The sequence below is a fragment of the Lolium perenne genome, chromosome 5 (assembly GCF_019359855.2).
Source record: "Lolium perenne isolate Kyuss_39 chromosome 5, Kyuss_2.0, whole genome shotgun sequence".
NCBI lineage: Eukaryota > Viridiplantae > Streptophyta > Magnoliopsida > Poales > Poaceae > Lolium > Lolium perenne.
The window spans coordinates 145,987,573-146,275,930 of record NC_067248.2 but is presented as its reverse complement, the minus strand read 5'-3'; the positions used below and the strand labels follow the sequence as shown (position 1 = coordinate 146,275,930).

At 44.8% G+C, this 288,358-nt stretch overlaps 2 protein-coding genes and 1 long non-coding RNA gene across 12 annotated transcripts; 1 reads left to right on the top strand and 2 right to left on the bottom strand.

Moving 5' to 3' along the window:
• Window positions 1–66,217: 66,217 nt before the first annotated feature.
• Window positions 66,218–148,390, bottom strand: LOC127300168 (eukaryotic translation initiation factor). Of its 10 annotated transcripts, none has more exons than XM_071820027.1 (8): window positions 148,112–148,390; window positions 147,866–148,019; window positions 144,342–147,760; window positions 68,245–68,342; window positions 68,025–68,112; window positions 67,598–67,948; window positions 67,276–67,518; window positions 66,218–66,624 (listed from the first exon to the last, which is right to left on the bottom strand). In XM_071820027.1, the coding sequence occupies exons 3-8, from the start codon at window positions 144,381–144,383 to the stop codon at window positions 66,310–66,312; spliced, it is 1,137 nt and encodes a 378-aa protein (XP_071676128.1). In that variant the 5' UTR covers window positions 144,384–147,760; window positions 147,866–148,019; window positions 148,112–148,390; the 3' UTR covers window positions 66,218–66,309. The 10 variants fall into 10 exon arrangements, with proteins under 10 accessions (XP_071676128.1, XP_051186207.1, XP_051186209.1 ...); XM_051330247.2 differs by lacking the exons at window positions 144,342–147,760; window positions 147,866–148,019; window positions 148,112–148,390 and adding exons at window positions 68,488–68,648; window positions 71,022–71,088; window positions 71,361–71,646; XM_051330249.2 differs by lacking the exons at window positions 144,342–147,760; window positions 147,866–148,019; window positions 148,112–148,390 and adding exons at window positions 68,488–68,643; window positions 71,022–71,088; window positions 71,361–71,646.
• On the top strand, window positions 141,567–144,012 carry LOC127300169 (probable serine/threonine-protein kinase PBL16). The gene is made up of 5 exons (XM_051330253.2): window positions 141,567–141,981; window positions 142,203–142,498; window positions 142,703–142,838; window positions 142,953–143,213; window positions 143,484–144,012. Exons 1-5 carry the CDS (start codon window positions 141,918–141,920, stop codon window positions 143,828–143,830), a joined length of 1,104 nt encoding a protein of 367 aa, XP_051186213.1. The 5' UTR covers window positions 141,567–141,917; the 3' UTR covers window positions 143,831–144,012.
• Window positions 148,391–164,990: 16,600 nt separating the features above from the next.
• On the bottom strand, window positions 164,991–194,482 carry LOC127300167 (uncharacterized). The gene is made up of 5 exons (XR_007850962.2): window positions 194,395–194,482; window positions 194,115–194,304; window positions 193,818–194,022; window positions 193,089–193,139; window positions 164,991–165,439 (listed from the first exon to the last, which is right to left on the bottom strand). It is a non-coding gene; the product is annotated as an uncharacterized lncRNA (long non-coding RNA).
• Between the last annotated feature and the right edge of the window lie 93,876 nt (window positions 194,483–288,358).

Below are 288,358 nucleotides of genomic sequence, written 5' to 3'. Positions count from 1 at the left end.
ACAGAGACAGAATCTGCCAAAACAGAACAGCCAGTAAAGACGAATTTTTAAGAGGTACTTCCGTTGCTCAAATCAGAAAACTAAAAACTAATGAAAGTTGCGTACATATCTGAGGAACATGCACGTAAATTAAAAGATTTTTCTGAGTTACCTACAGAGAACCCTGCCCAAATTCGTGACAGATAGAAATCTGTTTCTGCGCAGAAATCCAAATCTAGTATCAACCTTCTATTAGAGACTTCACTTGGCACAACATTGCAATAAAATAAAGATAAGGAGAGGTTGCTACAGTAGTAAAAACTTCCAAGACACAACAAAACAATAGCAAAATAAAGACAAGGGATATCTCCCAAGAAGTGTTTTCTTTATAGCCATTAAGATGGGCTCAGCAATTTTAATGATGCACTCGCAAGAAATAAGAGTTGAAGCAAAAGAGAGCATCAAAAAGCAAATTCAAAACACATTTAAGTCTAACCCAATTCCTATGCATAGGAATCTTGTACATAAATAAATTCATGAAGAACAAAGTGGCGAGCATAGGAAGATAAAACAAGAGTAACCTCAAAATTTCCAGCGTATAGAGAGGTGTTTTAGTACCATGAAAATTTCTACAACCATATTTTCCTCTCTCATAATAATTTTCAGTAGCTTCATGAATAAACTCAACAATATAACTATCACATAAAGCATGTTTCTCATGATCCATAAACACATAATTTTCATCAAGCTCAAAAATAGTGGAATTAAAACTTTCAAACCCACTTTTATCAATAATATAACAAGATGATTGATCAATCTCAAGAGATATGGGACTCCTAGATAAAGTCAAGAACTCTCCAATCCCATTTTCATTAGTGGTACAATTAATATTATCAAGTAACATAGGACCATCATCTAGAGCTTTATCATAAACATTTGCCAAGAAAAACTCTTTAGTACCATGCATTTCGATATCAGGCACAAACAAAGCATTATCATAAGATTTATCAAAATAGCATGGATTATCATAGATAGCAGTAGCATAATTATTCTCACAAGTTTTATTCATATGTATTATTTCAAGAGAATCCACATGAACATAACATTCAACCTCTTTCGGTAAGCATGGAGGACAATCAAATAGTGTAAGAGATAAATAGTTACTCTCATTAGAAGGTTGGCATGGGTAGCTAATCCATTCTTCCTCCTTTTGGTGTTCATCACTCTCCTCTTCTTTTTCATCCAATGAGCTTTCAGGTTCATCAATTTCCTCCTCTTTTTCATCCAATGAGCTTTCAGGTTCATCAATTTCTTCTTTCACAGGTTCCTGCAAATTGTGAGTGCATTCTTGTGCATTAATGAGTCTCTCTTTATAATCAATAATATAAGGATTATCGCTGTAACTTTCTATGCAAAAATTAAGGATAGAAGAGACATAATCTTTAAGGTCCTTACAAACAACACAAGTTTCATAATTTTTAACCATGAATGATTCGATCTCAGAAGCTCCCATAAATAAGACAAATTGTTCTACCTCTTCGAACCCAAGATGAATATAGTTATTCCAATTGTAGTTCATAATTAAAACTTCTTCACTAAAGCCACATTGGAATTTCAGATGTTTAGTATCCTGTTGAGAGCAACAGTTTATATCATGGCGTTTAAGCAAGATTTTAGCAATTGTATTCAATTTTTCTATCACATCACTCATTACTTTACCAGCTCTTGATTCTCTATAATTATTATAAATTTCAATAAGCTCAAAATAGGTTGTGGGTTCTCCCATAACAACAGTTTTTAATTTTTCGGTTTTTCAAATTTTTATGGATTTTTTGGTATATAATAAAACTAGACAAAAATAAACTAAGCAAAATAATACTAGACAGAAATAAACTAAGCACAAATAAACTAGACAAAAGTAAACTAAGCAAAACAAAATAAAATAAAACAGAGAGAGAGGTAGAGTGTACTCCCCATGTGAACTTATGAGTAGAGCTACGCCTCCCCGGCAACGGCGCTAGAAAATAGTCTTGATGACCCACAAGTATAGGGGATCGCAACAGTCTTCGAGGGAAGTAAAACCCAAATTTATTGATTCGACACAAGGGGAGGTAAATAATACTTATAAGCCTTAACAACTGAGTTGTCAATTCAGCTGCACCTAGAAAAGCACTAGTAATAGGGGTGATGTGAAAGAAGCAGTAATATGAGAGCAATAGTAACGGTAACACAGCAGCAGTAACAGCAACACAGAGGCAATGGCACCAGAAAATAGTTGATACTACTTCCAATGACATATAGAACGAGTATATGATGATGAGAGATGGACCGGGGTTCCCAGCGATCTACACTAGTGGTAACTCTCCAATAACAAGTGACAAGTGTTGGGTGAACAAATTACAGTTGGGCAATTGATAGGATTGAAAGCATTAAGATAGAACATCAAGATTATTAATTATGTAGGCATGTTTTCCATATATAGTCATACGTGCTCGCAATGAGAAACTTGCATGACATCTTTTGTCCTACCAGCCGGTGGCAGCCGGACCTCTAGGGAATCTACTGGAAATTAAGGTACTCCTTTCAATAGAGCACCGGAGCAAAGCATTAACACTTGGTGAAAACATGTGATCCTCATATCACAGCCTTCTCCTCCGGTTGTCCCAATTTATGTCACTTTGGGGCCTCGGGTTCCGGACAGCAATATGTGCAAACAACTTGTAGATACAATCTAATCAATAATTATAGAGCTTAAATCTAAGATCATGCCACTCGGGCCCTAGTGACAAGAATTAAGCATAACAAGATTGCAGCAACAATAACTTCACAAACTTTATAGATAGACTAATCATAATGTATCATCCATCGTTCCCAACAAACACAACACCGATTACATCAGATGGATCTCAATCATGTAAGGCAGCTCATGAGATCATTGTATTGAAGTACATGGGATAGAGAGTACCAACTAGCTACAGCTAGAACCCGTAGTCCATGGGGGAACTACTCACGGAGCATGATGGAGGCGGTGGCGTCGATGGAGATGGCTTCCGGGGGCACTTCCCCATCCCGGCGGCGTGCCGGAACAGAGATTCTGTCCCCCGAATTGGAGTTTCGCGATGGCGGCGGCGCCCCTGGAGTCTTTCTGGAGTTTCATCAATTCGTATCGCGTTTTTAGGTCGAAAGGGGTCTTATAGGCGAAGAGGCGGCATAGGAGGGTGCCTGGGGCCTCCTCACCATAGGCTGGCGCGGCCAGGCCTGGGGCCGCGCCGCCTTATGGTGTGGTGGCCCTCTGGCCCGCCTCCGACTCTCCTTCGCTGTTCTGGGGTCTTCCAGGAAAAATAAGATACTAGGTCTTTGTTTCGTCGAATTCCGAGAATATTGCCCGAACAGCCTTTCTGGAACCAAAAACAGCATAAAACAGGAACTGGCACTTCGGTATCTTGTTAATAGGTTAGTTCCGGAAAACACATAAAAACATTATAACGTGTGAGCAAAACATGTAGGTATTGTCATAAAACAAGCATGGAACATCAGAAATTGTAGATACGTTGGAGACGTATCAGCATCCCCAAGCTTAGTTCCTACTCGCCCTCGAGTAGGTAAACGATAAAAAGAATAATTTCTGTAGTGACATGCTACTTACATAACCTTGATCATACTATTGTAAAGCATATGAGATGAATGAAGTGACTCAAGGCAATGATCTATAGTTGCTAACAAATAGATAACATATAGCAAAACTTTTCATGAATAGTACTTTCAAGACAAGCATCAAAAGTCTTGCATAAGAGTTAACTCATAAAGCAATAAATTCAAAGTAAAGGTATCGAAGCATCACAAAGGAAGATATAAGTTTCAGCAGTTGCTTTCAACTTCCAACATGCATATCTCATGGATAATTGTCAACACAAAGTAATATAATAAGTGCAAATAAGCAAGTATGTAAGAATCAATGCACAGTTGACACAAGTGTTTGCTTCTAAGATGGAAGGAAGTAGGTAAACTGACTCAACATAAAGTAAAAGAATGGCCCTTCGCAGAGGGAAGCAGGGATAAAATCATGTGCTAGAGCTTTTCAAGTTTTGAAATCTTATAGAGAGTATAAAAGTAAAGTTTTGAGAGGTGTTTGTTGTTGTCAACAAATGGTAGTGGGCACTCTAACCCCCTTGCCAGACAGACCTTCAAAGAGCGGCTCCCATGATGTAGTTTATTTTTATTTTTGGGTGACACTCCTTCCAACCTTTGCTTTCACAAGCCATGGCTAACCGAATCCTCAGGTGCCTTCGAACAATCGTATACCATGAAGGAGTGTCTATTTATTTTAGTTTTACTTAGATGACACTCCTCCCCACCTTTGCTTTCTCAAGCCATGGCTAACCAAATCCTCGGGTGCCTTCCAACATTTCACATACCATGGAGGAGTGTCTATTTGTGATTAATTGGGGCTGGGAACCCCGTTGCCGGCTCTTTTTGCAAAATTATAGGATAAGCGGATGAAGCCACTAGTCCATTGGTGAAAGCTGCCCAATAAGATTGAACGATAAAACAACACATACTTCCTCATGAGCTATAAAACATTGACACAAATAAGAGATGCTAAATTTTGAATTGTTTAAAGGTAGCACATGAAGTATTTACTTGGAATGGCAGGAAATACCACATAGTAGGTAGGTATGGTGGACACAAATGGCATAGTTTTTGGCTCAAGGATTTGGATGCACGAGAAGCATTCCCTCTCAGTACAAGGCTTTGGCTAGCAAGGTTATTTGAAGCAAACACAAGTATGAACCGGTACAGCAAAACTTACATAAAAACATATTGCAAGCATTATAAGACTGGAAATTAAGGTACTCCTTTTAATAGAGCACCGGAGCAAAGCATTAACACTTGGCGAAAACATGTGATCCTTGATACGTCTCCAACGTATCGATAATTTCTTATGTTCCATGCTTGTTTTATGACAATACCTACATGTTTTATACATACTTTATGTCATATTTATGCAATTTCCGGCACTAACCTATTAACAAGATGCCGAAGAGCCAGTTGCTGTTTTCTGCTGTTTTTGGTTTCAGAAATCCTAGTAAGGAAATATTCTCGGAATTGGACGAAATCAACGCCCAGGATCTTATTTTTCCACGAAGCTTCCAGAAGTTCGAAAGGGAAACGAAGTGGGGCGACGAGGCGGCGACACGCTAAGGCGGCGCGGCCCAGCCCCTGGCCGCGCGGCCCTGTTGTGTGGGCCCCTCGCGTCGCCCCTAAACTTACCTCTCCGCCTATAAGAAGCCTTCGTCGATAATAACTCCAATACCGAGAGCCACGATACGGAAAACATTCCAGAGACGCCACCGCCGCCAATCCCATCTTGGGGGATTCAGGAGATCGCCTCCGGCACCCCGCCGGAGAGGGGAATCATCTCCCGGAGGACTCTTCACCGCCATGGTCGCCTCCGGAGTGATGTGTGAGTAGTTCACCCCTGGACTATGGGTCCATAGCATTAGCTAGATGGTTGTCTTCTCATTGTGCTATCATTGTTGGATCTTGTGAGCTGCCTAACATGATCAAGATCATCTATTTGTAATGCTACATGTTGCGTTTGTTGGGATCCGATGAATATTGAATGCTATGTTATGTTGATTATCAATCTATCATCTATGTGTTGTTTATGATCTTGCATGCTCTCCGTTATTAGTAGAGGCTCTGGCCAAGTCGTTACTTGTAACTCCAAGAGGGAGTATTTATGCTCGATAGTGGGTTCATGCCTCCATTAAATCTGGGACAGTGACAGAAAGTTCTAAGGTTGTGGATGTGCTGTTGCCACTAGGGATAAAACATCAATGCTATGTCTAAGGATGTATTTGTTGATTACATTACGCACCATACTTAATGCAATTGTCTGTTGTTTGCAACTTAATACTGGAAGGGGTTCGGATGATAACCTGAAGGTGGACTTTTTAGGCATAGATGCATGCTGGATAGCGGTCTATGTACTTTGTCGTAATGCCCAATTGAATTTCACACTACTCATCATAACATGTATGTGCATTGTCATGCCATATTTATTTGTCAATTGCCCAACTTTAATTTGTTCACCCAACATGCTATTTCTTATGGGAGAGACACCACCAGTGAACTGTGGACCCCGGTCCATTCTTTTACATCGAATACAATCTACTGCAATACTCGTTCTACAGTTTTCTGCAAACATCATCATCCACACTATACATCTAATCCTTTGTTACAGCAAGCCGGTGAGATTGACAACCTCACTGTTAAGTTGGGGCAAAGTATTTTGGTTGTGTTGTGCAGGTTCCACGTTGGCGCCGGAATCCCTGGTGTTGCGCCGCACTACACTCCGCCACCATCAACCTTCAACGTGCTTCTTGACTCCTACTGGTTTGATAACCTTGGTTTCTTACTGAGGGAAAACTCGCTGCTGTACGCATCACACCTTCCTCTTGGGGTTCCCAACGGACGAGTGCTTTACCGTCACAAGCAGCAAATTTTTCTGGCGCCGTTGCCGGGGAGATCAAGACACGCTGCAAGGGGAGTCTCCACTTCCAATCTCTTTACTTTGTTTTTGCCTTGCTTTACTTTATTTACTATTTTGTTTGCTGCATTATATAAAAATACAAAAATTAGTTGCTAGCTTTACTTTATTTACTATCTTGTTTGCGTTCTTGATGGCGTGTATTTCACACGTTCGTTGGGCAACCCCAAGAGGAAGGTATGATGCGCACAGCAGCAAGTTTTCCCTCAGAAAGAAACCAAGGTTTATCGAACCAGGAGGAGCCAAGAAGCACGTTGAAGGTTGATGGCGGCGGGATGTAGTGCGGCGCAACACCAGGGATTCCGGCGCCAACGTGGAACCTGCACAACACAAGCAAAGTACTTTGCCCCAACGAAACAGTGAGGTTGTCAATCTCACCGGCTTGCTGTAACAAAGAGTTAACCGTATTGTGTGGAAGATGATTGTTTGCAGAAAACAGTAGACCAAGTATTGCAGTAGATTGTATTTCAGTAAAGAGAATTGGACCGGGGTCCACAGTTCACTAGAGGTGTCTCTCCCATAAGACGAACAGCATGTTGGGTGAACAAATGACAGTTGGGCAATTGACAAATAAAGAGAGCATGACAATGCACATACATATCATGATGAGTATAGTGAGATTTAATTGGGCATTACGACAAAGTACATAGACCGCCATCCAACTGCATCTATGCCTAAAAAGTCCACCTTCAGGTTATCATCCGAACCCCTTCCAGTATTAAGTTGCTAACAACAGACAATTGCATTAAGTATGGTGCGTAATGTAACTAGTGACTACATCCTTGAACATAGCACTAATGTTTTATCCCTAGTGGCAGCAAAGACAACACAACCTTAGAACTTTCACATCCTTTGTCCCAGGTGTTAATGCAGGCATGAACCCACTATCGAGCATAAGTACTCCCTCTTGGAGTTACAAGCATCTACTTGGCCAGAGCATCTACTAGTAACGGAGAGCATGCAAGATCATAAACAACACATAGCATAACTTTGATAATCAACATAACAAGTATTCTCTATTCATCGGATCCCAACAAACGCAACATATAGAATTACAGATAGATGATCTTGATCATGTTAGGCAGCTCACAAGATCCGACAATGATAGCACAATGGGGAGAAGACAACCATCTAGCTACTGCTATGGACCCATAGTCCAGGGGTAGACTACTCACACATCACACCGGAGGCGACCATGGTGGCGTAGAGTCCTCCGGGAGATGATTCCCCTCTCCGGCAGGGTGCCGGAGGCGATCTCTGGATCCCCGAGATGGGATCGGTGTTGGCGGCGTCTCTGGAAGGTTTTCCGTATCGTGGTTCTCGATGCGGGGGTTTCGTCACGGAGACTTTTTATAGGCGGAAGGGCAGGTCAAGAGGCGGCACGGGGCCCCACACCACAAGCCGGCGCGGCCAAGGGGGGGCCGCGCCGCCCTATGGTGTGGCCTCCGTGGCCCCTCTTCGTCTCTCCTTCGGACTTCGGAAGCTTCGTGAGAAAATAGGCCCCCGGGCTTTGATTTCGTCCAATTCCGAGAATATTTCCTTACTAGGATTTCTGAAACCAAAAACAGCAGAAACAAAGAATCGGCACTTCGGCATCTTGTTAATAGGTTAGTTCCAGAAAATGCACGAATATGACATAAAGTGTGCATAAAACATGTAGATAACATCAATAATGTGGCATGGAACATAAGAAATTATCGATACGTCGGAGACGTATCAGCATCCCCAAGCTTAGTTCTCTGCTCGTCCCGAGCAGGTAAAACGATAACACGTATAATTTCTGGAGTGACATGCCATCATAATCTTGATCATACTATTTGTAAAGCATATGTAGTGAATGCAGCGATCGAAACAATGTATATGACATGAGTAAACAAGTGAATCATATAGCAAAGACTTTTCATGAATAGCACTTTAAGACAAGCATCAATAAGTCTTGCATAAGAGTTAACTCATAAAGCAATAATTCAAAGTAAAAGCATTGAAGCAACACAAAAGAAGATTAAGTTTCAGCGGTTGCTTTCAACTTGTAACATGTATATCTCATGGATATTGTCAACATAGAGTAATATAATAAGTGCAATAAGCAAGTATGTAGGAATCAATGCACAGTTCACACAAGTGTTTGCTTCTTGAGGTGGAGAGAAATAGGTGAACTGACTCAACATTGAAAGTAAAAGAATGGTCCTCCATAGAGGAAAAGCATCGATTGCTATATTTGTGCTAGAGCTTTGATTTTGAAAACATGAAACAATTTTGTCAACGGTAGTAATAAAGCATATGCATCATGTAAATTATATCTTATAAGTTGCAAGCCTCATGCATAGTGTACCAATAGTGCCCGCACCTTGTCCTAATTAGCTTGGACTACCTGGATTATCACCGCAATACATATGCTTTAACCAAGTATCACAAAGGGGTACCTCTATGCCGCCGTACAAAGTTCTAAGGAGAAAGATCTCTTTTTGATTTCTCGCTTTTGATTATTCTCAACTTAGACATCCATACCGGGGCAACATAGACAACAGATAATGGACTCCTCTTTTAATGCTTAAGCATTCAACAACAATTAATTCTTTTCTCATTAGAGATTTGAGGATGTTTGTCCAAAACTGAAACTTCCACCATGGATCATGGCTTTAGTTAGCGGCCCAATGTTCTTCTCTAACAATATGCATGCTCAAACCATTCAACTCAGTGTAGATCGCCCTTACTTCAGACAAGACGAACATGCATAGCAACTCACATGAAATTCAACAATGAAAAGTTGATGGCGTCCCCAGTGAACATGGTTATCGCACAGCAAGCAACTTAATAAGAGATAAAGTGCATAATTACATATTCAATACCACAATAGTTTTTAAGCTATTTGTCCCATGAGCTATATATTGCAAAGGTGAATGATGGAATTTTAAAGGTAGCACTCAAGCAATTTACTTTGGAATGGCGGAAAATACCATGTAGTATAGGTAGGTATGGTGGACACAAATGGCATAGTGGTTGGCTCAAGTATTTTGGATGCATGAGAAGTATTCCCTCTCGATACAAGGTTTAGGCTAGCAAGGCTTATTTGAAACAAACACAAGGATGAACCGTGCAGCAAAACTCACATAAAAGACATATTGAAAACATTATAAGACTCTACACCGTCTTCCTTGTTGTTCAAACTCAATACTAGAAATTATCTAGACCTTAGAGAAACCAAATATGCAAACCAAATTTTAGCATGCTCTATGTATTTCTTCATTAATGGGTGCAAAGCATATGATGCAAGAGCTTAAACATGAGCACAACAATTGCCAAGTATCACATTACCCAAATCATTTATAGCAATTACTACATGTATCATTTTCCAATTCCAACCATATAACAATTTAACGAAGGAGAAACTTCGCCATGAATACTATGAGTAGAAACCAAGGACATACTTGTCCATATGCTACAGCGGAGCGTGTCTCTCTCCCATAAAGTGAATGCTAGGATCCATTTTATTCAAACAAAACAAAAACAAAAACAAACCGACGCTCCAAGAAAAAGCACATGAGATGTGATGGAATAAAAATATAGTTTCAGGGGAGGAACCTGATAATGTTGTCGATGAAGAAGGGGATGCCTTGGGCATCCCCAAGCTTAGACGCTTGAGTCTTCTTGATATATGCAGGGGTGAACCACCGGGTGCATCCCCAAGCTTAGAGCTTTCACTCTCCTTGATCATGTTGCATCATACTCCTCTCTTGATCCTTGAAAACTTCCTTCACACCAAACTCGAAACAACTCATTAGAGGGTTAGTGCACAATATAAATTGACATATTCAGAGGTGACACAATCATTCTTAACACTTCTGGACATTGCATAATGCTACTGGACATTAGTGGATCAAAGAAATTCATCCAACATAGCGAAAGAGGCAATGCGAAATAAAAGGCAGAATCTGTCAAAACAGAACAGTTCGTATTGACGAATTTTAAAATGGCACCAGACTTGCTCAAATGAAAATGCTCAAATTTAATGAAAGTTGCGTACATATCTGAGGATCATGCACGTAAATTGGCTTAATTTTCTGAGTTACCTACAGGGAGGTGGACCCAGATTCGTGACAGCAAAGAAATCTGGAACTGTGCAGTAATCCAAATCTAGTACTTACTTTTCTATCAACGGCTTAACTTGGCACAACAAAACACAAAACTAAGATAAGGAGAGGTTGCTACAGTAGTAAACAACTTCCAAGACACAAAATAAAAACAAAGTACTGTAGGTAAAAACATGGGTTGTCTCCCATAAGCGCTTTTCTTTAACGCCTTTCAGCTAGGCGCAGAAAGTGTGTATCAAGTATTATCAAGAGACGAAGTGTCAACATCATAATTTGTTCTCATAATAGAATCAAAAGGTACCTTCATTCTCTTTCTAGGGAAGTGTTCCATACCTTTCTTGAGAGGAAATTGATATTTTATATTACCTTCCTTCATATCAATAATAGCACCAACAGTTCGAAGAAAAGGTCTTCCCAATATAATGGGACAAGATGCATTGCATTCAATATCCAAGACAACAAAATCAACGGAAACAAGGTTATTGTTAACGGTAATGCGAACATTATCAACTTTACCCAAAGGTTTCTTTGTAGAATGATCAGCGAGATTAACATCCAAATAACAATTTTTCAATGGTGGCAAGTCAAGCATATTATAAATTTTCTTAGGCATAACAGAAATACTTGCACCAAGATCACATAAAGCATTACAATCAAAATCTTTAATCTTCATCTTAATGATGGGCTCCCAACCATCCTCTAGCTTTTTAGGAATAGAGGCTTCACGCTCTAGTTTCTCTTCTCTAGCTTTTATGAGAGCATTTGTAATATGATGCGTGAAAGCCAAATTTATAGCACTAGCATTAGGACTTTTAGCAAGTTTTTGCAAGAACTTTATAACTTCAGAGATGTGGCAATCATCAAAATTCAAACCATTATAATCTAAAGCAATGGGATCATCATCCCCAATGTTGGAAAAAATTTCAGCAGCTTTATCACAAGCAGTTTCAGCAGTTTTAGCAGTTTCAGGCAGTTTTTCGCGCTTTGCATTCGAAGTGGAAACATTGCTAACACCAATTCTTTTATTAGTATGAGTAGAAGGTGCAGCAACATGTGTAGCATTAGCATTACTAGTGGTGGTAATAGTCCAAACTTTAGCTATATTCTTCTCTTTAGCTAGTTTTTCATTTTCTTCTCTATCCCACCTAGCACGCAGTTCAGCCATTAATCTTATATTCTCATTAATTCTAACTTGAATGGCATTTGCTGTAGTAGTAATTTTATTATGATGATTCTCATTAGGCAAAACTTTTGATTTCAAAAGATCAACATCAGCAGCAAGACTATCGACTTTAGAAGCAAGAATATCAATTTTCCCAAGCTTTTCTTCAACAGATTTGTTAAAAGCAGTTTGTGTACTAATAAATTCTTTAAGCATGGCTTCAAGTCCAGGGGGTGAACTCCTATTATTGTTGTAAGAATTCCCATAAGAATTACCATAGCCGTTGCCATTATTATAAGGATATGGCCTATAGTTGTTACTAGAATTGTTCCGGTAAGCATTGTTGTTGAAATTATTATTTTTAATGAAGTTTACATCAACATGTTCTTCTTGTGCAACCAATGAAGCTAATGGAACATTATTAGGATCAATATTAGTCCTATCATTCACAAGCATAGACATAATAGCATCAATCTTATCACTCAAGGAAGAGGTTTCTTCGACAGAATTTACCTTCTTACCTTGTGGAGCTCTTTCCGTGTGCCATTCAGAGTAGTTGATCACCATATTATCAAGAAGCTTTGTTGCTTCACCAAGAGTGATGGACATAAAGGTACCTCCAGCAGCTGAATCCAATAAATTCCGTGAAGAAAAATTTAGTCCTGCATAGAAGGTTTGGATGATCATCCAAGTAGTCACTCCATGGGTTGGGCAATTTTTAACCAGAGATTTCATTCTTTCCCAAGCTTGAGCAACATGTTCAGTATCTAATTGTTTAAAATTCATTATGCTACTCCTCAAAGATATAATTTTAGCAGGGGGATAATATCTACCAATAAAAGCATCCTTGCATTTAGTCCATGAATCAATACTATTCTTAGGCAGAGATAGCAACCAATCTTTAGCTCTTCCTCTTAATGAGAAAGGGAACAATTTTAGTTTAATAATATCACCATCTACATCTTTATATTTTTGCATTTCACATAGTTCAACAAAATTATTAAGATGGGCAGCAGCATCATCAGAACTAACACCAGAAAATTGCTCTCGCATAACAAGATTCAGTAAAGCGGGTTTAATTTCAAAGAATTCTGCTGTAGTAGCAGGTGGAGCAATAGGTGTGCATAAGAAATCATTATTATTTGTGGTTGTGAAGTCACACAACTTAGTATTTTCAGCGTTGGCCATTTTAGCAACAGTAAATAAAGCAAACTAGATAAAGTAAATGCAAGTAAACTAATTTTTTTGTGTTTTCGATATAGCAAACAAGATAGCAAGTAAAGTAAAACTAGCAACTAATTTTTTTGTATTTTGATTTAGTGCAGCAAACAAAGTAGTAAATAAAACTAAGCAAGACAAAAACAAAGTAAAGAGATTGAGAAGTGGAGACTCCCCTTGCAGCGTGTCTTGATCTCCCCGGCAACGGCGCCAGAAAAAGAGCTGTTGCCGTGGGAGTTGGCAATCTCTGGGGTGTAACTTTTCTTCAGTTCCCCGGCAACGGCGCCAGAAAAAGAGCTTGATGGCGTGTATTTCACACGTTCGTTGGGCAACCCCAAGAGGAAGGTATGATGCGCACAGCAGCAAGTTTTCCCTCAGAAAGAAACCAAGGTTTATCGAACCAGGAGGAGCCAAGAAGCACGTTGAAGGTTGATGGCGGCGGGATGTAGTGCGGCGCAACACCAGGGATTCCGGCGCCAACGTGGAACCTGCACAACACAAGCAAAGTACTTTGCCCCAACGAAACAGTGAGGTTGTCAATCTCACCGGCTTGCTGTAACAAAGAGTTAACCGTATTGTGTGGAAGATGATTGTTTGCAGAAAACAGTAGAACAAGTATTGCAGTAGATTGTATTTCAGTAAAGAGAATTGGACCGGGTCCACAGTTCACTAGAGGTGTCTCTCCCATAAGACGAACAGCATGTTGGGTGAACAAATTACAGTTGGGCAATTGACAAATAAAGAGAGCATGACAATGCACATACATATCATGATGAGTATAGTGAGATTTAATTGGGCATTACGACAAAGTACATAGACCGCCATCCAACTGCATCTATGCCTAAAAAGTCCACCTTCAGGTTATCATCCGAACCCCTTCCAGTATTAAGTTGCTAACAACAGACAATTGCATTAAGTATGGTGCGTAATGTAACTAGTGACTACATCCTTGAACATAGCACTAATGTTTTATCCCTAGTGGCAACAGCACAACACAACCTTAGAACTTTCTGTCACTGTCCCAGGTGTTAATGCAGGCATGAACCCACTATCGAGCATAAGTACTCCCTCTTGGAGTTACAAGCATCTACTTGGCCAGAGCATCTACTAGTAACGGAGAGCATCCAAGATCATAAACAACACATAGCATAACTTTGATAATCAACATAACAAGTATTCTCTATTCATCGGATCCCAACAAACGCAACATATAGAATTACAGATAGATGATCTTGATCATGTTAGGCAGCTCACAAGATCCGACAATGATAGCACAATGGGGAGAAGACAACCATCTAGCTACTGCTATGGACCCATAGTCCAGGGGTAGACTACTCACACATCACACCGGAGGCGACCATGGCGGCGTAGAGTCCTCCGGGAGATGATTCCCCTCTCCGGCAGGGTGCCGGAGGCGATCTCCTGGATCCCCCGAGATGGGATCGGCGTTGGCGGCGTCTCTGGAAGGTTTTCCGTATCGTGGTTCTCGGTACTGGGGGTTTCGTCACGGAGACTTTTTATAGGCGGAAGGGCAGGTCAAGAGGCGGCACGGGGGCCCCACACCACAGGCCGGCGCGGCCAAGGGGGGGGGGGCCGCGCCGCCCTATGGTGTGGCCCCTCCGTGGCCCCTCTTCGTCTCTCCTTCGGACTTCTGGAAGCTTCGTGAGAAAATAGGCCCCTGGGCTTTGATTTCGTCCAATTCCGAGAATATTTCCTTACTAGGATTTCTGAAACCAAAAACAGCAGAAAACAGCAACTGGCACTTCGGCATCTTGTTAATAGGTTAGTTCCAGAAAATGCACGAATATGACATAAAGTGTGCATAAAACATGTAGATAACATCAATAATGTGGCATGGAACATAAGAAATTATCGATACGTCGGAGACGTATCAGTTCTCCATATTAAAAACACAAAAAATTAGTTACTTGCATTTACTTTATCTAGTTTGGTTTATTTACTATTGCTAAAATGGGTACTCCTGAAAATACTAAGTTGTGTGACTTCACAAACACAAATAATAATGATTTCTTATGCACACCTATTGCTCCACCCGCTACTACAGCAGAATTCTTTGAAATTAAACCTGCTTTACTAAATCTTGTTATGAGAGAGCAATTTTCTGGTGTTAGTTCTGATGATGCCGCAGCCCATCTTAATAATTTTGTTGAACTATGTGAAATGCAAAAGTATAAGGATGTAGATGGCGAAATTATAAAATTAAAATTGTTTCCTTTCTCATTAAGAGGAAGAGCTAAAGATTGGTTGCTATCTTTGCCTAAGAATAGTATTGATTCATGGACTAAATGTAAGGATGCTTTCATTGGTAGATATTATCCTCCTGCTAAAATTATATCTTTGAGAAGTAGCATAATGAATTTTAAACAATTGGATAATGAGCATGTTGCCCAAGCATGGGAAAGAATGAAATCTTTGGTTAAAAATTGCCCAACCCATGGACTGACTACTTGGATGATCACCCAAACCTTTTATGCAGGATTGAATTTTTCTTCGCGGAACCTATTGGATTCAGCTGCTGGAGGTACTTTTATGTCCATCACTCTAGACTCTGCAACAAAGCTTCTTGATAATATGATGATTAATTACTCTGAATGGCACACGGAAAGAGCTCCACAAGGTAAGAAGGTAAATTCTGTTGAAGAAACCTCCTCCTTGAGTGATAAGATTGATGCTATTATGTCTATGCTTATGAATGGTAGGACTAATGTTGATCCTAATAATGTTCCGTTAGCTTCATTGGTTGCCCAAGAAGAACATGTTGATGTGAACTTCATTAAAAATAATAATTTCAACAACAATGCTTATCGGAATAATTCTAGTAACAACTATAGGCCATATCCTTATAATAATGGTAATGGTTATGGTAATTCTTATGGGAAATCTTACAACAATAATAGGAATACACCCCCTGGACTTGAATCCATGCTTAAAGAATTTATTAGTACACAAACCGCTTTTAACAAATCTGTTGAAGAAAAGGTTGGGAAAATTGGTATACTTGCTTCTAAAGTTGATAGTCTTGCTGCCGATGTTGATCTTTTGAAATCGAAAGTCATGCCTAATGAAAATAAAGATATTAAGTCATTTGGTACAGCAAACACCATCCAAGTTAGAATTAATGAAAATATAAGATTGATGACCAAATTGCATGCTAGGTGGGAAAAAGAAGAAAATGCTAAAGAGGATAATATAGCTAAAGTTTGGACTATTACCACCACTAGCAATGCTAATGCTTCACATGTTGCTGCACCTCCTACTATCAATGGTAAAATAATTGGTGTTGGCAATGTTTCCACTTCTAATGCAAAGCTTGCAAAACTGCCTGAACCTGCTAAAATTGCTGAAACTACTTGTGATAAAACTGCTGAAATTTTTTCACATATTGGGGACAATGATCCCATTGCTTTAGATCATAATGGTTTAGATTTTGATGATTGTCACATCTCTGAAGTTATAAAGTTCTTACAAAAACTTGCTAAAAGTCCTAATGCTAGTGCTATAAATTTGGCCTTTACAAAACATATTACGAATGCTCTCATAAAAGCTAGAGAAGAGAAATTAAATCGCGAAACTTCTATTCCTAGGAAGTTAGAGGATGGTTGGGAGCTGATACATCTCAACGTATCGATAATTTCTTATGTTCCATGCTTGTTTTATGACAATACCTACATGTTTTATACATACTTTATGCCATATTTATGCATTTTCCGGCACTAACCTATTAACAAGATGCCGAAGAGCCAGTGCTGTTTTTGGTTTCAGAAATCCTAGTAAGGAAATATTCTCGGAATTGGACGAAATCAACGCCCAGGATCTTATTTTTCCATGAAGCTTCCAGAAGTCCAGAGGAGATACGAAGTGGGGCGACGAGGCGGCCACACAACAGGGCGGCGCGGCCCACCCCCTGGCCACGCGGCCCTAGCGTGTGGGCCCCTCGTGGCGCCCCCTGACCTACCCTTCCGCCTACATAAGCCTTTGTCGATAATAGTTCCAGTACCAAGAGCCACGATACGGAAAACCTTCCAGAGACGCCGCCACCGCCAATCCCATCTCGTGGGATTCAGAAGATCGCCTCCGGCACCCTGTCAGAGAGGGGAATCATCTCCCGGAGGACTCTTCACCACCATGGTCGCCTCCGGAGTGATGTGTGAGTAGTTCACCCCTGGACTATGGGTCCATAACAGTAGCTAGATGGTCGTCTTCTCCTAATTGTGCTATCATTGTTGGATCTTGTGAGCTGCCTAACATGATCAAAATCATCTATTTGTAATGCTACATGTTGCGTTTGTTGGGATCCGATGAATAATGAATGCTATGTTATGTTGATTATCAATCTATCATCTATGTGTTGTTTATGATCTTGCATGCTCTCCGTTATTAGTAGAGGCTCTGGCCAAGTCGTTACTTGTAACTCCGAGAGGGAGTATTTATGCTCGATAGTGGTTTCATGCCTCCATTAAATCTGGGACAGTGACAGAAAGTTCTAAGGTTATGGATGTGCTGTTGCCACTAGGGATAAAACATCAATGCTATGTCTAAGGATGTATTTGTTGATTACATTACGCACCATACTTAATGCAATTGTCTGTTGTTTGCAACTTAATACTAGAAGGGGTTCGGATGATAACCTGAAGGTGGACTTTTTAGGCATAGATGCATGCTGGATAGCGGTCTATGTACTTTGTCGTAATGCCCAATTAAATCTCACACTACTCATCATAACATGTATGTGCATTGTCATGCTATCTTTATTTGTCAATTGCCCAACTGTAATTTGTTCACCCAACATGCTATTTATCTTATGGGAGAGACACCACTAGTGAACTGTGGACCCTGGTCCATTCTTTTACATCGAATACAATCTACTGCAATACTCGCTCTACTATTCTCTGCAAACATCATCATCCACACTATACATCTAATCCTTTGTTACAGCAAGCCGGTGAGATTGACAACCTCACTGTTAAGTTGGGGCAAAGTACTTTGGTTGTGTTGTGCAGGTTCCACGTTGATGCCGGAATCCCTGGTGTTGCGCCGTACTACACTCCGCCGCCATCAACCTTCAACGTGCTTCTTGACTCCTACTGGTTCGATAAACCTTGGTTTCTTACTGAGGAAAACTTGCTGCTGTACGCATCACACCTTCCACTTGGGGTTCCCAACGGGCGTGTGCTTTACGCGTCAACAAGCTAAATTTCTGGCGCCGTTGCCGGGGACGTGAAGGAAAATTACACCACAGAGATTTCTAACTCCCACGTCAACTGCACGCCAGCAGCTAAATTTCCGGCGCCGTTGCCGGGGAGATCAAGACACGCTGCAAGGGGAGTCTCCACTTCCAATCTCTTTACTTTGTTTTTTGTCTTGCTTTATTTTATTTACTACTTTGTTTGCTCCACTAAAACAAAACACAAAAAAAATTAGTTGCTAGCTTTACTTTATTTACTGTCTTGTTTGCAATCTCCATATTAAAAACACAAAAAAATTAGTTACTTGCATTTACTTTATTTGCTTTTTGTTTATTTCATCATGTTTCCTCCTAAGTTTATTCATAAAGATGTACCGGTAGGCCGAGGGTCTATCCTTGGGAAAGATAATATAGAAGATTTTTTCACTCACATTAGTACGGTTGAAGATTTTGAAGATAGACACTTGGTAGAACTTGCTCCTACCTATGAAATTGTTGTTGATTCTTTAGTACACGCGTTAGAAGCTAGATTTGTTAATCTCAATCCCGTGATTCAACATATTTTTCTTACACTCAGTGATATGGAAGAAGGAGAAAAGAAAGATTTTGTATTACAAACCCTTCTTAAAGAATTTGGAGGTATAGCAAGAGAAGCTAGAAAAGTCTTTACTATATATAATATGCTTGGCTCTTATACCAACTTCGCTAGTATCCTTGAAAAGATGGAAAAAGATAGACAAAAGTAAACTAATCAAGTTAATTATGAGGGGGATATTAAAACATCAATACCTTGCAAGCTCTTAGGGATGTGCGAGGCACTAGAAAATAACTATGCTTGGCTTGTTCCCGAAAATTTGTTTGATGAGAATAGCAAGCCCAAGACTGATGAAAAGGGAGCCTCTGAAACTTACATAGATAGGATACAATGCATAGTTGAGAAAACTCCAAACCCCGTTGTTGATGCATCATCTCTTGATAATACTTGATACACACTTTCTGCGCCTAGCTGAAAGGCGTTAAAGAAAAGCGCTTATGGGAGACAACCCATGATTTTACTTCTGCACTTTTGTTTTATATTTGAGTCTTGGAAGTTGTTACTACTGTAGCAACCTTTCCTTATCTTAATTTTGCTGCATTGTTGTGCCAAGGAAAGTCTTTGATAGTAAGGTTCATACTAGATTTGGATTACTGCGCAGAAATAGATTTCTTGCTGTAACGAATGTGAGCAGTAGGCTCTGTAGGTAACTCAGAAAATCCTGCCAATTTACGTGAGTGATCCTCATATATGTACGCAACTTTCATTCAATTTGAGCATTTTCATTTGAGCAAGTCTGGTGCACCTAAAAAATTCGGATTTACGGACTGTTCTGTTTTGACAGATTCTGCCTTTTATTTCGCATTGCCTGTTTTGCTATGTTTGATGGATTTCTTTATTCCATTAACTTTCGGTAGCTTTGTGCAATGTCCAGAAGTGTTATGAATGATTATGTCACCTCTGAACATGTGAATTTTGATTATGCACTAACCCTCTAATGAGTTGTTTTGAGTTTGGTGTGGAGGAAGTTTTCAAGGATCAAGAGAGGAGGATGATACAATATGATCAAGGAGAGTGAAAGCTCTAAGCTTGGGGATGCCCCGGTGGTTCATCCCTGCATATTTCAAGAAGACTCAAGCATCTAAGCTTGGGGATGCCCAAGGCATCCTCTTCTTCATCGACAACATTATCAGGTTCCTCTAGTGAAACTACATTTTTATTGCATCACATCTTATGTGCTTTACTTGGAGCGTCTGTTTATTTTGTTTTTGTTTTGTTTGAATAAAGATGGATCCTAGCATTCATTGTGTGGGAGAGAGACACGCTCCACTGTTGCATATGGACAAATATGTCCTTAGGCTTTACTCATAATGTTCATGGCGAAGGTTAAAACTGCTTCGTTAATTGTTATATGGTTGGAAACGGGAAATGCTACATGTGGTAATTGGTGGAATGTCTTGAATAATTTGATACTTGGCAATTGTTGTGCTCATAAAGATCATGTTTAAGCTCTTGCATCATATACTTTGCACCTATTAGTGAAGAAATACATAGAGCTTGCTAAAATTTGGTTTGCATGATTGGTCTCTCTAAGGTCTAGATATTTTCTAGTAGTAAGGGTTTGAACAACAAGGAAGACAGTGTAGAGTCTTATAATGCTTGCAATATGTTTTTATGTGAGTTTTGCTGTACCGGTTCATACTTGTGTTTGTTTCAAATAACCTTGCTAGCCTAAGCCTTGTATTGAGAGGGAATACTTCTCATGCATCCAAAATCCTTGAGCCAAACACTATGCCACTTGTGTCCACCATACCTACCTACTACATGGTATTTCTCCGCCATTCCAAAGTAAATTGCTTGAGTGCTACCTTTAAATTTCTATCCTTTGTCTTTGCAATATATAGCTCATGGGACAAATAGCCTAAAAACTATTGTGGTATTGAATATGTACTTATGTATCTTATTTCTTATTAAGTTGCTTGTTGTGCGATAACCATGTTCCTGGGGACGCCATCAACTACCCTTTGTTGAATATCATGTGAGTTGCTATGCATGTTCATCTTGTCTGAAGTAAGGGTGATTTATCATGAGTTGAATGGTTTGAGCATGCATATTGTTAGAGAAGAACATTGGGCCACTAACTAAACCATGATCCATGGTGGAAGTTTCAGTTTTGGACAACAATCCTCAATCTCTTATGAGAATATTATTTGTTGTTGAATGCTTATGCATTAAAAGATGAGTCCATTATCTGTTGTCTATGTTGTCCCGGTATGGATGTCTAAGTTGAGAATAATCAAAAGTGAGAAATCCAATGCGAGCTTTCTCCTTGGACCTTTGTACAGGCGGCATAGAGGTACCCCTTTGTGATACTTGGTTAAAACATATGTATTGCGATGATAATCCATGTTAATCCAAGCTAATTAGGACAAGGTGCGGGCACTATTGGTAATCTATGCATGAGGCTTGCAACTTGTAGGATATAATTTACATAATACATATGTTTTATTACTACCGTTGACAAAATTGTTTCTTGTTTTCAAAATAAAAGCTCTAGCACAAATATAGCAATCGATGCTTCCCTCTGTGTCGTCGTGGCGAACGAGCAGATGCCATAGGATGGCTTAGATTGGGGCCGAATGGACGCTAGAGGATTCGGGGGAGGGTTTGGGACTAGATGGGATGAACTTCCGGATGCTTTCCTCAAGAACACAACCAAAGGCCGGTATACAAGAAGAGAGACAAGAGGAAGAACTCTTCACTAGGTCGCTAGCTTCATTGATCTGAACATGGTTACAGGTGCTTGCATACAAGTTCTATCGTCTAATCCCTCTGTGGACTCGCGCCTGTATGAGGCAGTACCCCCTCTCCTTATATAGGGGAGAGGGTGGCTTACAGAACAAGAAACCCTAATGGCATCTTTGACTGGACAAACTACTTTACAAAGCTACTTTAATCATAGATGACGCCGGGGTCCTCTTTAATCAGGAACGCTGACGTCCTCCGGCTTCTTTCAGCGTCATCTCTCTCTTTGGCGCCAGGGCTCTGATTAAAGCCACTTTGCTTAGCTCATCCTTGTCTTCTGATGGCGTGTATTTCACACGTTCGTTGGGCAACCCCAAGAGGAAGGTATGATGCGCACAGCAGCAAGTTTTCCCTCAGAAAGAAACCAAGGTTTATCGAACCAGGAGGAGCCAAGAAGCACGTTGAAGGTTGATGGCGGCGGGATGTAGTGCGGCGCAACACCAGGGATTCCGGCGCCAACGTGGAACCTGCACAACACAAGCAAAGTACTTTGCCCCAACGAAACAGTGAGGTTGTCAATCTCACCGGCTTGCTGTAACAAAGAGTTAACCGTATTGTGTGGAAGATGATTGTTTGCAGAAAACAGTAGAACAAGTATTGCAGTAGATTGTATTTCAGTAAAGAGAATTGGACCGGGGTCCACAGTTCACTAGAGGTGTCTCTCCCATAAGACGAACAGCATGTTGGGTGAACAAATTACAGTTGGGCAATTGACAAATAAAGAGAGCATGACAATGCACATACATATCATGATGAGTATAGTGAGATTTAATTGGGCATTACGACAAAGTACATAGACCGCCATCCAACTGCATCTATGCCTAAAAAGTCCACTTTCAGGTTATCATCCGAACCCCTTCCAGTATTAAGTTGCTAACAACAGACAATTGCATTAAGTATGGTGCGTAATGTAACTAGTGACTACATCCTTGAACATAGCACTAATGTTTTATCCCTAGTGGCAACAGCACAACACAACCTTAGAACTTTCTGTCATCGTCCTGTGTCAATGCAGCATGAACCCACTATCGAGCATAAGTACTCCCTCTTGGAGTTACAAGCATCTACTTGGCCAGAGCATCTACTAGTAACGGAGAGCATGCAAGATCATAAACAACACATAGCATAACTTTGATAATCAACATAACAAGTATTCTCTATTCATCGGATCCCAACAAACGCAACATATAGAATTACGTATAGATGATCTTGATCATGTAAGGCAGCTCACAAGATCCGACAATGATAGCACAATGGGGAGAAGACAACCATCTAGCTACTGCTATGGACCCATAGTCCAGGGGTAGACTACTCACACATCACACCGGAGGCGACCATGGCGGCGTAGAGTCCTCCGGGAGATGATTCGCCTCTCCGGCAGGGTGCCGGAGGCGATCTCCTGGATCCCCCGAGATGGGATCGGCGGCGGCGGCGTCTCTGGAAGGTTTTCCGTATCGTGGTTCTCGGTGCGGGGGTTTCGTCACGGAGACTTTTTATAGGCGGAAGGGCAGGTCAAGAGGCGGCACGGGGCCCCACACCACAGGCCGGCGCGGCCAAGGGGGCCGCGCCGCCCTATGGTTTGGCTCCCCTGTGGCCCCTCTTCGTCTCTCCTTCGGACTTCCGGAAGCTTCGTGAGAAAATAGGCCCCCGGGCTTTGATTTCGTCCAATTCCGAGAATATTTCCTTACTAGGATTTCTGAAACCAAAAACAGCAGAAAACAAAGAATCGGCACTTCGGCATCTTGTTAATAGGTTAGTTCCGAGAAAATGCACGAATATGACATAAAGTGTGCATAAAACATGTAGATAACATCAATAATGTGGCATGGAACATAAGAAATTATCGATACGTCGGAGACGTATCAGCATCCCCAAGCTTAGTTCTGCTCGTCCCGAGCAGGTAAAACGATAACACATATAATTTCTGGAGTGACATGCCATCATAATCTTGATCATACTATTTGTAAAGCATATGTAGTGAATGCAGCGATCAAAACAATGTATATGACATGAGTAAACAAGTGAATCATATAGCAAAGACTTTTCATGAATAGCACTTCAAGACAAGCATCAATAAGTCTTGCATAAGAGTTAACTCATAAAGCAATAATTCAAAGTAAAAGCATTGAAGCAACACAAAAGAAGATTAAGTTTCAGCGGTTGCTTTCAACTTGTAACATGTATATCTCATGGATATTGTCAACATAGAGTAATATAATAAGTGCAATAAGCAAGTATGTAGGAATCAATGCACAGTTCACACAAGTGTTTGCTTCTTGAGGTGGAGAGAAATAGGTGAACTGACTCAACATTGAAAGTAAAAGAATGGTCCTCCATAGAGGAAAAGCATCGATTGCTATATTTGTGCTAGAGCTTTGATTTTGAAAACATGAAACAATTTTGTCAACGGTAGTAATAAAGCATATGCATCATGTAAATTATATCTTATAAGTTGCAAGCCTCATGCATAGTGTACCAATAGTGCCCGCACCTTGTCCTAATTAGCTTGGACTACCTGGATTATCACCGCAATACATATGCTTTAACCAAGTATCACAAAGGGGTACCTCTATGCCGCCTGTACAAAGGTCTAAGGAGAAAGCTCGCATTTGGATTTCTCGCTTTTGATTATTCTCAACTTAGACATCCATACCGGGACAACATAGACAACAGATAATGGACTCCTCTTTTAATGCTTAATCATTCAACAACAATTAATTCTTTTCTCATCAGAGATTTGAGGATGTTTGTCCAAAACTGAAACTTCCACCATGGATCATGGCTTTAGTTAGCGGCCCAATGTTCTTCTCTAACAATATGCATGCTCAAACCATTCAACTCAGTGTAGATCGCCCTTACTTCAGACAAGACGAACATGCATAGCAACTCACATGAAATTCAACAATGAAAAGTTGATGGCGTCCCCATTGAACATGGTTATCGCACAACAAGCAACTTAATAAGAGATAAAGTGCATAATTACATATTCAATACCACAATAGTTTTTAAGCTATTTGTCCCATGAGCTATATATTGCAAAGGTGAATGATGGAATTTTAAAGGTAGCACTCAAGCAATTTACTTTGGAATGGCGGAAAATACCATGTAGTATAGGTAGGTATGGTGGACACAAATGGCATAGTGGTTGGCTCAAGTATTTTGGATGCATGAGAAGTATTCCCTCTCGATACAAGGTTTAGGCTAGCAAGGCTTATTTGAAACAAACACAAGGATAAACCGGTGCAGCAAAACTCACATAAAAGACATATTGAAAACATTATAAGACTCTACACCGTCCTCCTTGTTGTTCAAACTCAATACTAGAAATTATCTAGACCTTAGAGAAACCAAATATGCAAACCAAATTTTAGCATGCTCTATGTATTTCTTCATTAATGGGTGCAAAGCATATGATGCAAGAGCTTAAACATGAGCACAACAATTGCCAAGTATCACATTACCCAAGACATTAATAGCAATTACTACATGTATCATTTTCCAATTCCAACCATATAACAATTTAACGAAGGAGAAACTTCGCCATGAATACTATGAGTAGAAACCAAGGACATACTTGTCCATATGCTACAGCGGAGCGTGTCTCTCTCCCATAAATTGAATGCTAGGATCCATTTTATTCAAACAAAACAAAAACAAAAACAAACCGACGCTCCAAGAAAAAGCACATAAGATGTGATGGAATAAAAATATAGTTTCAGGGGAGGAACCTGATAATGTTGTCGATGAAGAAGGGGATGCCTTGGGCATCCCCAAGCTTAGACGCTTGAGTCTTCTTGATATATGCAGGGGTGAACCACCGGGTGCATCCCCAAGCTTAGAGCTTTCACTCTCCTTGATCATGTTGCATCATACTCCTCTCTTGATCCTTGAAAACTTCCTTCACACCAAACTCGAAACAACTCATTAGAGGGTTAGTGCACAATATAAATTGACATATTCAGAGGTGACACAATCATTCTTAACACTTCTGGACATTGCATAATGCTACTGGACATTAGTGGATCAAATAAATTCATCCAACATAGCGAAAGAGGCAATGCGAAATAAAAGGCAGAATCTGTCAAAACAGAACAGTTCGTATTGACGAATTTTAAAATGGCACCAGACTTGCTCAAATGAAAATGCTCAAATTGAATGAAAGTTGTGTACATATCTGAGGATCATGCACGTAAATTGGCTTAATTTTCTGAGTTACCTACAGGGAGGTGGACCCAGATTCGTGACAGAAAAGAAATCTGGAACTGTGCAGTAATCCAAATCTAGTACTTACTTTTCTATCAACGGCTTAACTTGGCACAACAATACTCAAAACTAAGATAAGGAGAGGTTGCTACAGTAGTAAACAACTTCCAAGACACAAAATAAAAACAAAGTACTGTAGGTAAAAACATGGGTTGTCTCCCATAAGCGCTTTTCTTTAACGCCTTTCAGCTAGGCGCAGAAAGTGTGTCAAGTATTATCGAAGGGTGATGCATTCTCAGCGGGGTGTGGAGTTTTCTCAACTAGGCATAGTATATTGGATACATAAGTTTCAGCATCTCCCTTTTCATTAGTCTTAGGCGTGCTACTCTCATCAAACAAATTTTCAGGAACTAGCCAAGCATAGTTATTTTCTAATGCATCATTCATAGCTAAGAGCTTACATGGTATTGGTGCTTTGATCTCCCCTCCATCATCAATATTATTAGTGTATCTTATTCTATCCATATCCATCTTTTCAAGGAGACTAGCAAAATTAGTTGGAGAACCAAGAATATTAAATTTAGCAAACACCTTTCTAGCTTCTCTTGCTAGACCACCAAATTCTCTAAGAAGGGTTTCTAATACAAAATCTTTCTTTTCCCCTTCTTCCATATCACCAAGTGTGAAAAACATGTGTTGGATTATAGGATTAAGATTAACAACTTTAGTTTCCAACAGGCGAACTAAATGCGCAGCAGCAATTTCATAGGTAGGCGCAAGGTCTACCAAGTGTCTATCTTCAAAATTTTCAATAGTACTAACATGATTGAAAAATTCTTCTATATTATTTCTCCCAACTATAGACCCACGTCCTACCGGTATGTCTTTTGTGGTAAAATTAAAAGGAAACATGATGAATAAAGTAAATGCAAGTAAACTAATTTTTTTTTGTGTTTTCGATATAGCAAACAAGATAGCAAGTAAAGTAAAACTAGCAACTAATTTTTTTGTATTTTGATTTAGTGCAGCAAACAAAGTAGTAAATAAAACTAAGCAAGACAAAAACAAAGTAAAGAGATTGAGAAGTGGAGACTCCCCTTGCAGCGTGTCTTGATCTCCCCGGCAACGGCGCCAGAAAAAGAGCTTGATGGCGTGTATTTCACACGTTCGTTGGGCAACCCCAAGAGGAAGGTATGATGCGCACAGCAGCAAGTTTTCCCTCAGAAAGAAACCAAGGTTTATCGAACCAGGAGGAGCCAAGAAGCACGTTGAAGGTTGATGGCGGCGGGATGTAGTGCGGCGCAACACCAGGGATTCCGGCGCCAACGTGGAACCTGCACAACACAAGCAAAGTACTTTGCCCCAACGAAACAGTGAGGTTGTCAATCTCACCGGCTTGCTGTAACAAAGAGTTAACCGTATTGTGTGGAAGATGATTGTTTGCAGAAAACAAGAGAACAAGTATTGCAGATTGTATTTCAGTAAAGAGAATTGGACCGGGGTCCACAGTTCACTAGAGGTGTCTCTCCCATAAGACGAACAGCATGTTGGGTGAACAAATTACAGTTGGGCAATTGACAAATAAAGAGAGCATGACAATGCACATACATATCATGATGAGTATAGTGAGATTTAATTGGGCATTACGACAAAGTACATAGACCGCCATCCAACTGCATCTATGCCTAAAAAGTCCACCTTCAGGTTATCATCCGAACCCCTTCCAGTATTAAGTTGCTAACAACAGACAATTGCATTAAGTATGGTGCGTAATGTAACTAGTGACTACATCCTTGAACATAGCACTAATGTTTTATCCCTAGTGGCAACAGCACAACACAACCTTAGAACTTTCATCCTTGTCCCAGGTGTTAATGCAGGCATGAACCCACTATCGAGCATAAGTACTCCCTCTTGGAGTTACAAGCATCTACTTGGCCAGAGCATCTACTAGTAACGGAGAGCATGCAAGATAATAAACAACACATAGCATAACTTTGATAATCAACATAACAAGTATTCTCTATTCATCGGATCCCAACAAACGCAACATATAGAATTACAGATAGATGATCTTGATCATGTTAGGCAGCTCACAAGATCCGACAATGATAGCACAATGGGGAGAAGACAACCATCTAGCTACTGCTATGGACCCATAGTCCAGGGGTAGACTACTCACACATCACACCGGAGGCGACCATGGCGGCGTAGAGTCCTCCGGGAGATGATTCCCCTCTCCGGCAGGGTGCCGGAGGCGATCTCCTGGATCCCCCGAGATGGGATCGGCGGCGGCGGCGTCTCTGGAAGGTTTTCCGTATCGTGGTTCTCGGTACTGGGGGTTTCGTCACGGAGACTTTTTATAGGCGGAAGGGCAGGTCAAGAGGCGGCACGGGGGCCCCACACCACAGGCCGGCGCGGCCAAGGGGGGGCCGCGCCGCCCTATGGTTTGGCTCCCCTGTGGCCCCTCTTCGTCTCTCCTTCGGACTTCTGGAAGCTTCGTGAGAAAATAGGCCCCTGGGCTTTGATTTCGTCCAATTCCGAGAATATTTCCTTACTAGGATTTCTGAAACCAAAAACAGCAGAAAACAGCAACTGGCACTTCGGCATCTTGTTAATAGGTTAGTTCCAGAAAATGCACGAATATGACATAAAGTGTGCATAAAACATGTAGATAACATCAATAATGTGGCATGGAACATAAGAAATTATCGATACGTCGGAGACGTATCATCTTCTTGCTCTGAAGAGAATCTTTGACCAGTCCTGCCGACAGGCCCTTCAGTCCGGTATCTTCTTTACCGGGTTCCGGCATACCCCCTTGGGGATGCCGGCTTAGCTTCACTTAGCCCAAACTCCTACCTTTGTTTCCGGTAAGAATATTAAACCGGTATCTCGATGGCTAAAACCATCCGGTTTGGCATGCCTTTGGCATACCGGGGGTTATCCCCCCAACATTAGTCCCCGAAGCTGGTATAGTCTGGAGGATTCTATCCTACAGACCATGCCAGGTTTTCATCTTTTTAGGATACCGGTTTAATCTCTCCGGCCTGAGCTTGGATCCAGCATCTTTGCCCTTTTTTGTCTTTTCTCTCTTTGCAAGGCATCTTCCGGCATCTCTTTTCTCCGGTATCATTCGCATTTACTCTTTCCTCGGCGAAGTCGAGAATATTTTGGGCCCCGCTCCTGTCAGTGACATGCGCACTGTTAACTGTCGCGCCAGTGTCAGTTGTCACTTCGCTTCGACTCCCGCGCGCTCATTAAATGCACCACTGCGGATCCCACTAGCCGTTTTGGATCCCCTGTGTGCCTCCGTGTGGCTTCCCATTTTCTCGCGTGTACCTCCTCGCCACGTGGCGGCCCGTGGTGCGAACCGTCGCGGGCCGCGAGGCAAACCGCCGCGGCCCGGCGGTTTTCGGCCCACCTCCTCTCTTCTTTATAAGGACAACTTCCCTCTCTTCTTCCTCTTCTTCACATTCCCCAACCTTCGCGCACAGTGCTCCTCGCCTTTGCGCCTCCGCCGCTCTCCGTCCGCCGTCGTTTGCTCGAGCTCCGTCGCCCGGCGAACTCACGCCGTGCTTCCGCCGGACCTCGTCGTGCGGGAATCTTCTGCAGCACCTTCTTCGCGCGCGCTGCATTCTTGCTTCTTCGTGACCTTCTTCGCCTCGCCGTCGACGGTGCTCGTCGGCGACCGTAGGTCCGCTCCTTTACCGGCGAACGTCTTCCCCAGCGGCTGCGCCGCTCGAGGTTAGTGCCAATCTCACTTTGCTCGCCATCTGCTTGCTTTCTAGATCTTGGGTCTGCGGTGTTCTTATTTCCTCTTTTTCTTTGATTTTCTTCTTACTCGTAGATCTTCGCGCGGGGTTCAAGTGTGGGATTTCTGTTTTTTCACTTCCCAAACCAATGTCTGGCGAGGAATCTTCCTCTGCTTCTTCTTCTTCCCTTTCCATTGGCCGTCGTAGACAATCTCCCGGCGAATCTACGGCTTCAGATCCAATGGATACCGATTCCGGCAACCAGCAGGGATCCGGTAGCCGCCAAGAGTCCGGTGGCCATCTAGAATCCGGTAGCTTTAGCCAAGCTTTCGGTAGCCACCTAGAAGCGAGTAGCTCTGGCCAAGCATCTAGTAGCTCTAGCCAATCATCTGGCGCGGAGCCTTCCCCAATCACTCGTGGAGCCTGGATGGGCTCCAATGTCACTGAATACGAGATCGATTGGTTATACCGGTCCCGCAGGGTTCCGGAAGGAGTAACCTGCCGGATTCCCGGTGACGAAATCGAACCGGAGCCCCAGCCCGTTGAATATGTTGTTTTTCTTGCTCATTTTGAGCGTGGCTTCGGCCTTCCTGCCTCTCCTTTTTTCCGGGAGTTCTTAGACTTCTATAAACTCCAACCTCACCACCTTCCTGGCAATGCCATCTTCTACCTTTCCTGCTATGCCACCTTCATGGAGGCCTACATCGGCATTCGTCCCACTCGTGAGACGTTTGCCCGCTTCTTTTGTCTACGGATTAATTCTGTCCAGGGCAAGGAAATCCCTAAGCCCAAGCCGCCTGTGGAGTGCGGATCTTGCATCGTTGGCTCCCGCCAAGGGAGCACTTTCCTTAAGTTTGCCGGCCTCGAGTCCTGCCGCGCCTGGCAAGGAACCTTTTTCTATGTGAAGAACAACGGCCGCGCCAATCTTATTGATCTTCCTCCGTTCCAAGCGGGGCCTCCTAGTAGAGCCAATTGGAGCTACAACCCGAAGACGGATCATGCCGAAACCAACCGGGTGGTACGCTTCTTGGCCTCTTTGAAGAAGGAGACCAACATCTGCTCGGATGATATCATCCGTACTTTTATTTCGCGTCGGGTGCTTCCTCTTAAGCGTCGGGTGCATAGGATGAGCGAGATGTACGGTCCTGGCGATCCTACCAAGATCACAGGCCATCCCCTTAGCAAGAAGGACGTCGTCCGCAAGGCTAAGCAGATCTGCCAAACTGCTATGCCATTTGAATGGGAATGGGGCCTCCTTCCCCTCAGCACTACTAACCCTCCGACCCAAGAAGTAAGAGATTACGCAATTGGGGTTGGTTTTGCCGGTAACTTTTCGCTCTTGTTAACCCTCTTTTTTCGCGTTTCAGGCCAAGGACCGCTTCCCCCTCATCCAAGCAGAGCGACGCGGGATCTGCGTGAAGCGCGCCTTTGACTCCTTCGACCCAGATCCCTACATCTTTTGGAAGGATCTGAAGATGGGCAAGACTCCGGCTGCGCGCCTTGGCCGGTCTCCACCGAAACCAACCGGGTCCTCCGATGACCTGACCATGCTTGAGGTATTTTCTTTTCCGGTTTCCTATACTTGCCTCTTATCGCCTTCTTGCGAATTTTTCCTTAGCTATGTTTAACTTATAGATCCACGAGCACGCGCCGCCCCTGCGCGCTGAGGCCGGCCATGAGTTTGTGGACAAACTCATGGCCCAGGGCCAGAAGAACAAGTTGCCGGCATCTGATGCCGGTCCCAGCCAGGGCCCTCCCTCCAAGCGCTTCCGGACAGAGCCCTTGGGGGAGAAGGAAGTGGGCGTGCGCCGCAACGGGCGCAAGCAGATGCCGACTGCTTCCGGGTAAGTTTCTTACTTTCTTGCTTGCCTCTTTTTGCCTCTTTTTCCGGTTGCTTTTTTCCAACTATCTTTCTTTCTTTTTCTCAGCCCCGCGCTCAAGCTTGGCTCAAGGCCATCGGGCTCTGAAGGTTCCGCAAGGACCTCAACCCCTCCTCCTCATTCAAGCCCGGCACCATCTGGTGCCGGCAACACCTCTGCCTCCCTTTCGGGGGGCACAACAAGTTCGGGGCGTGCGGCCCCTTCATCATCAGATCACCGCACGGAGGAGGATCCTTCCTTTCTCCCAGAGAACCAGGACTCCGGCGCCAGCAACATCGGCGCCGAGGAAGAAGCTGTCGGGCGGGCGGAGCCTTCGGCTCCTCCCGTCCTCGAAAAGAAGACAACTTCCGCGCCGGAAAATTCCAACCCGGGTGACGCGCCCAGCGCTCCCCCTTCTCCACGAACCATCCTCATGCCACCGCCAGATGCTCCTCGCACCAAGCCCTCCAGGGCTGCTCCAACTGCGCCGCCGCCCAAGACCTCCAAGCTGATCAAGGGGAACGCGACGGCCTCCAGCGCCCCTTCCGGCGGCCAGCAGCCCCTGGTCCTGCACGTCGCCAAGGCCGCCAGGGATACCGCCACGAAGGCCACCGGCCTCCTTGGCCGTATTACTGAGTTCCAGCGCGGGGGCCGGGAGCTGGGGCATCTGCTGCCCTATGCCCAGCAATGGAACGCCGCGGATGTGACCCGGGCGACCCACGGCGTGGGCAAGGACAGGCAGCCGTTGCCAGACCCTGCTGGGGACCGATGCTCCGAGGAGCATTTCATGCGGCTCCGCCGAGCCGTGAAAGAGCTTGACAACGCGTGGTTTGATTCCACGAACAATCTGAGGGTAAGTTTCCAGCACTCTTTTCAACTTTTGCCGGTTCCCTTACTTCCGGATTTTTTCTATCTTTTCTTCAGTTTAATGCCGGTTTCTCTCTTGTCTATCTTCCCAGTCCCTGAGTTTTGTGGTGAGAGCGCAGCTTTTAGCACAAAACTTTAACTTAAAAACTTAGCGTGAAACCGGCATTGCCAGTCCCCGAGTTTCGGGTTAAGGACTCTGTTCTTAGCGCAAAACTTAACTTAGAAACGCGCGAAACCGGCACTGCCAGTCCCCGAGTTTCGGGTTAAGAACTCTGTTCTTAGCGCAAAACTTAGCTAATCTCTTTTTCTTGAACAGCTCACGGCTGACGCTCAGAAGGTCCTCTTTGAGGAGCTTCTATGGGAGCATCGGGACCTCGCTGAGGCACATGATAAGTGCCAAGGTAAGTTTTTGTACCACCGGCATCTTCTTACCGGAAACCTTTTTTCCTCCTAACATTTATAATTTTTGCTTAACAGTGATCCCGGAAGCTTCCATCGAGGCTCTCAAGGAGCAGCTCGCTGCCGCCCAACGTACAACTTTTTCTTTTCTCCTGTTAACTTGGTTTCGTTTTCATCTTTACCAGCACAATCTTGTTAACACCTTCTTTTCCGGGTTGCAGGGGAGAAGGACCAGCTCATCCAGCGGCATCAGGAAGAGCTGAGCGCCCAGAAGACCAGCTATCAGGAGCTCAAGTCCCAGCTTATCCAGCTGGGGCTTGATCATGCCAAGGCCCTCAAAGCTGCCGAAACTGATGCAGCGGCCAAGATGGATGAAGCTCTTGAGGATGCCGGCAACGCCAACTCGGTGTTGCTAGCTGAGCTGGAGGAGCTGGCCAAAGCTCAGAAGGCTGCCGAGGAGAAAGCTGCGCGGCTGGAGGAGGAGCAGAAGGAGTGCAACAGGCTGGTGTTGCAAACCGACACACTTGCCTATCGTAAGTCTTTTTCCTTTAAGCTTTCTGACTACTGCTCGCAATCCTTTTTTCTTCCGGTTGCATTTTCTTCCGGTTGCATTTTCTTTCCGGTTGCACTTTCTTCCGGATTCCCTTCCTTAGCCTTTTCTTTCTTTGCACAGGCCTCTTTCCGGACTCTCAGAAGTATGCTGTCAAGAAGGTTGACGAGCGCCGCACTGCCCAGGGCCAAGCAAATCTTGCCGTGCCATGGACGCCCTATGACCATCTGGTCGCGCTGAATGCGCGGGTGTCTCACATGCGCGCCATAGATCGCTTTTTGTCTGACATTCCTGATGTAGCTACCCAGCTCTTCAGGACTCTGTGGAATGGCGAGGAGGTGCCGGATACTTTCTCCCTCATCAGCGATCGTCTCAAGGGCGCCGGCAAGAGGATCCGCGAGTGGCAGTGTTCTGCTGCCCGTGCTGGAGCAGACTCTGCCCTCCGCGTCGCTTGCTCCTGGTACCCGGAGCTGAACCTGATGCCCTTACCGGAGTGCGCGAAGGCGCGGAAACCGATCTGGACCCGATTCTCACCGCTAAGCGGCAGGATCGCGCGTACCACATCGCGGAGTACGCCGATATGCGCACCTTCATCCCTCCCCCTCCTGACGTCAAAGATTATCTCGAAGAGGAGGAGGATGAAGCCGAGGAGGAGCCTCTGGACGACGCTGGTGCTGGCGACGCCCCTCCTGAAGCCCCCGATGCCTGAAGATTTACCCTTGTCTTGCTGTTTAGCCCTGCGTGCTTTAAAACAATGTCCCGTTAAATTCTGCCCCGGTATGCCGGGGCTTATGATGTAAAACTTTAAGTCCGCTTTTGGTTTCCGCACAACATTTTATGCCGGTAAGTTATACCGGTAGCTAATTATCTTAAGTTTGTCTTAGCATATTTGCTTCTGGGTTTGCTTTTATCCTGCACTGCAAAGATTTCCAAATTGCTTCCGCATCCAATTCGATGCACACTTGGTTCTTTTGCCTTGGCTCTGCCTGCCTTCTCTGGGCGTTCTTTAGCGTATGAGCACAAGGTTCTTTCACCAAATAAGCATTTTCATGAACTTAGAAATAACTTAGAAATTTTGCAAAAAACCGGTTTAACCGGGGTTAGTTAAATTTTCCGGATTGTTCTTTCCTGCTCTCCCTCTTCGCAGTTCATGTGCTTATCTCCTACCGGTTTATCTTGCTTGCCATGAAGCCGGGTTGCGGACAGCAGCAAAGTCGAAGACTCCGGTAGGATTTAGCACACTACTAAACCGGAAAGAAAAAACGTTCAATAAGCAACCGGTAAACTGAAAAAATAAACAAGTTACATGCAACTTAAGTTGAGGTAGTCCCCGAGATTCATTCAAGGTTCCGACATCTTTTATTCATAGCATATAAGGTACAAAAAGGAACTTCTTACACCACAACTTCAAGAGTAGAAAGGACGCAACAGAGCTACGTTCCATGGACGCTTGCTCTCCTCTCCGGACCTGTCCGCCTTTCCTTTTTCCACTCTTGTGCATCAATCAAGTAGTATGCATCATTGTGAAGCACCTTGCTTACAATGAAGGGACCTTCCCATGGTGGTAAGAGCTTATGCCGGCCTTCAGTGCGCTGCACTAGGCGTAGCACGAGATCTCCTTCCCGGAAAACTCTCGGGTTAACCTTCCGGCTGTGATAGCGTCTGAGGTTTTGCTGGTAAATGGCTGTTCTTGCCAGAGCCAGCTCTCTTGCTTCTTCTAGCAAGTCCACATCATTTTCTCTGGCCTCTTTGACCTCTTGCTCAGTATAGAGCTGTACCCTTGGTGAATCATGAATGATGTCAGTTGGTATGACCGCTTCTGCTCCATAAACCATGAAGAACGGAGTGTATCCGGTAGACCGGTTTGGAGTTGTTCTTATACTCCACAGTACTGATGGTAGCTCATCAAGCCAACATCCCGGTGATTTTTCCACAACATCAATGAGTCTTGGTTTGATACCGGAAAGTACCAAAGCATTCATTCTTTCCACTTGGCCATTGCCTTGTGGGTGTGCCACTGAGCACAAATCCAACCGGATGTTGTTGTCCTCACAGAACCTTTTGAATTCACCTTGAGCAAAGTTGGTTCCATTGTCAGTGATGATGCTGTGCGGGTATCCATACCGCAAAATGACATCTTTCAAGAACTTCACCGCTGTGCGCCCATCACATTTTGCGATAGGTTTCACTTCTAGCCATTTGGTGAATTTATCCACCATTACCAAGATGTGAGTCATGCTGCTCCTTGCAGTTTTGAATGGGCCAACCATATCGAGGCACCAAACGGCAAACGGCCATATTAACGGTATTGTTTTTAAACCGGACGCTGGGGTATGATTTTGCTTGGCGTACCTCTGGCACCCGTTGCACTTTCTTACCAAATCCTCAGCGTTTTCCAAAGCAGTGGGCCAATAAAACCCATGCCGGAATACTTTTGCTACCAGCGCCCTTGATGAAGCATGATGCCCACATTCTCCTTGGTGAATCTCCTCAAGCATTTCTTTCCCTTTTTCCGGTTCCACACATCTTTGAAGGACACCGGTAACGCTTCTCTTGTACACCTCACCATTGATGAATGTATATGCTTTGGACCTTCTTTGTATTCTCCTTGACTCATTTTCGTCATCCGGCAAGGTGCCGTTGATCAGGAATTCCTTAGTAGGTTTAACCCACGACGGTGTCTCTCGAATTAAAAACACCGGTGCATCTATCTCCATGCTATCTACCAGCATCGTTTCTTCCGGTATGGGTACAGCAGTCCCCGAGCTTGCCGGAGCAGTCCCCGAGTTTACCGGTGCAGTCCCCGGGTTTCCTTCATCAATATCCATGGGTACTACGTGCGATTCCGGTACGAAAATTGATTCCGATTCCGGGCTTGGCTTGATCGATGGTGCTCTTAAGTGAGCTAGAGCTATTCCGGGAGGAATTTCTTGCCTGGATGAGCCCAGCTTGGACAAAGCATCCGCGGCTTCATTTTCTGCGCGCGGCACATGGTGAAACTCGCACCCTTCGAAGAATCCGGCAATTTTTTGCACGTGAAACCGGTACGAGGCCATGTTGGCATCTTTCGCATCCCAATCCCTGGAACACTGCTGTACCTCAAGATCTGAATCTCCATAGCAAATGATCCGGTGTGCACCGATTTCTTTTGCGACCTTAAGCCCATGGATCAAAGCTTCATATTCAGCGACATTATTCGATGCCCTGAAATGTACTTGCAAAACGTACCGGAGGTGATCTCCTTTTGGTGAAGTGAGCACCACACCGGCACCTAGACCCTCTTTGAGTTTGGATCCATCAAAGTGCATTTTCCAGTATTCTATTCTCTGATCTGGCGGTTTGTATTGCATCTCCGCCCAATCAACGAGGAAATCAGCCAAAGCCTGTGATTTTATGGCATCCCTTCTTTCGTATGCTGGTACATATGGTGATATCTGGATTGCCCATTTTGCAATCCTTCCGCTAGTGTCCTTGTTGCACATGATATCGGAGATTGGTGCTTCACTCACCACCTTCATAGGATGTTCTTCAAAGTAGTGCTTGAGTTTTGTGGCGGCCATGTACACGCCATAAGTCATCTTTTGGAAATGAGGGTAGTTTTGTTTTGAGAGGGAGAGCACCTCGCTCAGGTAGTATACCGGCCTCTGGACGGTTTTTCCTTCCTCTTCTCTTTCAACCACAACTACTACGCTCACAACCCGGTTTGTTGCTGCTATGTATAATAGCATAGGTTCTCTTTCTAGCGGTGAAGCCAGTATAGGTGATGTGGCCAGCATTGTTTTTAGTTCTTTAAACGCTGCGTCTGCCTGAGGGGTCCAGACGAACTTGTCGGATTTTTTCATCAGAGCATAGAGTGGCAGAGCTTTTTCTCCCAACCTGCTTACGAACCGGCTTAGCGATGCCAAGCTTCCGGTAAATTTTTGCACATCTTTTAGCTCTCGAGGGACAGTCATTCTTTCTATTGCCCGGATTTTTACCGGATTGACTTCAATGCCCCGGCTTGACACAAGAAAACCGAGCAACTTGCCGGCAGGGACACCGAAAGTACATTTTGCCGGATTAAGCTTCATCCGGAACCGCCTTAGGTTATCGAATGTTTGCCGGATGTCATCGATTAAGGTGTTCTTTACCTTAGTTTTTATCACAATGTCGTCTACATAGACTTGCACATTCTTTCCAACTTGATCGAACAAGCATTTTTGCATACAGCGCTGGTACGTTGCACCAGCGTTGCGCAAACCAAAAGGCATAGTGACATAGCAATAAGCCCCGTGCGGGGTAATGAACGCAGTTTTTATTTGATCTTCCTTTTTCAAGGGAATTTGGTGGAAACCGGAATACGCATCCAGGAAGGACAACAACTCACACCCAGCAGTTGAATCAATCACTTGATCGATCCGTGGTAGAGGAAAAGGGTCTCTTGGGCAAGCCTTGTTTAGGTTGGTGTAGTCGATGCACATGCGCCACACCTTCGGAGCTTTTGCCTCCAGGTTTTCATCTTTTTTCTTTTCGACCATTACCGGATTGGCCAGCCACTCTGTGTGCGTGACCTCCACAATGAATCCGGCAACAAGCAGTTTGGTTACCTCTTCTCCAATAATCTTCCTCCTATCTTCAGCGAACCGGCGCAAGGGTTGCCGCACCGGCTTGGCGTCTTTCCGGACATTCAAGGAGTGCTCAGCCAGCTCCCTCGGAACACCCACCAAGTCATCAGTTGACCAGGCGAAGATATTCCGATTCTCACGGAGGAAGCTGACGAGCGCGCTTTCCTATGCTTGATCAAGTCCGGCATCGATGCGAACGGTGCGCTCTGGGTAAGCCAGATCCAGCACAATGTCCTTTGTTTCATTTGTCGGCTTGAATGCCGGTGAGCCCAAGCTTCCACTCATTGCCGCTAAGCTCAATTGTGAGGACTGAGCCAGCGCAACCGCTGTTTGCATCCTTTTCTTTTCTTCCGCGATCACCAGCGATTCCGCTAAGTTTGATCCGGCAGATGCAGTTTCCAGTGAGACTTTGTAGTTCCCCACCACAGTCAAGGGTCCACGAGGTGCCGGCATCTTCATCTTGAGGTAAGCCGTGTGGGTGGTAGCCATGAAAGCTGCCAACGCTGGTCTTCCCAGCAATGCATGGTAAGGACTGTCTAGGTCCACCACCTCAAACTCAACATTTTCAACCCGGCAATTGTCACGTCCTCCAAATGCTATGTCCACCCGAACTTTTCCTACCGGGGCACAGGACAAGCCCGGAACGATTCCGTGGAACGTCGTACGCGTGGGCTGAAGCATGTTTTCTGTTATGCCCAGCGTATGCATGGTGTGCTTGTACATGATGTTTATGCTGCTGCCGTTGTCTATCAGCACCTTGCTGAATTTTACTCGAGTTTGCGGCCCTTTCATGATTGGGTCCACAACAAGAGCGTATCCACCCGGATTCGGCATGATCTTAGGGTGATCCTTGAATGACCAGGTAATTTCCTGATCTGACCACAGCATGTATCTGGGGACTGCCGGCATCACAACATTGACCTCCATGGAGCGGCGGTGCACACTTTGCCTGTCTTTTGGATCAGTGACAAAGACAACACAGCACATATGCGGGCCCTCGTAAACATTCCGGCCCAAAGGTGCCGGTGGAGGTGGTTGATCATCGTTTTGCTCCACCCGGTTAACTTGCTGGTACTGCTGCCTGTTTGGCTGCTGCTGTACCGGTAAAGCATTTGCTCCGGTGAGTGGTGGCGGTGGTGGTAGTTGTTGTTGACGCAGCATATCTTGCGATGGTGGCAACACTGTTGAGGACCCTTGTGCCTGCGCGTCCTTTACCGCTCCCTTTTGCATCAAGTACTTAGTCCAAGAACAATCCTTCGTCAGGTGGTTTGACGGGTGATCCGGGTTTGGCGTGTGCCACCGGCAAGGTTGATCCATGGCGGCTTCCATGGTGTATTTTACGGGTTCCTGCCAGTTCTTTTTCTGGCCCCAGGGTTTCTTTTCAACCCACTGCTTTTTTGGACCCGCCCATGGCTGCGATCCGGTTTTTTGCCTTTGGTTGCCGCCGGCATCATAATTTTCCTGCACGGCAGCAACGTGCTGCGGAGCGTACCTTCGATCCGGGAAATCTTTCCTTCTCTTGTGGTTCTGGTTGTCTCGGTATTGTTCCTGTCGCTGCTCCGGCTCAGCTTGTTCTGCTGGTTGCAATGGGTCTCCCAATGCATAACTGTCCGCCACACGTATCATCTCTGCCAAGGTTGTTGGCATGCTTCTCTGCAGCTTTTGCCACAGCGGTGATCCTCTCCGGCATCCTTGACTGAACCAAGCAATTGCTTGTGCCTCAATCACTCCTTCACACGTGTTTCTTGTTGAGTTCCACCGGGTGAGATAATCTCTGTCTGTCTCACCGGCACGTTGCTGGCATAAAGCGAGCTGCTGGGGCCGGTTTGGCCTCTTGTAAGTGCTACTGAAGTTGTTCACGAAGGCTTCCTCAAAGTCCAGCCATCAGTTTATGCTTCCTGCCGGCAAGTTGTTAAGCCAAATCCGCGCAGGGCCTACCAGGTAGGACGGTATGATTCTCACCGCCCAACGCCGGTTTACTCCACCACCAGCCACATAAACAGCTGTGGCATAGTCTGCCAGCCAATCTTCCGGCTTGGTCGTGCCATCATACGTTTTTGTGTCTCGAGGCAGCTGGAAATTGCGTACCGGTGGCTCCTCTCCCATGATCTGTGGGCCAAAACATTTTGGGCCGGGAGGACCCTCAGATTCGATCATTTCGGAAAGATGTACTCTGTCCAGCCTATGCCTCGCATCCTGGTCTGGCAAACATCTTTCCCCCAGGCGATCTCCCAAGGGGTTCCGGTAGACTCTTGTTCGCTCTACTTCGGAATCTCCCTCTCCGTATCTTTCCGGTTCCGCGGCTCTTGCCTGCCGGTACCTTGGTGGTGGCATCTCCTCATATGCTGCCCTTGCAGCTCTATAATTTTGCCCGGTCTCATGTCTACCGGCATGATTGTTTCTGGCATAGCCTCCTCTGGCATAGCCTCGTTCTGCCCCTTGGCTTTTTCTACCGGCATCATGTTGCCCGGCTTGTTGTTTTCCGGCAAGAACCGGATCGTACACAGTCATCTGCTGTGCGTTCATCTCTTTTTCTCTTCTTCTGTCCGGATGGGGGGACGATGCCTGCCCATGGGACTTGCTTCCGGCATTCTTTGTTGAACGCGCGGATTTTGAGGCCGTAGCCTTGTTCAGCTTAGCCAGCTGCTCAGCATTCTACTGCTCAATAGTTTCTAGCAGCTCTCTAACACGCTCTTGCTGTTTTGCTAAAGCATCTTCGGAAAGCGATTCACACAGCTCTACTGCAGCTTTAGCAGCTTTTATATTTTTATCCGGGCTGCTGTACTTAGGTTTTTCCACGATGCTAATAGATGCAGAGGTACTTTTGCCGGCAAGAATCTCTTTGCGCAAATCCTGATCTAGGTTGCGAGCTTTTAGCCGGTTTTCCGGTATCCTAGCAACATGCGCGCTAACAGAAGCAAAGCCATGGGCAGCGTTGTACTCACGTAGGGTTAGGTTCAGCTCGCGCTGCGCCCGGAGGATGTCCTTGCCGCTCTCGAGCACCTTCTGGCGCTGCGCCTCCAGCTCCGCCTGAGCTGCTGCCGGGTCGATGTTCTGCGCGATGGGGGTGGCGAGGACGTTCATCGCCGCTTGAAGCTGTGTTTTCGGTGGTGCTGATGTTGCTCCCGCTGCGCCTGCATCGCGCTCCAGCGGTGGCTTGGCCGCACGGGTCGAAGCCGCACGACCAGCTCCTTCACCCGCGGCCTCTTTTCCTGCACCAACCACGCCGGTCATCATTACCTCGACGCTGCCGGCGGCGCGGCCAGCACAGAGCCATCTTGGTGGGTCCGGTGCCACCAGCACCGGCGAGAGGCGCTGGCGCACAGGGACGGTGCCGAAGTAGACGCGGTGGCTGCCAAACTCGATGATGCGGCCATTCTTGGGGAAGATGCCGCCGTTGGCGAAGCAGCCCGCGTTGTCGTTGATGAAGTCCATGGCGTAGATGCGCTGCACGAGCGCGGACACCGTACGCTCGCCGGAGATCTCGAGGATGCCCGCCCGAATGTGAACTCCTTCAAGCGCCACTTCATGCCCCACGGTGGGCGCCAACTATCGTCGTGGCGAACGAGCAGATGCCATAGGATGGCTTAGATTGGGGCCGAATGGACGCTAGAGGATTCAGGGGAGGGTTTGCGACTAGATGGGATGAACTTCCGGATGCTTTCCTCAAGAACACAACCAAAGGCCGGTATACAAGAAGAGAGACAAGAGGAAGAACTCTTCACTAGGTCGCTAGCTTCATTGATCTGAACATGGTTACAGGTGCTTGCATACAAGTTCTATCGTCTAATCCCTCTGTGGACTCACGCCTGTATGAGGCAGTACCCCCTCTCCTTATATAGGGGAGAGGGTGGCTTACAGAACAAGAAACCCTAATGGCATCTTTGACTGGACAAACTACTTTACAAAGCTACTTTAATCATAGATGACGCCGGGGTCCTCTTTAATCAGGAACGCTGACGTCCTCCGGCTTCTTTCAGCGTCATCTCTCTCTTTGGCGCCAGGGCTCTGATTAAAGCCACTTTGCTTAGCTTATCCTTGTCTTCTTGCTCTGAAGAGAATCTTTGACCAGTCCTGCCGACAGGCCCTTCAGTCCGGTATCTTCTTTACCGGGTTCCGGCATACCCCCTTGGGGATGCCGGCTTAGCTTCACTTAGCCCAAACTCCTACCTTTGTTTCCGGTAAGAATATTAAACCGGTATCTCGATGGCTCAAACCATCCGGTTTGGCATGCCTTTGGCATACCGGGGGTTATCCCCCCAACACTCTGCGAAGGGCCATTCTTTTACTTTTATGTTGAGTCAGTTTACCTACTTCCTTCCATCTCAAGAAGCAAACACTTGTGTTAACTGTGCATTGATTCCTACATACTTGCATACTTGCATTCATCATATTACTTTATATTGACAACTATCCATGAGATATACATGTTACAAGTTGAAAGCAACCGCTGAAACTTAATCTTCCTTTGTGTTGCTTCAACGCCTTTACTATGAATTTATTGCTTTATGAGTTAACTCTTATGCAAGACTTATTAGGCTTGTCTTGAAAGTACTATTCATGAAAAGTCTTTGCTATATGATTCAGTTGTTTACTCATTGTCTTTACCATTGCTTTGGATCGATGCATTAATTACATGTGCTTACAATAGTATTGATCAAGATTATGATGGCATGTCACTTCAGAAATTATCTTTGTTGTCGTTTACCTACTCGGGACGAGTAGGAACTAAGCTTGGGGATGCTGATACGTCTCTAATGTATCGATAATTTCTTATGTTACATGCTTGTTTTATGACAATACCTACATGTTTTATACATACTTTATGTCATATTTATGCATTTTCCGGCACTAACCTATTAACAAGATGCCGAAGAGCCAGTTGCTGTTTTCTGCTGTTTTTGGTTTCAGAAATCCTAGTAAGGAAATATTCTCTGAATTGGACGAAATCAACGCCCAGGATCTTATTTTTCCACGAAGCTTCCAGAAGTCCGGAGGAGATACGAAGTGGGGCGACGAGGCGGCCACACAACAGGGCGGCGCGGCCCACCCCCTGGCCGCGCGACCCTAGCGTGTGGGCCCCTCGTGGCGCCCCCTGACCTACCCTTCCGCCTACATAAGCCTTCGTCGATAATAGTTCCAGTACCGAGAGCCACGATACGGAAAACCTTCCAGAGACGTTGCCGCCGCCAATCCCATTTCGAGGGATTCAGGAGATCGCCTCCGGCACCCTGCCGGAGAGGGGAATCATCTCCCGGAGGACTCTTCACCGCCATGGTCGCCTCCGGAGTGATGTGTGAGTAGTTCACCCCTGGACTATGGGTCCATAGCAGTAGCTAGATGGTCGTCTTCTCCTAATTGTGCTATCATTGTTGGATCTTGTGAGCTGCCTAACATGATCAAGATCATCTATTTGTAATGCTACATGTTGCGTTTGTTGGGATCCGATGAATAATGAATGCTATGTTATGTTGATTATCAATCTATCATCTATGTGTTGTTTATGATCTTGCATGCTCTCCGTTATTAGTAGAGGCTCTGGCCAAGTCGTTACTTGTAACTCCAAGAGGGAGTATTTATGCTCGATAGTGGGTTCATGCCTCCATTAAATTTGGGACAGTGACAGAAAGTTCTAAGGTTGTGGATGTGCTGTTGCCACTAGGGATAAAACATCAATGCTATGTCTAAGGATGTATTTGTTGATTACATTACGCACCATACTTAATGCAATTGTCTGTTGTTTGCAACTTAATATTCGAAGGGGTTCGGATGATAACCTGAAGGTGGACTTTTTAGGCATAGATGCATGCTGGATAGCGGTCTATGTACTTTGTCGTAATGCCCAATTAAATCTCACAATACTCATCATAACATGTATGTGCATTGTCATGCTATCTTTATTTGTCAATTCCCCAACTGTAATTTGTTCACCCAACATGCTATTTATCTTATGGGAGAGACACCACTAGTGAACTGTGGACCCCGGTCCATTCTTTTACATCGAATACAATCTACTGCAATACTCGTTCTACTGTTCTCTGCAAACATCATCATCCACACTATACATCTAATCCTTTTTTACAGCAAGCCGGTGAGATTGACAACCTCACTATAAAGTTGGTGCAAAGTACTTTGGTTGTGTTGTGCAGGTTCCACGTTGGCGCCGGAATCCCTGGTGTTGCGCCGCACTACACTCCGCCGCCATCAACCTTCAATGTGCTTCTTGACTCCTACTGGTTCGATAAACCTTGGTTTCTTACTGAGGGAAACTTGCTGCTGTACGCATCACACCTTCCACTTGGGGTTCCCAACGGGCGTGTACTTTACGCGTCAACAAGCTAAATTTCTGGCGCCATAGTCGGGGACGTGAAGGAAAATTACACCACAGAGATTTCTAACTCCCACGTCAACTGCACGCCAGCAGGAGCCCATCATTAAGATGAAGGTCAATGATTTTGATTGTAATACCTTATGTGATCTTGGTGCAAGTATTTCCGTTATGCCTAAGAAAATCTATAATATGCTTGACTTGCCACCATTGAAAAATTGTTATTTGGATGTTAATCTCGCTGATAATTATACAAAGAAACCCTTGGGGAGGATTGATAATGTTCGCATTACGGTTAACAATAACCTTGTCCCCGTTGATTTTGTTGTCTTGGATATTGAATGCAATGCATCTTGTCCCATTATATTGGGAAGACCTTTTCTTCGAACTGTTGGTGCTATTATTGATATGAAGGAAGGTAATATTAAATATCAATTTCCTCTCAAGAAAGGTATGGAACACTTCCCTAGAAAGAGAATGAAGTTACCTTTTTATTCTATTATTAGAACAAATTATGATGTTGATGCTTCATCTCTTGATGTTACTTGATATACACTTTCTGCGCCTAGCTGAAAGGCGTTAAAGAAAAGCGCTTATGGGAGACAACCCATGATTTTACTTCTGCACTTTTGTTTTATATTTGAGTCTTGGAAGTTCTTAATACTGTAGCAACCTCTCCTTATCTTTATTTTATTGCATTGTTGTGCCAAGTAAAGTCTTTGATAGTAAGGTTCATACTAGATTTGGATTACTGCGCAGAAACAGATTTCTTGCTGTCACGAATTTGAGCAGTAGTCTCTGTAGGTAACTCAGAAAAATCTGCCAATTTAGGTGAGTAATCCCCAGATATGTACGCAACTTTCATTCAATTTGAGAATTTTCATTTGAGCAAGTCTGGTGCACCTAAATTTTTTTTCTTTACGGACTGTTCTGTTTTGATAGATTCTACCTTTTATTTCGCATTGCCTGTTTTGCTATGTTTGATGGATTTCTTTATTCTATTAACTTTCAGTAGCTTTGTGCAATGTCCAGAAGTGTTAAGAATGATTATGTCACCTCTGAACATGTGAATTTTGATTATGCACTAACCCTCTAATGAGTTGTTTTGAGTTTGGTGTGGAGGAAGTTTTCAAGGATCAAGAGAGGAGGATGATACAATATGATCAAGGAGAGTGAAAGCTCTAAGCTTGGGGATGCCCCGGTGGTTCATCCCTGCATATTTCAAGAAGACTCAAGCATCTAAGCTTGGGGATGCCCAATGCATCCCCTTCTTCATCGACAATATTATCAGGTTCCTCTAGTGAAACTATATTTTTATTCCATCACATCTTATGTACTTTACTTGGAGCGTCTGTATGTTTTTGTTTTGTTTTGTTTGAATAAAGTTGGATCCTAGCATTCATTGTGTGGGAGAGAGACACACTCCGCTGTTGCATATCGACAAATATGTCCTTAGCTTTACTCATAATGTTCATGGCGAAGGTTAAAACTGCTTCGTTAATTGTTATATGGTTGGAAACAGAAAATGCTACATGTGGTAATTGGTAAAATGTCTTGAATAATGTGATACTTGGCAATTTTTGTGCTCATATAGATCATGTTTAAGCTCTTGCATCATATACTTTGCACCTATTAGTGAAGAAATACATAGAGCTTGCTAAAATTTGGTTTGCATGATTGGTCTCTCTAAGGTCTAGATATTTTCTAGTAAGGGTTTGAACAACAAGGAAGCCAGTGTAGAGTCTTATAATGCTTGCAATATGTTTTTATGTGAGTTTTGTTGTACCGGTTCATACTTGTGTTTGCTTCAAACAAACTTGCTAGCCTAAGCCTTGTATTGAGAGGGATTACTTCTCGTGCATCCAAATCCTTGAGCCAATAACTATGCCATTTCTGTCCACCATACCTACCTACTACATGGTATTTTCTGCCATTCCAAAGTAAATTGCTTGAGTGCTACCTTTAAAATTCCATTCTTTGTCTTTACAATATATAGCTCATGGGAAAAATAGCCTAAAAACTATTGTGGTATTGAATATGTACTTATGTATATTATTTCTTATTAAGTTGCTTGTTGAGCGATAACCATGTTCCTGGGGACGCCATCAACTACCCTTCGTTGAATATCATGTGAGTTGCTATGCATGTTCGTCTTGTCGGAAGTAAGGATGATTTATCATGAGTTGAATGGTTTGAGTATGCATATTGTTAGAGAAGAACATTGGGCCGCTAACTAAAGCCATGATCCATGGTGGAAGTTTCAGTTTTGGACAACAATCCTCAATCTCTTATGAGAATATTATTTGTTGTTGAATGCTTATGCATTGAAGAGGGGTCCATTATCTGTTGTCTATGTTGTCCCGGTATGGATGTCTAAGTTGAGAATAATCAAAAGCGAGAAATCCAATGTGAGCTTTCTCCTTAGACCTTTGTACAGGCGGCATAGAGGTACCCCTTTGTGATACTTGGTTAAAACATATGTATTGCGATGATAATCCATGTAAATCCAAGCTAATTAGGACAAGGTGCTGGCACTATTGGTATACTATGCATGAGGCTTGCAACTTGTAGGATATCTTATACATAACACATATGCTTTAGGGATTACTACCGTTGACAAAATTGTTTCTTGTTTTCATAATAAAAGCTCTAGCAAAAATATAGCAATCCATGCTTCCCTCTGCGAAAGGCCATTCTTTTACTTTTATGTTGAGTCAGTTTACCCATTTTCTTCCATCTCAAGAAGCAAACACTTGTGTTAACTGTGCATTGATTCTTACATACTTGCTTATTGCACTTATTATATTACTTTATGTTGACAACTATCCATGAGATATACATGTTACAAGTTGAAAGAAACCACCGAAACTTAATCTTCCTTTGTGTTGTTTGAATGCCTTTACTATGAATTTATTGCTTTATGAGTTAACTCTTATGCAAGACTTATTGATGCTTGTCTTGAAAGTACTATTCATGAAAAGTCTATGCTATATGATTCAATTGTTGAACCATTGTCTTTACCATTTCTTCGAATCGCTGCATTCATTACATGTGCTTATAATAGTATTGATCAAGATTATGATAGCATGTCACTTCAGAAATTATCTTTGTTATCGTTTACCTACTCGGGAGGAGTAGGAACTAAGCTTGGGGATGCTGATACGTCTCCAATGTATCGATAATTTCTTATGTTCCATGCTTGTTTTATGACAATACCTACATGTTTTATACATATTTTATGTCATATTTATGCATTTTCCGGCACTAACCTATTAACAAGATGCCGAAGAGCCAGTTGTTGTTTTCTGCTGTTTTTGGTTTCAGAAATCCTAGTAAGGAAATATTCTCGGAATTGGACGAAATCAACGCCCAGGATCTTATTTTTCCACGAAGCTTCCAGAGACGCCGCCGCCGCCAATCCCATCTCGGGGGATTCAGGAGATCGCCTCCGGCACCCCGCCGGAGAGGGGAATCATCTCCCGGAGGACTCTTCACCGCCATGGTCGCCTCCGGAGTGATGTGTGAGTAGTTCACCCCTGGACTATGGGTCCATAGCAGTAGCTAGATGGTTTTCTTCTCCTCATTGTGCTATCATTGTTGGATCTTGTGAGCAGCCTAACATGATCAAGATCATCTATTTGTAATGCTACATGTTGCGTTTGTTGGGATCCGATGAATATTGAATGCTATGTTATGTTGATTATCAATCTATCATCTATGTGTTTTTTATGATCTTGCATGCTCTCCGTTATTAGTAGAGGCTCTGGCCAAGTCGTTACTTGTAACTCCAAGAGGGAGTATTTATGCTCGATAGTGGGTTCATGCCTCCATTAAATCTGGGACAAAGGATGGAAAGTTCTAAGGTTGTGGATGTGCTGTTGCCACTAGGGATAAAACATCAATGCTATGTCTAAGGATGTATTTATTGATTACATTACGCACCATACTTAATGCAATTGTCTGTTGTTTGCAATTTAATACTAGAAGGGGTTCGGATGATAACCTGAAGGTGGACTTTTTAGGCATAGATGCATGCTGGATAGCGGTCTATGTACTTTGTCGTAATGCCCAATTGAATTTCACACTACTCATCATAACATGTATGTGCATTGTCATGCCATCTTTATTTGTCAATTGCCCAATTGTAATTTGTTCACCCAACATGCTATTTCTTATGGGAGAGACACCACTAGTGAACTGTGGACGCCGGTCCATTCTTTTACATCGAATACAATCTACTGCAATACTCGTTCTACTGTTTTCTGCAAACATCATCATCCACACTATACATCTAATCCTTTGTTACAGCAAGCCGGTGAGATTGACAACCTCACTGTTAAGTTGGGGCAAAGTATTTTGGCTGTGTTGTGTAGGTTCCACGTTGGCGCCGGAATCCCTGGTGTTGCGCCGCACTACACTCCGCCACCATCAACCTTCAACGTGCTTCTTGACTCCTACTGGTTCGATAACCTTGGTTTCTTACTGAGGGAAAACTCGCTGCTGTACGCATCACACCTTCCTCTTGCGGTTCCCAACGGACGAGTGCTTTACCGTCACAAGCAATCCTCATATCACAGCCTTCCCCTCCGGTTGTCCCAATTTCTGTCACTTTGGGGCCTCGGGTTCCGGACAGCAATATGTGCAAACAACTTGTAGATACAATCTAAGCAATAATTATAGAGCTTAAATCTAAGATCATGCCACTCGGGCCCTAGTGACAAGCATTAAGCATAACAAGATTGCAGCAACGATAACTTCACAAACTTTATAGATAGACTAATCATAATGTATCATCCATCGGATCCCAACAAACACAACACCGATTACATCAGATGGATCTCAATCATGTAAGGCAGCTCATGAGATCATTGTATTGAAGTACATGGGATAGAGAGTACCAACTAGCTACAGCTAGAACCCGTAGTCCATGGGGGAACTACTCACGGAGCATGATGGAGGCGGTGGCATCGATGGATATGGCTTCCGGGGGCACTTCCCCGTCCCGGCGGCGTGCCGGAACAGAGATTCTATCCCCCGAATTGGAGTTTCGCGATGGCGGCGGCGCCCCTGGAGTCTTTCTGGAGTTTCGTCAATTCGTATTGCGTTTTTAGGTCGAAAGGGGTCTTATAGGCGAAGAGGCGGCGCAGGACGGTGTCTGGGGCATCCTCACCATAGGCTGGCGCGGCCAGGCCTGGGGCCGCGCCGCCTTATGGTGTGGTGGCCCTCTGGCCCGCCTCCGACTCTCCTTCGGTGTTCTGGGGTCTTCCGGGAAAAATAAGATACTGGGTCTTTGTTTCGTCGAATTCCGAGAATATTGCCCGAACAGACTTTCTGGAACCAAAAACAGCAGAAAACAGGAACTGGCACTTCGGCATCTTGTTAATAGGTTAGTTCCGGAAAACGCCTAAAAACATTATAAAGTGTGAGCAAAACATGTAGGTATTGTCATAAAACAAGCATGGAACATCAGAAATTATAGATACGTTGGAGACGCATCAGGCATCCCCAAGCTTAGATGCTTGAGTCTTCTTGAAATATGCAGGGATGAACCACGGGGGCATCCCCAAGCTTAGACTTTTCACTCTTCTTGATCATATTGTATCATCCTCCTCTCTTGATCCTTGAAAACTTCCTCCACACCAAACTCAAAACAAACTCATTACAGGGTTAGTGCATAATCAAAAATTCACATATTCAGAGGTGACATAATCATTATTAACACTTCTTAACATTGCACAAAGCTACTGAAAGTTAATGGAACAAAGAAATCCATCAAACATAGCAAAACAGGCAATGCGAATTAAAAGGCAGAATCTGTCAAAACAGAACAGTCCGTAAAGACGAATTTTTCTGGGGCACTTAACTTGCTCAGATGAAAATGCTCAAATTGAATGAAAGTTGCATACATATCTGAGGATCACGCACATAAATTGGAAGAATTTTCTGAGTTACCTACAGAGGGGGCTGCTCAATTTCGTGACAGTAAGAAATCTGTTTCTGCGCAGTAATCCAAATCTAGTATTATCTTTACTATCAAAGACTTTACTTGGCACAACAATGCAATAAAATAAAGATAAGGAGAGGTTGCTACAGTAGTGACAACTTCCAAGACTCAAATATAAAACAAAAGTGTAGAAGTAAAATAATGGGTTATCTCCCATAAGCGCTTTTCTTTAACGCCTTTCAGCTAGGCGCAGAAAGTGTGAATCAAGTAACATCAAGAGATGAAGCATCAACATCATAATTTGTTCTAATAATAGAATCAAAAGTTAACTTCATTCTCTTTATAGGGAAGTGTTCCATACCTTTCTTGATAGGAAATTGATACTTAATATTACCTTCCTTCATATCAATAATAGCACCAACAGTTCGAAGAAAAGGTCTTCCCAAAATAATGGGACAAGATGCATTGCATTCAATATCCAAGACAACATAATCAACGGGGACAAGGTTATTGTTAACCGTAATGCGAAAATTATCAATCCTCTCCAAAGGTTTCTTTGTAGCATTATCAGCAAGATTAACATCCAAATAACAATTTTTCAATGGTGGCAAGTCAAGCATATTATAGATTTTCTTAGGCATAACAGAAATACTTGCACCAAGATCACATAAAGCATTACAATTAAAATCATTGACCTTCATCTTAATGATGGGCTCCCAACCATCTTCTAACTTCTTAGGAATAGAAGTCTTAAGTTTTAGTTTCTCTTCTCTAGCTTTTATGAGAGCATTTGTAATATGTTTTGTGAAGGCCAAATTTATAGCACTTGCATTAGGACTTCTAGCAAGTTTTTGTAAGAACTTTATAACTTCAGAGATATGACAATCATCAAAATCTAAACCATTATGATCTACAACAATGGGATCATTGTCCCCAATATTTTGAAAAATTTCAGCAGTTTTATCACAAGCAGTTTCAGCAAGTTTAGCAGTTTCAGGCAGTTTTGCACGCTTTGCATTCAGAGTGGAAACATTGCTAACACCAATTATTTTACCATTGATAGTAGGAGGTGTAGAAACATGTGAAGCATCAACATTACTAGTGGTGGTAATATTCCAAACTTTAGCTACATTATTCTCTTTAGCAATTTTTTCTTCTCTTTCCCACCTAGCATGCAATTCAGCCATCAATCTAATATTCTCATTAATTCGAACTTGGATAGAGTTTTTTGTAGCAAATGACTTAATATCTTTAGTTTCATTAGGAATAACTTTCAATTTTAAAAGATCAACATCAGCAACAAGACTATCAACCTTAGAAGCAAGAATATCAATTTTACCAAGCTTTTCTTCAACAGTTTTGTTAAAAGCAGTTTGTGTAATAATAAATTCTTTAAGCATGGCTTCAAAACCAGGGGGTACACTCCTATTATTGTTGTAAGAATTCCCATAAGAATTACCATAACCATTACCATTATTAGAAGGATATGGCCTATAGTTGTTACCAGAATTATTCCTATAAGCATTGTTGTTGAAATTATTATTTTTAATGAAGTTCACATCAACATGCTCTTATTGAGCAACCAATGAAGCTAAAGGAACATTATTAGGATCAATATTAGATCTACCATTCACAAGCATATACATAATAGCATTAATCTTATCACTCAAGGACGAGGTTTCCTCAACAGAATTTACCTTCTTACCTTGTGGAGCCCTTTCAGTGTGCCATTCAGAGTACTTGATCATCATATCATCAAGGAGCTTTGTTGCGGCGCCTAAGGTGATGGACATAAAAGTACCTCTAGGAGCTGAATCCAATAGGTTCCGCGAAAAAAAATTCAATCCTGCATAAAAGGTTTGGATGATCATCCAAGTAGTCAGTCCATGGGTAGGGCAATTTTTGACCAAAGATTTCAGTCTTTCCCATGCTTGGGAAACATGCTCATTATCCAATTGCTTAAAATTCATTATGCTACTTCTCAAAGATATAATTTTAGCAGGAGGATAATATCTACCAATGAAAGCATCCTTACATTTAGTCCATGAATCAATACTATTTTTAGGCAAAGATAGCAACCAATCTTTAGCTCTTCCTCTTAAGGAGAAAGGGAACAATTTTAATTTTATAATGTCACCATCTACATCCTTATACTTTTGCATTTCACAAAGTTCAACAAAATTATTAAGATGGGCAGCAGCATCATCAGAACTAACACCAGAAAATTGCTCTCTCATAACAAGATTCAGTAAAGCAGGTTTAATTTCATAAAATTCTGCTGTAGTAGCATGTGGAGCAATAGGTGTGCATAGGAAATCATTATTATTTGTGCTAGTGAAGTCACACAACTTAGTATTCTCAGGAGTACCCATTTTAGCAGTAGTAAATAAAGCAAACTAAATAAAGTAAATGCAAGTAACTAATTTTTTGTGTTTTTAATATGGAGAACGCAAACAAGATAGTAAATAAAGTAAAGCAAGTAACTACTTTTTTTGTATTTTTGATATAGAGAGCAAACAAAGCAGTAAATAAAATAAAGTAAAGCAAGACAAAAACAAAGTAAAGAGATTGGAAGTGGGAGACTCCCCTTGCAGCGTGTCTTGATCTCCCCGGCAACGGCGCCAGAAATTTAGCTTGTTGACGCGTAAAGCACACGCCCGTTGGGAACCCCAAGTGGAAGGTGTGATGCGTACAGTAGCAAGTTTCCCTCAGTAAGAAACCAAGGTTTATCGAACCAGTGGGAGTCAAGGATCACGTGAAGGTCGTTGGTGACGGAGTGTAGTGCGGCGCAACACCAGGGATTCCGGCACCAACGTGGAACCTGCACAACACAATCCAAATACTTTGCCCCAACTTAACAGTGAGGTTGTCAATCTCACCGGCTTGCTGTAAACAAAGGATTAAATGTATGGTGTGGAAAATGATGTTTGTTTGCGAAGAACAGTAGAGAACAATTATTGCAGTAGATTGTATTCAGATGTAAAAGAATGGACCGGGGTCCACAGTTCACTAGCAGTGTCTCTCTCCTATAAGAAATAGCATGTTGGGTGAACAAATTACAGTTGGGCAATTGACAAATAAAGAGGGCATAACAATGCACATACATATCATGATGAGTAGAGTGAGATTTAATCAGGGCATTACGACAAAGTACATAGACCGCTATCCAGCATGCATCTATGCCTAAAAAGTCCACCTTCGGTTTAGCATCTGCACCCCTTCCAGTATTAAGTTGCAAACAACAGACAATTGCATTAAGTATGGTGCGTAATGTAATCAACACAAATATCCTTAGACAAAGCATTGATGTTTTATCCCTAGTGGCAACAGCACATCCACAACCTTAGAACTCTATGGCACAGTCCCAGATTCAATGGAGGCATGAACCCACTATCGAGCATAAATACTCCCTCTTGGAGTTACAAGTATCAACTTGGCCAGAGCCTCTACTAGCAACGGAGAGCATGCAAGAACATAAACAACACATATATGATAGATTGATAATCAACTTGACATAGTATTCCATATTCATCGGATCCCAACAAACACAACATGTAGCATTACAAATAGATGATCTTGATCATGATAGGCAGCTCACAAGATCTAACATGATAGCACAATGAGGAGAATACAACCATCTAGCTACTACTATGGACCCATAGTCCAGGGGTGAACTACTCACACATCAATCTGGAGGCGATCATGGCGATGAAGAGTCCTCCAGGAGATGATTCCCCTCTCCGGTAGGGTGCCGGAGGCGATCTCCTGAATCCCCCGAGATGGGATTGGCGGCGGCGGTGTCTCTGGAAGGTTTCCCGTATCGTGGCTCTCGGTACAGGGGTTTTCGCGATGAAGGCTATAAGTAGGCGGAAGGGCAGGGTTGGAGGCGGCGCAGGGGCCCCACACCATAGGGCGGCGCGGGCCCCACCCAGGTCGCGCGGCCCTATGGTGGCGGCGCCTCGTCGCCCCACTTCGTATCCCCTTCGGTCTTCTGGAAGCTCCGTGGAAAAATAAGACCCTGGGCGTTGATTTCGTCCAATTCCGAGAATATTTCCTTTGTAGGATTTCTGAAACCAAAAACAATAAAAAACAGCAACTGGCTCTTTGGCATCTCGTCAATAGGTTAGTGCTGGAAAATGCATAATAATGACATAAAGTGTGTATAAAACATGTGAGTATCATCATAAAAGTAACATGGAACATAAGAAATTATGATACGTTTGAGACGTATCAGCGCCGGACACAAAAAAAGTTCAAGCCGCGTCCCCCAAAGCCCGTTTTTGTCCGGCGCGCCCCGATACGGTGTCCGGCGCCCCGAGCCCGTCCCCGTCCCACAGGGGATGCAGCGGGGACGACGGACACACCGAAAAGCGAGGCGGGGAGTGGCGGGGCCGACTCGTCAGCGGCACAATAAATTTTATCCTAACCGTCGCCTACCTCGCGACGGAAGTTATTGGCGCGCAGCGACGGTGCAGTTCCCGCAGCGACGGTGCAGTTCCCGCAGAGCCGCAGCGACGCGTCCCGTCGCGCCAAGCTCTGCGTGCCAGCGTTAATGAGCGTCACCGCTCCTCCGCCTCCCTCTGGCCTATAAAAGGGCCGCCTCTCATCGTCCCTCTCACACACAAACCCTAGCGCCTCTCTCCCAAACCCTAGCCGCCACCATCTCAACAAGACTCGACGCTATGTATGGTAGAGGCGGAGGCCGACCTCGCGGCCGTGGTCGTGGTCGTGGTCATGGCCGCGGCAGAGCTGAACGCTCGTCGTCGCCTCCCACGCCGTCGGCTTCATCGTCGGAGATGGACGTGGAGCCGGACGTGCTGTTCGAGTTCGTCCTCGTCCTCAAGGGCGACCCGCGCGGCATCCAGAGGCTGCCGGACTCCTTCGCCGACTACGTCGCCGGCGACGACCGCCCGCGCACGATGCATCTGCGGGAGGCTGCGTGCGGCTACTACCGGTGGATCGTCGACGTGATCTACGACGCTCGCTGCAAGATGTACCTCAACATCGGCTGGGAGAAGTTCGCGTGGCACCATAGCCTCGAAGCCAGCTTCATCCTCCTGTTCTCCTACTTCGGCGACAGGGACATAAGCGTCAAGGTCTTCGACGAGACGCGCTGCCGCCGGGACTACCACGGCGACAGCACCGACGAGGAGAACGACTGAGTGTTGTTTTTTCGCAGCGAACACGTGCACGGAAGTTTCTGGATGTTCGCCTCATCGGTAGAACCAACAAGGGCACCATCCTCCCGCTGGATTTTTCAGTTTAGGTGACTGGGTGTGCCCTCGAGTGTTCTTTCTTAGCAGCGAACACAGGAAACCTTCGATGCACGGCCTAGTTAGGTTTAGTTTCTTTGCAAAATTTTATATTTGTGTCCACCATGGTTCAAACTATGTATTAGTTTATGGAAAACCATGTTCCTAACTATGTCTTCGTGTAAACCACGTTTCCAATTATGTATTAGTCTATGGAAATTGAAATAAAAATATCAAAAAAAGTATTTTAAATGTTTGGGGGACGCGTTTGGGGGACGCGGCTGGGGAGCGACGTCCCCCAAAGGCGGCACGAACAAAACACGTCCCCCAAACGCTTAATCCGGCGCGGTTTGGGGGACGCTTTGGGGGACGCGGCTGGAGATGCTCTTAGCTTCATAAGTGACTGTAGAGACTTAGTCCAAATCTCAGCTATCCATTGCAAATCTAACAAACTGAAACGGCCAAAGGCAAGAGCTACAGTCTTGGCCATCAGTCAGGCCTTGTTTACTTGTCTGGTATTTTTGGCTTTGGGAGGGTAAAATACCGGCCCACGACCGAATCCCGAAAATTACCGAACGGCCCGTTTACTTCTCTGGTTTTTTGGGGTAACATTCCGGCCCATCCCGGATCATCCCGACCCAGTAAGCTACACCATCCGGTTTTCTCAGCCATGAGGTAAACCCCGTGTATTCGATCGTGAAAAGGGGAACGAGCGACGGAGACACAATGGCGGCGACAGGCGGCGAGGAAATACGACGGCGGCGGGGAAAGAACTAGCAAATCAAGAAGGCGCCGACGAGATCCTCCTCCGGCGACTGGTCCCCGGTAAGTCCTCGCGCCTCCTTCCCTTTTCCCCTCCTTCCTAGGGTTTCTTGGTGTTGCCGCCATCCGCGATGGAGCTCCGGGAGCTAGCGGTTCCGATGGCCATGGGGTGCGGGCGCAGGAGAGATATCATGCAGGTAGGTACAACATCTGCTAAAATGCGTCTGGCACTACCTCCAGCGGGACGACGCAAAGTGATCGGGCCGTCCGCGGAGACGCAAATCTGGCCCAAATATGCGCTAGGTTTGCGTCTCTGCGACACTGAGCGGACGCGCAAAGTGTCCGCTCGGTCCTCGCACGGGCCCGCCTGGCAGGGACACAACTGCATCGTCTTCCGTGGCATTACTTGCGAGCGACACGCTGCAGCCTTTGCAGGGCCGCGTTAATGGCGCGCCTCGGCTTCCGCGAGCGTGAGCAGCGAGCCGGCTTTGCAGTGGCAGACCATTGAAGGCGAGATAGCGTCCGAGCCTCTTAAAGGGACACTGCCGGCGTCCATTTCCCCGACCAAACCATTGCCACATCCCACGGTATCCACCCCACCGACGCCATGGGGAAGAAATGATGGCCGTTCCGCAAGACCAAGAACGACCACGAGTCCAGCGGCTCGCGGTCCGGCAAGAAGGCACGGGTTGGCCGGTACGTCCGCGTCAACTTGTGTGACAGCTATGGGAGGAAAACCGGCGGTACCATGGCCGTGCGCGAACTTGCCGGGAGGGGGCTGCTACCTCAACTGGAGGCGCGTGCCGGTTCCCCCCGTGTCGCGCGAGGGCCGAGAGCGGCGGGACGAGGTGCGCCGCCGCCGAGCGATCTTGCCGCCGGATCTGCGGGAGGATCCGGCGTACGCGATAAACTCCTACAACTAGATTTCATTCGAGTCGTGGGAGTTCGACGCGCGCCGCCGCGCTGGCTACCTCGCCGACGTAGACTACTTCGAGCGCGAGATCGCCGCAGAAGAAGAAGAGAACGACCAGGAGGACGAGGACGAGGATGAGGACGAGGACGTGGACGAGGACGAGGACGTGACCATGGCACAGTACGACCACGACGACGGTGGGCCGGCGTGGGATCCGGAGACCCAGCCGCCGGACATTTCCGAGGAGGAGGTCGTTGTCATGGCTCTGGCCAACAGCGAGCAGGACGAGCTCAACGAGCTCGCTTTGTGGGACGGGCTCGCAATCCAGCTCCGCGAGTCAGCGCTCGCGCAGGGGAGGCCGGCGACTCCTCCGGCCACGGCGACGCGTTCCAACGACCGCGCTCCGCATGCTACTCCGGCGTGGGATCCCTGGCCACAGCCTCCTGCCCATGCGGCAGTTCCTCTTCCACCGCCGGCGTACGAGCTTCCATGGCCGACGCCGGAGTTGATTGACCTCGTCAGCGACGACGACCAGTAGGAGCACCTACTTTTAGCACGCCTTTCTGGCTTTTTTATTTTTTTTATTAATGTAAATTATGTCTTCATGAATGAAAAAAAAAATTATGCGTCGTGCCGCTGGAGCCACCCCCGACGCAAACGGACGCCCGGATGATTTCGACCATTTGGCCCGACGCAAACGGACACGACGCGTCCGTTTGGACATCCGAAATGCGTCGCGCCGCTGGAGATGCCCTAAGGATTTGTTTGCTTTGTCTATCTGATCATCCTGTGCTTGGATATGCTTGGATATGGTTTCTGGAACGTCTTCTGGTTTCTTCGCCAAAACACACGCTTTGCTGCTTTGGTAACCTGCGCTTTCACTTCCCCTGTGGGAAAAGTTAGGATTGTTTTCTCTTAATCTTTGCTGCCTCTGCAATTTTCTCTAAAATTCAGACTAAATCAGGAAACCACCTGTTAGTATTAACCTATACCATATTCCTCCTAACTCTGCACTCAAAATCAGCCTTCAACATTTAACTTCTTAGCCAACCAGGGATCTGTTTGCCCATGAACATGCCGCTAATCAGGGATACCCTCCTGTATTCAAATGTCAAGCTTGATTAGCTTGTGCAATGTATGGATTTTCACACAATGAAACTGTACTGCTGCTGCCTGTATGGGCTTCTTAAGTTGCAGCATTTATTTATTTTGCCCTTTTCAAGATAAAGTGATACTCACGGTATTTATTTATTCTGCCTTGTTGTTGCTAGTTGTGGTTTATTTTATTTAGCTGTTTGCACTTTATTTGTAAGATAAAGTGATTACTCTGTATTCGAAAATGGCATGGTCTGGATTGCCAAGTGGTATTCCTGATAGAATCTTAGCTCCATCCATGCCTACCTTAAATAGCTTCTACTACTTTTACTTTGATTTTTCACATCTGATATGTGCAAACTTACAGCATGTATCCTTCAGTGTCCCTGATTTTTATTTGCTTAACCAAATGCCTCTATACTGTACTGGTTGTGCCTATACTGGATTTATTCAAGATGAATTCAGATTTTGCATCTGCTCCATCTGGCTCCATGCTTGACCATTTTTGTATGATGCCTAGCTCTGTTAAGTTATGATGCCTGATGCTACTCTGTATTGTCTATCCTCTGATTTGCATTTTCATTGCGCGCTTCTAGAATTACTATTTGTTGTCATGCTTGAGTGCATAGCTAACAAAAATCAATAGTTGATTCATTTATGTCAACTTATTTTCCTATTTGATTTTGCGTAGCCCATGCAGTGCTGTTGAGTTCATTTGCTGCTTGATATTAACAAGTAATGTTGAGTTCATTTGTTTAAGTACATGGATTATATATTTAGACAGTGATGGTGCCGACCTATCTAGCCATACATGGCTTATACTGTTCTGAACTAGAAGATTTCTTTTGTATTTGCTTAACCAAATGCCTTTATACTGTTCTGAACTCAAGTTGGAATGAATTAAAGTTTAAGCCTCTAATACTTTTACTTGTTATTGTCATGTCAGCTAGCATATTTACATGGCCATTGCTGTCAAAAGTATCCCGTTCAAGTGTTTGTACATTCTTGTCGATGAATGTTTCTTGGAGCATATCCTTATGATGGTTCTTGTACATTCTTGGTTGCTGGGTGAATTGACAAGCCTGGCTGATGATTTGACCAAGTTGTACTTTTTGTAACAGGTTGGTGTCGATGACAATGTTTGGAAGCTGCTGGACGGATGAATGATCCAATCGACTGTTTTTTGGAAGGAGCATAAAAAGATTATACCTGGCAAAATATTCTTGTAAACGTAACAAGACATGTGTTTTAGCTCCGATCTGTCGAGCATATATTTAAACTCTGTTCACGTTCAATAAAATTTGAATGACATTGAGTTCATGTTTACCTGTTTCCTTGCATTTCCGTGCAAAATAAGGATCAATTTTTGGTTATGAACTGGTCGTGCAATAGACAATCATACACGTAGTACAAAGATTGAGTTTTTACATGTGTGATTGTACATTGCCATGTTATGGGGTGTAAAGTTTTTTTATTTTATTTCTGAGCTCAATTCTTTCGTATCCCCTCTCATCCCCAAATTCAAAGTAACTAGAGGGCGTTGGGATAGGGTTAGAAAATAATGGGAAATGTGGGTAAAAGTGGGAATTGGATGAAATGGGGGTTTCACCAATTCCCCTACCATCCCCAACCCCTAGGGTGTGGAAATACCATAGAAGTAAACAAGGCCTCGTTGTAATTTGTACAGGGGCGGGGCGGAATCGATTTCTCCCGCGCTGGACGACGGAGGCAAGGATTTGACGCGGGAGCGCCACCACCGAGAGCCGGGGAGAGAGGCGAGCTCCGGCTGAGTAGCGCAAGGAGGGGGAGGGCTTCGGCATCGTAGCCGCCGCCGGCCGGCCACGCTTCCGCTTGCACCTCGGCGACCGCGTTTTCGCTGGCTCCTCGCCCACCACATCGCCGCCGGCGGCGGCGGCTTTGACCTTGCGCCTCCTTGCGAGGACACAACGCCGCTCGCGCCGTGGGCATTGCAACACCTGTGCGGGGAGAGTCATCCGACTGATTCAGCCGGCAGTTGCGGGTAATTGATGTTTTCGATAGAAGAAAAGAATCCGGAAATGGCGTCGTGCGTGTGTGTGTGGATCGTGTGTAGGTAAGAGCATCCCCACTCGTTGGCGCTCCCCACGTCCAAATCCGGCGAAATTTTCGTCCGGATTGGATGAAGATTTGGCGTGGGGAGCGCCGAAGTTCCAGCCGTCCCCCCGGCAGGAAACCCCCAACCTCGACCATTTGACATATTTCAAACAAATTCAACATAAAATTTAACAAGTTGGGCAAACAAGAGGACGAAAATTGCTGAAACAAATTCGGCGATAACAGTACAATGTTTAACAAGTGCTGAAACAAATGAAGCACACAAATTTCACAATTTTTCAAACAAATTAAGACAGACTAGTTGGCGTCGGCGTTGGCGTTGCCTCGGAGCCTCCATATGTGCAGAAATAGCTTTCTGCTCATCCTGAAACGACGCCGGAAAACACTCTCACCGTGCAACGGATTGTCGGCGAAGTAGTCGGCGTACAACATGCAGTAGCCCTCCAGTCGCTGTCTCGGCTTGCACTTCCGGCGACCTCGTGCCGACCCACCACGCCGACGAGTTGCCAGTCCGGCGTACATGCTTGCCAAGCAACCAAGGATCATCATGTGCTCGTCGTCTTGGGCGGCTGCTGCCATCTCTTCTTGCATAAGCTCGACGAACATCTGCTCCTCCTCTTCGTCCGAGTCCATGGCCGGCGAGGCAAATGGACGAACACCTGACGGGCGTGGTCGAGGCAACCCGAGCCGCGAGCGACGACGAGCAAGCAGGCCGAAAAACAGGCTGGCGGAAGAGCAGCCAGATAGGCCGTCGTCCAAACACGGCGGAATATAGGCAAGTGGGGAAGGAGTGGCGGCGCAATCTGGGCAACAAGCCGGCGGGGTGGTGCCGGCGGCGAGAGAGATACGAGGGGTGGGGGAGATTTTGAGCGACGTGGCGGTGGGGTTCGTGCGTCGAGTCACCGACAGATCGGGCCCTTCCCCGCTTTTCACTCGTCCGGAGTCCCCGAGAGCTCCCCGGGGGGCCGGGGGGGCGTGGGATCGCCGGATGAATTTAGGCCCAAATCCGGACGAAAACGAGGAACCGGGGGCGCGACTGGGCCGAATTTCGCCGTCCGGATGGAAAAAACGCTCGCCGGGGGCCTCCTCGGGGGGACGAGTGGAGATGCTCTAAGGGCATCTCCAACGGGGCAGATCCAAATGCAAAAACTCGTCCGTTTTGGTCTTTCCGGACAAAACCTGCTCCCAACGGGACGACCCAACTTAAAAACGGACAGGTGCAGCGTCCGGTCTGACCCAAAACTGGCGCAAATTTGGGAGACTTTTGGGGCGAGCCGGACGCATGCGGATGTCCACTGTATCCGCCTATGTCCGCGTCCTAGCCCATCTGACAGTGACACAAAATACAACCACATGCGCCCCCACCCTTCTCTCTCCTCTGGTTGCTTTTTTCCATGGAAAAGACCATCGCTCCACGCCGGAATCGATGTCGACTAGCCAAGCTCCGCCGCCACCCTCGCCTGGAGGCCGCCGCCGCCGCCTCCTCCTTTTTTTCCAGCCCTGCTGGAAGTCGCCGGAGCAAAAAAGGGCGCCGTCGGCCTCGACGCCGCCGAGCAAGACGAAGTCGGGGCGGAGCTCGCTGGGCCGGGACGGGGACGGGGACGGAGCTCGCCATGCGTGCCCGCAGGGCGCGACGGGGTGGAGCTCGCCGTGGCTAGCTGCAGCTCCTCGGGGCCGCCGCGGGACGCGAGCGGGCACCTCGCCGCTGGGCCGAGCCCCGCGCCGCGCAGCTGACCCGCCATGGCCGAGCTCCGCGCCGCGCCATGGCCGCCCGCGCCGCCCTCACCCGCCCCGCGCCGCGCCATGGCCACCCCGCGCAGGCCGAGCCCCGCGCCGCCCGCGCCGCCCTCACCTGCCCCGCGCCGCACCACGGCCGCCCGCGCAGGCCGAGCCCCCGCGCCGCCCGCGCCATGGCCGCCCCGCGTCGCCCGCGCCGCCCTCACCCGCCCGCGCCGCGCCATGGCCGCCCTGCGCCGCGCCGTGCCGCGCCGGCCGCGCACCGCGCCGCCCCGCGCCGCCCGCACCCGCCCCGCGCCGCGCCCTGGCTGCCCCGCGCCGGGCCGGCCGAGCCCCTGGCCGCCCTCACCCGCCCCGCGCCGCGCAAGCCGAGCCCCTGGCCGCCCGCGCCGTGCCGCGCCTCGACGCCGCCCCGTGCCGCCTCTCCATGGCCGCGCCTCCGGCTCCCGTTGGCCGCGGCCCGCGCCGCCTCACCCGCCCGCGCCGCGCCATGGCCGCCCGCGCCGTGCCGGCCGAGCCCCCTGGCCGCCCTCACCCGCCCGCGCCGCGCAAGCGGAGCCCCCTGGCCGCCCGCGCCGTGCCGCGCCTCGACGCCGCCCCGTGCCGCCTCTCCATGGCCGCGCCTCCGGCTCCCGTTGGCCGCGCCTCGCCGCCGCCCCATCGCCGGAGCAGAGGCTCGCGCGCCGCGCCGCGCCACATAGTTGCGTAGGTGCAGCTTGCTTGTCCGGTTTGGGTCGTGCGTGGGGTTGGGAAATGAAAATAGGGACGGACGTCTGTGCGCGTCCGCGCGACATCCGCGTGTCCGCGGGACGACCCAAACGGACGAAATACACTGTTCGTTTGGATCATAGCGTTGGAGATGCCCTAAGAGCATCTCCAGCCGCGTCTCCCAAAGCATCCTCAAACCGCGTCGGATTGAGCGTTTGGGGGACGTGTTTCGTTCGTGCCGACTTTGGGGGACGTCGCTCCCCAGTCGCGTCCCCCAAACAAAAATTCGGAAATTTTAAACTTAACGAGATTCGACTAAGATTCGTCCAAACTTACATAGATTCGAACGAAATTTGACTAAATTTAAACTAAACCTAATCTAGAACCACTTGCGGCGGCCGGAGGCGTCGTAGTACTGCTGGAAGTTGTACATGTCGTCGGTGACGACCTCCTGCTTGACGCGCTCGTCGACGGGCTCGTCCTTCACCGCGCCGCTTGATCCTGCCTCGCCGTCGTCGGTGAGGTCCACCAGCGGCTTGCCGGAGTCGCGGATGGACAAGGCGATCGCCGCGTCGAGGTCGCCCCTCCAGGCGTCCTTGTCGTTCATGGACGCCAAGAACGCCGCCCGCAGACCTGGGCAGTCCTCGGGTCGTCGCTGCTGGCGATGAGCCGCTGCCGCCGCTCATACTCCGCCAGCAGCGCCGCCTGCGACGCTTCCTCCGGCTCCTCCTTCACCTCCGGCTTCGGGATGAGGAGGGCGCCGCCGCGCCTCCCTTGCTGCCGCCGACTGCCGCTGCCGCCACGCCTCGTGTTGACGGGCGTTGCCGGCTCCTCCTTCACCTCCCGTTTGGGAACGGTGTACGGCGCCGACCGGTAAGACGAGGACGGCGTCGATCGCCGGTCCTGAGGAAGAAGAGTGTGAAGAGGACGAGTACGTCGTCCTCCTCGGCTGCCATTGGGGAGACGGCGGCGGCGACGACGGCATCTCCAGCCTTGGAGCGCCGTTGCGGATGCCGCGGATGACGTTGTCGAGGGTGCGCCCCGGAACGCCCCAGAACAGGGCGCGGCTGTCCTTGTTCCAGATGTTGGGGCCGCCGACGAGGTTCTCGGTGCTGTGCATCTCGACGTCGTACTTCGTCTTGAAGTACGTCGTCCACCAGGCGTCGTTATTGGTGACCGCCCACGTTGGATCCAACCGCTCTGCGGGGGTAAGTTGAGCCCGCCGGGCCTTGATGGCGTCCCTCCATTGATCCGTGTCCGGCTTCGGCGGCGGCGGGATGCCAATGCCGTTCACGGCCATCTTCCAGCCGCCGCTGCTTGGCAGCCGCATGTCCGGCGGGACTGGATACCGGGCGTGGTACAGCGCCCACGCCCGCGCCACGGTGAGGCTGTCGCGGCCGAAGCCGTTCGCCGCGGCGATCTTGCGGGAGGACGAGGTCGACATTTTTTAGAGCGGCGAGGAGAAGATCTGGGAGGGGGGAGACGGCGGCGACGATAAAGGATTGTGATGAGCGGCGAGAACTGCATGCCGTCTTAAAACAGCGGCGGCAGCGGGTGGTTGCACGCAATAACTCCGGCGCGGACGGCCACGCGGCCATGCACGACGAGACGCGTCTCTGCGTCGCCTGGGAAAACAGGGACGCCATTAACGTCGCTTGACCAAAGGTAGGCGACGGAGTTTTAGCCTTCCGTGCCGCTGACGGGTCGGCCCCGCCACTCCCCGCCTCGCTTTTCGTTGTGTCCGGCGTGCCCGATGCGTCCCCTGTGGGACGGGGACGGGCTCGGGGCGCCGGACACCGTATGGGGGCGCGCCGGACAAAAATGGGCTTTGGGGGACGCGACTGGAACGGTTTTTTTGTCCGGCGCGCCCCAAATTCCTTTGGGGGACGCTTTGGGGGACGCGACTGGAGATGCTCTAACTGATGTTATCATCGGGGCTTGATTCATGCGATTTTGAGAAAATAAGGTTCACCACGCTTGATGGTTTCATTCTTCTGAAGAAATTGTACTAACAGAAATCTTGATCGGGTCCATGCTATGTAGTAACTGAAATGTTTATGTTAGTTTTTGCTGCTTTGCATCTGCTGAATTTTGTCTTGCCACTATTTTTTTTTAAGAAACACAGTACAAACGCAGACGCTCACATATACATGTATACACTCATCCCTATGAACGCACACACGGCACATCCTACCCCTATGAGCACCTCCGGAAAACTGAGCTGGCGGATTGGATCTTGAAATTGACGAAGTCACCACAAACGCCTCGATGTCGATGGGAACGTCGCCTTCCACTGAATGAATATTCCGCCTTTATGAGACACACAGATATCAAACCTAGGGTTTGAACTCTGGTGGGCTGGGGATACAACCATCCTCCTAACCACCCAACCTCAGGTTGGTTCTCGTCTTGCCACTAATTGAACCTCATATTGGCAGCAACAAAAGAAAAAAGATGATGTACAACCTCAAGTATAAGTGAAGGACGATGGCCACAAGAAAGAAGACAATGTGGAGAGTGAAAAATATAATGTCATCGAGAGTTCTCACACAGCTCCTTCTACTTGTGTTGACGATAATATTTATGGTGGAAATATGTGCTAGCGTCTAGATGTTGGTTACATGGTACTTCAGGAGCCAACTATGGTCTTTCTGGTATATTTTTGGGGTTAACTATATTAGTACTATAGTCTTTTGAGTCCAAGCACAACCCGTGAGTCTTTTGTTGTTTGATCATTAGTACTTGTTTCCATCAAATTTGAATGATATGCTACATCCAAATGAAGTGTTTGTGATGTTGTGAACTCTATAATGCTTTCTTGGTTTTACTTGTGAATTGTCTATAATTGCAAATATTTAGATGGATTTTCCGTTGTTGTAGTTGCATGATGCCAACTGTTGTTTGGAGTACTAACAAGTGAAGCTAATGACTTAAATTTTGCAAAAAAAAAATGCTGCTGAAATCATGCTAAAATGCAGCTAAAGCTAAAAGTTCATCAAAATTCAAACTTCCCAGAAAAATTCGGAAAACAATCCAGTAAATCAGACCTATTGAGTTATGTATTCTGGGAAACTTTCAATGAATTTCGACATATGGTTTATGAACTGAGAGCATTTCAAGTTCTCTCCTAAAATTTGAACTTCCTAGAAAAACTTGAAAAAAAAACCATTAAATCATATCTATTGCGTTATGTATTCTAGGAAATTTTACAGTTTGTGAATAAACATAATCTTGTTGATTATGTTCAAAATAGTAGTTGAACTCAGAAAATATCCCAAATTCCCAATATAGTCTATCTTGTTCTATATGTCCACATACGGCCCTCAATACTATTGACCACCGTATTTCGTTGACGTGGCACGGTATCATGGGCGCAGCATCGTTCCCTACCTTTCAAATATCTAAATCGAACTTGGGAGGCGCGGGCCCCTGTCTTCCTCGATGCTGACGAACCCGGTTGTGGATCTGGCGGGGGATGCCCGCCATAGCACCATCTTCAGTACCTAGAACTAGAATAGGAAAACGTCTGTCAACTCCAAGTAGTTGACTAAATATATGCTTGGACACACATAATAACCACATCGCACAGAAATTCGTGTTTCCAAACATCATCAGTCCAATGTTTATAATATGATCACAGTCCAATGTTTATAATATGATCACAGTACATTATTTGAAACGATTCAGTGTTCACTTCTTCATCACACCTACAACACATACACAAAGAATTGCAAATTGAATTGCCACTGCCAGCTTCAACACCTTAAGTATCTCATTCTTGCAATCCTTGTTATCTTGTAACAAAGCAGTGAGCAACATAGTCATCCTTGTGATCTTCATGTCTTCATCGCTTAGCTTACAGGTTTGCTTCTGCTGTCCCTCAAGTGCAATCCTCTTCATCTCTGACCCCAACTTCTCCGTCTCTGCTCTGATGTGGCCGAGGTTTGACAAATAGTTCGTGGACGCATCTTGCCAATGCCAAATGTCACAAGGAACATCCCCTACCTAATGCAACTCAAAATGATACAAAAATAAATCAAACCTGAGGCTTGCTTCTTTATTTCAAATGTGAAAAACTGACCATGCGATGCATTTGTAAATAAAATAAAAACAGTTGGGATGAACTAGTGTCTTGATCATCGAATCGCCTCACCACCTGTCACTTACAATCTGGACAAATGATGAGCGGGAGCTCAGTTCGACCACGGTCATCATCCCAAATGGGCTACTCATGGCAGACATGGCAACTTCGACTTGGGTGCTAGTGTGCCGAATTAAAAGGCTATGTGGTGGCTCTGCAGGCTTCTAGAGAGAGAGAGAGAGAGGGAGGGAGGGAGAGGGAGAGGGAGAGGAAGGAGGAAGAGGGGAAGGTGATACTTACGCCTTTGCCATGTAAGCAAACCATGAAGCTTAAAAGCTCATGCACCATAATAGTAGCATTCACTTAAGGTCTTAAAACCCTTCGCATGAAGTGAAATGCATCTTCTGGTAATATGACACAAAATACTAAAGCGAGATATGCAGCAGTACCCCTAATTATACCTAAGCTCATATACTACACCGCAATAGCTGCAGACCAGTAGCATCAAAAATTAATATCACAATGAAAGCTACTGCATGTAGAGTAGCTAGCCCATGCAGTTTGATTCTATTTACCTCCCCACGTCGAGGCGCCCAGTTGTTAGAACGGAGAGCAATCAAATCGAGAAGCATGAACTTTGAGCGTGGAGTCAACTCAGGGTTTGCTACTCGATCCTTAATCTGGATGAAGTAGGTATCATTCATTCGGCAAGACCCTGGGTTCTCATCAAGATGTTTACCAACCGTATTGAAGAACTGACAGAGGGCTTCGATGTGTTCCTCATCAGGGCAAGCCTTTTTATCAGACCCTAGTAATTCCTACATAGTGCATACAGCAAATAAATTAGAAAATGCTTACAAGGAACGATAATTGTGTTGTCAACTTCTTCATGTGTACCTTGATAATGTGATGAACTATCTTCTCAGGAACCATCCTTGACTTCATTAGCTCACCAATTAGACGAATATTTCCAAGTGTTATAAGTTTGAAAATCATGTCCTGATCCCCTCTTTCCATCACTTGGTCAGGGCCAATCAGTCTTGCAATCTCCACCCTTAGGCTATCAGGATCTTCAAAAACTTGCTGACAATTGTTCAAGAGCAGACGTCTGAATATAATATTTCTTCCTCCTGGTTCTTCAGCAGGGAATGACGGGAGGTAGTCATGGACTTCATAACAAAGTTGAGCATACATGGAACAGAAGGTGGGCTCAGAAACAGTCTTCCTAAATATGAGAGACGTAACATCCTGAATCAAAAGCAAAAGACAAATAAATCACCAATAAACCATTAGAGAGTAGGAAAATAATGCACAGCTGGAAAACCTTCAACATATCAGCTGTAGTAATTCGAGTATCCAGCAGTTGCCCCTTGAGTAGCTCAAATTTCTCTAGCGTCAGTTTGTTCAATATACTGTGCAAGCAAGAGAAGATAAGCAGCATGCAAAGGGCAATAAGGAACTAAGTAATATCTACTTAGTTAACAAGAAAAATAACCGCTTGAAAAAAGAACAAAAAAAAACAAGAAAATATAATCTACTATTACCCTTTCACTTTTTTCAGGACTCTCTCTTTCTCCGAAAGATTGCCTCTTCGGGCTGACCAAGGAACCTCAGCCTTGACTAGAGCAAAAGGGGGGCCAACCTGAAATATGGAAAACAAAATGGCATTGTTCAGAAGTAGGTAAAGGATAAACACTATTACACACATGTTCAGAAGTATCTATGTAGACAAAATAAGTTCACTTAAAATCAACAAAGCAACTAAACATGAATTGTTCGCCAGTTACTCCTTTGTATTCAAAACCGCAACTTCTGCATGCTGTTTCCATTGGATGGTTGATAAATTCTTCCTGACAAGGCAGAGAGAGAAGTTAAGCAGGGCAGAAAGTGTTCTCCCTCTTCCAATTGAGCGTTTGCAGGTGCTTCAATGCAGTGATCAAACCCTGCACTAAAGAGATGCAAAAAAAAAAAAAAAAAAACAAATCACTCGTCAAACTGAACAGCAATAGTTTTCTATTGTAAAATCTTATCTTAAACATATTGCTGACAGAGTTGAGGGTGAGATGCAAATCTAAACAGAAAGGCTTGTGAAAGAAAAAGATAAATGCATAAGCACAATCTAGATTTCTAGGTCCATGGGAGATTCAGGGACAGTAATAGAACAATTGTTGTTTGGGTAAACCCAATCTCAGAGACCTTAATATTTCTGCTAGCCTCAGAAGGTACCAGCTGGATGATCACAAGATATTGAAGCAGATTATCCAATGTAAATGCAGTGTCCATAGATGTAACATTCTTGCCTGTAATGCTGATCAGATGTCACCTTTTTCAGAAAGGGGTTACATGGGCATGAAAAGCTGCACTCTGGATTTCAATGGGTAATAGGTAATGATAAATCTTTGAAGTTTTGGTGTGTCCAAAAAGAATCTGTAAGTTATGGGAAGATCATTGGTTTGAAGGCACTAGCCTTGTTATTCACTTTTGGGAGGTTTATTTTGTGTGTAATGAACATAGTTCTGCTCTAGCCCAAATCTGAAACAGAGGATAGACAAAAATCACCTTTAGAAGGGTTTTGGTGATCATCTAATATCTCAACTGCATCAGTTGGAACAAATTGTAAGAGTTCTGGTACTTCTTAAAGAGGGCGACAGATTAGTTTAAAAAATGCATAGTTCGGGGCTCCATAGCTCACATAGTTTTATATGCAGTGATCTACTTTACTACTTTAGGGGAGTGACTCCAGTTTATATTCCGGCTGTTTGATAAATTCCTATGGCTACTATTGCAATAAACTGTTGACCAGGGATAACAGGCAGGAATTAACCGACAACTACAAGGCCAAGCCCACACAAACAGCACATCCACACACACCCACAATCAAGCCTAACAGAGACCCGAACAACAAGGTCCCACCCACTCAAGCGAACACAAGAGACCACAAAGCGACCCGGACGGACACTCACACTCACTACCCAACACTCCAGCACTGCGCCGACAAAGACTGGTCATTGCTCTGAAAACAAACTGAGGAGCATGTTTTCTGTGAATGTGATCGCAGCTGTTAGAAACAGAGTGCGCTGGTCAGGGAAGGCATGGATTAGATCTTGGATGTATAGAATGAACCGAACTCTGAAGTTTCACTCTACTGTTTGTTCTTAGCTCTGGAGGATATGGAAACAAGTTCTCAACAGAAAGCTGAAGCACTAAGAGCATGTCTAACAGGCCCCGTATAACCCGCCCACCCCGTAAAATTCCAGCGACATACGGGGCAGGCGCGGTTTGGGCCGTCTAGCAGGCCCCGTATTCGGGCCGCCCCGTTTCGGCGGAATACGGGGCCCAGGAAATCGGCCCCGTCGCCCCGTACATATAGTGGGCGCAGGTGCGACTGAGGGGTTAACCCCTCACTCGCAACCCTAGCTCCGCCGCGCGCCGCCGCCTCCTCCTCCTGCTCCGGCGAGCAATTAGCCGCTCCCCCGCGCCGCATTCCACCCCCAAGCTAGGATGGACTCCCGCCGCCGCAGTAGGGCCTCGCCGGCGAGCGGATCGAAGCGATCCCGCTCGCCGGACACCGTAGAGGAAGCGTGGCGGCGGAAGTGCAAGCTTTCCGCCGCCGGGAGCCGTCGCGCGGCCTGCAAGTACGCCGGCGCGCTGTGCGTGCCGGAGCCGCTCCGGGAGTACGCCGCGGGTGGGCGGTGGTACAAGCAGGACCCGCCGCTCAAGCCGATGAGCGGCGAAGCGTTCGAGAAATGGCGCGCGCAGTGGCAGCGCGACCGCGCGGCGTTGGCGGCATGGAGGGCGACCATCGGCAGCAGCAGCAGCGGCGGAGGCGGCGAGGAGGAAGCGGCGGCGGCGGAAGAGGAGGAAGAGGAGGCGGCCTACCGCCGTGCGGTCGCCTTATCCGAGGCCGATGCCGCCGAGAAAGCTCGGGCGGAGGCAGAGGAGGAGGCGGCGGCCATTGCCGCCGTCCAGGAGTTCGAGGCGCGGCAGGCGCGGGAGGCGCGGGAGGAGGCGGCGAGGATCGCCTTCATCCCCTACGTCATCCTTGACGACTAGATGTAGGTTGATGCTTAGTTAGATGTAGTATGATCCGTAGTATGATCAATATGTATGTATGATCCCTAGTATGATCAATGAAGATGAACTTCCCGGGGTTTTTATTTTTGAAAATACGGGGCGAAATACGGGGTCTGCTAGACGGCATGGCTCGAAATGGAGCAGTTTTTCGATATGGGGCGAAATAAGAGACTTATACGGGACAGCGAAATACGGGGCCTGTTAGACATGCTCTAACTTGGATCAGCTGTAGGGATGCAGCAGTTACCTGCTCAGAAAGCATCCAAGTAGAAGAGATGCTTAAGAAGACCAGACTGTACTCTCAGCTACCCTGCCTGGATTGAACAGAAACGAAAGAGATGGTGATTTTTTTCGATAAAGGGCTTTTTTTTAACTTAAGAGATGGAGATATGAGAGGGTATGCGCAAGTAGAGTGACTATTTCGACGGCTGAAAGGTGCAGCCAGGATAACCACGGTAGGTTTGAGCATTATTAAGATTCTTCCCAAAAAGGTGACGACATTTCAACTTACTGAATATCGTGTAAGATTTTTTTGGTACTGAGAGGAAACATGGCACCGACAAATCACAAAAAGGGGAAAGAATACCTGCACCATCTCTTGCGCCAGCTAGCGTTTGGTTGCTACGCCTGCGCAATCCCGTGTCGCCGCCGCCGCCGGAGCTGCTGCTGCTGCTATCGCAGCCGCCTCTTCCTCCAGGGCTATCTAGTCGGCCTCCTCATCCGAGTCCATCGGTGGCGTTGGCTAGGTTAGGAGCTCAAGGCGTGGCGGCGGGCGGCGGCGTGTGCTGGTCGGGGAGTGGAGCTGAGTTGCTGAGGGAGCTGGGCTGTGACCCGCGTGAGGAATTTTGCAGGATGAAAATGATTCGACCTTGTGTGACCAGCGTGAGGAAGTTGCTATACACCGCTCTCAGCGGCATATTGGTGCGACGCCGCACACCCCCGCCCTAAAAGTGCTCGGCCCATTTTTTTTTAATCTCAACATATATTAACCCGAGTCAGCAAGCCGCCTCATTAAAAATCTTCCAGTCTCCAAAGTTACCCTGGTAAGGAAAAAAGTGCGTCAAAAAACTTGCTGCTCCAAATCATAGTATGGTTACATCATTCAGGAGGGCCGAGAGAATAAAGCTAGGGGGTTCATCGACCCAATTACACGAAGTTCTAGTACTATGACTATTCCTAGCAATCTCATGAGCTACCATATTAGTGACATAGGCATCTCCAATGGGTCTGCCGAAAATGGTACCCGGGGTTTATGGAAGGCCACAAGTCGAAGAATATGAAGCTCGGAAGTCCAATTAGTATTAAGGAAAGATAGAGTTGTATTAGAAAATATAGAGATATGTAACTTTACGGGTTGAACTCAGAGAGTCTCCCAGAATATATAATCTTGTGTAACACGAAATCCTCGGCTCCGCCTCTTATATAAGGGGAGTCGAGGGACAAAGAGAAGATCGAATCTATTGTCAACAGAACCCTAGTTTCTTAGTCGTCGAGTACTTTTCGGCTGAAACCTTCGAGATCTACTTGCCCTCTACTTCTAACTAAACCCTAGTCTACAATCCGTAGGCATTGCTAAGTTAATCCCTTGTCAATTGGCGCCGTCTATGGGAATTAGAGGCGACAAGGAGCTGATCTCGATGGCACGTTCAAGATCGTCGACTTCTTCGGTAGCAAGCAACGCGATGAATAGAGGTAAACAGATCGAAACTGATCTAGTCGATTTTGTTCCTCACCCGCCCTCCCGTTTGGATGCATATGCGTATCTGGAGGAGCCTATGGAGATGACGTTTGGCAAGTTCCACTTCCGCGTCGAAAAAGAAGGATCGTATCGTCTCGAAATTCCGATCTCGTCGGGATTATCGGAGATCGATTCCAATTTTTCGGACTCCACGTCATCGACTGAGACAGGCGACGAGGAGATCTCGCCGCCACGCTTCATTAACACTACGGCAAGTGAAAAACTCGCCAAGATCTTCAGCGACATGTCCTTCGAGTCATCTACGGACTCCGATATAAGCGGTGACTCAAGCAACACCGACAGCTTCAACTTCATCGACAGATCCATTATTGTCGGAAAGGTCTTCACCGATCTATATGATGGTGTCACCAATCCCGACAAAGTTCAAAATCCAAAATACCATCAGATCTATGCAATTGGAGAAACAAGTCACCCACAGGAGGAGACATCAGAGAACTTCGACGACGTGGGAAACCCGTATGTCGATCCTGCAGATCTCACGCGAGGTTTGGGAACCAAATATATCGGACCTGGAACACGAGAGATGGTACAATTTCCGCAAGCAGTATGGGATCGAGTCGCAAGAGCTATTAATGGTACAGAGCCAATGACCGTAAAAGCGACACCTGAAGAGTTACAAGCATACCAATATAGACTAGCACGTACCAGGCGGGAGCTCGAGAAACAGAAAATCGAGCTGGATAGGAGGCAAGAAGCGGCTTCCGCGTCAAGTAGGCGAAGGGTGGAGTTGAGCCGACAATCTGGCAGTTCGGGAGATAGTCACAGAGCAGCTCGAAATAGAGAAAGACCTCGGCTGCAAAATATACCTGAGGCTGAAAGGGAGAATTTGGTTCAAAACCTCGACATGTCCTTTATTTCAATCGACACAATGGGGAATATTATTCCCAAAACACCAGAAGCTGGATACATGGCGACGCAAACCTTCATCCTCGCATCCAGGCCACCTCCCGGAGATCCAAGAGAAGCGTTGTATAATATGGCCATGGCAGGAGTTGGAGCCATGGGAACGGCGTTTGCGAATTCGCCTCCCGAAGGTTCTGCAAGGCAAAATAGTCCACGACCTACTGCAGCAGTACCATGTCCCGAGAGAACAAGTGGGGCAAGAGACGCAACAACTCAAGCATGGGTAGACAGAGCGCGACAAAATAGAAGGGAACGTCGGCATTCCCCAGAAATGGACGAAGAGGATATGTGTGGGTTACCGTGCTTTACAAGACGAGTCCGAAAAACTCGAGTTCCTTCAGGGTTTAAGCTACCCAATAATTTCAAAAAATTCGATGGTCTGCAAGATCCTGAGGACTGGTTAATTGATTACCTCGAGACAGTAAAGCTGATAGGCGGAACCAGAGCAACAGCCATGTAAAGTGTCCAAGTGCACTTGAGCGGAGCCGCACGATCATGGATAAAGAAGCTACCCCCAGGGTCTATCGACAGTTGGGACAGTTTCGAGGATATCTTTGTGAAGAATTTCCGATCCACATGCAAAGAACCTGCATCATTAGAGGAGTTGAGGGCTTGCAGGCAGAAGTACGATGAATCAATGAGAAAGTACATCCAGAGGTGGAATATTATCAAAAACTCGGCAGAAAACATATCTGACGAGAGAGCAATAGATGCGTTTGTGGCTGGAATTCGAAGGGGAGATCTTGTCGAGGATTTGGGAAGAACCAACCCAAAGACAATATCAGCATTAATGGAAATAGAGAATAGGTGGGCAGATGGAGAAGATGTTGTTCACAACAAGCGGCATAGGTCGCCTGAGGAGGAGCGTAGTCGAAACTTTCAAAATAGACGACGATTTCCTTGACAGTTCTCAAATTATGATGCTCCTGGCCAAATATCGGCTGGATTTCAAGGAAACAATCGAGATGATTATCAGCGGAGTGGCGAGCAGCGAGGTGATAATAGAGACGACTCCCGTAACTATAGACAAAATAATGGACCAAGGTTCCAGAGACCATATGTATCTCCTGAAGATATGATGAACGGACCGTGTCAGATGCATTTTTATCTCGACAGTAATGGAAAGAGGCAGTCAGGTCATTTGCAAAAGGACTGTCAAAATTTTCAAGCAATGATGAGGTTTGCAGGGCAAGCTAACACGCAAGCAATGAATAGAAACCCCCAGGGGCCAAGAAGTGAGATCCACCTTCCGCCTCCTCCCGCAATTACGGATGCAAATCGACATCAGTTGCAAATAGCGGCAGCTCCAAACCCACCTCCTTATATCGACACCAACGACGCGGTCTCAATGATTCAGAAGGCTAGGCCATCTAACAGAGCTCAGAAGGTAATTTCGCGACAAGTGTTCATGGCAGAGAAGATGCCTCCACCAACAATCGATTACCTAAATTGGTCGGGACAAGATATTGGCTTCACGATAGCAGACCACCCACAGCAAGTTCCTCGGCCAGGGCAATCAGCATTGATTTTACCAGCAGTAATCGCAGGGTTCGATGTTTCACGAGTATTCATAGATGGAGGCAGCAACTTAAACCTTATGCATGCAGATACATTGAGGAAAATGAACATATCCCTAGCGAATCTAAAACCAACTGACACGCGTTTCCATGATATTACACCAGACAAGCCGAGTTATCCGCTTGGGAAGATCAATCTAGATGTTCAGTTTGGGACCCGAGAGAATTACAGAATAGAAAGATTGGAATTCGAAGTTGTGGATTTCCCGTCGCAATATCACGCTTTGTTGGGACGACCAGCATACACCAGGTTTATGGCGGTACCACACTACACATACTTGTTGTGGAGGCTACCTGGACCCAAGGGACCGATTACAGTCAAAGGCAGTTTCGCGTTAGCTGATAAATGCGACAAGGATTTTCATCGACTGTCAGAAACTTTCGGGATGCAAGCGGAGTATATGGCGTCAAGGCTAACAACAGACTATGATGTGTTGCCAGACGTAGGAATGCCACTCAGGGAACCAACCGTTAACACTACCAAGGATTCTAAGGAGGTACAGATTCACCCGACAGATCCAAAGAAAACGACGTCCATTGCAGCAAACATGGACCTCGCATAGGAAAGCGCACTCGTCGAGTTCCTCCGTGAGCACTGGAAAATCTTCGCATGGTGTCCAGCTGACATGTCAGGAGTACCCAACTTGCCGAGCACCACCTAAACTTGGATCCAATAGCGAGACCAATTAAACAACCTTTGCGGCGTTTTTCGGAACCAAACTGCAAAGCTATGCTATCAGAGATTGATCGACTCAGAGAGGCTGGTTTTATCAAAGAGCTACATACATAGGCCACGTGGGTAGCTAACCCAGTATTGGTCCCGAAGAAAAACACAAAAGTCCTTCGCATGTGCGTCGACTTCACGTGTCCCAATAAACATTGTCCAAAGGATCACTTTCCCCTCCCAAGGATCGATCAAATTATCGACTCCACGTCAGGCTGTGAACGTCTTTCCTTCCTGGATGCATATTCTGGTTATAACCAGATCAGATTAAAAGAAGATGATGAGGTCAAAACAGCTTTTATAACACCTTATGGCGTGTTCTGCTACAGAACAATGCCTTTTGGTCTGAAAAACGCGGGAGCAACATACCAGCGGATGATGCAGAAGTGTCTTGCAACACAGATTGGCAAAAACGTACAAGTGTACATCGACGATGTCGTCATAACAACAAAAAAAGGATCAACATTGATCGAGGACCTGAAGGAAACTTTCGACAACCTTGACAAGTTCCGCCTCAAGCTGAACCCGACAAAGTCTCCTTTGGCGTTCCGCGGGAGAACTTCTCGGGTTCCTAGTTTCAGCAAGAGGAATCGAGGCCAATCCAGAGAAAATTCAAGCTATCGAAAAAATGAGGAAGCCAACAAAGTTGAAGGAAATACAACAGCTGACTGGGCGAGTCGCGGCTTTAAGCAGATTCGTCGCTAGGCTAAGAGAAAAGGCGTTGCCATTTTACGCTTTGATCAAACAAGGAGAGAAGTTCCAGTGGAATGAAGAAGCAGACAAAGCTTTCGAAGATCTTAAGCGAATAATCTCGACACCACCAATGTTGGTAGCGCCTAAAGAGAAGGAGCCTCTCTTGTTATATATCGCAGCCACACATCAGGTGGTTAGCATAGTACTCGTGGTCGAAAGAGAGGAAGAAGGAAAACTCCATGGAGTGCAGAGGCCGGTATATTTCATCAGTGAAGTTTTGTCACCCTCGAAACAGCGATATCCGCAGTACCAAAAGCTAGCATATGGAGTGTTTACAACCGCAAGAAAACTGCGACACTATTTTTCGGCGCATCCGATAATAGTGGTCAATGAGGCACATTTATCCAATATATTAAACAATCCAGAAGCTACGGGTCGTGTCTCCCTTTGGGAAATAGAGCTTTCCCCTCGGGACATCACATACGAAAAAATAAAAGCAATAAAGTCACAGATCTTACCAGATTTCATTGCAGAGTGGATGGATCTGCAAAACACGGGACCTCCGGATTTATCTAGAACTTGGACTATGAACTTAGACGGGTCCAAGAGATTATAAGGAGCTGGAGCAGGCGTGATATTAGTATCACCTCAAGGCGACAAGTTGAAATATGTCTTACGGATGACGTTTCCAAACGCGTCTAACAATGAAGCAGAATACGAAGCACTTATACATGGGATGAAGATGGCAAAGGCTTGTGGCGCAACTCGATTAAAAATCTTTGGCGACTCACAACTGGTGGCTCAACAAGTGATGAATCAATGTGACGCAGTCAATGATAGTATGATATCATACAAAGAAGTGTATAACGAGCTCTAGAGGTTATTCGACGGGTGCGAAGTAAATCACATCAGCAGGTTCAGCAACGATGAAGCCGATGTTCTCGCAAACATTGGGTCCCAATGTCTTGCAATTCCACCTGGCGTGTTTTGGGAGGAAATAGCTGAAAGATCAACCAAGGCGAAGAAACAGCAGAAGAAGGAGAAGGAGGAGAAATCCTCGGGGGCTAAAGAAGTACCGTCGGAAGAAGAGGAGGAACCTAAGGTAATAATGATGATACAAATTCCATGGATGCAGGCGTACATAGCATATATCTTGAGAAAGGAACTACCCGATGATCCAGTTGAAGCAAGGCGAGTTATTAGGCGTTCGAAAGCCTTTACTATGGTCAAAGGAGAGCTATACAAACGAAGTATTTCGGGAGTACTACAAAGATGTGTCACACCCGAGGAAGGAAGGCTAATTCTGAAGGATGTACACGAAGGAGTGTGTGGACATCATGCAAGCAGTTGAGTTATAGCAGCCAAGGTTTTCAGAGCAAGATTTTATTGGTTGACAGCAATCGAGGATGCAAAAGACATAGTTCGTACTTGCGACGCGTGCCAAAGGTTTGCCGCGAAACCTCATTCTCCGGCAACAGAGTTGGTGCCAATACCGCTGTCATGGCCTTTTGCTCAATAGGGTCTTGATATGGTGGGCAAATTGCACAAGGCTTGGCCAGGAGGATACGAGTATATGCTCGTAGCTGTCGATAAGTTCACAAAGTGGATAGAAGCGAAGCCGATAAACTCACCAGATGGAGCATCTGCAGTCAAGTTTGTCAAGAGTATCGTCTTTCGATTTGGAGTGCCGCATAGCATCGTCAGACAATGGTAGTAATTTCACATCCAAGGAATTCAATGCATATTGTGCAGAGGTAGGCATCAAACTACACTTTGCATCAGTTGCGCACCCACAAACCAACGGCCAAGTCGAGAAAGAAAACGGCATCATCTGCAACGGCATCAAGAAACATCTGCTCACACCATTGGAAAAAGCTCGACACACATGGCTAGAGGAGTTGCCTAGTGTCAAGAGTATCGTCTTTCGATTTGGAGTGCCGCATAACAACCCTTCTCATGTTGTTTTTGTTGATTACTATGGACATATTCGTGCTCTCTTTATTGGTCCTCAAGAGGACAATGTTGATTGGACTATTTGGGTTCCCAAACCCCTTGTTACTAACATGATAGGACCCATTGAAAAATGGGTACCTAAATCCAAGACTTGATTCCTTGTAGGACTATGCTTCCGGTGGCGCTAAATGGGTGGTTTATAGTGGAGCCACAAGCCACATGACCGGAAGCAAGGAAATTGTTGTCGACCTCGAGCCATCTCACTCTACCGTTTCATATGGCGACAACACGTGCTCTAAGGTATTGGGTCTTGGAAAGGTGGTGGTAACACCCGACATTTCACTTGTGAATTTCCTCCTTGTTGAGACCCTTGGTTACAATTTACTTTCCATTCATAAAATTGCTCGTATGGGTCTATGTACATTTTTCGATGAACATATGGTGATCCTCTTGTGGAGCAAGACACTCCGTGTAGCCTTTGTTGGATATGTAGAGAACGGGTTGTATGTTGTTGATTTCTCCGGAAAGACAACATCTTCCGCTCTTTGCCTATTCGCTAAAGGTGACAAGGGTTGGTTATGTCATCGCCGACTAGCCCATGTCAACATGAGGACTTTGCAAAGTCTCCACAAGGGTGGCCACATTCTCGGACTAAAAGAAGATGTTTCTTTTTGCAAAGATCGTGTTTGTTGGGCGTGCGTACAAGGAAAAATGCATGGAGCTCCTCACAAGGCCAAGACGATCATCTCTACCACAAGATGCTTAGAGCTCCTACATGTTGATTGATACGCGTACAGCACGCGTCCGTTGGGAACCCCAAGAGGAAGGTGTGATGCGTACATCGGCAAGTTTTCCCTCAGTATGAAACCAAGGTTTATCGAACCAGTAGGAGCCAAGAAGCACGTTGAAGGTTGATGGCGGCGAGATGTAGTGCGGCGCAACACCAGGGATTCTGGCGCCAACGTGGAACCTGCACAACACAAACCAAGTACTTTGCCCCAACGAAACAGCGAGGTTGTCAATCTCACCGGCTTGCTGTAACAAATGATTAGATGTATAGTGTGGATGATGATTGTTTGCAGAAAATAGTAGAATAGTATTACAGTAGATTGTATTTCAGTATAGAGAATTGGACCGGGGTCCACAGTTCACTAGAGGTGTCTCTCCCATAAGATAAACAGCATGTTGGGTGAACAAATTACAGTTGGGCAATTGACAAATAAAGAGGGCATGACCATGCACATACATATTATGATGAGTATAGTGAGATTTAATTGGGCATTACGACAAAGTACATAGACCGCTATCCAGAATGCATCTATGCCTAAAAAGTCCACCTTCAGGTTATCATCCGAACCCCCTCCAGTATTAAGTTGCTAACAACAGACAATTGCATTAAGTATTGCGCGTAATGTAATCAGTAACTACATCCTCGAACATAGCACCAATGTTTTATCCCTAGTGGCAACAGCACATCCATAATCTTAGAGGTTTCTCTCACTCCCCCAGATTCACGGAGACATGAACCCACTATCGAGCATAAATACTCCCTCTTGGAGTTACTAGCATCAACTTGGCCAGAGCATCTACTAATAACGGAGAGCATGCAAGATCATAAACAACACATAGACATGAATTGATAATCAACATAACATAATATTCTCTATTCATCGGATCCCAACAAACGCAACATATAGAATTACAGATAGATGATCTTGATCATGTTCGGCAGCTCACAAGACCCGACAATTAAGCACAATGGGGAGAAGACAACCATCTAGCTACTGCTATGGACCCATAGTCCAGGGGTAGACTACTCACACATCACTCCGGAGGCGACCATGGCGGCGTAGAGTCCTCCGGGAGATGATTCCCCTCTCCGGCAGGGTGCCGGAGGCGATCTCCTGAATCCCCCGAGATGGGATTGGCGGCGGCGGCGTCTCAGTAAGGTTTTCCGTATCGTGGCTCTCGGTACTGGGGGTTTCGCGACGAAGGCTATTTGTAGGCGGAAGGGCAGGTCAGGGGGCGTCACGAGGGGCCCACACTATAGGTCGGCGCGGCCAGGGCTAGGGCCGCGCCGCCCTATGGTTTGGCCACCTCGTGGCCCCACTTCATCTCCTCTTCGGTCTTCTGGAAGCTTCGTGGCAAAATAGGACCCTGGGCGTTGATTTCGTCCAATTCCGAGAATATTTCTTTACTAGGATTTCTGAAACCAAAAACAGCAGAAAACAGCAACTGGCACTTCGGCATCTTGTTAATAGGTTAGTTCCAGAAAATGCACGAATATGACATAAAGTGTGCATAAAACATGTAGATATCATTAATAATGTGGCATGGAACATAAGAAATTATCGATACGTCGGAGACGTATCAGCATCCCCAAGCTTAGTTCCTGCTCGTCCCGAGCAGGTAAACGATAAACAAAGATAATTTCTGGAGTGACATGCCATCATAACCTTGATCATACTATTTGTAAGCATATGTAGTGAATGCAGCGATCAAAACAATGTATATGACATGAGTAAACAAGTGAATCATATAGCAAAGACTTTTCATGAATAGTACTTCAAGACAAGCATCAATAAGTCTTGCATAAGAGTTAACTCATAAAGCAATAATTCATAGTAGAAGCATTGAAGCAACACAAAGGAAGATGAAGTTTCAGCGGTTGCTTACAACTTGTAACATGTATATCTCATGGATATTGTCAACATAGAGTAATATAATAAGTGCAATATGCAAGTATGTAGGAATCAATGCACAGTTCACACAAGTGTTTGCTTCTTGAGATGGAGAGAGATAGGTGAACTGACTCAACATAAAAGTAAAAGAATGGTCCTTCAAAGAGGAAAAGCATCGATTGCTATATTTGTGCTAGAACTTTGATTTTGAAAACAAGAAACAATTTTGTCAACGGTAGTAATAAAGCATATGTATCATGTAAATTATATCTTACACGTTGCAAGCCTCATGCATAGTATACAAATAGTGCCCGCACCTTGTCCTAATTAGCTTGGACTACCGGGATCATCGCAATGCACATGTTTTAACCAAGTGTCACAAAGGGGTACCTCTATGCCGCCTGTACAAAGGTCTAAGGAGAAAGCTCGCATTGGATTTCTCGCTATTGATTATTCTCAACTTAGACATCCATACCGGGACAACATAGACAACAGATAATGGACTCCTCTTTTATGCATAAGCATGTAGCAACAATTATTTTTCTCATTTGAGATTGAGGATATATGTCCAAAACTGAAACTTCCACCATGGATCATGGCTTTAGTTAGCGGCCCAATGTTCTTCTCTAACAATATGCATGCTCTAACCATAAGGTGGTAGATCTCCCTTACTTCAGACAAGACGAACATGCATAGCAACTCACATGATATTCAACAAAGAGTAGTTGATGGCGTTGATACGTCTCCAACGTATCTATAATTTCCGATGTTCCATGCTTGTTTTATGACAATACCAACATGTTTTGTTCACACTTTATATCATTTTTATGCGTTTTCCGGAACTAACCTATTGACGAGATGCCGAGAGGCCAGCTTGTCATTGCTGTTTTGGTTTCAGAAATCCTAGTAACGAAATATTCTCGGAATCGGACGAAATCAACGCCCAAGTTCCTATTTTCATCGGAAGCATCCAGAACACCCGGGAAGGACCAGAGGGGAGCCCTGGGGGCCCCACACCACACCCCGGCGCGGCCAGGGGGGGCCGCGCCCCCCTATAGTGTGGGCCCCCCAGAGACCCTCCGACTCCGACTCTTCGCCTATTTAAGTCGTCGTGACCTAAAACCTCGACACCAATTGACGAAACTCCAGAAAGACTCCAGGGGCGCCGCCACCATCGCGAAACTCCAATTCGGGGGACAGAACTCTGTTCCGGCACCCTGCCGGAGCGGGGAAGTGCCCCCGGAAGGCTTCTCCATCGACACCGCTGCCATCTCCACCGCCATCTTCATCACCGCTGCTACTCCCATGAGGAGGGAGTAGTTCTCCATCGAGGCTCGGGGCTGTACCGGTAGCTATGTGGTTAATCTCTCTCCATGTACTTCAATACAATGATCTCATGAGCTGCTTTACATGATTGAGATTCATATGAGTTTTGTATCACAATTCATCTATGTGCTACTCTAGTGATGTTATTAAAGTAGTTCTATTCCTCCTGCACGTGTGTAAAGGTGACTAGTGTGTGCACCGTGTGGTTCTTGTCGTAGGCTATGATCATGATCTCTTGTAGATTATGGAGTTAATTATCATTATGATGGTTTTGATGTGATCTATCTGGTTATGTTGATCTATCTTACACTATAAGGTTACTTAAATATGAACAAATTGTGGAGCTTGTTAACTCCGGCATTGAGGGTTCGTGTAATCCTACGCAATGCGTTCATCATCCAACAAGAGTGTAGAGTATGCATTTATCTATTCTGTTATGTGATCAATGTTGAGAGTGTCCACTAGTGAAAGTGTAATCCCTAGGCCTTGTTCCTAAATACTGCTGAGTTACTACTGCTTGTTTACTGTTTTACTGTGTTACTACTGCTGCAATACTACCACCATCAACTTCACGCCAGCAAGCTATTTTCTGGCACCGTTGCTACTGCTACTATTTATTCATACCACCTGTATTTCACTATCTCTTCGCCGAACTAGTGCACCTATTAGGTGTGTTGGGGACACAAGAGACTTCTTGCTTTGTGGTTGCAGGGTTGCATGAGAGGGATATCTTTGACCTCTTCCTCCCTGAGTTCGATAAACCTTGGGTATCCACTTAAGGGAAAACTTGCTGCTGTTCTACAAACCTCTGCTCTTGGAGGCCCAACACTGTCTACAGGAAAGGAGGGGGAACGTAGACATCAAGCACTTTTCTGGCGCCGTTGCCGGGGAGGAAAGGTAAAAGGTACTCACACTCCGGACCTCGGCTACCAAGCTATTTTCCACCATTGTAAGTACTCGAAGCTATTTCCTTTAGATCCTGCAATTGCAACTTTTTGTTTCTTGTTTACACTAGTTAGGCATAATGGAAAACAACAAAAAAATTGGTGAGCTTTTTAGTCTTTTTCCTGATTTAGAATTGTTTGATGCAAAAATTAAAAAACCTATGGAACCTTATTTGCATGCTAGTAGCGATGTTATTAGTATGAATGCAATTACTGCTAATGCTATGAAGAAGTCTAAGCTTGGGGAAGCTAGTTTTTGTGGTCTTTTTAGCTTCCCATCTTTAGGGGAGAAAATTTGTTCTGATAATGCTTTATCTCCCATATGCGATAACTCTAATAATGCTTCTGATATTTTAAATCCACCTGCTGAAAGTATTCCGTATAAAATACCCATGAAAATTATTGAACGTGTTATGGACAACCACTATAAAGGGGATGGAACTGTCCATCCTAGAGATCATTTACTGTTTTTGCACGAATTATGTGGGTTATTCAAGTGTGCAGGTATCTCTATGGATGAAGTGAGGAAGAAGCTATTCTCTGTTTACTGTCTGCAGTAAAGCAGCGCATTGGTATAAATTGTTGGAGAATAGGCATTCTCTTGGTTGGGAGGAAATTGCATCTCTCTTTTATTCTAAATTTTATCCTCCGCATGAAGTGCATATTGATAGGAATTATATTTATAACTTTTATCCTCGTGATGGAGAGAGTATTTCCCAAGCGTGGGGGAGATTGAAATCACTAATGCTCAAATGTCCCATTCATGAGCTCCCCCGTAATGTTATTGTTAACAATTTTTATGCGAGGCTTTCAGGACAACACAAGGACTATCTGGACGCGTGTTCGGAGGGATCTTTCACAAGCAAGGAGGTTGAAGCTAGGTGGGACCTCCTTGATCGGATTGAGGACAACGCTGAAGGATGGAAGAACAATGAAGGTAAAGAGTCAGGTATAAATTATGATTATGAATGCATTGAAGCTTTTATGGATACCGATAAATTTCGAAATATGAGTGCTACTTATGGTCTTGACTCTCAAGTTGTTGCAAATCTTTATAAATCCTTTGCTTCTCATTTTGAACTGCCTAAGAAGAATTTTGATAAGTATCATGAACCTTTTAAAGAGGCTTGCATGAAGAATGAAATTGTTGTTAATTATTGCCATAAGCATGCTCAAACTCCTAAGAGTGCTATTTCCTATAAGCATGTTAATTTTTGTGGAATACATAGACCTTGTGGAATTAATCAAATCAAAGATGAATATTGTATCCATCATGCTAATGAAAAAACTAGAAAGTGGTTTAGGGCTCTAGATGATCTTGGTAAAAAAGTTTGCGCCCTCTATCCTTTTATTTGTGAAGTTTGCCATGAAGTGGGTCATTTTAATTTTCAATGCTCCTCCAATGATAATTTGAACCCAATGAGTGCTGCAAATTTGTATTGTGATGATGAAATTTCTCCTAATCAGCATGATGAACTTACTTTATTTTTGGGGTGTGAAGAACTATCGAGAAAAATCTCTTTGTTACATATGAGTGATCTTGATATTGATGATGTCCTGCATGGGTGTTTTTCTTATTGCATTGATAATAGCCATACAAATACTTACATACAAAATATTTTAGAAGATGACACCTTGCCAAAATATGATAGGACCGCTGTGTGTTTTCAACTAATTAATCAAAAGGAGGGATCCTCCCAAGTTTCTTCTATTGTTTCTGAAAGTAAATCAGGTTATGCGGACAAGCCACCCTTCAAGCCTCTTCCTCCTGAAGAAGGGAACGAGGAGAAGGAAGAGAAGAAGAAGAAGAAGGGAAAGAAGAAGAAGAAGAAGGAGAATAAAAAGAAAGAGGTAACGGCGTATCCCCGCGTGAATGAGATAACGCTAGGTAACCGTAAGTATGTTGCTCCTAATGATTATTGTGATAATGAATCTGAATATGATGATCTTCCTATGCCCTTTACATACATTAGCAATCATGATTTGAATGAGCACACTACTTTTGATATTGCAAATCTCTGGGAAATTAATTCTGAAAATGATGACAATGTGCCTCCGATCTTTGATGATTATTATAAAGAATGCTATGATATAGGTTCTAACTATCCTTATGAAACTTTTCATAGTCATGATTGGGTTACCAAAAGCAATTCTCTTAATATGCAACTTGTTTACCATGTTCAAATTCTTGATAATAATCTTGCTCCAATTACTATTAATGAGAATAACTCTTCTTACGCCAAAATTAATGATACTTCTATGCATATGAACCATGATAAGAATGTTTTAAGTGATGGGTATATTGTGGATTTCATCAATGATGCTACTGAAAGTTATTATGAGAGAGGGAAATATGGTTATATGCATCTTAATAATATTAAGTTTCCCTTCTTTATGTTGAGAATCTTGAAGTTACTCGTGTTTTATCCTCTTATGCTTGTCACTTTGTTCTTCATGAATTCATTTGTGTACAAGATTCCTCTTCATAGAAAGCATGTTAGACTTAAATTTGTTTTGAATTTGCCTCTTGAAGCTCTCTTTTGCTTCAAATACTATTTCCCGCGAATGGATTATTAAAACTGCTGAGCCCATCTTAATGGCTATAAAGAAAGAACTTCTTGGGAGATAACCCATGTGTTATTTTGCTACAGTAATTTGTTTTTATTTTGTGTCTTGGAAGTTGTTTACTACTGTAGCAACCTCTCCTTATCTTAGTTTTGTGTTTGGTTGTGCCAAGTGAAGCCTCTAATCGAAGGTTGATACTAGATTTGGATTTCTGCGCAGAAACAGATTTCTATCTGTCACGAATCTGGGATTTTCTCTCTGTAGAAAAATCAGAAAAATATGCCAATTTACGTGCGTGTTCCTCAGATATGTACGTAACTTTCATTAGTTTTGAGTTTTCTGATTTGAGCAACGGAAGTATTTATTAGAAATTCGTCTTTACGGACTGTTCTGTTTTGACAGATTCTGCCTTTTATTTCGCATTGCCTCTTTTGCTATGTGGGATGGATTTCTTTGTTCCATTAAACTCCAGTAGCTTTGAGCAATGTCCAGAAGTGTTAAGAATGATTGTGTCACCTCTGAACATGTGAGTTTTTGATTATGTACTAACCCCTCTAATGAAGTTTATGAGAAGTTTGGTGTGAAGGAAGTTTTCAAGGGTCAAGAGAGGAGGATGATATACTATGATCAAGAAGAGTGAAAGCTCTAAGCTTGGGGATGCCCCGGTGGTTCACCCCTGCATATATCAAGAAGACTAAAGCGTCTAAGCTTGGGGATGCCCAAGGCATCCCCTTCTTCATCGACAAATTATCAGGTTCCTTCTCTTGAAACTATATTTTTATTCGGTCACATCTTATGTGCTTTTCTTGGAGCGTCTGTATGTTTCTTGTTTTTGTTTTTGTTTGAATAAATGCTTGTGTGGGAGAGAGACACGCTCCGCTGGTTCGTATGAACACATGTGTTCTTAGCTTTTAATATTCATGGCGAAAGTTGAAACTGCTTCGTTAATTGTTATATGGTTGGAAACGGAAAATGCTACATGTAGTAATTGGTATGATGTCTTGAATAACTTGATATTTTGCAATTGTTGTGCTCTTGTTTAAGCTCTTGCATCATATACTTTGCACCTATTAGTGAAGAAATACATAGAGCTTGTTAAAATTTGGTTTGCATGAGTGGTTTCTCTAGAGTCTAGATATTTTCTAGTGAGGTGTTTGAACAACAAGGAAGACGATGTATAGTCTTATAATGCTTGTAATATGTCTTTTATGTGAGTTTTGCTGTACTAGTTCGTGCTTGTGTTTGCTTCAAATAACCTTGCTAGCCTAAAACCTTGTATCGAGAGGGAATACTTCTCATGCATCCAAATCCTTGAGCCAAACAACACTATGCCATTTGTGTCCACCATACCTACCTACTACATGGTATTTTCCGCCATTCCAAAGTAAATTGCTTGAGTGCTACCTTTAAAATTCCATCATTCACCTTTGCAATATATAGCTCATGGGACAAATAGTTTAAAAACTATTGTGGTATTGAATATGTAATTATGCACTTTATCTCTTATTAAGTTGCTTGTTGTGCGATAACCATGTTTACTGGGGACGCCATCAACTACTCTTTGTTGAATTTCATGTGAGTTGCTATGCATGTCCGTCTTGTCTGAAGTAAGAGAGATCTACCACCTTATGGTTAAGCATGCATATTGTTAGAGAAGAACATTGGGCCGCTAACTAAAGCCATGATCCATGGTGGAAGTTTCAGTTTTGGACATATATCCTCAATCTCAAATGAGAAAATTATTAATTGTTGTTACATGCTTATGCATAAAAGAGGAGTCCATTATCTGTTGTCTATGTTGTCCCGGTATGGACGTCTAAGTTGAGAATAATCAATAGCGAGAAATCCAATGCGAGCTTTCTCCTTAGACCTTTGTACAGGCGGCATAGAGGTACCCCTTTGTGACACTTGGTTAAAACATGTGCATTGTGATGATCCGGTAGTCCAAGCTAATTAGGACAAGGTGCGGGCACTATTAGTATACTATGCATGAGGCTTGCAACTTGTAAGATATAATTTACATGATACATATGCTTTATTATTACCGTTGACAAAATTGTTTCATGTTTTCAAAATAAAAGCTCTAGCACAAATATAGCAATCGATGCTTTCTTCTTTGAAGGACCATTCTTTTACTTTTATTGTTGAGTCAGTTCACCTATCTCTCTCTACCTCAAGAAGCAAACATTTGTGTGAACTGTGCATTGATTCTTACATACTTGCTTATTGCACTTGTTATATTGCTTTGCATTGACAACTATCCCTGAAATATACATGTTACAAGTTGAAAGCAACAGCTGAAACTTAATCTTCTATAGTGTTGCTTCAATACCTTTACTAAGAATTTATTGCTTTATGAGTAACTCTTATGCAAGACTTATTGATGCTTGTCTCGAAAGTACTATTCATGAAAAGTCTTTTCTATATGATTCAATTGTTTACTCATTGCATTTACATTGTTTCGAATCGCTGCATTCATCTCATATGCCTTACAATGGTATGATTAAGATTATGTTGGTAGCATGTCACCTCAGAAATTATCTTTTATCGTTTACCTACTCGAGGACGAGTAGGAACTAAGCTTGGGGATGCTGATACGTCTCCAACGTATCTATAATTTCCGATGTTCCATGCTTGTTTTATGACAATACCAACATGTTTTGTTCACACTTTATATCATTTTTATGCGTTTTCCGGAACTAACCTATTGACGAGATGCCGAGAGGCCAGTTGCTGTTTTCTGCTGTTTTTGGTTTCAGAAATCCTAGTAACGAAATATTCTCGGAATCGGACGAAATCAACGCCCAAGTTCCTATTTTCATCGGAAGCATCCAGAACACCCGGGAAGGACCAGAGGGGAGCCCTGGGGGCCCCACACCACACCCCGGCGCGGCCAGGGGGGGGCCGTGCCCCCCTATAGTGTGGGCCCCCCAGAGACCCTCCGACTCCGACTCTTCGCCTATTTAAGTCGTCGTGACCTAAAACCTCGACACCAATTGACGAAACTCCAGAAAGACTCCAGGGGCGCCGCCACCGTCGCGAAACTCCAATTCGGGGGACAGAACTCTGTTCCGGCACCCTGCCGGAGCGGGGAAGTGCCCCCGGAAGGCTTCTCCATCGACACTGCTGCCATCTCCACCGCCATCTTCATCACCGCTGCTACTCCCATAAGGAGGGAGTAGTTCTCCATCGAGGCTCGGGGCTGTACCGGTAGCTATGTGGTTAATCTCTCTCCATGTACTTCAATACAATGATCTCATGAGCTGCTTTACATGATTGAGATTCATATGAGTTTTGTATCACAATTCATCTATGTGCTACTCTAGTGATGTTATTAAAGTAGTTCTATTCCTCCTGCACGTGTGTAAAGGTGACTAGTGTGTGCACCGTGTGGTTCTTGTCGTAGGCTATGATCATGATCTCTTGTAGATTATGGAGTTAATTATCATTATGATGGTTCTGATGTGATCTATCTGGTTATGTTGATCTATCTTACACTATAAGGTTACTTAAATATGAACAAATTGTGGAGCTTGTTAACTCCGGCATTGAGGGTTCGTGTAATCCTACGCAATGCGTTCATCATCCAACAAGAGTGTAGAGTATGCATTTATCTATTCTGTTATGTGATCAATGTTGAGAGTGTCCACTAGTGAAAGTGTAATCCCTAGGCCTTGTTCCTAAATACTGCTGAGTTACTACTGCTTGTTTACTGTTTTACTGTGTTACTACTGCTGCAATACTACCACCATCAACTCCACGCCAGCAAGCTATTTTCTGGCACCGTTGCTACTGCTACTATTTATTCATACCACCTGTATTTCACTATCTCTTCGCCGAACTAGTGCACCTATTAGGTGTGTTGGGGACACAAGAGACTTCTTGCTTTGTGGTTGCAGGGTTGCATGAGAGGGATATCTTTGACCTCTTCCTCCCTGAGTTCGATAAACCTTGGGTATCCACTTAAGGGAAAACTTGCTGCTGTTCTACAAACCTCTGCTCTTGGAGGCCCAACACTGTCTACAGGAAAGGAGGGGGAACGTAGACATCAGGCGTCCCCAGTGAACATGGTTATCGCACAACAAGCAACTTAATAAGAGATAAAGTGCATAAGTACATATTCAATACCACAATAGTTTTTAAGCTATTTGTCCCATGAGCTATATATTGTAAAGGTAGATAATGGAAATTTAAAGGTAGCACTCAAGCAATTTACTTTGGAATGGCGGAGAAATACCATGTAGTAGGTAGGTATGGTGGACACAAATGGCATAGTGGTTGGCTCAAGTATTTGGATGCATGAGAAGTATTCCCTCTCGATACAAGGATTAGGCTAGCAAGGCTATTTGAAACAAATACAAGGATGAAGCGGTGCAGCAAAACTCACATAAAAGACATATTGAAAACATTATAAGACTCTACACCGTCTTCCTTGTTGTTCAAACTCAATACTAGAAATTATCTAGACTTTAGAGAGACCAAATATGCAAACCAAATTTTAGCATGCTCTATGTATTTCTTCATTAATAGGTGCAAAGTATATGATGCAAGAGATTAAACATGAGCACAACAATTGCCAAGTATCACATTATCCAAGACATTTTAGCAATTACTACATGTATCATTTTCCAATTCCAACCATATAACAATTTAACGAAGAAGAAACTTCGCCATGAATACTATGAGTAGAGCCTAAGGACATACTTGTCCATATGCTACAGCGGAGCGTGTCTCTCTCCCACAAAGTGAATGCTAGGATCCATTTTATTCAAACAAAACAAAAACAAAAACAAACCGACGCTCCAAGAAAAGCACATAAGATGTGATGGAATAAAAATATAGTTTCAGGGGAGGAACCTGATAATGTTGTCGATGAAGAAGGGGATGCCTTGGGCATCCCCAAGCTTAGACGCTTGAGTCTTCTTGATATATGCAGGGGTGAACCACCGGGGCATCCACAAGCTTAGAGCTTTCACTCTCCTTGATCATGTTCTATCATCTCCCTCTCTTGATCCTTGAATACTTCCTCCACACCAAACTTAGAACAACTCATTAGAGGGTTAGTGCACAATCAAAATATACATGTTCAGAGGTGACATAATCATTCTTAACACTTCTGTACATTGCACAAAGCTACTGAAAGTCAATGGAATCGAAATATCCATCGAACATAACAAAACTGGCAATGCGAAATAAAAGGCAGAATCTGTCAAAACAGAACAGTTCGTATTGACGAATTTTATCGAGGCACCAGACTTGCTCAAACGAAAATGCTCAAATTGAATGAAAGTTGCGTACATATCTGAGGATCACTCACGTAAATTGGCATAATTTTCTGAGTTACCTACAGAGAATTTTGCCCAGATTCGTGACAGCAAAGAAATCTGTTTCTGCGCAGTAATCCAAATCTAGTATGAACTTTACTATCAACGACTTTACTTGGCACAACAAAACACTAAACTAAGATAAGGAGAGGTTGCTACAGTAGTAAACAACTTCCAAGGCACAAAATAAAAACAAAGTACTGTAGTAAAAACATGGGTTATCTCCCATAAGCGCTTTTCTTTAACGCCTTTCAGCTAGGCGCAGAAAGTGTGTATCAAGTATTATCGAGAGACGAAGTGTCAACATCATAATTTGTTCTAATAATAGAATCAAAAGGTAACTTCATTCTCTTTCTAGGTAAGTGTTCCATACCTTTCTTGAGAGGAAATTGATATTTTATATTACCTTCCTTCATATCAATGATAGCACCAACAGTTCGAAGAAAAGGTCTTCCCAATATGATGGGACAAGATGCATTGCATTCAGTATCCAAGACAACAAAATCAACGGGGACAAGGTTATTGTTAACGGTAATGCGAACATTATCAACTTTCCCCAAAGGTTTCTTTGTAGAATGATCAGCAAGATTAACATCCAAATAACAATTTTTCAGCGGTGGCAAGTCAAGCATATTATAGATTTTCTTAGGCATAACGGAAATAGTTGCACCAAGATCACATAAAGCATTACAATCAAAATCTTTAACCTTCATCTTAATGATGGGCTCCCAACCATCCTCTAGCTTTCTAGGAATAGAAGCTTCGCGCTCTAATTTCTCTTCTCTAGCTTTTATGAGAGCATTTGTAATATGTTGCGTGAAAGCCAAATTTATAACACTAGCATTAGGACTTTTAGCAAGTTTTTGCAAGAACTTTATAACTTCAGAGATGTGGCAATCATCAAAATTCAAACCATTATAATCTAAAGCAATGGGATCATCATCCCCAATGTTGGAAAAAATTTCAGCAGTTTTATCACAGGCAGTTTCAGCAGTTTTAGCAGTTTCAGGCAGTTTCTCACGCTTTGCATTAGAAGTGGAAACATTGCTAACACCAATTCTTTTATTAGTATTAGTAGGAGGTGCAGCAACATGTGTAGCATTAGCATTACTAGTGGTGGTAATAGTCCAAACTTTAGCTATATTATCTTCTTTTTCATTTTCTTCTCTTTCCCACGTAGCACGCAATTCGGCCATTAATCTTATATTCTCATTAATTCTAACTTGGATGGCATTTGCTGTAGTAACAATTTTATTATCCATATCCTCAGGTTTAGCAGCCATTTTATTAATTAAAGAAGATTGTGACGCAGACATATATGAGATTCTGTTTTCAGCATTCGCAAGTTTAGTTTGCAACCCAGAGATTTCCATATTCAGATTTTCAAGTTGATTTCCTATATTCTTCAACAAGGTAGATTGCTCATTCATAGTTTTAGTGAACAATTTATTTTTCTCATATTGTGATTGCATAAAGTTCTTGGTGGATCTTTCAATTTCTAACATCTTTTCCTCATTAGGTGAAGCGTATCTACCATAAGAGTTACCATTAGCAGGATATGGCATAGAGTTATTGTAATTGTTATTCTTAATGAAATTCACATCAATATAATCTTTTTGAGCAGCCAACGAAGCTAACGGAACATTATTAGGATTAACATTAGTCCTACCATTCACAAGCATAGACATAATAGCATCAATCTTATCACTCAAGGAAGAGGTTTCTTCGACAGAATTTACCTTCTTACCTTGTGGAGCTCTTTCCGTGTGCCATTCAGAGTAGTTGATCATCATATTATCAAGAAGATTTGTTGCTTCGCCAAGAGTGATGGACATAAAGGTACCTCCAGCAGCTGAATCCAATAGGTTCCACAAAGAAAAATTCAGTCCTGCATAAAAGGTTTGGATGATCATCCAAGTAGTCAGTCCATGGGTTGGGCAATTTTTAACCAAAGATTTCATTCTTTCCCATGCTTGTGCAACATGCTCAGTATCTAATTGTTTAAAATTCATTATGCTACTCCTCAAAGATATAATTTTAGCAAGGGGATAATATCTACCAATAAAAGCATCCTTGCATTTAGTCCATGAATCAATACTATTCTTAGGCAGAGATAGCAACCAATCTTTAGCTCTTCCTCTTAATGAGAAAGGGAACAATTTTAATTTTATAATGTCACCATCTACATCTTTATATTTTTGCATTTCACAAAGTTCAACAAAATTATTAAGATGGGCAGCAGCATCATCAGAACTAACAGCAGAAAATTGCTCTCGCATAACAAGATTCAGTAAAGCAGGTTTAATTTCAAAGAATTCTGCTGTAGTAGCAGGTGGAGCAATAGGTGTGCATAAGAAATCATTATTATTTGTGGTTGTGAAGTCACACAACTTAGTATTCTCAGGAGTACCCATTTTAGCAACAGTAAATAAAGCAAACTAGATAAAGTAAATGCAAGTAACTAATTTTTTTGTATTTTTGATATAGCAAACAAGATAGCAAATAAAGTAAAACTAGCAACTAATTTTTTTGTATTTTGATTTAGTGCAGCAAACAAAGTAGTAAATAAAACTAAGCAAGACAAAAACAAAGTAAAGACATTGGGATGTGGAGACTCCCCTTGCAGCGTGTCTTGATCTCCCCGGCAACGGCGCCAGAAAAATTTGCTTGATACGCATACAACACGCTTCCGTTGGGAACCCCAAGAGGAAGGTGTGATGCGTACAGCGGCAAGTTTTCCCTCAGTATGAAACCAAGGTTTATCGAACCAGTAGGAGCCAAGAAGCATGTTGAAGGTTGATGGCAGCGAGATGTAGTGCGGCGCAACACCAGGGATTCCGGTGCCAACGTGGAACCTGCACAACACAAACCAAGTACTTTGCCCCAACGAAACAGCGAGGTTGTCAATCTCACCGGCTTGCTGTAACAAAGGATTAGATGTATAGTGTGGATGATGATTGTTTGCAGAAAACAGTAGAACAGTATTACAGTAGATTGTATTTCAGTATAGAGAATTGGACCGGGGTCCACAGTTCACTAGAGGTGTCTCTCCCATAAGATAAACAACATGTTGGGTGAACAATTACAGTTGGGCAATTGACAAATAAAGAGGGCATGACCATGCACATACATATTATGATGAGTATAGTGAGATTTAATTGGGCATTACGACAAAGTACATAGACCGCTATCCAGCATGCATCTATGCCTAAAAAGTCCACCTTCAGGTTATCATCCGAACCCCCTCCAGTATTAAGTTGCTAACAACAGACAATTGCATTAAGTATTGCGCGTAATGTAATCAGTAACTACATCCTCGAACATAGCACCAATGTTTTATCCCTAGTGGCAACAGCACATCCATAATCTTAGAGGTTTCTCTCACTCCCCCAGATTCACGGAGACATGAACCCACTATCGAGCATAAATACTCCCTCTTGGAGTTACTAGCATCAACTTGGCCAGAGCATCTACTAATAACGGAGAGCATGCAAGATCATAAACAACACATAGACATGAATTGATAATCAACATAACATAGTATTCTCTATTCATCGGATCCCAACAAACGCAACATATAGAATTACAGATAGATGATCTTGATCATGTTCGGCAGCTCACAAGACCCGACAATTAAGCACAATGGGGAGAAGACAACCATCTAGCTACTGCTATGGACCCATAGTCCAGGGGTAGACTACTCACACATCACTCCGGAGGCGACCATGGCGGCGTAGAGTCCTCCGGGAGATGATTCCCCTCTCCGGCAGGGTGCCGGAGGCGATCTCCTGAATCCCCCGAGATGGGATTGGCGGCGGCGGCGTCTCAGTAAGGTTTTCCGTATCGTGGCTCTCGGTACTGGGGGTTTCGCGACGAAGGCTATTTGTAGGCGGAAGGGCAGGTCAGGGGGCGTCACGAGGGGCCCACACTATTGATGGGGATATGCCCATAGGGGGTGGGTCGCCAGTCCCAGTCGCCATGAAGATAGAGGCTCGGGTGGATCGCCAGTCGCCTAAGCGGCCCAGGCCCTAAGCGGCAGGCCGTGATCCCAAGGAGGAGGTCCACACGGCTGGACAAGAAGATTACTTGCGAGAGGGATAGCGGATCCCGGATTAGTAGCAACTGATATGATTCGGAGTTATCTCCATGTAACCCTAGATCGGGGGTGCTTATATAAACCCCCGAGCTTAAACCCTAGAGGACACCTTACTTGAGATCCAATCTCCCCCTGTAAGCTCTCGGCGTAGCCGCCGACTGAGCCCCCCCATTGTAATTCTCCACTGAGCAATAAAGATCTAGCAGGACGTAGGCCTTTTACTCTCCGGAGGGGCTGAACCTGGGTAAAACCCTTGCGTCTCTTGCACCTCGACCCGTAGATGGCAATGTTCCCTTCCCCTCGCATCAATGAAGTGCTACCCCCTGTAGCATCTGCCGTGGTTACATCCATGACAGTGGCGCCCACCGTGGGGCATGGGACATCAAGCCTTCGAGCTACGGCGAGGCCCTACTCGCCAATACGGCGGCCGGTTGCTTCCGGCAGGATGATCGCCACCGGCAATTTCTTCCACATCCAGCCAAGCACCTACCGGCCCGCCTCGTCGCCTCTCAAGCACGCCTGGATGGTGCCGATCGGCTCCATCAACCTCTTCGTTGGGCTCGCCGGCGTCAGCGACCCTCGAGCCTCGCCCCAGTCGCTCGCACGACCCCTTCGCGCCCGGGCAGCTCCTCACTGCTACTCGCCCGGTCACCGGCGAGGTATACGCGGAGGCCGAGGCGGCCCTGGAAGACGATGCCGAGTCGGCGGTCGTGGCACCGACCGCCAACTCCACTGTTGCCTCGGCAGTCGCCGACACCGCCGACACCGCTCCAGCCGCCGATTCCGCCGACACCATCCCGGCCATCGACTCCGTCATCGCTGCGATCGACGCCGACTTCACCGACATCATCGCTACAACGTCGGTTGCGGGATCCACCGCTGCGTCCCCGACTGCCCGCTCCATCGCCACAGCATCAACCAAGGACTCTATCTCCCTGGTCTCCCACCCGAGCGACTTCGAAGGTGGCTTCGAGGATGACTCCATCCTCTCCCTCTTCGGCAGCGACTACGACTCGGACTCTGTCGAGGCCCCGCGTTACCGCTACCCGACCGCAGTCTTCATGGCAGGGGGTGAAGAAGAGCTCCCAGTCGACGCCTTCACCACTCCCCTCCCCGCAACCGCCACCGCAACCGAGATCGAGGCGCACCGGGCGGCCCTCGAGGAGCAGAGGAAAAAGGAGCTCGCCGAAAGGCAGAAATTCCGCCTCGAGCAAGATGAAGTAAGGGCCGTGTCCCACTATCGTCAGCAGCGAAACCGCCGGCGCATGGAGCGTGCCCGCGCGAACGACTTTCCCAGCGCACGCCTTAACTTCGACGACCCAGACGGAGAAATCCGGGTCGCCCGAGTCCAAAACCCTGACATCCCGGAAGGAAGTCGGGCTGCTGCAGATAGAGCAGCGCGCGGAGCACCCCCGCCACCCCCACCACCACCACCCGAAGTTCCTCGGGCAGAGGTCGACGCCAACGGCCTACCACTGCACTCGTCTCCAGCCGATAACGTGGCAGCTGCGCAGGCCGTCCTCGCAAGAATCCCCGAAACGGGAGACGGCGCGATCCTCGTCCAGCACGCCAAGGCTTTGGTAGCCAAGGCATTGGAGCAGCAGCACGCCGCAGCCGACTCGCAGGGGCGACTCTATTCGCGCACATCCGCCAGTCGCGCGGCGTCGTCAGACGCGGCAAACCGCGCAATCGTCAACGCCAACAACGGCCCGCCGCCAGCACCGCGCGCGGCCCACTCGTCTAACAACCGAGTCGAGCCGCGCCCCGCGCGGGTGATGGTCGCCGCTAACGGGCAGCCAGTTGACGCCCGAACCCACATCGTCAACGACCAAGAATGGCGGGCGCGCAATCGATTGAACGACCGCCACGCCGATGAAGCTCCGCGCCAGAGCGCGTTCACCCGAATCGGCCCCGCTTGCTTCGGGCCGATGATTAGAGGCGAGCCGTATCCTGTAGGGTTCAAAGGACCCCGCGACATCGAAAAGTACGATACAAGCATTGACCCCACTATCTGGATCGACTCGTACGCCATGGCAATGGGGATCCAGGGCCACTCCGAGTTACTCGCAGCGCGGTACCTGCCCCTCATGATGGACGGCGTCAATCGCCATTGGTTCAATACCCTCACCGTCAACAGCATCGACTCCTGGGAAGAAGCCCGCGCCGCGTTCATCCAGCACTTCGCCAGCGCATACACCCGTGCCACAACCATAGAAGACCTAGATCGCTGCGTCCAAGGCCCGCGCGAGTCGACCCGCCGGTGGGTGCAGCGCTGGCAGGACATGTGGACGACCTCCAGCGGCATCAGCACGGACACGGCAATCTACTGCTTCCGACGCTGCTGCCGGTATGAACCGCTAAGCGCCAAGCTCCGTCGCGTCAGCAGGGACAATATCTCAATCTCCGAGCTCTTCGACATCGCCACCCGCTACGCCGATGAAGACCCTACAGTCGACTCGGACGACGAGTACGGTCAACGACGCAATCGCCGCCCTGCGCACACGGAGCCTCGGCGTGGCGACTACCGGTTCGCCGGCCGGTCTAACAACGGCAAGCGCCGCGGAGAGGGAGGACACAACGAGCTAGTCGCTACCACCGATTACGAGCAGCGCGAGCCAAAATCGTTTCGGCGCGACACTCGTGCACCTCGGGAGGATCGGCCTCAGCCCAAGCGCTTCGACGCCCGCAGCCTCCTAGATGCACCATGCATCTATCACAGCAAGGAGGGCAAGCCCGCCAACCACACGACGGGAAATTGCTACTCCCTGAAGCAGATAGAAAGAGCTCGCCGCGCCAAGGAAAACGACGGCGGCAACCAGCACAAAGAGCGCGCCAAAGACCAAGACCAGCACAAGGGAGAGGGCTTCGGTCGCAGCGCCGGCTCGCTCCACACCTTCACCGGGGTCGGCGACCGACGGGACAGGAAGGTCCTCGCAAGGGCAGTGGCGGTACACGCAGTCATACTTTCCGACGTACCCCGGTGGCTCAACTGGTCCGAGCAAAGCATCACCTGGAGCCGCGAAGATCACGCCCCCCGCATCGAGTACCCCGGGCGAGTGGCGCTAGTCGTCAGGCCCAAGGTCGCCGACTACTGGCTACCAAACACCCTGATGGACGGGGGAAGCTCCATCAACATCATGTACTACGACACCTTCCAGCGGCTTGGTCTGCCGGACTCACGCCTTGAGAACACCAAGGTCACGTTCCACGGCATCGTCCCCGGGCGGAAGGCTTCCCGATCGGCAAGGTGACGCTGCCAGTCACCTTCGGCACGCCCGTGAACTACCGCACCGAGCGGATAACGTTCGAGGTGGTGAACTTCCGAAGCTCTTACCATTGCGTACTCGGCCGACAAGCGTTCGCCCGCTTCATGGCGACCCCACACTACGCGTACAACATGATGAAGATGCCAGGGCCTCGAGGCGTCATCACCGTCCACGGCGACCCGGAGATGGCATTGGAATGCGAGGACGACAGCGCCAAGCTCGCCGACGCCGTCATCGCCGACGAACAAGACAACTCCGCCGAGCTCGCCAAGTACCCAGTCGACCGCAACGACCCCGCCATCCTGGAGAAGCCAACCGAGCTCGACTCTCGTCCGCAGCAACCTTCAAGGCCGCAGCAGCACTCGCCAAGTAGATCTTGTAGAAAACGATCCAAGTAGGCAAGTTACCATTGGGACGGGCCTGTCCGCCCAATAGGAAAGCGCGCTCATCAAGTTCCTCCGTGAGAATCGAGATATCTTTGCATGGAAACCATCTGACATGCCAGGTGTCCCGAGAGAACTTGCTGAGCACAAATTACATGTCGATCCCACCGCGCGACCCGTTAGGCAGGCAATGCGCCCTGTGGGAGAAGAACGGCGACGCGCAATCGCCGAAGAAGTAAACCGGCTACTCGCTGCCGGCTTCATCATAGAAATCAAGCACCCGAAATGGCTGGCAAACCCAGTCCTAGTGCTAAAGAAGAACAAGACGTGGCGAATGTGTATCGATTACACAAGCCTCAACAGCGCGTGCCCCAAGGACCCATTCGTCCTACCGCGAATCGACCAGATTATCGACGCGGTCGCCGGGTCCGAGTCGCTATGCTTCCTGGATGCATACTCCGGGTACAATCAAATAAAGATGGCCAAGGAAGACCAAGAGAAGACTGCATTCATCACACCCCTCGGCGCCATCGCTACACGTCCATGACCTTCGGCCTCAAGAACGCCGGAGCAACGTACCAGCGGTGCATGAACAGCTGCTTGGAAAGCCAGATCGGCCGCAATGTGCATGTCTACATCGACGATGTGGTGGTCAAATCGACTCGACAGACCGACCTCGTCAGTGACCTCGCCGAAACATTCGCCAACTTACGGCGGTACAAGATCAAGCTCAATCCTTTGAAGTGCACCTTCGGGGTTCCATCAGGACAGCTGCTAGGCTACGTCGTCTCCAAGCGAGGCATCGAACCTAACCCGGAGAAGACAACGGCGGTCATGCGCACCAAGCAGCCAGCATGCCTAGTCGACGCGCAGAAACTCGCCGGTCGAGTCGCCGCCCTCAGTCGCTTCATACCCCGGCTCGGAGACAAGGCCATGCCACTATACCGCTTGCTCAAGAAGTCGGAATCATTCCGGTGGACAGACGAGGCGCAGCGGGCCCTAGAGGAACTCCAGCACGCTCTCTCGAATGCCCCTATCCTCGCGGCCCCGCTGCCAAAAGAAACCATGCTCCTATACGTCGCCGCGTCGAACCGCGCTATAAGCGCAGTCATGGTCGTCGAACGGAAGGAGGAAGGAAGGGAGCAACTGGTACAACGCCCGGTCTACTACATCAGCGAAGCCTTAATCGAATCCAAGCAACGGTATCCACACTACCAGAAGCTGGTGTACGCCGTCCTCAGGGCCCAGCGGCGACTGGCCCATTACTTCCACGAGCACCCCATCAAGGTAGTCGCCGCAACACCACGCGCCGACATCCTCCCCAACCGCGCCGCAACTGGCCGGATCGCCAAGTGGGCAGTCGAGGTCCGCGTCCACAACATCACCTACGAGTCACGCCACGCCATCAAATCTCAAGCACTCGCCGACTTCCTCGCCGGCGGGAAGAGGCCCAGCAGCCAAGCTCCCCGCGGACCTCAAACATTGGACGTTGCACTTCGACGGTTCTAAAAACCTCGAAGGAGCAGGCGCGGGAGTCGTCCTCACATCACCAAAGGGCGACACGGTGAAGTACGTCCCGCAACTCAGATTCGAGCCATGCACCAACAACATGGCCGAGTACGAGGCGCTCTGCACGGCATGCGAGTCGCAAAGAGATGGGCGCAACACGGCTGCGCTGCCTCGGCGATTCCGACCTAGTCGCCAGCCAACCTTCCGGCACCTGCGACGCCACAGACGCCAACATGATCGCATACAAACGCGCCGTCGACCAAGCCGGCGCTAGCTTCGCCGGTCACGTCGTCGAGTGGGTTGACAGGCGCAAGAACGAAGAAGCCGACGCGCTAGCCAGAATCGGGTCCAAGCGACTTCAACCTCCTCCGGGCGTCGTCCTGGACATCCTCAGCCACCCCTCGGTGCGCGCACCGCGCGAGCTGGACATTGCCGAGCCACCTGCTCCCGACTCCACCTTAGTCGCACTCGCCGTCGACAGCACCGATTGGACCGAGCCATACATAAGCTACCTCGAGAGCCAGGCACTGCCGATGGATGAAACCAAAGCACGCGCCATCGTGCGCAGATGCAAGTCCTTCACCATCATCAACAATGAGCTATACAAGCGCAGTGTCTCGGGAGTGTTCCAACGATGCGTCACCACGGCGGAAGGGCGTAACATTCTGCGCGACATCCACGCAGGGGACTGCGGCCACCACGCAGGCGCGCGTTCAATCGTCGCCAAGGCCTTTCGTCACGGCTTCTACTGGCCAACAGCCCACGAAGACGCAATCGCCCTTGTCCGTTCATGCGCCGGGTGCCAAAAGTATGCAAGCCAGTCGCACATGCCAGGATCGGCATTGAAGACCATCCCCCTCACCTGGCCCTTCGCCGTATGGGGCATGGACATGGTGGGAAAATTCAAAACGGCCCCCGGCGGATATACTCACCTCCTGGTAGCGGTGGACAAGTTCACCAAGTGGGTAGAAGCAAAGCCCATAAAGAAGTGCGACGGGAAGACGGCTACAAAGTTCCTACGCGAGCTCATCTATCGGTACGGCTACCCTCACAGTATCATAACCGACAACGGCACCAACTTCGCCAAAGGGGAGATGGCTGACTTTTGCGAAGAAAAGGGCATCCGACTCGATCTCGCCTCAGTCGCCCACCCCGAGTCGAACGGCCAAGCAGCAAGGGCAAACCGTAGCATCCTGCACGGACTCAAACCACGCCTGGTCGTGCCCCTAGAGCACGCAGCCGGTTGCTGGGCAGAGGAGCTCTCTTCAGTACTATGGGGCATCCGCACAACGCCTAACAGGTCAACCGGCTTCACGCCTTTCTTCCTGGTATATGGCGCCGAAGCCGTCATGCCCACGGACATCGCCTACGACTCGCCTCGGGTCGCCAACTACGCCGAAGAAGACAACGAGCGAGCTCGCCAAGACGACATCGATCTCCTCGATGAGGCCAGAGACCTCGCACTCTCCAGAACCGCCATTTACCAGCAGGACCTCCGTCGTTACCACAGTCGCCGCGTTCGGAGTCGCTCCTTCCAAGTCGGCGATCTGGTACTCCGGCTAATCCAGGACAAGAAAGGGATGCACAAGCTGTCCCCGCCCTGGGAAGGACCATTCGCCGTCAGCCGCGTACTCGGCAACGACTCCTACTATCTCATCGACGTCCGCAAGGACGACAAAGGCGAGCCGCTCACTAAAGAGGTGGAGCGCCCCTGGAACATCAACCTTCTCCGGCGGTTCTATACCTAAGGAAAAAATGTAATCCGAAAATTCAGAGGTTAATAAAAATCGCCGACCATTTTTTGATCTCAAGCTCCGACTACCTCTCGTTCACCCGCCAGATATCGCCATCTCTCATCCCGGTACACACCGGCTTAGTCGCCGCAACAAGCGACTAGGTGCTGAGAGACCTCCGGTCGCCGCTGCTGGAAGAGAGAAGTCCACGATCGGCCAAGTAGCCGGGCTAACACGGGATGGCGGCGTAACCGAGGCGCAACACCAGGCCCGGTCACCCACCATCTCTAACGCCGTCGGGTGAAAACGGCGACTGGAACCCACAGCAGGGCCGCACGCTCGGCCAGCCCCACGGGCCTCGGCGACCGCCTTGTGCTATGCTATAAAGCACACCAATGCCCTCCTCTACCTTAGGTTGGCGAATTGCGCGGCTAAGTACTTCGACTAGGGACTCCGCAAAACGGACCCGCGGCTCGCCAAGGAAAATACGCCCGCAATGATCCCCTTTGGAGTCGCCTAGCGACTGGCTCACCGAGCCACGACGAGTGGCGCGCTACATCCGAACAGCGCAAACTACAACTCACCACTACTCCACCCATGAGGCTGCTATTCGTACTATAATGACTACGTACTGCGACTGGGGACGCCCAGCTCGAAAAGGAAAACAGTCAAGTCGATAGCCTTCATTGGGGTCGCAAGGCGACTGGCCTGAAGGCCATGGATAGTCGGAACCAACTCCAATGCATCGCCGCCTCAAAATAATGCAAAAGCAACCACCGAATCACATTTAAGCAAAAGTCATCATTTTATTTACAACTAACTCCCGCTCGCGGGAAATCCAGCCACTTCCTACACAGGTACTCAGGAAACTACGAGGACGACCCCGGAGCCCCCTCTACGACAGGCTCGACGCCATCATCGCCGTGACGAAATTTCGGCGTGTACACCACGACCGGATATGTCGACAACGAGCCGGCGGCAGCGGCATGGAAGAGGCGCTCCGCGGGGTAGTCCACCGGGCCCGGCTCTTTCTCCGCGTCACCAGGTGCCGCTTGGCTGGGGATATGAGTCTCCAAGTCCGCGGTCGCCAGTACTCGGTCGGCGAAGGGGCGCACCGCATCCATCAGCCGCAGCACTTCGGCAACATCGAACTCGCCAGTCTCCGAGGGGAAGCCAGCGGTGACCTCCTCCACGTCGAACCCTTCAGAGTAATGCGCCAGCACCATACTCAGAGCCATGGTAATGCCAACGCGGCAGGAAGAGCGGCGAAGCCAGTCAACAACAGCCGGAATGTTGGACACGGCCTTGAAGACGGATGGCGTGTCCCGCGGAATCACCTCCCGCGGGCTTAGGTACTGGAGCGCGGCGAGTATCTCCCAGCGCAGGCGATGATACGCGCGGTCGCGGTCGACAGGCATTCCCGCGGAGTCGCCGTCTCCACGAAGTCGCACGTACCTGCAGTCAACAACACAAGGAAAAGGGAAAAATGAGAACTTCCCCTTCAACGCCAACTGACCCCCGAGGCCGACCCGCCACGCTCGGGGACTGGCCCCCGGAGCCGACCCGCCACGCTCGGGGACTGGCCCCCGGAGCCGACTCGCCACGCTCGGGGACTGGCCCCCGGAGCCGACTCGCCACGCTCGGGGACTGGCCCCCGGAGCCGACTCGCCACGCTCGGGGACTGGCCCCCGGAGCCGACTCGCCACGCTCGGGGACTGGCCCCCGGAGCCGACTCGCCACGCTCGGGGACTGGCCCCCGAGGCCGACTCGCCACGCTCGGGGACTGACCCCCGAGGCCGACTCGCCGTGTTCAGATGCTCGAACCCCCGGCAAATAAACAAGAAGTGCGACGACAAGAACTTACCAAGAATCTGCCGCGACATCTCTCTGACGAACGCCTCGAAGTTGGTCTTCTCGGCCTGCACCGCCAGGACGATGCCCTCGGACGCCTCCTTCTCCGCAGCAAGTTCTTTGGCGTGCTGCTGCTTCAAGGCCGCCACCTCCTCCCGCAGAGACGCGGCAGCCCCACGTGCGGAGTCCCGCGCATCAGTCGCGGCCTCCAGCTTCACCTTGTATTCAGCGATGACGTCCTCCAGCTCCCGGCCCTTCTGCTCCAGGACCTTCGTCAATTCCGCCACCTCCGCTTTTGCCCTTTTCCGGGCCTCTTCGGCCTGCTGCGCCCGGAACTCGGCTTCACGGTAGAAGGACTCCTTGACGAACCCTTCCCGAGCCTCGGCAAGAGCCTTTGCCTGCGCCTCTGCTACAAGAAAAGGAAACGGTGAGAACGAACGCCAGGGCCAGTGACACTGAATGAGGACGGCGAGCGGGCATGACTTACTGCCCAGGGCAATCAGCTTCCGGTTCTTCTGCGCCGCCTCCTCCACAAGCGCGGTCAGCCGCCTAATCTCCGCCTGTGAAAACCAAACAAAAAATGCCAAGGTCAACAAACGAAAATCAGAAGAGACTCGACTCGCCCTTTCAGACCAAGTCGACCCTCGGGGACTGGGGGTGACTAGGCCACGTGTTCAGCGACACTTACCACATGCGCCTCGCCAAGCGCCGTGTGGAGCTCGGTGAAGGTCAATGAAGACGGCGGCGGATGACGCGACTCGGTCGCCCCGTCCGCTCGCATCACCGCCTCAGTCGACGGAGCTTCGCCCGTCCGCGTGTCGGCGTCACTGGGCGGGGCTCGGTCCCTGGCGGCCTTGGACCGGCGCTCTTTCAGTGGCTCTGACAGGCCGCCCTCCTTGACGATGTCCTCTTCAACCTCGGGTGCCTTCTGCCCCTCGGTCGATCCAACGTCAGTCGACTCCTCCTCCACCACGGGCGGAGTAACGTCCGGACCCGTCGCTGCACTCGCCATGCCCCCGCGAGCCATGCTGGGTAGAGGAAAAACGTTGGCGGTGGGCTCGACGCGGCTAGTGCTCTCCTTCTCCGCTTGGCTCCCGGCGGCAGGCTCTTCCGGAGCCGACCCCGCGCCCCCAAGGTCGGACGGCGCCGCCTTCCTCTCCGCGGCTTTCTTCTTTGCCTCGGCCGCCCTCGTGGCCGCCACCCCGGCCGCGGGCGGCTTCGCCAAGGTCTTCTTCTTGGACCTACAAGGGGGTGAGGTGAGTCGACACCCAGTCCAGTCGCAAGAAGGACAAATCCGACAAGAAGTACTTACTTCACCGTGGGAATCGCTCTTACACCCGGACCAGCCCGAGCTCCCGCATCGATCGCGTCCTTCAAAGGACGCTGAAGCCTCATGGACCCTTCCAGGAGAGTGGGGCGCAGTCGCTTCGATAGCGGCTCAGCCCCTTCCTTGGAGGGCTCCGCCTTGTCCTCCGGGCGAGAGGTCGCCTCCTCTTCAGCCGCGCCCTGGGACGAGGACTCGGCACCCCTCTTCGACCCGCGCGGGAGTCTGATGAAGTCCCGCGCCTCCGACTCCGACTCGGTGCGCTCCTCCTCCTCGTCGACCTCTTCCTCCTCGCCCTCGGTCATCTCCGGTGGTTCCTTCCCGGCGAGAGGAGGGAGGTGGTCCGCGATCTTCTGCCAACGCTGTAATCGAATCAAAGGGACAAGTCAGAAAGGAAGAAGCGCGGCCAGGCCGTGCGAAGTCGCCATGCGAAGCATTACCTGAGGCGCTGGGGTGTCTTCGGTGTAGGGCTGCAAGCCGTCTTCGAAGGAAGTGAAGGTGGCAGTGGTGATCTTGGCAAGCGCCTTCCGGTACTCGCCCTCGTCCCACTCGGTCGCCGTCGACCGGGTGCGGTCATTCTGTCCCCGGTACTCCCACATGGGGTGAGCTCGGCACCGCAGGGGGATCAGCCGCCGGCCAAGCCAACAGTTGTACATGTCGACCGCCGTCAGGCCGTCATCTTTTAGCGCCTGGATCGCTTGGCGCATATCCTTCACCACCTTCTCCTGCTCGCGCGGCAGCGACCGGACATTGAGGCGCCGCGGGACGCTCGGCTCGGGACTGTATTGGGGAATGCATACCTCGCCCGGGGGAGTGTACTCCTTGGCGTAGAACCAGAAACGACGCCACAGCGACTGCGCCTTCTTGGGGAGCGCCATGTCGATGAAGCTTTCCCCGGACTTCACCTGGAAGGTGATCCCCCCGTTCGGGATGAGTGCTTCGCTGTTCTTGCTGGCCCGAGTCGCCCGCCCGTGGAAGATGGACACCCACAGCGGGAAGTAGGGCGGACAGCCCAAGTAGCATTCGCACAGCGCCACGAACAGAGAAATCTGCTGGACGCTGTGCGGCCCGAGGTCGGAAACCTTGATGCTGTAGAAGGCCAGCAACTGCCGGAGGAAATCGGAGGTGGGGAGAGCGAACCCGCGATCGAGGAAGCTCATGAAGATCACGAACTCCCCGGGCCGTGGGAGGGGCTCCGTCTCGTTCGCCGGCGGGACCCGCCATCGCTCTTGGTTGAACTCCGGGATGACTCCGGAGGCGACGTACGGGAGGAGAAACTCCCGCGTGACCTTCGACTTGCCCCAACCCTTCGCCGCCATGGATGCGTGTGGAGTTTGGAATGAAGATGAGATGAAGAGAAGATGGGGGATGAATGCGGAGGAGTGTTGAACCCTAATCCTAGGGGCGACCCTTTATACCGCCCGCACTCGCTCAGATTGAGGATGAAATCTGTTCGTTGAATCGTCCCGGAATCGCCGCCCCGCAATCAACGGTCGAGATCTGCGCCGTCACCGGCTGAATAGCCGTTAAACTAGCCGTTAGCGGTCACGTCGAGCCCAACGGTCAACAACATGCAAACGGTGTGCGCCTCGGTCAACGTGAAATCTAGCCGTTGGCCTCTCCACGTGTCTCTATAATAACTACGCGTCGACTGGCAAACGGCGATCGCTAGAGCTGATCATCACACGCTCGACCGATCGATCAAATTCTGGCGACTGAGACTGCCACCGCACCCGCGACTTTATCTTTGGAAGCCCGGCGGCGACTCATCTTGATCCATCACCGCGCCTCTCCAAGACTTGCTCCAGATCCGCGCTTCTTCACCACCGCGCTTGGGGACTACTGATGGGGATATGCCCATAGGGGGTGGGTCGCCAGTCCCAGTCGCCATGAAGATAGAGGCTCGGGTGGATCGCCAGTCGCCTAGCGGCCGGGCCCTAAGGCGGCCAGGCCGTGATCCCAAGGAGGAGGTCCACACGGCTGGACAAGAAGATTACTTGCGAGAGGGATAGCGGATCCCGGATTAGTAGCAAGCGATATGATTCGGAGTTATCTCCATGTAACCCTAGATCGGGGGTGCTTATATAAACCCCGAGCTTAAACCCTAGAGGACACCTTACTTGAGATCCAATCTCCCCAGAAGCTCTCGGCGTAGCCTCAGTGAAACCCCCATTGTAATTCTCCACTGAGCAATAAAGATCTAGCAGGACGTAGGCCTTTTACTCTCCGGAGGGGCTGAACCTGGGTAAAACCCTTGCGTCTCTTGCACCTCGACCCGTAGATGGCAATGTTCCCTTCCCCTCGCATCAATGAAGTGCTACCCCCTGTAGCATCTGCCGTGGTTACATCCACGACAACTATAGGTCGGCGCGGCCAGGGCTTGGGCCGCGCCGCCCTATGGTTTGGCCACCTCGTGGCCCCACTTCGTCTCCTCTTCGGTCTTCTGGAAGCTTCGTGGCAAAATAGGACCCTGGGCGTTGATTTCGTCCAATTCCGAGAATATTTTTTTACTAGGATTTCTGAAACCAAAAACAGCAGAAAACAGCAACTGGCACTTCGGCATCTTGTTAATAGGTTAGTTCCAGAAAATGCACGAATATGACATAAAGTGTGCATAAAACATGTAGATATCATCAATAATGTGGCATGGAACATAAGAAATTATCGATACGTCGGAGACGTATCATTGATCTCTTCGGGCCACCGCCTCATGAAAGTCTTGGAGGGAAGAAGTAGTGCCTCGTCATTGTTGATGACTATTCACGCTATTCTTGGGTATTCTTCTTCAAGTACAAGAGTGAGACTCAACAGACCATGATTGAGTTTGCCAATCAAGTTCAACGCAAGTACAACACCACGATCCTCGCCATAAGGAGCGACAATGGAACGGAGTTCAAGAACTACACCTTGGATGACTTCCTCGGCGAAGAAGGAATCCAACATCAATACTCCTCGCCATATACTCCCCAACAAAATGGGGTTGCCGAAAGGAAGAATCAAACCTTGATCGAAGCCGTTCAAACAATGATGATAGAGTACAAGTCCAACTACAACTTTTGGGCGGAAGCTATCTCTACCGCATGCCATGCTACTAATCGTCTCTACTTTTGCAAGGGTCTAGAGAAGACACCATATGAGATTCTCACCGGCAACAAGCCTAATGTGTCATACTTCAAGGTCTTCGGATGCAAATGCTATGTGTTTGTCAAGGACACACGACTATCCAAGTTTGATTCAAGAGCTCAAGAAGGAATTTCCGTTGGCTATGCTATGGATTCGGCGAGTTGTAGAATCTTGTGATGTGACATTCGATGAAGATGATAGATCTTTGGAGGAGCGAAGTGCTTCTTGTGAGAAAGGAGATGCAATTCCCCCGGATGCCATAGGAAAGATGGGTGTTGGCATTCGCCGACCTCAAGAGCTACCTTCTATGAGTACCAGGGAAGGACCAAGTTCCACCCAAGTGGAGCCATCTACACCACAAGGCCAAGCTTCTTCCGTTGATCATACAAGTGCAAGCCAACCTCTACAACAACCTCAAGTTCAACATCAACAACAACAATAATAATCAAGTGCAAGCCCACCTAAACAAGCTCAAAAACAACATCAACAACTACCGCAAGCTCATCTACCTCAACAACCGACATCAAGTGACCAAGGTCAAGCTTCAAGTTCTTCACCGAATGGCTCGGGGACAATCTTTATGGATAATTCGATTCCTAATACCCCCGAGTCGTCCGGCTCTCATGATGATGATGATGATGCCCTATTCAACAACAATGAAGATCCAAGCGAGGATCTAAACCATGATGAAGGCCAAGAGGACTCACAAGAATCTACTCCTATGGCCGATACTCGCCGTGAAGATCCTACTTCAAGACATTTGCGCCTCAAGTCTCATTCCTTGCGTATTGTCATTGGTGATTTAAAGAGCAAAGTGACCACTCGGAGGCAACTAGCAAACTTTTGTGAGCACCACGCCTTTGTCTCTATGGTGGAACCACTCAAGGTTAATGATGCGCTTGAAGATCCTGATTGGTTGATAGCAATGCAAGAGGAACTCAACAACTTCAAGAGGAATTATGTGTGGACTCTCATGAAGCGACCCGATCATTGCAGCAATGTTATCGGCACCAAATGGGTCTTCAAGAACAAGCAAGATGAACATGGCATCGTCATCCGCAACAAAGCAAGATTGGTGGCACAAGGCTATTCTCAAGTTGAAGGCGTGGACTTTGGCGAAACCTTTGCACCCGTTGCAAGGCTTGAGTCCATCCGTATCCTTTTGGCCTTGGCCTCTCATCATGGTTTCAAGTTGCAACAAATGGATGTTAAGAGTGCTTTTATTAATGGTCCTTTACATGAGGAGGTAAATGTGAAGCAACCCCCTAGATTCGAGGACCCCCATTTTCCGGACCATGTCTTCAAGCTCAAAAAGGCCCTATATGGTCTCAAACAAGCCCCTAGAGTTTGGTATGAGCATATAAAGGAGTTTCTTGTAGACCGTGGTTTCGAAGTGGGGAAAATCGAACCCACTCTTTTTACTAAGAAAGTCAATGGGGAGCTTTCATATGCCAACTTTATGTAGACGACATTATATTTGGCTCAACTAACACAAAGTTCAATGATGAGTTTGCCAAGTTGATGACTAATAGGTTTGAGATGTCGATGATGAGTGAACTCAAGTACTTCCTTGGGTTCGAGATCAAGCAAATGCGACAAGGAACCTTCATCAATCAAGCAAAGTACCTCCAAGAAATGCTCAACCGCTTCGACATGAAGGACGCCAAGGGCATTGGAACCCCGATGCATCTCAAATGTCAACTCTCCCTTGATGAGACCTGCAAGGCGGTGGATCCCAAGCTCTACCGTTCGATGATAGGTTCGCTTCTTTACCTTTGTGCTTCTCGTCCGGACATAATGTTAAGCGTTGGTATGTGTGCACGGTTTCAAGCAAGTCCGAAGGAAAGCCACATTGTGGCGGTAAAGAGGATCTTTCGATATTTAGTTGATACCCCACACTTTGGACTATGGTACCCAAGGGACACGGACTTCTCTTTGGTTGGATTCACCGACTCCGATTGGGCGGGCGACAAGGTTGATAGGAGGTCTACATCCGGAGCTTGTCACTTTCTTGGAAGATCCATGGTGTGTTGGTCCTCAAAGAAGCAAAATTGTGTCTCCGTCTCTACCGCGGAAGCCGAGTATGTTGCCGCGGCGAGTAGTTATGCTCAAATCTTATGGATGAGGAAAACCTTGCAGGATTATGGACTCAAGTATAGAAAGGTGCCTCTTTTGTGTGACAATGAGAGCGCAATCAAGATCGCATACAATCCGGTTCTTCATGGCAAGACGAAGCACATTGTGATAAGGAACCACTTCATCCGGGATCACATTGCTCGCGGAGATATTGTTCTATCCTTCATTGGTACCAAGGAGCAATTGGCGGACATCTTCAAGAAGCCCTTGGATGAGAAGCGTTTCATTGAGTTGAGGCATGAGCTAAATATCATTGATCCATCGAACTTTGCTTGACCGTCGTGCGCACATACCACTCTTTAACAATATGTCTAGATGAAAGGCACGCATGAACATAGGGGGAGTGCGGTTTAAACTTATTGAGCTATCCCTCCCCCCATAATGCATAAAGAAATCCAAAACATATGCTATTTGTCAAATAAGTGACTAATGAGCTGTTGACCACCAAAACCCACCGACGAGTAGCGACGGGCAACACGAAGAGCCGGGAGGCTCACAGGACTGCTGGTGGGCCCTGGTCCCTCGGGCGACGGCCCGCAAAGCTCCGGCACGCACGTCCGATGCTGGTGCAAGGGCGTGCCACCTGACCTATACCTGGTCAGGAAGGTGATGGACTGCTTCGACTAGTTTCATGCATGGCATACACGTAAACATTAAATACGAGCCTCGATCGGCTCTCAGGTTGTCCTGCGAATCGGCTCAAGGAGCCGATCCACCCATGATTCGTATGAGATCTATGATAACATGGTGGTCCTGCTTGATCAATATTAGGTTAAAACGATCTACGACGATCTAGGGTTTTCACCACATAACCGGAACGTCCTACACGTAATTGAGCCTGGCAGACACGAAAGATGATAATAAACCAGCCCTAGATAAGGCCTAAAAACCAACGTGGAGTTGATTCCCGGAACATCTTCTCTAAGACTAGCAAACTATACCTTACGTGCTACTGGATCCTTCAACCCGTTTGCAAGGCCTAACTATGAAGATATCAAACTAATCCTTGAAGAACAAGGAGCAATCGTAATGGATCGAATCTACTAAACAATGACTAAGCAGGGTGCCACCCTTGCACCTAAGATCGGTACAAGGGTGGCTAGATATCCAGGGATAGCATGACTAATCAACTACATCGAGAAAGTACCGATGCTAACCCTAACATATCCATGATAACGGTGTTGCTCGCCATAAAAAAGGCTTCAGTACGAGCAACACATGAACAACGAATAAACAAGATTCTGCCTAGATCGCAAGATGCGATCTAGGCAGCATAGCGCTTACCCGGAAGAAACCCTCAAAACAAGGGGTGGCGATGCGCCTAGATTGGTTTGTTGTGAACGTGATCGTCCTCCTTTCTCAATAACCCTAGATACATATTTATAGTCCGTAGACTTCCTAACCTGGGAATAATCCCAACCGTGTATGAGCTAAACTCTACCTTTTAATCCTAACCGACACGTATCCTACTATATTTACAGATACACGGGCAATTTAGCCCAAACTCTTCATACAAGGCTGGTTCATGAATAATTTCTACGTATATTTGCTAAGCCCATCTCAATCATGGCCCACTTCTGATTTGGTTAAAATCTGGTGATAACACATGCCCCCTGGTTTTGGTAATGATAATTCCAAAACCACTCTGCTTTTTCTTCGTCGGGTCATGTCGTGGCAGAGCAGAACCGTCGCAGTATCCTTCATCATGATGCCTTGCCTTCTCAACTTCTCCGCGTGATCTCACAGTTTTTTTTTCTTTTGGCACCACTTCCTCGGAAACTGCTGTGGCATTAAATCTCCACTATATCCCCTTTTATTTAACCGCGTCGAACAGTTCGCCTCTTCATCCCCTTGCTCTGTTCTAGCCATCGGCACCAAAAAACCTCCTTTCTCCTATAGCAATGTCTCCCTCTTCCTCCTCCTCCGCCTTGTTGGGTCTTTCTTCCCAGTCCTCCTCTTCCTCATCTTCCTCCTCCCGCGAACCCACGCCGAAGTGGGATTTGACGGTGGCGCACAACCACCGCGCCCCAAAGGAATAGGACCAGGAGGACCACAACTCCTCCGTCTGGTCTGAGGACGACAAGTCCTTGACCAGCGGAGACGATGACCTCCAGTTCCTCGCCGATGGGGAACTGGAGGCGGAGAGCGAGGATGACTCGTTCTCCTAGGACGACTACACTTCCTCCGCGGAGGAGGAAGAAGAGGAGGACGACGACTCCCTCGAAGACTACCCGCCGGCGAAGCGCTTCCGCGCCGGATCAGATGGCGACGACGACGACGACGAGGAGGAGGAGGAGGCTCCCAATGAGGGCTACGGGAGCAGCGACGAGGAGCCCGCCGGCAGCTCCAACGGCGACGACGAGGGCAGCGCGGCCCGTAGAGCACCTACTAGTATAGGTCTAGTAGTAGTAGCAGATTGGTCAATAGACCTTTCTTTTGTTCTTCCTCCCTTGAGCAATCGGCTCTTTCTTTGTAAGAAATCCCCTCTATTAATGAAGAAAATGTTCCTCTGTCGATTTTGCTTTCATATCAAATTTGCCGATCGCCAAAGTAAGTCAACGCGCAAAGAGCCGATGGCAGGGCATCGGCCTTTACCATAAAACGCGATTAAGGCCAACTCAGTTGCCTATTTACACGGTCACCTGCAACCTTCGTTTGAGAGAATAAAATCAAATCCCCCAAATTGCCATCCAAACAGGTCCAATCCGTGTCCACTCCAACCTTAAACCTCAAATGCACAGATTCCAACCCTCAGCGAATCCAATGGGAGAATCATCCCAATGCCACAATCTCTGGCCTGAAAATAATCTGTTAACTGCTCAATTGAGCTTGTTCCTCTAGAGTCGATGGCTACGCATCGGCTCTTTTTTTTATTCTGAAGTCGATGTCTGTGCATCGGCTGTACTGGTATCCATATTTCTAAAGTCGATGTCTTTGCATCGGCTGTGATTTGTATATAATTTTTTTTTACCGGCCGATTTTATGCATCGGCCCCCATATTTCACTGTCCGTCATCCCACATGCTTGGGAAATATTTTTTGAGATGTTGACCATTGACAGCTACTGGGAATTTAACATCGTCCAGTTGCTCGAGCATGTATGCATTACCCTTCAAAACCTGGTCGACTCTGTACGGACCGTGCCAATTAGGAGACCATTTACCATATTCTTTATCCTTAGTCCCTAATGGCAACACAACTTCCCATACTAGATCACCAACCTGAAACTCCTTTGGTCTCACCTTCTTATTGTATGCACGGGCTACCTTGGCTTTGTTCTCTTTAATCTTCTCCAACGATCAAAGTCCGAGTTCCGTTGAATCCTCAATAGTATCACTCATCAGGGCTGCATATTCTTCAGCTGTTAGACTATTCTGAAACGTAACACGTCTCGATCCAGCCGTAATTTCCCAAGGCAATACGGCTTCCTGCCCATAGACCAACTGGTATGGCGAAGTTTTTATAGCTCCATGGCATGACATGCGATAGGCCCACAAAGCTTCCGACAATACCTCATGCCAACGCCTAGGGTTCTCGTCAACTTTCCTCTTAATCAGCTTGATAAGGCTCTAGTTGGACGCTTCAGCTTGCCCGTTGGCTTGAGCATAGTATGGAGACGATCGGATCAGCTTAATCCCCATGTCATCGCAGAACTTTCTGAATTCCTTAGAAACAAAGACCGATCCTCCATCGGTCGTGATAGTCTGGGGAATCCCGAATCTATGAATGACATGTTCTTTCACAAAATTGATAACATCTTCCGATTTTACCTTCTTCATAGGAACGGCCTCCACCCATTTAGTGAAGTAATCTGTAATGGCCAAAATCCACTCGTGGCCTTTGCTTGATGCATGATGGATTTTACCAATCATATCCATGTCCCAACCTCGAAATGGCCAAGGCTTGATGATGGGGTTCATTGCTGATGCAGGCACCATCTGAATTTTCCCAAACATCTGACACGCTTGACACCCTTTATAGTACCTAAAGCAGTCCTCAAGCATGGTGGGCTAGTAAAACCCTGATCGCCTAATCAGCCACTTCATCTTATGAGCCGATTGGTGAGTTCCATAGGCGCCTTCATGCACCTCATGTAAGAGCCGATTAGACTCGGCTGGTCCCAGGCATTTGAGAAGTAACCCTTCTAACGTCCTGTAGAACATATCATCTCCTATAAGGACATATTTCATGGCCTTATACCTTATCCGTTTAGGTGCCCCCCGAGCCGGATCCTTCAAGTAATTGAAGATATCGGCTCTCCAGTCATCCTGTTCCAGGAATTGCACCTGAACTTCTGACCCGTCTGGTATGTCCTTGTAGCCTGACGCCATCTGTGCGAGATCGTTGGCCTCAGTATTTTGAGATCTTGGGACCTAATTGAAGTTGATGTACCGAAATTGTGCCATCAGCTCGCGGCATTCCATCCATAATGGGAAGAGTGACTCACTCTCGCACTTGTATTCGTCCGTGAGCTGGGAAATCACCAACTTAGAGTCTCCAAAAAGTTCCACCACTTCTGCCCTGGCTTCCAAAAGCAACTCCATTCCCTTGCGTATTGCCTCATACTCAGCGACATTGTTGGTACAAGGGGTAGATAACCTGATGGAGAAGGAATATGTTGCCCCCCGAGGCGACACGAGCAGAATGCCGATGCCACAACCATCGTCACAAGCCGATCCATCGAAGAACATAGTGACGAGGGATCACCTCGCCAATGTCTACGTATTGTAGACTAGGGTTTCGGGAGAGAGCGACGATGGAGATTCCGGTGACGAGATTAGGCACACGACGTACCCAGCTTCGGGTCCCCTCGGTGGAGGATCCCTACGTGCTGCTAGCAATCCAGTATATGAGCATATGTATGTTTACAGGGTGCCGCCGTAGGCGGAGCTATGTTGTCTATATTCTGTCTATCTGTTGGCCTCTTTATTTCGGGTGCCCTGGCTAGCTTTATATATGCAACCAGCCTAGGGTTTTACAAGAGTCCTAGTCGACTACTTCTTTGGGTTGCCTTGTTGGGCCTTCTCCATATTTAGTCTTCTCCATATTGGGCCGAGCCAGGTATACTAATAATGGTTACCCAAAGGGTATGCCCATGTCAGTAGCCCCCGAGTTTATAGGGAAGTCGAAGACTTGCGTAGAAACTCCAAGCATAACAATCTCTGAAGTCGAAGAAAAATACAAGGCGAGGTCCATGCCGCAGATCACGTGTAGCGTAAATGATGTCGACGATTCTTGAAATTATCGGGCGCGCGGCAGCGCTCCCGATGGGAGTAGCCCCCGAGTCTATGGGCAAGTGCTTGCACTTGGGCATAGACTCAAGTTGTACTACTCGATGAAGAACTTAACTATATTTCCGGAGAACTTGATGAAATCCATGTGCTCCCGATGGGAGTAGGCTCCACTCGAGTCGTAGAATCGAGTTGAGTCTATAAACCTTGATTGTCATAGATGCTGTCGAAGTTATTTTTCTATCGGGTGCGCGACCAGCGCTCCCGATGGGAGTAGCCCCCGAGGCTACAGCCAAGTGTTTGCACTTGGGTGTAGGCTCAACTTGCTTGTAATTTACTCCACAATTTTTCCTCTTTCTTATCGGGAGGGTGAACAATACTCTCGATAAGAGTAGCCCCCGAGCCTATGAGAAGGTGTTTGCACCTAGGCATAGGCTCAAGTTGTACTACTCGATAAACAACTTGGCGCAGCCCCTCTTTTTGTCGACTCCAGGCCGTTGCTATTTTTATTTGACATCCATATCTATATTGTACAGGGATAATGGTAGTTGGGGCTAGTTCATCTGACGGATCAGGTACTAGTTAACTGCTCTAGTGGCAATCCGCAAAAACCTACTTCAAGATCACGTCCCTGGACATGATCTCGGGATACTGGTGTTAACTCGACAGGTGCCGCTTAAGGTCTTACCATTCTGTCGAGTCCCAGTCATGTTTATCGGGTACCTAACGCGTCCGTTAGGATTTTTCTTCGTATCTGTTGATACGGATAAAAGTAGCAGAGCGCAGTCTTTGGCGATGCCACGCCACACAGAAAGGATCTGGGGTCTTACCTTCGCAGAGTTTTGCGGCATTCAGAGATTGCTCGCGACTTTGGCGCTCTGAGAATATTTTGTCAAGTGCCTTGTTCGGCTAATGCAATGACCCATTTTGCGGGCTTTTCTATTTTTCTCTCGGGCTTGATGAGACAGCCGAATATATTGGTTCTTCTATATTGTCGTCAGGCACATCACCGATGATCTTGCTCAGAACAAATGACGAGTCAATGGACCCGAAGATTTGTCCATCCTCTTTTTTTTTCTCCCTTTTTTTTCTACTCCTCTTTTTTTTTTTTTAGTTTCTCCTTGATGATAATTTCGTCGAGTTCCTCCCTCAGGAAAATTTCTTCGGGTCCTCCTTGAGGACAATTCTTCGGGTCCTCTTTGAGGACAATTCTTCGGGTTCCTCCTTCAGGAAAATTTCTTCGGGTCCTATTTGAGGACAATTCTTCGGGTTCCTCCTTCAGGAAAATTTCTTCGGGTCCTATTTGAGGATAATTCTTCGGCACCTCCTTAAGTATAATTCTTCGGCACCTCCTTGAGGATAATTCTTCGGCACCTCCTTGAGTATAATTCTTCGGGACCTCCTTGAAGATAATTTTTCGGGTTCCCTCTTATATACTTTGAATTTTGCTTTCTCCTGCACAAATAAACAAACTTTTTCTATCTTTCCCTTGACTCTCTTTTTCGCATGCAGTGTCAGATGCTCAGATTCAATGATATGTAAAGTGAATATATGCCGCGCAGCTCCCAAGTGTCGGGTGCGATGAAAGTAAACGATAATCAACTTTGTGCAAAATAAAAGAACACTTAGCTTTTTGGACACGACGAAGTCGATGCATGATGAAGTCTTCGAGTGTAGATAAGAAATCTAGCCAAAGTAGAAACCACCAAATAGCAAAAGTGGACGCCGCGAAATTGTTGATGAAGAAATAGCCGAGCCCCCGAGCGCTGCTGGGGTGATATCATGATTGTTGCTTAGACGCCGTGTCACAGTTGTTACTCAGGGCGAAGTCGTTGTCGAGCCCCCGAGTATTTAGCCGTGATGTCGGAAGAAGTTTACGGAATTACGGCGTCATATAAGGTGAAGCCATTGAGGATGAATCCATTGACAATAATATTCGAAGATGAAATCCAGATGAAGTATTTGAGATGAATCCATATTGAAGATTACGCCATTAAATATAGAGCATATATGGAAGATAAATCCGTTGATATAATAGAGGATGAATCCATTGGCCCGAAGAATCCAGTAATAACCATAGAAGATGAATCCGCTGATGTCATAGAGGATGAATCCATTGATCCGAAGAAAATAGTTCCAGTAATAACCATAGAAGATGAATCCGCCGAAGAAAATAAATCCAGTAATAATCCTTGATGATAAATCCAGTGACCCAAAACGCCTCGGGTAACGTTGTATAAGAGTAAGCCAGTAAATCCATATAGATGAGTCTTATAAGATGAATCCGACGAAGATAGAATCCAATAAGCCGAAGAATATAAAGCCACTAAGTCGAAGAAAATAATTCCACTGAGCCGAAGAAAATAATTCCACTGAGTCGGAGAAGATATATCCAGAGATGAAGAAAAGAACTTCACCAAGTAACCGAGTATATTTGTGGACACAACCCCGAGTGTTGGGTGAATTTTCTGTAATGATGCAATGTTGCAGCCCCCGAGTATTCGGGTGCGGCGAAAATAAATAATGATTGACTCTTTGAAAAGTAACACTTAGCTTTTTATCGGCTGCGACGAAGCCAACGTGAAAGCAGGTCGTGTGGCGGTCGCGGTCGATGAAGTTGCGCGGCGCCTGCCCAGGAGTAGTCGATGAAGTGAACGCAGTTGATGTGGTGGATCCGCGACGGGCGAACACCCGACTATATCGGGTCCGCCATGTTGGGTCTGCGATAGGCGAGCCCCCAGTGCACGATGGCGGGCGCTGGCGACTGAGCAGTCGAAGCTTTGTTTCAATCTGCAGTTATACTGTAGTGCGCAAATCCGCGCGCAAATAATAGCACGTCTCAAAAAATATTTTATGAAACATATTTTGCGTAATTGAAACTATAGCACCTCATTGTCGGGTGGTGCAGCGACGGAGATGGTATCGGTATGGTAATATTGGCCTTTGATGACGATGCTAGCTTCTCCGGAGCCGGTGGCGACGCAGATTTCTTTAGTCTCGATAGCATCAGCGGCGAAGGTGATCGTGGTGAAATTGAAATATGTTTCGTCTTGTCCATACGACTTGCTGGCGTCTGAATCATCATCCTTGATTTTACGTGAGCATCTGTTGCTTTTTTTTTTAGACCTTGATCCTTCCTTCGGTAACTGTTCCCTGAACCTTGATCCCCTGCTGTATAAGATTGGACAATCATGCTTTCCTTTGGGAACCGAGCCCTCCTGTAATAGTAGCTTGCAAGGATTAATCATGCATCACGGATGCTCCTGTTCGAGTAGAATTTATAATTCCTTGGCATTGATTGCGTGGCGTATGCTGCTTGACTTGTCGTTGGTTTGCTCCGCCTTGGAGCAGAGATGTCTTGTTGATTGATTTTGGCGGCTCAGCCTATGCCTGACGGAGAAAAAAGTTGCGCTGCGGCGTACAAATTGGACAGATTTGATGTTCCGCGCTTCCACACGCGGACGATTTTAGCCGGATCTTCCACGAAGTGGCCGTCGTTTGTTGATGATGATGTATTAGAACGTAACCCATATGTTGTCGATAATTACAGATCCCGCCCGGATCACAAAATCCAGTCGTCGCGATTCCCACAGACGGCGCCAATTGACGAGGGATCACCTCGCCAATGTCTACGTATTGTAGACTAGGGTTTCGGGAGAGAGCGACGATGGAGATTCCGGGGACGAGATTAGGCACACGACGTACCCAGCTTCGGGTCCCCTCGGTGGAGGATCCCTACGTGCTGCTAGCAATCCAGTATATGAGCATATGTATGTTTACAGGGTGCCGCCGTAGGCGGAGCTATGTTGTCTATATTCTGTCTATCTGTTGGCCTCTTTATTTCGGGTGTCCTGGCTAGCTTTATATATGCAACCAGCCTAGGGTTTTACAAGAGTCCTAGTCGACTACTTCTTTGGGTTGCCTTGTTGGGCCTTCTCCATATTTAGTCTTCTCCATATTGGGCCGAGCCAGGTATACTAATAATGGTTACCCAAAGGGTATGCCCATGTCACATAGCCCATGCACGTACAGATAGTGCTGCTATATTAGTATTGATTCGTTCAGCAATGAGATCGGCCAATGCTTGTCCCTTGACTGCTTTCGCAGGCTGATACCGGAGATCAAACTCCGATAATGCAAACATCCATTTACCGAGTCGGCCTTTTAAAACCGGGGCCGACAACATATGTTTGACGACGTCTGATTTGCATATGATGATGATTTCTGCTGTCAGAAAGATATGACGAAGCTTGGTGCAAGTGAAAAACAAACAGAGGCACAACTTCTCGATCTCAGGATACCTCGTCTCTGCATCCAGCATCCTTCTGCTGAGGTAGAAAGCCACCTTTTCCAGACCATCATAAAGTTGCACCACCACTGACGCGATGGAAGTGTCAGCTACCGATAAGTAAATGTAGAATGGTCTATCTTGCTGAGGCGGAACCAGCACAGCCGGTGTCGATAGATACTCCTTAATCTCGTCAAACGCTTGCTGCTGCTCTGCCCCCCCAGTGAAACTCATCATCAGATTTAATTTTCACCAATCCCATAAACGGCTCAATTCGTCCCGACAGATTGGAGATGAATCTTCGGACGAAGTTGATTTTGCCGATGAGGCATTAGAGTTCCTTCTTCGTGGTAGGTGGTTGCATGGTGCGCACTGCCTCCTGGCTTTTCAAGCCGATCTCGATTCCACGTTCATGAACCAAGAAACCCAAGAACTGACCGGCCGTCACCCCAAAGGCACACTTCTTTGGATTCATTCTTAGCCCGAATTTTCTGGTTCGGTCCAGGATGCGTCGCAAATCCTCCAAGTGTCCTTCTACGGAGACAGACTTGACCACCACGTCATCAATGTAGATTTCCACCAATTTGCCGATCAGATCATGAAAGATGTAATTCATGGCTCTTTGGTACGTTGCACCGGCGTTCTTTAGTCCAAAAGTCATGACTACATATTCAAACAAGCCCACTGAACCTGGTACTCTGAATGCAGTCTTGTGTATATCTTCTGGAGCCATGAAAATCTGATTGTAATTGGCGTTGCCATCCATAAAACTTAAGACCTTATGACCAGCAGCTGCATTGACCAATGTCTCTGCTACCGGCATGGGATATTCATCCTTTGGAGTGGCTCTATTGAGATCTCGAAAATCTATGGCAACGCGCCATCGGCCATCCTTCTTCTGCACAGGCACTATATTGGAAATCCACTCAGCGTACCTGCACGGCCTGATGAACCCGGCGGTCAACATTTTCTCGACCTCCTTCTTGACTTCCTCTAGGATATCGGCCTTCATCTGGCGTGCATGTTGCTGGAACGGCCGAAATACTTTCTTGAGAGGGAGCCGATGCTCAATGATGCTCCTGTCTAACCCAGGCATCTCTATGTAATCCCATGCAAAGCAATCTGGGTATTCTTTTAACAGAGCTATCATCTGGCTCCTGAGATGTGGATCTAGCTTTTTGCTGATAAAAGTTGGTCGTGGCTTATCCCCAGGACCAATGTCAACCTCTTCTAGCTCATCAGCCGATGTAAATACATACCCTAGCTTTCCGTCGCCTGATAGATCGATGTTAAACACAGGTAAAACATATGGCGAGGATAGTATGGGCCGATTGCTGGAATTGGCCCCCATTCTTATTGTATTGCTCAATGAAGGTTTACGTCTTGTTCGTGCTTTATTACGACTACGTGGCATGCTTGAGAAGAGATCATCACTTTTTATTTTTTGGGGCCGATCGCAGGGATCGGCCTTGCCACGTATGTCCGTTGCCTTTGCTCTTGCTATACTGTCAGGCCGGTGGATAAGACCAGCCTCACCCCATTTTTTGTCACTTCGATGCACTCACAGCCGTCCATACTGATTCCGGAGAGCGGCTCTTGGCCTCCCGCTTCCCAAATGTTCATGCCAGCCGTTGAGATTTCGGCTGAATCATCTGCATGGATGACCTCCACTTCATCTCCATCCCACTGTATCAAGCATTGGTGCATCGTGGATGGAATGCAGCAGTTAGCGTGGATCCAATCTCTCCCTAGCAGGACAGCGTAGGTGCTTTTGCTGTCGACGATGAAGAATGACGTAGGGATGGTCTTTCGGCCTACAGTTAAGTCCACGTTCAGAACGCCTTGCGCCTCTGATGCTTGGCCGTTGAAGTCGTTCAGAGTGACGTTGGTTTTGATCAGGTCTGCACTAGAGCGTCCCAAGCGACGTAGCATGGAGTATGGCATTATATTGACTGCCGCTCCCATGTCGACCAGCATCTTATTGACAGGCTGCCCGTTGATATAACCTCTCAAGTACAAGGCCTTCAGATGCCTGTAGCTCCTTTCTCGTGGCTTCTCAAAGATAACTGGCCGTGGGCCGCAGTCGAGCTGTGCTATAGGTGCCTCTTCTGTTCCTGGAGCACAAAACTCCGATGGAAGAATGAACACCATGTTCGTGCCAGCCGATGTCTTATCATCGGCTTTATTTTGTTTGGGGCGCCACTCTTTCTTCTGTGGACGACCCTCCTCATCCAGAGTTTGCTGAATTTTCGCGGCCAGATCAGGCCGCGCTTTCCTTAACGCGTGTAGGTATCGTCTCTCGGCTTCCTCTACGCTACGTAGTCGCTGAACCCTACGCTTTTGAGAATGACTGAGTCCATCAGGTCACCACCTTGGCCGGTGGTATATATCTTATTCTTCATTGTCATCTTCTAACTCCTCGAGATCTTCCACCCGAGAGGACTCAGCTTGCTTGTTCCGAGATGGGAGAGGCCCTAGACGCTTGAACACTGACACGTCTCCTGCGTCCCTCTTTTTCTGTCTACACTCTGGGCAGTTGCCGATTGTAGGCAATCGACTCATCCCTGAATCCCAGCAATGCTTGAAGAAAGGAAAATCCCAGTGTCTGTCCACGTCGTCCTGCTCTCTTGACTTTTCCTTGGCACGGCGCTCATATCTTTCGTCATCTCGATCATACCGACGATGTCTCCTGTTATCCACACTAGACCGACGATCTCTTTCATCGTCGTCGTCGCATCGTCAGCGCTGATCGTATTGACGCTCATATTTGTTGAGGAGGTGCTCGGAGAGAGGTCGCTGGTATCGCACATTCCTCACTTGCTCCTCTGAGATGTAGCGCTTGTCATTACGTTGGGGCCGGTCACGTGGAACGGCCTCCTCTTTTTCTTTGCCACGAGAGCGGCTGCTCTCGCCTTTGTCCTTACCAGGGTGGTACACAGGTCCCACCATGTTGATGCTAAACGAGAAACCTGGTTGGCACCTCCCGGGATAAGTGCACTCCACCATGTTAACGGCAGGGAAGGGGTGCGTGTCAACTTTCATGGCGTGTCAACTTTCATGGCGTACTGGCTGAAGATTAGACGGCCTTGTTCTATTGCCGCTTGGATCTGCTGACGCCACACCCTGCAGTCGCAGGTGGTATGGGTGAACGAGTTATGCCACTTGCAGTATGGCCTTCCGTTCATCTCTTGCACCGTAGGGATTTTATGGCCTTCGGGTAACTTCAGCTGCTTCTCCTTGAGTAAGAGGTCGAAAATCTGCTCAGCTTTGCTTACGTCGAAGTCAAACCCTTTTGCAGGACCTTGTGGTTTAACCCATTTGCAGGACACGGGGTTTGCCCCCCGAGTCCATTCAGCCACGGCTACCTCCTAATCTCCTGCAGAGTCTTCATCTTCTTCTGTCTCAACCAGGACTACCGAGCGCTTGAACTTGTCCTGGTACAACTCTGGGTGGCGCTGTTCATATAATGATAGTTTCTGAACCATATGCGCCAGTGAAGTGTACTCTGCTTGGGAAGCCATATCCTTGATCGGCGATGCGAGACCCACCACTGCCAGATCGACTGCCTCTTTTTCATTCATACGAGCCGAATAGCATCGGTTCCTGACGGCCCTGAAGCGCTGAATGTATTCCGATACCGTTTCTCCGCGCTTCTGTCGTACTTGTGCTAGATCGGCAATGCCAGCCTCGGAATCTTCTGAGTGATATTGCATGTGGAACTGTTCTTCCATTTGCTTCCAAGTCCGGATTGAATCTGGTGGCAGCGAGGTGTACCACCTGAAAGCCGATCCTGTGAGAGATTGCGCGAAAAACCTCACACGTAATGGGTCTGATGCTGAGATCATGCCCAACTGCGCCAAATATCGGCTCACGTGCTCAACTGAACTAGAGCCTCCCGATCAACTAAACTTGGAGAATTCAGGGAGCCGATATTTGGGTGGTAGTGGGATCAAATCATACTCGTTGGGGTACGGCTTGGAATAACTGATTGCCCTCCTTTTCGGCACCATGCCGAACTGGTCCCTCAAGATTGCACTGATCTGATCCACGGTGCTAGCTGCAGGAGTTGAGCTTTGATGATTCGTTGGAGTGGCATATTTAGCTAGCCACGCCTGCTTCTCGGGATCCGATCCAGAAATCCCTCCTTCTGCTCCAGAAACCCCTACTGTTGCAACCTGGTTCGTGCGCGCCCAGTTATTGCAGTCTGGCACATATGTGCACATGTATACGTGCGGGATCTCCTTAGGCGGTTCATACAAGAACTGGTAATTGATGTCTACGCCCCCTCCTTTTCTTGTAGACAGTGTTGGGCCTCCAAGAGCAGAGGTTTGTAGAACAGCAGCAAGTTTTCCCTTAAGTGGATCACCCAAGGTTTATCGAACTCAGGGAGGAAGAGGTCAAAGATATCCCTCTCATGCAACCCTGCAACCACAAAGCAAGAAGTCTCTTGTGTCCCCAACACACCTAATAGGTGCACTAGTTCGGCGAAGAGATAGTGAAATACAGGTGGTATGAATAAGTAGTAGCAACGGCACCAGAAAAGTGCTTTGCCCAGGACAGTAAACAAGCAGTAGTAACGCAGCAGTAGTAACGCAGTAAAACAGTAAACAAGCAACGGTAACAGTATTTAGGAACAAGGCCTAGGGATCATACTTTCACTAGTGGACACTCTCAACATTGATCACATAACAGGATAGATAAATGCATACTCTACACTCTTTTGTTGGATGATGAACACCATTGCGTAGGATTACACGAACCCTCAATGCCGGAGTTAACAAGCTCCACAATTCAATGTTCATATTTAAATAACCTTAGAGTGCATGAAAGATCAACACGACTAAACCAAGTACTAACATAGCATGCACACTGTCACCTTCACACTATGTAGGAGGAATAGATCACATCAATACCATCATAGCAATAGTTAACTTCATAATCTACAAGAGATCACAATCATAGCCTACGCCAAGTACTAACACGGATGCACACACTGTCACCATTACACCGTGCAGGAGGAATAAACTACTTTAATAACATCACTAGAGTAGCACATAGATAAATTGTGATACAAAACACATTGCAATCATAAAGAGATATAAATAAGCACTTCACTATGCCATTCATAACAGTGAATAAGTATTATGTGAAATATAGCCTAAGAGACCCACACGGTGCACACACTGTCACCTTTACACACGTGGGACAAGGAGTCTCCGGAGATCACACAAGTAAAATTCACTTGACTAGCATAATGACATCTAGATTACAAGCATCATCATATGAATCTCAATCATGTAAGGCAACTCATGATATTATTGTATTGAAGTACATAGGAGAGAGATGAACCACATAGCTACCGGTACAGCCCCGAGCCTCGATGGAGAACTACTCCCTCCTCATGGGAGCAGCAGCGGTGATGAAGATGGCGGTGGAGATAGCAGCGGTGTCGATGGAGAAGCCTTCCGGGGGCACTTCCCCGTCCCGGCGGTGTGCCGGAACAGAGACTCCTGTCCCCCAGATCTTGGCTTCGCGATGGCGGCGGCTCTGGATGGTTTCTCGTACCGTGGCTTTTCCGTATCGAGGTTTTAGGTCCAGGGGCTTTATATAGGCGAAGAGGCGGCGTCAGAAGGTCGAAGGGGCGACCACACTATAGGGGGGCGCGGGCCCCCTCTTGGCCGTGCCGGCCTAGGGTTTGGTGGGCCTGTGCCCCCTCTCTGGCGGCTCTCGTGTGTTCTGGATGCTTCCGGGCAAAATAGGAACCTGGGCGTTGATTTCGTCCGATTCCGAGAATATTTCTTTACTAGGATTTCTGAAACCAAAAACAGCAGAAAACAGCAACTGGCCCTTCGGCATCTTGTTAATAGGTTAGTTCCAGAAAATGCACGAATATGACATAAAGTGTGCATAAAACATGTAGATATCATCAATAATGTGGCATGGAACATAAGAAATTATCGATACGTCGGAGACGTATCAGCATCGCCAAACTTAGTTTCTGCTCGTCCCGAGCAGGAAAACGATAAACAAAGATAATTTCTGGAGTGACATGCCATCATAACCTTGATCATACTATTGTAAGCATATGTAGTGAATGCAGCGATCAAAACAATGTAAATGACATGAGTAAACAACTGAATCATATAGCAAAGACTTTTCATGAATAGTACTTCAAGACAAGCATCAATAAGTCTTGCATAAAAGTTAACTCATAAAGCAATAATTCAAAGTAGAGGTATTGAAGCAACACAAAGGAAGATGAAGTTTCAGCGGTTGCTTTCAACTTATAACATGTATATCTCATGGATATTGTCAACATAGAGTAATATAACAAGTGCAATATGCAAGTATGTAGGAATCAATGCACAGTTCACACAAGTGTTTGCTTCTTGAGGTGGAGAGAAATAGGTGAACTGACTCAACATAAAAGTAAAAGAATGGTCCTTCAAAGAGGAAAGCATCGATTGCTATATTTGAGCTAGAGCTTTGATTTTGAAAACAAGAAACAATTTTGTCAACGGTAATAATAAAGCATATGTATCATGTAAATTATATCTTACAAGTTGCAAGCCTCATGCATAGTATACTAATAGTGCCCGCACCTTGTCCTAATTAGCTTGGACTACCGGGATCATCGCAATGCACATGTTTTAACCAAGTGTCACAAAGGGGTACCTCTATGCCGCCTGTACAAAGGTCTAAGGAGAAAGCTCGCATTGGATTTCTCGCTATTGATTATTCTCAACTTAGACATCCATACCGGGACAACATAGACAACAGAGAATGGACTCCTCTTTTATGCATAAGCATGTAGCAACAATTATTTTTCTCATTTGAGATTGAGGATATATGTCCAAAACTGAAACTTCCACCATGGATCATAGCTTTAGTTAGCGGCCCAATGTTCTTCTCTAACAATATGCATGCTCCAACCATAAGGTGGTAGATCGCTCTTACTTCAGACAAGACGAACATGCATAGCAGCTCACATGAAATTCAACAAAAGGTAGTTGATGGCGTCCCCAGTGAACATGGTTATCGCACAACGAGCAACTTAATAAGAGATAAAGTGCATAAGTACATATTCAATACCACAATAGTTTTTAAGCTATTTGTCCCATGAGCTATGTATTGTAAAGGTGAAGAATGGAAATTTAAAGGTAGCACTCAAGCAATTTACTTTGGAATGGCGGAGAAATACCATGTAGTAGGTAGGTATGGTGGACACAAATGGCTTAGTGGTTGGCTCAAGTATTATGGATGCATGAGAAGTATTCCCTCTCGATACAAGGCTTAGGCTAGCAAGGCTATTTGAAACAAACACAAGGATGAACCGGTGCAGCAAAACTCACATAAAATACATATTGAAAACATTATAAGACTCTACACCGTCTTCCTTGTTGTTCAAACTCAATACTAGAAATTATCTAGACCTTAGAGAGACCAAATATGCAAACCAAATTTTAGCATGCTCTATGTATTTCTTCATTAATGGGTGCAAAGCATATGATGCAAGAGCTTAAACATGAGCACAACAATTGCCAAGTATCACATTATCCAAGACATTTTACCAATTACTACATGTAGCATTTTCCATTTCCAACCATACAACAATTAACGAAGAAGTTTCAACCTTCGCCATGAAAATTAAAAGCTAAGAACACATGTGTTCATACGAACCAGCGGAGCGTGTCTCTCTCCCACACAAGCATTTATTCAAACCAAAAACAAAAACAAAAGCACACAGACGCTCCAAGTAAAGTACATAAGATGTGGCCGAATAAAAATATAGTTTCAAGAGAAGGAACCTGATAATTTGTCGATGAAGAAGGGGATGCCTTGGGCATCCCCAAGCTTAGATGCTTGAGTCTTCTTGAAATATGCAGGGATGAACCACTGGGGCATCCCCAAGCTTAGACTTTTCACTCTTCTTGATCATAGTATATCATCCTCCTCTCTTGACCCTTGAAAACTTCCTCCACACCAAACTCGAAACAAACTCATTAGAGGGTTAGTGCATAATCAAAAATCCACATGTTCAGAGGTGACACAATCATTCTTAACACTTCTGGACATTGCTCAAAGCTACTGGAAGTTAATGGAACAAAGAAATCCACCCAACACAGCGAAAGAAGCAATGCGAAATAAAAGGCAGAATCTGTCAAAACAGAACAGTCCGTAAAGACGAATTTTATTGAGGCACCAGACTTGCTCAAATGAAAATGCTCAAATTTAATGAAAGTTGCGTACATATATGTAGATCACTCACGTAAATTTGCATAATTTTCTGAGTTACCTACAGAGAATTTTGCCCAGATTCGTGACAGCAAAGAAATCTGTTTCTGCGCAGTAATCCAAATCTAGTATGAACCTTGCTATCAAAGACTTTACTTGGCACAATAAAACACAAAACTAAGATAAGGAGAGGTTGCTACAGTAGTAAACAACTTCCAAGACACAAATATAAAACAAAGTACTGTAGCAAAATAACACATGGGTTATCTCCCAAGAAGTTCTTTCTTTATAGCCATTAAGATGGGCTCAGCAGTTTTAATGATCCACTCGCAAGAAATAGTATTTGAAGCAAAAGAGAGCATCAAGAAGCAAATTCAAAACACATTTAAGCCTAACATGCTTCCTATGAAAAGGAATCTTGTAAATAAACAAGTTCAAGAAGCATAATGCAACAAGCATAGGAAGATAAAACAAGTATAGCTTTAAAAATTTCAGCACATAGAGAGGTGTTTTAGTAACATGAAAATTTCTACAACCATATTTTCCTCTCTCATAAAGATTTTCAGTAGCATCATGAGCAAACTCAACAATATAACTATCACATAAAACATTCTTATCATGAGTCTCATGCATAAAATTATTACTCTCCACATAAGCATAATCAATTTTATTAGTTGTAGTGGGAGCAAATTCAACAAAGTAGCTATCATTATTATTCTCATCATCAAATATATGAGGCATATTGTAATCATAATCAAATTTACTCTCCATAGTAGGTGGCAACAAAAGACTACTATCATTATAATCATCATAAATAGGAGGCAAAGTATCATCAAAGTAAATTTTCTCCTCAATGCTTGCGGGACTAAAAAGATCATGCTCATCAAAACCAGCTTCCCCAAGCTTAGAATTTTCCATAGCATTAGCAACAATAGTGTTCAAAGCATTCATATTAATAACATTCCCATTAGCATGCATATAAAGTTCCATGGGTTTTTTTAATTCTCTCCTCAAACACATCATGTCCTAATTCAAGATAAAGTTCATAAAGATCTCTCATATTTTTGTTGTTTTCCATTATGCCTATCTAGTGTAAACAAGAAACAAAAAGTTGCAATTGCAGGATCTAAAGGAAATAGCTTCGAGTACTTACGGCGCCGGAAAATAGCTTAGTAGCCGAGATCTGGAGTGTGAGTACCTTTTACCTTTCCTCCCCGGCAACGGCGCCAGAAAATAGCTTGATGTCTACGCCCCCTCCTTTTCTTGTAGACAGTGTTGGGCCTCCATGAGCAGAGGTTTGTAGAACAGCAGCAAGTTTTCCCTTAAGTGGATCACCCAAGGTTTATCGAACTCAGGGAGGAAGAGGTCAAAGATATCCCTCTCATGCAACCCTGCAACCACAAAGCAAGAAGTCTCTTGTGTCCCCAACACACCTAATAGGTGCACTAGTTCGGCGAAGAGATAGTGAAATACAGGTGGTATGAATAAGTAGTAGCAACGGCACCAGAAAAGTGCTTTGCCCAGGACAGTAAACAAGCAGTAGTAACGCAGCAGTAGTAACGCAGTAAAACAGTAAACAAGCAGCGATAACAGTATTTAGGAACAAGGCCTAGGGATCATACTTTCACTAGTGGACACTCTCAACATTGATCACATAACAGGATAGATAAATGCATACTCTACACTCTTTTGTTGGATGATGAACACCATTGCGTAGGATTACACGAACCCTCAATGCCGGAGTTAACAAGCTCCACAATTCAATGTTCATATTTAAATAACCTTAGAGTGCATGAAAGATCAACACGACTAAACCAAGTACTAACATAGCATGCACATTGTCACCTTCACACTATGTAGGAGGAATAGATCACATCAATACCATCATAGCAATAGTTAACTTCATAATCTACAAGAGATCACAATCATAGCCTACGCCAAGTACTAACACGGATGCACACACTGTCACCATTACACCGTGCAGGAGGAATAAACTACTTTAATAACATCACTAGAGTAGCACATAGATAAATTGTGATACAAAACACATTGCAATCATAAAGAGATATAAATAAGCACTTCACTATGCCATTCATAACAGTGAATAAGTATTCTGTGAAATATAGCCTAAGAGACCCACACGGTGCACACACTGTCACCTTTACACACGTGGGACAAGGAGTCTCCGGAGATCACATAAGTAAAATTCACTTGACTAGCATAACGACATCTAGATTACAAGCATCATCATATGAATCTCAATCATGTAAGGCAGCTCATGAGATTATTGTATTGAAGTACATAGGAGAGAGATGAACCACATAGCTACCGGTACAGCCCCGAGCCTCGATGGAGAACTACTCCCTCCTCATGGGAGCAGCAGCGGTGATGAAGATGGCGGTGGAGATAGCAGAGGTGTCGATGGAGAAGCCTTCCGGGGGCACTTCCCCGTCCCGGCGGCGTGCCGGAACAGAGACTCCTGTCCCCCAGATCTTGGCTTCGCGATGGCGGCGGCTCTGGATGGTTTCTCGTACCGTGGCTTTTCCGTATCGAGGTTTTAGGTCCAGGGGCTTTATATAGGCGAAGAGGCGGCGTCAGAAGGTCGAAGGGGCGACCACACTATAGGGGGGCGTGGGCCCCCCCTTGGCCGCGCCGGCCTAGGGTTTGGTGGGCCTGTGCCCCCTCTCTGGCGGCTCTCGTGTGTTCTGGATGCTTCCGGGCAAAATAGGAACCTGGGCGTTGATTTCGTCCGATTCCGAGAATATTTCTTTACTAGGATTTCTGAAACCAAAAACAGCAGAAAACATCAACTGGCCCTTTGGCATCTTGTTAATAGGTTAGTTCCAGAAAATGCACGAATATGACATAAAGTGTGCCAGAATGTGTTTTATGCACACTTTATGTCATATTTGTGCATTTTCTGGAACTAACCTATTAACAAGATGCCGAAGAGCCAGTTGCTGTTTTCTGCTGTTTTTGGTTTCAGAAATCCTAGTAAGGAAATATTCTCGGAATTGGACGAAATCAACGCCCAGGGTCCTATTTTGCCACGAAGCTTCCAGAAGACCGAAGAGTCAACGAAGTGGGGCCACGAGGTGGCCAGGAGGGTAGGCGGCGCGGCCCCACCCTTGGCCGCGCCAACCTGTCTCCTGGGCCCCTCGCGACGCCCCCTGACCTACCCTTCCGCCTACAAATAGCCTTCGTCGCGAAACCCCCAGTACCGAGAGCCACGATACGGAAAACCTTCCAGAGACGACGCCGCCGCCAATCCCATCTCGGGGGATTTAGGAGATCGCCTCCGGCACCCTGCCGGAGAGGGGATTCATCTCCCGGAGGACTCTACACCGCCATGGTCGCCTCCGGAGTGATGAGTGAGTAGTCTACCCCTGGACTATGGGTCCATAGCAGTAGCTAGATGGTTGTCTTCTCCCCATTGTGCTTAATTGTCGGGTCTTGTGAGCTGCCGAACATGATCAAGATCATCTATCTGTAATTCTATATGTTGTGTTTGTTGGGATCCGATGAATAGAGAATACCATGTTATGTTGATTATCAATTTATATCTATGTGGTTTTTATGATCTTGCATGCTCTCCGTTATTAGTAGATGCTCTGGCCAAGTTGATGCTAGTAACTCCAAGAGGGAGTATTTATGCTCAATAGTGGGTTCATGTCTCCGTGAATCTGGGGGAGTGAGAGAAACCTCTAAGATTATGGATGTGCTGTTGCCACTAGGGATAAAACATTGATGCTATGTCCGAGGATGTAGGTATTGATTACATTACACGCAATACTTAATGCAATTGTCTGTTGTTAGCAACTTAATACTGGAGGGGGGTCGGATGATAACCTGAAGGTGGACTTTTTAGGCATAGATGCATGCTGGATAGCGGTCTATGTACTTTGTCGTAATGCCCAATTAAATCTCACAATACTCATCATAATATGTATGTGCATGGTCATGCCCTCTCTATTTGTCAATTGCCCAACTGTAATTTGTTCACCCAACATGCTGTTTATCTTATGGGAGAGACATCTCTAGTGAACTGTGGACCCCGGTCCAATTCTCTATACTGAAATACAATCTACTGCAATTGTTCTACTGTTTTCTGCAAACAATCATCATCCACACTATACATCTAATCCTTTGTTACAGCAAGCCGGTGAGATTGACAACCTCACTGTTTCGTTGGGGCAAAGTACTTGGTTTGTGTTGTGCAGGTTCCACATTGGCGCCGGAATCCCTGGTGTTGCGCCGCACTACATCTCGCCGCCATCAACCTTCAACGTGCTTCTTGGCTCCTACTGGTTCGATAAACCTTGGTTTCATACTGAGGGAAAACTTGCCGCTGTACGCATCACACCTTCCTCTTGGGGTTCCCAACGGACGCGTGCTGTACGCGTATCAAGCTCTTTTTCTGGCGCCGTTGCCGGGGAGGAGAGGTAAAAGGCACTCATACTCCGGTTCCAGGTAACAGTACTTTTCTGGCGCCATTGTATTTGTGCTCGAAGCTATTTCCTTTAAATCCTGCAATTGCATCTTTTTGTTTCTTGTTTACACTAGTAAGGCATAATGGACAACAATGAGCTTCTTATTCTATTTCCTGATTTAAGACATGGATGGTTTGATCCGAAAATTAAAATACCCATGGAACATATTAGTATGAACACTTTGAACACCATTGTTGATAATGATATGGAAAATTCTAAGCTTGGGGAAGCTGGTTTTGATGAGCATGATCTTTTTAGTCCACCAAGCATTGAGGGGAAAATTTACTTTGATGATACTTTGCCTCCTATTTATGATGATTATAATGATAGTAGTCTTTTGGTACCGCCTGTTATGGAGGATGAATTTTATTATGATTACAATATGCCTCATATATTTGATGATAGCTACTTTGTTGAATTTACTCCCACTACAACTAATAAAATTGATTATGCTTATGTGGAGAGTAATAATTTTATGCATGAGACTCATGATAAGAATGCTTTATGTGATACTTACATTGTTGAGTTTGCTCATGATGCTACTGAAAGTTATTATGAGAGAGGAAAATATGGTTGTAGAAATCTTCATGTTACTAAAACACCTCTCTATATGTTGAAATTTTTGAAACTACACTTGTTTTATCTTCCTGATCTTGTCACTTTGCTTTTCATGAATTTATTTGTGTACAAGATTCCTTTTCATAGGAAGCATGTTAGGCTTAAATGTGTTTTGAATTTGCCTCTTGATGCTCTCTTTTGCTTCAAATACTATTTCTTGCGAGTGCATCATTAAAACTGCTGAGCCCATCTTAATGGCTATAAAGAAAGAACTTCTTGGGAGATAACCCATGTGTTTATTTTGCTACAGCAACTTTGTTTTATATTTGAGTCTTGGAAGTTGTTACTACTGTAGCAACCTCTACTTATCTTAGTTTTATTGCATTTTTGTGCCAAGTAAAGTCATTGATAGTAAGGTTCATACTAGATTTGGATTACCGCGCAGAAACAGATTTCTTTGCTGTCACGAATCTGAGCAAAATTCTCTGTAGGTAACTCAGAAAATTATGCCAATTTACGTGAGTGATCCTCAGATATGTACGCAACTTTCATTTTATTTTAGCATTTTCATTTGAGCAAGTATGGTGCCTCAATAAAATTCGTCATTACGAACTGTTCTGTTTTGACAGATTCTGCCTTTTATTTCGTATTGCCTGTTTTGTTATGTTCGATGGATATTTCGATTCCATTGACTTTCAGTAGCTTTGTGCAATGTCCAGAAGTGTTAAGAATGATTATGTCACCTCTGAACATGTATATTTTGATTGTGCACTAACCCTCTAATGAGTTGTTTTGAGTTTGGTGTGGAGGAAGTTTTCAAGGATCAAGAGAGGGAGATGATACGACATGATCAAGGAGAGTGAAAGCTCTAAGCTTGGGGATGCCCCGGTGGTTCACCCCTGCATATATCAAGAAGAATCAAGCGTCTAAGCTTGGGGATGCCCAAGGCATCCCCTTCTTCATCGACAACATTATCAGGTTCCTCCCCTGAAACTATATTTTTATTCGGCCACATCTTATGTACTTTGCTTGGAGCGTCTGTGTGCTTTCATTTTTGTTTTTGTTTGAATAAATGCTTGTGTGGGAGAGAGACACGCTCTGCTGGTTCATATGAACACATGTGTTCTTAGCTTTTAATTTTCATGGCGAAGGTTGAAACTGCTTCGTTAATTGGTATATGGTTGGAAACGGAAAATGATACATGTAGTAATTGGTAAAATGTTCAGGATAATGTGATACTTGGCAATCGTTGTGCTCATGTTTAAGCTCTTGCATCATATACTTTGCACCTACTAATGAAGAAATACATAGAGCTTGCTAAAATTTGGTTTGCATATTTGGTCTCTCTAAGGTCTAGATAATTTCTAGTATTGAGTTTGAACAACAAGGAAGACGGTGTAGAGTCTTATAATGTTTACAATATGTCTTTTATGTGAGTTTTGCTGCACCGCTTCATCCTTGTGTTTGTTTCAAATAGCCTTGCTAGCCTAAGCCTTGTATCGAGAGGGAATACTTCTCATGCATCCAAAATACTTGAGCCAACCACTATGCCATTTGTGTCCACCATACCTACCTACTACATGGTATTTCTCCGCCATTCCAAAGTAAATTGCTTGAGTGCTACCTTTAAACAATTCAAAATTTATTACCTCTGATTTGTGTCAATGTTTTATAGCTCATGAGGAAGTATGTGGTGTTTATCTTTCAATCTTGTTGGGCAACTTTCACCAATGGACTAGTGGCTTCATCCGCTTATCCAATAATTTTGCAAAAAGAGCTGGCAATGGGATTCCCAGTCCCAAATTAATTAATAAAAATAGACACTCCTCCATGGTATGTGATTGTTGGACGGCACCCGAAGGATTCGGTTAGCCATGGCTTGAGAAAGCAAAGGTGGGGAGGAGTGTCATCATAATAAAACTAAAATAAAAAGGCACTCCTTCATGGTATGAGATTATTGGCAGGCACCCGAAGGATTCGGTTAGCCATGGTTTGTGAAAGAAAGGTTGGAAGAAGTGCCACACAAAAATAAAATAAAATGGGAGCCGCTCTTTGAAGGTTTGTCTGACAAGGGGGTTAGAGTGCCCACTACCATTCGTTGACAACAACAAACACCTCTCAAAATTTTACTTTTATGATCTCTATATGTTTTCAAAATCAAAGCTCTAGCACAAATATAGCAATCGATGCTTTCCTCTTTGAAGGACCATTCTTTTACTTTTATGTTGAGTCAGTTCACCTATTTCTCTCTACCTCAAGAAGCAAACACTTGTGTGAACTGTGCATTGATTCCTACATACTTGCATATTGCACTTGTTATATTACTTTACATTGACAATATCCATGAGATATACATGTTATAAGTTGAAAGCAACCGCTGAAACTTCATCTTCCTTTGTGTTGCTTCAATGTCTTTACTTTGAATTATTGCTTTATGAGTTAACTCTTATGCAAGACTTGTTGATGCTTGTCTTGAAGTACTATTCATGAAAAGTCTTTGCTATATGATTCAGTTGTTTACTCATGTCATTTACATTGTTTTGATCGCTGCATTCACTACATATGCTTACAATAGTATGATCAAGGTTATGATGGCATGTCACTCCAGAAATTATCTTTGTTATCGTTTACCTGCTCGGGACGAGCAGAAACTAAGCTTGGGGATGCTGATACGTCTCCGACGTATCAATAATTTCTTATGTTCCATGCCACATTATTGATGATATCTACATGTTTTATGCACACTTTATGTCATATTTGTGCATTTTCTGGAACTAACCTATTAACAAGATGCTGAAGAGCCAGTTGTTGTTTTCTGCTGTTTTTGGTTTCAGAAATCCTAGTAAGGAAATATTCTCGGAATTGGATGAAATCAACGCCCAGGGTCCTATTTTTGCCACGAAGCTTCCAGAAGACCGAAGAGTCAACGAAGTGGGGCCACGAGGTGGCCAGGAGGGTAGGCGGCGCGGCCCCACCCTTGGCCGCGCCGACCTGTCTCCTGGGCCCCTCGCGACGCCACCTGACCTACCCTTCCGCCTACAAATAGCCTTCATCGCGAAACCCCCAGTACCGAGAGCCACGATACGGAAAACCTACCAGAGACGCCGCCGCCGCCAATCCCATCTCGGGGGATTCAGGAGATCGCCTCCTGCACCCTGCCGGAGAGGGGATTCATCTCCCGGAGGACTCTACACCGCCATGGTCGCCTCCGGAGTGATGAGTGAGTAGTCTACCCCTGGACTATGGGTCCATAGCAGTAGCTAGATGGTTGTCTTCTCCCCATTGTGCTTAATTGTCGGGTCTTGTGAGCTGGCGAACATGATCAAGATCATCTATCTGTAATTCTATATGTTGTGTTTGTTGGGATCCGATGAATAGAGAATACCATGTTATGTTGATTATCAATTTATATCTATGTGTTGTTTATGATCTTGCATGCTCTCCATTATTAGTAGATGCTCTGGCCAAGTTGATGCTAGTAACTCCAAGAGGGAGTATTTATGCTCGATAGTGGGTTCATGTCTCCGTGAATCTGGGGGAGTGAGAGAAACCTCTAAGATTATGGATGTGCTGTTGCCACTAGGGATAAAACATTGATGCTATGTCCGAGGATGTAGTTATTGATTACATTACGCGCAATACTTAATGCAATTGTCTGTTGTTAGCAACTTAATACTGGAGGGGGTTCGGATGATAACCTGAAGGTGGACTTTTTAGGCATAGATGCATGCTGGATAGCAGTCTATGTACTTTGTCATAATGCCCAATTAAATCTCACAATACTCATCATAATATGTATGTGCATGGTCATGCCCTCTCTATTTGTCAATTGCCCAACTGTAATTTGTTCACCCAACATGCTGTTTATCTTATGGGAGAGACATCTCTAGTGAACTGTGGACCCCGGTCCAATTCTCTATACTGAAATACAATCAACTGCAATTGTTCTACTGTTTTCTGCAAACAATCATCATCCACACTATACATCTAATCCTTTGTTACAGCAAGCCGGTGAGATTGACAACCTCACTGTTTCGTTGGGGCAAAGTACTTGGTTTGTGTTGTGCAGGTTCCACGTTGGCGCCGGAATCCCTGGTGTTGCGCTGCACTACATCTCGCTGCCATCAACCTTCAACGTGCTTCTTGGCTCCTACTGGTTCGATAAACCTTGGTTTCATACTGAGGGAAAACTTGCCGCTGTACGCATCACACCTTCCTCTTGGGGTTCCCAACGGACGCGTGCTGTACGCGTATCAATATGATATATGAACATTTCAAGTATCCTTGTTGCTTATGTGCTTGGTTTGTAAAATCTAGGGGGAGTTATGCCTCTAGGATGTGTGCATTTGTATTCAAATACAAATTCAAAATATGCACATGTCTAGGGGGAGCTCGGTCGAGCTTTTGCAAATATAAATCTCATCATAATATCTTATGCCATTGCAAATTATTGTGTTGTCATCAAACTCCAAAAAGGGGGAGACTAAAAGAGCAATGTCTAAACCCCGTGTTGTCATCAAACACCAAAAAGGGGGAGACTGAAAGAGCAAAGTCTAAACCCCGTGTTTTGTGTGTTTGATGACAACACTTGAATAATCTCACCGTGTGCAAAGAGTGTCTTTGATAGATTTGCAAGTGCACGGTGACCTCGCTGGACACGTCAAGATCGGAGGACTGAAGCGTAGCTTATAGGTTTTCTGGTTTTGTGTGTGTATCGCGCGGTGACATGGTTGGAGAGGAAAAGAGGAGAAAGCAGTTTTTTCAGACCGGTACTACCGGTACCAGTAGCGGTAGTACCGCTACCCCTACTGGTACCGCCCAACGGTACCGCTGTGGAGATTTGATCTGAGAATGTCCCACAGAACAAGTTACGGTACCTTTGCGGTACCTTGAGCGGTAGTACCGCTTGCGAGTGGTAGTACCGCCTCGGTACCGCTTAAGTACCGTAACATGAGTTACGGCTGTACCGCTCTGGTACCTCTTCGGTACCGCTTGGGATCCAGTAAGCTCTTGAGGCCATTGCGGTACCTCGAGTGGTAGTACCGCTATGTGTCCACGTGGATAAGTTCTGTCGGATTTCGAATCCAGAGCGGTAGTACCGCTTACCAAAGCGGTAGTACCGCTTAGGCAAAAACTGCAGATAACGGTTGGATTTCGGGGGGCCTATTTAAAGGGCCCTTCTTCCCCAGCTCATTTTTATCTCTCCTCTCTCTCTCCTCCATTGTTGCTGAGCTTAAACCTTGAGGATCTCCCCAACCATCCAACCAATCTTGCCCAAATTTTGAGGAGTGGTGGAGGAGGCCCCGATCTGTAGTTCTACCAAGAGAGATTTCACCAATTCGTGCTAGTCCTTAGTGGATCTTGGAGTTAGGGTTCCTATGGTGGGATCTTGGAGGAAGTGCACCTATGGAGGCTAGCTTGGTGTTGTGCTAGCTCCATAGGTTGTTGGGAGCCTCCTAGTGTTGTGGAGCTCGCACCAACCTTGTGAAGGAACCACCACCTCGACCGGTGCCATAGTGGAGAAGGGGGAGCCCCTTTGTGGAGCTCTCTCGAGGAAGAAGGTGAGGCCTTCCTTCGTGGTGTGGCCGCCTAGCCTCTTGTGTGAGGCTAGCACCTCCTCAACGCAGACGTACTCTCTTTTGTGAGAGGAACCGCGGGAAACAAACCTCGCCTCGTCTCCGCGCCATCCGGTTGTCCCGCTCCTTACTCTTACTATCATGCTTGTTTCCTTTACTTGTTGCACTTGCCTAGGATCATACTAGGAACATCTCCACCACTAAAGCAATCACATTTACCTTCCGCACCGCTAAAACTGAAAAAGACTTAAAATTTGAGTAGCATCCATTCACCCCCCTCTTGTCCGCTACGATCCATTCAGCAATGTGTGTAAAGTAAACGATGAAACTACCCTTGAATAGAACACCGTTGTTTTCTCCCTAGTAGCAACAACACATCTACAACCGTAGAGAACAAGGTCACTTCCCATGGTTAAATAGAGGCATGGACCCACTATCAGGCATAAATACTCCCTCTTGGAGTCGGTAGCATCTACTTGGTCAGAGCATCTACTAGAAACATAGAGCATGCAAGGTCATAATAACATAATACATAATCTCAACCAAAGCAATCTCTCTATAAATCGGATCCACATCAACCCAACATGTAGCAATTACAAATAGATGATCTTGATCATGTTAGGCAGGTCACAAGATCTATACATGAAGCGCAACAAGGAGAGGACAGCCATCTAGCTACTGCTATGGACCCATGGTCCCATGGAAGACTACTCATGCATCACCTCGGATGAAGACATGGCGATGTAGAGGCCTCCGGCGGTGATTTCCCTCTCCGGCAGGGTGACGGGATGGACCGCAGAACCCTCCCGAACTAGGGTTTCGGTTGACGGCGATGTCAGAACTTTTCGTGGATGGTGGCTCAGGTCCCTGGGGTTTTCCCGATACGAGGAATAAATAGGCGGAAGGGCGGAGCAAACGAGGCGACGAGGCGCCAGTACATGGGCCAGGTGCGGCCAAGGGTGGGGCCGCGCCTGCCCTATGTACTCCCACGTGGCAGCTCTCCTGCGCGTGTCCTTCTGGCTCCGTCTTCGTCCCGAAAAAATAAGACTCTGAGCTTTTGCTTCGTCCAATTCCGAGAAACTTTCATATACAATTTTTCTGAAACACAAAAACAACAGAAAATAGGAACTGGCACTGCGTTAATAGGTTAGTCCCAGAAAATGCTAAAAAGTGTGGAAAAGTGCACATAAAACATATAAGAATTGTAACAAAACAAGCATGGAGCATAAAAAAATATAGATACGTTTGGGACGTATCATATATAGCAAGGTCAAGACATGTGGCTCGGTGTAATGAATCTATCTGAATCATGTTGTGGGTTCAATCTGATAGTTCTCTAACACGTCAGCAAAATACAAATTAAGTTGTTTTTCTAAAACGGAAATGCAAATTAAGATGAACACAAAAATTAGTTATCATAATAGCTGATCATACATACATACTTGCTAAGAGCAAAAGCTTGCCACAATTTTACCACCCATACAGTTAATAACGGATACTAGGCACTATGCCCATAACAATCTTATAGCTATTACATGACCAATCTCATCCAATCCCTACCACCCACTACAGCCTACAGCGGGGAATTACTCACACATGGATGGGGGAATCATGGATGGTTGATGGAGAGGCGTCAGTGATGGCGATGATCTCTTCCAAATCCCCGTCCCGGAAGGGTGCCAGAACGGAGTTTCTGGTCCCCGGATTGGGATTTCTGGTGGTGGTGGAGCAGCGGAACTCTTTCTGGAAAAACGTCGAACCCCCCTCGGTTTTCAGGTCAGAGGCTTCTTATAGTGCGAAGGAGAGGTCGAGGGGGTGGCCGAGGCGGCCAGACCACCCCTAGGCGCGACCAAAGCCTGGCCCGTGCCTAGGGTAGGTGTGGGCCCCTCGTGCCCCCCTCCGTCTCGTCTTCTGCCTCCGGGAGTCTTCAGGTGAAATGTGAGTTTTTCTATATTTTCCGGGAATTTTCCTGAGAGTTGGATTTCTGCACAAAAACGAGACACTAGAGCAATTCTGCTGAAAACAGCGTTAGTCCACGTTAGTTGTATTCAAAACACAAAATATAGAGGGCAAACAACATCAAAAACATTTTGGACGTATCACACCCCCAGACACAAACGAACAATCGTGACCCAAATGTCATTTTCGCATCCGTGCACGATCATTTTTGGTGACAAAAATGCGTCGGGCCGATGAAGATGCCCTAAACACACGTCCGTCTTTGACCACAAGGACCTACCTATACCCCTTGGGTCAGGGCACCAAGTACATGCCCAACCACTAGGGATAGATAAGCAATGGTGTTGTGTTGTGTTTGTATTTTATAAAGACGACTCGGCACACGAAATGCATTTACGGACCAAACATGAATTTATGCTGATGCATTATGCTCATGTGGTGTACCAGAAAAGGGCAACTGCCTTATATAATTGCAAGTTTTATATGCCTTTTGCGTAGCGTGTAATTAGTGATTTCTCATGATTAAAGACAATGATAAAGGGGAGAAAGGGATGGCTCACTTGAAGCGTACTACTGCCTTTGTTCCTTCTTCCTTCCTTCCTGCTGCTGTCGGAGAAGGAGCGGTACCCCTACCAAGTACCAACCCTCTCCCCCTCCTTCGTTGTGAGTAGCTTCTGTCTCCTCTGCTTTGGCTCTTCTGTTGACGACGAAACAGCTTTCGTCGTCCCGAGTCGCGCATATACACCAAGCGATCCTCTTCTTCATCTGTACCAGTTTCCTGCTCTTGGTTGGTGTGGTCCGAAGAAGAGCAGATGGAGGCTTCTCGCGAATTAAGCTTCTCATATCAATCTCTGCACCACTCTGTCTCCCTCTATCCCTTCTTCCTTTGAGTCTTGTTGGTGGCAGAAATAGGAGAGTTTAATAAAGACTGCCTCCCATGGGCAACTGCTGGTTTAGGGGGATCTCCTACGTTAACAGGGTCTCCTCCACTGCAAAATCAGGCGAGTAATACTCCTCCGTCCTGCTATTTCCTGTCTACCGTGTGAAGTAGTAGTAATCAGTCTATGTGTTGATCTCACACCGCCAAATTGAGAAAGATGGAATTTTTTATAGTCAATAGCGGGATCCCTAATTGATTACTATGTTTCAGTTTTGGTTGTGAAAATTTGAACAAATCCGTTAGTTGGTATTGGTGTTGAAAGTTGTATTGGTACGTGTGCAGAGACTCCCAAGATCCAGAGCCCGTCGGAGAGGGACCGGAGCGATGAGAGCAGGCTGCCGTCGAACGCGAGGGAAGTGGAGGCCATGCGGCTGGACTCGGCTGCGCGGAATCCGCTGACCGCCTTCTCTTTCGAGGAGCTCAGGAAGGTGACCAACGGCTTTCGGCAGGACTCGCTCATCGGCGGCGGCGGCTTCGGCAGGGTGTACAAGGGCGCCGTGGGCACGGGGGAGCCCCTGCAGGTCGCCGTCAAGGTGCACGACGGGGATAACAGCTTCCAGGGCCACAGGGAGTGGCTGGTCAGTCTCTCTAATAGTGACACCTAAATTAAATTCTCACATTCTCCAAGACATTTTATCGGTTATTTATTTCCACTATGTAGTTCTTACAAATAATAACTTCATTTCTAGGTGATCCAAGCATCTTAGGTGCAATTTTCCGGTTGTTGGTACGGCTAATCTGACATCTCAACTAGAGTACGTATTTGTTTGTGTTATTTGTAGGCGGAGGTGATTTTCTTGGGCCACCTGTCGCACCCGAACCTGGTGAAGCTGGTGGGCTACTGCTGCGAGGACGACCACCGTGTGCTCGTCTACGAGTACATGCCGCTGGGCAGCGTCGAGTCACACCTCTTCTCACGTACGTACTAGCTCCTCCATGTTCCGTCGCGCTGATATGGAACGTCATGGCAGGCCAGGTGTGAATTGAAGTTGAATGGAAATTGAATCTGTGTCTCGCCCTGAATAATTCCAGGGGTGATGGCGCCGCTGCCGTGGGCGACGAGGATGAAGATCGCATTGGGCGCGGCGAGAGGGCTGGCGTTCCTCCACGAGGCCGAGAAGCCGGTGATTTACCGCGATTTCAAGACCTCCAACATCCTCCTCGACTACGACTTCAACTCGAAGCTCTCCGACTTTGGGCTCGCCAAGGACGGCCCCGTCGGTGACATGTCCCACGTCTCCACGCGCATTATGGGAACATACGGCTACGCCGCCCCAGAGTACATCATGACAGGTAGATAAGTACTTTGAAAATATATAGCCTAGCCTTTCAAATAGTTCGTATTTTTGAAGAACTTGACTAGTATATCAATTCAATATGGTATCAGATATAGAGGTCTCAAGTTAAACTCAGTCTAACGCAGTATTTATAATAATAATATAATATAAAAACAGCTCCAGCCTCTCATCTATCCCACTTCTAGAGTGTTAAAACAAAAACAAAAAAGAATGAGAAAATGTTGCTGCTCTCGCTGGAATTCATTCGATCGATCCATCGTATCAGGGCATCTGACGGCGATGAGCGACGTGTACAGCTACGGGGTGGTGCTGCTGGAGCTGGTGACGGGGCGCAAGTCGCTGGACAAGTCGCGCCCGGTGCGGGAGCAGACGCTCACTGACTGGGCGCTGCCAATGCTCACGCACAAGAAGAAGGTGCTAGCCATCGTCGACCCCAGGATCGGCTTCGACGACTACCCCGTCAGGTCCGTGCAGAAGGCGGCCATGCTCGCCTACCACTGCCTCAACCGGAACCCCAAGGCGCGGCCACTCATGCGCGACATCGTCGCCTCCCTCGAGCCGCTGCAGCAGCCACCGCTCGTGCCTGACGACCACACGCCCAGCGCCAGCTGATCGACCTATGCACTTTGTGACGTTTTGGTCGCCGCCTTGCTCGTGGAAGCAAAGTAAGGTAGAATTCATGTGTATTGGACTAGTGTAGCAGGTAGGTCTAGTGCTTTTGATACTGTAAATGATTGTTGATTCTTGCAACTTACCCGATGCAAGAGGAAATCGGGCGCTGGTAAGTCTCTGAACATCCGGTAATATCTACTTAGTTAACAAGAAACATAACCGCTTCAAGAAGAACAAAAAAAAAAACAAGAAAATATAATCTACTATTACCCTTTCATTTTTTCAGGACTCTCTCTTTCTCCGAAAGATTGCCTCTACGGGCTGACCAAGGAACCTCAGCCTTGATTAGAGCAAAAAGGGGGCCAACCTGAAATATGGAAAACAAAATGACATTGCTCAGAAGTAGGTAATGGATAAACACTATACACACATGTTCAGAAGTATCTCTGTACACAAAATAAGTCCAGTTAAATATAACAAAGCAACTAAACATGAATTGTTTGCCAGTTACTTCTTTGTATTCAAAACCGCAACTTCTGCATACCATTTCCATTGGATGGTTAACAAATTCTTCCTGACAAGGCAGAGAGAAGTTAAGAAGGGCAGAAAGTGTTCTCCCTCTTCCAATTGAAGTTGGCAGGTGCTTCAGCTCAGTGATCAAACCCTGCACTAAAGAGATGCAAAAAAAAAAAAATCACTCGTCAAACTGAACGGCAATAGTTTTCTATTGTAAAATCTTATCTTAAACATATTGCTGGCAGAGTTGATGGTGAGATGCAAAACTAAACAGAAAGGCTTGTGAAAAAAAAGATAAATGCATGAGCACAATCTAGATTTCCAGCTCCACGGGAGAGTCAGGGACAGTAATAGAACAATTGTTGTTTTGGTAAACCCAATCTCAGAGACCTTAATATTTCTGCTAGCCTCATGTATCAGAAGGTACCAGCTGGATGATCACAAGATATCGAAGCAGATTATCCAATGTAAATGCAGTGTCCATAGACGTAACATTTTTGCCTGTAATGATGATCAGATGTCACCTTTATCAGAAAGGGGTTACATGGGCATGAAAAGCTGCACACTTTGAATATCAATGGGTAGTAGGTAATTGTAAATCTGTGAAGTTTTGGTGTGTCAAAAAAAAAACAATCTGCAAGTTCTGGGAATATCATTGGTTTGAAGGCACTAGCCTTGCTCTTCACTTTAGGAGGTTTATTTTGTGTGTAATGAACATAGCTCCACTCTAGCCCATATCTGGAACAGAGGATAGACAAAAATCACCTTCCGGAGGGGTTTTGGTGATCATCTAATATCTCAACTGAATCAGTTGGAACAAATTGTATACAACGAATCGAGCTCTGAAGTTTCACTTTATCGTTTGTTCTTAACTCTGGAGGATATGGAAACAAGTTCTCAACAGAAAGCTGAAGCACTGCCTTGGATCAGCTGTAGGGATGCAGCAGCTACCTTCTCAGAAAGCATCCAAGTAGAAGAGACGCTTAAGAAGGTCAGGCTGTATTCTCAGCTACCCTGCTGGATTGAACAGAAACGAAAGAGATGAAGATATGGGAGATATGCGTGAGTATGACGATTGTGATGGCTGAAAGGTGCAGCCAGGATAACCACGGTAGGTGAGAATTAAGATTCTTCCAAAAAAAGGCGAGTACTACAATATGGAGAGAAAAAAGTTGGTAAATATTTTTGAGTTGCAAGTTGACAAACCATCCCTTGTATCAATCAGTCTAAATAAATAAAAACGTGACAAGTAGCTCCACTTGTGTGATGATTTGATCTAGTACACACCAGAATAATTAAAATCTGTAGCAGAAGTGAGCTTAGCCGGGGCGAACATTTTAGGGTTTTTTTAAGCACAAGTGCTGGTAGTAGGAGAGCGAAGTTGTTCCCTGTAAGTAAGTTGTGTCTTCCAAGCTTCCTATTTTTTAATATAGTTTTGTATATGGTCTTTTATTAATCCGGTTCATTTGTTTCTCATGAAGTCTTGTTCGAACTCATTGTTGAAACGCTGCAATCATGGCGGGAGAAACGCCTTGCCCAATTTGCACTCAGCCATGTAATTTGTGCAGACGGTCTACAAGATCATCCACGCAGTTTCGTATAAAAATGCTGCCTAGGAATATTGTTCTGTAGGTCACTTTTTTACTATTTGTTGCCATATTCTCTTTATCTCAGATAGTTTATCGTCTATCCAAGAAGTGTGTGCTTGGCTTAAAAGACATTTTTTCGTGTAGATTATTCCTTGCAGTTAAAAATAAAGACTCCAAAACTTATGCCCATCCAAGATTTTAAAGGCAATAGGTCGGCCGGTTAGAGGCTTGGAAGATGATGACGATGTCTACACCACACATCACATCATACTAGATGATCGTGGTTCTCACTTTGCCATGCATGGACCGTACTGTAAATCCATGTTGTCGGTTTTTGTTATTAAAGCGGGAGATGTTGTTACTTTAGATTGGGACAAAGATGAGGACATATTTAATATATCTTTGCATTCTTCTACCAGTAAAGAAAAATTCTGGATCAGGATCCCTGGTAATTTTTTACTGAAGTTAATTTAATTGTATTTCTCGTTAACATTTTATTTACTCGCTTGTTTATTTACAAAATGTACCTCAAAATTAAATAGAGTGCCAGAATCTAGCAATACAATGTGAAGAAGCTTTCAGTAATTGTTACTTGACTGATGCGGCGGATATTTCCGAAGAGGAGATAAATGCAATCATCCAAAAAATTGAAAAATTGATGGAAGATCGATATTACCATACTCATGAACCTAATTTCATAGTACACAGGCTAGACAACGACGAAAGATTCAGCTGGGTTAGTATGATTCCTAATTTCCCCTTTATTTTAAATTAGTCATGTAGTTAAAAATGTGTTACTTTAATCTTCTTTTATTCATCCATTCATTGCGTGATGTTTTTTAAATTTGTATTTTTGTGTAGGAACTTCCATTGGATGATATCAAGTCAGAGGGTGATCTTCCTAGGAAGGGCGTTGCCGTGTACGCATACAAAAATCATACTATCCAGGGTTCTTACAAAATTATAGATGGCGACATGGTGAAATTCCATGAGACTTGGGCTGATTTCTGCATGGAGTATAGATTATATGGAGTAGATTTATTTGCACTAGATTAGTGGCGAATGCAAGTTACATTGGTCTCAATGTTTTAAGTATTTAGGGAGACAAGTTCGCTTGTCGATTATAATAATCGAGATTATTTACTTTGAATTTTATGTTTTGCATTGTTGTATTTTTCATCAAGACAAATTATTTCTTTGATGTAATTGATATAATGGTAGCATTTGTGGTGAATTTCCAGATGAATCTTTCGTCATTGTCTAGCATGTGTACTATGAAATTAGGTTCATGAGTATGATAATGTCGATCATCCATCAATTCTTCAAATTTCTGGATGATCGCGTTCATCTCCTCTTCGGAAATATCCACCGCATCAGTGAAGTAACAATTACTGAAAGCTTCTTCGCAATGTATTGGTAGATTCTGGCACTCTATTTAATTTTGAGGCACTTTTTGTAAATAAAAAAGCAAGTAAAAATGTTAATGAAAAATACAATTAAATTAACTTCAGTAAAAATTACCAGGGATCCTGATCCAGAATTTTTCTTCACTGGTAGAAGAATGCACAAATATATTAAATATGTCCTCATCTTTATCCCAATCTAAAGTAACAACATCTCCCACTTTGATATCAAAATCTGACAGCATGGATTTATAGTACGGTCCATGCATGGCAAAGTGAGAACCATGATCATCTAGTATGATGTGATGCGTGGTGTAGACATCGTCGTCATCTTCCAAGCCTCTAACCGGCGGACCTATTGCCTTTAAGATCTTGGATGGGCATAAGTTTGGAGTTTTTTGTTTGTAACTGCAAGGAATAATCTACACAGAAAAATGTCTTTTAATTCAAGTGTACACTTCTTGCATAGACGATAAACTATCTGATATAAGGGGAATATGGCAACAAATAGTAGAAAAGTGACTTACAGGACTATATTCAAACACTCTAGGCAGCATTTTTATACGGAACTGCGTGGATGATCTCGTAGACCATCTGCACAAATTACATGGCTGAGTGCAAATTGGGCAAGGCGTTTCTCCCGCCATGATTGCAGTGTTTCAACAAAGAGTTCGAACAAGACTTCATGAGAAACAAATGAACCGGGTTAATAAGAACACCATATACAAAACTGTATTAAAAAATAGGGAGCTTGGAAGACATAAATTACTTACAGAGAACAACTTCAACCTCCTACTACCAAGAGATGAACAAATATTTGACGAGTTGATTCTGATGTTGTAAGTAGAAGATGTATTTATATTTAAAAGAGTGACTAATAATAGAAACAGATGTATGGCCAGAAATGGGTCAATTTTAGTGTTCTATTATTAGTAAAGTCTCACTCACGAAGCTAATAGTTGTAAACCACAATTAGGACATGAGTGGACAGAACAGGTCATGCGAGATAACAATGTGGCAACCTTCCTAAAAATAGTATTCCATATTGACATGTTGTTGCGGACTCGGCAATGGACACAAATTGTTATGTATGTTATGTATACAAGCAGAATCCTACTGTGTCTCAAAAAACATATGTTTATACACATCGTACTAGACGCCTGTCGCGATGATGATAGCATATGGTTCGGTGTGGTGCCCCTATAAAAGCTTTAGATCTTACACTGTTTTAAGATAATCCCCTAGCGTAAGATTCATATACGACCGGTATGATGATGATTATATTTCAACACGTCTGTATCCAACGAAAAAACTCAACGTCTTAGATGAATAAGGTCCTTGAAAAAAAAACACCCAACGTGACCCCCCACCCCCGACTTAAGACGATACCCCCCACCCCGATTCCATATCGAGCCCTAGTATTTTAGCGTGTCTTACTCAGGTAAGCAATAAGCACTATATGTGAAATTTATATTCCACCAACAAAACAAAAACCTGACGGGAGCCAAGATAATGTAGATAAGCCATGTAGCCCTTCATCGGAGGCAAAGTGCTATTGTTGCCCCATTAAGTATAATTCATCCTTTGTGTTATGAAATAGTTCATGGGAGGACCTAGAACTCTATTGATATAGATGAATCAGTTTGGCGTGAAAATTTCAGAAGTTCGTCCCCGACAGTGATCGAACTCTAGTCGTTAGGGTGTGTCACTGCGACCCCAGCCACCAGGCTAAGCCGCCGATGTCTTCATTCGTGTTTTAATGCACGTATAAAATACTTGCCTACGTGCTCACCAATGAAAAATGTGGTGCTCTTTACATAAAAACTAAATGAAGCATCCACTATAACTGTAGCAGTTTGACACTTTTTCGAAAAAGGGCGCTTTATTACTTCAAAGTTTCGTAATACACCCGGCCTCTGCATAACTAGGATGCACACAGCCGTCCACACAAGAGTATAAAAACAGAAAAGTTCATGTCATAACAAGCGACTAAGTGAAAAGCGCATCATGGTCAAGAAGCTGCAATCCTCCGACTATGCAGCCACCCATGTTGGGTAATAAACTCCTTGGCCGAATTCTCCAACCGTGTAGACACCTCTGTAAATAGGTCGCGGTCCTCCAAGCGCTGAAGCGACGACCATGAACGGAGCAAGGCCGTAGACCGGTAGATTACCTGCATAAGAGAATAATTTTTATCGTCAAAAATCTTGTCATTTCTACATAGCCATAGCGACCAAATAACGGCAATCGCTCCCACCCTGATAAGACTCTTAGAGCATCTCCAGCCGCGTCCCCCAAAGCGTCCCCCAAAGGGATTTGGGGCGCGCCGGACAAAAAACGGTTCCAGCCGCGTCCCCCAAAGCCCTTTTTTGTCCGGCGCTCCCCCATACAGTGTCCGGCGCCCCGAGCCCGTCCCCGTCCCACAGGGGACGCACCGGGCACGCCGGACACAACTAAAAGCGAGGCGGGGAGTGGCGGGGCCGACTCGTCAGCTGCTCGGAAGCCTAAAACCCCGTCGCCTACCTTTGGTCAAGCGACGTTAATGGCGTCCCTGTTTTCCCAGGCGACGCAGGGATGCGTCTCGTCGTGCATGGCCGCGTGGCCGTCCACGCCGGCGTTATTGCGCGCAACCACCCGCTGCCGCCGATGTTTAAAGACGCCCTGCAGTTTCTCACCGCTCACAAACCTTCTCGTCGCCGCCGCCTCCCCCCTCCCAGATCTTCTCCTCGTCTCTCCAAAAAATGTCGAGCTCGTCCTCCCGCAACATCGCCGCGGCGAACGGCATCGGCCGCGGCAGCTTCACCGTGGCGGAGGCGTGGGCGCTGTACCACGCCCGGTATCCAGTCCCGCCGGACATGCGGCTGCCAAGCAGCGGCGGTTGGAAGATGGCCGTGAACGGCATTGGCGTTCCGTCGCCGCCGAAGCCGCGCACGGACCAATGGTGGGACGCCGTCAAGGCCCGTCGGGCTCAACTCACCGCCCAGGAGCGGTTGGATCCGACGTGGGCGGTCGACAACAACGACGTCTGGTGGACGACGTACTTCAAGGCGAAGTACGACATCGAGATGCACAGCACGGAGGGGCTCGTCGGCGGCCCCAATAGCTGGAAAAAGGACGGTCGCGCCCTGTTCTGGGGCGTTTCGTGGCGCACCCTCGACAACGTCATCCGCGGCATCCGCAACGGCGCTCCAAGGCTGGAGATGCCGTCGTCGCCGCCGCCGTCTCTTCAATGGCAGCCGAGGAGGATGACGCACTCGTCCTCCTCGCACTCTTCTTCCTCAGGACCGGCGCGATCGACGCTGTCCTCGTCTTACCAGTCGGTGCCGTACACCGTTCCCAAATGGGAGGTGAAGGAGGAGCCGGCGACGCCCGTCAACACGAGGCGTGGCGGCAGCGGCAGCGGCAGCCGGCGGCAGCAAGGGAGGCGCGGCGGCGCCCTCCTCATCCTGAAGCCGGAGGTGAAGGAGGAGCCGGAGGAAGCGTCGCAGGCGGCGCTGCTGGAGGAGTATGAGCGGCAGCAGCGGCTCATCGCCAGCAGCGACGACCCCGAGGACTGCCCAGGTCTGCGGGCGGCGTTCTTGGCGTCCATGAACGACAAGGACGCCTGGAGGGGCAACCTCGACGCGGCGATCGCCTTGTCCATCCGCGACTCCGGCAAGCCGCTGGTGGACCTCACCGACGACGGCGAGGCAGGACCAAGCGGCGCGGTGAAGGACGAGCCCGTCGACGATCCCGTCGGCGAGCGCGTCAAGCAGGAGGTCGTCACCGATGACATGTACAACTTCCAGCAGTACTACGACGCCTCCGGCCGCCGCAAGTGGTACTAGATTAGGTTTAGTTTAAATTTAGTCAAATTTCGTTCGAATCTATGTAAGTTTGAACGAATCTTAGTCGAATCTCGTTAACTTTAAAATTTCCGAATTTTTGTTTGGGGGACGCGACTTGGGAGCGACGTCCCCCAAAGGCGGCACGAACGAAACACGTCCCCCAAACGCTCAATCCGGCGCGGTTTGGGGGACGCGGCTGGAGATGCTCTTATACCTAACCACAACCCCATTTAGCCAATTGCCAAAAATGTTAGCGATGCTTCGGGGTGGGTATAAGCTAGATCCTATCTGAATGATTGACCATATAGCTCTCGCGAATTGATACTGAAAAAAGAGATGTTTTATCGTCTCCTCTTCATGACAGAAGACACATCTCTTACAACCATGCTAGTTTCGCTTTGCAAGGTTATCTTTAGTGAGGATAACACCACGGCGTAAGTACCAAGCGAACACCTTCGTTTTTAGTGGTATCCTCAACTTCCAAATGCTTTTATTATTTAGTATCGGTTGGACAGGTTCTCAACGCTTCATACATGGATTTTACCGAGAATAAACCATTCTTGGTAAGTTCCCAGCGGAAAATATCTTTCCCCTGAACCAGTTGGATTGGAGCTAATCTTTGTAGCAATTCATTCCAAGAAGTTAAGCGGGGACCGACTACATCACGCCTGAATGTCATAGTTGGTGGAGAGGTTACCATCACACTCTCAAGAGTAACATCCTTATGATGTACGATCCTGTATAAATCAGGATATTGTTCTCGAAGTGTGGTTGCACCCAACCACTTATCCTCCCAGAACCGTATCTCCGACCCATCTCTAATGGAAAACGGCCCATGTGGGAAGAAGTGATTTTTAGTTGCCATAATGCCAGCCAAAAGTGAGAATCCCCAGGTTTCCAAATAACCTGAGAAATCGCTTTTGAGCCTACATAGTTCCTCCTCAACAAGGTCTGCAATACACCATCCTCAGTTAAAAACCTGGCCAATCACTTGCCTAGTAGGGCCTTGTTTTTAATCTCCAAGTCGTGGATACCAAGTCCACCTTGATTTTTCAGACGATATACTACATTCCATTTTGTTAACCTGTATTTCTTCTTCCCACTATCTCCTTGCCAAAAGAATCTTGATCGGAAATAATCAAATCTATGAAGAATTCCTTTAGGTAGCTGGAAGAATGAAATCATATATAGTACCATATTCGTGATTACTGAATTTATGAGGACCAATCTTCCACCCAGAGATAGTAATTTTCCTTTCCAACTAGAAAGTCTTATCTGCAACCTTTCCTCGACTATTTTCCATTCTGCTAAGGTGAGTCTCCGATGATGAATCGGGATACCCAAGTAGCTTATTAGAAAACTGCCTAAACCACAGCCAAATATCTCGGCATATTCGTTAGCATCGTCTTGGGCCTCACCGAAACAAAACAACTCACTCTTATGGAAATTAATCTTTAGACCGGAAAGTAGCTCAAACGCTGATAAAATTAATTTTAGGTTTCGTGCCTTTTCTATATCATGATCCATAAAAATAATCGTGTCGTCGGCGTATTGCAGTATCGACAATCCCCCATCAACTAGATGGGGAACCACTCCTTCGATCTGCCCATCTTCCTTAGCACGCTCAATTAATATAGCAAGCATATCCACCACAATGTTAAATAACATTGGAGATAGGGGATCGCCTTGTCTCAAACTTTTCTTTGTTTGGAAGTAGTTGCCCACATCATCGTTAACTTTGATAGCCACACTTCCACCAAAGACAAAGTTATTAATTAAAGCATGACCTCATGGATTTGTTTGAAGAACTCCACGCAGAGAAATTAGAATTGTTTCGTATTAATTTTGGGGAGATCATTTTGCTTCCGAAGGTTAACGATGTTGAACGAATCCAACAATTTAGACCAATATGTCTCCTTAATGTCTGTTTTAAAATTTTACTAAAGTAGCTACTATTAGACTTAATTCAGTGGATGATCAGGTGGTGCGACCAACTCAAACTGCGTTCATGCAAGGCCGATACATCCTCGATGGTGTGGTTACCTTGCATGAAACCATACATGAGGCATCATAAAAAGTTGAATGGGGTCATCCTCAAGATCGACTTTGAAAAAGCCTATGATAAGGTCAAATGGTCATTCTTACAACAAACACTTCGGATGAAAGGCTTTTCTCCCGAATGGAGCAGTTTGACACTACAAAAAAGAACTATATGATACCACATCGTGCCCGGCTTAGTCGTTTTTTATAAGAGCCGCATGGTAAAACATGGTAGAGAGTGGATTTGGTGATCAAGAGGATACGTGAGCACGCCCTAGCCACCGTTAGATGAACGTTGAGATTCAATTTTTGGCTCACGGCCACCATACGGCGTTAATGCTTTTTTCAGCTGTTGTTTGGTAGAAACGAGCCACCCTCCTTTTCGTGCTCTGCTCTGACCACCGCACGTCCCCTGCTCGCTGCCCTCCACCTGCGCGAGGCCCGCGCGCCGCCCCTGCTCCTCCTGCCTAGACGCGAGGCCGCGCGCTGCCCCTGCTCCTCCCTCACCGACGAGAGGCCCGCGCGCCGCCCCTACTCCTCCTGCCTAGACGCGAGGCCGCGTGCTGCTCCTGCTCCGGCCATCCATGTGCTCGCACCACCGCTCAGAGGGCACCAAGCCCGCACTCGATGCAGGCGGGGCGACCACGGTGCGCCTGCTCCCGCTGCTTCGCCGTAGGCCCCGGCGCCGCCACCGTAGCAGGGCGTCCGGGCAGAGCGGCCAGATGTGGCAGACGGATTCGACTCGCTACCATGTTTCTCCAACACTGGCGAGCAAGAATCGGGTCAGCGGAGCTGCAGGTCGTGGGTTGTTGGGGATGTGCGGCCGCATGGGTTGTTGGGGAGTTGCAGGTCGTGAGTCGTGGGTCGTTGGGGAGCTGCAGGTTGTGGGTTGTTGAAGCAGTCCGGGTCGTGGGGGAAAGCCACTGGCACGCAGAGGAAGGAGAGATTGCTCCGACCGACAGACGTTGGGAGCGGGGGCGAGGACGGCGACGAGGGAGCCGACCAGCACTTCTCCCACCTCCTTGGCCACTCGCTCTGCATCAAGCATCTGCGGCGCGTGGTCTACAACGGCGGAAGCTGCAGGCGTCCGTTCCCTGGCACCGGCGACTCGCCCCACCGCCCTGCCGCCAGCGACGATGCAGACGGCGCTTCATGGATCGAGCCCGCGTTACGAGCCCCGTTGTGGCTGATTCTCCACCGAGCCCTCGTTAGGAGCCCGCGACTCCATCTTCGCCGGATTCCGTCGCAAGCGGCGGCTATGGCGCGAAGGGAAGTCGGGGCGTGCAGGGAGGTCGCCTGGAAGAGTTAGGCCGGCCGGCGGCGCGTGGATGGTTTCGTGGGCGTCTGTAGAAGAGGAAAGGGGACAAAAGCACCGCTTTATTTTAGGACCTGAACCACGCGAGGCTCCAGTGTCTCCTGTAGTGTCTTCATTCGTTTTGGTTATTGGATGCAGTTAGACACGTGTCGAGTAGCTAAGGGGTGCTCACGTATCCCCTGATCGCCGGGCTTCAACCGAAACATGGTATGTATTTACGATATGTGCACAGCGCTCGACTATATACCATACGAAAACATCGCTCCAACGACATGCTTTGTTTCTTTCTAATGAGCTCCTTTGATGGTTCCTGGCGATTCTACGAGGATTTTTTTGTTGCGCAAAGATTTTTGCATTTGTTTTATACTAGTTTAGGGAGGGGGGTCACGATGCGCGACTCATTTAGTAAAGTTCTATCGCCGCTATTGAGGATCTAACGAGCGTCCTGATGTTAATGTGGTGGCTAGATTAGATGGTTACCACGGGAGTCTATACAATTGGACTATCGCGACTTTTTTAATGGTTCTATAATTTTCAAATCAATTCCCATCAATCGAATGTTGTATCGCTAACGTAGAAATTTTACAGTTACCAGCACGGTGGAAATATGTTTCATGATATGTTCCAAGTAGGAACCCTTATCGCACCATTGAAAAATTTGTCAGCAATTCCATGCTATTGGTGAGATCGCTGACAATGGGCTACTGGGGTGCTACTTCTGTGGCAAAAAGGTATGTACATCTGATGTGGAGGGGACTATCATTTTACACATTCACTTTGATTCGTGAATGCCCCCTCCCCTCCACAAGGCATTGGATTCAACCTAACGAGAAACCCGAAGTTGATTATGTGTCTAGAGTATGGGGATATTGCAGGTATCTTGATGTAGGCGGACTAACGTGAAAATGTTCAATGGATCTATAAATGTCCAATCAATGCTCGTCAAACATAATTCGGATCACTAACGTGGATTTTTTGCTGTTACGAAAAGGGTTGAGATATACTTCATGATATGGTCCAAGTAAGATCCTTATCGCAGCATCGGCAATCTATCAACAGTACCAATCTGAGAAATGGGACCCTATGTTTCATGATATGTTCCAAGTAGGAACCCTTATCGCACCATGGGCAAAATTGTTAGCAATTCCAGGCTATTGGTGAGAGCAGTGAATATGGGCTACATGGGTGCTACTTCTGTGGCAAAAAGGTATGTACATCTGCTGCGGAGGGGATTATCAATTTACACATTCACTTTGATTCGTGCATGCCCCTCCCCTCCACGAGGCATTGGTATTAGGGATTTCTATTTTCGTGTCCTCGGGTACTTAGTTGTACTCAGTTTTTCCCAGCTCCTTAGTTTTTCCGCAGTTTTTCCCAAGCCCTTGTCTGAAACCCGCAGAAGGAGCTCGGACGGGAGGAATCCCGTTAAGTTGACCGTTCCGTGCTGACGAGTGGGGCCGCGTCGTCTGGGGCCGCGTCGTGTGGGGCTGGTAGGAAGAGACCGTGTGGTACAGGACGAGACCGTGTTTGGTCATACGAGCGGAGCGGTGGCCGTAGCGTGTGGGGCCGTAGCGTGTGGAGCCGTGTGGGTCCGGGACCTGGGCACGAGTGGTTTCTGTCTCTTTCGCCCAGATTAGCAGTTTTCAATGTACCTTTTTTCCTCTCTCTCGCTCGATCTTATTCATTCTTGATAGCCTAAATTGGTATCAAATCTAGAGCACCTTCTCCTTCTGTTTTTCAATGCCATTTATTTCGTTATGCCTTTGTTTTTACCCAATCAGGTAGGAAATCTAGGGCACAAATCCAGAGAAAATATAGGATAAGCTGCATACAACAGCCAACATAGCATAGATATATTCACGACAGATCCGACAGTAGTACCGATAGATACAACATAAGCTATATTTTACATGAATTTAAGCTGCTCTACAGATAGAGCAGTCACATACAGAGAGTGCAGTAGGCACATTCAACGCCTCCAGGTAGCGCATGTGACTCGCTTGGAGGCTGCGCATGTGAATCCCAAGTGCTTTATGTTGGCAATGAACGCATGCACGTTCACGGTCGTTCCAACTCTAGCGCCGCATCTGCCAATGGATTCAGCATGGTTCACCAGGTAGTTGAAGTCGGTGGCGCAGAGCTTCCTGTTGCAGAAGGGGCATCTGTAAACGCCTAGAGCAAAGTGGCCATCATTATGGCCGAACTGCAGCCTCCTGAGGACGTGACGAGTCTTGGTGTGGAAGGACTCGTCGTCGTTGTCGACGTCGCTGCTCTGCACCTGTCACGTAGCACCAAAGATCATGCAAAAAACACGGAGTCAATTGTAACGATGATGGAACAGAGAGTGAACAAAAGATCATGCATGATAATATGGGCTCGAAAAAAAGAGGTAACCTCAGTTGCATTGGACACACGTATATCCAGGATTTGAGTCAGTAAACCAAAGATCATGCACAAAAAAATTGTACACACCAATTATTTACTGATCAAACCCTGAATCAATTTGTGCCTAAATATTCATCATCATCGGCATAAATTAACCGGATGAGATTGATTACTCACATAAGTTAATCGAATCTTAAACAAAAGCAAATCACAAACACTAATAACGCAAGATCTAACACAAAAGGATTGAACTAGGAACAGACGAACCCTAATAACGCAAGATCTAACACAAAAGGATTGAACTAGGAACAGACGAACCCTAATAACGCTAGATCTAACACAAAAGGATTGAAATGGGATAAGAACAAGGGAACAAAGGGTTACCTCCGGCTCGTCATCGACGATGCTGGTGTCGTAGGGGTTCTCCGGCGTGACGTACGGCACTGGTTCGTACGGGTGCCAAGCGACGGGAGCCTGGACGGTGGCGGCGGCCGATGCGCCGACAATGGGCATCTCCTTCTTCTCCATCGCCGGCGGTTTTGTTCGGGGTTTTTTCTTCGGTTGTGGAGAAGATGATGGGATAGGAGAGGCGGTTGCAGTGAGAATGAGAGAGTGGGCGAGCATCGAGGGAGAGAAAGAGGGGCTCTATAAAGACGAAGGTGGCGTGTACCGTAACACGCGTCCGCTATGCACGGTTGCAGCATGCACCGCGACACGAGTCTAACCCTGGGACGTTTGGTGTACTCAGTTATAACCTCGGGCCTTATACATAAATTTTATCTATACTCAATTTTACCCTCAAGTAGCTGGTCAACACAGAGTCAACAAATGAGATTCACATAGCTAACTGAGTCATTTCATGCGCAAAAAAATCCAAAAAAACATAGTAGCACCTACTCATGGAGTCTTCCTACGCAACCTGCCACCTAGAAAACCTTAACAAACATAGATAAATCAAGTTTTACCACCAATTGCCACTTCTCAGAATCACTAGTAGCTATGAAGATGCATGGTTTTCCACTCAAACCCCTTTGCAAAACATCTTCCCCAAAAACATAGTTCGTCTAAATGATGTCATAATTGTCACACTCATGTATATTTGAATTGCAAATAATTTGATGTAGCTCAATATGAATTATATTGTACAAAAGACGAATTTTTCATTTTGTAATTCTTTTGTTTGAATCCCTTAGTCTATTTACAATTTACGTGCCCTTGGTTTTTTAGTACTACTCAGTTTTGCCCTCAGCTGTCACAAATGCTAACAGAAGCCCAAACTTATCCTGATTGGTTGAGCCGTTGTCGCATGGATCGACTCCACGAACCGTTGATCCACTGATCTAAGGGGCATTATACCCCTCTCCGTCTCTTCGTGACCACCTCTCTCTCTTTCTCCTCGTGGCCACCCCTCGCTCTCTCTTCGTGGCCACTCCTCTCTCTCTCTGTCGGTGGAGAGTGCCACCCCTCTATTTATGTGCAATAACGAGTTTGCCACGTAACTATATTCCCTCTATTTATGCATTATTTTCCACGATCTAAAAATGTTAAACTAAAAAGTGGTATAATTTTGGTGTAAACAAGAGACATACATATTTGCGGATTTCGGTGAATGCATTATTTGTAATTCCTTTTCTTTTAGAAAATATAGTGTGGGATATAGTTTTGATAATTTGAAACGGCCCAAAAGTGATATAATTTTGGTATAAATATGACGCATATATATTTGCGGATTTCGATCAATGCATTATTTGTCACCCCTCTAACAATTATCAACTATCTTTAGCATTTTTTCTTTCTTTTAGGGAATATAGTTTGGGATATAGTTTTGGTAATTTGAAACGCCCAAAAGTGATATAATTTTGGTATAAACATGAGGCATACATATTTGCGGATTTCGGTAAATGCATTATTTGTCACCTCTCTAACAATTATCAACTATCTTTAGCATTCCTTTTCTTTTAGGGAATATAGTTTTGGTAACTTTGGTAGAAAGATGAGACATACATATTTGGCATATTTGGGGGATTTCGGTGAAGGGATTATTTGTCACCCCTCTAATAATTATCAACTTTCTTTAGCATTCCTTTTCTTTTAGGGAATATAGTTTGGGATATACTTATTTTTTTGGTAATTTTGGTGAATGCACACACTAACTTTGAAAACAACTACAAGTACATATAACTGAATAATGTATTTGTAACAAGGTATCCCTTGTAATAACTTCTAGCGCCTGGTGAGCAATGATAAGAATCCGATCGCAATTATACAACAAAAAAACAATCAGCCATCAGATTAGCTTGCTTCTTCAACTCGATCAGCTGCCTTAACTACTTGTTTATTTTCTTCAGTTCTCCCTTCACTTCCACCAGTCCTGCATTGGGAGCATTAGGCAATATTGGAACGGCTCCTCTCTCCGCCGCATTCTCTACAGCAAGTCCCCCCTCCCAAATTGCGCTCCCCAATAGCGCCAATTGATTCATGTAATTGAAGCCTCTGAACGTACACATTGATCCATTCGAAATGCCTGCATTTCTTCAGGATCTGAAAACAACAACGTGAACCCTAAATCCCAAATTCGAGGGAGTAACAAGAAAATCGAGAGAAAACAGAGAAATTGGAGCGAGATCTAACCTTATCCCCCTCTCTATATGGAATGCTCTCGCATGCAACGAACTCACATCCACGGTTGCCGTTGTTGTCCGTCTTACAGATCGAACGCTTTAGAGGCTCCTGGCGTGGGCAGTCATGGCATACTGCGGCCATGAAGAACAGAAGGTCGAAGAGAAACTAGACATCACCCGCCTACCGGAGAAGGGCTGCCACTGGCGGAGAAGAAGAACAATGGGGCGCGGGGAAACAAAGGGGAGGCAATGGCACGGGCACGGGCGAGGGGCTGGCTCATGCTTCCATTTTGCAACGGTCACCTGGGTAAGTTGTGGGTTCGGCGCGCTAACGTGGACAAGTTGTGGGTCCCACGATGATCTGGATAAGTGGAGACGTGTCCACTACGGGGCACCAACAGCAGCCCCACTTGCCAGCACCAACCAACGGTCAACTAAACGGGAATCCTCCCGTCCGAGCTCCTTTTGCGGGTTTCAGACAAGAGCTTGGGGAAAACTGAGGAAAAACTAAGGACCTGGAGAAAACTGAGTACAACTAAGAACCCGAGGGCACGAAAATAGAAATCCCTTAGTATTAACCTAACGAGAAACCCGAAGTTGATTATGTGTCTAGAGTATGGGGTTATCGCAGGTATTTTGATGTAGGCGGACTAACGAGAAATTCTCCAATGGATATATTAAATGTCCAACCAATGCTCGTCAAGCATAATTTGGATCACTAACGTGGACTTTTTGCTGTTACGAAAATGGTTGAGATATACTTCATGATATGGTCCAAGTAAGAATCCTTATCGCAGCATAGGCAATCTATCAACAGTACCAGTCTGGAAAAATGGGACTCTATGATATCACACGATGTACTTTATTATGCTTCTTATAAGTACATCATGGTTCTAATAGCCGGACTCTGTTAATTGCCGCTATAAGTACACGAGTGTCTTTGATTTTACAAGGATTTACACTTTGAGAATGCATGGTGTAAATATCAGGTACACTGGTGTTTTTGTTAAGGACCACCATCGATAGCCCCCGCAGAATGGTAGGCATGTTTTTCCTTGGTGGTATTACACGTGTAATATCATTATTTTAGTAGATCGAGATGCATGTATAAACATATATCGTTTTTTCATGTCCTGTTTATGCTGCATGCCAACACGTATTCCGCTATGCATCGCTGACGTAGGAATCAATCCGTTTACCAAAGTACTATGTGTTTCCATTAACGGTACTTCTAGGTTCTGATGGAGCGGACCATAGATTATGATTGGGCCACGATGGGCGCGTACCATATCTTTTTTTTATGTAACCATATATTTCATTAGACAATCTGTTTACAGAGATTACACATGTGATCACCACATAAGACAAACATTTATATCAAGCAATTTATTTTAAATTCATGAATGGGCCCAACCATTCGTCTCCAACGTGCGAGTTTTGCAGTTACTTCGTTCTTTCGATAGTTTTATTTAGGATACTAAATACTTTTACATAAATCAACAGGATTCCAATTGAATAGGAAAACGAGTGGACACGTCTCGCACGTGCCGGTCACGTGCAGAGCATTAGGGCACGCGGGGAGGGAGGGACCATATTCTTATTTAGGCGCTGTCGGGAGGCTGGTCATGTCTTCCTCCTCCCGCAGATGCCCCCTTCTCTCCCCTCCAACAAGTTGCTCCAGATCCGACAACGGGAGGTGCTGGATAAACAATGGGAGCGGCTACAGAAAAAGGAGCATTGCTTCCCCGCGAGAGACCGGGTATTTCTTTTCCTCGATGGACAGGGCCGAGGCATACTTTCGTAGATTGACTAGATCTGGTTGGCATATTATAGATACATACTGAAAATGAGCTCTATGTTACGGATCTTGAACTGATCTTTGATTGACACCGGCTTGCATACATTCCGCGAGTTTCCACATATATCAAAGATGTTTACTAGCAAAAGTGACCGTGCGTTGCACCGGGAGAATCCAATACTCAAACGCTCATGCAAACCATCCGCGTTGACACTTTCCTTTGCCACCATCAATGACGATGATCATGTTTTCTCCTATTCATGAAGAACATAATCAAAAAGCCTCTTTATATGCATAGTTTATTTATAAATCACGCTTTCTCCTATTCGTGGCATTGATGAGTTAGATTGCCAGCTCGTCGCTGCACCAACTTGTAATACGATAAACTTGTAATGATGGTGACGCCACATTTAAATTTTATTAAGATATATGAATCCAACGAATTTATAGTTACACGTTCGTGTATTGCTATATGTTAATTTTTTTATTGAATCCATGCCATAGAAAATTTATTGTAACCTTAGTTGGTATTTTGGTTGAGCTATTACCTTTAGATTGACATCCGAAGAGAAAATGAGATTAGGCTAACGATGCAATAGCTTAAGCAAACAAATAAAAATAATGCCGAAATGCAAATAATTTTCTTTCTAAGACTCCAAAGCACTGAAAAGCTAACGAAAGCTCAGGTCAAGCCGATGTCCTCCACCTATATGGAAAGATCACTCTTGTAACAATGAAAAACTTAATAAAGCTCATTTGGTGTAAGAAACACAGGACATGGTCACACTTTTAGTACCCGGTCAAAATACGATGGACGATTAGAAATCACGAGGCCATGAAAATATTGTGCTTATAAGCTCCACAGAAACTGACCAGTTGGCTATGAGCTAATACAACATGATCCTAGGTCGTCATGAGTGTAGCAAAGTAGCATCTGAATAACAACCATTAACTTGTCTTGTTAGATGTATAAGATGAGTGACTCATAATTCCAACAGTCTAATATAAAGGTCAATTATATGAGCTAGGTTCCTTTCTCATATTCCAACATTCATACATGAGGACCAAAGATGTTGCAGATGGATTTTGAGTAGGATAGAATGGATATTCTGCTTTGATACTCGCAAGTGCAGCCATTTATATTCGTTGATCAAAGTTGCTATTTTAGGAAATTCCGATAAAATATCCTTTGGTATGTGTGTATTTTCTCGATTGGAATAGCTCATCTCACAACTGTTCTGTAAATTCACCGAATGAAAAACAATCGCTGTAAATTGAAAATGAGCCTGTATCTTTGGAGTATATACACAAGTACTGCAATGTCTACACTGCGTCAACGCCGATTAAACTAAACTAAATGGCATTCGATTCCTTGCTAATTATGCAAATCAAAATCTCACCACATAGTAGCATCTGCTCCGTATCGCCTGGAACCTCCACAGCATCAGCGGCTCTGTCAAGGCCGGCCGACCGCGATGGCGTCTACGTCGCCTTGCTCTGGATGGAGACCTCGCACCTAGCCACGCTCATCTTCACCTCGTGTCGTGTCAGCGAGCGAAGCACATGAGGACACGGGGAGGGCGGCGTGTTTCAGCGCGCTCTGAGGCCGCCGTGGTGGTGTGGGTGTCCGTAATTCGATTGGAGCTAGCACCAGAGGCAGGCCGGCGACCGCGTCGGTGGGCGAGAGAGCTGGAGGCGCGCGGGCGTCTCAGCGAGCGGCAGGTGAGGATGGGGTGAGCGGGGCCCTAGCCGGCGGCGCTTGTCGATGGGGGTGGGCGGGGCCCTTGCCGGCGGCGCGAGGCCTCGCTGGTAGGTTTCCGCGGGAGCTTGCATCGATGTCGATTGGGGACTTTTTGTGTTGTTTTGCGGCTGCCGCCGTCGACCACTATCTCCCTTCCGTCGCTCTGTTCAGGTCGGGATGGCAGGAGCTTGATCTCTACGGTCGACGCCCCGCCGCGCCAGGTACATGTGCGGCGGCACCCACCCATCTGCGACCTCTGCTCCTGCTCGCACAGCGTGGCGGGCCCCGGATCCAGCTCGTCGAGCCGGCTCGGCCATGCCGGTTGACCCGCGCTAACGCCTCCACCTGACGCAAGATGGACGACGGCGAGATGGTAGCCGGAGCTCGGGCCGAATTGCCAATTTCTTGGCCAACCGTTTACTTCCCTTTACTCAGAAAAATCCCCGTATCTACCCACAATAAAAAAAAGGGACAAATCCCCGTATCACTTTGTTCCTCTGGTTCGCTGCATGGCGCCGCTCTCCTTGTCCGATCCAGCAACTGCCGTGCTCAATAAAAATGGGGACGGAGATGGAGGAAGCCTAGGCGCTCAGCCGCCCACGCTCGACGCGCTGAATCTCGCCGTGGATGCCCTCGGACTCGGCGCCTCCGCGCTTCCCGCTGGCTGTGGCAGCTCCCGCTCTTGGCCACTTCCGTGGTGGGGGTAGTGGTTCTCATCATCGCCATCGGTAACCTGCAGACCCTGCCCAGCCAACCGATCTAAGGGCGGAGCTTCACGGGCAGGCCCTGGAAGCCGCGTCGTCCGCGTGCAGGAGATGGACCTGATGCGCGTATCTTCTTCTCTTCCGTCCGCACTCCGGAGCGGCCGACGCCTGAGCACCTCCCGCACCCTCACGCAGAACGGGCGAACTGCATCGAGCAAATGCCTCATCGGTGAGGAAATTTGTTCGGAGGGGAATTTTCCGTCGGCAGAAAGAAGTAACGAACCGGTACCTGCCAAAAGTTTGTAATATGTGGTGGGAGGGCAAAACGGTCCAAAAAATATTGTTAACGAACGATAGAGGGAGAAACCCTTTTGCTTTTATTATTAGGTATAGATAGTCACTGTGGTATATCTTGATGTTAGTCGCTGCGGCATTTTGAACAGAGCATCAGAACATCGATGGATCCGGAAGTCTCGCATTTTCCTCCACAGACTCAGGGGAAGAGTCTGACGATGCGGCCAACCTAGTATCTGGTGAAGAAGTGGAGGCGGACGATGATCCCATCGCAGAAACGGTTCCACATGCAGGAGGCAAGGAGAAGGAAAAAGGTCATCCAATCTCGCTGCAGTGTGAAGAAAATGTACCAGCTGATGGATGGATTTGGAGAGGAGAAACGTTAGCTGGTCAAAGAGATGGATTTTACAGGCATTCTGGATATACCATTTGTGACAAGGTCGAACAGGGGGTTCTCGTGTGGGCTATATCGCCATGTGGACGAGGCGGCATCTGCGATTAGCATTGGACTCAGAAGAGATATTGTGTTCAATGCATCTGATTTTGGGAAAATCATAGGAATCCCTTGCTGCGGTTCGCCAATCGGTTCAGACCCTGAGAAAGATGTCGTAGCCACAGTTTGCAAGATACTTGGTATAAGTGCCAGGGAGAATAAGATCAACGCAATCGAGAAGATCGTGACCAAGGTTCATGACAAGGAAATGACGAAGAAAGAAACGTACGCATTCAAAGTGGCATTATGCATTTGCGTAGTGACGCACATGTTGTCGCCGCCGTTGAAAAGGAATTATTTACAAACAAATTACTGGGGAGGTGTGGGGCCCTAGACTTACCAGTCCGAAACTCCTGTTATGTATATAATTTCATGATCCCAAGATCATTCCATCGTGAATACATAACCGAACTGATACCAAATTACATCATTCATTAAAGTACCGAATTAAAAGTATTATGGAAGTTTTACATCATAGGCCATCAAGGCCGTAGTTCAACAAACAACAGCGGAAACAACTTGACTCCAAAAGCGGTCGAACCTAAGTCATGCCTTTACGCTATGTCAACACCCGGGTTTTTAAGTCCGGATGCCTATTATGTCATACATCGCAATCCCAAGAATATTGTTGTTGCGAGTCATAATAGTTAAGTATCACAGTCATCATTCATTACAAACCATAATGTCTTACAAATTGGAATCACATGATCCATATTACACGAATAGTTGATCTATTGATCAACGAAACAACACAAGTTCATAGCGGAAGCATAAAGATAAAAGGACTCTCTAGTCCACAGGCCAACGCTTGACGTCGGAAACTCCTAGTTGTGGTAGACGTCCTGCTGGTCGTCATCCTCGTACTGCTGCTCGGCTTCATATTCTGGCCATTTGAATAGCCAGGGACAAAGCCGTGAGTACTTTAAGTACTCGCAATCTAATACTAATGGAAGTGCTAACATTATTATAGAGAGTGTTCTAAGCTCTAAGGTTATTTGCATAAAGCCAGTTTTAGTTTAGAAACATTTTCGTAAACAATTTCTCATGTGCTAACTAACTCAAGTGGGAACATTAGTGGCATTCCCACAACTCTGTTGTGATTCAAATTCAAAGTCACTGTTCAAGTTCAAAATCACAAGTCACAAAGATATAAATTTTGATGACGGAAACAGTATGGCCTTTCCAACTGTCCATGACCGCGGACGCGGCTATTTGAATAGGTTTACATTCTGCAGAGGTTGCACACTTGTGCCACAACATTTGATTACATCCGTCAGGGGTAAACCCCGAATAATCGTAACTCAGTACGCGGATCATCAACCGTTAACCTTTCACTTACACACCCTAGTATAGGCACCTCTCCCCATGAGCTTGGCCTCCCGGTGAAAACCAACTGTTAATCCGGGAACGGCACAGGGCTTGGCCGTACAATTCACCTCAATTCACATCATCTCTCAACAACGGAGGCAGCCTCAAGCATAATCCCTATGATGTGTGTTCAGAGGGAACCCATACTAAGACACATAAATTTCCAGCTAAGCCTTACCCATAATCAGGTATTGTGGGGGTACTCAAAAATTGGAATGGTATCGCATCCAACTCAATCATCAGTTTTTAGCCATTTCACCAAGTCAAATTCATGTCATATTCACCTTCAAAATCTTTCAATGGAAATGACTCATCATTCCAAGGTTTTCAACATCATCATTTCACAAACACATGTTCCCATCTAGAGTAGTCATTTTTAATTTAGCACTAGCATCTAGGTATGAGGGGTGCTAAGTACTTTACTTTGCTTCTAGGCTAACTTTGATACTCTTGTACTAACCCAATACTAACCAAGTGAATCATAAATCAAAAAGTACTTCGATAAACAAAAGTAAGTAAAGCTTGTAAAGTAAAACTGGGAATTAGGATCATAAGCATAAAGTAAATGGGTAATGCCTTGCTCATGGTGAGCTTTGCACTTTGCAAGAGTATTATCTTTCCTTGGTTGGGGAATTGGTCAAAGTGGTCTTCTTCTTCTTGGAAGTAGACCTCCTCCTCCTCTTGATACTCCTCGGTACTAGCGTCTAAAATACGAATACGGGGTACACAATCATCATACCAAACTTATTTACTAGACTAGGCACACTCATGATGCACACCACTTAAACTAGCATCACACATTACTATTAAGTTGGTGGATGTGTTTTTCTTATTATTTAAGATAAATAATTTCCTCTCATACTAATTTAGATGTTACTTTCAATTACTTAGAGAAATAATTTCCTCTCATTATCTTATTAAGATTTAATTTCTATTATGAATAATATGTGACCTAGGTTGACCAAAGTCAACCTGCTCACACTTATCATTTAAGAAAATGATTTAAATGCGGTGAGCACCTCATACCATTTAATCCTAACATGGTAAAGATTTAATATCATCAACAATTCATATGAGACCTAAATGACCAGAGCCTCTACCTCATTTTGAATTGGTTGTGACAAGATTTAAATGAGAGAAAAACTCCCATATGATTTCTTAATAGTTTTGGACAATATCTTTAACTAGAAATAGCCATAAAGTCCTTTAATTAAGCTAGGCCATGATCATTCAAAGTAAGCATGGCATATTTTTGCAGAAACAATTAGTACAAGTGTAGTGTGATTTATAGGAGTTGGAATTAACTTAAAAACATTTATGGTTGATTTTTAATAATTATTCTAAGGCAGAAAAATCCCTGCCTTGTTTATTTTCTCAATTCAATTCTATAATAGGTCTAGGGTTCAATCCAGTGGCATTCTGTAGATAATTTGCTAAGCTTCCCAAATACATAAAATTTGTAAAATTTGGCCCAGTAGATTTGTCCCTATTAAATTTCAAAGTTAACATCAGATTGATATATTTCTCTATTTTGCAATTTTGAATTTGAAACGTGGGCTGGCGGGAAATTAAAAGGGCTGTGCGGTGCGAGAAGAAAATGGGCCGGCCCAGCTTCGCAGCGGGCTAGCTGACAAGGTGGGGGCCACCTGTCATTGGGCTAAAACGAGCGAAACGGTACGGGCGATATCAGCCGTGCGATTAGAACGCGATCGCACGGTCGAGGTGCATCATCGTCGCCGACGAGAGATGGACTTACTGGCGGCTGCGGTAGGGGGTCGGCGAGCTCGTCGGAGCTCCGGCGGTCATCGGAGATGTGCGCGGCTACGTTGTCGATGAAGAGGAAGCCGATGGTAGCAGTGGCTTCGCGTGGGGCAGCCTCCTCCTCCGGCGAGCTCCGTGTACTGGCGGCGGCGATGATCTTGCGATTGAGGCAGGGTGGTGGCTAATCGAGAAAATTGAGAGGTCGAGGAGAGTCGTGGTGAGGAGAGGAAGTGTTCTGCGTGCTCAATTCAGGAGGAGAAGTCCTCCTTTTATAGCAGAGGGAGGTGACCGTGGAGCGGAGCTAGGGTTGCCGGCGTCGTCGTCGGTCTAGGGCTGCGAAGGGGCAAGGAGTGGGCGCGTCTGGTTGCTATTGTACTGGCGAAGATGATGCGCGTGATCGCGGCGCAGAAGGGGCTCTGTAGCGATGGCGCGTTTGATGGGAGCTTGCAGGTCAGGGTTGCGTCGCGTCGACGATGATGTTGGCCATGGCGCTCCCATGGTCAAACCACCGTGTCTGCGAGCTTGCTGGTCGTCTGGCGCATCGACTAGCGAGCGGAGCAGGTGAATGGAGGCGAGGAGCGTCGGCGCTCATCACGTTCTGGCACGTCCAGGGCGCTCGCCGTGCGCGCACTGGCGCGTGCGTGTGAAGGAGATATGCCCTAGAGGCAATAATAAAGTGGTTATTATTTATATCTTTATGTTTATGATAAATGTTTATATATCATGCTATAATTGTATTAACCGAAACATTAGTACATGTGTGATATGTAGACAACAAGAAGTCCCTAGTATGCCTCTTAAACTAGCTTGTTGATTAATGGATGATTAGTTTCATAATCATGAACATTGGATGTTATTAATAACAAGGTTATGTCATTATATGAATGATGTAATGGACACACCCAATTAAGCGTAGCATAAGATCTCGTCATTAAGTTATTTGCTATAAGCTTTCAATACATAGTTACCTAGTCCTTATGACCATGAGATCATGTAAATCACTTATACCGGAAAGGTACTTTGATTACACCAAACACCACTGCGTAAATGGGTGGCTATAAAGGTGGGATTAAGTATCCGGAAAGTATGAGTTGAGGCATATGGATCAACAGTGGGATTTGTCCATCCCGATGACGGATAGATATACTCTGGGCCCTCTCGGTGGAATGTCGTCTAATGTCTTGCAAGCATATGAATGAGTTCATAAGAGACCACATACCACGGTACGAGTAAAGAGTACTTGTCAGGAGACGAGGTTGAACAAGGTATAGAGTGATACCGAAGATCAAACATCGGACAAGTAAAATATCGCGTGACAAAGGGAATTGGTATTGTATGTGAATGGTTCATTCGATCACTAAAGTCATCGTTGAATATGTGGGAGCCATTATGGATCTCCAGATCCCGCTATTGGTTATTGGTCGGAGTGAGTACTCAACCATGTCCGCATAGTTCACGAACCGTAGGGTGACACACTTAAAGTTGGATGTTGATATGGTAGTACTTGAATATGGAATGGAGTTCGAATATTTGTTCGGAGTCCCGGATGAGATCCCGGACATCACGAGGAGTTCCGGAATGGTCCGGAGAATAAGATTCATATATAGGATGTCATTTTATGTGAATTAAAATGTCGCGGAAGGTTCTATGGAAGGTTCTAGAAGGTTCTAGAAAAGTACGGAAGAAACCACCAAGGAAGGTGGAGTCCACATGGGACTCCACCTCCATGGCCGGCCAACCCTAGTGGGGAAGGAGTCCGAAGTGGACTCCCCCTTAGGGGGCCGGCCACCCCCCCATATGGGAGGTGGAACTCCCACCTCTAGTGAGAGTCCTAGCTTGGCTAGGTTTCCCCTCCATATGGAAGGTTTTTGGTTCGGGTCTTATTCGAAGACTTGGATACCAACACTTGGGGTTCCACCTATATAATGAGGGGCATAGGGGAGGGGGCCGGACACACCAAAGCCACAAGTTGGCCGCACCCCCTTGAGGCCGGCCACCCCCTCCCAAACCCTAGCCGCCCCCCTCTCCTCCATATCTCCCGCGTAGCTTTAGCGAAGCTCCGCCGGAGTTCTCCACCGCCACCGACACCACGCCGTCGTGCTGTCGGATTCAAGAGGAGCTACTACTTCCGCTGCCCGCTGGAACAGGAGGTGGACGTCGTCTTCATCAACAACCGAACGTGTGATCGAGTACGGAGGTGCTGCCCGTTCGTGGTGCCGGAACCGATCGTGATCAAGATCTTCTACGCGCTTTTGCAAGCGGCAAGTGAACGTCTACCGCAGCAACAAGAGCCTCCTCTTGTAGGCTTTGGAATCTCTTCAAGGGTGAGACTCGATACCCCCTCGTTGCTACCGTCTTCTAGATTGCATCTTGGCTTGGATTGCGTGTTCGCGGTAGGAAATTTTTTGTTTTCTATGCAACGTTATCCTACAGTGGTATCAGAGCCGTGTCTATGCATAGATGGTTGCACGAGTAGAACACAATGGTTTTGTGGGCGTTGATGCTCTTGTTATCTTTAGTTTGAGTACTTTGCATCTTTGTGGCATAGTGGGATGAAGCGGCTCGGACTAACTTTACATGACCGCGTTCATGAGACTTGTTCCTCGTTCGACATGCAACTTGTATTGCATAAGAGGCTTTGCGGGTGTCTGTCTCTCCTACTATAGTGAAGATTCAATTTACTCTTCTATTGAAAACATTAGTATCAACTTTGTGGTTCATGTTCGTAGGTAGATTAGATCTCTCTCGAAAACCCTAAACCACGTAAAATATGCAAACCAAATTAGAGACGTCTAACTTGTTTTTGCAGGGTTTGGTGATGTGATATGGCCATAATGTGATGATGAATATGTATGAGATGATCATTATTGTATTGTGGCAACTGGCAGGAGCCTTATGGTTGTCTTTAAATTTCATGTTGAGTAGTATTTCAAAGTAGTTGTAATAGTTGCTACATGGAGGACAATCATGAAGACGGCGCCATTGACCTTGACGCTACGCCGATGATGATGGAGATCATGCCCGAAGATGATGGAGATCATGTCCGTGCTTTGGAGATGAAGATCAAAGGCGCAAAGACAAAAGGGCCATATCATATCACATATGAACTGCATGTGATGTTAATCCTTTTATGCATCTTATTTTGCTTAGATCGCGACGGTAGCATTATAAGATGATCCCTCACTAAAATCTCAAGATAATAAAGTGTTCATCCTTAGTAGCACCGTTGCCAAGACTTGTCGTTTCGAAGCATCTCGTGATGATCGGATGTGATAGAATCAACAAGTGCATACAACGGGTGCAAGACAGTTTTGCACATGCGGATACTAAGGTGGCCTTGACGAGCCTAGCATGTACAAACATGGTCTCGGAACACGTGATACCGAAAGGTAGAGCATGAATCATATGGTTGATATGATGAACACTTTGAGTGTTCGCCATTGAAATCACACCTTGTCTCGTGATGATCGGACATAGGTGCGGTGGATTTGGTTCGTGTGATCACTAAGACAATGCGAGGGATATTGTTTTGAGTGGGAGTTCACCTAGATTTTTAATTATGTTGAATTAAAATTTGAACTCAATTTGTCATAAACTTAGTCTAAACTTTTGCAAATATATGTTGTAGAGATGGCGTCCCCAATCAATTTTAATCAGTTCCTAGAGAAAGAGAAACTTAAGAGCAACGGTAGCAACTTCACCGACTGGTTCCGTCATGTGAGGATCTTCCTCTCTGGCGGAAATCTGCAATATGTGCTTGATGCACCGCTAGGTGACCCTGCTGCAGAAACTGAAACCGATGAAGTAAAAGCTGTTTACGAGACTCAGAAAATTCGGTACTCTCAAGTTCAGTGTGCCATCCTGTGTAGTCTGGAATCCGATCTTCAAAAACGTTTTGAGCACCACGATCCTCATGAGTTGATGAAAGAGCTGAAAGCTATTTTTGAGACTCATGCGGCCGTGGAATGCTATGAAGCATCGAAACAATTCTTCAGCTGCATGATGGAAGAAGGCAGCTCCGTTAGTGAGCACATGCTCGCCATGACCGGGCATGCGAAGAAACTCAGTGACTTGGGAATAGTGATTCCTAACATTTAGGGATTAATCGTGTCCTTCAATCACTGCCACCAAGTTACAAGAACTTTGTGATGAACTACAATATGCAGAACATGAACAAGGAGTTACCTGAACTCTTTGGCATGCTAAAAGCTGCTGAGATTGAGATCAAGAAAGAGCACCAAGTGTTGATGGTCAACAAGACCACCAGTTTCAAGAAACAGGGCAAGTCTAAGGGAAAATTCAAGAAGGGTGGCAAGAAAGCTGCCACGCCTCCTATGAAACCTAAGAACGTCCCTAAGCATGATCGTGAGTGCTATTACTGCAAGGAGAAGGGACACTGGAAGCGTAATTGCTCCAAGTATCTGGCTGATCTGAAGAGCGGCCTTGTCAAGAAGAAGAAAGAAGGTATATCTGATATACATGTTATAGATGTTTATCTCACTGGTTCTCGTTCTAGTACCAGGGCATTTGATACTGGTTCGGTTGCTCATATCTGTAACTCGAAACAGGAACTAAAGAATAAACGAAGACTACTGAAAGATGAAGTGACGATGCGCGTTGGAAATGGATCCAAAGTCGATGTGATCGCTGTCGGCACACTTCCTCTACATCTACCTTCGGGATTAGTTTTAAACCTAAATAATTGTTATTTTGTACCCGCGTTGAGCATGAACATTATATCTGGATCTTGTTTAATGCAAGACGGTTATTCATTCAAGTCAGAGAATAATGGTTGTTCTATTTTTATGAATAATATCTTTTATGGTAGAGCACCACAAAAGAATGGCTTATTTCTGTTAGATCTCGATAGTAGTGATACGCATATACATAACATTGATGCTAAGCGAATTAAATTGAATGATAATTCTACTTATATGTGGCACTGTCGTCTTGGTCATATTGGAGTGAAACGCATGAAGAAACTCCATACTGATGGATTACTTGAATCACTTGACTTTGAGTCACTTGATAGATGCGAAGCATGTCTAATGGGAAAAATGACAAAGACTCCATTTTCTGGTATGATGGAGCGAACTACTGACTTATTGGAAATCATACATACCGATGTGTGTGGACCAATGAGCATAGCATCGCGCGGTGGTTATCGTTATGTTCTAACCTTCACAGATGATCTGAGTAGATATGGATATATCTATTTCATGAAACATAAATCCGAAACTTTCGTGAAGTTTAAGGAATTCCAAAGTGAAGTAGAAAATCAACGTAACAAAAAGATCAAATTTCTACGATCTGATCGTGGAGGTGAATATCTGAGTTACGAGTTTGGCATGCATTTAAAGAAATGCGGAATACTTTCACAATTGACACCGCCGGGAACACCTCAACGAAACGGTGTGTCCGAACGTCGTAATCGAACTCTCTTAGATATGGTTCGTTCTATGATGTCTCTTACTGATTTGCCGTTATCATTTTGGAGTTATGCATTAGAGACAGCCGCATTCACTTTAAATAGAGCACCATCAAAATCCGTAGAAACGACACCGTATGAATTATGGTTTAATAAGAAACCTAAGCTGTCGTTCCTGAAAGTTTGGGGTTGCGAAGCCTATGTAAAGAAGTTACAACCGGACAAGCTAGAACCCAAAGCGAAGAAATGCGTCTTCATAGGATACCCTAAGGAAACTATAGGGTATACTTTCTATCACAAATCCGAAGGCAAAATCTTTGTTGCTAAGAACGGAACCTTTCTTGAGAAAGAATTTCTCACTAAAGAAGTGACTGGAAGAAAAGTAGAACTCGATGAGATTGATGAATCTATACTCGTTGATCGAGTAGCGCGATGCAGGAAGTTGTACCAGTACCGCCTACACCGGCAACGAGAGGAAGCTAATGATAATGATCATGAAACTTCAAACGAGGAAACTATCGAACCTCGCAGATCGACAAGGGAACGTACCACTCCTGATTGGTATGATCCTTGTCTAAATGTCATGATTGTGGATAACAATGATGAGGACCCTGCGACGTATGAAGAAGCGATGATGAGCCCAGATTCCAACAAATGGCAAGAAGCCATGAAATCCGAAATGGGATCCATGTATGATAACAAAGTATGGACTTTGGTAGACTTACCTGATAGCCGAAAGGCTGTCGAGAATAAATGGATCTTCAAGAGAAAAACAGATGCAGATGGTAATATTCCTGTCTATAAAGCTCGACTTGTCGCAAGGGTTTCCGACAAATTCAAGGAGTTGACTACGATGAGACTTTCTCACCTGTAGCGAAGCTAAAATCTGTGAGGATTTTGTTAGCAATAGCTGCATTTTTCGATTATGAGATTTGGCGTATGGATGTCAAAACGGCGTTCCTTAATGGAGACATTGAGGAAGAGTTGTATATGGTACAACCCAAAGGTTTTGTCGATCCTAAAAATGTTGACAAAGTATGCAAACTTCAGCGTTCAATCTATGGACTGAAGCAAGCATCAAGAAGTTGGAACCGACGCTTTGATAAGGTGATCAAAGACTTCGGGTTTATACAGTGTCATGGAGAGGCCTGTATTTACAAGAAAGTGAGTGGGAGCTCTGTAGCATTCCTGATATTATATGTAGATGACATATTATTGATCGGGAATGATATAGAACTATTAAGCAGTGTTAAAGGTTATTTGAATAATAGTTTTTCAATGAAAGACCTTGGTGAAGCATCGTATATATTAGGCATCAAGATTTATAGAGATAGATCAAGACGCCTAATAGGGCTATCACAGAGTACATATCTGGACAAGATTCTAAAGAAGTTTAGAATGGACGAAAGTAAGAAAGGGTTCTTACCTATGTTACCAGGCAAAGTCTTGAGTAAGACTCAAGGACCGGCTACGGCAGAAGAAAGAGAAAGGATGAGTAAAATCCCCTATGCCTCGGCAGTAGGATCTATCATGTATGCCATGCTATGTACTAGACCGGATATAGCACATGCTGTTAGTTTGACTAGCAGATATCAAAGTGATCCAGGAATGGAACACTGGACAGCGGTCAAGAATATCCTGAAGTACTTGAAAAGAACTAAGGATATGTTTCTTTGTTATGGAGGTGACCAAGAGCTCGTTGTAAGTGGTTACACCGATGCAAGTTGGAACACTGATCCTGATGACTCTAAGTCACAATCTGGGTACGTGTTTATATTGAATGGTGCTACAGTAAGCTGAGCAAGCTCGAAGCAGTGCACGGTGGCGAAGTCTTCAACAGAATCAGAGTACATAGCGGCTTCAGAGGCTTCATCAGAAGCGGTATGGATGAAGAGGTTCATTGTAGAGCTCGGTGTGGTTCCTAGTGCATTGGACCCATTAATCATTTACTGTGATAACATGGGTGCCATCGCCAATGCACAAGAGCCAAGGTCACACAAGAGGCTGAAGCATATCAAGGTGCGTTACCACTCGATTCGCGAGTATATCGAAGATGGAGAAGTAAAGATTTGCAAAGTACACACTGATCTGAATGTAGCAGATCCGTTGACTAAAGCTCTCCCTAGGGCAAAGCATGACCAACACCAGAATGCCATGGGTGTTAGGTATATTACAATATAATCTAGATTATTGACTCTAGTGCAAGTGGGAGACTGAAGGAGATATGCCCTAGAGGCAATAATAAAGTGGTTATTATCGGAAATTCAATTCGGCTCCCGGGTGCATATGCTCCCTCTATCAAAAAATTATATTTCGAAATATCGAAAAATTTTGACAAAAAATTCTACTTGTACATCTCCACAATATACGTACGTTTGTCAAGTTTCGCGAGGAACCAATATGTTTTGTGGTCTGTGTAAAAAAGAGAAAATTTATCTCCTGAAAAGCCTTATTTTCAGCATTGAACTTTGTCTTTTTTACACACGTCACACGACAAGTCGGATTTTTATGAAACAACTTTGTGAGCGTGTAGCACGTGAAGATGTACGTTCGAATTTTTCGTTTCAATTTTTTGAAATTACAAAATGTATGTAACATGCATTTCAAAATAAAGGGAGCATATGCTCCCATGTGCCAAAACACCATTCCCGGTTATTATTTATATCTTTATGTTTATGATAAATGTTTATATATCATGCTATAATTGTATTAACCGAAACATTAGTACATGTGTGATATGTAGACAACAAGAAGTCCCTAGTATGCCTCTTAAACTAGCTTGTTGATTAATGGATGATTAGTTTCATAATCATGAACATTGGATGTTATTAATAACAAGGTTATGTCATTATATGAATGATGTAATGGACACACCCAATTAAGCGTAGCATAAGATCTCGTCATTAAGTTATTTGCTATAAGCTTTCAATACATAGTTACCTAGTCCTTATGACCATGAGATCATGTAAATCACTTATACCGGAAAGGTACTTTGATTACACCAAACACCACTGCGTAAATGGGTGGCTATAAAGGTGGGATTAAGTATCCGGAAAGTATGAGTTGAGGCATATGGATCAACAGTGGGATTTGTCCATCCCGATGACGGATAGATATACTCTGGGCCCTCTCGGTGGAATGTCGTCTAATGTCTTGCAAGCATATGAATGAGTTCATAAGAGACCACATACCACGGTACGAGTAAAGAGTACTTGTCAGGAGACGAGGTTGAACAAGGTATAGAGTGATACCGAAGATCAAACCTCGGACAAGTAAAATATCGCGTGACAAAGGGAATTGGTATTGTATGTGAATGGTTCATTCGATCACTAAAGTCATCGTTGAATATGTGGGAGCCATTATGGATCTCCAGATCCCGCTATTGGTTATTGGTCGGAGTGAGTACTCAACCATGTCCGCATAGTTCACGAACCGTAGGGTGACACACTTAAAGTTGGATGTTGATATGGTAGTACTTGAATATGGAATGGAGTTCGAATATTTGTTCGGAGTCCCGGATGAGATCCCGGACATCACGAGGAGTTTCGGAATGGTCCAGAGAATAAGATTCATATATAGGATGTCATTTTATGTGAATTAAAATGTCGCGGAAGGTTCTATGGAAGGTTCTAGAAGGTTCTAGAAAAGTCCGGAAGAAACCACCAAGGAAGGTGGAGTCCACATGGGACTCCACCTCCATGGCCGGCCAACCCTAGTGGGGAAGGAGTCCCAAGTGGACTCCCCCTTAGGGGGCCGGCCACCCCCCCATATGGGAGGTGGAACTCCCACCTCTAGTGGGAGTCCTAGCTTGGCTAGGTTTACCCTCCATATGGAAGGTTTTTGGTTCGGGTCTTATTCGAAGACTTGGATACCAACACTTGGGGTTCCACCTATATAATGAGGGGCATAGGGGAGGGGGCCGGACACACCAAAGCCACAAGTTGGCTGCACCCCCTTGAGGCCGGCCACCCCCTCCCAAACCCTAGCCGCCCCCCTCTCCTCCATATCTCCCGCGTAGCTTTAGCGAAGCTCCGCCGGAGTTCTCCACCGCCACCGACACCACGCCGTCGTGCTGTCGGATTCAAGTGGAGCTACTACTTCCGCTGCCCGCTGGAACGGGAGGTGGACGTCGTCTTCATCAACAACCGAACGTGTGACCGAGTACGGAGGTGCTGCCCGTTCGTGGCGCCGGAACCGATCGTGATCAAGATCTTCTACGCGCTTTTGCAAGCGGCAAGTGAACGTCTACCGCAGCAACAAGAGCCTCCTCTTGTAGGCTTTGGAATCTCTTCAAGGGTGAGACTCGATACCCCCTCGTTGCTACCGTCTTCTAGATTGCATCTTGGCTTGGATTGCGTGTTCGCGGTAGGAAAAATTTTGTTTTCTATGCAACGTTATCCTACAGCGTGTGCACGCCTGGGCGCGTCTGGCCATGTCGTGTTCTTGTCGTTGTGATGCGATTTTTCGACGGGGCAGAGTCTGGTCGTGCTCAGGAGAGTGAGAGGGAGTGGTGTGACAAGGTGGAGCAGGCTGGAATGGAGAGGTGAGGGAGATGGCACGAGCTGGCCATGCCATGCCACGGCATGGTCATGCTCTGGTCGAATTTGTCCAGCAGAGGTGGAGGAAAGTGGTGGTACTGGTGTTGTGAGGTGAGTTGAGGCTCCAGGGGTGCAGTGGGGTGCCAGAACTTGGACTTGGTCTTCTCAAAAACCAGCATGGGCATGAATTCTAGCCCTGCCTCACAAGTGTTCGATGAAATGCCCAAAAGAAACTTATTTTTGAATTTTGCAAATCTTTTTGGTGGGTTGTAATCATATATTAAAAGGAGTAGAATGTTGGTGGTGGTGGTCAAAATGGAGTTGAATTGCAAAATTTCATTTTGCATATGATCTTAATTTTGTTTCAATGTCACCACTTGGCTTGCTTCTAATTTGAATTTGAGGCAGAGTTTGGGGTTGGGGTTTTGAGCAAACTTGTTTTACTTGATGTTGTCTTGGAAAAGGTGCAAAGAGTTGGTCAAGTGTAGAAGTAAAATCTCAAAAATCAGGGGCTCAAAGTGGGTATCATGATGAAATTGTCACATATGACCATAATCACATGTGAGCACAAATTTGATTCAAATTTGGTTTGAATTGAGTTTGATTGTTTCCAAAAGTGTTAATAAGTGTTTAGTATCCATTTACAAATAATGGTGCAAACCAAAATGGTCTAGGTTAAGGTTTTGCAAAAATGGCATATGCCATATGTGTGTGTGGAATGGATTTTTATAATTTATTTTCTATTTTCTTTTTCTTTGACTTTGGATGATCAAGTGATCATTGTTAGGGTTTTAGAGTAATTGTAAACACATAAGCAAGCATCATGGCAAGGGCACACTCAAATAACTAATAAGGTGATCTATATGCATAGTCCTATATGATGAGAAAAAGTTTTTGTTGGCTCTAATTTTTGGATACTTGGAATCTCTCTCTTGTTCCTTTTATTGAAAACTTGGGATGTTACACGCTACAGGAGACTGACTGGGAGAGCGTCCTAGTTCGTGTCTTCGGCATCGACTCCTCTTCGTAGTAGTACTCCTCTTCACAGACTGACCAAGTAAATAGCCAGGACAACAATCCCAATGTGTACGTTTGAATGTACTCGCAAACCACCTTAGAGAGAAATAAAGGATATGCAGTATGGCAGTAGCAAGGAGAAGGTGTCGAGGGTACTCCTCGGCAATGCCCCCAAATTCCATCCTCCATCTCTCCATTTTCATTACCGTTTGCGAGGCCTTCCTCGGCATTGAACCTCACTGGGGTCTTTGGAGGAAGATATTCTATGTGAAGCATCACAACGACAGCAATGCCCCCCACGTCGTCAATGGCGTTGGCTTCATCGTCAGGAAGGAGGTTGACTACTTCAACTATCCAATGAAGGAATCCGTCTAGGGTTGGCGCAACAAGTGGTTCTACCTGCGGGATCCCGCCGTTCCTGGGCGGCGTTCAATTCTCCCTTCCTTTGATGACGTCTTGGTGGCTCAGAAGAAGAAGTCTTGGCAAAACGCCCTTTCTCCCGAAGAGAGGGCGACAGCCGACGAACTGTTTGAGCAGATAGTCACTTTGAAGAATACGGGAGGCTTGACGATGTGCGGCACTGAAGTAGTTTCAGTGTTCCTGCAATGTCGAGTGCAGCCGCTAATGTCTCGACCTCACCAGTTATGGCTTTATACTGGCAAAGGCGACAAGTCAAGGATCAACTCTGCCGACCTGTCGGCAGATGAGCTTCGGGATGAGGTTCGTCGCCTGACATGCCTCAGTATGAAGGGCACCATCATCTTGACATCGGCTCGTCCTCCCTACAATCTCGACCACCTCCCGTCTGAGGTAATCTTTACTGCTCCTCGTTTGCTTTCACCTCTTTTTGCTTTGTCGCGCTTTACAAACTTCCTTATTCTTTTTGATAGGCCCCCTTCGTCGTTCAATGCTACCCTCCTACACCGGAAAGCGGCGTGGAGCCGGAGGATGATGACGACAATTCTGAAGGGACTGAAGACGCCCAGCAGATCCTTGAGGACAGCGATGTTCAAGAGGGCGACACTGCCGAGGATGCCGCTTTTACCAGGAGCAAGTGCCGCTTGCAGATAGACGATGATTTCATCACGACGGCTGAATCTAGTCCCAGTGACCAAGATAATGATGCCGTTGGAAATCCTCCGCCTTCACCTGTTGACAAGGGGCCATCAGGCTTTTTCGCTGCCGAGGATGACTTGGAACTGTGAGCACCTTCACTCCTTTGTGATTTGACCTGCGTTTCTTTTTTGTATGCTAATCATTTTATTTTCTGAAGCAGCTCTGGCGATGACCTCGTCCCTCTCGCAAAGAGGGCTAAGTTAACTGCCGAGAGAACATCATCAGCCAAAGAGCCTATCCCTTCTTCCGCCAAGCCAACACCTCCTACTAGGACGGCCGTGGAGAAGATTCCAGTGTCGAAGGTTATTCCTCCTGGCGATGCCCCTACTTTGTCGGCTTCTCGTGATCACGTAAGTATTTATTTTGCCTTGTTTTGCTGAATTTTCTTTTTATCGACTGAGTCTCCCTTCTTCCTTGCTGCAGCCGATTTATGCCACAGTCGACGCTGTGGTAGATTTTGCCGAGCAGTTTACCCGACTGGAGGCTGAAAACGCCCAGCTTCGGAAGACCGTCAAGTCCTCGGCTGATCAGGTGTTGGAAGCCAACAGGCTTGCCACCGATGCCAAGAACGAAAACATCTCGCTGAAGAGGGAGCTGTCGAAGCTGAAGCAGCAAATGAAGGATGAACAGGAGGCCAGGCGTGCGGCAGCGATTGCAGTCGATAAGAAAGAAGGCAGCGATTGCGAGTCCATCAAAGGCTTATTGGGTAAGTTTTCTGACACATAACTTCTTTTTTGGTATTTCTTTACTGGCTGCTGACCTATCTTTCCTTCAGAGGCCGCCAATATAACCGTCACTCGACGCGATCAGCTCCGGGAGGACTCGACATCCGATGCCTTATCGCTTGCCGCCGAGTCAAACGTCCAAGTCCTTGGCCTTCTACAAAAGACCAAAGGAGCTCTGTCGAGGTTGTACTCGATGATGTTCCCGAAGGCGAAGCAGGACAAGACCCTTGGCGAGATGGCGGATGCTTTTCTTGTTGACTCTTCAGAGCCAGTGGAGGTATTGAAACGCCGTTCCCGATTATTCGGGGCGGTTCTTACTTTCCAGCTGCTAATGGGTCATGGGCTGGGGTCTGACTTGGAGAAGTTGTCTAAGGCATTGCCTGTGGATGATGACAACCACTTAGCCGACCTTGAACCTTTTAAAAGATCGGCAGTGACTTGTGCCAATCAACTGCTGAAGTTGGTAGACGAAGCACAAGCCAAGCCCACTCCTGAAGCTGCCCCTGGCTCGTCGTCAGCGCCTCCTTGATTTTGTTGCTTCGTTAGTTGTAAACAAAGCCAATCGTGACTTGACTTAGTCCTATTTATTTCGGCTCTGTTGCCAATTTCAAACAACCTTTTTGATGTAATATAAATGCCGACGCTCCCGATGGGAGTTTTATGTTAACGTCTTTATGAATCGAAGATTGTGCTGCAGATTCCTTCATCTTCTTCTCGTGCCGAACTTTTCTCGAATCCTTCGGCTAACGACGAATCTGACCTTGTTCGCCGCTTACATGACCAAGTATCCCGTTTAAATAAGGACATTGCTTCTATTCGGGCTATGGCAACGTTGGTGAAGAAAAAAGGAGAAATAGCAACTGCTATCGAGCAGTATGCTATTGATGGTCTTCAAGTTGCCACCGAAAGTTTGGGCTGTGAGTATTTTCCCTATCTCCTGACTCCTGGCGTAGCTCGGATGCTCTTTTTAACTGGTATTCGTTCCTTTACAGTTGTATCTTCAGATAAATCCGAGGAGGACAGGCGGATTCATGAGAAGGTCGAGGCGATGATTGATGCTGCTCACCCGAAGCATGATCTGTGGCTGCATCGTCCGAAGGCTATTGTTATGGCGAAGTTCGAGTGCCGTGTGGAGAAAGCACATTACTACTTCGATAAGTTTCATGCTCATCTCAAGATGGTCTGGGGTACTTTGTTTCCTCTGGATGAGGTTCCAGAAACTTTATCTGCCCTGTTTACCCAGTTCAAGTCGCCAAAAAGGATTCGGCAATTGGTGCGGAAGGAGCTTCTGGCTGGCGCCGAACTTGCTTTTGCTTCGGTGTTGGCGTGTCATCCGTCCTTAGATTTAAGGGTCGTAGCAAACACTGATAGGAGTTTGGGCCAATATTATGATATTGCTAGAGGCCCCGCATATACCATTGTCTCTCGAATGGAGTCTTGTCTTGAAAAGGAAACGAGAGGTCAAGGGAGCCAGGGAGCCTAGCCCTGAATGTAACATCCTTGTACCTGCATGAAATTGTTTTTGTACAAGTTTACTGCGTGCGCTACATGCTATACCAGTTGGATTGATAATTTATTGTCGAGGGCGGCTGAGTGATCAGTTCAACCTGCTCTCCCGACGACTTCGTTGAATTTTTGCAATGTTATTGCGAAGCCGATATGTAAGTTTTTGTAAGAGCGAGACCCATCGACTTAGTCGAGGGAATTAGACGCTTGGCTTCGTCACACGGTGCACCGGTTTGAGCCTTATTTTGGTGTAATGTAACCATCGACTGCAGCACTCGAATATTTTTCGAGGCTTGGATTGGTTGTTTTAGTACGTCATTAATCTTAGCTCTCGTTGAGAGTATTTAATTAATGACGTTGTGTAAACGTATTCTTCAGGACAACACTCTCGATGGGAGTAAGAGCCGATTGTTTAGGGCCCCAAACGATATGGTCGGGTGATAGGGCCTGAATTTAAGAAAAAAGGTAGAAAACCTGATTAGAACTTTATTCATAATGCAACAGTAACCTTAAAGGCTGTCGAATAAGTAAAGACAATTGTATCATAGGTGTAGAACCGTCGCAGCTGTGCGATGTTCCATGGATTCCCAACGTCTTTTCCTGAAGCTGGATTTTTGAGCCGATATGCTCCTCCTGGTATCACTTCAGTGATGATGTACGGTCCTTCCCACGGGGATTAAAGTTTCAAGGGTCTCTCTTGCTTCAACCGAAGCACCATATCCCCAACATTGAAGCTTCGGCTGTGTATTCGTCGGCTGTGATAGTTCCTCAACGCCTGTTGGTATACCGTCGTTCTTGCCAAGGCAATGTGTTGTGCTTCGTCGAGAAGGTCCATAGCGTCCTGCAGCGCGATGTTGGAAGAAGATTCTGTGTATGCTGCCACCCGAGGAGCCTCGAACCGAACGTCGGCTGATAGGACTGCTTCGGCTCCGTGCACCAAGAAGAACGGGGTGTACTGAGTTGATCTGTTAGGCGTAGTGCGCAAGCTCCATAGCACAGATGGTAGCTCCTCTTCCCAGGCTCCAGCCGCGCCTGTAAGGCGTTTCTTGAGGCCATCCCCTATTAGGCCGTTGATCCTTTCTACCTGCCCATTGGTCTGTGGGTGGCTAACGGATGCAAACTTCAGTTTGATTCCTCCGTCATCGCAGAACTTCCGAAATTCTTTCGAGTTGAAGTTCGATCCGTTGTCTGTGACGATACTGTGGGGCATACCGAACCGAAAAGTTATTCCTCTGAAAAACTGAACAGCTGTTTCGGCCTTTTCGTTTCGAACGGGCACTGCTTCGATCCACTTGGTGAATTTGTCGACTGCGACCAGTAAATACGTGTGCCCTCCAGGCGACGACCTCGGCAGTGGTCCAACTTGGTCGAGTCCCCACTGAGCAAAGGGCCATGCTAGAGGTATTGTCATTAGATCTGTTGCGGGGGCGTGCGGTTTTGGGGAAAAGCGCTGGCAGGGGTCACATTTCATGACTAGGTCTCAAGCATCCGGCGCTGCTGTTGGCCAGTAAAATCCTGCCCTAAAGGCTTTTGCTACGAGGGCCCTGCTTCCTGCGTGGTGTCCGCAAAGGTTCTAACACTATCCACTAGTTCTTGGAACTCTTTTGCACGCACAATCCTGAGCTGCATTTTCATTACTGCCTGCAGTCCCTTCATGAATTTCCTTTGTCGTTTTTCTTCCATGTTTACTTCCTTGCTAATGTAATGAGATAGACGATTAAACTCTCGTACATGTTTCGGAACTAGAAGGTTGTTTTGCTCTGATCCTTCACTTCTCTTCCTTTTCATGTTGCCTTTAACGACATATTCCTGGCGAAACTTTTTCTTGAAGTCTGCCCAGGTGATAACACCTTCTTCATGCGATATAAACTACAAGTCTTCCCACCATGTTGCTGCAGATCCAGTCAAAAGGTATGTGGCATATCGCACTTTCTCATCATCTTTACATCCCACACTTTTAAGTTTACGGGATGTATCCATCAACCAATACTCTGCTTCCATAGGCTCATCTACCATAGAAAAACTTAAGGGTTTGGTTTTCAAGAAATCCACCAGTTTAATTCTTGGTTGTACTTCCTCATGTGACTTCTCTTGTGCTCCTTTCAATAAATAACTATAGAACTGGTGTTGTTTCACTTTATCCTCCTTATTTACTCCCATCATGTCTGCCATATACTGAGGAAGTTCTACTTCACTAACTGGAGGTAATATTGGAGTTGATTTTTGTTCCGCATTAGCATTAATGACCTCCTTTTGCTTGGCTTCATTCTTCTCCTAAGATTTCAACTCTACTTCCTTGCATTGGTAAGACGTCTCTCCCTCACACGCATCCATTACCCCCTAGACCTGTAACAATAAGAAAGAACTCAATGATGCAACATGCATTTGCACACTAAGGTCAAACTTCATGTACAGATCTAGTCAATCAATAAAAATCCAATAAAATCCAAAAAGATTCAGAGTTGTGTTTATAATACACACCATTATAAGCCTGAATAAAATAATTGAGTAATACATCTCTAAACATCAGGCTCTGATGTGTAGTATATAACACCACATAAGATAGGTTTACATCGTGATACTTAGCACGAATATGTGGATTTCTATTATTTATCTCAACATTTACCGTAATTGCACATTTGCAATGAGATAAACTTGAAACAAAGTGGCCTAGGATAGTTAAAGTTAACCTAGTTTTGTTTGGAAGTACTAACAAAATATTATCCCATATATAAGTGCTATTGAGGACTATTTTGTATGATATCACTAGTTCTAATATGGTTACTCGGAATACATATTTATTAGGACATATTTCCTATAGTTCTAAGCGTTTCTACCATAAGCATATGGTCATGATGTGCTTGGCACACTTCCCATATTTTTGGAACACAGTTCTTGCACTATTGTCTGGCTTCTTATTGTTCTCCTCCTAAATGTTTATGATGTTCTATTCCATCACATAATGATTCTCAGGTGAATCATATATGATTAGCACTCTACCTTGTAAATAAGCATATATTATTCATATCTCTCTTCCTTACCTATCATGATTGACTCATCATGGTCTCTACTACTTCATCTAACTTATATTTATCACTTACTATCAAATGTTTCACAAGTTGGGATAGATTTTACTTACCCATTAATTGTCTGATTATACCTGCTAGTAGGATATCTTCTTATATAACTATCTTTATCACTTGGTATTACTCTTATTACAAGTCTAAATAACTAGTTCTTACTCTACTAGGTGTTGGTACACATCTTCCAATAGGATATCTTCCTTATGGTTGTATCCTCTCTTTGGACTACCATGTATTGTATACCAATTGTGGTCTACTCATCTATTGTTTTAAGGACTTGATGGTATGCTACAAACTTGGGATTAGCTAACTAACTTCACTTAAGAAGGATAGATAGGAAAGGTTGACTCAAGTGTGTCGGGATTATTCTCAAGTGAATATCCATCTCAAGTCATAAGAAGAATTTGGTTTAGCTAAAACAACTGCCTATAGACACTACCAATCCTATAGGTCTCCTTTAAAGGGTTTTAATCCTAGGGTCAAAGCATTGGCTCTGATACCAACTGTGGTGACCCGGCATACCACTGCATGGTGTAGTATGCAAGTCTGATATAACACCAATGAAACACTGTTCCACTCATATTATATCGCTCAGAGTGGTACAACAGAAACATATGCGGGTCCAAGGCATGTCTATAGAATTACAACACAGACTTTTTACAAAAGATCCACACAGCCTCCTACTTTACAATGAGGTAAAACTGCAAATAAACTCCAGAAGAACGACTCGTGATCTAATCTTATCACGGACTCTACTTATAGAGTATTTGACTAGCTAAAGAGGCTATGCCTAGATTCTAGCTAAATAGGAGCTAGGTTTAGGAAGCTAGTTCCCTTCTACTAAATCTAGGTTTTCTCCATGGTAGTTGTGGTGTTTGACTCTTCCAGCAGGTTCCTGTCCCCTTGAAGTATTTGTAGACTCCTCGGTCTTTGAGTTGCACGGTAGATCCTCCTTCGATGCCTCCATATCTAAGCAGGGGATTTAAGAGTGGGATGAGTACGAGCGTACTCAACAAGTTCATTATAGGAAAGAGGTGTTTAATGCACTAGCTACAGCATTAGACCAGAAAGTCTAATACCAATGCAGGTTTTCATAACCATTTCTTCAAAAGGTTGCTTTTATTTAGAAGAACTATGTCCGTCAGCCTTCACCGGTTTACTAGAACTTCATGGAGTTCCTTTCCGGCAGCGTTCGCAGTTCCAAACCCGGAACAGGGAGTGACAGGTCACGATTCATTACACTCTGCAGAGGTGTGTTGATTTACCCATAAGAGATCTTAACCTTGGTGCCAACCGGGCATATTCCCCGTCCACACTTCCTTTGGTGTGAGGCCCGGTATAAGGTCATAGCCAATCATATTCCTCCGCTACCTCGTACACCCACCCTTTGCTGCAAACTCCGACCCTGGGTCCTCGCCGGTGCTCTTATACCAATTAAGGATGGCCTCGACCACGACAACAGTTCAGGTCTCTTTCATGAACTCCTTCGCCGGGAGATGCAACCCATCATAGACCGCAATAACCGTGGGGACTTCAATCGGGACCCCCACCCTACCACTTGTCCTCTCTTGGATCAAGGGTTTACTGTAAAGCGCATCCGTTGATGTACAAGAGGTGGAAATACAATTGACTATTCCGTCCCACTCCAGATCTTATGGTTAACACGGTATTACGGCACAAGAATCACTGGACGACATTTGTTGTTAATCCTAGATGGATATAAACCCTTGCAATGGAACCTCCACCATATCAACACAATCCATGGTTCCATTGCCCACCACATAGTCATATTCATAGTTATGAAAATAGTGGTTTTGGTTTTTATGCAATAGTGATATTCATAGTACTTTGCAAGTAATTTGATAAAGATATTCAAATGACATGAGCAAGTGATGAACTTGCCTTTCTTGACTGCAAGATTATGCAGGCAAGGTCTTCGGTGCGCAATAACTCCAAATTCTGAAATAGCATCATCATCCGGTAAGGACGATGTTTAAAAGATTGGCAAGGATGCAGTAATGCATATGTATGAGATGCAATCGCTCTAAGCGTGACCTAACCCCGATGATTTAGGATTAGTGAGTTGAAATGATTTGTTTAGAGTGTGTTACACTTTTAGAGTGATTCACAAACAAGGTTCTGATTCAGGTGTGATTACTTGGTATAATAAACATGTGCTGCAATATATCATAATAATAGTATTAATAGCACACAGCAATAAGATCTGGTGTAATCCTAACATGTAACGAATAGTGGTTGGTTTTAGCACTATATGTCATGGTTAATGATTGATTATTATATATCTCAAAAGAATAATCTTTGAAGAACATGTGCTTTATCAAAGAACAAGTATGATAATTAGGTTTGTGGGGTTCTATGGTGGACTATGGTTTCAACTAGTTTCTGGAGTGAGTATTAGATGGATCCTAACAAGGTTGGAAGTATATCTTAGGCAATTCATTAAACATGGGTGCTATCAAGGTTGGTATACCTTACTGGTGATAGATGGCTATTGTCTGTAGGCCCTATTAGGTAGGGTTGATGAACACTCTCCATTTACTTCAAAAGAATAACTTTTGAAGAACATACTTCTTAAGGAATAAGAAGTATTACAATTAAGGTTGAGGTTGTCTAGATTTTCTATTGGGTTCACTAAGTAAGGAATAGTTAGTCTTTAAATAGGATGGTTCATAAGTATCTAACATTAGTAGGGTTGAGTGTGTATGGAAGATGAAGCACAATGTTGGCATGGTTGATCTTCGGGTTCATCACAATGGTGTGATGCTAAGCATGGCTAATTAAGGTTGATATCTCTAAGGATAGGAACTAGGGTTTGCATTTGGTTGTTCTCTTTTGATCCTCTAGGTTGTATGGGTAGGTATAGATCGGATGCTAAATTATAAGTGATAGGGTTTCTACATTTTATGTGGACATGAACTTGTATTTAATTGTTCATTAAGGGTTTATGAATGAAAAGGTAAGGATCATGATTACATATTATAATCTAGGGTTTGGGTTCAGAAGCAATTTAGGTTTCACATGAAACGATAGAGTTAGGTTTTAGGGTTTTTAATTAATAGTTGAAGTAATGGTTAACTAAGATTTTCATATGATTAAACATAATCATCAAGAAATATTTGTCGTTTTATATGGAATTTTAATGCCAAGTAATATTTAATATTCTTTTGTAACTGAAGAATAGAAATAAGAAAATTACATGTTTAGTATTTAGGTTTTATTAGTTTAGGATTTTAAATTAGGCCTTTTAAAATTTAGAGAAAACTTCAAGTTATTGTTCCTTTAACTTTAAAGTATTTTTTTAATATTATTATTATTAAGGTAATTTTCTGTTACCCACTTTTATTTATTGGTTGTTATTTAATTAGTTTCTTTTAAATGGTAAAATTTCCTAGGAGAAAGGAAAGAAAGAAAAAAAATAGATCAAATGGCCTATTGGGTTGGCCCAATGGCCAGGTCAACCAGGCCTGGCCCAACCTGGTCGGTTTTAGGACCGAACCCGGCCGGTCATCGACCCCCAGTACTCTCTCCCCTCTCTCGTTTCACGCACACGACCCCCTCCTCTCTTTCTCTCACGCGACCACCATGCTCCTGCGGCGTCGCCGCCCGCCCCCAGCCGCTCCCGGCCAACCTCGGTACCATCATGATGGGGCTTTTGCTCTCCTCGACGAGCTCTATCACCTGCCCCTGGTTAATTTGGTTTTCGTGGGCTCTAGCGGTCGCCTCTGACCCCGTAACCCTAGTTCCGCCTCCTGTATGTCCGGCCATCGCCGGCCGCTTCCAGCGCCGCCAATACTCCGGCCAGCTTCAGTCGTCTCCGCTCCATTTGACCTCCTCCGCAGAACTCTCTACCATTGCACACCTCCCTGGCGCCGTACTGCGCCCGCGCGCACGGCCTTGTTTCCATGGCTGCCCCGCCGCCTGGCATGGCTCCGGCCGATTTCGGCCTCCTCCGCCGCCGCTGCTCCTCAGCTTGACTTCGCCACGGACCTCTACACCACCTGTTCTCATACACGGCGCTGTGGCTAACCGTGGCTTGTGCTGTCTCGGTCGCTGACGCGGCGCTGGTGCTCCCACGCTTCCGACTGCTCTGGTTCCTCAAGTGGTTGTATTCTGGTGGCGTGTTGGTGATGGGGCTGTGAGCTGTTGTGCTCGACTCCGATGGACGGCGCTGCAAACGTAACCTCGGCGTCGACTACCACTTCTCCGCCACGGCACTGTGAGCTAAACCTCTCTCATCTCTGTTCATGGTTATAGTGTTTGGCTGCATCCTTACTACTGATCAATTTGTGCTACTGGTGGTATACATGCGTGTGTAGTGGGGCTAAATAAATTATGCCCATGTAGTGGAGGCAAGAATTATTATTCCCCGTGAGGGGTGGCTTGATCTGGCAATGCTTTGATCCATTTATATACTGCCTTGTGCTATGGTTGATGCCTCCATTTGGATAATTTTGTTATCCATGACATGATGGTTTGTTGACTGACTGAACCTGGAAGGTTCAGTCACTGAAATAATCTAGTTAGTCATCTGTACTTTATCTTAATGGACTTAGACCTCCAAGATGCAACTACCCTTTCTTGCAGTTACATGATTTACTTGATGTGTTAAACATTACTACTACTTCGGTTGTACTTGGTTGGCCTGGAGTCTATTTTCTGGACCCCAAGTAATTCCTGGAGTAAGTTATGTATTACTGGCTGATTACAGTGATGTCTAAATCGAGTGCACAAACAATACTGGACAGATCCGTGCTTAATAATTACAGTGATGCCTCTAATTGGATGATTAATCATCCAGGCATATGTAGTTGGCTGTATTTCTTTTACTGATGAAACTGAGTATACACTGCAGCATGCATTATTTACTTGATGCTTGGTTTGGTGGTTTGACTGTGAGCTTTGGTGCTACTATTTTAACTGTGCCTCAATTCCAGGCTGTTGTTATTAGTATCTAGATCATGTGCATACATGATCATGGACAAGCTTATGTTGGTGGTGTATTGAGATGCATCCAATGGACATATCTGCTATTTATAGATGGATGCTTTATTTGATGGCTTAATTACTTGTGCTTAAGCTGATGATCTTGTAGCTTAGTGTTGATGTCCTTTCTTTCTTTGCATAAGTGCCCATGTGCTTCTCACTAACATAATTATCATGTGGTGCCTCAAATGAGTGTGCACATGATAATGATATGTTGGATTAGAATCTTGTGTTGTAGGTGCTTATGTAAAGTTAGAAATAGGCATTAATCATGTTGTAGGGTCAGATGATGCAATCTGTCCATCTCAAACTACTGATGTTGCTTGAGTTACTTTTAATGGACATATCTCTGTTTTCTTTAGCCGATGATGCAAAGGCTGAGGCATTGTTGGATAATAAGAACAGATACTCATGTATGGTTTTATAAAATTCTCTGTGATGACCTGGGCATAGCACTTCTATGCCAGATCTGAGAGAAATCCATCTCTCTATCCTCCTAGGTGAAAACCTAGTTGAGGTGTAGTGAGATGGAATGACTGTGTCTCTTTTCTTTGATTTCCTCCCACCGGACTATGCAGACTGAGAACAGATGCTATGCTAAATTGTTGCCTAATAACATGCTATTGGAGTGTAGCTTGATCTGCTCTGGAATCGGAAATACTCCTTCTGCTTGTGATGAACTTCTCCTCCTTGCAGCTTCTGCTTCTTCCCAACTATAGATCTTGATCTTCTAATCTTGTGGCTGGTTGGTTTGATGGTGGTGTGTGTATCTATCTGATGATCCTTTGGTGATTATATAAGAACTGCTGATGATCTGAGGTGGATGTTCTTGAATGAACCGGGGAACGAGTTGTGGTGTTGATTTTGTGCTGAGCTAAGCAACTATATGCTGGAAGGAATTTCCTTTTATATGGTGTTCTGGAGGTGTGCTTAGCCGACACCTATACCATGCAATGTTGTGAGTGTGCTACCTGCTTGCATGGCGCAAGTGCTGGATAGATGCACCTCCCCTTGTGGATCAGCTTGGCACATGAAAAGATCTACCCTTTCCATTTCCCTCTTTATTTTTAACATAGCCACTTGGCTTTACTTCTTTTATGTTTTCTTTGTTTGTTTTGCAGGTACAAGACAAAAGAAGAATAGAAGATATTTAGATAGGATTAGCTTAGTTTTCATTTCTGTATTTTATTCTTGTAATATTTGTAAGTTGTATTAATATTGGATATTGTAAATGACTTTGTAAATGTGTATTCAATTAATAAAATGTAATTTCCCTATTCTTAAGTTTCTAATTATTTTCTTATTATTGTCCTTTTCCTAATTCATCATTGTTTGAATTATAATTGGAAAGTTATAATCTGAATTCAAATTTGAATTCAAATACTTATTTGAATTTTCTTTTATATTTTATTGTATATGGTTGTTTGGAACCCAAATTCCAATTATTATTTGCATAGTTGTCATTTATATTTGAGTCAAGTTTCACTTGCCTTTCTCACAAGTTCTGAAATCAATAAAGGTCATGTCAAAGTTTATCGCACTCGTGTCGCTGACCTTAGTCAATTCCCATCAACACAGGCGAAACCTTGATCTCTTTGTGTTTTAAATAAAAGCGCGAAAATTCCCCGGATTTTCTATGCATGAATGCAATGCGCACATCTGTTTGCTCTATTTTTGTAACCCCAATACCTGGGATATTACACAACGCCACATGGCTTGTTGAGTATAGGCCCGTGATCCTATCGTCCTTACTCGTCATCTGCAACAGGTAAAGTTACAGCCAAAAACATTTGGTCGATACTTTGAATGTATTGGCAAGTTACACAAGTTGCAAAGTGGTTTATAATTATATACATGCAAAGGTATGTCAAAGGAAGGCTCATGGTTTATTTTGCGTAAAGCCAATTTTGTTTTGTAAAAATATTTTTAGAAACTTTCTTTATCTTTATATATTTTTAAAACAAAATAATATAGGGCTAGACAAACACAAGGAATCCACCAAGGTTTGCCATCCTACATCCCATCCCCAAAACAAGCTAAACTAACTCCAGAGCCACTCACTGGATAGAGTTAGCATGCATTAAGTTTTTAGGCAACACTAAATTCAGAGCCACTCACTGGATGAAAATAGTAATTGCAAAGCAGTTCGGACAATCCTAAGTTCAGAGCCACTCACTGGATAAACTTATGATGCCAAAACAATTTTTTTGAAAACGTTTTGAGAAACATAGGAGATCCTTCATCCGCTTCAATCTTCAGTTGCTCAAATTGCTCATATCCGGGAGCACGGCTAATCGATTAGATCATACACTCTGCAGAGGTTGTACACTTTCCCCACATATCACAATCCATCCTTTTTGTTGTATCCTTCATTTGGCTTAACCGGGCATGGATCATGACGAAGTTTTCCATAGAAGCCCCTTATACATAATCCCAGTCCGCCCGCAACTATGATCCGAAGACCCCTCTCCAATGGCGGTACCGATGCAAGGGTTTCCCTCTATGTACGACTAAGCCAGAGCCCATGTAGCATGTGGCTGTACTGGAAGCTTCTTTAACTGAAACTTTGAAGATCTCTTTGACCCTGGGCGGCGGTCCCCACCAAAACCTGAGTCTGCAGAGCCACTCAATGGATGCAGCTCTTGTAGACGCTCCCAACATACCACTCCGCCCAGAGGAAAACATTTTGATAAGTTTTTATTTCAAAAATATTTCCACCATACAACCCCAGAATGGGCGCATGTCAATTTTCATAAAAGGTTTTGTTCTTTGAAAACCCATATCCCACGTCTACCAAGCAATTGGCTAAGCACTCATACAATATACGCATTTTTTAATAAAAGGGCTACAAGGAACATGATAAGAAATCCTATGGCTCTCTACTATGATATCAAAGCATAATTTCCCTACACATGCATTTCTACAAAAATATTTGTAAAACCATGCATATCGAAAGTAGTAGGACAAAAGGTCATGTGTAACTTGCCTTCGGAACAACAGCAACAAGGATCTTCTTCTTGATAAAATTCCGTACAATCTACCGCAAAAGTATAGAAATAAAATAAATACACAATTGTAAGACAAACGTACATATCAATATGCAACATGGCGACATGCATGAAACTCCAAATAAAACATCGAATCATTCCAACAGCAACAAAAATACAATAAGTACCAAATGATATCAACTATGGAACACACACAAACATAAGCTATATTGTTTTATTGGTTAATTCCAAATTTAACCGTATGAACTAGGGTGATTAGAAGTTAGTCAAATTAAGTTATTAATATTAGCTAAAACAATTTGAGATAACACTAATAGATGGTCATAATATTTCCGTATGTTTATGGAAAGAACAACATTAAAACTGTTTATAGAATTAAACTATAGCCAAACTAGTTCGAAACTTTGCCTCAAAATTTACCGAACTATAATCTGTCAAAAATAAACTCTAAGGGTTCCATAATATTCTACTCCTTCCAAGGTTTCCAAAATGATTTTATTTACGAATTTTGGCCAGGTGGAACTAAAGTTACGAATTTCTGAAGTTTCACGTACAGACTGGAAACGAAAATCTGCTGTATCTATACGTGACCGGTTCAGATTTCAGACTAAACTGTCCCAACCTAAAACTACGAGCAGGTTTTCAGATTAGCCTAACATCCAGAACCAGAAAGGAAAAGAGTACACAGGAGAACGGAAGCAGCTCACCGATGGGATTTTTTTGACAGAGACTGTCGGAGAGTTCGTGCGCGGCAGTGGGAACGGCGTCGATGATATGGCGTCACCGGAGAAGAACAATGATGTAGACGATACCGTACTCGGACTCTCCAGCGAAACTCCCGGAGATGGTCGACGGACAGCTATAGCGATGTTGGCGTCGGGTGTTCGTCGTGGGTGACCTCCGGGCCTCCGGCTACGAATTGGATCAAACGAAGGCATCAGTGTGATGCGTACGGGCTAAAGAGAAAGACAAGGAGAAGAATCAGGGCCTGAGTCCCTCCATACCCGGAGAATTCGACGAAACGTCGCGGCGGCCGTCGGAACTCCGGCGAAGAAATTCGCCCTCCACAGGGGCAGCCTGGGGGCGTGAATCAGTGGAGGAGTGTGGTATGCTATTTGGAAGCTCCGGTCGAATTTATACAGAGAGGGAGAACGTGGAGCAACGGGAGTCGACGTTAATGGCCGTGGCTGTTTCCTGTAACGCCATGGCAATTGCATCTCGAATAAAAGCGCAATAACGCGGGGAGACGAAGGGGAAAGAGGTAGAGGAAGGTTCTAGATGGACCTGGGGTCCGAGCAGAGGAGAGGGTGCAGCGGGGCGCGTCGACGCGGGCAGTTTGGTTGAAGACGACCTTCACGTTCGTAAAGAAAAGAGAACGACCTGGGCAGTTTTTTTTTATTCGGAAGATAGACACATCCTGGCTGAGCTGTTTTGGTCGACTCGATGTGGTCTACCCTATTGTTTTCTTTATTATCCTCTACACTCTTTTCTATTTTATTTCTTTCAGATCTCAGATTTAGGACTAAAGCTCAAACAAAATCCAGAAAATTTTAGTAAATAAAATAAAATAGTTATTTTGGACTGTACGAAAGGTATTTCCAATCCTTTTATTATAAAATAATTCATTTTTGATAAATCAATTAACATGCACAAGTGTTATATTTTAAGTCATTTCCACTATACATTTGAGGATGTCATGTTATCCCCGTCTCATATTATTTTGTTTTGTTCATGGAAATGAAATAAGATATATTTGAAATGCAATAAGAATCAAATAACAACACAAATAAATCCTTACCCAAACCCTTTATATATTTTGGAAATGTCATTTTGGAAATGTCATTTTATTTCCTCTCTCTTGGAAAAGTCATATTGTTCCCTCTCTTAGAAAATTCAAAAAGGTTTGGATAAATAGCTTAAACACCACTTAGATCAAAGTGATAAAACACAACACATAAATCGGATTTGTATAAATTTTCCTCAACCAAGATTTATAATTTTGGATAGTCATATTTATCCGCTCATGTATAATGTTTCTATCGTAGTTGAGAAAAGTTTAAACAAGTCCTCAAAAAGTTTCCGTTTCTTCGGAGAATTTCAACAAAGACAATAAATTCAATCAACATATATTATTTATTTAACATTCCAAAATTTGGAAAATTTTGGGATGTTACACGTGTGATGGGAGACAAGTCAACACGTGGAAAGACTCAGAGGTATAGCTCAAGAGGCATATACGTGGACTCCGAGGGGGAAACAACAATTTCAGGATAAATTGCGAAAGCCAGGACTCGAACTAGAGACCCTGGCTCTGACACCATGTCAAGCTTCATGGACTAGCCAACGCAACCAAAAGTCCGAACTGATGGAAAGGTCTAGGCAATCCACTTATACAGTTAAACATTTCTTACCCTTCGGATGGTCACAGGGAAGCTCTCTAATAGATAACTTAAGACAAAGGGAATTAACTACAGCACAGGACTTAAACTTAAGATGATATATATTTGTCAAAATTTGAATGTATCTATATGCTTTCACTGTCTAGATACATCTGAATTTGGACAAATCTCAGACACTTTCGGTGGGACAGAGGTAGTATATAACTGTGTATACACTAACTAGTGTCTAGTTTTGGCGAAGTTATGACTAGTTTCGTGGGATGGATGCACTATAACTAATATACTAGACACTCGATTTGAACACATGAATGACCAATGTCCTTAGCTTACATAGTCGTATTTATACTGTGAGCATGAACGATGAACAATGCTACTGTTTGAATATGGTTGCCAGTAACACCCTATTTGTCTCCATTTCTAATATTGCAGAAAATCCGATGCTCCCGTCTGTAATCCCGCCACCGGTGGTGGATGATCAGCAGTACGCGTGGTTCCTCGCTCCATCTGCTGATGGCAAGCGATTGATGATCATCCTTACAGTAAACAACATTGGGATTACCAATGTTGAAGTACCTCCTGACATTCCCTATTCTGCTAATGGGCTTCAGCTACGGCAGTATCCTCCTGTTGCCACCTACGTCTTTGAGCAGGATCCCTTATCTACTGCATGTGCAGGGGACTTTCTTTGAAGGCAGGTTAACAGCCTCGGCGACCACTCTCTGTTCCTCGGACTCAATTACCCGATCATTGCCAACCAAAAGAAGCGTGAATCCAAAGCTCCTGATGGCACATTGGTTCCATTCATGAGGAAAAACTGCGTCTACACAGCATACCGGAAGATTCTTCATAATCAATGCCCTAAAATTTTGCGATGCAACCTCCAGCCAAATGAAGCTGAAACTGTGGGAGTTATCAGCCTTCCCAGAGATGGTTGGGATAATGTCCGACAAGCGGCTATGTGGTTTAAGCCTGCTTTAAACATTGCCCGTTCGGTGTTACCTTTAAAAAAACACTGACACACTTTTTTATTATGCTTGAAGTGTTGAGAAGTAGTACACTGTTTTTAGGAATCAGTTTATTTGAACACTGCCCCGCTTTTGTATTTCGTGTTGCCTTCATATTATAACCCATGCATGGCTGTTTTAGGATTGACTTTATTTCAGCACTATAATTACAATGTGTGTACGTCCTTTATAATATAGCCACCTCTTGTTGATCATACTCATGAGAGGACAATTCCTATTTTTTTCGCCGCTAAAGGGTAAAGTACATCCCTGGGGGCAGTGATTCTTGCTGCAGGCCACTAAACATGCATCAACTAAGAGCAAGGAAGTAGATGTGCGAACTAGGTGACTGTGCGGACCCCACATGTGAACCAAAGAAAAAAACATGTCAATACGGAACTGATGTACATACGACAACTCCTATATGATATGTGTATGTACGATTGAGCATCTGGAGGTGTGCTGCCACCTGCTTCCTCACACGAAGGGTTGGATCTTGTGTTTCGTACACGGATCGGACTGAAATTGTCGTGTGCATAGCAAGGTTCATGTCAATAAGGCTGAGTTTGGCATCTAAGTCTAGGCAACAAATACTTTTGGGTTCCAACGACCATCTACAAGGTATCTACTATTGGCCTACTTGCTCCGGCTGTCGAAGCCCAATAACTACAAATGGGCATTTCTGCTCATGCAATGTTGGCCCTTTTCTAAAGAACCACAGATCCTATGATTGGCAAAAAAACAAAAACACGGAGATTCTACATAAAAGTTGTTTGTATTTATTTTGAATTATTGGGTTGCAATTTTTGATACTGCTCATGGCCAATATGAAATTCCTTGATCGCTCCATACCCACATGGATCACGGTATTTTCAAAAATTCATAAAGTGGATTTGAAATTTAAAACATATCCTAATAATTCCATGATTTATTCTATTAACTTGCAAGATCTTGGAGCGAAAGAGCTTGTATTAGTCTGCAAAAATAATACAGATAAACCTGTCATTAACAAGAAATTAAGGTTTATCGTCCAAAGATGATGCCATGTGGGACCCATGAGCCAGCAGCGTCCTCAAAATTTCAAATGCGGTAGGATATCCAAAAAAAAAGAGCAAGTATCCCGAAAATAGGGGTAAAAAATAAATCATAGAAAGGAAACATTTATAGTTCAGAGAGGCTAACATGTGGGACAGATCTGCCAGCAGCATCCTCATCATTTCATAGTCGGCAGAGGATCAAAAGAAAAAAAGGCAAATAGTCAGAAATTAGGGGTCAAAAGTAAACCCAACAAAGGAAACTTTTATTCTTCATAGAAGATGACATGTGGGACCGACCTGCCAGCGTCGTCCTCATCGTTTCAAAGGCCGCAGGGGATCAAAAGAAAAAGGCAAATAGCGAGAAATTAGGGGTAAAAAATAAATCCAACAAAGGAAAGGTTTATTGCTCATAGAGGCTGACATGTGGGACCCATGAGCCAGCAGCCTCCTCAATTTCAAATGCGGCATAGGATCGAAAGAAAAAGGCAAGTGACAAAAAATCAGGGGGTAAAAAAAATCCAAGAAAAGAAACTTTATTGTACATAGAGGATGACATGCGGGTCCCATGAGCCAGTTACTTACTCAACGTTACAGAGGCGGCATGAGATCGAAAGAAAAAGGAAAGTGACCAAATATCAGGAACAAAAAATAATCCAAGAAAAGGAACTTTTATTGTACATGGAGGATGACATATGGGTCCCATTTTGCAGCAGCGGTCTCAACGTTTCAAAGGTGGCATGAGATCGAAAGAAAAAGGCAAGTGCCAAAACATCAGTAGCCAAAAATAATCCAAGAAAACAAACTTTATTGTACATAGAGGATGACATGCGGGTCCCATTTTGCAGCAGCGGTCTCAACGTTTCCAAGGAGGCACGGGATCAAAAGAAAAAGGAAGTAGCCAGAAATCAGGGGTAAAAATAATTCCAAGAAAGGAAACTTTTATTCTACATAGAGGATGACTTGCGTGACCCACGAGCCAGCAGCTTCCTCAACGTTTCAGAGGCGGCATGATACCGAAAGAAAAAGGCAAGTGACCAAATATCAGGAGCCAAAGATAATTCAAGAAAAGAAACTTAATTGTACATAGAGGATGACATGCGGGTCCCATTTAGCAGCAGCGGTATCACCGTTTGAGAGGCTGCACGGGATCGAAAGAAAAAGGCAAGTGACCAAATATCAGGAGCCAAAAATAATCCAAGAAAAGAATTTTTATTGTACATAGAGGATGACATGCGGGTCCCATTTTGCACCAGCGGTCTCAACGTTTCCAAGTAGGCGGCACAGGACCAAAAGAAAAATGAAGTAGCCAGAAATCAGGGGGTGAAAAAAATCCAAGAAGAAAGATTTCAATTGGGCTGCATATGGACATATGGGCCTTCGAACTATCCTGCTTGGCCTTTTGACTCGTACAATTTCAGCCCACTCCAAAACAGGAAAGTTTGGAATTTTCTAAAAAAAAAGGAAAGTACTATGCTTCGCAAAAACAAAAAAACAAGGAGATTCAACATATAAGTTTGTTTATGTAAAAATAAAGATTTAATTTATCCGTTTGCAATAGCTCAGAGCGCAATACACTGTTTATTGTCTGCAAAATAATCAAGATATCACATGTTTCTTGTACGGGGAGGCTGACATCGGGGACCCATGAGCCAAGAAAGCGTCGTCAACGTTTTAAAGGCGGCAGGGGATGGAAAGAAAAAATAAACCAAAAATATGTTGGTACAAAATCCAAGAAAAGAAACATTTTCGTTCTAAGAGGATGACATGCGGGACCCATGAGGCAGCAGCATCCTCAACGATTCCAAGGCGGCAGGGGGTCAAAGAAAAAAAAAGGAAATATCCATAAATTAATTAGGGGTTCAAAATAAATCCATCAAAGGAAACTTTTATTGTTCCCAGAGGATGACATGTGGGACCGACCTACCAACAGCGTCCTCATCGTTTCAAAGGGGGCAGGAGATCAAAAGAAAAAGGCAAATAGCCAGAAATTAGGGGTAAAAAATAACTCCAAGAAAGGAAACTTTTATTGTTCGTAGAGGATGACATGCGGGACCCATGAGCCAGCAGCTTACTCAACGTTTCAAAGGCGGCATGAGATCGAAAGAAATAGGCAAGTGACAAAATATGAGGAGCCAAAGATAATCCAAGAAAAAAACTTTATTGTACGTAGAGGATGACATGCGGGTCCCAATTAGCAGCAGCGGTCTCAACGTTTCAAATGCGGCTTGAGATCAAAAGAAAAAAGAAAGTTGATTATACATAGAGGATGACATGCGGGTCCCATGAGTCAGCAGCTTACTCAACGTTTCCAAGGCGGCAGGGGATCAAAAAAAAAGGAAATAGCCAAAAATCAGAGGGTGAAAAAAAACCCAAGAAAATAAACTTTTATAGCACATAGAGGATGACATGCGGGTCCCATGAGCCAGCAGGGTCCTCAACGTTTCAAACGTGGCATGAGATCGAAAGAAAAAGGCAAGTGACCAAATATCAGGAGCCAAAAATAATTCAAGAAAAGAAACTTGATTGTACATAGAGGATGACATGCGGGTCCCATTTGGAGCAGTGGTCTCAACGTTTCCAAGGCGGCACAAAACCAAAAGAAAAATGAAGTAGCCAGAAATCAGGGGGTGAAAAAAATCCAAGAAGAAAGATTTCAATTGGGCTGCATCTGGACATCTGGGCCTTCGAACTATCCTGCTTGGCCTTTTGACTCGTGCAATTTCAGCCCACTCCAAAACAGGAAAGTTCAGAATTTTCTAAAAAAACAGGAAAGTCCTATGCTTCGCAAAAACAAAAAAACAAGGAGATTCAACATATAAGTTTGTTTATGTAAAAATAAAGATTTAATTTATCCGTTTGAAATAGCTCAGAGCGCAATACACTGTTTATTTTCTACAAAATAATCAAGATATCACATGTTTCTTGTACGGGGAGGCTGACATCGGGGGCCCATGAGCCAGCAGCGTCGTCAACGTTTTAAAGACGACAGGGGATGGAAAGAAAAAATAAACCAAAAATATGTTGGTAAACAATCCAAGAAAAGAAACATTTTCGTTCTAAGAGGATGACATGCGGGACCCATGAGGCAGCAGCATCCTCAGCGTTTATTGTTCACTGAGGCTGACATGTTGGACCCGTGAGCCAGCAGCGTCCTCAACGTTTTAAAGGCGGCAGGAGATCGAAAGAAAAAATTAGCCAAAAATCATTTGGTAAACAAAATCCAAGAAAAGAAACATTTACCGTTCTGAGAGGATGACATGCGAGACCCATGAGGCAGCAGCATCCTCAACGATTCCAAGGCGGCAGGGGATCAAAGAAAAAAAAGGAAATATCCCGAAATTAATTAGGGGTTCAAAATAAATCCATCAAAGGAAACTTTTATTGTTCACAGAGAATGACATGTGGGACCGACCTGCCAACAGCGTCCTCATCGTTTCAAAGGGGGCAGGAGATCAAAAGAAAAAGGCAAATAGCCAGAAATTGGGGGTCAAAAATAACTCCAAGAAAGGAAACTTTTATTGTTCGTAGAGGATGACATGCGGGACCCATGAGCCAGCAGCTTAGTCAACGTTTCAAAGGCGGCATGAGATCGAAAGAAAAAGGCACGTGACAAAATATCAGGAGCGAAAGATAATCCAAGAAAAGAAACTTTATTGTACATAGAGAATGACATGCGGGTCCCATTTTGCAGCAGCGGTCCCAACGTTTCAAATGCGGCTTGAGATCAAAAGAAAAAAGAAAGTAGCCAGAAATTAGGGGTAAAAAAACTCCAAGAAAGGAAAGTTTTATCGTTCATACAGGCTAACATGTGGGACCTATGAGCCAGCAGAGTCCTCAACGTTTCAAAGGCGGCAGGGGATCAAAAGAAAAAGGAAATAGCCAAAAATCAGAGGGTGAAAAAAACCAAGAAAATGAACTTTTATAGTACATAGAGGATGACATGCGGGTCCCATGAGCATGCAGGTTCCTAAACGTTTCAAACGTGGCAGGGGATCGAAAGAAAAAGGTAAGTGACCAAATATGAGGTGCCAAAAAAATCCAAGAAAAGAAAGTTTTATAGTACATAGAGGATGACATGCGGGTCCCATTTAGCAGCAGCGGTATCACCGTTTGAGAGGCGGCAGGGGATCGAAAGAAAAAGGTAAGTGACCAAATATGAGGTGCCAAAAAAATCCAAGAAAAGAAAGTTTTATAGTACATAGAGGATGACATGCGGGTCCCATTTAGCAGCAGCGGTATCACCGTTTGAGAGGCGGCAGGGGATCGAAAGAAAAAGGCAAGTGACCAAATTTGAGGTGCCAAAAAAAACTCCAAGAAAAGAAAGTTTTATAGTACATAGAGGATGACATGCGGGTCCCATTTAGCAGCAGCGGTCTCAACGTTTCCAAGGCGGCAAGGGATCAAAAGAAAAAGGAAGTAGCCAGAAATCAGGGGGTCAAAAAACTCCAAGAAAAGAAAGTTTTATAGTACATAGAGGATGACATGCGGGTCCCATTTAGCAGCAGCGGTATCACCGTTTGAGAGGCGGCAGGGGATCGAAAGAAAAAGGTAAGTGACCAAATATGAGGTGCCCCAATCCAAGAAAAGAAAGTTTTATAGTATATAGAGGATGACATGCGGGTCCCATTTAGCAACAGCGGTATCACCGTTTGAGAGGCGGCAGGGGATCGAAAGAAAAAGGCAAGTGACCAAATATGAGGTGCCAAAAAAAATCCAAGAAAAGAAAGTTTTATAGTACATAGAGGATGACATGCGGGTCCCATTTAGCAGCAGCGGTATCACCGTTTGAGAGATGGCAGGGGATCAAAAGAAAAAGGCAAGTGACCAAATTTGAGGTGCTAAAAAAAACTCCAAGAAAAGAAAGTTTTATAGTACATAGAGGATGACATGCGGGTCCCATTTAGCAGCAGTGGTCTCAACGTTTCCAAGGCGGCAAGGGATCAAAAGAAAAAGGAAGTAGCCAGAAATCAGCGGGTCAAAAAAAATCCAAGAATAGAAAAATTTTTGGTTCATAGAGGATGACATGCGGGACCCATGATCCTGCATCGTAAACGGCTCGATTGGAGAGCGTTGAACGAGATGGCGCGATCGAGAAAAAAAACAATGCCAGAGAGGCTGCCATCTGGGCCCTACATCCCTCGGCGGTGCGGATTTGCGTTGACTCGGCCGGCGAACCCGAGAATTCGAGATGCACCACGTCCCGGGCCACCATACGCAACGTTTTGGCCGGTTTCGTCGGGCTAGGTGGCCTCAAAAACGAGAAAAAAAACGTTTTGACATGCACAACGGACAGACCCAAAATCGTCGGCCATGGTACACCAGCAACCACGGCGCGACTTCAACTTCGTCGGCCATGGCAACTTTTCTTGTAGTGAAAGCTATTCCTTCTTTAGTTTTCTTCACTTCTATCCCTAGAAAGAAGCTTAAGTCTCCAAGATCCTTAAGAGCAAAATGTGAGCTCAAATCCTTCAATAATGCTGTAATTGCATTCTGTGAGGAACTAGTGACAATTATGTCATCAACATAGACTAGCATATAGATGATTATACTAGACTTGTTATAAATAAACAGTGATGTATCAGACTTGGATGACACAAAACCAAGATCAAGATGCTTAGAGCTCAAACAAGAATAACATGCTCTTGGGGCTTGTTTCAAGCCATATAATGCCTTGTCAAGTTTGCACACATATGAAGGTACACTCTTGTCCTCAAATCCTGGTGGTTGTCTCATATATACCTCTTCTTCCAGAACACCATGCAAAAACGCGTTCTGTACATCTAGCTATCTTAAGCTCCATCCTCTGGAAACAGCAATAGATAAAACCAAACGAATAGTAGCAGCTTTAAATACAGGACTAAAAGTGTCCTCATAGTCAATACCATATCGTTGTTTAAAACTTTTGGCAACTAGATGAGCTTTATACCTATCAACAGTACCATCTGCTTTCTTCTTGATTCTATAGACCCATTTGCAATCTATTAAATTTTTACCTTTACTTGGTGGTACCAAATGCCAAGTTTTGTTTTTAATCAAGGCTTCATATTCCTCTCCCATTGCCTTCTTCCACTTTTCACTTTTGAGTGCATCATCTAAGCTTTCAGGTTCACCTGTAGATGTTAACATAGCATATCTGATCATACCAGGAAATAATTTTTTCGGATTACTTATCCCTTTTTGCAACCTGGTAGTCATACGTGCAGCTGCCGCATTTTGATCCGCAGAAGATCTTGTACTTTATGCTGAAGATTGCACAAAATCTGCATGTGCAGAGGATCCGACGCTGCCAGGGTCTGTTGCTGCCGAATTGTCCCCCTGGCCCGCAGATCGCACGTCGCTTTCCTGGTGGACAGTTGTGCCTGTCTGCGACGTGTCAAGCTCCTGTTGGTGGAACGTGCGGGAGATTCTCCCGCTGACGCTGCTGGCGCTGCGCCCTGACCCGCCTGGCTGCATCGATCCCGAAGCAAATCTGCATGGGGATCCGTCGGTCTGGCGCCCAGGTGTGACAGGCGGATCTACCTCGGATCCAGCGCTCGCTTCACCATTATTTTGGCCCGGATTTTCACCGTTTTGCGCCAGATTTTCACCGTTTTCTTCTGCAAAATTTTGCACACCAGCACTAGCAATAATATTAGCAGGATTAGTCCTTTATCAACATTATTCACACCCCCATGATCAAAGATGGAGGTAGGTTGAAGCGACTCAGGAAGAAGAAGAATTTCTTTCTGAAGAAGTGCACCGGCATTAGGATGAAGAGATTTAAACGGAAATACTGTTTCATCAAATACTACATCCCTAGAGATATAGACTCGGCTAGTTTTGACTTCTAGACATTTGACACCCTTATGACGAGAGTTGTAGCCTAAGAACACACATTGTGTGGAGCGAAAAGCAAGCTTGTGAGAATTATAAGGTCGAAGATTAGGCCAATATGCACATCCAAACACACGAAGGGAGGAATAGGTAGGTTTGGTATGAAAAAGGCGTTCATATGGTGTGTCGAAGTTGATAGTTTTACTTGGGAGTCGATTGATCAAATAAGTTGTTGTAAGGAAAGCTTTATCCCAGAATTTTAGAGGCATCCCTGCATTTTCTAGGAGAGCTATACCCATCTCTACTATATGACGATGTTTGCGTTATACTGAACCATTCTGTTGATGAGCATGAGGACAACACACATGATGAGATATTCCAATAGTTTTGAAAAGGAATTGAGTTTTTCATACTCGCCACCCCAGTCAGATTGTAGAGAGAGAATTTCCTCCCAAACTGACGTTCAACTAGTGCTTGGAAATTGTGGAAGACATCAAAAACATCAGACTTCTTTTTGATACGATAGATCCATGTATATTTGCTAAAATCATCAATAAAGCTTACATCGTAGCTAAACCTGCCAACAGAAGTGGCAGTTGGTCCCCATACATCAGAGAAAATTAACTCAAGGGGAAAATTTGAAGCACTACTAGAAGTAGGATACGACAATTGATGACTTTTGGCTCTTTGACATGAATCACAAACTGAATCTATACTAGAATCATCTAAGGATGAAATCTTATTACTCCTAAGCACACGTTGAACAATAGAAAAAGAGGGATGCCCTAGACGACTATGCCACCTTGACGAGGGAATTTTGGTGACATTGAAAGCTTGTTTAATTGATCTCCAATCTTGAGGAACTAGGGGATAAAGTCCACGCCTACATCTGCCTCTGAACAGAACTTTCTTCCTGACCCGATCCTTGATCAAAAAGAACAGTGGATGAAACTCAATGAAAATATTGTTGTCAAGAGTGAGCCGATGAACCGAAAGGAGATTCTTTGATGTACTAGGGACATGCAAAATATTCTTAACTTTCAGATTTTAATGGGGAGTGCGAATAAATGATTGACCAATATGACTAATTTCCATACCTGCTCCATTGGTATTGTCGTTGCCTAATCGACGGTGCCTCGGAGGAGGGATCCTCACGAGGGGGAGAAGAAGTAGGGGCCATAGGGCGGAGTGCACACGGGACGGTGGTACGCGATTTACCCAGCTTGGAAACACCTGCACGATGACAGGGCCTACTGCTGCTTGTCTGGAATTATCTGGGCGCTTTCGCGATGTTACAATGAGTTGTGGTTGTGCCTCTAGAGCTCCCAGGATCCGGCTTATAAAGGCGCACGGATCTAGGGTTTACATGGAGAGTCCTAGCCGGATTACAGGTTGCCTAACTACGGTACAATGTCTTGCCGTGCACGTCAAGGATCCGCCTTCCCTTATACGTCGTAGGATCCAGGTTCCTAATGGGCCTCCATGGATCCGGGTTCCTCCAAAGGTCGGTCGGATCCGGCTCCCTTCTCCTGGGCCGGACTTCATCCTTCAGGATTAACAGCAACTGGGCCGCCCGATGGGCCACATGCCACATCACCGTCTATGGGCCACCCGGGCTTGCCGGATCTAGGCACTGTCGATGGTACACCCATGAAGTATACCCACAACAGTAGCCCCCAGAGTTCTCCGAGTTTCACCTCCCGTTTCCGCCTTGCTAACGCCTTATGGTCTCCGGCAATATTGGTAACACGGAGAAACTTGAAGAACTCCAACTTCATATTTTCTTCTTTCCCAACTTTTAGTCGGAAAATCTCCCCATCCTGCGGGACTTCATCCATCAACAGTACATGACATGTCTCCGGGTTACTCCCCTGCTTGCGAACGAGAATTGCTTATCTTTACGCAGCTACCCGGAATCTTAAAAGACTCAAACGGTTCCGCCATTTCTGGCGCCATTTTCGCGCGATTTGAGCGGTAAATCATCCTTAGCCATTTTTACCGTTTAAGGTTTCGACACGTGTCACGCATCCAATGGCGCGACGCTTGCGTTCCGATCACAGGATGCGGAGCACGAATCTCCTCCTCCGGCCTATAAATATCCACTGTCGACCCCTAAACCCTCATTCACCCCCCCTTTCTACCTCTCTGCGAAGCGCCGCCCTCGAGCTCTACGGTGACCCAGCATACCACTGCATGTTGTAGTATACAAGTCGTTGATATGATCTTTGCGAAGGGACTTCTTCACAATTTGCCATATCCCTCAGAGTGGTACAACAGAAACATTGCAGGTCATAACACTCCATACTTTATTACAATCATTGTCTTAACAAGTTGGTATTCTCACAGGTCCTATGAGAACACCCTGAGATACTACCTAAGTACGATTACACCTCATAACAAATATAAGAGAGCTCAACAACTTATTTAGGTAAGTTCTATGTTGCTCGGCTCTATGATGCTAGGGTATGTCACTACTCCTCCACCTCCGTGTCATCTGGTCCGTAGACTATCCCATAGTCTACGCCTTCCACTCCACCGGTAAGATCAGGTTCTTCGTAGACCAGCTCGTAACTTCCTTCTGATGCTCCATCGTTGATGGCCTCCACTTCCGGATCACAGTCTAGCAAGGGTGTCGAAAGAAAGTGAGTACAGGGGTACTCAGCAAGTTCTAAAAGAATAAAAAGGTGTTTGATGCACTAGCTACGACCATTGATCAGGAAATCGCTGGTCAATGCATGTTTTGCAATCATTTCTTCAAAAGGTTGCTTTTATTATGAAAACTATGCCCGTCAGTCTTCACATGTTGACTAGAACTTCGTGGAGTTCCTTTCCTGCCGCGTTCGCAGTTCCCTTCCCGAAACAGGGAGTGACAGCCACAATTTGATACACTCTGCAGAGGTGCGTTACTTTTCCCACAAGAGATCTCACCCTTTTTGCCATCCGCAGGGACTTGCCCCCGTTCACACTTCCTTTGGCGTGAGGCCAGGTATAAAGATCCAAGCCCACACCGCCTTCTCCGCGACTGCAAACCCACCCTTTTGTCCAACCGTACACCCCCAGTAGACTTCCCCCGATAATACGGCTTTACTCACGGTGTACTCCGGACAATTCTTCATAGATGGTAGAGCTTATCATCACTAATGGATGGGGATTTAAAAGGATATCCCAACCTATTGCGGAAGTGCCTCCAACACCCCACCGGCTCTACCAATCCGTTGGCGTGCAGAAGGGAAAAGATACGGCTGGCTTCCCTAGAGCCATTATAGATCTCATGGTCAACGCGATTTGTACGGCGCTAGAATCACTGGACGGCATTGGTAATTAATCCTAGGGTGATATAACCCATTGCAATGGAACCTCCACCATATCAACACATACCATGGTTCCATTGCCAGCCACATAGTCATATCCATAGTTGGAAAGTAACATTTCATTTGCGATGCAGGAATGATAAGTATATAGCTTTGCATTAAAGTAGTAGAAAATACTCAAGTTGATATGAGCAAGGATGAACTTGCATGTGGACTGCGAGATAGTGCAGTTCAATGCAGTTGATGGAACCTGGACCTCGGGTTCTGTAAGAAGCATCATTGTCCGGTAAGGACAATGTTATAAAATCCAAATAATGCAATCATGGATGTATTATTTTATGTTGGATCCCTTTACCCCGCTGAGTTATATCGCTTTAGGGTTGCGTTTAAGATTTATGTCTTTGACAGTAATTTACAATTGATTTAGAAGTATAAATCATTTTTAATTCGCACAAAGTATAACAATTCCAATTAAAACTATTTTATTTGGTGATTCCCTTAATCATTCCAAAAATAATTTGAAATCATAGAATTACCTCTATAGTTTTTGGAATAAAAAGGAATATAGTATTTTTCTTGGAAAAATACCCTTCTTAATGGAAATGACTTGGAATAGTAGAATTTCATTTTAAAATGTTTGAAAATAAGTATTTGAACTTATTTGAGATTTTTCCTTGAATTTTTTTAAATACAAGGAAATAATAGTTTAGAATTCCAAATTATTATTTAAATTCTTAAAATTCATAATTTTGAATTTGTTTCATAAATTCCATTTCATATTTTATTCTTGTTAAGATTTATTTTTCATTCATTAATCCAATTTTTAGTGGATTTTTAGAGTTGTATTTGATTTATTAAAATTTGGTAAAGTTCTGGCCTTGTATTAAATGTTAAAAGACCAAAATACCCCCCTGGACCCATATTGGGCCCAGCCCATTTACCTAAACCTAGGGACAGCCCAATAAGGTTAATCCCTTTTGGGTCGGTGGCGCCGAACGGCCCACCTCTCTCTCACTCACTTGGCCATCTCTCTCTCGTTCACCTCTAACCCTAATCTCCCGCGACGCCCTGGCGATGGCGTCGCCGCCATGGCCGCCGCCTTGCTCCGGCCAACTCCGTGCTTCCCCGTCGTAGCCATCTACCGAACTAGAACCGCCGCGTGCAGATCTATCGATCTGTCCGCGTGGTTTTCCCCTTCTCTTCCTCTTCTGGCGAATCGCCTCCGTTCTGGATCTCGCGGAGATTCGCCTCGACGAACTCCGGCGAGCTCTCGTCCTCGCCGACGATGGGTGCGCTCCTGGGGTTGACCTGGCGCGGGTGCTGCTCGCAGTACTCGTGCCGTCGCCTCAGGTGCATCTGCTACGGTGGTGTTCTGGGTTCGCCGGCGTAACGTCGGCGCCTACCCTGGACTTGCAGCGGTTAGGGCCGCGCGAGCACTGCCTCGCCATGCCCTAGCTTCTGCTTCCAGGCGCAAGTAAGTACTTCACCTCCTCCTTCTCTTCTGTGCGCCTCCCTTGCCATTGTTCTTCTTCCTCCTCATGCTCTGTTGCTCTCTGGTGGTCCGGTGATCACGCAGAGCTATGCTATAATTGCTTAATCTACCAGTACTGCGGTCTATTGCAAGCTCATGGCCAAATTACCAGTTACTGGTACTGACCCATGTTGCTTTGCTTGCTGTTCATGCTGTGCTTGCTTACCTTGTTGTTCCTAGCATGCTCTGTACTTGCCATGCTCTACTGTGCTTGCTCAAAAGCTAGCTATGCAATGCTATGCTTGATTATGGCTTGCTTGTGCTTACTGGTATATCATGCTTGCTTGTCTAGGTGTATTTGTGATGCATCAGTGACACTTGTGTGTGTGTGCCAGTGGTGCCTGTGATATGCTTCAGTGCTTCCTATGCAAGCCAATGATCCATTGGATCATTACTTGCTTGTTGGCTAACTTCCCTGTGTAGCTTGGCTTGATTTAATTGATCCATTTGATCAATTCAATGTCAGTGATGGCTTACTGATTAATTATGTGGCTAAGTGATTCAATTTCCTTGTGATGCTGATGCTCAAGCATCACTATGATGTTGCTTACTTGTACTGTTGCTCCTCTTAGCTACCTGGACTTCCTCTAGTGGCTATGGATTAAACTGTGTTGCCTTATATTATGTTGCTGTCTGTATTAAGCATGGATCTGTGATAAGTTCATGCTTGAATTAATTAAATTATGATGAACTGCTTATGCAGTAATGATTTAAATAACTTGCTTGCAAATGATTTGGCTGTTCATGATTGTATAGCAAGCAATTGAATCTGAATCCATTCCTGGATAATGATGTGCTATATTTGACTTTCTTTTTAATTGGTGCTAAGTGTGATGTGACCTCAGTAGCCTTGCTACTGATTGGTTGCTCATCTATTTAGTTGGATCTTGTGGCTACTCAACCTTTGCTTGCATATTTGGGAATCATACTTGATATGAATGCCAATATGTTTGCCTGATGAAAATCTAGGGTTTCTGATGGTTCATAGCTTAGGATTTACTGTGTAGTCTTATTAGCTGCTAATCCTTGCAATTCATCTACTGGTGCTATCTGTGCATCTGATCTGGCTATTGTGTGCATTTGTGCATGTGTGCTAGTTTCTGTGTACAAGATCTGTATCTAGATGCTTTTCATTTATAGTAGCTTTTTGACTGGCAGTAATCCTTGGTGAAACCAAGTGATGATCTACCCATATGAGCATCTGCTCATCCCATGCTTATTTCATGCATATGATGGATCAGATCCATTGGATCTGTCCAAGAACTTGGTATACCTTGTTCCAGCTCCTAGTGTGAAATATTTGGTTGATGCAGACTTGGGGTTTCTGTGCACAGCCCTTCACCTCTAGTTTCTGGTTGATCTTCTCAGGTCACCATGATTCCTGGTGGCTAAGTTGGTTGTGTTGGTTTCTGTTCTTGAGTATGAACTGGATGAACTGGTGCTTATTCTTGCTTCACCCTTACCTGGTGATTTGCATTTCTGGTCGACTGTCATGGTTCTAGGGTTTGGGTGCTATTTATATGGTCTCTACTTCTTCCCTGGCCAGGACACACAAGCTCATTTACTTTATGACTCACCCCTTGCATTGCTTTGCTGTTGCTTGCCTAGCAACAGCCTTCATATGGTGAAACTTGAGCCCACTGTGGCTTGCTCAGTGTTGGTCTGCCTATGTCTATCTGATGCTGTCCAGGATTTCGGACAAGCACAAGTGTGATGTGAAAGTTTACACTGTCCAAACTGAATCTTGTGTTATTTTGCTAACTTTCCAAACCGAATCTTGTGTTAACACTTATATTCTGGCTAGTTCTTGTTCTCTGTTTTATTTTGCAGGTTTGAATTATGCTATGGCCAGAAGATCATCCTCAAGACACTTAGTTTAGGTTTAGTGTAGAATAAACTTGTAATTTTCCTTTTCTTTTATTTCTGATCATTATATCCCAATTCTTGTATCAAGGATATTGTAAAGACTTTGTATTTGTGTTATATATCAATAAAGCTCAAGTTTTGGTTTATGAGCTTTGTATTATGTAATGTTTATTTTCTTGATTAAACATTGTATTTGATATTCACTTTGAAATTCAAAGTGATTTGAATTTTGTATCTTGTGTTTGAATTTTTAATTCATTGTTTATATAATGTGATGTTTATAGTTAAATGTTTAACACTTATCAAATGCAATCATTCCCCAAAGTAACAAGTTACAAAAGAGATCATGTCGAAATTTCCCTAACTCACATTGCCTAACCCTAAGTGCAATATGAGAGAGAACCTCGATCCCTCTTAGGTTTAGTTGCAATAAGGTGCGAAAATTTCCCCCGTTTTGCGATGAAATGCACATCCCATTTCTAAATCTACCCTTCGTTGTTCCTATGTTCTGGGTTATTACAGCCTCTCCCCCTTAACAGAAACTTCGTCCCGAAGTTAAGATTGGTACCTGAACATCTCGGGGTACGACTTCCTTAATTCTTCTTTCGTCTCCCAAGTTGCTTCTCGCTCGGGATGATGTTGCCATTGAACTTTGCAGTATTTGATTGCTCTGTTTCTTAACTTCTTCCACTGTACTTCTAAGATCTTTTCCGGTCTTTCCACATAAGTTAAGTCAGATTGCAATTCTATTTCTTCATATGTAATAGGATCATCCGGTGCCTTCAAACACTTCCTGAGTTGTGAAACATGAAATACATTATGAACTTGACTTAGTTGTGCCGGTAACTCCAACTCAAAAGCTGTTCCTCGATTCTGACTGAGTATCTTAAATGGTCCAATATATCGAGGACTTAACTTTCCTTTCACTCCGAACCTCTTAAGTCCTTTCATTGGGCTAACCTTTAAGTAAACCATGTCTCCCACTTTCGGTTCCCAATCTCTCCTCTTTAAGTCGGCATAACTCTTCTTACGACTCTGAGCTATTTTGAGTCTATCCCAGATCACCTCGATGACTTCTTGTCTCTCCTTGATGTAGTCCGGTGTAAACTCCTTGTTTTCTCCGGTTTCAAACCAACAAATTGGTGATCGACACTTTCTTCCGTACAATGCTTAAATCGTGCCATCTGGATGCTACTCTGATAACTATTGTTATATGAGAATTCCGCTAAAGGTAAATGGTCCTCCCATGAGCCTCCAAAGTTCAGAGCACAAGCTCTAAGCATGTCCTCAAGTATCTGATTGGTTCTTTCGGTTTGTCCTCCGGTTTGTGGATGATATGCTGTACTGAAATCTAACTTGGATCCCAAAGCTTCTTGTAGTTGTTTCCAAAATGCTGATGTGAAAATTGAACCTCTATCTGAGACTATCTTCTTTGGTACTCCATGCTTACTCACAATCTCCTTCACATATATATCCACAAGCTTCTCTGCAGTATCTTTTGTGTTTACGGCTATGAAATGAGCACTCTTGGTAAGTCTGTCCACTATTACCCATATCATATCTTTCTTTTTACTAGTCATTGGTAGACCAGTAACAAAATCCATTCTGATTTCATCCCATTTCCATTCCGGTATCTCCAGTGGTTTGAGTAATCCCGCAGGACTCTGATGTTCTGCCTTCACTTGTTGACATGTATGACATTCCGAGACATATTGTGCTATTTCTCTTTTCATGTTGTTCCACCAGAACATCTCCTTCAAATCCATATACATCTTAGTACTTCCCGGATGTATTGAATAAGGGGTTTCATGTGCTTCCTTTAATATGATTGACTTCACTTCTGGATCATCCGGTACACAGATCCTTTTCTGGAAGTATAATGAATCAAAATCCCCTAGATGGAATTCCGATGGTCTTCTCCAATCCTCTTGATTTCCTCTTGTATGAACAAATCATCCGCTTGCTTCCGGATAATCTCATATTTCAAATCTGAATACATCTCATCCATAATCCTCATGGTTGCTATACTTCCCTTATCATCACCTTGAATAAATAAAATCTGAGCCTCCTCTAGCTCTTTCCGAAGTTCCTTTGGAATCTCCCATTCCGTAGGTTGATTCTCCGTACTCTTCCTACTTAGGGCATCTGCTACTACATTAGCCTTGCCTGGTGTATAGTTGATCTTAAGGTCGTAATCCTTAATCAACTCTAACCATCTCTTCTGTCTCATGTTTAATTCCTTCTCGGTGAAGAAATATTTCAAACTTTTATGATCGGTGTATAACTCACATTTGGATCCATATAGAAATTGTCTCCAACTCTTCAGAGCATACACAACTGCCGCTAACTCTAGATCATGTACTGGATAGTTGTGTTCATGTGGTTTCAACTGCCTTGATCCATAAGCTATTACCTTCCGATCTTGCATAAGAACACATCCAAGTCCATTCTTGGAAGCATCACAATACACCGTATAATCCTTTCCTGGTTCAGGAACTGCTAACACCGGTGCTGTGGTTAGCTTATCTTTGAGTGTTTGGAAGCTGGCGTCACACTCATCAGTCCACACAAATGGAGTATTTTTCTTGAGTAACTTGGTCATTGGTCCTGCAATCTTCGAAAATCCCTCTATGAATCTCCGATAATAGCCTGCCATACCAAGAAATCCTCGTATCTCCTTAGCATTTTTAGGTGATTTCCATTCCAATACGGACTGAACCTTGCTTGGATTCACCGCTATGCCTTCTTTGGTTATGACATGTCCAAGAAATTCAACACTATCTAACCAAAATTTGCACTTGCTAAACTTCGCATATAGCTGATGTTCTCTCAAAGTTTGCAGAACTATCTTCAAATGCTTGGCATGTTCTTCTTTATCTTTGGAATAGATTAGAATATCATCTATGAACACGATCACAAACTTGTCCAAGTACTTCATGAATATCTTGTTCATCAAATTCATGAAAATTGCTGGTGCATTTGTTAGTCCAAATGGTACAACCAAATATTCATGGTGTCCATACCTTGATACGAACGATGTCTTTGGTACATCCTCCTTCTTGATCTTGATTTGATGGTATCCTAACCTTAAATCTATCTTCGAGAAGACTCCCGCTCCTTGAACTTGATCAAAAAGGTCTTGGATTCTAGGTAAAGGATACTTGTTCTTGATAGTTACATTGTTCAAATTTCTGTAATCTCCACACATTCTCTTTCCTCCATCTCTTTTATCCACAAAAATAACTGGTGTACCCCATGGTGACACACTTTCTTGAATGAATCCCTTCTGTTCTAACTCATCAATCTGAGCTTTCAATTCCACTAATTCCTTCGGCCCCATTTTATATGGTGGTTGTGCTATTGGTGCTGTGCCTGGAATCAGATCGATTGTGAATTCTATCTCTCTATTGGGTGGCATTCCCGGTAGTTCCTTAGGAAATACATCCTTAAACTCATTCACTACAGGAATATCTTCAATTCTCACCTCCTTCAGACTATTGAGTTCCAATCCAATCTCCAACTCACTGTACTTATCTCCTTGAAACACTATTCGACCTCCGATGGAGTTGCGAAGTGATACTGTTTTGTCTCCACAGTTAATTACCGCTCCATTTTCTGTCAACCAATCCATCCCTAGGATGACTGATATGTCCTTCATGGGTATGATGAATAGGTCCGTGAAATACACACAGTCACATATGGTTAGGACTTGTGCTTCTTTCACGTGGGTTACTAAGATCGTCCCCCCCGCGGATAGAACAGTTATAGGAGTTTCTAACTTAGAACATCTAAGCCCGAATTTTTCCACAAACTCCAATGCAAGAAATGATGTGGTTGCTCCAGTATCAAATAATACTTTGCCAGGATGAGTAAGAATGCTTAGCGTACCTAAGACTGTTTGATCCGACTCTTCCGCTTGTTCCAAAGATGTGCAGTTCAGCTTTCCATAAGGCTTTCCCCTCTTATTGTTGTTGTTATTGTAGTTGCGGTTGTTGTTGTTGTTGTTGTTGTTGTTGTTGTTGTTGTTGTTGTTGTTGTTGTTGTTGTTGCGGTTGTTGTTGTTGTTGTTGTTTCCACCTCGTCCTCCAGAGCTCGGTCCGCTCCAGGACGCCTTGTTTGGACAATCCGGCTTGATGTGTCCTTCCTTCCCACAACCATAACAAATGATTCTGGGTTTCTGACAATCCTTCTGCAAATGACCTCTCAGGCCACAATTGTTGCAGATGATCTGGTTGATTGGATTCTGACTCTGACCTCCCCGGTTGTATTGATTACCAGTAGTAGGTCGGTATCGGGGTTTGAAGCTCCGATCAGGTGTTGGTTTACTGATTGGGTACTTCCTTGGCTCGATACGAGCCCTCTTCCTTCTGTCCTCCTGGACTTGCCGATAATCATCCTCGAAAGTGATTGCCGAGTCAATCAGTTCCTGGAATTCGGCAGTCCGTGCCAACCTTAGTTGCATCTTCATGTATGGATTCATGCCTTTCATGAACCGCTTCTTCCTCTTCTCCTCTGTATCTACATCCTCAGGTGCATACCTGGATAGCCTGTTGAAATCCCGAACATACTGCATGATGGGTGCAGTATTCTGTCGTAGTTCGTCAAACTCCCTCTTCTTCAGCTCCACGACGCTGTCAGGAACATGAGCCTCCCGAAACTTCTTCTTGAACTCCTCCCAGGTGAACACCTTATCAGGAGGGTGTACTGCTACAAGATTCTCCCACCATGACGCTGCTGGTCCTGACAACAGATAAGTGGTATATCTGATCTTCTCCTCATCGTTGCAACCAACGGTCTTCAGCTTCCGTTCCATGTCCATAAGCCAATCTTCAGCATCCATTGGTTCTGGAGCTGATGTAAATGGTAGTGGTCTTGCATTTTGGAAGTCCCTTGCCTTCATTACCCCTATCATTGATGACGTGGGTAAAGAAATCTTGCATGTTCTTGCTCTGGCTTTCCTGGTAACGCCTCCTATCTTCCTCCATTGCCCTCATATACTGTTGGAAGTCTGGGTGCAGCCTTGGGTGTGGTGGTGGTGGTGCATTCTCTGCTCTAGCTGCTGCATCTGCCTCCTCTTTCTCTCTTGCCTCCCGCTCTCTGCGAGCCTCTTCGGTTTCTACTAACGCCATTTCCCCCTAGTCCTGTAACAAAGAGCGATTACTCATAATTACACCATGCAAATGCTTTCTGAGCTCAACTCAATGCCCAGAACTAGTCACACAATGAAATCAAGAAGCAAATACAAAACAAACATTTATTATGCATATAATTTGTATAATACATAACACACTCACAAACTTATATTACATGTGGTACATATAAACCACTTATTTGGCTCAAAGCCCAAGCCAACGGGAATTTAAAATACGCTCTATTACAATACCATCTAGATTACTTTATTCTTCCTTGGAGCTCTACTCCTCGTCATCATAACTCGCCTCCGCGTACATCCCTGGGGTCCATCCGGTACATCGGTTTGTCTTCCGGACACCGTCGGAATGAAGGTCCTTCCCGTAGGTATGTAGTCTGAATCGGACGAAGTGCCGAGACAGAGATCTGTCATGCCAAAGTAACTGGATAAAGACTCATATGTATCCCCAGTGGGATACAGCTCATCTTCTCCTGTCATCCATGGAGGATTCCTATTCACTTGACCCCTCATCTTCTTCTTCTTCTTTTTCTTGGTTCCAGGACTCTCACCTACGACGTACTGGGAAGTTTTGGGTAACCCCATCTCCAAATCTAAAGAAATGGAGTTGGTGTCTTTCTCTTCCTGCCCAAAGCTTTGGTTAACATTCTGGTTAACCGCGCCTCCGTCATCCTCTGACTCACAAGTGATGGGTTCTCCTTCATCTCCAAATGATTCCCCGAAACGCCAACCAGTCGAATTCTCGATTGGTGACTCCGAGCAGTTTAGGTTCCTGGAATCATCTCCCCCATATCCAGACTCATATGATGCTGACACATGTGGATAATGTGGAACAAAGTTGGGTGTGAGTGGGTCTTTATGGGACAACTGGTCACTTAAATCTACATAGCTGTCTATGCTAAAGAAAGGTGTAGTATGTTGTGGTTGTGCCCTCAAATCACTCATCCGAGTTTGGACTTTATCAGGGTCCGTGAACTCAGCTAGCATGTGGTCAATCTCACCTCTCATCTTCATGTGTAAAAGGTACATCGTGGTCAATAAAGACTTACAGCTATCCATGTGCTGTGCTGCAGCTTCAGGACTTCTGCGTGCTAACACCAAATGATTCAGAGTGGGATCCTCATCTTCCTCGGCATGAGGTATATGAGAAAACTCTGAACATAATAGTTCTACTGACTTGTGCTGCCTTATCTCAAGGATTGCCTTGAATAGGCCCATGTGGTAGGCTGTGGTGATAGTTTTGGCTTCTCCGTATGGCATTACACGACTCATCAGCAGTTTTGTCGGTAGTTGGACCGATACTCTGCACTTGGCTACGATCTCCCCATCATAGTAGGTATACTTGATAATAGGTATCCGTGGATCACAATGAAGTTCCTTCAGCATCCCACACAGGAGAGCTGTGATTGGTCCATCATAATCACCGAGCCATCCCTCAACCTTCCTCAAAGTCCTAGGAAAAGTGTTCGCCATTATGGCTGTATACAAAAGCAGAATATTAGTAGTGGTAATGCATCATAATAGCCATAATAAAGAATTATCGCACTAAAATATATGGTTTTACTATTCTCATGTGAATAATCACCATATTTCTAGAGAATCCTTTACTATTTCTACTAGACTCCTACAGGTTTCTTCCCTATACTAGGTTTTTTTCCAACCTAAGGTCTCAACATTTGCTCTGATACCAGCTGCGGTGACCCAGCATACCACTGCATGTTGTAGTATACAAGTCGTTAATATGATCTTTGCGAAGGGACTTCTTCACAATTTGCCATATCCCTCAGAGTGGTACAACAGAAACATTGCAGGTCATAACACTCCATACTTTATTACAATCATTGTCTTAACAAGTTGGTATTCTCACAGGTCCTATGAGAACACCCTAAGATACTACTTAAGTACGATTACACCTCATAACAAATATAAGAGAGCTCAACAACTTATTTAGGTAAGTTCTATGTTGCTCGGCTCTATGATGCTAGGGTATGTCACTACTCCTCCACCTCCGTGTCATCTGGTCCGTAGACTATCCCATAGTCTACGCCTTCCACTCCACCGGTAAGATCAGGTTCTTCGTAGACCAGCTCGTAACTTCCTTCTGATGCTCCATCGTTGATGGCCTCCACTTCCGGATCACAGTCTAGCAAGGGTGTCGAAAGAAAGTGAGTACAGGGGTACTCAGCAAGTTCTAAAAGAATAAAAAGGTGTTTGATGCACTAGCTACGACCATTGATCAGGAAATCGCTGGTCAATGCATGTTTTGCAATCATTTCTTCAAAAGGTTGCTTTTATTATGAAAACTATGCCCGTCAGCCTTCACAGGTTGACTAGAACTTCGTGGAGTTCCTTTCCTGCCGCGTTCGCAGTTCCCTTCCCGGAACAGGGAGTGACAGCCACAATTTGATACACTCTGCAGAGGTGCGTTACTTTTCCCACAAGAGATCTCACCCTTTTTGCCATCCGCAGGGACTTGCCCCCGTTCACACTTCCTTTGGTGTGAGGCCAGGTATAAAGATCCAAGCCCACACCGCCTTCTCCGCGACTGCAAACCCACCCTTTTGTCCAACCGTACACCCCCAGTAGACTTCCCCCGATAATACAGCTTTACTCACGGTGTACTCCGGACAATCCTTCATAGATGGTAGAGCTTATCATCACTAATGGATGGGGATTTAAAAGGATATCCCAACCTATTGCAGAAGTGCCTCCAACACCCCACCGGCTCTACCAATCCGTTGGCGTGCAGAAGGGAAAAGATACGGCTGGCTTCCCCAGAGCCATTATAGATCTCATGGTCAACGCGATTTGTATGGCGCTAGAATCACTGGACGGCATTGGTAATTAATCCTAGGGTGATATAACCCATTGCAATGGAACCTCCACCATATCAACACATACCATGGTTCCATTGCCAGCCACATAGTCATATTCATAGTTGGAAAGTAACATTTCATTTGCGATGCAGGAATGATAAGTATATAGCTTTGCATTAAAGTAGTAGAAAATACTCAAGTTGATATGAGCAAGGGTGAACTTGCCTGTGGACTGCGAGATAGTGCAGTTCAATGCAGTTGATGGAACCTGGACCTCGGGTTCTGTAAGAAGCATCATTGTCCGGTAAGGACAATGTTATAAAATTCAAATAATGCAATCATGGATGTATTATTTTATGTTGGATCCCTTTACCCCGCTGAGTTATATCGCTTTAGGGTTGCGTTTAAGATTTATGTCTTTGACAGTAATTTACAATTGATTTAGAAGTATAAATCATTTTTAATTCACACAAAGTATAACAATTCCAATTAAAACTATATTATTTGGTGATTCCCTTAATCATTCCAAAAATAATTTGAAATCATAGAATTACCTCTATAGTTTTTGGAATAAAAAGGAATATAGTATTTTTCTTGGAAAAATACCCTTCTTAATGGAAATGACTTGGAATAGTAGAATTTCATTTTAAAATGTTTGAAAATAAGTATTTGAACTTATTTGAGATTTTTCCTTGAATTTTTTTAAATACAAGGAAATAATAGTTTAGAATTCCAAGTTATTATTTAAATTCTTAAAATTCATAATTTTGAATTTGTTTCATAAATTCCATTTCATATTTTATTCTTGTTAAGATTTATTTTTCATTCCTTAATCCAATTTTTAGTGGATTTTTAGAGTTGTATTTGATTTATTAAAATTTGGTAAACTTCTGGCCTTGTATTAAATGTTAAAAGACCAAAATACCCCCCTGGACCCATATTGGGCCCAGCCCATTTACCTAAACCCAGGGACAGCCCAATAAGGCTAATCCCTTTTGGGTCGGTGGCGCCGAACGGCCCACCTCTCTCTCACTCACTTGGCCCTCTCTCTCTCTCGTTCACCTCTAACCCTAATCTCCCGCGACGCCCTGGCGATGGCGTCGCCGCCATGGCCGCCGCCTTGCTCCGGCCAACTCCGTGCTTCCCCGCCGTAGCCATCTACCGAACTAGAACCGCCGCGTGCAGATCTATCGATCTGTCCGCATGGTTTTCCCCTTCTCTTCCTCTTCTGGCGAATCGCCTCCGTTCTGGATCTCGCGGAGATTCGCCTCGACAAACTCCGGCGAGCTCTCGTCCTCGCCGACGATGGGTGCGCTCCTGGGGTTGACCTGGCGCGGGTGCTGCTCGCAGTACTCGTGCCGTCGCCTCAGGTGCATCTGCTACGGTGGTGTTCTGGGTTCGCCGACGTAACGTCGGCGCCTACCCTGGACTTACAGCGGTTAGGGCCGCGCGAGCACTGCCTCGCCATGCCCTAGCTTCTGCTTCCAGGCGCAAGTAAGTACTTCACCTCCTCCTTCTCTTCTGTGCGCCTCCCTTGCCATTGCTCTTCTTCCTCCTCATGCTATGTTGCTCTCTGGTGGTCCGGTGATCACGCAGAGCTATGCTATAATTGCTTAATCTACCAGTACTGCGGTCTATTGCAAGCTCATGGCCAAATTACCAGTTACTGGTACTGACCCATGTTGCTTTGCTTGCTGTTCATGCTGTGCTTGCTTACCTTGTTGTTCCTAGCATGCTCTGTACTTGCCATGCTCTACTGTGCTTGCTCAAAAGCTAGCTATGCAATGCTATGCTTGATTATGGCTTGCTTGTGCTTACTGGTATATCATGCTTGCTTGTCTAGGTGTATTTGTGATGCATCAGTGACACTTGTGTGTGTGCCAGTGGTGCCTGTGATATGCTTCAGTGCTTCCTATGCAAGCCAATGATCCATTGGATCATTACTTGCTTGTTGGCTAACTTCCCTGTGTAGCTTGGCTTGATTTAATTGATCCATTTGATCAATTCAATGTCAGTGATGGCTTACTGATTAATTCTGTGGCTAAGTGATTCAATTTCCTTGTGATGCTGATGCTCAAGCATCACTATGATGTTGCTTACTTGTACTGTTGCTCCTCTTAGCTACCTGGACTTCCTCTAGTGGCTATGGATTAAACTGTGTTGCCTTATATTATGTTGCTGTCTGTATTAAGCATGGATCTGTGATAAGTTCATGCTTGAATTAATTAAATTATGATGAACTGCTTATGCAGTAATGATTTAAATAACTTGCTTGCAAATGATTTGGCTGTTCATGATTGTATAGCAAGCAATTGAATCTGAATCCATTCCTGGATAATGATGTGCTATATTTGACTTTCTTTTTAATTGGTGCTAAGTGTGATGTGACCTCAGTAGCCTTGCTACTGATTGGTTGCTCATCTATTTAGTTGGATCTTGTGGCTACTCAACCTTTGCTTGCATATTTGGGAATCATACTTGATATGAATGCCAATATGTTTGCCTGATGAAAATCTAGGGTTTACTGATGGTTCATAGCTTAGGATTTACTGTGTAGTCTTATTAGCTGCTAATCCTTGCAATTCATCTACTGGTGCTATCTGTGCATCTGATCTGGCTATTGTGTGCATTTGTGCATGTGTGCTAGTTTCTGTGTACAAGATCTGTATCTAGATGCTTTTCATTTATAGTAGCTTTTTGACTGGCAGTAATCCTTGGTGAAACCAAGTGATGATCTACCCATATGAGCATCTGCTCATCCCATGCTTATTTCATGCATATGATGGATCAGATCCATTGGATCTGTCCAAGAACTTGGTATACCTTGTTCCAGCTCCTAGTGTGAAATATTTGGTTGATGCAGACTTGGGGTTTCTGTGCACAGCCCTTCACCTCCAGTTTCTGGTTGATCTTCTCAGGTCACCATGATTCCTGGTGGCTAAGTTGGTTGTGTTGGTTTCTGTTCTTGAGTATGAACTGGATGAACTGGTGCTTATTCTTGCTTCACCCTTACCTGGTGATTTGCATTTCTGGTCGACTGTCATGGTTCTAGGGTTTGGGTGCTATTTATATGGTCTCTACTTCTTCCCTGGCCATGACACACAAGCTCATTTACTTTATGACTCACCCCTTGCATTGCTTTGCTGTTGCTTGCCTAGCAACAGCCTTCATATGGTGAAACTTGAGCCCACTGTGGCTTGCTCAGTGTTGGTCTGCCTATGTCTATCTGATGTTGTCCAGGATTTTGGACAAGCACAAGTGTGCTGTGACAGTTTACACTGTCCAAACTGAATCTTGTGTTATTTTGCTAACTGTCCAAACTGAATCTTGTGTTAACACTTATATTCTGGCTAGTTCTTGTTCTCTGTTTTATTTTGCAGGTTTGAATTATGCTATGGCCAGAAGATCATCCTCAAGACACTTAGTTTAGGTTTAGTGTAGAATAAACTTGTAATTTTCCTTTTCTTTTATTTCTGATCATTATATCCCAATTCTTGTATCAAGGATATTGTAAAGACTTTGTATTTGTGTTATATATCAATAAAGCTCAAGTTTTGGTTTATGACCTTTGTATTATGTAATGTTTATTTTCTTGATTAAACATTGTATTTGATATTCACTTTGAAATTCAAAGTGATTTGAATTTTGTATCTTGTGTTTGAATTTTTAATTCATTGTTTATATAATGTGATGTTTATAGTTAAATGTTTAACACTTATCAAATGCAATCATTCCCCAAAGTAACAAGTTACAAAAGAGATCATGTCGAAATTTCCCTGACTCACATTGCCTAACCCTAAGTGCAATATGAGAGAGAACCTCGATCCCTCTTAGGTTTAGTTGCAATAAGGCGCGAAAATTTCCCCCGTTTTGCGATGAAATGCACATCCCATTTCTAAATCTACCCTTCGTTGTTCCTATGTTCTGGGTTATTACAGCCTCTCCCCCTTAACAGAAACTTCGTCCCGAAGTTAAGATTGGTACCTGAACATCTCGGGATACGACTTCCTTAATTCTTCTTTCGTCTCCCAAGTTGCTTCTCGCTCGGGATGATGTTGCCATTGAACTTTGCAGTATTTGATTGCTCTATTTCTTAACTTCTTCCACTGTACTTCTAAGATCTTTTCCGGTCTTTCCACATAAGTTAAGTCAGATTGCAATTCTATTTCTTCATATGTAATAGGATCATCCGGTGCCTTCAAACACTTCCTGAGTTGTGAAACGTGAAATACATTATGAACTTGACTTAGTTGTGCCGGTAACTCCAACTCAAAAGCTGTTCCTCGATTCTGACTGAGTATCTTAAATGGTCCAATATATCGAGGACTTAACTTTCCTTTCACTCCGAACCTCTTAAGTCCTTTCATTGGGCTAACCTTTAAGTAAACCATGTCTCCCACTTTCGGTTCCCAATCTCTCCTCTTTAAGTCGGCATAACTCTTCTTATGACTCTGAGCTATTTTGAGTCTATCCCGGATCACCTCGATGACTTCTTGTCTCTCCTTGATGTAGTCCGGTGTAAACTCCTTGTTTTCTCCGGTTTCAAACCAACAAATTGGTGATCGACACTTTCTTCCGTACAATGCTTCGTACGGTGCCATCTGGATGCTACTCTGATAACTATTGTTATATGAGAATTCCGCTAAAGGTAAATGGTCCTCCCATGAGCCTCCAAAGTTCAGAGCACAAGCTCTAAGCATGTCCTCAAGTATCTGATTGGTTCTTTCGGTTTGTCCTCCGGTTTGTGGATGATATCTTGTCTTGAAATCTAACTTGGATCCCAAAGCTTCTTGTAGTTGTTTCCAAAATGTTGATGTGAAAATTGAACCTCTATCTGAGACTATCTTCTTTGGTACTCCATGCTTACTCACAATCTCCTTCACATATATATCCACAAGCTTCTCTGCAGTATCTTTTGTGTTTACGGCTATGAAATGAGCACTCTTGGTAAGTCTGTCCACTATTACCCATATCATATCTTTCTTTTTACTAGTCATTGGTAGACCAGTAACAAAATCCATTCCGATTTCACCCCATTTCCATTCCGGTATCTCCAGTGGTTTGAGTAATCCCGCAGGACTCTGATGTTCTGCCTTCACTCGTTGACATGTATGACATTCCGAGACATATTGTGCTATTTCTCTTTTCATGTTGTTCCACCAGAACATCTCCTTCAAATCCATATACATCTTAGTACTTCCCGGATGTATTGAATAAGGGGTTTCATGTGCTTCCTTTAATATGATTGACTTCACTTCTGGATCATCCGGTACACAGATCCTTTTCTGGAAGTATAATGAATCAAAATCCCCTAGATGGAATTCCGATGGTCTTCCTTCTCCAATCCTCTTGATTTCCTCCTGTATGAACAAATCATCCGCTTGCTTCCGGATAATCTCATATTTCAAATCTGAATACATCTCATCCATAATCCTCATGGTTGCTATACTTCCCTTATCATCACCTTGAATAAATAAAATCTGAGCCTCCTCTAGCTCTTTCCGAAGTTCCTTTGGAATCTCCCATTCCGTAGGTTGATTCTCCGTACTCTTCCTACTTAGGGCATCTGCTACTACATTAGCCTTGCCTGGTGTATAGTTGATCTTAAGGTCGTAATCCTTAATCAACTCTAACCATATCTTCTGTCTCATGTTTAATTCCTTCTCGGTGAAGAAATATTTCAAACTTTTATGATCGGTGTATAACTCACATTTGGATCCATATAGAAATTGTCTCCAACTCTTCAGAGCATACACAACTGCCGCTAACTCTAGATCATGTACTGGATAGTTGTGTTCATGTGGTTTCAACTGCCTTGATCCATAAGCTATTACCTTCCGATCTTGCATAAGAACACATCCAAGTCCATTCTTGGAAGCATCACAATACACCGTATAATCCTTTCCTGGTTCAGGAACTGCTAACACCGGTGCTGTGGTTAGCTTATCTTTGAGTGTTTGGAAGCTGGCTTCACACTCATCAGTCCACACAAATGGAGTATTTTTCTTGAGTAACTTGGTCAATGGTCCTGCAATCTTCGAAAATCCCTCTATGAATCTCCGATAATAGCCTGCCATACCAAGAAATCCTCGTATCTCCTTAGCATTTTTAGGTGATTTCCATTCCAATACGGACTGAACCTTGCTTGGATTCACCGCTATGCCTTCTTTGGTTATGACATGTCCAAGAAATTCAACACTATCTAACCAAAATTTGCACTTGCTAAACTTCGCATATAGCTGATGTTCTCTCAAAGTTTGCAGAACTATCTTCAAATGCTTGGCATGTTCTTCTTTATCTTTGGAATAGATTAGAATATCATCTATGAACACGATCACAAACTTGTCCAAGTACTTCATGAATATCTTGTTCATCAAATTCATGAAAATTGCTGGTGCATTTGTTAGTCCAAATGGTACAACCAAATATTCATGGTGTCCATACCTTGATACGAACGCTGTCTTTGGTACATCCTCCTTCTTGATCTTGATTTGATGGTATCCTGACCTTAAATCTATCTTCGAGAAGACTCCCGCTCCTTGAACTTGATCAAAAAGTTCTTGGATTCTAGGTAAAGGATACTTGTTCTTGATAGTTACATTGTTCAAATTTCTGTAATCTCCACACATTCTCTTTCCTCCATCTCTTTTATCCACAAAAATAACTGGTGTACCCCATGGTGACACACTTTCTTGAATGAATCCCTTCTGTTCTAACTCATCAATCTGAGCTTTCAATTCCACTAATTCCTTCGGCCCCATCTTATATGGTGGTTGTGCTATTGGTGCTGTGCCTGGAATCAGATCGATTGTGAATTCTATCTCTCTATCGGGTGGCATTCCCGGTAGTTCCTTAGGAAATACATCCTTAAACTCATTCACTACAGGAATATCTTCAATTCTCACCTCCTTCAGACTATTGAGTTCCAATCCAATCTCCAACTCACTGTACTTATCTCCTTGAAACACTATTCGACCTCCGATGGAGTTGCGAAGTGATACTGTTTTGTCTCCATAGTTAATCACCGCTCCATTTTCTGTCAACCAATCCATCCCTAGGATGACTGATATGTCCTTCATGGGTATGATGAATAGGTCCGCGAAATACACACAGTCACATATGGTTAGGACTTGTGCTTCTTTCACGTGGGTTACTAAGATCGTCCCCCCCCGCGGATAGAACAGTTATAGGAGTTTCTAACTTAGAACATCTAAGCCCGAATTTTTCCACAAACTCCAATGCAAGAAATGATGTGGTTGCTCCAGTATCAAATAATACTTTGCCAGGATGAGTAAGAATGCTTAGCGTACCTAAGACTGTTTGATCCGACTCTTCCGCTTGTTCCAAAGATGTGCAGTTCAGCTTTCCATAAGGCTTTCCCCTCTTATTGTTGTTGTTATTGTAGTTGTGGTTGCTGTTGTTGTTGTTGTTGTTGTTGTTGTTGTTGTTGTTGCGGTTGTTGTTGTTGTTGTTTCCACCTCGTCCTCCAGAGCTCGGTCCGCTCCAGGACGCCTTGTTTGGACAATCCGGCTTGATGTGTCCCTCCTTCCCACAACCATAACAAATGATTCTGGGTTTCTGACAATCCTTCTGCAAATGACCTCTCAGGCCACAATTGTTGCAGATGATCTGGTTGATTGGATTCTGACTCTGACCTCCCCGGTTGTATTGATTACCAGTAGTAGGTCGGTATCGAGGTTTGAAGCTCCGATCAGGTGTTGGTTTACTGATTGGGTACTTCCTTGGCTCGATACGAGCCCTTTTCCTTCTGTCCTCCTGGACTTGCCGATAATCATCCTCGAAAGTGATTGCCGAGTCAATCAGTTCCTGGAATTCGGCAGTCCGTGCCAACCTTAGTTGCATCTTCATGTATGGATTCATGCCTTTCATGAACCGCTTCTTCCTCTTCTCCTCTGTATCTACATCCTCAGGTGCATACCTGGATAGCCTGTTGAAATCCCGAACATACTGCATGATGGGTGCAGTATTATGTCGTAGTTCGTCAAACTCCCTCTTCTTCAGCTCCACGACGCTGTCAGGAACATGAGCCTCCCGAAACTTCTTCTTGAACTCCTCCCAGGTGAACACCTTATCAGGAGGGTGTACTGCTACAAGATTCTCCCACCATGACGCTGCTGGTCCTGACAACAGATAAGTGGTATATCTGATCTTCTCCTCATCGTTGCAACCAACGGTCTTCAGCTTCCGTTCCGTGTCCATAAGCCAATCTTCAGCATCCATTGGTTCTGGAGCTGATGTAAATGGTAGTGGTCTTGCATTTTGGAAGTCCGATAGAGTTACTCCCTTGCCTTCATTACCCCTATCATTGATGACGTGGGTAAAGAAATCTTGCATGTTCTTGCTCGCTTTCACAGTAACGCCTCCTATCTTCCTCCATTGCCCTCATATACTGTTGGAAGTCTGGGTGCATCATTGGGTGTGGTGGTGGTGGTGCATTCTCTGCTCTAGCTGCTGCATCTGCCTCCTCTTTCTCTCTTGCCTCCCGCTCTCTGCGAGCCTCTTCGGTTTCTACTAACACCATTTCCCCCTAGTCCTGTAACAAAGAGCGATTACTCATAATTACACCATGCAAATGCTTTCTGAGCTCAACTCAATGCCCAGAACTAGTCACACAATGAAATCAAGAAGCAAATACAAAACAAACATTTATTATGCATATACTTTGTATAATACATAACACACTCACAAACTTATATTACATGTGGTACATATAAACCACTTATTTGGCTCAAAGCCCAAGCCAACGAGAATTTAAAATACGCTCTATTACAATACCATCTAGATTACTTTATTCTTCCTTGGAGCTCTACTCCTCATCATCATAACTCGCCTCCGTGTACATCCCTGGGGTCCATCCGGTACATCGGTTTGTCTTCCGGACACCGTCCGGAATGAAGGTCCTTCCCGTAGGTATGTAGTCTGAATCGGACGAAGTGCCGAGACAGAGATCTGTCATGCCAAAGTAACTGGATAAAGACTCATATGTATCCCCAGTGGGATACAGCTCATCTTCTCCTGTCATCCATGGAGGATTCCTATTCACTTGACCCCTCATCTTCTTCTTCTTTTTCTTGGTTCCAGAACTCTCACCTACGACGTACTGGGAAGTTTTGGGTAACCCCATCTCCAAATCTAAAGAAATGGAGTTGGTGTCTTTCTCTTCCTGCCCAAAGCTTTGGTTAACATTCTGGTTAACCGCGCCTCCGTCATCCTCTGACTCACAAGTGATGGGTTCTCCTTCATCTCCAAATGATTCCCCGAAACGCCAACCAGTCGAATTCTCGATTGGTGACTCCGAGCAGTTTAGGTTCCTGGAATCATCTCCCCCATATCCAGACTCATATGATGCTGACACATGTGGATAATGTGGAACAAAGTTGGGTGTGAGTGGGTCTTTATGGGACAACTGGTCACTTAAATCTACATAGCTGTCTAGGCTAAAGAAAGGTGTAGTATGTTGTGGTTGTGCCCTCAAATCACTCATCCGAGTTTGGACTTTATCAGGGTCCGTGAACTCAGCTAGCATGTGGTCAATCTCACCTCTCATTTTCATGTGTAAAAGGTACATCGTGGTCAATAAAGACTTACAGCTATCCATGTGCTGTGTTGCAGCTTCAGGACTTCTACGTGCTAACACCAAATGATTCAGAGTGGGATCCTCATCTTCCTCGGCATGAGGTATATGAGAAAACTCTGAACATAATAGTTCTACTGACTTGTGCTGCCTTATCTCAAGGATTGCCTTGAATAGGCCCATGTGGTAGGCTGTGGTGATAGTTTTGGCTTCTCCGTATGGCATTACATGACTCATCAGCAGTTTTGTCGGTAGTTGGACCGATACTCTGCACTTTGCTAGGATCTCCCCATCATAGTAGGTATACTTGATAACAGGTATCCGTGGATCAAAATGAAGTTCCTTCAGCATCCCACACAAGAGAGCTGTGATTGGTCCATCATAATCACCGAGCCATCCCTCAACCTTCCTCAAAGTCCTCTTAGGAAAAGTGTTCGCCATTATGGCTGTATACAAAAAGCAGAATATTAGTAGTGGTAATGCATCATAATAGCCATAATAAAGAATTATCGCACTAAAATATATGGTTTTACTATTCTCATGTGAATAATCACCATATTTCTAGAGAATCCTTTACTATTTCTACTAGACTCCTACAGGTTTCTTCCCTGTACTAGGTTTTTCCAACCTAAGGTCGCAACATTTGCTCTGATACCAGCTGCGGTGACCCAGCATACCACTGCATGTTGTAGTATACAAGTCGTTGATATGATCTTTGCGAAGGGACTTCTTCACAATTTGCCATATCCCTCAGAGTGGTACAACAGAAACATTGCAGGTCATAACACTCCATACTTTATTACAATCATTGTCTTAACAAGTTGGTATTCTCACAGGTCCTATGAGAACACCCTAAGATACTACTTAAGTACGATTACACCTCATAACAAATATAAGAGAGCTCAACAACTTATTTAGGTAAGTTCTATGTTGCTCGGCTCTATGATGCTAGGGTATGTCACTACTCCTCCACCTCCGTGTCATCTGGTCCGTAGACTATCCCATAGTCTACGCCTTCCACTCCACCGGTAAGATCAGGTTCTTCGTAGACCAGCTCGTAACTTCCTTCTGATGCTCCATCGTTGATGGCCTCCACTTCCGGATCACAGTCTAGCAAGGGTGTCGAAAGAAAGTGAGTACAGGGGTACTCAGCAAGTTCTAAAAGAATAAAAAGGTGTTTGATGCACTAGCTACGACCATTGATCAGGAAATCGCTGGTCAATGCATGTTTTGCAATCATTTCTTCAAAAGGTTGCTTTTATTATGAAAACTATGCCCGTCAGTCTTCACAGGTTGACTAGAACTTCGTGGAGTTCCTTTCCTGCCGTGTTCGCAGTTCCCTTCCCGGAACAGGGAGTGACAGCCACAATTTGATACACTCTGCAGAGGTGCGTTACTTTTCCCACAAGAGATCTCACCCTTTTTGCCATCCGCAGGGACTTGCCCCCGTTCACACTTCCTTTGGTGTGAGGCCAGGTATAAAGATCCAAGCCCACACCGCCTTCTCCGCGACTGCAAACCCACCCTTTTGTCCAACCGTACACCCCCAGTAGACTTCCCCCGATAATACGGCTTTACTCACGGTGTACTCCGGACAATCCTTCATAGATGGTAGAGCTTATCATCACTAATGGATGGGGATTTAAAAGGATATCCCAACCTATTGCGGAAGTGCCTCCAACACCCCACCGGCTCTACCAATCCGTTGGCATGCAGAAGGGAAAAGATACGGCTGGCTTCCCCAGAGCCATTATAGATCTCATGGTCAACACGATTTGTACGGCGCTAGAATCACTGGACGGCATTTGTGATAACCCAAATTTTATAGTTATTAATTAATTTATGTGAACTAATAATTTGCTGCTAATGATTTTATTGTTGCTAATCTCTAGTATTTAAACTGGATGCATGTTAGTATTTTGTAGATACTAATAAAAGTGGAGGTTAATATATGCTTGCAAGAATTAAATTAGAACCTGATGTATCTGTACATTTCCATTAGCTAGTGCTAATACATGTATGTATCGATAGAAATATCTTGCTAGGTGAGTATTAGAGAGGAGTAGGAGTGTAGTTTGCCCTAGACTGATCATGTCGGCCATGTCTAGCTCTAGTACGTAACGTTACAGCTTTGGCAAGGAGATGCTACGTGGCCTTTTCCTAGAGGAAGTTATCATGTGTTGGCAGGCAAGTCTAGCTTAGTCAGCACATTTGCATGGTGCATGTTAGCCAGCTCGATGGGTTAGTTAGTTTTGCTCTCTTCTAGGACGTCGGCAACGAATCGTTGCCCACCTCGTGTCAAGCGGCAAGAGACCAGCTTGGATATTTTAGCACCGCTCCACCGCCGTTGCACCGTATAAATAGCTTCAGCCGCTGCATTGCATTCTGCTGCATTTCATTCCACATATGCACATAATACCGTTTAACCGAGAGAAAAGAAGAGATCGAGAGAGTAGAGGGAGAGGCTCGTGAGAGAAAGAGAGGCAGAGATGCTGGCCGGGATTAGATAAGAGGCGAGTGGATGGTTTAGGCACCATCTCGGCTGCTGGTATTCTGTCGGCTTCCGTACTGAAATATGGCGATTCTTAGCTAGGTGGTCAGAGCTCACCCGATCGGGCTGACCAACATTGGTGTTATACCATAGCAGTATTCAGGCAAGCTGTTTATACTCTTTCATGTATTTTGTTAGAATACACATTGCTGTTAAATATATGATACAATAGTTGGTAGATGGTATCGAAGATATTCAAGGGTTAATTCGTCGGTGTCGTTACACGGTGATGGATCCGCTGGAGCCACCGGTACGAATCGGGCATTAGCGCGAATATCAATAGAAAGTGATCAACTGAGAAAATATTGTTTTATAAGAGTAAACTTGGTGCTACGAAGGTAAACATATTGTACCGGTCACAGTTCAGGTATGGGACTGACTGAGTTCTCCGCTGGAGACGGTCCTGTTCGGGAACGTGTCGATGATGGATCCGTAGGAGCGATCGACATCAGTAGGTTCAGGTGTCCGGGTTCTAGTGGGCCAAAGGGCTTTGCTCTTCTAGCGCCTGTGTGGTGCTAGTTGAGGCTGTCGATGTCGGAGTACCCCTCTGCAGAGCGTAAAAGTGTGGATATTCACCCCTGTGACTCCCGGGTTGGGAACGCTTACTTTCATGTGTGGCACCATGATTTTAATATGCTTAATAATTTAATTACCTTTTGTTTTTAGAAAAGCATTTCTATTTTACAATTTATATGATTGTGTATAATCGGTTTGTTGAGTATGACTTGTCGTACTCACCCCAGCTCTCCAATATTTTTATCAAAGTTGCGCAGCAGAAGAGTTCGTCGATCGAAGATTATGCTGGACCAGCGGGTGGGAAGCGATTAGAGAATCTAGTTGTAATTCTGATGTAATTGTAAAGAAATCTGTAAAGATGTGTAGTTGAGCTTCTCGTGATCCACTGTGCTGGTTATCGCCTGCATTTTAGCCTTGCGCGAGTATAAGCCTCTCGGTTTATAGGCGCGCGGCGGCTGTCTCGTCCAGGCCCGGTCTCGGGGCGTGACAGTTAAAGTGGTATCAGAGCTCTAGGTTTTAGGACGTGGGAAAATGGGAAGATCGTAGATCTCGCGACCAATCAACGGTAGAAATTGTATCTTGCAAGTAACTTAAAATTGATGCTTGTTGTTTGATTTCTAAATTTGATTTGACTCAGCTAGTTTTTGTCATAAGCATAGTTGTTCGCTAGGAAAATATTACTTGCACGAATTGATTGTTGTTATGAACTTATGCTTGTTTTCTTTGCATTGCCACTGAAATTGGTTGCTTATATTTTGTAGTTTAGCTCAGTTCATGTTTTACCCTTCGGCAAGCAAATTAATGTAGATTTTGATAGTGAATTTCGGGGACGAAATTCCTATAAGGTGGGGAGGATGTGATAACCCAAATTTTGTAGTTATTAATTAATTTATGTGAACTAATAATTTGCTGCTAATGATTTTATTGTTGCTAATCTCTAGTATTTAAACTGGATGCATGTTAGTATTTTGTAGATACTAATAAAAGTGGAGGTTAATATATGCTTGCAAGAATTAAATTAGAACCTGATGTATCTGTACATTTCAATTAGCTAGTGCTAATAAATGTATGTATCGATAGAAATATCTTGCTAGGTGAGTATTAGAGAGGAGTAGGAGTGTAGTTTGCCTAGACTGATCATGTCGGCCATGTCTAGCTCTAGTACGTAACGTTACAGCTTTGGCAAGGAGATGCTACGTGGCCTTTTCCTAGAGGAAGTTATCATGTGTTGGCAGGCAAGTCTAGCTTAGTCAGCACATTTGCATGGTGCATGTTAGCCAGCTCGATGGGTTAGTTAGTTTTGCTCTCTTCTAGGACGTCGGCAACGAATCGTTGCCCACCTCGTGTCAAGCGGCAAGAGACCAGCTTGGATATTTTAGCACCGCTCCACCGCCGTTGCACCGTATAAATAGCTTCAGCCGCTGCATTGCATTCTGCTGCATTTCATTCCACATATGCACATAATACCGTTCAACCGAGAGAAAAGAAGAGATCGAGAGAGTAGAGGGAGAGGCTCGTGAGAGAAAGAGAGGCAGAGATGCTGGCCGGGATTAGATAAGAGGCGAGTGGATGGTTTAGGCACCATCTCGGCTGCTGGTATTCTGTCGGCTTCCGTACTGAAATATGGCGATTCTTAGCTAGGTGGTCAGAGCTCACCCGATCGGGCTGACCAACATTGGTGTTATACCATAGCAGTATTCAGGCAAGCTGTTTATACTCTTTCATGTATTTTGTTAGAATACACATTGCTGTTAAATATATGATACAATAGTTGGTAGATGGTATCGAAGATATTCAAGGGTTAATTCGTCGGTGTCGTTACACGGTGATGGATCCGCTGGAGCCACCGGTACGAATCGAGCATTAGCGCGAATATCAATAGAAAGTGATCAACTGAGAAAATATTGTTTTATAAGAGCAAACTTGGTGCTACGAAGGTAAACATATTGTACCGGTCACAGTTCAGGTATGGGACTGACTGAGTTCTCCGCTGGAGACGGTCCTGTTCGGGAACGTGTCGATGATGGATCCGTAGGAGCGATCGACATCAGTAGGTTCAGGTGTCCGGGTTCTAGTGGGCCAAAGGGCTTTGCTCTTCTAGCGCCTGGGTGGTGCTAGTTGAGGCTGTCGATGTCGGAGTACCCCTCTGCAGAGCGTAAAAGTGTGGATATTCACCCCTGTGACTCCCGGGTTGGGAACGCTTACTTTCATGTGTGGCACCATGATTTTAATATGCTTAATAATTTAATTACCTTTTGTTTTTAGAAAAGCATTTCTATTTTACAATTTATATGATTGTGTATAATTGGTTTGTTGAGTATGACTTGTCGTACTCACCCCAGCTCTCCAATATTTTTATCAAAGTTGCGCAGCAGAAGAGTTCGTCGATCGAAGATTATGCTGGACCAGCGGGTGGGAAGCGATTAGAGAATCTAGTTGTAATTCTGATGTAATTGTAAAGAAATCTGTAAAGATGTGTAGTTGAGCTTCTCGTGATCCACTGTGCTGGTTATCGCCTGCATTTTAGCCTTGCGCGAGTATAAGCCTCTCGGTTTATAGGCGCGCGGCGGCTGTCTCGTCCAGGCCCGGTCTCGGGGCGTGACAGCATTGGTAATTAATCCTAGGGTGATATAACCCATTGCAATGGAACCTCCACCATATCAACACATACCATGGTTCCATTGCCAGCCACATAGTCATATTCATAGTTGGAAAGTAACATTTCATTTGCGATGCAGGAATGATAAGTATATAGCTTTGCATTAAAGTAGTAGAAAATACTCAAGTTGATATGAGCAAGGGTGAACTTGCCTGTGGACTGCGAGATAGTGCAGTTCAATGCAGTTGATGGAACCTGGACCTCGGGTTCTGTAAGAAGCATCATTGTCCGGTAAGGACAATGTTATAAAATCCAAATAATGCAATCATGGATGTATTATTTTATGTTGGATCCCTTTACCCCGCTGAGTTATATCGCTTTAGGGTTGTGTTTAAGATTTATGTCTTTGACAGTAATTTACAATTGATTTAGAAGTATAAATCATTTTTAATTCACACAAAGTATAACAATTCCAATTAAAACTATTTTATTTGGTGATTCCCTTAATCATTCCAAAAATAATTTGAAATCATAGAATTACCTCTATAGTTTTTGGAATAAAAAGGAATATAGTATTTTTCTTGGAAAAATACCCTTCTTAATAGAAATGACTTGGAATAGTAGAATTTCATTTTAAAATGTTTGAAAATAAGTATTTGAACTTATTTGAGATTTTTCCTTGAATTTTTTTAAATACAAGGAAATAATAGTTTAGAATTCCAAGTTATTATTTAAATTCTTAAAATTCATAATTTTGAATTTGTTTCATAAATTCCATTTCATATTTTATTCTTGTTAAGATTTATTTTTCATTCATTAATCCAATTTTTAGTGGATTTTTAGAGTTGTATTTGATTTATTAAAATTTGGTAAAGTTCTGGCCTTGTATTAAATGTTAAAAGACCAAAATACCCCCCTGGACCCATATTGGGCCCAGCCCATTTACCTAAACCCAGGGACAGCCCAATAAGGCTAATCCCTTTTGGGTCGGTGGCGCCGAACGGCCCACCTCTCTCTCACTCACTTGGCCCTCTCTCTCTCGTTCACCTCTAACCCTAATCTCCCGCGACGCCCTGGCGATGGCGTCGCCGCCATGGCCGCCGCCTTGCTCCGGCCAACTCCGTGCTTCCCCGCCGTAGCCATCTACCGAACTAGAACCGACGCGTGCAGATCTATCGATCTGTCCGCGTGGTTTTCCCCTTCTCTTCCTCTTCTGGCGAATCGTCTCCGTTCTGGATCTCGCGGAGATTCGCCTCGACGAACTCCGGCGAGCTCTCTTCCTCGCCGACGATGGGTGCGCTCCTGGGGTTGACCTGGCGCGGGTGCTGCTCGCAGTACTCGTGCCGTCGCCTCAGGTGCATCTGCTACGGTGGTGTTCTAGGTTCGCCGGCGTAACGTCGGCGCCTACCCTGGACTTGCAGCGGTTAGGGCCGCGCGAGCACTGCCTCGCCATGCCCTAGCTTCTGCTTCCAGGCGCAAGTAAGTACTTCACCTCCTCCTTCTCTTCTGTGCGCCTCCCTTGCCATTGTTCTTCTTCCTCCTCATACTCTGTTGCTCTCTGGTGGTCCGGTGATCACGCAGAGCTATGCTATAATTGCTTAATCTACCAGTACTGCGGTCTATTGCAAGCTCATGGCCAAATTACCAGTTACTGGTACTGACCCATGTTGCTTTGCTTGCTGTTCATGCTGTGCTTGCTTACCTTGCTGTTCCTAGCATGCTCTGTACTTGCCATGCTCTACTGTGCTTGCTCAAAAGCTAGCTATGCAATGCTATGCTTGATTATGGCTTGCTTGTGCTTACTGGTATATCATGCTTGCTTGTCTAGGTGTATTTGTGATGCATCAGTGACACTTGTGTGTGTGCCAGTGGTGCCTGTGATATGCTTCAGTGCTTCCTATGCAAGCCAATGATCCATTGGATCATTACTTGCTTGTTGGCTCACTTCCCTGTGTAGCTTAGCTTGATTTAATTGATCCATTTGATCAATTCAATGTCAGTGATGGCTTACTGATTAATTCTGTGGCTAAGTGATTCAATTTCCTTGTGATGCTGATGCTCAAGCATCACTATGATGTTCCTTACTTGTACTGTTGCTCCTCTTAGCTACCTGGACTTGCTCTAGTGGCTATGGATTAAACTGTGTTGCCTTATATTATGTTGCTGTCTGTATTAAGCATGGATCTGTGATAAGTTCATGCTTGAATTAATTAAATTATGATGAACTGCTTATGCAGTAATGATTTAAATAACTTGCTTGCAAATGATTTGGCTGTTCATGATTGTATAGCAAGCAATTGAATCTGAATCCATTCCTGGATAATGATGTGCTATATTTGACTTTCTTTTTAATTGGTGCTAAGTGTGATGTGACCTCAGTAGCCTTGCTACTGATTGGTTGCTCATCTATTTAGTTGGATCTTGTGGCTACTCAACCTTTGCTTGCATATTTGGGAATCATACTTGATATGAATGCCAATATGTTTGCCTGATGAAAATCTAGGGTTTCTGATGGTTCATAGCTTAGGATTTACTGTGTAGTCTTATTAGCTGCTAATCCTTGCAATGCATCTACTGGTGCTATCTGTGCATCTGATCTGGCTATTGTGTGCATTTGTGCATGTGTGCTAGTTTCTGTGTACAAGATCTGTATCTAGATGCTTTTCATTTATAGTAGCTTTTTGACTGGCAGTAATCCTTGGTGAAACCAAGTGATGATCTACCCATATGAGCATCTGCTCATCCCATGCTTATTTCATGCATATGATGGATCAGATCCATTGGATCTGTCCAAGAACTTGGTATACCTTGTTCCAGCTCCTAGTGTGAAATATTTGGTTGATGCAGACTTGGGGTTTCTGTGCACAGCCCTTCACCTCCAGTTTCTAGTTGATCTTCTCAGGTCACCATGATTCCTGGTGGCTAAGTTGGTTGTGTTGGTTTCTGTTCTTGAGTATGAACTGGATGAACTGGTGCTTATTCTTGCTTCACCCTTACCTGGTGATTTGCATTTCTGGTCGACTGTCATGGTTCTAGGGTTTGGGTGCTATTTATATGGTTTCTACTTCTGTCACACCCCAACTTTTGCAACCTTGTTTAATTGTCCTTAGTGCAAAAATTAGGGCAAACAAAAACTTTTTCTAAAGACTAATTAGATGAATTGCCTTGATCTGTTTGTTGTAATGAATTGCTCTGATATGTTGGTAGATGAATTGTCTTGATCTGCTTGTTGAGTTTTGTCTTGAGCTACCCCAAAGAACAACACCTCTAGTGGTAAAACAAGCAACTCACCTAATGAAACACTTGTGTGGCTTAGGAAAAATTGTTTCCCATCTCACTACATAAAATATCTTCTCTGATGGCAACATGGGTGTGCCTACTTAAAAGTTCCAGACTTTGGCTGTTGATATCTAAACAACCACCACTGTTATTGCTGACCTTAATGCATGGATCTCATCTATGCAACACCCTCTGCAACTTCCACGTCTTGCATGTCACATCCTCCACTTGCAACTCCTATATTTTCACTTGATCTTCTACCATATCCACTATTTTGGCACTATATCACTTCCTCCCGTTTTACCTCTAGTTTGTATTTTAGTCCCAAGTTTTATCCCCACAAAACCAAGAGTGAAGATGGTAGCTACATTATGTAGCCACTCTCTACCCTTGAGATCACTTTTCCCAAAATATTTTTTTTTACTCGCCAAAAACCCTATTTAAGATTCTTCTCAAATTTTCACTACAAAACTAATCCTAGTTTTATCATAGCTTTTCAAACCTTTAAAATAGGAAATGTGTGTGGTATTTTGTATCACCTCATTTCTTTTCAACCCAAAAATACTTTGTATAAAAGTATGTATTTTATTCTTTCTTTTAAATGCATGGCTATGGTACATGTGCCATCCTTGCACCTTTTAAAATCAAATAATTTTCAGGAAGATCTACCATGCATAGTTATGCATGTACTTTTACTATTTTACTTTTAAAATCAAAGTACTACCTTGCTGCTCTCTAAATTTTCAAAATATATTCAAATGACATTTATTCAAAATTTTCCATAAACTTGTGAAGTGATTCAAACCACTCCCATTTGACCTCATAATTGAAGAACCACCCTTAAGCACCTTGTGCGCCCCTCTGATCTTGCCCCATTATATTTTATTCACCAGACCATGTTTGGGTTTCTAGTGATTCATCTCCAACTTCCTATTGGTTTCTGAAAAATCTTTGAAAACAATTCCAGTTTTCTTCATAGATCTACCACCATTATCACCACCACTCCCACCCACCTTATATGACAATCTTGTGTAAACCTTGTCATCACTTGTTCAAAAACCACCATGCACCCTCTCTTCTCCCTACTCTTTGCTTTTCAAAAAGTTGACACCATCACCATCACCACCTTTCTTTTCTTCCTTCATTCTTTTGCCTTTGTCCCATCTTTTCCAAATCTTGCCACATGGGCATGCATACCATTGCATGGCACCATGCCCTCTTCTCTCCACCACTAAAACATCTCTCCCTCTCTTTTTCCTTGCCAAACCCTTGAGGGCACCACCCCTCCCCTTTTCTCTTCTTTGTGGCCGGCCATGGTGCCCATGCACCTCCTCAACCCCCTGCGCCTCTTGGCCCAAACACCTGCCCCTCTACCCTTCCCTGGACCCTCTCATACCCTTCCCACCAGCCCTAGTCAAGCAGCCCAAGAAGGAGGCCCAAAAACTGAAACCCTAACGAATCCTGAGAGGAAAACCAACGTGAGCAGCGATACGGGGAGCCTCCCGCTCGACCCCTTCCTTCCCGTGCGCCTCTCCCCTCCCTGCTGACGTCCTACGAGCGACGTCATCCCGCCCCCACCCTTCTACGTCATCCCTGACGATCGCCCCGGCCACCCATTGGCCATGGCTGCCACCCACGCGCCTAGCCTCGGCTATAAAAAGCTCCTCCGCCCCAGCACTCTCTCCTCACACCACAATACTCCTCTCCACCCCACCCACTCCCTCGTCCCACGCCAGGATCGCTGAGGCACTCCTTGCGCTGCTGCTGGCCGGCAAACGCGCCACGGGCGTGGTCACCGCGAGGTGGCGGGTGAAGCTCGCGCTCACTCGGGCCTCGTTTTCCCCTCCCTCTCCCTTCCTAGACGTTCACCTCCTCCTTCTCTTCCTAACGCACGCCTCTGCGCCGCCCAGGTTTGCCGGAAACCGCCGCCGTTGAGGTTCATCTGGGAGCATCTGCGGAGAGGATCCCGTCGGGCGAGGCTGCTGCAGGAAGAGGGAGAAGCTCCTGGACTCGCCCAAGGACGCCCTCGACCCGTCCACCCTTCGCCGGCGTCCGCCGTCGACCGCCGCCACTCGCAGGTGAGCCTGGCCGCTCGCCCTTCTTCTCCCGTCTGCCGCGTGTCGGTGCGTGGTCGAGAGGACGAAGACGACCCGATCCTCCCGATCGAGGGCGCTGCGTGCGTGGCCACTTAGCCACGTAGGCCATGCAGGCCTAGCCCGCTAGGGCCCCTCTTCCCTTTATTTTTATTTTTTTCCCTCACCTCCACCTGGACAACCACCTGGGCCGGCCCAATCTCCACCTCCTGCGCGGCCCAGACAAGTTCCCGCCCGTTTTTTAAAAATTGAAATGTTTGTTAATTTGTGTTAAAACCAGAGGCTTTCAAATGTGAATAACTCCTATTATACAAACCCAAATCGAATGAAACAAATTGCATTAGATCAGAAATTTCATTATCTTTCCAATGCCACTGGCCCCATATTTTTAAGATTTTTGTACGATTTTTAAGGTATTAAACATGATCACTAGTTATTGTTTTGTATTTCTAATTCCTAAATTTTAAAAATTAATGTTTTTGTATGAATCCAATTGGGTTAGTCTTGTTTTAGTATTGGCCATCTAGGAAAAATATTGTTAGTCTCTGTTCATGCATATTTGTTACTGTTTGTGTTAATGTGTGGATCGCATGAAATGTTGTACCAAAACTTTTGTTTATTTAAAATCTTTAACCAACTCTTTTTATTTAAAAATGGTCAACCTATATTTTATTCTTGCCAAACAAAACCTTCCGAGATTAAACCAAGTTCTATTGTTTTGGTTAAGTTTTCAAATAGTGTGGTGTGGTTTTTACCTCCTATTTTTGACTAGTGTTGTGTGAGCAAATTAAATTAGGAGAATTGATTTTCTACTTTTCCAAAAAGGTTTGAAAATAAAATATGAGTGTTTTAGATTCCAAACCAATGCATTTAACTTCTTTGTGGTGTTATCTACAATAGGATATTCAATTTATGCCTTGGTAATAACCAAGGAGGCAATTGCTCATTTGTGAGGCTCTCATGCCTTTATTAGGTGAATAAATTGGGTTTTCTAAATTAAAACTCTTAAAGTTGTTTTGTAGTATCTTTAAGTCCTTAGTATGTTAGCCCTTGGTTGAGTGGTTAGTTTCTCATCGTCGCATGTTTGCTTGGTTGGTGCAATGTGTTGATTGTGTTTCCTTTTCTATTTTTCGGCGATAGATGCGAACAATTCCGGGAAAGAAGAAGTGGTTCGGACGAGGATATTATTGATATTGTTGGAATTCTTTTTGATAGAGTTGACGAAGTCCAGGGACAAACAAGCCAACCAAGGCAAGCCATCTCTTGATCTCTGAATGTTGAATCACCTATTGTGGTTACTTTGTTGTTACTCTTGTCTCTCGATATATCTTGTGTGTGTCGACCTCATGACACCCTTCTTGAACTCCTTGTTGATGCTTTGCATACTTGCTCCCAAGTATGTGAACCCCCTTGTTGATGTTATGCATGCTTACCCTAAGCATGTATGCCCCCTTGACCATATCCATGTTGTCATCTTCTTAGTGGTATGATGATTAACATCATGACCCCTGTTTGAATCATCTTAATTATGTTGTCCCTATACATGCTTATCCTAAGTATGTATGATCCCCTTAACACCTCAATTATCATCCCCTTAGTGGTATGATGGCTAGCATCATGTCATTGTGACTCTTAGTTCCTTCATAAAACTATAGGTTGGGAACCCCCTTGGAAAAATACCTTGTTGAAAATAATTTTTGAAAACCTTGGGTGAGTTGGACTTACCCAAGTGTGTGTTTATGAAAGGAAAGGATCTTGGCAAAGATGGTTGGAAAGAAAATCTTGTTTTCGAAAACTTTGGCGTCTAAGTATTCACCCGTGACAATTAACCCGCGCAACCACATTACCCTGGAGTGGGACGGGGCTTAGCTCGTAGTTTGTTCTTCTTAACATGGGACACCGCACAACTATATAAGGGTAAGGTTACCCCTGAATCCGGATTGTCGTTGGTGGAGACAATAGTATAACGGGAGGCCTTCGGGGCTGACCCGTCCGGAAGACACTATGGGTCTCCTGGCTTGGCGGTGGAGCCACGCTCAAAGTGAGGTGAGCTGCCACGGTGCCGGGGAGGTACATACTCCATAGGGTAGGATCCCGTGCTAAGACGAATAGGCGAAAGGCTATGTCCGAGTTTTTATCATGGCATAGTTGATATGCGGGGATGATGCCCACATGATGAACTCGCGGATCTTGTGGGGAAAGTGTGCAAACTCTGCAGAGTCAAATCTATTTGAATAGCCGTGTCCGCGGTCATGGGCGGTTGGAATGGCTGTTGCTTAGCCTAAAGAGTTTTGTTTTATGAAAGTGTTTGACAAAGGAAAGGAAGGAACTTGTTTTCGGAGTACCGGGAAGGTACGGGAAAATTGTGATGACCATATGGAGATGGTCGGAAAGGAAATAAACTGGGTTACTCCCTTCCTAGTGTTTTATGTTGTAGAACTCCTTTGAAGTATCTTCTTTAACAAAGATATAGAGATGTCATAGAACTCTCTTAGTGTCCCCTTCAACTGCGATGTTGGGATGCTATATCCACAAGAGAAACTACTTCTCTTTATCATGCCATATCCACAAGAGAAACTATTTCTCTTTCACATGCTATTTCCACAAGAGAAATTAGCTCTTCCCTCTTGTCATCTAGATTAGCACTTGTTATCTTGCACACTTGCAAAGTACCTTCTTGATGGTTTGCGAGTACAATTCCAAATGTACTCACGGCTTTGTCCCTGGCTATTTACTTGGCCAGACTTGGAGGAAATTCAACGGATGAAGAAGGAGTTGACGACGTCTATGCGAGCTAGGCACGTCTTCCCAGTCAGTTGCCTGTAGGGTTATGGCAGATGACTTGGGCTCTACGCTGTTGAAGTGATGATGCTACTCTGATGTTTAGTTAGGCCCTTCGAGGCTATTATGTAAGTATTGGTCATGTGACCTTATTGTAATTTTCTTATTCCGCTTTGTAATGGATGGTGTAATTTGATATCAGTTCGGTTATGTGTTCACGGCGCACTGATCATGGGATCGTGAACTGTATACATAACAGGGTATTTCGGACAGTTAGTCCGGGGTCCCCACAGAGCTGGTATCAGAGCTATCCTGACTGTAGGAGACCTTAGTTAGCATGGACGTTAGTTAGGAAACAATTACTTGGACAAAAACTATTTATGAAACAAATTCTTTCTTTAGTCGAAAGCATAACTTCTACTCCTCTTATTTATTCAAAGCTTCTAAATTCTTATCCCTCCGCTTTACTAAAAATGGTTGAACATTCTTACTCTATTGCCTCATCCACTTCAAACCTACATATTGGACGATGTCCCCAACTCAGACCGGAGACTCGAACTCAAAGATGGATCAATCCCTCGGGAAGACTCATGTATCTCCAACAGCAGCTATTAAAGAGTGGAGACCAACATAGTGTGCACATAAAAGAATAATAAGATCATGTCTTTGGTTGTCACCAAAGTATGTCAAGGAGCTGACCTTGTTCCTCCGTGGACTTGCACCTTTTTGCAGTCTCCGGGGATCAAGTCCTCAGTTTCTTGACTAGTAATTTTTAGGCCAGCCATGAGAAGATCTCGACTTCGGGAGTACCTCAACAGCCACCTCTTCGAAGACCTCACGTTCCCGAGATGTTGAGCAAGAAGACTACACAGTTTTAGCCTCTGCCTCAACATCGACGACTCAACACCAGGCCGCATCACCACCTTGTGCTTCAAGGATCCTTGTTGAATACGATGTCACCAAGATGAAGACGCCAACATATGTGACCAGCCCCAAACCTATAGGATGGATAGGACAAACTCAATCGCTCTGATTGAGCTACCCCCGCGCATTAGGAATTTCTGGGTACTTAGAGTACCATGTCTGGTTTGATGATTGCTTGTAGTTCCCTAAGTGTGTTGCCTTGAGTGTCTTTTATCTGTTTGTTGTGTGTATGTTTTTCTAGTCTTTTGGCCTGAAAAATACTCTTAGTGTGATAACCCAGCATAGGAAGCCTCCCTAAGATGATTTCACCCTCACCTACCTCGCCGATGTTTTGCTGACTGCTAGTTACCGGATAAGTTTAGGAAAGGCTCTAACTCTAACCCCGTTAGCCGTTGTTTTTCAGCCATCAGGAAAAACTAACCCAAACCCCTACCTACGCTAACTACTTTCTAGATCAGCTGAAAGCATCTGTACTACGCCAAGAAAGCAGAAGCCCCTACCTTCAAGAGTGACTACACCTCTGCGTGAAGACATACTACTTGGTCGATCCCTAGAGCATAATCGCACCAACCTCGAGGTTATGTTTTTGAAACCACCCTCTAACACACCGTCTAACAAGTTGAGAGAATAATAGCGTCAAAGCCAAGCTACATCACATGGTTCATCTGGTTCTCATCAAGTGAAGCTCATGAAGATACCGCAAGACTCCAGATTAGGTGTAATTTATCCGCTCAGCTGGTATATGTCAGCTTTAACCCTCAAGATAAAAATTGTCTTCAACGACCTTTGATGTTGCTTCATATGGATACCAACCAGGCGTTTCATCAACTTACTAACTCACCGCGCGCCCCATATGGTTTAGTTAACACGTGAGTGTCTCTTCAAGTTGTGGTCTACACGTCGCCCTTGAAGATTCTCCAACTGAATGCGGAGGATCGATTACTTCTTCAGAAGCCCCTGACAGAACCACAAGGCAGAAGCTCTGGGTTTTTCTTTCCGAAAGCCCGATGAAAAATCTTAAGGGTGGAAGGCTTCGTCTTCCACTAAAATTTAAAGTTAACTCTAAAAAGTTTTCAACCCTGCTAAAGCACCGCTGGAGTGCACTAACTCTCCCAGAATCTTAAACCCCCGCTAGGATCACTTAGAAGCTACAGATCTAACACCTACATGGAGTAGTCACCCTCTTCATGAAGATCGCCATCAGCAGGAATCTACCGTGTCTCCCAGAAGATGAAGCAATAACCTTCTCAACACTGGACCTCTACAGAAGAATGGAGTCTAACTTTCATTAAACTTTACAACCCCTCTACCCCTACGCTTAGTAATCTCGGGACGAGATTATTTTAAGGGTGGAAGATCTGTCACACCCCAACTTTTGCAACCTTGTTTAATTGTCCTTAGTGCAAAAATTAGGGCAAACAAAAACTTTTTCTAAAGACTAATTAGATGAATTGCCTTGATCTGTTTGTTGTAATGAATTGCTCTGATATGTTGGTAGATGAATTGTCTTGATCTGCTTGTTGAGTTTTGTCTTGAGCTACCCCAAAGAACAACACCTCTAGTGGTAAAACAAGCAACTCACCTAATGAAACACTTGTGTGGCTTAGGAAAAATTGTTTCCCATCTCACTACATAAAATATCTTCTCTGATGGCAACATGGGTGTGCCTACTTAAAAGTTCCAGACTTTGGATGTTGATATCTAAACAACCACCACTGTTATTGCTGACCTTAATGCATGGATCTCATCTATGCAACACCCTCTGCAACTTCCACGTCTTGCATGTCACATCCTCCACTTGCAACTCCTATATTTTCACTTGATCTTCTACCCTATCCACTATTTTGGCACTAGATCACTTCCTCCCGTTTTACCTCTAGTTTGTATTTTAGTCCCAAGTTTTATCCCCACAAAACCAAGAGTGAAGATGGTAGCTACATTATGTAGCCACTCTCTACCCTTGAGATCACTTTTCCCAAAATATTTTTTTTTACTCGCCAAAAACCCTATTTAAGATTCTTCTCAAAATTTTCACCACAAAACTAATCCTAGTTTTATCATAGCTTTTCAAACCTTTAAAATAGGAAATGTGTGTGGTATTTTGTATCGCCTCATTTCTTTTCAACCCAAAAATACTTTGTATAAAAGTATGTATTTTATTCTTTCTTTTAAATGCATGGCTATGGTACATGTGCCATCCTTGCACCTTTTAAAATCAAATAATTTTCAGGAAGATCTACCATGCATAGTTATGCATGTACTTTTACTATTTTACTTTTAAAATCAAAGTACTACCTTGCTCCTCTCTAAATTTTCAAAATATATTCAAATGACATTTATTCAAAATTTGCCATAAACTTGTGAAGTGATTCAAACCACTCCCATTTGACCTCATAATTGAAGAACCACCCTTAAGCACCTTGTGCGCCCCTCTGATCTTGCCCCATTATATTTTATTCACCAGAACATGTTTGGGTTTCTAGTGATTCATCTCCAACTTCCTATTGGTTTCTGAAAAATCTTTGAAAACAATTCCAGTTTTCTTCATAGATCTACCACCATTATCACCACCACTCCCACCCACCTTATATGACAATCTTGTGTAAACCTTGTCATCACTTGTTCAAAAACCACCATGCACCCTCTCTTCTCCCTACTCTTTGCTTTTCAAAAAGTTGACACCATCACCATCACCACCTTTCTTTTCTTCCTTCATTCTTTTGCCTTTGTCCCATCTTTTCCAAATCTTGCCACATGGGCATGCATACCATTGCATGGCACCATGCCCTCTTCTCTCCACCACTAAAACATCTCTCCCTCTATTTTTCCTTGCCAAACCCTTGAGGGCACCACCCCTCCCCTTTTCTCTTCTTTGTGGCCGGCCATGGTGCCCATGCACCTCCTCAACCCCCTGCGCCTCTTGGCCCAAACACCTGCCCCTCTACCCTTCCCTGGACCCTCTCATACCCTTCCCACCAGCCCTAGTCAAGCAGCCCAAGAAGGAGGCCCAAAAACTGAAACCCTAACGAATCCTGAGAGGAAAACCAACGTGAGCAGCGATACGGGGAGCCTCCCGCTCGACCCCTTCCTTCCCGCGCGCCTCTCCCCTCCCTGCTGACGTCCTACGAGCGACATCATCCCGCCCCCACCCTTCTACGTCATCCCTGACGACCGCCCCGGCCACCCATTGGCCATGGGTGCCACCCACGCGCCTAGCCTCGGCTATAAAAAGCTCCTCCGCCCCAGCACTCTCTCCTCACACCACAATACTCCTCTCCACCCCACCCACTCCCTCGTCCCACGCCAGGATCGCTGAGGCACTCCTTGCGCTGCTGCTGGCCGGCAAACGCGCCACGGGCGTGGTCACCGCGAGGTGGCGGGTGAAGCTCGCGCTCACCCCGGCCTCGTTTTCCCCTCCCTCTCCCTTCCTAGACGTTCACCTCCTCCTTCTCTTCCTAACGCACGCCTCTGCGCCGCCCAGGTTTGCCGGAAACCGCCGCCGTTGAGGTTCATTTGGGAGCATCTGCGGAGAGGATCCCGTCGGGCGAGGCTGCTGCAGGAAGAGGGAGAAGCTCCTGGACTCGCCCAAGGACGCCCTCGACCCGTCCACCCTTCGCCGGCGTCCCCCGTCGACCGCCGCCACTCGCAGGTGAGCCTGGCTGCTCGCCCATCTTCTCCCGTCTGCCGCGCGTGGGTGCGTGGTCGAGAGGACGAAGACGACCCGATCCTCCCGATCGAGGGCGCTGCGTGCGTGGCCACTTAGCCACGTAGGCCATGCAGGCCTGGCCCGCCAGGGCCCCTCTTCCCTTTATTTTTATTTTTTTCCCTCACCTCCACCTGGACAACCACCTGGGCCGGCCCAATCTCCACCTCCTGCGCGGCCCAGACAAGTTCCCGCCCGTTTTAAAAAAATTGAAATGTTTGTTAATTTGTGTTAAAACCAGAGGCTTTCAAATGTGAATAACTCCTATTATACAAACCCAAATCGAATGAAACAAATAGCATTAGATCAGAAATTTCATTATCTTTCTAATGCCACTGGCCCCATATTTTTAGGATTTTTGTACGATTTTTAAGGTATTAAACATGATCACTAGTTATTGTTTAGTATTTCTAATTCCTAAATTTTAAAAATTAATGTTTTTGTATGAATCCAATTGGGTTAGTCTTGTTTTAGTATTGCCCATCTAGGAAAATATTGTTAGTCTCTGTTCATGCATATTTGTTACTGTTTGTGTTAATGTGTGGATCGCATGAAATGTTGTACCAAAACTTTTGTTTATTTAAAATCTTTAACCAACTCTTTTTATTTAAAAACGGTCAACCTATATTTTATTCTTGCCAAACAAAACCTTCCGAGATTAAACCAAGTTCTATTGTTTTGGTTAAGTTTTCAAATAGTGTGGTGTGGTTTTTACCTCCTATTTTTGACTAGTGTTGTGTGAGCAAATTAAATTAGGAGAATTGATTTTCTACTTTTCCAAAAAGGTTTGAAAATAAAATATGAGTGTTTTAGATTCCAAACCAATGCATTTAACTTCTTTGTGGTGTTATCTACAATAGGATATTCAATTTATGCCTTGGTAATAACCAAGGAGGCAATTGCTCATTTGTGAGGCTCTCATGCCTTTATTAGGTGAATAAATTGGGTTTTCTAAATTAAAACTCTTAAAGTTGTTTTGTAGTATCTTTAAGTCCTTAGTATGTTAGCCCTTGGTTGAGTGGTTAGTTTCTCATCGTCGCATGTTTGCTTGGTTGGTGCAATGTGTTGATTGTGTTTCCTTTTCTATTTTCCGGCGATAGATGCGAACAATTCCGGGAAAGAAGAAGTGGTTCGGACGAGGATATTATTGATATTGTTGGAATTCTTTTTGATGGAGTTGACGAAGTCCAGGGACAAACAAGCCAACCAAGGCAAGCCATCTCTTGATCTCTGAATGTTGAATCACCTATTGTGGTTAATTTGTTGTTATTCTTGTCTCTCGATATATCTTGTGTGTGTCGACCTCATGACACCCTTCTTGAACTCCTTGTTGATGCTTTGCATACTTGCTCCCAAGTATGTGAACCCCCTTGTTGATGTTATGCATGCTTACCCTAAGCATGTATGCCCCCTTGACCATATCCATGTTGTCATCTTCTTAGTGGTATGATGATTAACATCATGACCCCTGTTTGAATCATCTTAATTATGTTGTCCCTATACATGCTTATCCTAAGTATGTATGATCCCCTTAACACCTCAATTATCATCCCCTTAGTGGTATGATGGCTAGCATCATGTCATTGTGACTCTTAGTTCCTTCATAAAACTATAGGTTGGGAACCCCCTTGGAAAAATACCTTGTTGAAAATAATTTTTGAAAACCTTGGGTGAGTTGGACTTACCCAAGTGTGTGTTTATGAAAGGAAAGGATCTTGGCAAAGATGGTTGGAAAGAAAATCTTGTTTTCGAAAACTTTGGCGTCTAAGTATTCACCCGTGACAATTAAGCCGCGCAACCACATTACCCTGGAGTGGGACGGGGCTTAGCTCGTAGTTTGTTCTTCTTAACATGGGACACCGCACAACTATATAAGGGTAAGGTTACCCCTGAATCCGGATTGTCGTTGGTGGAGACAATAGTATAACGGGAGGCCTTCGGGCTGACCCGTCCGAAGACACTATGGGTCTCCCTGGCTTGGCGGTGGAGCCACGCTCAAAGTGAGGTGAGCTGCCACGGTGCCGGGGAGGTACATACTCCATAGGGTAGGATCCCGTGCTAAGACGAATAGGCGAAAGGCTATGTCCGAGTTTTTATCATGGCATAGTTGATATGCGGGGATGATGCCCACATGATGAACTCGCGGATCTTGTGGGGAAAGTGTGCAAACTCTGCAGAGTCAAATCTATTTGAATAGCCGTGTCCGCGGTCATGGGCGGTTGGAATGGCTGTTGCTTAGCCTAAAGAGTTTTGTTTTATGAAAGTGTTTGACAAAGGAAAGGAAGGAACTTGTTTTCGGAGTACCGGGAAGGTACGGGAAAATTGTGATGACCATATGGAGATGGTCGGAAAGGAAATAAACTGGGTTACTCCCTTCCTAGTGTTTTATGTTGTAGAACTCCTTTGAAGTATCTTCTTTAACAAAGATATAGAGATGTCATAGAACCCTCTTAGTGTCCCCTTCAACTGCGATGTTGGGATGCTATATCCACAAGAGAAACTACTTCTCTTTATCATGCCATATCCACAAGAGAAACTATTTCTCTTTCACATGCTATTTCCACAAGAGAAATTAGCTCTTCCCTCTTGTCATCTAGATTAGCACTTGTTATCTTGCACACTTGCAAAGTACCTTCTTGATGGTTTGCGAGTACAATTCCAAATGTACTCACGGCTTTGTCCCTGGCTATTTACTTGGCCAGACTTGGAGGAAATTCAACGGATGAAGAAGGAGTTGACGACGTCTATGCGAGCTAGGCACGTCTTCCCAGTCAGTTGCATGTAGGGTTATGGCAGATGACTTGGGCTCTACGCTGTTGAAGTGATGATGCTACTCTGATGTTTAGTTAGGCCCTTCGAGGCTATTATGTAAGTATTGGTCATGTGACCTTATTGTAATTTTCTTATTCCGCTTTGTAATGGATGGTGTAATTTGATATCAGTTCGGTTATGTGTTCACGGCGCACTGATCATGGGATCGTGAACTGTATACATAACAGGGTATTTCGGACAGTTAGTCCGGGGTCCCCACAGAGCTGGTATCAGAGCTATCCTGACTGTAGGAGACCTTAGTTAGCATGGACGTTAGTTAGGAAACAATTACTTGGACAAAAACTATTTATGAAACAAATTCTTTCTTTAGTCGAAAGCATAACTTCTACTCCTCTTATTTATTCAAAGCTTCTAAATTCTTATCCCTCCGCTTTACTAAAAATGGTTGAACATTCTTACTCTATTGCCTCATCCACTTCAAACCTACATATTGGACGATGTCCCCAACTCAGACCGGAGACTCGAACTCAAAGATGGATCAATCCCTCAGGAAGACTCATGTATCTCCAACAACAGCTATTAAAGAGTGGAGACCAACATAGTGTGCACATAAAAGAATAATAAGATCATGTCTTTGGTTGTCACCAAAGTATGTCAAGGAGCTGACCTTGTTCCTCCGTGGACTTGCACCTTTTTGCAGTCTCCGGGGATCAAGTCCTCAGTTTCTTGACTAGTAATTTTTAGGCCAGCCATGAGAAGATCTCGACTTCGGGAGTACCTCAACAGCCACCTCTTCGAAGACCTCACGTTCCCGAGATGTTGAGCAAGAAGACTACACAGTTTTAGCCTCTGCCTCAACATCGACGACTCAACACCAGGCCGCATCACCACCTTGTGCTTCAAGGATCCTTGTTGAATACGATGTCACCAAGATGAAGACGCCAACATATGTGACCAGCCCCAAACCTATAGGATGGATAGGACAAACTCAATCGCTCTGATTGAGCTACCCCCGCGCATTAGGAATTTCTGGGTACTTAGAGTACCATGTCTGGTTTGATGATTGCTTGTAGTTCCCTAAGTGTGTTGCCTTGAGTGTCTTTTATCTGTTTGTTGTGTGTATGTTTTTCTAGTCTTTTGGCCTGAAAAATACTCTTAGTGTGATAACCCAGCATAGGAAGCCTCCCTAAGATGATTTCACCCTCACCTACCTCGCCGATGTTTCTTGTTGCTAGTTACCGGATAAGTTTAGGAAAGGCTCTAACTCTAACCCCGTTAGCCGTTGTTTTTCAGCCATCAGGAAAAACTAACCCAAACCCCTACCTACGCTAACTACTTTCTAGATCAGCTGAAAGCATCTGTACTACGCCAAGAAAGCAGAAGCCCCTACCTTCAAGAGTGACTACACCTCTGCGTGAAGACATACTAACTTGGTCGATCCCTAGAGCATAATCGCGCCAACCTCGAGGTTATGTTTTTGAAACCACCCTCTAACACACTGATGTCTACGTTCCCCCTCCTTTCCTGTAGATAGTGTTGGGCCTCCAAGAGCAGAGGTTTGTAGAACAGCAGCAAGTTTTCCCTTAAGTGGATCACCCAAGGTTTATCGAACTCAGGGAGGAAGAGGTCAAAGATACCCCTCTCATGCAACCCTGCAACCACAAAGCAAGAAGTCTCTTGTGTCCCCAACACACCTAATAGGTGCACTAGTTCGGTGAAGAGATAGTGAAATACAGGTGGTATGAATATATATGAGCAGTAGCAATGGTGCCAGAAAATAGCTTGCTGGCGTGTAGTTGATGGTGGTAGTATTGCAGCAGTGAAACAGTAAACAAGCAGTAGTAACGCAGCAGTATTTAGGAACAAGGCCTAGGGATTAGACTTTCACTAGTGGACATTCTCAACATTGATCACATAACAGAACAGATAAATGCATACTCTACACTTTTGTTGGATGATGAACGCATTGCGTAGGATTACACGAACCCTCAATGCCGGAGTTAACAAGCTCCACAATTTGTTCATATTTAAGTAACCTTATAGTGTAAGATAGATCAAAAGACTAAACCAAGTACTAACATAGCATGCACACTGTCACCTTCATGCATATGTAGGAGGAATAGATCACATCAATATTATCATAGCAATAGTTAACTTCGCAATCTACAAGAGATCATGATCATAGCATAAACCAAGTACTAACACGGTGCACACACTGTCACCTTTACACACGTGCAGGAGGAATAGAACTACTTTAATAACATTGCTAGAGTAGCACATAGATAAATTGTGATACAAACTCATATGAATCTCAATCATGTAAAGCAGCTCATGAGATTATTGTATTGAGGTACATGGGAGAGAGATGAACCACATAGCTACCGGTACAGCCCCGAGCCTCGATGGAGAACTACTCCCTCCTCATGGGAGCAGCAGCGGTGATGAAGATGGCGGTGGAGATGGCAGCGGTGTCGATGGAGAAGCCTTCCGGGGGCACTTCCCCGCTCCGGCAGCGTGCCGGAACAGAGACTCCTGTCCCCCAGATCTTGGCTTCGCGATGGCGGCGGCTCTGGAAGGTTTCTGTGGTTTTCGTCAATCGTATCAGGGTTTTCGATCCAGGGGCATTATATAGGCGAAGAGGCGGCGCAGGAGGGTCGAAGGGGCGACGACACCATAGGGCGGCGCGGACAGGGCCTGGGCCGCGCCGGCCTATGGTCTGGGGGCCCAGTGCCCCCCCTCTGGTCCTTCCCGGGTGTTCTGGATGCTTCCGGTGAAAATAGGAACTTTGGCGTTGATTTCGTCCGATTCCGAGAATATTTCGTTACTAAGATTTCTGAAACCAAAAACAGCAGAAAACAGGAACTGGCACTTCGGCATCTTGTTAATAGGTTAGTTCCAGAAAATGCACGAATATGACATAAAGTGTGCATAAAACATGTAGATAACATCAATAATGTGGCATGGAACATAAGAAATTATCGATACGTCGGAGACGTATCAGCATCCCCAAGCTTAGTTCTGCTCGTCCCGAGCAGGTAAAACGATAACACAGATAATTTCTGGAGTGACATGCCATCATAACCTTGATCATACTATTTGTAAAGCATATGTAGTGAATGCAGCAATCCAAGACAATGGTAATGACATGAGTAAACAACTGAATCATAAAGCAAAGACTTTTCATGAATAGTACTTCAAGACAAGCATCAATAAGTCTTGCATAAGAGTTAACTCATAAAGCAATAATTCAAAGTAAAGGCATTGAAGCAACACAAAAGAAGATTAAGTTTCAGCGGTTGCTTTCAACTTGTAACATGTATATCTCATGGATATTGTCAACATAGAGTAATATAACAAGTGCAATATGCAAATATGTAGGAATCAATGCACAGTTCACACAAGTGTTTGCTTCTTGAGGTGGAGAGAAATAGGTGAACTGACTCAACATAAAAGTAAAAGAATTGTCCTCCATAGAGGAAAAGCATCGATTGCTATATTTGTGCTAGAGCTTTTATTTTGAAAACATGAAACAATTTTGTCAACGGTAGTAATAAAGCATATGTATCATGTAAATTATATCTTACAAGTTGCAAGCCTCATGCATAGTATACTAATAGTGCCCGCACCTTGTCCTAATTAGCTTGGACTACCTGGATTATCACCGCAATACATATGCTTTAACCAAGTATCACAAAGGGGTACCTCTATGCCGCCTGTACAAAGGTCTAAGGAGAAAGCTCGCATTTGGATTTCTCGCTTTTGATTATTCTCAACTTAGACATCCATACCGGGACAACATAGACAACAGATAATGGACTCCTCTTTTAATGCTTTAAGCATTCAACAACAATTAATTCTTTTCTCATTAGAGATTTGAGGATGTTTGTCCAAAACTGAAACTTCCACCATGGATCATGGCTTTAGTTAGCGGCCCAATGTTCTTCTCTCACAATATGCATGCTCAAACCATTCAACTCAGTGTAGATCGCCCTTACTTCAGACAAGACGAACATGCATAGCAACTCACATGAAATTCAACAATGAATAGTTGATGGCGTCCCCAGTGAACATGGTTATCGCACAACAAGCAACTTAATAAGAGATAAAGTGCATAATTACATATTCAATACCACAATAGTTTTTAAGCTATTTGTCCCATGAGCTATATATTGCAAAGGTGAATGGTGGAATTTTAAAGGTAGCACTCAAGCAATTTACTTTGGAATGGCGGGAAAATACCATGTAGTTGGTAGGTATGGTGGACACAAATGGCATAGTGGTTGGCTCAAGTATTTTGGATGCATGAGAAGTATTCCCTCTCGATACAAGGTTTAGGCTAGCAAGGCTTATTTGAAACAAACACAAGGATGAACCGGTGCAGCAAAACTCACATAAAAGACATATTGAAAACATTATAAGACTCTACACCGTCTTCCTTGTTGTTCAAACTCAATACTAGAAATTATCTAGACCTTAGAGAAACCAAATATGCAAACCAAATTTTAGCATGCTCTATGTATTTCTTCATTAATGGGTGCAAAGCATATGATGCAAGAGCTTAATCATGAGCACAACAATTGCCAAGTATCACATTACCCAAGACATTTATAGCAATTACTACATGTATCATTTTCCAATTCCAACCATATAACAATTTAACGAAGGAGAAACTTCACCATGAATACTATGAGTAGAAACTAAGGACATACTTGTCCATATGCTACAGCGGAGCGTTTCTCTCTCCCATAAAGTGAATGCTAGGATCCATTTTATTCCAACAAAACAAAAAACAAAAACAAACCGACGCTCCAAGAAAAAGCACATAAGATGTGACGGAATAAAAATATAGTTTCAGGGGAGGAACCTGATAAGTTGTCGATGAAGAAGGGAATGCCTTGGGCATCCCCAAGCTTAGACGCTTGAGTCTTCTTGAAATATGCAGGGATGAACCACCGGGGCATCCCCAAGCTTAGAGCTTTCACTCTTCTTGATCATAGTATATCATCCTCCTCTCTTGACCCTTGAAAACTTCCTCCACACCAAACTCGAAACAACTCATTAGAGGGTTAGTGCACAATAAAAATTAACATATTCAGAGGTGACACAATCATTCTTAACACTTCTGGACATTGCATAAAGCTACTGGACATTAGTGGATCAAAGAAATTCATCCAACATAGCAAAAGAGGCAATGCGAAATAAAAGGCAGAATCTGTCAAAACAGAACAGTTTGTATTGACGAATTTTAAAATGGCACCAGACTTGCTCAAATGAAAATGCTCAAATTAAATGAAAGTTGCGTACATATCTGAGGATCATGCACGTAAATTGGCTTAATTTTATGAGCTACCTACAGGGAGGTGGACCCAGATTCGTGACAGCAAAGAAATCTGGAACTGTGCAGTAATCCAAATCTAGTACTTACTTTTCTATCAACGGCTTAACTTGGCTCAACAAAACACAAAACTAAGATAAGGAGAGGTTGCTACAGTAGTAAACAACTTCCAAGACACAAAATAAAAACAAAGTACTGTAGCAAAATAACACATGGGTTATCTCCCAAGAAGTTCTTTTCTTTATAGCCATTAAGATGGGCTCAGCAGTTTTAATGATGCACTCATAAGAAATAGTATTTGAAGCAAAAGAGAGCATCAAGAGGCAAATTCAAAACAACTTTAAGTCTAACATGCTTCCTATGCATAGGAATCTTGTAAATAAACAAGTTCATGAAGAGCAAAGTAACAAGCATAGGAAGATAAAACAAGTGTAGCTTCAAAAATTTCAGCACATAGAGAGGTGTTTTAGTAACATGAAAATTTCCACAACCATATTTTCCTCTCTCATAATAACTTTCAGTAGCAACATGAGCAAACTCAACAATATAACCATCACATAAAGCATTCTTATCATGAGTCTCATGCATAAAATTATTACTCTCCACATAGGCATAATCAATTTTATTAGTAATAGTGGGAGCAAATTCAACAAAGTAGCTATCATTATTATTCTCATCAAGTGTAGGAGGCATAGTATTATCATCATAAAAATTACTCTCCATAGTAGGTGGCAACAAAAGACTACTATCATTATAATCATCATAAATAGGAGGTAAAGAATCATCAAAGTAAGTTTTCTCCTCAATGCTTGGGGGACTAAAAAGATCATGCTCATCAAAACCAGCTTCCCCAAGCTTAGAATTTTCCATATCATTAGCAACAATGGTATTCAAAGTATTCATGCTAATATGTTCCATGGGTTTTTTAATTTTCAGATCAAACCATCCATGTCTTAAATCAGGAAATAGAGTAAAAAGTTCATTGTTGTCCATTATGCCTTACTAGTGTAAACAAGAAACAAAAAGTTGCAATTGCAGGATCTAAAGGAAATAGCTTCGAGTACGTACGGTGCCGGGAAATAGCTTAGTAGCCGAGATCCGGAGTGTGAGTACCTTTTACCTTTCCTCCCCGGCAACGGCGCCAGAAAATAGCTTGATGTCTACGTTCCCCCTCCTTTCCTCAGAGATGTTGTTGGGCCTCCAAGAGCAGAGGTTTGTAGAACAGCAGCAAGTTTTCCCTTAAGTGGATCACCCAAGGTTTATCGAACTCAGGGAGGAAGAGGTCAAAGATACCCCTCTCATGCAACCCTGCAACCACAAAGCAAGAAGTCTCTTGTGTCCCCAACACACCTAATAGGTGCACTAGTTCGGCGAAGAGATAGTGAAATACAGGTGGTATGAATATATATGAGCAGTAGCAACGGTGCCAGAAAATAGCTTGCTGGCGTGTAGTTGATGGTGGTAGTATTGCAGCAGTAGTAACACAGTGAAACAGTAAACAAGCAGTAGTAACGCAGCAGTATTTAGGAACAAGGCCTAGGGATTAGACTTTCACTAGTGGACATTCTCAACATTGATCACATAACAGAACAGATAAATGCATACTCTACACTTTTGTTGGATGATGAACGCATTGCGTAGGATTACACGAACCCTCAATGCCGGAGTTAACAAGCTCCACAATTTGTTCATATTTAAGTAACCTTATAGTGTAAGATAGATCAAAAGACTAAACCAAGTACTAACATAGCATGCACACTGTCACCTTCATGCATATGTAGGAGGAATAGATCACATCAATATTATCATAGCAATAGTTAACTTCGCAATCTACAAGAGATCATGATCATAGCATAAACCAAGTACTAACACGGTGCACACACTGTCACCTTTACACACGTGCAGGAGGAATAGAACTACTTTAATAACATTGCTAGAGTAGCACATAGATAAATTGTGATACAAACTCATATGAATCTCAATCATGTAAAGCAGCTCATGAGATTATTGTATTGAGGTACATGGGAGAGAGATGAACCACATAGCTACCGGTACAGCCCCGAGCCTCGATGGAGAACTACTCCCTCCTCATGGGAGCAGCAGCGGTGATGAAGATGGCGGTGGAGATGGCAGCGGTGTCGATGGAGAAGCCTTCCGGGGGCACTTCCCCGCTCCGGCAGCGTGCCGGAACAGAGACTCCTGTCCCCCAGATCTTGGCTTCGCGATGGCGGCGGCTCGGGAAGGTTTCGTGGTTTTCGTCAATCGTATCGTGTTTTCGATCCAGGGGCATTATATAGGCGAAGAGGCGGCGCAGAGGGTCGAAGGGCGACGACACCATAGGGCGGCGCGGCCAGGGCCTGGGCCGCGCCGGCCTATGGTCCTGGGGGCCCAGTGCCCCCTCGGGTCCTTCCCGGGTGTTCTGGATGCTTCCGGTGAAAATAGGAACTTTGGCGTTGATTTCGTCCGATTCCGAGAATATTTCGTTACTAAGATTTCTGAAACCAAAAACAGCAGAAAACAGGAACTGGCACTTCGGCATCTTGTTAATAGGTTAGTTCCAGAAAATGCACGAATATGACATAAAGTGTGCATAAAACATGTAGATAACATCAATAATGTGGCATGGAACATAAGAAATTATCGATACGTCGGAGACGTATCACACACCGTCTAACAAGTTGAGAGAATAATAGCGTCAAAGCCAAGCTACATCACATGGTTCATCTGGTTCTCATCAAGTGAAGCTCATGAAGATACCGCAAGACTCCAGATTAGGTGTAATTTATCCGCTCAGCTGGTATATGTCAGCATTAACCCTCAAGATAAAAATTGTCTTCAACGACCTTTGATGTTGCTTCATATGGATACCAACCAGGCATTTCATCAACTTACTAACTCACCGCGCGCCCCATATGGTTTAGTTAACACGTGAGTGCCTCTTCAAGTTGTGGTCTACACGTCGCCCTTGAAGATTCTCCAACTGAATGTGGAGGATCGATTACTTCTTCAGAAGCCCCTGACAGAACCACAAGGCAGAAGCTCTAGGTTTTTTTTTCCGAAAGCCCGATGAAAAATCTTAAGGGTGGAAGGCTTCGTCTTCCACTAAAATTTAAAGTTAACTCTAAAAAGTTTTCAACCCTGCTAAAGCACCGCTGGAGTGCACTAACTCTCCCAGAATCTTAAACCCCCGCTAGGATCACTTAGAAGCTACAGATCTAACACCTACATGGAGTAGTCACCCTCTTCATGAAGATCGCCATCAGCAGGAATCTACCGTGTCTCCCAGAAGATGAAGCAATAACCTTCTCAACACTGGACCTCTACAGAAGAATGGAGTCTAACTTTCATTAAACTTTACAACCCCTCTACCCCTACGCTTAGTAATCTCGGGACGAGATTATTTTAAGGGTGGAAGATCTGTCACACCCCAACTTTTGCAACCTTGTTTAATTGTCCTTAGTGCAAAAATTAGGGCAAACAAAAACTTTTTCTAAAGACTAATTAGATGAATTGCCTTGATCTGTTTGTTGTAATGAATTGCTCTGATATGTTGGTAGATGAATTGTCTTGATCTGCTTGTTGAGTTTTGTCTTGAGCTACCCCAAAGAACAACACCTCTAGTGGTAAAACAAGCAACTCACCTAATGAAACACTTGTGTGGCTTAGGAAAAATTGTTTCCATCTCACTACATAAAATATCTTCTCTGATGGCAACATGGGTGTGCCTACTTAAAAGTTCCAGACTTTGGCTGTTGATATCTAAACAACCACCACTGTTATTGCTGACCTTAATGCATGGATCTCAATTATGCAACACCCTCTGCACTTCCACGTCTTGCATGTCACATCCTCCACTTGCAACTCCTATATTTTCACTTGATCTTCTACCCTATCCACTATTTTGGCACTAGATCACTTCCTCCCGTTTTACCTCTAGTTTGTACTTTAGTCCCAAGTTTTATCCCCACAAAACCAAGAGTGAAGATGGTAGCTACATTATGTAGCCACTCTCTACCCTTGAGATCACTTTTCCCAAAATATTTTTTTTTACTCGCCAAAAACTCTATTTAAGATTCTTCTCAAATTTTCACTACAAAACTAATCCTAGTTTTATCATAGCTTTTCAAACCTTTAAAATAGGAAATGTGTGTGGTATTTTGTATCACCTCATTTCTTTTCAACCCAAAAATACTTTGTATAAAAGTATGTATTTTGTTCTTTCTTTTAAATGCATGGCTATGGTACATGTGCCATCCTTGCACCTTTTAAAATCAAATAATTTTCAGGAAGATCTACCATGCATAGTTATGCATGTACTTTTACTATTTTACTTTTAAAATCAAAGTACTACCTTGATGCTCTCTAAATTTTCAAAATATATTCAAATGACATTTATTCAAAATTTGCCATAAACTTGTGAAGTGATTCAAACCACTCCCATTTGACCTCATAATTGAAGAACCACCCTTAAGCACCTTGTGCGCCCCTCTGATCTTGCCCCATTATATTTTATTCACCAGGCCATGTTTGGGTTTCTAGTGATTCATCTCCAACTTCCTATTGGTTTCTGAAAAATCTTTGAAAACAATTCCAGTTTTCTTCATAGATCTACCACCATTATCACCACCACTCCCACCCACCTTATATGACAATCTTGTGTAAACCTTGTCATCACTTGTTCAAAAACCACCATGCACCCTCTCTTCTCCCTACTCTTTGCTTTTCAAAAAGTTGACACCATCACCATCACCACCTTTCTTTTCTTCCTTCATTCTTTTGCCTTTGTCCCATCTTTTCCAAATCTTGCCACATGGGCATGCATACCATTGCATGGCACCATGCCCTCTTCTCTCCACCACTAAAACATCTCTCCCTCTATTTTTCCTTGCCAAACCCTTGAGGGCACCACCCCTCCCCTTTTCTCTTCTTTGTGGCCGGCCATGGTGCCCATGCACCTCCTCAACCCCCTGCGCCTCTTGGCCCAAACACCTGCCCCTCTACCCTTCCCTGGACCCTCTCATACCCTTCCCACCAGCCCTAGTCAAGCAGCCCAAGAAGGAGGCCCAAAAACTGAAACCCTAACGAATCCTGAGAGGAAAACCAACGTGAGCAGCGATACGGGGAGCCTCCCGCTCGACCCCTTCCTTCCCGCGCGCCTCTCCCCTCCCTGCTGACGTCCTACGAGCGACGTCATCCCGCCCCCACCCTTCTACGTCATCCCTGACGACCGCCCCGGCCACCCATTGGCCATGGCTGCCACCCACGCGCCTAGCCTCGGCTATATAAAGCTCCTCCGCCCCAGCACTCTCTCCTCACACCACAATACTCATCTCCACCCCACCCACTCCCTCGTCCCACGCCAGGATCGCTGAGGCACTCCTTGCGCTGCTGCTGGCCGGCAAACGCGCCACGGGCGTGGTCACCGCGAGGTGGCGGGTGAAGCTCGCGCTCACCCCGGCCTCGTTTTCCCCTCCCTCTCCCTTCCTAGACGTTCACCTCCTCCTTCTCTTCCTAACGCACGCCTCTGCGCCGCCCAGGTTTGCCGGAAACCGCCGCCGTTGAGGTTCATCTGGGAGCATCTGCGGAGAGGATCCCGTCGGGCGAGGCTGCTGCAGGAAGAGGGAGAAGCTCCTGGACTCGCCCAAGGACGCCCTCGACCCGTCCACCCTTCGCCGGCGTCCGCCGTCGACCGCCGCCACTCGCAGGTGAGCCTGGCCGCTCGCCCTCTTCTCCCGTCTGCCGCGCGTGGGTGCGTGGTCGAGAGGACGAAGACGACCCGATCCTCCCGATCGAGGGCGCTGCGTGCGTGGCCAATTAGCCACGTAGGCCATGCAGGCCTGGCCCGCCAGGGCCCCTCATCCCTTTATTTTTATTTTTTCCCTCACCTCCACCTGGACAACCACCTGGGCCGGCCCAATCTCCACCTCCTGCGCGGCCCAGACAAGTTCCCGCCCGTTTTTAAAAAATTGAAATGTCTGTTAATTTGTGTTAAAACCAGAGACTTTCAAATGTGAATAACTCCTATTATACAAACCCAAATCGAATGAAACAAATTGCATTAGATCAGAAATTTCATTATCTTTCCAATGCCACTGGCCCCATATTTTTAGGATTTTTGTACGATTTTTAAGGTATTAAACATGATCACTAGTTATTGTTTAGTATTTCTAATTCCTAAATTTTAAAAATTAATGTTTTTGTATGAATCCAATTGGGTTAGTCTTGTTTTAGTATTGGCCATCTAGGAAAAATATTGTTAGTCTCTGTTCATGCATATTTTTTACTGTTTGTGTTAATGTGTGGATCGCATGAAATGTTGTACCAAAACTTTTGTTTATTTAAAATCTTTAACCAACTCTTTTTATTTAAAAATGGTCAACCTATATTTTATTCTTGCCAAACAAAACCTTCCGAGATTAAACCAAGTTCTATTGTTTTGGTTAAGTTTTCAAATAGTGTGGTGTGGTGTTTACCTCCTATTTTTGACTAGTGTTGTGTGAGCAAATTAAATTAGGAGAATTGATTTTCTACTTTTCCAAAAAGGTTTGAAAATAAAATATGAGTGTTTTAGATGCCAAACCAATGCATTTAACTTCTTTGTGGTGTTATCTACAAGAGGATATTCAATTTATGACTTGGTAATAACCAAGGAGGCAATTGCTCATTTGTGAGGCTCTCATGCCTTTATTAGGTGAATAAATTGGGTTTTCTAAATTAAAACTCTTAAAGTTGTTTTGTAGTATCTTTAAGTCCTTAGTATGTTAGCCCTTGGTTGAGTGGTTAGTTTCTCATCGTCGCATGTTTGCTTGGTTGGTGCAATGTGTTGATTGTGTTTCCTTTTCTATTTTCCGGCGATAGATGCGAACAATTCCGGGAAAGAAGAAGTGGTTCGGACGAGGATATTATTGATATTGTTGGAATTATTTTTGATGGAGTTGACGAAGTCCAGGGACAAACAAGCCAACCAAGGCAAGCCATCTCTTGATCTCTGAATGTTGAATCACCTATTGTGGTTACTTTGTTGTTATTCTTGTCTCTCGATATATCTTGTGTGTATCGACCTCATGACACCCTTCTTGAACTCCTTGTTGATGCTTTGCATACTTGCTCCCAAGTATGTGAACCCCCTTGTTGATGTTATGCATGCTTACCCTAAGCATGTATGCCCCCTTGACCATATCCATGTTGTCATCTTCTTAGTGGTATGATGATTAACATCATGACCCCTGTTTGAATCATCTTAATTATGTTGTCCCTATACATGCTTATCCTAAGTATGTATGATCCCCTTAACACCTCAATTATCATCCCCTTAGTGGTATGATGGCTAGCATCATGTCATTGTGACTCTTAGTTCCTTCATAAAACTATAGGTTGGGAACCCCCTTGGAAAAATACCTTGTTGAAAATAATTTTTGAAAACCTTGGGTGAGTTGGACTTACCCAAGTGTGTGTTTATGAAAGGAAAGGATCTTGGCAAAGATGGTTGGAAAGAAAATCTTGTTTTCGAAAACTTTGGCGTCTAAGTATTCACCCGTGACAATTAACCCGCGCAACCACATTACCCTGGAGTGGGACGGGGCTTAGCTCGTAGTTTGTTCTTCTTAACATGGGACACCGCACAACTATATAAGGGTAAGGTTACCCCTGAATCCGGATTGTCGTTGGTGGAGACAATAGTATAACGGGAGGCCTTCGGGGCTGACCCGTCCGGAAGACACTATGGGTCTCCTGGCTTGGCGGTGGAGCCACGCTCAAAGTGAGGTGAGCTGCCACGGTGCCGGGGAGGTACATACTCCATAGGGTAGGATCCCGTGCTAAGACGAATAGGCGAAAGGCTATGTCCGAGTTTTTATCATGGCATAGTTGATATGCGGGGATGATGCCCACATGATGAACTCGCGGATCTTGTGGGGAAAGTGTGCAAACTCTGCAGAGTCAAATCTATTCGAATAGCCGTGTCCGCGGTCATGGACGGTTGGAATGGCTGTTGCTTAGCCTAAAGAGTTTTGTTTTATGAAAGTGTTTGACAAAGGAAAGGAAGGAACTTGTTTTCGGAGTACCGGGAAGGTACGGGAAAATTGTGATGACCATATGGAGATGGTCGGAAAGGAAATAAACTGGGTTACTCCCTTCCTAGTGTTTTATGTTGTAGAACTCCTTTGAAGTATCTTCTTTAACAAAGATATAGAGATGTCATAAAACCCTCTTAGTGTCCCCTTCAACTGCGATGGTGGGATGCTATATCCACAAGAGAAACTACTTCTCTTTATCATGCCATATCCACAAGAGAAACTATTTCTCTTTCACATGCTATTTCCACAAGAGAAATTAGCTCTTCCCTCTTGTCATCTAGATTAGCACTTGTTATCTTGCACTCTTGCAAAGTACCTTCTTGATGGTTTGCGAGTACAATTCCAAATGTACTCACGGCTTTGTCCCTGGCTATTTACTTGGCCAGACTTGGAGGAAATTCAACGGATGAAGAAGGAGTTGACGACGTCTATGCGAGCTAGGCACGTCTTCCCAGTCAGTTGCCTGTAGGGTTATGGCAGATGACTTGGGCTCTACGCTGTTGAAGTGATGATGCTACTCTGATGTTTAGTTAGGCCCTTCGAGGATATTATGTAAGTATTGGTCATGTGACCTTATTGTAATTTTCTTATTCCGCTTTGTAATGGATGGTGTAATTTGATATCAGTTCGGTTATGTGTTCACGGCGCACTGATCATGGGATCGTGAACTGTATACATAACAGGGTATTTCGGACAGTTAGTCCGGGGTCCCCACAGAGCTGGTATCAGAGCTATCCTGACTGTAGGAGACCTTAGTTAGCATGGACGTTAGTTAGGAAACAATTACTTGGACAAAAACTATTTATGAAACAAATTCTTTCTTTAGTCGAAAGCATAACTTCTACTCCTCTTATTTATTCAAAGCTTCTAAATTCTTATCCCTCCGCTTTACTAAAAATGGTTGAACATTCTTACTCTATTGCCTCATCCACTTCAAACCTACATATTGGACGATGTCCCCAACTCAGACCGGAGACTCGAACTCAAAGATGGATCAATCCCTCGGGAAGACTCATGTATCTCCAACAGCAGCTATTAAAGAGTGGAGACCAACATAGTGTGCACATAAAAGAATAATAAGATCATGTCTTTGGTTGTCACCAAAGTATGTCAAGGAGCTGACCTTGTTCCACCGTGGACTTGCACCTTTTTGCAGTCTCCGGGGATCAAGTCCTCAGTTTCTTGACTAGTAATTTTTAGGCCAGCCATGAGAAGATCTTGACTTCGGGAGTACCTCAACAGCCACCTCTTCGAAGACCTCACGTTCCCGAGATGTTGAGCAAGAAGACTACACAGTTTTAGCCTCTGCCTCAACATCGACGACTCAACACCAGGCCGCATCACCACCTTGTGCTTCAAGGATCCTTGTTGAATACGATGTCACCAAGATGAAGACGCCAACATATGTGACCAGCCCCAAACCTATAGGATGGATAGGACAAACTCAGTCGCTCTGATTGAGCTACCCCCGCGCATTAGGAATTTCTGGGTACTTAGTACCCCTTTGTTTGGGCTTAAATTCTTGATTCTTGGATTCTAGCTACTGTGAAATTAGAATCTGAAACAAACAGCCCTACATAATACCCAGATTGTCCAGAATTGATTCTAAAAAAATACACACAGAGAACCAGAATCTGAGAATTGAGGAAATAGGTGATTCCCGAGCTTTTGTTTGGGCCGAAACGTTTTCTTCCGTCCGCGCCTCGCTCGATCTGCGTGACCCTCGCGATCGCCCCGTCCCGGCTCGAGAGGCCGCCGCCGCTGGCTCACGCTCGCACGAAACCCTGCTCGGCCAGCTGCCGCCTCGAGCCCGGCCGCCGTCCGCTCCTCCCGGCTGCTGACCCGCGCGTCCCGGCCGCCGACCCACGCCCGCTCGCCGCCCGCTGACCCACTCCTCCCGGCCGCGCCTCCCACCTGCTCCTCCAAGCCCCGCTCGAGCAGGTCACTCAATCCGGCCACGCCCAGCAGGTTACTCAATCCGGCCACGCCCAGCAGGTTCCTCCACCCGGCCACGCACAGCTCCATCCAGCGCGTCCTTTCAAGGTACGTACATGTACTGTTATTTGTTTTTTTAAACCATGTACTCTTGTTTGTTTATTTGCTGTTAGATATGAAGTGCTGTTAGAATAGTACTGCAATGTTTGTTTAGAAATTAATATGATCGCTGCTAGTGCTATATTGTTCACCCCTAGTTCTCGTATGTGTATATTTAATTTAATCGTATGCACATTTAGATGGCAAAAGAGAAAGCGATCTGGGATGCGGAAGCTACTGCAATTTTTTGCAAACTTTGCGTGATTGAGAAAGGAAAGGGGAATAGGCCTCTCAAGTTTCTGAGTCCCGTTGGTTACAAAAATCTTGCTGAGGGTTTTTTTAGAGAAACAAAGAGAGATTATAACAAACAACAATTCAAAAATAAATGGGATAGTATGAAGAAGGAGTACACCAGTTGGATGACCTTCAAGAACAAGACAACAGGTTTAGGTTGGAATGATGAAGCAAACACTGTGGTAGCTGATGATGATTGGTGTAAAAAAATGGGAGAAGTAAGTTTTACTGTACTGTAGTAATTTTGAGAATGTCTGATTACAACAAAACACTATACCTACTATTATGTTTTCAGGAAAACAAGGAGTTTCTGGCATTTCGTAAACGTGGACCTGAACATTTGGATGACATGAGCAGGATGTTTGAGAATGTTCTTGTTACTGGAGAGAGCTCATTCATGCCTGGTACAATATCTGGTACGGTGTTGCCGGAGGGTGCAGAGCTTCATAATCTTGACGAAGATGATGATGATGAAGTACACGTTACTCCAAGTAGTCGTGGAAAGAGAGGCGCTGGACAGCTTGAGAACCCAAAAAAGAAAAATCCCGTGCAACGTGAATTGAAGCGTATGGTTGATCATATGATTAATGAAGATGCGTCAGTTGCTTCTAGCAAAATAACCATTGTTACTGAAATTGAAAATATAATGTAAGAAGTAGTGATGTGTGGAGCAAAAGAAGGAAGTGATGAGCATTACATAGCAACAAAGTTGTTTGCTAAGTTGGAGAACCGTGCCTTTTTTCGTATATTCAAGACAAATGAAGGCAAGATGAATTGGCTGAGGAGGATGTATGAGGACCGTAGGAAGAATTAGATGATCTATGCTATGAATCGTGATATTTTATTTCTGTTACGTTTATTTGTGGCTACGTATGATGACATTTTATTTGCTGTTACGTTTAATTTGTGGCTACATATGATGACATTTTATTTGTTGTTCCGTTTCATTTGTGTCTACGTATGATGATATTTTATTTGATGTTCCGTTTCATTTGTGGCTATCTATGATGACATTTTATTTGTTGTTATGTTTACTTTGTGGCTATGTATCATGACATTTTATTTTATTTTATATTGTGTATTAGATGAGCACAAGTCATAGTGAGAGCGATTCGGATGGAGTTAATTCAGAAATGGTTGCAGTTGCGGCAAAAAGGAAAAGGAGGGAGCACTATATGCGAGCTGCACATGTTGCAGTGATGTACGTTTTGGATGATGGTTGGTAATTGAACGTGCATTTTGAATGATGGTTTCAATTTCTTAAATATTCGTATACATACTTGTCATTTCGATGAAACCCCGGCAGAAGCAATAACTAGAGCACGCACAAATGAAGTCATAACATACATTTTATATTAATTTCGGTCCGTAAAGCTGTCCAAACAGCAAAGTAAACAAACAGACAGATTCTGATTCTCAGATTCCACAACAGGGTAAACAAACAGACTGCTTCTGATTCTCAGGAATCAAGAATCACAGCTGATTATCAGGAATCAGGATTGACAGCAGAATCTCAGAATCCAAAGCCCAAACAAAGGGGGCCTTAGAGTACCATGTCTGGTTTGATGATTGCTTGTAGTTCCCTAAGTGTGTTGCCTTGAGTGTCTTTTATCTGTTTGTTGTGTGTATGTTTTTCTAGTCTTTTGGCCTGAAAAATACTCTTAGTGTGATAACCCAGCATAGGAAGCCTCCCTAAGATGATTTCACCCTCACCTACCTCGCCGATGTTTTGCTGACTGCTAGTTACCGGATAAGTTTAGGAAAGGCTCTAACTCTAACCCCGTTAGCTGTTGTTTTTCAGCCATCAGGAAAAGCTAACCCAAACCCCTACCTACGCTAACTACTTTCTAGATCAGCTGAAAGCATCTGTACTACGCCAAGAAAGCAGAAGCCCCTACCTTCAAGAGTGACTACACCTCTGCGTGAAGACATACTAACTTGGTCGATCCCTAGAGCATAATCGCGCCAACCTCGAGGTTATGTTTTTGAAACCACCCTCTAACACACCGTCTAACAAGTTGAGAGAATAATAGCGTCAAAGCCAAGCTACATCACATGGTTCATCTGGTTCTCATCAAGTGAAGCTCATGAAGATACCGCAAGACTCCAGATTAGGTGTAATTTATCCGCTCATCTGGTATATGTCAGCATTAACCCTCAAGATAAAAATTGTCTTCAACGACCTTTGATGTTGCTTCATATGGATACCAACCAGGCGTTTCATCAACTTACTAACTCACCGCGCGCCCCATATGGTTTAGTTAACACGTGAGTGCCTCTTCAAGTTGTGGTCTACACGTCGCCCTTGAAGATTCTCCAACTGAATGCGGAGGATCGATTACTTCTTCAGAAGCCCCTGACAGAACCACAAGGCAGAAGCTCTAGGTTTTTTTTCCGAAAGCCCGATGAAAAATCTTAAGGGTGGAAGGCTTCGTCTTCCACTAAAATTTAAAGTTAACTCTAAAAAGTTTTCAACCCTGCTAAAGCACCGCTGGAGTGCACTAACTCTCCCAGAATCTTAAACCCCCGCTAGGATCACTTAGAAGCTACAGATCTAACACCTACATGGAGTAGTCACCCTCTTCATGAAGATCGCCATCAGCAGGAATCTACCGTGTCTCCCAGAAGATGAAGCAATAACCTTCTCAACACTGGACCTCTACAGAAGAATGGAGTCTAACTTTCATTAAACTTTACAACCCCTCTACCCCTACGCTTAGTAATCTCGGGACGAGATTATTTTAAGGGTGGAAGATCTGTTACACCCCAACTTTTGCAACCTTGTTTAATTGTCCTTAGTGCAAAAATTAGGGCAAACAAAAACTTTTTCTAAAGACTAATTAGATGAATTGCCTTGATCTGTTTGTTGTAATGAATTGCTCTGATATGTTGGTAGATGAATTGTCTTGATCTGCTTGTTGAGTTTTGTCTTGAGCTACCCCAAAGAACAACACCTCTAGTGGTAAAACAAGCAACTCACCTAATGAAACACTTGTGTGGCTTAGGAAAAATTGTTTCCCATCTCACTACATAAAATATCTTCTCTGATGGCAACATGGGTGTGCCTACTTAAAAGTTCCAGACTTTGGCTGTTGATATCTAAACAACCACCACTGTTATTGCTGACCTTAATGCATGGATCTCATCTATGCAACACCCTCTGCAACTTCCACGTCTTGCATGTCACATCCTCGACTTGCAACTCCTATAGGGTAGGATCCCGTGCTAAGACGAATAGGCGAAAGGCTATGTCCGAGTTTTTATCATGGCATAGTTGATATGCGGGGATGATGCCCACATGATGAACTCGCGGATCTTGTGGGGAAAGTGTGCAAACTCTGCAGAGTCAAATCTATTGGAATAGCCGTGTCCGCGGTCATGGACGGTTGGAATGGCTGTTGCTTAGCCTAAAGAGTTTTGTTTTATGAAAGTGTTTGACAAAGGAAAGGAAGGAACTTGTTTTCGGAGTACCGGGAAGGTACGGGAAAATTGTGATGACAATATGGAGATGGTCGGAAAGGAAATAAACTGGGTTACTCCCTTCCTAGTGTTTTATGTTGTAGAACTCCTTTGAAGTATCTTCTTTAACAAAGATATAGAGATGTCATAGAACCCTCTTAGTGTCCCCTTCAACTGCGATGTTGGGATGCTATATCCACAAGAGAAACTACTTCTCTTTATCATGCCATATCCACAAGAGAAACTATTTCTCTTTCACATGCTATTTCCACAAGAGAAATTAGCTCTTCCCTCTTGTCATCTAGATTAGCACTTGTTATCTTGCACTCTTGCAAAGTACCTTCTTGATGGTTTGCGAGTACAATTCCAAATGTACTCACGGCTTTGTCCCTGGCTATTTACTTGCCCAGACTTGGAGGAAATTCAACGGATGAAGAAGGAGTTGACGACGTCTATGCGAGCTAGGCACGTCTTCCCGCCGCCTGCCTCGTAGGGTTATGGCAGATGACTTGGGCTCTACGCTGTTGAAGTGATGATGCTACTCTGATGTTTAGTTAGGCCCTTCGAGGCTATTATGTAAGTATTGGTCATGTGACCTTATTGTAATTTTCTTATTCCGCTTTGTAATGGATGGTGTAATTTGATATCAGTTCGGTTATGTGTTCACGGCGCACTGATCATGGGATCGTGAACTGTATACATAACAGGGTATTTCGGACAGTTAGTCCGGGGTCCCCACAACTTCTTCCCTGGCCATGACACACAAGCTCATTTACTTTATGACTCACCCCTTGCATTGCTTTGCTGTTGCTTGCCTAGCAACAGCCTTCATATGGTGAAACTTGAGCCCACTGTGGCTTGCTCAGTGTTGGTCTGCCTATGTCTATCTGATGCTGTCCAGGATTTTGGACAAGCACAAGTGTGCTGTGACAGTTTACACTGTCCAAACTGAATCTTGTGTTATTTTGCTAACTGTCCAAACTGAATCTTGTGTTAACACTTATATTCTGGCTAGTTCTTGTTCTCTGTTTTATTTTGCAGGTTTGAATTATGCTATGGCCAGAAGATCATCCTCAAGACACTTAGTTTAGGTTTAGTGTAGAATAAACTTGTAATTTTCCTTTTCTTTTATTTCTGATCATTATATCCCAATTCTTGTATCAAGGATATTGTAAAGACTTTGTATTTGTGTTATATATCAATAAAGCTCAAGTTTTGGTTTATGAGCTTTGTATTATGTAATGTTTATTTTCTTGATTAAACATTGTATTTGATATTCACTTTGAAATTCAAAGTGATTTGAATTTTGTATCTTGTGTTTGAATTTTTAATTCATTGTTTATATAATGTGATGTTTATAGTTAAATGTTTAACACTTATCAAATGCAATCATTCCCCAAAGTAACAAGTTACAAAAGAGATCATGTCGGAATTTCCCTAACTCACATTGCCTAACCCTAAGTGCAATATGAGAGAGAACCTCGATCCCTCTTAGGTTTAGTTGCAATAAGGCGCGAAAATTTCCCCCGTTTTGCGATGAAATGCACATCCCATTTCTAAATCTACCCTTCGTTGTTCCTATGTTCTAGGTTATTACAAGCTCTATTTCCGCCGTGCCGAAGTCTGCCGGAATCCCGCTGGAGTCTCGCTGGAGCCGCTTCGCCACCGCACAGAGTTCGTCCTGTTCTTAACTTCAGCGAGCCACCGCGCAAAAACCTCGTCGCCGGCGACTCCGACCACTGTAGAATCCATTACGGTAAGTTCTTCGAGCTTCATTCTCGCGCCGTAGTTCGTAGGGATGAACTTTTAGGATGACGACGTGGATCCAACTAAGCTATGTTTTCCGCCATTGTTTCTTCTTCAGATGTCTTCTATGACTCCGCCTCCAACTTCCGAGCCGATTTTGGCAACCCCAATCTCCTCCGCCCCTCCACCCTTTGTCCCAGTCCAGCTGGAATCTTCCAAGGATTCCGGCAAGGATGCTGAGGGGACCTCTGCTAACCCGGAGAAGACCTCCGAGGCGGACCAGGCGGAGCACAAGGCGGAAGAAATAGCCGCCAAAAAGTCCGAAGCTCGTCAGCGAGATTCTGAAGCCAAGGGGAAATGGTGGCCCTGCACCACCACCAAAATGGAGCTGAAGAACCTGGAGGCGGAAGGCTTCCTGAGGCCCGGATCCTGGCGAACAGTTCCGGGTTCTCTGGCGCCAGCCCCCCAGGATGGCGAGATGGTGGTCACCAAGGCATTGGTGGAGCGCGGCTTCTCCTTTCCGCCATCAGATTTCTTCTCGGAAATCATGAAGGCATACGGTCTGCAGCCCCACAACATATCGCCAAACAGTGTCTTGGCGATCAGCAACCATGTCACTCTCTGCGAGGGCCATCTCCGGGTACCTCCCGAACTTCCTCTTTTTCAATACTTTTTCTCTATCAAGAAGGAGAAGATCCGCCAGACCTCCGAGTTGGCCACTTGCGGGTCCATCACCTTCATGCTCCGCCCCGGCCGCGTCTACCCCCCAACCGACCGCCACGAAACCGCGCGGTACTAGTTCAGAGGCTTCTTCTATCTGAAGGACATCTCCGACCCGGCGGGCGAAAGGATGCTGCCGCCCTTCAAGAACAGCCCCGCCAGCGAGACTCCGGCGTGGACGCAGTGCCCTCACCTCTCCGAGTCGCCTCAGCTGACCCGCGCTGTTAGGCGGATCTGCAAGCTAACGGAGGAGGGCCTGATAGGGAAGGACCTCACCATGTCCTGGTTCACCAAGCGGATCCAACCACTTCAACATCGGGATCGCTTGATGTTCCAATACACGGGGCGCGACGATCCGATGCGCGCCTCCAAGGACAACCTCTCCGCCGACGCCATCGACAAGAGGATCCGGCTCCTCATCAAAATTCCGCGTGAACTTCATGTTCACGTGTGTAACAAGGACATTCACACCGACGGCTCCGGGACCGCGGTATGTTATCTTGACTCAAACCATTGCTTCCTTTGCAATCAGAATTTTGTCTAAGTGTTGGCTCTGTAACTTTAGCTCGAAGCCCTTGAGGAAGGTGATCTCGGAACTCTCCTCCGGGTCCCTCAATCGGGCAACACCGATCCGGAAGCCGCATCAGAGGCGGAAGCTCCCGAGGTTCCGCGCCCTTCCAAGAGAAAGAGGCATGCTCCCTCCAGCCCTGCAGCCAAACGCGCCCGCGAAGTGCTTAGCACCGTGATGCGTGTGGTTGGCACGTCCGTTGGGAACCCCAAGAGGAAGGTGTGATGCGCACAGCGGCAAGTTTCCCTCAGTAAGAAACCAAGGTTTAATCGGACCAGTAGGAGTCAAGAAGCACGTTGAAGGTTGATGGCGGCGAGATGTAGTGCGGCGCAACACCAGTGATTCCGGCGCCAACGTGGAACCTGCACAACACAACCAAAATACTTTGCCCCAACGAAACAGTGAGGTTGTCAATCTCACCGGCTTGCTGTAACAAAGAGTTAACCGTATTGTGTGGAAGATGATTGTTTGCAGAAAACAAGAGAACAAGATTGGCAAGAGATTGTATTTCAGTAAAGAGAATTGGACCGGGGTCCACAGTTCACTAGAGGTGTCTCTCCCATAAGACGAACAACATGTTGGGTGAACAAATTACAGTTGGGCAATTGACAAATAAAGAGAGCATGACCATGCACATACATATCATGATGAGTATAGTGAGATTTAATTGGGCATTACGACAAAGTACATAGACCGCCATCCAACTGCATCTATGCCTAAAAAGTCCACCTTCAGGTTATCATCCGAACCCCCTCCAGTATTAAGTTGCTAACAACAGACAATTGCATTAAGTATTGCGCGTAATGTAACTAGTGACTACATCCTTGAACATAGCACTAATGTTTTATCCCTAGTGGCAACAGCACATCCATAACCTTAGAGGTTCTTGTCACCCCTCCAGATTTACGGAGACATGAACCCACTATCGAGCATAAATACTCCCTCTTGGAGTTACTAGCATCAACTTGGCCAGAGCATCTACTAATAACGGAGAGCATGCAAGATCATAAACAACACATAGCATAACTTTGATAATCAACATAACAAGTATTCTCTATTCATCGGATCCCAACAAACGCAACATATAGAATTACAGATAGACGATCTTGATCATGTTAGGCAGCTCACAAGATCCGACAATGATAGCACAATGGGGAGAAGACAACCATCTAGCTACTGCTATGGACCCATAGTCCAGGGGTAGACTACTCACACATCACACCGGAGGCGACCATGGCGGCGTAGAGTCCTCCGGGAGATGATTCCCCTCTCCGGCAGGGTGCCGGAGGCGATCTCCCGGATCCCCGAGATGGGATCGGCGGCGGCGGCGTCTCTCGGAATGTTATCCGTATCGTGGCTCTCGGGACTGGGGGTTTCGTCACGGAGACTTTTTATAGGCGGAAGGGCAGGTCAAGAGGCGGCACGGGGGCCCCACACCACAGGCCGGCGCGGCCAAGGGGGGGCCGCGCCGCCCTATGGTGTGGCCCCTCCGTGGCCCCTCTTCGTCTCTCCTTCGGACTTCTGGAAGCTTCGTGAGAAAATAGGCCCCTGGGCTTTGATTTCGTCCAATTCCGAGAATATTTCCTTACTAGGATTTCTGAAACCAAAAACAGCGAAACAAGAATCGGCACTTCGGCATCTTGTTAATAGGTTAGTTCCGTAAAATGCACGAATATGACATAAAGTGTGCATAAAACATGTAGATAACATCAATAATGTGGCATGGAACATAAGAAATTATCGATACGTCGGAGACGTTTCAGCATCCCTGCTTAGTTCTGCTCGTCCGAGCAGGTAAAACGATAACACGTATAATTTCGGAGTGACATGCCATCATAATCTTGATCATACTATTTGTAAAGCATATGTAGTGAATGCAGCGATCAAAACAATGTATATGACATGAGTAAACAAGTGAATCATAAAGCAAAGACTTTTCATGAATAGCACTTCAAGACAAGCATCAATAAGTCTTGCATAAGAGTTAACTCATAAAGCAATAATTCAAAGTAGAGATATTGAAGCAACACAAAAGAAGATTAAGTTTCAGCGGTTGCTTTCAACTTGTAACATGTATATCTCATGGATATTGTCAACATAGAGTAATATAATAAGTGCAATAAGCAAGTATGTAGGAATCAATGCACAGTTCACACAAGTGTTTGCTTCTTGAGGTGGAGAGAAATAGGTGAACTGACTCAACATTGAAAGTAAAAGAATGGTCCTCCATAGAGGAAAAGCATCGATTGCTATATTTGTGCTAGAGCTTTGATTTTGAAAACATGAAACAATTTTGTCAACGGTAGTAATAAAGCATATGCATCATGTAAATTATATCTTATAAGTTGCAAGCCTCATGCATAGCGTACTAATAGTGCCCGCACCTTGTCCTAATTAGCTTGGACTACCGGATCATCACAATGCATTGTTTTTACCAAGTGTCACAAAGGGGTACCTCTATGCCGCCTGTACAAAGGTCTAAGGAGAAAGCTCGCATTGGATTTCTCGCTATTGATTATTCTTCAACTTAGACATCCATACCGGGACAACATAGACAACAGATAATGGACTCCTCTTTTATGCATAAGCATATAACAACAATAAATAATTTTCTCATTTGAGATTTGAGGATTGTTGTCCAAAACTGAAACTTCCACCATGGAACATGGCTTTAGTTAGCGGCCCGATGTTCTTCTCTAACATATGCATGCTTAACCATATGGTGGTAGATCTCTCTTGCTTCAGACAAGACGAACATGCATAGCAACTCACATGAAATTCAACAATGAAAAGTTGATGGCGTCCCCAGTGAACATGGTTATCGCACAACAAGCAACTTAATAAGAGATAAAGTGCATAATGACATATTCAATACCACAATAGTTTTTAAGCTATTTGTCCCATGAGCTATATATTGCAAAGGTGAATGATGGAATTTTAAAGGTAGCACTCAAGCAATTTACTTTGGAATGGCGGGAAAATACCATGTAGTATAGGTAGGTATGGTGGACACAAATGGCATAGTGGTTGGCTCAAGTATTTTGGATGCATGAGAAGTATTCCCTCTCGATACAAGGTTTAGGCTAGCAAGGCTTATTTGAAACAAACACAAGGATGAACCGGTGCAGCAAAACTCACATAAAAGACATATTGAAAACATTATAAGACTCTACACCGTCTTCCTTGTTGTTCAAATTCAATACTAGAAATTATCTAGACCTTAGAGAAACCAAATATGCAAACCAAATTTTAGCATGCTCTATGTATTTCTTCATTAATGGGTGCAAAGCATATGATGCAAGAGCTTAATCATGAGCACAACAATTGCCAAGTATCACATTACCCAAGACATTTATAGCAATTACTACATGTATCATTTTCCAATTCCAACCATATAACAATTTAACGAAGGAGAAACTTCGCCATGAATACTATGAGTAGAAACCAAGGACATACTTGTCCATATGCTACAGCGGAGCGTGTCTCTCTCCCATAAAGTGAATGCTAGGATCCATTTTATTCAAACAAAACAAAAACAAAAACAAACCGACGCTCCAAGAAAAAGCACATAAGATGTGATGGAATAAAAATATAGTTTCAGGGGAGGAACCTGATAATGTTGTCGATGAAGAAGGGGATGCCTTGGGCATCCCCAAGCTTAGACGCTTGAGTCTTCTTGATATATGCAGGGGTGAACCACCGGGTGCATCCCCAAGCTTAGAGCTTTCACTCTCCTTGATCATGTTGCATCATACTCCTCTCTTGATCCTTGAAAACTTCCTCCACACCAAACTTAGAACAACTCATTAGAGGGTTAGTGCACAATATAAATTGACATATTCAGAGGTGACACAATCATTCTTAACACTTCTGGACATTGCATAATGCTACTGGACATTAATGGATCAAAGAAATTCATCCAACATAGCAAAAGAGGCAATGCGAAATAAAAGGCAGAATCTGTCAAAACAGAACAGTTCGTATTGACGAATTTTAAAATGGCACCAGACTTGCTCAAATGAAAATGCTCAAATTGAATGAAAGTTGCGTACATATCTGAGGATCATGCACGTAAATTGGCTTAATTTTCTGAGCTACCTACAGGGAGGTGGACCCAGATTCGTGACAGCAAAGAAATCTGGAACTGTGCAGTAATCCAAATCTAGTACTTACTTTTCTATCAACGGCTTAACTTGGCACAACAAAACACAAAACTAAGATAAGGAGAGGTTGCTACAGTAGTAAACAACTTCCAAGACACAAAATAAAAACAAAGTACTGTAGGTAAAAACATGGGTTGTCTCCCATAAGCGCTTTTCTTTAACGCCTTTCAGCTAGGCGCAGAAAGTGTGTATCAAGTATTATCAAGAGACGAAGTGTCAACATCATAATTTGTTCTCATAATAGAATCAAAAGTTACCTTCATTCTCTTTCTAGGGAAGTGTTCCATACCTTTCTTGAGAGGAAATTGATATTTTATATTACCTTCCTTCATATCAATGATAGCACCAACAGTTCGAAGAAAAGGTCTTCCCAATATAATGGGACAAGATGCATTGTATTCGATATCCAAGACAACAAAATCAACAGGGACAAGGTTATTGTTAACGGTAATGCGAACATTATCAACTTTACCCAAAGGTTTCTTTGTAGAATGATCAGCAAGATTAACATCCAAATAACAATTTTTCAGCGGTGGCAAGTCAAGCATATTATAAATTTTCTTAGGCATAACAGAGATACTTGCACCAAGATCACATAAAGCATTACAATCAAAATCTTTAACCTTCATCTTAATGATGGGCTCCCAACCATCCTCTAGCTTTTTAGGAATAGAGGCTTCACGCTCTAGTTTCTCTTCTCTAGCTTTTATGAGAGCATTTGTAATATGATGCGTGAAAGCCAAATTTATAGCACTAGCATTAGGACTTTTAGCAAGTTTTTGCAAGAACTTTATAACTTCAGAGATGTGGCAATCATCAAAATTCAAACCATTATAATCTAAAGCAATGGGATCATCATCCCCAATGTTGGAAAAAATTTCAGCAGCTTTATCACAGGCAGTTTCAGAAGTTTTAGCAGTTTCAGGCAGTTTTTCGCGCTTTGCATTCGAAGTGGAAACATTGCTAACACCAATTCTTTTATTAGTATGAGTAGGAGGTGCAGAAACATGTGTAGCATTAGCATTACTAGTGGTGGTAATAGTCCAAACTTTAGCTATATTCTTCTCTTTAGCTGGTTTTTCATTTTCTTCTCTATCCCACCTAGCACGCAGTTCAGCCATTAATCTTATATTCTCATTAATTCTAACTTGAATGGCATTTGCTGTAGTAGTAATTTTATTATGATGATTCTCATTAGGCAAAACTTTTGATTTCAAAAGATCAACATCAGCAGCAAGACTATCGACTTTAGAAGCAAGTATATCAATTTTCCCAAGCTTTTCTTCAACAGATTTGTTAAAAGCAGTTTGTGTACTAATAAATTCTTTAAGCATGGCTTCAAGTCCAGGGGGTGAACTCCTATTATTGTTGTAAGAATTCCCATAAGAATTACCATAGCCATTGCCATTATTATAAGGATATGGCCTATAGTTGTTACTAGAATTATTCCGGTAAGCATTGTTGTTGAAATTATTATTTTTAATGAAGTTTACATCAACATGTTCTTCTTGTGCAACCAATGAAGCTAACGGAACATTATTAGGATCAATATTAGTCCTATCATTCACAAGCATAGACATAATAGCATCAATCTTATCACTCAAGGAAGAGGTTTCTTCGACAGAATTTACCTTCTTACCTTGTGGAGCTCTTTCCGTGTGCCATTCAGAGTAGTTGATCATCATATTATCAAGAAGCTTTGTTGCTTCACCAAGAGTGATGGACATAAAGGTACCTCCAGCAGCTGAATCCAATAAATTCCGTGAAGAAAATTTTAGTCCTGCATAGAAGGTTTGGATGATCATCCAAGTAGTCAGTCCATGGGTTGGGCAATTTTTAACCAGAGATTTCATTCTTTCCCAAGCTTGAGCAACATGTTCAGTATCTAATTGTTTAAAATTCATTATGCTACTCCTCAAAGATATAATTTTAGCAGGGGATAATATCTACCAATAAAAGCATCCTTGCATTTAGTCCATGAATCAATACTATTCTTAGGCAGAGATAGCAACCAATCTTTAGCTCTTCCTCTTAATGAGAAAGGGAACAATTTTAATTTTATAATGTCACCATCTACATCTTTATATTTTTGCATTTCACATAGTTCAACAAAATTATTAAGATGGGCAGCAGCATCATCAGAACTAACACCAGAAAATTGCTCTCGCATAACAAGATTCAAAGAAAGCAGGTTTAATTTCAAAGAATTCTGCTGTAGTAGCAGGTGGAGCAATAGGTGTGCATAAGAAATCATTATTATTTGTGGTTGTGAAGTCACACAACTTAGTATTTTCAGCGTTGGCCATTTTAGCAACAGTAAATAAAGCAAACTAGATAAAGTAAATGCAAGTAAACTAATTTTTTTGTGTTTTCGATATAGCAAACAAGATAGCAAATAAAGTAAAACTAGCAACTAATTTTTTTGTATTTTGATTTAGTGCAGCAAACAAAGTAGTAAATAAAACTAAGCAAGACAAAAACAAAGTAAAGAGATTGAGAAGTGGAGACTCCCCTTGCAGCGTGTCTTGATCTCCCGGCAACGGCGCCGTAAATTTGCTTGATGCGTGTGGTTGGCACGTCCGTTGGGAACCCCAAGAGGAAGGTGTGATGCGCACAGCGGCAAGTTTCCCTCAGTAAGAAACCAAGGTTTAATCGGACCAGTAGGAGTCAAGAAGCACGTTGAAGGTTGATGGCGGCGAGATGTAGTGCGGCGCAACACCAGTGATTCCGGCGCCAACGTGGAACCTGCACAACACAACCAAAATACTTTGCCCCAACGAAACAGTGAGGTTGTCAATCTCACCGGCTTGCTGTAACAAAGAGTTAACCGTATTGTGTGGAAGATGATTGTTTGCAGAAAACAGTAGAACAGTATTGCAGTAGATTGTATTTCAGTAAAAAGAATTGGACCGGGGTCCACAGTTCACTAGAGGTGTCTCTCCCATAAGACGAACAACATGTTGGGTGAACAAATTACAGTTGGGCAATTGACAAATAAAGAGAGCATGACCATGCACATACATATCATGATGAGTATAGTGAGATTTAATTGGGCATTACGACAAAGTACATAGACCGCCATCCAACTGCATCTATGCCTAAAAAGTCCACCTTCAAAGTTATCATCCGAACCCCTTCCAGTATTAAGTTGCTAACAACAGACAATTGCATTAAGTATTGCGCGTAATGTAACTAGTGACTACATCCTTGAACATAGCACTAATGTTTTATCCCTAGTGGCAACAGCACATCCATAACCTTAGAGGTTCTTGTCACCCCTCCAGATTCACGGAGACATGAACCCACTATCGAGCATAAATACTCCCTCTTGGAGTTACTAGCATCAACTTGGCCAGAGCATCTACTAATAACGGAGAGCATGCAAGATCATAAACAACACATAGCATAACTTTGATAATCAACATAACAAGTATTCTCTATTCATCGGATCCCAACAAACACAACATATAGAATTACAGATAGACGATCTTGATCATGTTAGGCAGCTCACAAGATCCGACAATGATAGCACAATGGGGAGAAGACAACCATCTAGCTACTGCTATGGACCCATAGTCCAGGGGTAGACTACTCACACATCACACCGGAGGCGACCATGGCGGCGTAGAGTCCTCCGGGAGATGATTCCCCTCTCCGGCAGGGTGCCGGAGGCGATCTCCTGGATCCCCCGAGATGGGATCGGCGGCGGCGGCGTCTCTGGAAGGTTTTCCGTATCGTGGCTCTCGGTACTGGGGGTTTCGTCACGGAGACTTTTTATAGGCGGAAGGGCAGGTCAAGAGGCGGCACGGGGGCCCCACACCACTGGCCGGCGCGGCCAAGGGGGGGCCGCGCCGCCCTATGGTGTGGCCCCTCCGTGGCCCCTCTTCGTCTCTCCTTCGGACTTCTGGAAGCTTCGTGAGAAAATAGGCCCCTGGGCTTTGATTTCGTCCAATTCCGAGAATATTTCCTTACTAGGATTTCTGAAACCAAAAACAGCAGAAACAAAGAATCGGCACTTCGGCATCTTGTTAATAGGTTAGTTCCAGAAAATGCACGAATATGACATAAAGTGTGCATAAAACATGTAGATAACATCAATAATGTGGCATGGAACATAAGAAATTATCGATACGTCGGAGACGTATCACACCGCGGCTACTCGGAAGGCGGAGGCGGAAAAGAAGCGCCTTAAGCTCATCGACACCAGCAACAGAGCTCAACCTGACATCCACCAATTCTTCAAGCCCTCCGGGTAAGTGCTCAATTTCCGAATTCAGATCCTTCTGTCATCACAAGCAAGCACATACTTAGTCATTATGCTTTTTTCCTTTGCAGAAGTTCCGGAAGCCAGCCCCCAAGGCCCCAAGAGCCCTCAAGAAGAAGGTCAAGCCATCTCCGGCTTCCATTCCCGTTACGCCGGAGGTTGAAGTTCCGCCCAAGGTCTCTTCCGCCTCCAAGCCGGATCCCAAGGACGTCATCAACATTGATGACATTCCCGAAGACCCAGCTGGCCACGGCGACTCCGGCAAGGGCGCATCCTTGTCTGCACCTCCGCTGAGCCTACGGCCGAGCAATACGAGCAAAAAGTGAAGCTTATTCATGCCACTGGCACGCCCCATACTCACCCTGAACTATTTCCGACTCTGCAAAAGGTCCCCCTCTCACAACGCCACGCGGAAGTCTCCGCCATGATGGACCAGATGTGGGGGCCTGCGAACACGGAAATGCAAGAGCTCTCCAACCTCGAGAGTGATCTCAAGGTCTTCTTTGCTAAGCACAAGAACGTGCGCCAGGTAACACTAGCCCCCAAGCATTGGGTCAGACATTTTTTCCGTGTAACATGTGTTAGCCGATGCTTTCTTCAATATGTACCTTAGGCGGAGATTTAAAATTTTATCAACCCAAGACTTTGAACTCCTCGCCAGCCCCCAGAATTTTGAATATCCAGCTAACTCCTATCTGCATCTCAGAACACGCGGAAGCTGCACGAAGATCTGCGCATTGATGTCTACTCACGCTTCTTTTCCTGTAGACAGTGTTGGGCCTCCAAGAGCAGAGGTTTGTAGAACAGCAGCAAGTTTTCCCTTAAGTGGATCACCCAAGGTTTTATCAAACTCAGGGAGGAAGAGGTCAAAGATATCCCTCTCAAGCAACCCTGCTATCACGATACAAGAAGTCTCTTGTGTCCCCAACACACCTAATACACTTGTTAGATGTATAGGTGCACTAGTTCGGCGAAGAGATAGTGAAATACAAGTGGTATGAATGATTATGAGTGGTAATAGCAATCTGAATAAAATATGGCAGCGAGTAAACATGAAGTAGAACAGTAAATAAACGGTGACCTCCCCGGCAATGGCACCAGAAAATAGCTTGCTGGCGTGCAGTTGACGTGGGAGATAGGAATCTTTGTGGTGTAACTTTTCTATTCGGAAACAAGGCCTAGGGATCATACTTTCACTAGTGGTCACTCTCAACATTGATCACATAATAAAACCACTATACACTCTCTTGTTGGATGACGAACACCATTAATTGTGTAGGGCTACAAGAGCACCTCAATGCCGGAGTTACAAGCTCCACAACATTCGATGTTCATATTTAAATAACCTTAGAGTGCATGATAGACCAACGCAATTATACCGAGTACTAACATAGCATGCACACCGTCACCGACAGACTATGAAAGGAGGAATAGATCACATCAATACTATCATAGTAATAGTTAACTTCATAATCTACAAGAGATCACAATCATAAACTACGCCAAGTACTACATGATGCACACACTGTCACCATTACATCATGGAGGAGGAATAGAGTACTTTGATAACATCACTAGAGTAGCACATAGATTAATAGTGATACAAAGCTCATCATATGAATCTCAATCATGTAAGGCAGCTCATGAGATCATTGCATTGAAGTACATGGGAGAGAGATGAACCACATAGCTACCGGTACATCCCTTAGCATCGAGGGAGAACTACTCTCTCCTAATCATGGGAGACAGCAGCGGTGATGAAGATGGCGGTGGTGTCGATGGAGATGCCTTCCGGGGGCACTTCCCCGTCCCGGCGGCGTGCCGGAACAGAGAGTTTTGTCCCCCAGATCTTGGCTTCGCGATGGCGGCGGCTCTGGAAGGTTTCTCGTACCGTGGCTTATTCCTCTCGAAGATTTAGGTCAGGGAGGCTTAAATAGGCGAAGAGTCGGAGTCGGAAGGGCCACGGGGCAGCCAGACAACAGGGGGGCGCGCCCCCCTTGGGCCGCGCCGCCACCATGTGTGGTGGCCCTGGGCCTCTCCTCTGGCCCCTCTTCGGTGCTCTGGAAGCTTCCTTGAAATATAAGATACTGGGCGTTGATTTCGTCCAATTCCGAGAATATTTCCTTACTAGGATTTCTGAAACCAAAAATAGCAGAAAACAGGAACTGGCACTTCGGCATCTCGTCAATAGGTTAGTTCCGGAAAATGCATCAAAACGTTATAAAGTGTGAACAAAACATGTAGGTAATGTCAATAAACAAGCATGGAACATCAGAAATTATAGATACGTTGGAGACGTATCAGCATCCCCAAGCTTAGTTCCTACTCGTCCTCGAGTAGGTAAACGATAAAAGAATAATTTCTGAGGTGACATGCTACCAACATAATCTTGATCATACTATTGTAAAGCATATGAGATGAATGCAGCGATTCAAAGCAATGGTAAAGACAATGATTAAACAACTGAATCATATAGCAAAGACTTTTCATGAATAGTACTTTCAAGACAAGCATCAATAAGTCTTGCATAAGAGTTAACTCATAAAGCAATAAATTCTTAGTAAAGGCATTGAAGCAACACAAAGGAAGATTTAAGTTTCAGCAGTTTCTTTCAACTTGTAACATGTATATCTCATGGATAGTTGTCAACATAAAGCAATATAACAAGTGCAATAAGTAAACATGTAAGAATCAATGCACAGTTAACACAAGTGTTTGCCTCTAAGATAGAAGGAAGTAGGTAAACTGACTCAACATGAAAGTAGAAGAATGGCCCTTCGAAGAGGGAAGCATGGATTGCTATATTTGTGCTAGAGCTTTTATTTTGAAAACAAGAAACAATTTTGTCAACGGTAGTAATAAAGCATATGTGTTATGTATAAGATATCCTACAAGTTGCAAGCCTCATGCATAGATTACCAATAGTGCCCGCACCTTGTCCTAATTAGCTTGGATTTACATGGATTATCATCGCATAACATATGTTTTAACCAAGTATCACAAAGGGGTACCTCTATGCCGCCTGTACAAAAGTCCAAGGAGATAGATCGCATTTGATTTCTCGTTTTTGATAGATCTCAACTAAGGACATCCATACCGGGACAACATAGAAAACAGATAATGGACTCCTCTTTAATTCATAAGCATTCAACAACAGATAATATTCTCATAAGAGATTGAGGATTGTTGTCCAAAACTGAAACTTCCACCATGGATCATGGCTTTAGTTAGCGGCCCAATGTTCTTCTCTAACAATATGCATGCTCAAACCATTCAACTCATGATAAATCACCCTTACTTCAGACAAGACGAACATGCATATCAACTCACATGATATTCAACAAGGTGTTGATGGCGTCCCCAGGAACATGGTTATCGCTCAACAAGCAACTTATAAGAAATAAGATACATAAATACATATTCAATACCACAATAGTTTTTAAGCAATTTTTCCCATGAGCTATATATTGCAAAGACAAAGAATGGAATTTTAAAGGTAGCACTGGAATGGCAGAGAAATACCATGTAGTAGGTAGGTATGGTGGACACAAATGGCATAGTTTTTGGCTCAAGGATTTTGGATGCATGAGAAGTAATCCCTCTCAATACAAGGCTTAGGCTAGCAAGGTTGTTTGAAGCAAACACAAGTATGAACCGGTACAGCAAAACTTACATAAGAACATATTGCAAGCATTATAATACTCTACATTGTCTTCCTTGTTGTTCAAACACCTTACCAGAAAATATCTAGACTCTAGAGAGACCAATCATGCAAACCAAATTTTAGCAAGCTCTATGTATTTCTTCACTAATAGGTGCAAAGTATATGATGCAAGAGCTTAAACATGATCTATTTGAGCACAACAATTTCCAAGTATCAAGTTATTCAAGACGTCATACCAATTACTACATGTAGCATTTTCTGTTTCCAACCATATAACAATTAACGAAGCAGTTTCAACCTTCGCCATGAACACTAAAAGTAAAGCTAAGAACACATGTGTTCATATGAACCAGCGGAGCGTGTCTCTCTCCCACACAAGCATTTATTCAGAGAATGCAAATAACAAAAACGAAAATAAAATCACACAGACACTCCAAGTAAAGTACATAAGATGTGACGGAATAAAAATATAGTTTCAATAGAAGAAACCTGATAAATTGTTGATGAAGAAGGGGATGCCTTGGGCATCCCCAAGCTTAGACGCTTGAGTCTTCTTGAAATATGCAGGGATGAACCACAGGGGCATCCCCAAGCTTAGACCTTTCACTCTTCTTAATCATATATCATCCTCCTCTCTTGATCCTTGAAAACTTCCTCCACACCAAACTCAAAACAAACTCATTAGAGGGTTAGTGCATAATCAAAAATTCACATGTTCAGAGATGACACAATCATTCTTAACACTTATGGACATTGCTCAAAGCTACTGGAAGTTAATGGAACAAAGAAATCCATCCAACACAGCAAAAGAGGCAATGCGAAATAAAAGGCAGAATCTGTCAAAACAGAACAGTCCGTAAAGACGAATTTTTTAGAGGCACCAGACTTGCTCAGATGAAAATGCTCAAATTGAATGAAAGTTGCGTACGTATCTGAGGATCACTCACGTAAATTGGCAGATTTTTCTGAGTTACCTACAGAGAACCCTGCCCAAATTTGTGACAGACAGAAATCTGTTTCTGCGCAGTAATCCAAATCTAGTATCATCTTTACTATCAAAGACTTTACTTGGCACAACAATGCAATAAAATAAAGATAAGGAGAGGTTGCTACAGTAGTAACAACTTCCAAGACTCAAATATAAAACAAAATTGCTGTAGTAAAATAAACACATGGGTTATCTCCCAAGAAGTGCTTTCTTTATAGCCATTAAGATGGGCTCAGCAGTTTTAATGATGCACTCGCAAGAAATAAGAGTTGAAGCAAAAGAGAGCATCAAAAAGCAAATTAGAGACACTTTTAAGTCTAACCCACTTCCTATGAAAAGGAATCTTGTACATAAACAAGTCAATGAAGAACAAAGTGAATAGCATAGGAAGACAAAACAAGTGTAGCTTAAAAAAATTCAGCATATAGAAAGGTGTTTTAGTAACATGAAAATTTCTACAACCATATTTTCCTCTCTCATAATAATGTCCAGTAGAATCATGAACAAACTCAACAATATAACTATCAAATGAAACATTCTTATCATGAGCTATATGCATAAAATTATTACTACTCCCAACATAAGCATAGTCATTCTTATTAATTGTAGTGGGAGCAAATTCAACAAAGTAGCTATCATTATTATTCTCATCAAGTGTAGGAGGCATAGTATAATCATAATAAAATGTACTCTCCATAGTAGGCGGCACCAAAAGACCACTATAATTATAATCATCATAAATAGGAGGCAAAGTATCATCAAAGAAAATTTTCTCCTCAATGCTTGGGGGACTAAAAATATCATGCTCATCAAAACCAGCTTCCCCAAGCTTAGAATTTTCCATATCATTAGCAACAATGGTGTTCAAAGCGTTCATACTAATATCATTGCTACTAGCATGCAAATAAGATTCCATAGGTTTTTTAATTTTTGCATCAAACAATCAATATCTTAACTCAGGAAATAGCTTCAAAAGCTCACTGTTACTTTCCATTATGCCTAACTAGTGAAATAAAAACAAGAAACAAAAAGATGCAATTGCAGGATCTAAAGGAAATAGCTTCGAGCACTTACAACGGCGCCGGCAAATAACTTAGTTACCTGGGACCAGAGTGTGAGTGCCTTTTACCTTTCCTCCCCGGCAACGGCGCCAGAAAATAGGTTGATGTCTACTCACGCTTCTTTTCCTGTAGACAGTGTTGGGCCTCCAAGAGCAGAGGTTTGTAGAACAGAAGCAAGTTTTCCCTTAAGTGGATCACCCAAGGTTTTATCGAACTCAGGGAGGAAGAGGTCAAAGATATCCCTCTCAAGCAACCCTGCTATCACGATACAAGAAGTCTCTTGTGTCACCAACACACCTAATACACTTGTCAGATGTATAGGTGCACTAGTTCGGCGAAGAGATAGTGAAATACAAGTGGTATGAATGAATATGAGTGCTAATAGCAATCTGAATAAAATATGGCAGCGAGTAAACATGCAGTAGAACAGTAAATAAACGGTGACCTCCCCGGCAATGGCACCAGAAAATAGCTTGCTGGCGTGCAGTTGACGTGGGAGATAGGAATCTTTGTGGTGTAACTTTTCTATTCGGAAACAAGGCCTAGGGATCATACTTTCACTAGTGGTCACTCTCAACATTGATCACATAATAAAACCACTCTACACTCTCTTGTTGGATGACGAACACCATTAATTGTGTAGGGATACAAGAGCACCTCAATGCCGGAGTTAACAAGCTCCACACCATTCGATGTTCATATTTAAATAACCTTAGAGTGCATGATAGACCAACGCAATTATACCGAGTACTAACATAGCATGCACACCGTCACCGACAAACTATAAAAGGAGGAATATATCACATCAATACTATCATAGTAATAGTTAACTTCATAATCTACAAGAGATCACAATCATAAACTACGCCAAGTACTAAATGATGCACGCACTGTCACCATTACATCATGGAGGAGGAATAGAGTACTTTAATAACATCACTAGAGTAGCACATAGATTAATAGTGATACAAAGCTCATCATATGAATCTCAATCATGTAAGGCAGCTCATGAGATCATTGTATTGAAGTACATGGGAGAGAGATGAACCATATAGCTACCGGTATAGCCCTTAGCCTCGAGGGAGAACTACTCCCTCCTCATCATGGGAGACAGCAGCGGTGATGAAGATGGCGGTGGTGTCGATGGAGATGCCTTCCGGGGGCACTTCCCCGTCCCGGCGGCGTGCCAGAACAGAGAGTTCTGTCCCCCAGATCTTGGCTTCGCGATGGCGGCGGCTCTGGAAGGTTTCTCGTACCGTGGCTTATTCCTCTCGAAGATTTAGGTCAGGGAGGCTTAAATAGGTGAAGAGTCGGAGTCGGAGTCGGAAGGGCCACGGGGCAGCCAGACAACAGGGGGGCGCGCCCCCCCTTGGGCCGCGCCGCCACCATGTGTGGTGGCCCTGGGCCTCTCCTCTGGCCCCTCTTCGGTGCTCTGGAAGCTTCCTTGAAATATAAGATATTGGGGGTTGATTTCGTCCAATTCCGAGAATATTTCCTTACTAGGATTTCTGAAACCAGAAACAGCAGAAAACGGGAACTGGCACTTCGGCATCTCGTCAATAGGTTAGTTCCGGAAAATGCATCAAAACGTTATAAAGTGTGAACAAAACATGTAGGTAATGTCAATAAACAAGCATGGAACATCAGAAATTATAGATACGTTGGAGACGTATCACGCATTCACGTGCTGGAGCAAATGACGGAGATAGAGGGGCTGCGCCAGAATGCAGAAAATAGCCAGAAGGCTATAAAGCACTTGGAAACCCGCCTAAACGGTAAGAACTCCGGGTTGGATTTGCATTTTGTTATAACCTGTCATGATGCATAACATGTGTGATTTTCCGCCTACAGAAGAAACTGTCAAGCACTCCGCCTTCGACGACCTTTCCGCCAAAGTTAAAGTCCTGGAGGCGGAGAACGAATCCCTCAAGGCCTTTATTAAAGAATCCTCCGACAAGGAGAATTTGGCGAGGAAGGAGCTCTCTGAGAAGCACGCCCGCGACATGGCGGAACTTGCTGACACGCTGAAGAAGAGCCAACAAAGGGTGACATCCTTAGTGGCCAAAAATAAGGTTCAAGAAGCGGAGGCGGAGGCTATTGACAAGATGATCTTCCGTAAGCATCCTTTATGTTGTGAT

What these genes read in the sequence shown, in the direction of transcription:
- LOC127300168 (XM_051330242.2), bottom strand. Translation starts at nt 68,408, where the DNA reads ATGTGTGTAATAGTGTTTATCCTTTACCTACTTCTGAACAATGCCATT. An exon ending in GTCCTGAAAAAAGTGAAAGG is followed by an intron (nt 68,113 to 68,244) that starts GTAATAGTAGAT and finishes TTGCTTGCACAG; the next exon opens with TATATTGAACAAACTGACGC. An exon ending in CTACAGCTGATATGTTGAAG is followed by an intron (nt 67,949 to 68,024) that starts GTTTTCCAGCTG and finishes CTTTTGATTCAG; the next exon opens with GATGTTACGTCTCTCATATT.
- LOC127300169 (XM_051330253.2), top strand. Translation starts at nt 141,918, where the DNA reads ATGGGCAACTGCTGGTTTAGGGGGATCTCCTACGTTAACAGGGTCTCC. An exon ending in AGGGCCACAGGGAGTGGCTG is followed by an intron (nt 142,499 to 142,702) that starts GTCAGTCTCTCT and finishes TGTTATTTGTAG; the next exon opens with GCGGAGGTGATTTTCTTGGG. An exon ending in CGAGTCACACCTCTTCTCAC is followed by an intron (nt 142,839 to 142,952) that starts GTACGTACTAGC and finishes GAATAATTCCAG; the next exon opens with GGGTGATGGCGCCGCTGCCG.